The sequence below is a fragment of the Bolinopsis microptera genome, chromosome 1, assembly GCF_026151205.1.
Source record: "Bolinopsis microptera isolate Bmic1 chromosome 1, MBARI_Bmic_1.0, whole genome shotgun sequence".
Classification (NCBI taxonomy): Eukaryota; Metazoa; Ctenophora; class Tentaculata; order Lobata; family Bolinopsidae; genus Bolinopsis; species Bolinopsis microptera.
In genome coordinates, this window is record NC_087072.1 from 24,620,594 (window position 1) to 24,908,951 (window position 288,358).

At 38.3% G+C, this 288,358-nt stretch overlaps 16 protein-coding genes and 1 non-coding gene across 24 annotated transcripts in view; 6 read left to right on the forward strand and 11 right to left on the reverse strand.

Moving 5' to 3' along the window:
- LOC134816237 (myosin regulatory light chain-like) overlaps positions 1 to 1,971 on the reverse strand; it is a 5,506-nt gene extending 3,535 nt beyond the window's left edge. For both annotated transcript variants that reach the window (XM_063824987.1, XM_063824996.1), the window contains exons 1-3: positions 1,860 to 1,971; positions 1,601 to 1,687; positions 755 to 830 (exon numbers count right to left, since the gene is read on the reverse strand). In XM_063824987.1, coding sequence (XP_063681057.1) covers positions 755 to 830; positions 1,601 to 1,687; positions 1,860 to 1,862 — 166 coding nt within the window. In that variant the 5' untranslated portion in view covers positions 1,863 to 1,971. The remainder of the gene's footprint in view (positions 1 to 754; positions 831 to 1,600; positions 1,688 to 1,859) is intronic.
- Positions 1,972 to 8,501: 6,530 nt separating this feature from the next.
- Positions 8,502 to 10,737, forward strand: LOC134821823 (uncharacterized). Its single transcript, XM_063832621.1, has 5 exons — positions 8,502 to 8,619; positions 8,916 to 9,052; positions 9,616 to 9,746; positions 10,072 to 10,176; positions 10,393 to 10,737. Exons 1-5 carry the CDS (start codon positions 8,609 to 8,611, stop codon positions 10,456 to 10,458), a joined length of 450 nt encoding a protein of 149 aa, XP_063688691.1. The 5' UTR covers positions 8,502 to 8,608; the 3' UTR covers positions 10,459 to 10,737.
- Positions 10,738 to 16,792: 6,055 nt separating this feature from the next.
- LOC134821817 (ciliary microtubule inner protein 2C-like) lies at positions 16,793 to 20,147 on the reverse strand. The gene is made up of 5 exons (XM_063832608.1): positions 19,941 to 20,147; positions 18,192 to 18,315; positions 17,860 to 18,027; positions 17,504 to 17,643; positions 16,793 to 17,345 (listed from the first exon to the last, which is right to left on the reverse strand). Exons 1-5 carry the CDS (start codon positions 20,012 to 20,014, stop codon positions 17,216 to 17,218), a joined length of 636 nt encoding a protein of 211 aa, XP_063688678.1. The 5' UTR covers positions 20,015 to 20,147; the 3' UTR covers positions 16,793 to 17,215.
- Positions 20,148 to 20,437: 290 nt separating this feature from the next.
- Positions 20,438 to 23,349, reverse strand: LOC134821803 (cilia- and flagella-associated protein 77-like). 2 transcript variants are annotated; one of them, XM_063832597.1, is made up of 5 exons: positions 23,203 to 23,349; positions 22,026 to 22,189; positions 21,724 to 21,825; positions 21,321 to 21,394; positions 20,438 to 20,910 (listed from the first exon to the last, which is right to left on the reverse strand). In XM_063832597.1, exons 2-5 carry the CDS (start codon positions 22,152 to 22,154, stop codon positions 20,544 to 20,546), a joined length of 672 nt encoding a protein of 223 aa, XP_063688667.1. In that variant the 5' UTR covers positions 22,155 to 22,189; positions 23,203 to 23,349; the 3' UTR covers positions 20,438 to 20,543. The 2 variants fall into 2 exon arrangements, with proteins under 2 accessions (XP_063688667.1, XP_063688657.1); XM_063832587.1 differs by having other exon boundaries at positions 21,321 to 21,421.
- A 9,623-nt stretch (positions 23,350 to 32,972) lies between these two features.
- Positions 32,973 to 37,583, forward strand: LOC134811657 (relaxin receptor 2-like). The gene is made up of 3 exons (XM_063818683.1): positions 32,973 to 33,431; positions 33,897 to 36,478; positions 36,615 to 37,583. Exons 2-3 carry the CDS (start codon positions 35,434 to 35,436, stop codon positions 37,094 to 37,096), a joined length of 1,527 nt encoding a protein of 508 aa, XP_063674753.1. The 5' UTR covers positions 32,973 to 33,431; positions 33,897 to 35,433; the 3' UTR covers positions 37,097 to 37,583.
- Positions 37,584 to 39,289: 1,706 nt separating this feature from the next.
- Positions 39,290 to 42,351, reverse strand: LOC134814016 (uncharacterized). The gene is made up of 4 exons (XM_063821983.1): positions 41,854 to 42,351; positions 41,594 to 41,696; positions 40,193 to 41,430; positions 39,290 to 40,038 (listed from the first exon to the last, which is right to left on the reverse strand). The coding sequence occupies exons 1-4, from the start codon at positions 42,307 to 42,309 to the stop codon at positions 39,991 to 39,993; spliced, it is 1,845 nt and encodes a 614-aa protein (XP_063678053.1). The 5' UTR covers positions 42,310 to 42,351; the 3' UTR covers positions 39,290 to 39,990.
- An 822-nt stretch (positions 42,352 to 43,173) lies between these two features.
- LOC134826107 (low-density lipoprotein receptor-related protein 1B-like) lies at positions 43,174 to 47,518 on the reverse strand. The gene is made up of 4 exons (XM_063838385.1): positions 47,343 to 47,518; positions 46,755 to 47,228; positions 44,448 to 46,371; positions 43,174 to 43,489 (listed from the first exon to the last, which is right to left on the reverse strand). The coding sequence occupies exons 1-4, from the start codon at positions 47,416 to 47,418 to the stop codon at positions 43,174 to 43,176; spliced, it is 2,790 nt and encodes a 929-aa protein (XP_063694455.1). The 5' UTR covers positions 47,419 to 47,518.
- A 7,191-nt stretch (positions 47,519 to 54,709) lies between these two features.
- On the reverse strand, positions 54,710 to 81,395 carry LOC134819655 (prostaglandin E2 receptor EP4 subtype-like). 4 transcript variants are annotated; one of them, XM_063829733.1, is made up of 12 exons: positions 81,239 to 81,395; positions 80,629 to 80,690; positions 80,275 to 80,399; positions 79,997 to 80,114; positions 79,756 to 79,835; positions 79,521 to 79,619; positions 79,231 to 79,389; positions 78,851 to 79,078; positions 77,090 to 77,154; positions 76,427 to 76,566; positions 58,024 to 58,164; positions 54,710 to 56,467 (listed from the first exon to the last, which is right to left on the reverse strand). In XM_063829733.1, the coding sequence occupies exons 1-12, from the start codon at positions 81,376 to 81,378 to the stop codon at positions 55,704 to 55,706; spliced, it is 2,121 nt and encodes a 706-aa protein (XP_063685803.1). In that variant the 5' UTR covers positions 81,379 to 81,395; the 3' UTR covers positions 54,710 to 55,703. The 4 variants fall into 4 exon arrangements, with proteins under 4 accessions (XP_063685803.1, XP_063685795.1, XP_063685811.1 ...); XM_063829725.1 differs by lacking the exon at positions 81,239 to 81,395 and adding an exon at positions 80,899 to 81,050; XM_063829749.1 differs by lacking the exons at positions 54,710 to 56,467; positions 81,239 to 81,395 and adding exons at positions 62,813 to 63,083; positions 80,899 to 81,050 and having other exon boundaries at positions 58,083 to 58,164.
- A 3,294-nt stretch (positions 81,396 to 84,689) lies between these two features.
- LOC134816197 (synaptonemal complex protein 2-like) lies at positions 84,690 to 120,566 on the forward strand. 2 transcript variants are annotated; one of them, XM_063824958.1, is made up of 20 exons: positions 84,690 to 84,721; positions 90,085 to 90,147; positions 90,439 to 90,564; positions 90,726 to 90,920; positions 92,384 to 92,408; positions 92,549 to 92,640; positions 92,813 to 92,904; positions 93,025 to 93,255; positions 93,420 to 93,549; positions 93,717 to 94,043; positions 94,233 to 95,702; positions 96,023 to 96,115; positions 96,222 to 96,284; positions 116,178 to 118,101; positions 118,299 to 118,380; positions 118,558 to 118,621; positions 118,787 to 118,881; positions 119,192 to 119,272; positions 120,069 to 120,192; positions 120,302 to 120,566. In XM_063824958.1, the coding sequence occupies exons 2-20, from the start codon at positions 90,133 to 90,135 to the stop codon at positions 120,446 to 120,448; spliced, it is 5,376 nt and encodes a 1,791-aa protein (XP_063681028.1). In that variant the 5' UTR covers positions 84,690 to 84,721; positions 90,085 to 90,132; the 3' UTR covers positions 120,449 to 120,566. The 2 variants fall into 2 exon arrangements, with proteins under 2 accessions (XP_063681028.1, XP_063681029.1); XM_063824959.1 differs by having other exon boundaries at positions 84,697 to 84,721; positions 90,090 to 90,147.
- On the reverse strand, positions 109,655 to 112,505 carry LOC134823480 (metabotropic glutamate receptor 4-like). The gene is given in 2 exon segments (XM_063834960.1): positions 109,655 to 110,431; positions 110,433 to 112,505. Coding segments are annotated over 2 exon segments (2,850 nt in total).
- Positions 120,567 to 123,064: 2,498 nt separating the features above from the next.
- LOC134826095 (high affinity 3',5'-cyclic-AMP phosphodiesterase 7A-like) lies at positions 123,065 to 155,592 on the reverse strand. Its single transcript, XM_063838363.1, has 10 exons — positions 155,483 to 155,592; positions 155,269 to 155,379; positions 155,035 to 155,095; positions 147,076 to 147,144; positions 127,521 to 127,657; positions 125,953 to 126,112; positions 125,301 to 125,533; positions 125,084 to 125,175; positions 124,327 to 124,494; positions 123,065 to 124,171 (listed from the first exon to the last, which is right to left on the reverse strand). Exons 1-10 carry the CDS (start codon positions 155,573 to 155,575, stop codon positions 123,859 to 123,861), a joined length of 1,437 nt encoding a protein of 478 aa, XP_063694433.1. The 5' UTR covers positions 155,576 to 155,592; the 3' UTR covers positions 123,065 to 123,858.
- A 6,425-nt stretch (positions 155,593 to 162,017) lies between these two features.
- Positions 162,018 to 221,737, reverse strand: LOC134825886 (F-actin-uncapping protein LRRC16A-like). The gene is made up of 33 exons (XM_063838075.1): positions 221,682 to 221,737; positions 221,010 to 221,146; positions 220,653 to 220,712; positions 220,224 to 220,336; positions 219,343 to 219,375; positions 218,547 to 218,718; positions 218,082 to 218,155; positions 217,560 to 217,635; positions 217,368 to 217,456; positions 217,067 to 217,230; positions 216,534 to 216,712; positions 216,282 to 216,394; positions 208,410 to 208,551; positions 203,650 to 203,831; positions 203,366 to 203,481; positions 202,886 to 202,997; positions 199,055 to 199,123; positions 198,792 to 198,879; positions 195,571 to 195,669; positions 187,250 to 187,378; positions 186,788 to 186,895; positions 186,453 to 186,555; positions 185,506 to 185,596; positions 180,541 to 180,625; positions 172,835 to 172,900; positions 168,397 to 168,475; positions 168,043 to 168,213; positions 166,811 to 167,310; positions 165,957 to 166,213; positions 165,710 to 165,843; positions 165,276 to 165,474; positions 163,515 to 163,611; positions 162,018 to 162,870 (listed from the first exon to the last, which is right to left on the reverse strand). Exons 1-33 carry the CDS (start codon positions 221,719 to 221,721, stop codon positions 162,817 to 162,819), a joined length of 4,131 nt encoding a protein of 1,376 aa, XP_063694145.1. The 5' UTR covers positions 221,722 to 221,737; the 3' UTR covers positions 162,018 to 162,816.
- LOC134826173 (U6atac minor spliceosomal RNA) lies at positions 177,205 to 177,319 on the forward strand. The gene has a single exon (XR_010161669.1). It is a non-coding gene; the product is annotated as a U6atac minor spliceosomal RNA (small nuclear RNA).
- LOC134823486 (O-acyltransferase like protein-like) lies at positions 209,327 to 210,922 on the reverse strand. Its single transcript, XM_063834973.1, has one exon. The coding sequence runs from the start codon at positions 210,920 to 210,922 to the stop codon at positions 209,327 to 209,329; it is 1,596 nt and encodes a 531-aa protein (XP_063691043.1).
- Positions 221,738 to 233,076: 11,339 nt separating the features above from the next.
- LOC134819435 (uncharacterized) lies at positions 233,077 to 238,685 on the forward strand. Its single transcript, XM_063829386.1, has 2 exons — positions 233,077 to 233,184; positions 233,303 to 238,685. The coding sequence occupies exon 2, from the start codon at positions 233,609 to 233,611 to the stop codon at positions 238,544 to 238,546; it is 4,938 nt and encodes a 1,645-aa protein (XP_063685456.1). The 5' UTR covers positions 233,077 to 233,184; positions 233,303 to 233,608; the 3' UTR covers positions 238,547 to 238,685.
- Positions 238,686 to 263,236: 24,551 nt separating this feature from the next.
- Positions 263,237 to 277,145, reverse strand: LOC134823745 (UPF0598 protein CG30010-like). 2 transcript variants are annotated; one of them, XM_063835288.1, is made up of 6 exons: positions 276,948 to 277,145; positions 264,723 to 264,771; positions 264,447 to 264,557; positions 264,059 to 264,184; positions 263,698 to 263,822; positions 263,237 to 263,465 (listed from the first exon to the last, which is right to left on the reverse strand). In XM_063835288.1, the coding sequence occupies exons 1-6, from the start codon at positions 277,110 to 277,112 to the stop codon at positions 263,406 to 263,408; spliced, it is 636 nt and encodes a 211-aa protein (XP_063691358.1). In that variant the 5' UTR covers positions 277,113 to 277,145; the 3' UTR covers positions 263,237 to 263,405. The 2 variants fall into 2 exon arrangements, with proteins under 2 accessions (XP_063691358.1, XP_063691350.1); XM_063835280.1 differs by having other exon boundaries at positions 264,408 to 264,557.
- A 3,652-nt stretch (positions 277,146 to 280,797) lies between these two features.
- LOC134813295 (pyruvate dehydrogenase [acetyl-transferring]-phosphatase 2, mitochondrial-like) lies at positions 280,798 to 287,095 on the forward strand. Its single transcript, XM_063820988.1, has 9 exons — positions 280,798 to 280,898; positions 281,010 to 281,064; positions 281,234 to 281,388; positions 281,554 to 281,720; positions 281,909 to 282,061; positions 282,378 to 282,546; positions 284,898 to 285,052; positions 286,036 to 286,219; positions 286,761 to 287,095. Exons 1-9 carry the CDS (start codon positions 280,838 to 280,840, stop codon positions 286,970 to 286,972), a joined length of 1,311 nt encoding a protein of 436 aa, XP_063677058.1. The 5' UTR covers positions 280,798 to 280,837; the 3' UTR covers positions 286,973 to 287,095.
- The last annotated feature ends 1,263 nt before the right edge of the window (positions 287,096 to 288,358 follow it).

The following is a 288,358-nucleotide window of genomic DNA, read 5'->3' on the forward strand; positions in this document are numbered from 1 at the left end:
AACCCTTACAAGTGTCAGCTCTGGACAACAACATCGCTATACTTTAGACAGGGCAGTGAGAAGCAGTAGGATAGAACCACCCTGCTGGTAGAGTGAGAGTTGTGGGTAACAGCTAGACTTCACCCAGACGACCTGCTTGCGGTGGCTGGGTAGACTTTGTTAACTATCTACTAACTATAACTCTGCCGAGGTAGAGCTGAAGCTTGCAGAGGTAGAACTGAAGCTTGCAGGAGACACGTGCATTTGCAACTGTTGCACGTGCATTTGCAGAACTGTTGAGCGTGTTTTTGTGTGTGAGTGTGAAGACTAAGTGGACAAAGGGTTTTAGAGAAATGTGGTGAAAGTGGTGAAAGGAGCCTGAAGACTTGTAATTAACAGTTACTATATTGTGCTGACTTACACCAGATCTTGTTGACAAGTACCATTAAGGTTGTAACGAACATTCATAACTGAATCGAATGAATTGAATCCAAATGAGGTCTAAATAGCTAAATCAAGTTAGATTGAATCCCGAATGATAACTAAATCAAGGTAAATCCCAAATGATAACTAAATCAAGTTAAATTAAACCCCAAATGATAACTAAATCAAGTTAAATTGAACCCCGAATGATAACTAAATCAAGTTAGATTGAACCCCAAATGATAACTTAATCAAGTTAAATTGAACCCCGAATGATAACTAAATCAAGTTAAATTGAACCCCGAATGATAACTAAATCAAGTTTTAGTAACGAGTGCTGCATTGTTCTTACCAAGAGAAGCCCACATGTCTTTCAAATCCTTTTCGCTGATAAATCCATCACGATCTTGATCGATGATTGTGAAAGCCTGAAAGTAATTGCTTGTGATATCAATGTTCATATCATGTTGGAATTATGTTGGTATCCAAATATTTTCCCTTGGAATTGGTCCTCCAAATATTTACTACGCTGCTCCTTTCTATGGTTGCCTGAAGCCAGTTCAATGCCACATAGTCACGTCGCGGAATTTAGTAGTAAAGCAAGTTGCTCATCAAAATGTATCTGTTAGGAATCGAATCAGCGATATTTTTTTTTCAGAAAAATTGCCATATGGATTATCATTATATAGCTATCGATTACTTTATTTATTGTTAGACTGAATGTTTGACAAGACTACTCTTAGATTCGGCCGTTTATTATTCCGTCAGTCATATGCAGAACCCACATGAATGCATGGATCCGCGTTTTAGACAAGAAACATATAGTGCGCTGACGTGCGTAATGTCTTGTCAGCGAGTACTGCAAGTTTCTACTTCAATAATATGATCTAATGTTCTCTTTGTTAACCACTAATGAACTGGGTAAGTTAACGTTTGCTATTAAAGTTACAACGTTAGAAATCTAAATGAAATATCTTCTATGGAATGCCATTAATTTATAAGCTTCCTCGATAGAATTAGTCTAATAACTTAGAATGATTCAGCGAAATACTAAGTAGAAGAGAGAGTTATTTCATTTATTTTTACCGTGGTGATAATCAGAATTATACGGTATAATGAAGCTAAACAAAAAGTTTTAGAATCTAGAGTTGAAAATAAAAAATATATAAAGATAAAAACTTATGACAATGTTTCTTACTTCCTTGAATTCCTGGATCTGTTGCTGATCGAAGTTAGCGAACACGTTGGATCCAGATCTCTGGGGCTTCTTACCTTTGGCCTTAGACTGAAAAGAGACAAAGATTAAACAACGACCAAGCTTTGCAATTTATATTGGGTATCATTTGTTACTGGTTAGACTTTGAAGCTTTTTATTCTTTTGTTGAAGAATTGAGACTGGCTCATTGATGTGAAATTGGAGAGATAACTTTAAGTCAAAGTATATTGAAAAGGCCTACCATTTTTACGACAGAATAAAGAAGCAAACACTGGACAAAGAATTCGTTACTGAAGCAAATATATCGTCGTCAATATTTGAGCAAGTAGTGAGTGTTGGGAACGGATGTGATAGGTCACGAGCCGAACCCTGCGAGATCACGTGACAGCCCACGTGCCTGTCTTCTAGTCAGCTGCAAGTCTTTAAGTCACGTGCGACGGAAGGCAGTAATATATTCGGTTTAGATTTTTCTGCACTTCAGAAGCTAAATGTAATTGAGGTGGAGCTTGCCCATTGGTTGGTCGAGTGCGCCTCGGCAGCTGGAGTACCCTGTGGTGGAGGCGTTGTGCAAAGGTAAACCCTGGTGAAGAGGCGGCGTGCGGTGTTGAGGGGTAGTGCGGCGTCCTGCAAATTCCAGCGCAGCATCGCGTTACTATGTGATGAGTTATCCCGTCAACACGGCCTGACCAGAATACACTGCTTGCTAGCAATTTACATTTAATCCTTATAAAAATACCCTTAACCTTGGCCTACATCTTCCAGGGCCGTTCATTTTCACCAAAACTCTGCAGGCGGATGTTGCCTGCAAATAGTATTAGCAGTTGCCTGACTTGCAGCAGTGGACAGCCCAAACATATTTAATTGAATTTAGCTTTTTCAGTCCAGAGAGAAACACACATGTTCTAATATTGTGTGTAGCTTTGAATATACGCCTTTAGCCTGCTCCTAGCAACCCGCTAACTTTTAGTAAAGGAAATGTTCCGGCTTCTATTGCTGCTTTTCATAGCAACTTTACCGAAAGTTATCGGCTAAAGCCTAAATTGAGTAAATTCAATAGTGTAAACCTTGTCCGGCTCTTCATATAACATGGCTAGAAACATTTGGGCGATTCAAAGTAAGGTTTAAAAATGCGTAGTTCATGGAGTCACGCTTGCTGTGTGAATTTAAACGGATCTCTCATTAGTTTGAATCCAAAGGCTTCCCTTGTGTATGAGGTTGATTTCCTTTAACAAAGACAAAATAATTCATGAGAAGGGTAAAGTGGTCCTCATCTTAATAGTGTGTTAGAGGCAATGTTGTTACTCGTACCTTTCCTCAGGATTGCAGACTCTCACACAGCAATATACCTGACAGCTGTAGAGAATATAATAGATGATGGTACCTACTCGCTGTAAAGCAAATAAAATTAACATGATTACTAATACAAATTGTTTGTCCTTTTATGTTTGCATGAGTATATAATCTGTCAAAACGTTTAGTAATCGGAATGAAAAACAGTTTGTTGGATTCTTTTGTTCGATAACTTTGTAATTATTCCTATTAACTCCTTTTGTTTAAGACCATTATCGAATATCTTGGACAACGAATCTAGTTGGGCCATGAAAATTGTAGAGTCGTAAAATGTATCATAGGACATCTCTAAAAATCGCTCCATAAATGGTCTTATCAATAGTTGATGTTGTCATCACGATATCGTATTCAAATTCTGCAAAGCGTCGTGCTGTGCACCTAGTACATTTACCTCAACATAAAGCTAAAGCATGACAATATCCCCACGACCTCGAAGTTCTTGGGACTTTCTGGCGTCAACAGCTTTTTAAAAATTACGCTAACCTCGAGTCTTCTGGAAAGTTTTAAGTTTAGCATGGGTGTACATTCTGAGTTGTGCCCAGCAGCAAACATTTTCCGAATAGAGTTAAAGTGTTTAATTGAATACTTAATGTTAATGATTTGCATGTGACGACAATTATGAATAGTTTGACTATTTTATACGCGATTGAACTGTTCCTATAAATTGTGCCGCAAATTTTTACGAACTTTCTGGAAAATTAGCATGATATTGATATACTGCAGTACAGATATCGTCAGTAAAATATCGTATTCATGGTCGAGGTCCGGATCAATGAAAATGTCCCCGATCAGTATTATGTCTAAAACGTTTTAAATAAGGCCTTCCAAGTTATCATCAACAAATAAATGGTTCATGCGGCAATTTGTCGGGAAAAGTGCGTCAATTTGTCGGGGAAAATGCGTTAAGTGCAATAATTTTTTCGTGCGTTAAAGTGCGTTGGTCACAAAATGGGTAGGTGGCCATTGTTGTAGATAAACTGATGGACAATTAAAAAGAAGTAAAACAAGATAATTTATCAGTCAGAAACGTGACCACATGTGAAAGCCTGTTAGAAAATTCTCTGTTACGTCCCCAAGAAAGTTTATTTAACTGTCGTGTGTGAAACTTGATCAAGTTGAGAGTAGTCGGCTATATTCGAAAACTAAGGATTACGTATGGATAAGTTAGAATATGCGGCGCTTGGCAAATTTTGAGCAGAGAAAGACTAATCACTTATAATTAGCGTTAAAGTTAACTGTGATTCCAGAAAACATAACAAATTATAGGGAAACAAAGTGTTTCAGCAACCCTGTCCCCTACCGTAATGTTGCATATCAGGTGCAATTGTTATCATGCTCTCCTATATTCACTGGAATGAGTCGATTATATTATGTTAAATAAGGTGAAAATTGCATTAATATCACTCCAGGTAACTTCAAGAACATTTAATTTTTTATATTCATTGATCTTAATAGCTGAGCATCGACATTTAGTTTTAATGACGATGCTGATCAGGACAAATACACAATTATGGAGCATTTTAGGCGCTATGAAAATGTAGTAATTGTTCGCATCGATGATATCGAAAATATCGCAGTACGGTTTCAGAATAAGGGTTTGCTCCTTGAATATACCGTGTCAGGAACACAAAGTTGTTGTGTAGACAATAATGTGATAAAAACGAGAAGTTTTAGTAAAGAACAAAGTTCTATAGTTTCTCTATTATAGAGACCTTCTAGTTCTACAGATCGCATTGCTCTTGCAATAACTGAGTACGCCTTGCTTTAAAGTTTGAAGCCAATATGAACTATTTATAGCCATACAAATTATAACAATTGGATTTTGTTTGTGCAAGGTACTCGAAAGTCAATACTTTCGTGCAGGATGTTGGAGCAGTTCAGGGTTCTGCTGTATTATTTGTAGGGTTTTATGTCAAAAGTAAACTTAGCCGAAGCTAGATATTTGACTAGGATATAAGAAAAGTGATGAAAATCATAAGAGTTTATAATTATTCAACTTAACTAAATGACAGGCAAACTGGTAGAAATAATAAAAGATCCACTAGTTCCCTCTTACAAAATTACAAAAAAAGACATAAAAACGTTAACATATCATACTTCAAGTAATACATTTTTCACGTTGTCATGAAAATGAGTAATAATCAAATAGGCCAAAGAAAAGTAGCGCACAACTTGCCGGGTTTTATAAAATTGTAGCTGCGAGGTTATTTTGACTGCCACAATCTGAATCAGGATTTTTGTGTTTCTCTTCGCACGGATCGACATTTTAGTGAATAGCGTCCATTTTTTTAATCATCATGAAAATTTGGGGACTTTGCCGATCCAAAAAAAACCCGAGATGTGGAATTGATGGCGAATTAATGATGGGCAAAATTTGTATACGAAGTGATGATTCGTGTGGAACTAAAAATTTCAACCTGTTCTATTTCTGTCCACCTTTTTATGCAGAAAAACTTTAAAACTGCAAACCTGTGTTCACTTTCTTTGATTCACGCCGACAGTACAATTATAACGCAAGTAGAAAGTTTAGTTTTTTAGCATTCCGGAGATATTGTAAATGTTCAACAAATTGTGGCGTTTTCTGTCGCATAAAAAATTCGAATATATATCGAAATAAAGTTTTACTTTAGAATAAGGGCTTGCTACCTGGATATGCCGTGTTAGTCATATTGGGAATGCAAAATTGTTCTGTAGCCAACAATGTGATGAAATTGAAAACGAGAAGTTTTTAATTAGAGTTAAGTTTTATAGTTTCTCTTGTTATGGAGTAGCCATTTAGAGATTACATGCTCTTATATACGCCCTACGAATAATTAAACATGCCTTCCTTTAAGATATGAACTCAATAGAAAACATTTATACTGATATCAACAGAGCAGAATTAGTCTTTGGTTAAACTACAGCTAATACTCAGAAGTTAGTACTTTCATACTGTACTCTGAAGCTGTTCAGGGCTCAGTGTATATTTTGTAGGGGTTTGTACCCACAACAAGTTATTAGCCCGCGATATATTTATAAGAGACGTGATGAAAATCAGAAGTTTTGATAACTAGTTAACCTAACAAGCTCCAGAGCAATAGGAATAATATAAATTCACAAATTCTTCCTCGAGATCCTATACTTATAGTTATAGCAATTTTATTGAAACTAATGTTTACACCTTTTCGTCTTGTGGGAGTTAGACATTATTGGACAGTGAAAAGCACAATTTATCCAAATGACCGTCATAAATCTTGAGTTGGTTCTATTGTAGCTGCCATGCTGTTGACTGGCATAATCTGCATCATTAATTATGATTTCTGAACGTTTTTTTTGTACGAACTATAAACGTTACGGTGAATTATAGTTATACCCTTCTCCTTGGATATTAAATGCAGTGGCCATTTTGTGAAAATTCATACATTCAATATTTCTAATTTCCGTTCATTTTTAAGCAAAATATTCTTAATTTAACAAATAATTACTTACTAGACATGTTTCAAAGTAATTTTAAGTAATTTTAAAGTATGTAAAATGGAGAAAAAAGTAACTCCAAAATGTTATTTATTGGGCAAAATTTGATTGTTTAACCAATGCAGATAATAGTCGCAATGGTTATAAATTATATTCAATATCTAAGACGATAGCTATCTTAGATCCAGCAGAGCGTACTATGATATGCTCGTGTCCTCAGCCTACGTACTCGGATGTGCTCGATCAGACTTTGACCAATCTACTTATCAACCATACGGAAATATCACCGGGATAAGTACAAGACTCGAATGACCTATCTTGCATTTTACAGACCAAGTGGTTCGTGCGACCGACGACAACGAAGAAGAAAATCAGACCTCATTCTTGGCAGTAGTTGAATATATTATCGTTCATTTTTGGGAATCGCAAAACTATAATTATGAGCGTGATGTCGTCCGTTAATAATGTCTCGTTAAAGCTATCTTTTAGGCTATCAAGGCCACGAAAGTGGACCTGGCCACAGCACAATGGATTAATGATTATCAATATGGTTACTAACCATGATAAATCATAAGAATACGTCGTGGAGGGTTCGGATCAGGAGGTGGTGCCCAAGCAGAGATACTGTATACCTGTTCCTATTGGACCTGGTACTGTGGGTCCAATAGCTCAATAGCGGTAGTGGTAGTCGATGACATCTCTTTATCTTATTGAAAGCCAAGGTATTTATCAAGAATATGGAGGCCAAACTTGCTGTGTATTTTAGATGTACATGGCCTTGCAGAAAGTGTCTCCAAGAACCCATACATTGTTTGCAAGCGGCTGCTGTATCTATAGTTCTATAAGTATAAGTCACGGCTTCAATGTCACATAACACTAGCAATGACTCACGTCAACGAATCCATTTTAATGTTTAAAAATTTTCGAACATCGTTCATTGAGTTTACTCCATCTTTGAAGCAGCAGACTTTCTCTTGAAGTCACAAATTTCTCTGACGTCACCAGTTCACCAAAGTTGCACGTGTTGTGACAATGATAACCACCAACTTTGCACGTGCAGAACTAGTCAGGAAGCACCTGGTTTTACCCTCTCCAGAGGCACCATGTGACTGATTGAGAGCAAATTATTAAACACGACAACGTTAAACGCCTGTTAGATAGTTAAACTCAAATTTGCACTATCATGACAAATATTCCTAATAATTATGCCTTCCCGAAACTTCCACGTTCAGTACGGGATTACTGTGAGATCCTTCTGCAGTCCTAGCGATCTGGCCTATGTTAACTTTAACACCACTTAAACGAGCCCTGCTACCCTCTTTAATAATCTCCCTAATTTTATCTCGATTATTGCACCACTGTTTAGTGGTTCAGGTCACTTTCATGGCGGCATTAATTTGCTCTCATATATATTTCAGGTTGGTCTCAGTTTTCTTATAGGAAGGGAGGAGTTATATTGGTTCTATCTACCGACCCGCGGTGAGTCAAACTCAATGCAGCTTTCTTTTTATTATATGTTTACTTACTAACTATTAATATTGTGGGCCCTAAAATTCTCGGTATAATAACCAGCGACGGCTAAACTGTGCATAAATTATAATTATAAAGTCACAACACCGCAGGTTAGTAGCTATAAGTTTAAATGAACTTAATTCCTAGCCTAGCTATTATTGATGTGAACTATGTTTGATTATCATGAATATATGGGATAGTTAGATAGTTAATGGGTCTCATAAAGCCTTATGTGATTATTATTATCTATACAATGCAACACTGTATGAGCTTAGTTTTTCCATGTGAGTTATTTGCATTATCATCAATTTTTAAAAGTAAATACAAGGAATAAATGCAATAATTCGGTACTTGCTTGAAAGAAGACATTTATTTTTCCATGGAACACAACAATTCATGAGGAAGAGAAAACATGTTTTTGTTTTACGTAAGCGAGTCGCTATTTTCGGTTTGCAGCTTAAATTGAATTAGCGTGATTTAATACGTTACCGGATTTTAAATTCCTTAAACATTATATCATTATCATGCTCAACTGCACGTCTTATATGAAATTTTACGGCGATACTTGTGCCGCCTTGCGATAAGATAAAGCTTGCATTGTCCGGGTTAAATTTCAAAGGAGCAAATGTGATTTTATCTTACATATGTCCACCTTTCAGGGCTTCTGAACTCAATATGACAGCGAGGTTTGTGTTTTTACAGTTTTCCCCTTTGCATGTTTTCTTAGAAGTTTTTGCTTTTCGGATATCAAAATTTAGTATTGTGCCTACATGGACGTGAATTTGAAGATTTATGCATCTTTTGAAGTTTATATAACTTGTCAGGCGCCAGTTTTTAAAATGAGCAATTTGAAAATTGTGCTCGAATTATCAAACATTTGTGCACACTTGAATTTGCCACGTAAAACTGGCTGCAACACATTATAATGAATTCCCAAATTTAACCATCCCATTTAAGATTGTTGATTTCCTCTGTATTTCAGGTTCTACCTCCTAGTCTCTATTCTAGAGCTAGTTGCTGTACTGACTACCGCCCGGAGCTTTGTACGACGAGATGTTAACAACCCTGCAGTACAAGCCCCCCTCCTCCAAACCCAGTTCCTCGGTGCATTGAGCATACGTAAGTTTCTTCTCTCCCACTTTATTCTAAAGTAAGCTTGGTACTATACTATATTTGTACCATGTGAACGAGTTGCATTCATTTTGGGCACCTTCATTTACTTTTATGCTTGAACTCGACCACTCAAATCTTTTTGTTGGATGTTGATGGAAGTTTCTCAGAACCAACGGACGATTCATCCAACCCAATTTGGCCGTATTTCCCCGTAAGTTACTTGTGGAAGGGGGTAAACTTTCTGTACAGTGTACGGCAGTAAATCACTTGATCAGATTAATCCATTGTGGCCAAAAAAATGTTGTTGGCAGATATATGTTATATGTAACTGTGATTTCGTGTGCAAAATGATACGTGATAAAGCTACCACTGGGTCTTTATTTTGACAGACACTGGACGCGAATATGCGAGTCTTATCAGTTTGAGCTGATCTTCAGATTTCAAATTCAAGTGTTAACATAACAAAATACTTAGCACTTTTATCATCACATTTCACAACGTGTAAACAGCATACTCAGAATGCTTTAAAAGTTTATCTCTTCATGTTTCTAGACGGAAAATCTTTTCAGATAACGACCAAACGACCCAGTGTTTCAACAAATTCCAAAATTATCTGACAGCTAGAAGCGAAAACGACGACAAGGACTTAGGCAATTACGAAAAGTGTGACAATATCTGGACCATTCTCGACCTCATCGGGGTACGTTATATAATTATTTTGCAGAATGATACTAGTACTACGTTGAAATGCACAAAATGCGATTATTTTGCACCGATGAATGTAAAATTAACGTTATATCACAAATGGGTATGATTAGGTGTCAGTGACATAAAATAGGTGCAGACTGGAAACAAAATGGTTGTGATTAACACAGTGGCGCGGCGTTCTTGTCTGAGTTTCTATAAATAAACATATTTAATTTTTAATGTATAACCACTGAACTTGTTAGTGACTTTGGTGACGACTATTACTTGATAGTCACAATGCTACAAATTCTAAACTTTAACGATTGCTATCATATCAGGAGGTGGAAGAGGCCACTGACTGTGATGTAAACAGCACTCAGCACCAGCACCAGCAACAAGCCATCGCAGATAGGTCCGAGCAATGTAAACTCTTCACTAGAAACGTGAGTACTGCAATTTATATGCAATTTCTACGCAAATTTGGTATGAGTGATATCTCAACGATCCCTTATTATAGTTATACAGTTATAACGACCTTTACCTCTTGGCACCCTTTTTGCTTTTCGATATGTTAATATCTCCAAGAATAGAATTATATTTACGACCACGAATAGTTACTGATGTCCCAAAAACTTACTTCATTACGATTCCATTTTCAGGGGTGCCCTTTCTACGGCATGGATAAACATTGTTCCTGTAGACCTAATGACACTGACTGTGCTTAAAGTTAATGGAACTCATGCTTAATTCTTCATAGACGAGATGTGAGCATGCTCCTACGATAACTGGATTCCTAATAGAAATTAGTAACGCTGAAATTATATTCTTTTTTGATTGTGTATATTCTTTTTTGAGAAGATTACATTAGTATCCTTTTTAAAAAAGATGTTCAATGATTTTGACATTTAGATGTTGTATAACTTTTTTTAACTTTCAGAAATATTTTCATGATTTTCGGAGTCGCATTGTAACTTATAGATTCTCATTTTCTTTGCTTACACACAGACACTTTAATTCTATTTCAAGGTCAAAGCTCTACTACAGAGTATTGTAGTTTAATACAGATACAAATTTCTCTGCAGCAGGTAAACTGTAAAATTTTCATAGAATTGTAGAAGAATTATAATTATAGATCATACATGATGCAATTGTGTCAGATTATAAACATAAATCAAACAGGGTTACTCTTAGTCCTTAGATCACACACTTTATACAAACAAATCAAGTTATCATTCCCAAAAATCTGCGATGAAATTAAATAAACTCCTTATCTCTTTATCAGTCCTTTCGTCACGGCTTATTATGCCCTTCCTTATATAAAATGTCGGTGTTCAGGTTCATCCGCTGTTTTATTTTTCAACAGTAGCACGAGTTTTGTATTTTTATATGGCCCTTTTGAGGTTCTTTCATTTCGAGCCACTTCAAATCCAAATTTTCAATAAATCAAATTTTCATTATCATCACTCTTCAGGTTATTATTGTTCAAAGCCTCAATAATCAAGATTGAACAAAAAATGACTGAGTTATGAGCCAAAAACCATATGACCATATTTGGGCATACGCACCTAATTTGATCGAATTTGGCCCATAAATTGGTCAAATATCAATATTTGTGAATGAAACCAACTTTATATGAATGGTAAGCCTAAACTACACACTCTCTATGATTTTCAGCTCAATATCTACCTAACTGTGGATTCGGTGTTCGATCAAATTAGGTGCGTATGCCCAAATATGATCATATGGTTTTTGGTTCATAACTCAGTCATTTTTTATCCAATCGTGATGAAATTTCATATACGAGTTCAAGGGATCACTAGCTACATGTAGAGCACCTAAAATCTGGGTTTTGGGCATGTTCAGGGTATTTGGCTAAATTGGGCCTAATTTGGACCAAATATGCAGTTAGGTGGTTGGGGTCCGGGACCCCCTCAAAAGTTCGGTCACCGGTCCTAGTTTGTTGGTCAACTGCTATCTCGAAACCAAGTTTCACAAAAAAATCAGGGTGAACCCCCCCCCCCCCCCCCCCCCCCCTTAAAGTAGGTAGGCAATCACAATGTATCTAGTGGGACTTGGACTACAGGATCAATGTTATAAACTTAAAAGGTGATATGAGGTGACATATTATGCTGTAATTATGTAATTATACATACACTATAATTATACATACACTATAATTAGTATGTAATTATGCATACACATATAGTAATTATGCATACACATATAGTAATTATACATACACTATAATTAGTATGTAATTATACATACACTATAATTACAGTCATCTCATACAATTTATTTGTGCAAGTTATAATAGTTTTGTAATCTTCTATCTTATCGATCATACGCAGTCAATATATACGTCTTTCATTCTGACCTAAGGCTAGGCCTCGTTGGGGTGAGTGACATGCACTTTAAATGTTACAAAACCTACTGTTGGTAAACTAAGGACAAAATGCGATTCGGTAATTTGTAAAAATTATAAAAATTACTTTACCAATTAGATATAATTTTCTCTAGATTAGTTTGTACTGGTGAACACCCCATGAATCTGACACTCTAAATATAAAAATTATTTTTAACGCTGTGAAAATTGAAATTTGCAATTAATCCAAAAATAAATTGAAATAAATATGCTCCAATTAATAGAATTTTGAAAAAGCTGACAGCTCTTGTAAGTTAACATCAGGATTTTCAAAATGCAAAATAGGCCGCATCAGCATGAAATTGTGATACAACATAGATGGTTTCAAATGATATAGTTCGGCTATTAGCTTTTATGAATCTCCACAAAATTATAGAAAATCACACCTAGATCTGCCTTCGTCATTTACAAAAAGATTCGGTTTTAATAACATCATCTATGCAGATAAGATATTGCATACAAATTTTCTCCAATTGCTAAACTGAGCGTGTAACTGTAACAATACCGGGTTTCAAAATCTCATTTCCCTCTGATAATGTGGGCTGCTGCTGTGGCATGGTGGGAGGCGGTGGCAGGGTCACTCCCGACAGCACCGAGTCTCTAGATTCCTGTTTTACCATATTCGCACTTCCAGTCAGAGTTGTCCTACTATTAGTGGAGCTGTCCGCCAGAGCCAGGGGGATATCCTCCTTCTCCACGGTCGCGCACTTACACACATACACCCAGAGCTTTACACACGCGATGAGGACGGTGTAACACAGAACCATGGCCACTATCATGGCCACCACGATCCCCACCATCTGCCCGGAACTGCAGTTCTCCAGGCTGGGTAGTTTGAACCCCGGGGTGGGTGGGAACTGGAGACAGGGGAACCCGTCTTCCAGCATGTGGTAACTCCCGTTACACTGGTAAACAGTTCCCAGGATAAAACCGTCTTTTCGCTTCCAGAGCTGGGGTCTGTCAACTCTACAGAATCGTTCAAAATCAGGTTTATCCTCCTTGTGTTCTTCCTGGTGATTACCACTACCCTCTGTTTTATTTCTGGCGAGTGTGTAGCCCACTCCTAACAAGTGCCCTGCGTTTAGACTGTCTACATCACTGGAGTTGATGCACAGAACAGGACTCTTGTAACTGACCCGGGTGAGGCTCTCCTTTACTTCTGGTTTCCAGTAACTTGTGTTAGTTCTCGTGTCTTGATACATTGCTCCCCTCCTCAGTAAATGTGTTTGGTTGAGAGGTGTCCCTGATTGTGTCCCGTAACACAGGTCACCACCCTGGTGACGGACTATCTGAATGTGAATAGTCAGGTTTCCTCCTTCTGCTAACAGACCTGTACAAATGAGGCCCCTGGCTGTCTCCCTGGATGCCACCTTGGTGAGGCAGGTGGAGTGCTCTGCTGCACTCCTCTGACACTTCCTCTCCCTCTCGCTGCACTCGTCTTTACACCGGCACTCAGCTGGTCTGTTCACTCCTACACTTGTTCGAGTGCAGTTAGAGTTTTCTCTAACGCGTCTCTTGCACTCGGCGCACTCCAAAGTCTCCAACTTGAGTTTGGCGAGGAAGTCTGAGAAGCAGTAAACGGTAGCGTTATCAGTGCTGTTCAAGGTTATCACATAGTCTGTTGGTTGGAGGCGGGTGCAGTGCCCTGTTCCCCAGAAAACAGAGGTCAGCAAACATACCAACAAACACAGCATTATAGGAGCACTCAGCACGTACTACTGACAACGTGGTCGGGTCGGGTGTTGAGTACTGGAGCTTTTTTATCACACCAGTTGTTCTGCACGTCGTCAAGCTACCTTTCTCGATTACATTCCAAGTAGCGGGATTTTAGTTCATGGCGCTGGTATTTGGCGCTAGGCTATAAAGCAAGTCAAGTCAGTTTTTGTAGACTAACCAGCAAACTTGCAAAACGTGATGAAATTAGCAAAAGAGTGTGCAATGTGCATAAAAAAGTTTAAATCACCCACTTTCGGGACGTTTGCAATAAGTTTCAAAAATAGGCGAACTAAAATTAGCTTGAATTATACAAATGTGGTGCGCATGAGGAGAAAATTATTTCGTTCAACACCACGATATTTGAAGATGTAACTGTATGAACTGACCAAATGTATAGTGTTGGCTTTATTAGATTACGAAGCAGCTATATATTTCGTGAGCTCATGTTATTAAAATAACAAATTTCCAGGCAATAGTAAGATTAATGACACCTGGTCGAGGCAGCTACCTAGTATTTATACGGCGTTAATTAATTAATCTGATGACTAAACACGAGGTTAATTAATCTGCGTGAATCATTAATGTCATACTGCTGATTAATTAATCCAACTCCACAAAAGTGGTCCATTATATAACTGTTCTCCCCAAAATTGTCAATACTCAAAGGACTTTGACAAGCTTCAAGACATGTCTTGGAAACTTCCTAGACACCCTTCCAGACAAGCCCCCTACTCCTGGATACAGTGCAGAAAACTCTAACTCGATAATAGACTGGTGCAGTCAAGGAGGTGGTCCGCAGATTGCGTGATGGCCGTGAAGATGCCTACTTCTAAACCTATCAATAGGTTCAATAGGTTCAATATAACTTAGTGAAACAGTGGTGGTATTGGAGTGGAACACATTCTGCTGTTCACCTGTTGGTATTTCTTCGTCAAGATATTTTGTGAGCAGCCTTGAGACGAACACTGAACAAATCTAGATATCATATCAATATGATACAAAATGACCCTTCCTCATTCAACCATGTAATATAAGTCCAATGATTATTGAGGAAAACTCTGAGTTTATACTGTATGTTATACTAGTTTACCCGTGTGTTATCCGTGCGTTATTAAGGTGGGATAATAATCCCGGGTTCTTCCAAAAATTCAGACTTATCAGCCTCGTCAGGTATTATTAAATCTAACCTTAAAAAGCACTTGCTATCCCTCCAAAATCGAGGTGACCCTAATATATGGTAACTAATCTATATTATATCTCAAATTCTACATCCGGTACGGCTCTGCACACATGATATCTCTCTCTGCCATGAAACATGGCTAACCTTTCAAACTATGATTTAAAACATAAACCTAAACTAAAACTCAACTGGGCTCTCCTATGTCACCAAACTAGACCAATAAGCAATTTTAGCTTAAATAATTATATTTTTCTATATTTGTATAATAAGTATATTGACGTAGTGGATGGTTGAGGGGGTTTTAAGCACAGGTCACTCTCAAATCCTAAAGATAAGCAGTGGCCTTCGGCACTTGAAACCTCTCAAACCTCCCCTGATTTATTTATTATTGATAATGATATTGTTTGATTGTGCCGTAAAAATAAATATTTGTTTTATTAAATATTTGTTTTATTAAGTGCGCACTGTGCATAAACTTAAAGTGTCTGTTTATATGTCGTTAAATTACCAATTCACAAGCACCCCTAAGTACTGGTAAACTGGTAAGACCTCTCTGAACACGCCTAAATCAAGCAATATCCTGTTAGAGACAATATTATCGTTTAAGGGGAGCATCATGGATAATAATTGATTGGTTGACAATGCCAACCCTTCCAGATGGTCAGCGAAGGGACGACGTCCACCAAATAATTGATAAAGCATTGTTCACTGACAAACCCTATAATTGGTGAAATTATACTGATAGTACGCTACCTTAAACCTTCTGGGCTGCTCTTCGTCGATGAAAATGGTTGTCGCTTATATCTTGCAGAACATAATAATCATAACCTAATTTTACAGCTTTGAGTCCAACATTCAGTTACATAATTGCCCTCTTACAAGAAAATTACCTAGTTGCGATGCCATACACCTTGATAAATTCCTGTTCGCGCAAGCAAGGATTCTAGGCTTCCCCCTATTAAGCTTAATCACATAATCCTTCATAAAACAATGGGTAAACAATAAGCGCTCGCGCTACAAGGAAATGGAATAACATAGCTAACAACAGCAATTCGGTAAATCTCGTGAGCACTAGGCTGTCCCATTCCATACTTCTAGTTCTACAGCTAATAGTAATGCTATTTTCACTGTTTCACTTAATTTAACAGTTCGTTTGCTTTTATAGTTTATCAGAGAGAAATCAAAATACCACTTGTAGGTCAAAATTTCTATCAGCACCCATTGAGGTCTGAGGACGGTTTCAGCTGTCATTAAATGTTTTATATTATATTATTAATGAAAGGCCGGGGTTTACTGGGCGGCGCTCAGCCTGTCATTCCACCAAATCTCTATCCATGATTATGAACATGAATATACAATATAATAGCCTGGGGTCCGCGGGGTCCCCAGGTAAGGCCGGCGCGGGGTCAGTGGTCACAGGGAGGAAGATAATAGTACTTTTTTGTGTTTTTGATGTCAACTTTTGTGATCGCATCAAAAAATCATAACCGATGATACAGCCGTTTAAAATGTAAAACATTATACATGACAACGTAATATGCAGACAAAAAACTGATCAAATTGACGTTCCAACAATCTTTGTGTGTGCGCGTTTCCAACTGCGTTACTATGCACTTAGGCGATTTCTCATTTAATTTGTAAGTGGGCGGTCAGACAAAAAGAAGAAACTTTCGAATTATAATATAGGTGATTTAGATTATTATAATGCTTTTGGACACGAAGGGAAACACACAGTGGTGATTATTATAATTTTAGTGAGAAAAATAAATCAAACTTTAGTTATTTTACATCAAAATTTATCGAAAAAAAACAGTCCCATAATTATGATAATGTTGGTCGAAATATCAAAAATTGATCAGCAATTGATTTGAATTGTGATACAAAAATTATCCTGCTGCCGTATAGAGTGAAATTTGACATAACGATTAATCTTCATTGACATAAAATCGATTCATACACTTATTTTCGAAAATAAAGCATATTTTCCCGACAAGCAAATCATAATTAAAAATGAATCTAAATCTAAATTGACATTATGCACCAGCATTGTCCAGGGTGAGGGTAATCCCTAGCAGTCTTGCTGCACTTGAAATGGTATTGTCCAGACGTCTTGTCCCAACACCATGTCTTTATACTTCTATACTGTCACATGGCTCCATAATTAACGTCTCTCAAAGTGAATGTCCCTCATCATTCTAGTTCTTACGTCGCTTCTCTTATCGTCAAACGAGCTCGCTATGTTTCTGCCGTTCATTGCAAAACGTACGGCATTCGTCGTGGCTTCGTTATCCCTAAAACGCAAAACGTTAAGTTTTCAGCTTAAACATTCTGAAAACTGATATCCTGTGTTTATCGTAGAATTAGACGACTCTCCATGTTCATTGGTTATTATTCAATGTTATCTGAATCAATGCGTGACAAGTGTGCAAAGTTGCAGACTACGACTCACATGTTGTTTTTCTTGTACTTGTATTGCTCCACTTTTCTGAACCTTTCACAGTCTGTAGGGTTCGGCAGCACAAAGAACTGTATCCGGGAATTGCACCCTGTTTTATCTTTGTACACCTCTCTCTGCTTCTGTATCAAGTCCTGTGAGATATAATTATTTTAACGGTTTCAATTTGCATATGGTCCTAGTTTTAAATGTACACAATTAAAATCATGCATGAATATATATATATTTATGCACGCTTCGTAGTTCGTTCTCCACAAAATCCCGTTTAAATAAGCATGATTCGATAGTGGTAGATGGATCAGTCCACAAAAAACTTATCATTAACAAATATTGACTAGGTAATCACTAACTTCGTTCATTTTCTGAATGTCCTGGTTGCGGTTAGTAAGGTCTGAAGAGTAGTTGATCATCCTGTAGTTGGGTGGAGATCTCCACCTCTCCCTGGTCCTGTCTCTGGTTCCTATCACCAGCCTCGGGTCTGTGTAGATCTTAGGGAACTCCGTTATCGGTGTCCCTCCCTGAGGGACAGGGGTGAAATAATTATCTGATAGATTAAGATTTGTTTGAGCTATTTGGTAGGTATGATCTACAATCTAAATCTACCTAAGCGATTAAATAGTCATTCTGTTAGACCTATTTCAACATCCTGTTTCAGTTAAAAAAGGTATTCACCCCTACTCACCCTTTTGGCAGGATATGTAGAACTGTTTAGTGTTTTGCTCCGCTGGTCCAAGAAATACTTCTCAGTAGCATTGCCAAATGTTTCACCGTACATGTGGTTTAGAGTGGGGATGTAGCCCTGGTACCTGATCAAGTTCTAGAGTTTATTATGCCGGGTTGCAGTAGCCCTGGTACCTGATCAAGTTCTAGAGTTTATTATGGGGTTGTAGCCCTGGTACCTGATCAAGTTCTAGGGTTTATTATGGGGTGGTAGCCCTGGTACCTGATCAAGTTCTAGGGTTTATTATGGGGATGTAGTAGCCCTGGTACCTGATCAAGTTCTAGAGTTTATTATGGGGTTGTAGCCCTGGTACCTGATCAATTTCTAGGGTTTTTATGGGATTGTAGCCCTGGTAACTGATTAAGTTCTAGGGTTTATTATGGGGTTGTAGCCCTGGTACCTGATCAAGTTCTAGGGTTTATTATGGGGTGGTAGCCCTGGTACCTGATTAAGTTCTAGGGTTTATTATGGGGTTGTAGCCCTGGTACCTGATCAAGTTCTAGGGTTTATTATGGGGTGGTAGCCCTGGTACCTGATCAAGTTCTAGGGTTTATTATGGGGATGTAGCCCTGGTACCTGATCAAGATCTAGGGTTTATTATGGGGTGGTAGCCCTGGTACCTGATCAAGTTCTAGGGTTTATTTTGGGGTTGTAGCCCTGGTACCTGATCAAGATCTAGGGTTTATTATGAGGTTGTAGCCCTGGTACCTGATCAAGTTCTAGAGATTATTATGGGGTTGTAGCCCTGGTACCTGATCAAGTTCTAGAGTTTATTATGAGGTTGTAGCCCTGGTACCTGATTAAGTTCTAGGGTTTATTATGGGGTTGTAGCCCTGGTACCTGATCAAGTTCTAGAGATTATTATGGGGTTGTAGCCCTGGTACCTGATCAATTCTAGGGTTTATTATGGGGTTGTAGCCTAGGTACTTGATCAAGTTCTAGGGTTTATTATGGGGTTGTAGCCCTGGTACCTGATCAAGTTCTAGGGTTTATTATGGGGTGGTAGCCCTGGTACCTGATTAAGTTCTAGGGTTTATTATGGGGTTGTAGCCCTGGTACCTGATCAAGTTCTAGGGTTTATTATGGGGTGGTAGCCCTGATACCTGATCAAGTTCTAGAGTTTATTATGGGGTTGTAGCCCTGGTACCTGATCAAGTTCTAGAGATTATTATGGGGTTGTAGCCTTGGTACCTGATCAATTCTAGGGTTTATTATGGGGTTGTAGCCTAGGTACTTGATCAATTCTAGGGTTTATTATGAGGTTGTAGCCCTGATACCTGATCAAGTTCTAGAGTTTATTATGAGGTTGTAACCCTGGTACCTGATCAATTCTAGGGTTTATTATGGGGTTGTAGCCCTGGTACCTGATCAAGTTCTAGGGTTTATTATGGGGTTGTAGCCCCGGTAACTGATTAAGTTCTAGGGTTTATTATGGGGTTGTAGCCCTGGTACCTGATCAAGTTCTAGGGTTTATTATGGGGTTGTAGCCCTGATACCTGATCAAGTTCTAGAGTTTATTATGAGGTTGTAACCCTGGTACCTGATCAATTCTAGGGTTTATTATGGGGTTGTAGCCCTGGTACCTGATCAAGTTCTAGGGTTTATTATGAGGTTGTAGCCTCGGTACCTGATCAAGTTCCCGAAAACAAAAGCTGTAAACATATGACGTCGAGATATTATGGCAAAGATAAAGAAAGTAGCTTAAGTTACCCTGGTTTATGGCAAGGTTTGGGGTATGACCAGGTGTTAGTGGTTACCAGTCGAGGGTAGTCGTTTGATATCATCTCTGCAGTGGTCCTGTCGGTTACTACGAGAGGTTAGGCGTCTTTTTCTAAGGTTCTGCTGTGAAAGATTCCAGTAGCTTATCTTAATCTAGTTGTACCCTCGTCAAGACTTCGTGAGGCTGAGCTAGTTATACATGCTATCAGAGAAGAAACAAGTTAGTTCGTAAAGAAAATATTAAGACGTTAATGGCACTGTGGAAGACCGCATACTCTTTAGTGAATTTAAAAATCTGCTTGATAGATATTTACAAATCGTGCGAAAATTCATGAAGTTGAGGGGCAGAATCAAGTATTTTATTTGTAAAATGGTCAACTTTAATAAATGTGAAATTTACAATAATACATGCTTACGATAAAATCTAAATGCATCATAATGCTCAAGTATTGAATTATCAATGTGTCAATAAATGGAAGCCAGCTCAATGACAAACTAAAATCTTTAAAAATGATCACATCATTGTTTTAAACCGCGATTGTCGGGCTAAATCTACTCGTTTTCTTCGAGTCAAAACATTGAAAAGTCTCATTCTCAAGCCGTTTTCTGCTGATAATGTCTACTCATGGCTTTGACTTTCGCCTTCTCACTCGGAAAAGTGTTGAGAAAAGGCTTGACTTTTCCCCATCTGGTCATGTGCCAGAGTTTGGAGTCCTCCACCTTGACAACTTTCTTCCTCATCAGTGATGTCCTGGTGTCCTGGATGTTGTTGCTCCGCTTAGCTTGCTTATCCTGTTCCCTCTGTGCATGCTCGGCGTCCCTCATCCCTCTGATCCATCTCTCTTGGTAACTGTTCTCCAACAAGTCGTAGACTGGAGTGGAGGGTCTAGTTGGGACGCCAAAGGTCATGAAGTCTGGAGACATTTTCTTGGGATACGTTAATACCATTGTCTTAGCAGCCCTGTGATTGGTTGAGTCAAGAAAGTAAATGATAACGCTCTTACTTCCATGCTAAAATAACTTTACTGCATTTGCGTGTGTCATGACATTCATGAGAAGAAATCGCAGCAAAGCTAAATTGAATGATCGACATAGTACCTAAGGCCCCCCACGATGTTGAATATGATCGTGAATAAAACACCTGTCCAGTGTCTAACAATGAGACTAGAACACTGATGCTTTATGATAAAATATGAAAAGCTGTGCACATCATATGTAATGATCCTCTGGTCTATCGTGTGATAGCCACCACACGTGCTCACCGCTCTACTGCAGAAAACAAATAAGTACAGTATTATAGTTGTAAGTTTCAAAATTTGAACTGTCGAATCAAAATCATAACCGAAATAGGACGAACGATGATAAACGTACTTGGCTTTCAAAACTTGATGAGAAGCCCGGTAGGCCTGTTGTTCTTCGGCTTTAACTAAACCAGCAGTGGCGGCCTGTTTGTTGAGTGTAATAAAATCTTTCTGAAAAAACCCTCAATATTATTGTTACAGCCGGCTGTTACACAGCCATGAATTAAGTAAAAATCTTTGAAGTTCCTAAACTTAACTGTAACAATACGCAACGATAAACAGTTCAAGTTCTAAGATCTGTGATACCCACATTTGTGCTCGGAGACCGATTTGTCTTTGGTAATGAAAGCCACTAAATTTTATGTTGGCGATAAAGCACTGGCTCTAACTCGAAGTTAGAGCAGGCACTTAGTAATAAATAATGAATTTCATCAGAATCAGTTTGATCAAAGCCCGAACATTATGTGTCTCACCACAAATCCGTTTTTATTGTAAGGTTTTACAACAGCAATGTTGAAATGGTTCAGTGCTGCTGGAACACCACCGTCGATAAAGTTGTAGCATTGTCCAAACGTCTGAAATTTCAATAATCTTTACTTTGCATTGTCAAAATTAAATCAGATTATGGTTCAGTAAAATTATGGCATGGTAACAATTTTAATTCAATCAGATATTATTCCTTTTTTGCAGGCCACGAGAATCAAAAAATTTTCCCTGATTTTGGACACTGATTCCACACAGTTTTACACCAAATATGTCTGTGTTTAGTGCTTACCCCGTTTGCGTTGTAGGGTGCGGTGTAGCAGCGAGTTAGGGGCCTTCCCAGAGGTGGTTTTACCAGAAGAGGGTTCATTTCGTTCCTCGGCTCCCCCAACACTACTTGGTCGCTCAGTAACGCCGACATGTTTCTGGTTTCACTTTTATCGCATTCAACCCGTTCTAGACAGTGATGATAGACGAATATTATAAAAAGAATTGAAATATGCATTTCTTCGGTAAAGATAAGCTTATTTAAGTATTTATAAAATTAGAACAAGCTATTGTTTCATAATCGACAGAATTCGATGCCACAAAAGATAATCCAACTTTATCAATGCTTAATCTACCAATACCATCTGCACCAACTTAAATTTTCATAGTGCCGTCCTAAAAGTTCTGTATAGACATTGAAGCCGCATTATTTCATCAGTTCTTAGACACAGTTCTTAGAAATCCAATATAAACAGAAGCAATGGAAATTAACTTGCGACAATAGTCAGCATATTAAATGTGCTGAAAATACGATCGATCACTCAGCCAAGTACAAATAGCAGCTTATATTGAACAAGCAACCAGTAGAGCAGTAGTAAGATAAAGGCACATCACTGCATGTATAACTTGTACAGTACAACTTAGCTATCACAAGCATTCATTGGAGCTGATGAACTTCCATACGGTTTCAGAGGACTCCCATCATGCACTACAGCAAAAACAATCCGGGGATTGGATCCTGGTTTTGACCACATTACTAGCGTTATTATATGGCTATTAAAGTGGATCACAAGGTTTAAGTGTGTGAAGTGTATTACCATGCCGATTGCAACTTTATAATCAAGTTTCTCAGCAGAAAATCTAATATCCTGGCCCAGTGTGGAAATATGATCCGTATTTGCGTCATAAAGGTTGCTTAGTTCCACGAAATAACCTTAGTACTTTCGTCTCGATTGAAGGCACCGAAAGACTGAAGCATTCAGCAAGACTTCATTGCGAGATTTCAAGACACAGACTTGTGGGACTCGAGTCCCATCATTATATACACAAGGATCAGCACAAACAAACACTGGACTTTAATACAGAAATTAAAACATTAAACTAAAGTGATCATAAGCCTAAAGCCTCGGTATTCAGCATAATATGCCCACAACACAATTCCGTTGCCAAGACACCATGTAAGGAATATATTTTAATCTTACCTGCCGTAAAGAGGTGATTGTGATCTGCTGCAGTTGGAGTATGATCGTTGTTTGATATCAGAATATCTCTTGAAAAGCTGCTAAAATCGTAAAAGATGGTCCACAAAACTGCTGTAAAATCATTAGAATTACCTTGATAAAGTTAACGTCGCGCTATCCGCGCGAGCATAACCTGCACGTGCAACAAAGCGCGTTATCATGGAAACGGCGAAATCAGGCGCGGATTGCAATGGTCAAGAATTGCGTTCAGGATTGAGTAGCCGTTTTTAGCCTGGCATTTCCAATTCCATATTATTATTAGGCCGATCGGGCAATCGCCGATGTAATGGTTGTAACTTGAAACTTATAGGTATAGATACTATTAGAGTATTAGTGTGAACTGTGAATGTGTGATTCGCGATTCGCATAATTCATATAGTTTAAGTTTGATTTAAAACTTTAAACTTGTGAGACTGAGACCTAGGCAACTGCAGAGGCGTCCCAACTAATAGTATTTAGTTTTAACTGATCATAATCATAATTTTGAACATCGGTTTTCATTGAGCAGTCAGCATGGTATGTGTACTGCCTTACTGCAGCACACGCGAATATTATATAAGTCGGTAAGTTGTAACATTCTTACTCCAAGACCACAAAATGATTTTCAATCTCTGCAATCACAATGCTGGCAAGCATAACCGTTGCCCTTATATTCACAACACAATTTAACCCCTATACTATTATATCCCCTTTATTGTTTTCCAGGCATTAAGACTCATCGAAAGTAGTTCAGCAGGCATATTTAAGTTCAAAACATTCTAATTCAATGTTAAAGATGACAGGAATAAGAAATAGTTATGTGGAGGTTTTTAAGAAATTTGCGCAAAATACGCGCCAGCATGTTATACGAAATTAGGTAAAAAACCCAAAATCGCCATATTCAGGTGCCTTAAAAACCATGTTAAAATTGAGTCAGAGATCTGAAACGTTGCAGGGCGTCTAGACCTTGTCCAAATCGACTGTAAAAAAATTTCATGTTTCAGGAGTATCGGGAAGTGGGTTTTCTGGAACCCCTGTTTTACAACAGATTGTCGTGAAGACTGAAGTACCTTATCGGACCTTATTTGGACGGACATTACTTGAACGCTGGAGGCCCTAGCGTTCATCTTAATGTCCGTTCAAATAAAGTCCGTTCAATTAGTGTCCGTCCAAGTTAAAGTCCGTTGAAATTTTTCAACCACTTCACGCCGAATGGCTGGTAAAAGTTAACACTGAAATACAGGACCGGGGTAGTTTGATAAAAAAGGTTTCCATAAAGCTAGAAATCACTGATGCTTTAAGCATGGACTATTTCATGCACGAAAACCCATTTGATGAAGAGGATATGTGATATTAGAAATTGATCATATACACATATTTTAACATTTTTACTGCTTAATGACTGCTTTTCTTACTTACTGTATAAAAATGGATTTAAAAATCATTTGCTGAAATTAAAAAAACGTCAAAAAATTGAAAAAAATTCGGATTTTTGATGGTTTTGAATGCCTTCGAACGTTCGTATTAATGTCCGTTCATAATTATGTCCGTTCATGTAATGTCCGTCCAAATAAGGTCCGATAAGGTATATCTATCTATGTATAGACGCTTTGGCAGTCAATTGGCAGTCAATTGTAGCCTAGATTCAAGTGTCCGTAGATTCAAAAGTATAAAAGATACAGTCATTTCGAACCACAGGTCTTGAAGATAATCGTTTACACTCCAGTTTCCATTATATTGAAAAATAATTTAACGTCATCATCATCACTTGATGACGTCATCAAGTTAAGTGTTTTTTAAACTTGATTTTTGACAAAATAACAACTTTTCAAATCGATTTTACACCATTAAAAAGTAATTTTATTCAAAATCTGAGGACATTTTTACCTTAAATAATTGTTCAAGCATTCTGAAAATCTACCGGAAAAGTTTCCTACCTTACTCCTTCATAAAGATATTCGCTATTGAAGTTAGTGGTTTTTTGAAGAATAATTTTATAAAAACACAAAAGTTGTGAATTAGTATTCTCTGGTGTTGGACCATCCCTTGGGTTGTGGAGCTCAATTTTGCTTCTTATAGCTCTAAATTGTGTTATAGGCTAGTTTTAAAGTTGAAAATCGAAAAGTTGCACACGTGGGGACACGCCCAAATTGATTTAAAATAGCTTATATCACTAAAAATTGTTATTTTCACGATTTTTATCAACTTTGGAGTCCCGCTGTGATCCAAGTTCTTTTTGAAATCTTCTGAAACTTTGCATGCTTATCTAATTATATATCAAATAACACTATGCAAAAATTTACGGTGATTCAATATTGTATGCGCACGCAATGACCGCTCAAAGTTTGCACGTGCGAAAGGTGAGAATTTTGCTCATTCGTGATTTCGAATATATTCTGCTTTCCCACGATATTTAAATGGCATTATATATGAATTAAATGCCAACTTGAATGAGTAAAAAGTGCCATATTCAGTCAGTTATCGACAGATATACCTACCTGAACACAAGGAAATGTTTTCAAAGGTAAAATTTCGAAATCGTTGAAATTACCTCCTTATTAATGAAGTTTTGACTGTGTAAATTATCCTGACATTATAATCAAAAAGAGACGATATTTGACCAAAACCCATAATCATGGGTAGAGTGAACCGCTGCCAGTGTCTCTCTTTTCCAAACAAAAGGAAATGATATTAATTTGAGGAACCGTCCGCAAATGCAAATTGATACCGAGAATGAAATCGGTCGCTCGCTTTTCCCATTCATTCACGGCTTAGGAATTGTAATAAAGCTTATTGAATGGGAAAAGCGAGCGACCGATTTCATTCTCGGTATCAATTTGCATTTGCGGACGGTTCCTCAAATTAATATCATTTCCTTTTGTGTGGAAAAGAGAGACACTGGCAGCGGTTCACTCTACCCATGATTATGGGTTTTGGTCAAATTATATAATGGATTTTGGTGTCCTTCTAATTTTGACGATGCGTTACCACAGGAACTGATTACTGTGATTTTCCAAGCTCGGTTAAATGTTTGAAGATTCGGTGGAGAGGGAGGCTATTAGCTATATAAGCGGCGCGGCGACCAATATTTTAAGTACAGTAGAATTTACATTTTTATATAGTACCTATAGAGTCAAGACACAGCTGTTCGTGCTTTTGAATTTTCATGAGCTATTGTATAGCGCTTAGCAGACTATCAGTATCACAGCAAGACACGTAGTTTAGGATTTTAATTTTATACCAAAACGAGGAATGTAAACGCATAAATTTGGATACGCGGTCCTCATTAATCATGCACCAGAAGCTAACAAAGACCAGTTCTTTTGTAAACCAGTTTCAAAACCATCTGTACCATAAACCTTGTGTTGAATGTGCCTGGGCAGATTACACCGCAGCTATAGTTATACAGCAAAGAGATTATTGTCTACTGGGGAGATTATTGAATATTTTAAAACTTGACTATATAAGTGAACTACTCGATTCCTTAAATTATGATTGCTTACTGATATCCAAAGATATCAAAAAATTCGGATTTTTGATGGTTTTGAATGCCTTCTGATCTAGTGTTCATATTAATGTCCGTTCATAATTATGTCTGTTCATTTAATGTCCGTCCAAATAAGGTCCGACAACTCGACAAGGTATCCGTATATTATCCTGTTTAATTCTTGTTTAATTCCTGTGACAGCCAGACCTGTGGTTGGTTTTTGCGACCGCAGGGTGACTGCTAGCATGGAAGCATGGAGTGCTCATTGGCGAGACGGCGTGTCACGTGGTGCAAGCAAATGCGTTGTGCCGTCACGCAGTTTGGCGTGACAAGTTTTGAGAGTATACCCAGAGTGCCGGAAGTGGAGAGCTCACTTCATTGTTGCCCCTTAATCGTTTTAAGGGATTCGAATTCTTTGCCTACCTCTGGGGTATGGCAGTCCTCTGGGAGGATGCCGGTGGAATCAAGATCACAATGCTGGCAAGCATTACCGTCGCCCTTATATTCACAATACTATTTACCCCCTATACTATTATATCCCCTTTATTGTTTTCCATGCATTAAGACTTTTTCGAAAGTAGTTCAGCAGGTACATTTAAGTTCAAAACATTCTAATTCAATGTTAAAGATGACAGGAATAAGAAATAGTTATATGGAGGTTTTTAAGAAATTTGCGCAAAATACGCGCCAGCATGTTATACGAAATTAGGTAAAAAACCCAAAATCGCCATATTCAGGTGCCTTAAAAACCATGTTAAAATTGAGTTAGAGATCTGAAACTTTGCAGGGCGTCTAGACCTTGCCCAAGTCGACAGTAAAAAAAATTTCATGTTTCAGGAGTATCGGGAAGTGGGTTTTCTGGAACCCCTGTTTTACAACAGATTGTCGTGAAGATATATAATAATAATATGTATAGACGCTTTTTGCAGTCAATTGTAGCCTACATTTAAGTGTCCGTAGATTCAAAAGTATAAAAGATACAGTCATTTCGAACCACAGGTTTTAAAGATAATCGTTTATACTTTACTTTACTTTATATTGAAAAATAATTTATCATCATCATCATCACTTGATGACGTCATCAATTTAAGTGTTTTTAAAACTTGATTTTTGACAAAACAACAACTTTTCAAATCGATTTTACACCATTAAAGAGTAATTTTATTCAAAATCTGAGGACATTTTTACCTTAGATAATTGTTCAAGCATTCTAAAAGTCTACCGGAAAAGTTTCCTACCTTACTCCTTCATAAAGATATTTGCTATTGAAGTTAGTGCTTTTTTGAAGAATAATTTTATAAAAACACAAAAGTTGTGAATTAGTATTCTCTGGTGTTGGGCTATCCCTTGGGTTGTGGAGCTCAATTTTGCTTCTTAAAGGTGTAAATTGTGTTATAGGCTAGTTTTAAAGTTAAAAATCGAAAAGTTGCACACGTGGGGACACGCCCAAATTGATTTAAAATAGCTAAAATCACTAAAAATTTTGATTTTCACGATTTTTATCAACTTTGGAGTCCCGTTGTGATCCAAGTTCTTTTTGAAATCTTCTGAAACTTTGCATGCTTATCAAACTATATATTAAATACCACTATGCAAAAATTTACGGTGATTCAATATTGTATGCGCACGCAACGTCCGCTCAAAGTTTGCACGTGCGAAAGGTGAGAATTTTGCTCATTCGTGATTTCGAATATATTCTGCTTTCCACAATATTTAAATGGCATTATATATGAATTTAATGCCAACTTGAATGAGTAAAAAGTGCCATATTCAGTCGGTTATCGACAGATATACCTAACTAAACACAAGGAAACGTTTTCAAAGACAGAATTTCGAAATCGTCGAAATTACCTCCTTGTTAATGAAGTTTCGACTAGCTGTGTAAATTATCCTGACATTATAATCAAAAAGAGATGATATTTGACCAAAACCCATAATCATGGGTAGAGTGTACCGCTGCCAGTGTCTCTCTTTTCCAAACAAAAGGAAATGATATTAATTTGAGGAACAGTCCGCTAATGCAAATTGATACCGAGAATGAAATCGGTCGCTCGCTTTTTCCATTCGATCACGGCTCACGAATTGTAATAAAGCTTATTGATTTGAAAAAGCGAGCGACCGATTTCATTCTCGGTATCAATTTGCATTTGCGGACTGTTCCTCACATTAATATCATTTCCTTTTGTTTGGAAAAGAGAGACACTGGCAGCGGTACACTCTACCCATGATTATGGGTTTTGGTCAAATGTGTAATCAAGGATGATGGTAAGTGTTGAGGGATGTGTCATAGATTCGAACGCTTAAGTGTGGAAGAGAGAGGCGAAATAGGACGACGTTTGAGTAGTCGCTATGTTACACCGGTCTGGTCCAACTCCTCTGGCACCATTAAGCGTTTAGTGTGGTTTGCAAAGTTGACGATGGTGGAGATATGTTAGTTGTCGAATATGTCATTGACAGAGTAGTCCCGGAAATATTGACCTCTCATTTGGGCAATAGCCAGGCACTGTCCGTTACGTTCACTTTGTATTACTTATCTATTTAATTATTTCTCCATATCAATTTACTCGTTTCATTTCTACCATACGGTACGCCCTGCCGTTTGTGTTACGTGACGAGAGCTTTGACTAGCATACACTAAACCCCAAGAAACTTGGATTTCTATAACAGCTTGTAATATGTCGCAGCGAATGGTAAAGACCCGTCAGTGTGAGATTATCTTACTGTGAAATAATGAAAGGAGTCAAAGCAGGTACTCAGACCAATGGCATAACGATGCTTTATTCATGGGCATTGCATGTGAAGAGTGTTCCTGCTCTATTGTGGCAAGCAAACTCCAGATCCCCACCAACAAAGGATTAAAACAAAGGCCATTAGAAAAGCCATGGATCATACTCTAGGCGAGAGCGGCTTTGGTTTACTTCTAGAACACACTCTACAACCAAGTTGAGCACAGTGGTTTTTGGCGACGGGCCACATGGCGTGGGTCAAAAGGCACATTGTGTTTAGAGCTCCCGCCAAGTGGCCGTCCTCTAAACACACTGTGCCACTTGGCGTGGATTTAGCAAGGGGAATAAAGGCACGGATTTTTAGCAAGGATTTTAAAATTCCGTGCCTCTAATATTCTCCGAGAGTTTCCACGCCAACTGGCGGGAGCTTTAAACACACTACGCGCCTCGTTGTGTGAATCCGGTGACTAGTGGCGGGAGCTCTAAACACACTGGGCCTTTTGACCCACGCCATGTGGCCCGTCGCCGCATGGCGTAGTGTGGACAGACCCTAAGGCTTTTAGGTGTTCCTTAGCCTTAGGCTTAAGTGTCCTACCGCGGATCTTTCACTTTCTCAAAGTATGTAGTTCTTTAAGCTTTGGTTTCTAAAGCTCTTCGAGATCAAAGTTAAAAAACTAGCAGGTTAAAGTTATAAATATACAATCAACTTGTAAGTACTTGTAGTTAATTACCAAAAAACAAATGATAGATATCAGTTGTTTTTTAAATATTTATAACTGGAGAACGATCGAAGAAGCTTTACATTATTTATAAAAAGTTGTTTCCCAGGTCTGGAATTGTCACATAAAGGTATTAAATGCAATTTCACGAGCAAGAAAATTGAGTTATTATTAATTCAACTTTATTATTAAGAATCCAGGATCATTGCCAATCAAATACTTACGCTTTTTATAAAACTTACTGGGCGGCGCTCAGCTTGTAGCGCGATGCGTTACTGTGCCGCGCCGCGCACTTAATAAGGCTTCTCACAGCGACACTGGCTAGATCGGCGAAATGCGCTACTGTGCCGCGCCGAGCTGCCATGAATTGACATCGTCAATTAAGCGCTCAGCCTGTCATTCCGCCGAATCTTTATTTATGTTTATGAACATAATAGCCTGGGGTCCTCAGGTAATTAAAAACTAACTGCAACTTTTACCATTTACATCTTCTATGTCTTTAAAATAACTAGCTATTTGTTGTTTGACTACATATCATGACAATATACTATTCTACTAGTACTAGTACTATCTAGTCGCCTTTGGATCGTGCGCGCGTACTATAATAATAAAGTGCACGGCACGAATGTGTTTTCGATACGAATGTTTCTCCAACGTGATTCGTACGTGCAGTCACTTTTGCATTTTGGTCAAATTAGCTATGAGTACTGCACTTTCTTCTGTGATTTTGTTTTTTTATCCGCCAAACTAGGTATAAATATAATGTTTTAATTTCTACAGGTTCAGCTGAACACCTACCCCTATTTACCCCTTATTGCGGAGTAGGGATTCTCACGACGTGCTAAGCATTAGAAGAATATATCAATTAACAACTGCCACTCCTCAATCCTCATCAGTTATAAAATAGTCAGACAGTGGGTGCATCTGAAAAAATGTCACTTTACGATCATGACAGTGAACTAACTTCGAAATCATTTGCTTGATCGTAAAAATTGTTTAAGTTTGAAATTTTGCTTTGCCGTCAAAACTTAGCAAAACTGTTAAAAAGTGAAAAATCTGATTGAAAAATGAATACTCAACATATTTAATTGTTCTGTTAGGACGCCATTACCATGAAAGAAATGTGCCGTTTACGATGGAGTCCCAACAGTACAGCTTTACATCTATGGAGACATGACAAGGATTCTGATCTTCATCATTACCGTTATTATATATGGTCGTTTTGTTCATGGAAAGTGTCGCAGATGATTATCATGGTAAGATTTGATAGCAGTTTGATACCACACGATCTAGAATCCTACCCTCTTCATCTCAAGACAGTGTAGAATGCAAAACAAAAATGTGTCTTCGATACGAATGAATTAGCCTAGGTTATATTTTAATTTCTACCCGTCCAGCTGAAAGCGTAACCCTATTGTGAAGTAGGGATTCTCACGACGTGTTAATCTTTATAAGAATAGATCAATTAACAACTGCACTGTATCATATTTAGATACTTCTTGACTCATCATATTCATACTTGACTTACTTGACTTAAGCCTAAGGCGGGTAGTGTTCCCGAGATCCATTGACAACAATTCTCCACAGCTTTCTGTCCTCCATCAGTCTAGCTATCTCATCTACTGACTTCAGCCCAGTATCTGCTTTTAGGTTATCTAGTAGTGTTAAGTAAGGTCGCCCCCTGTTAGTATGCCCATGACTCGGCTTCCAGAGGATCAGTTTGTTCAGTGTCAGCTCCGGATGTCGATGAGCATGACCTGAAAGTCTGAGCCTTCGTTGGGTTATCTCGGAGCCGACTTTGAGAAGTTCACCGTACAGGCTGTGGTTGCTGACATGGTCTTGATATTGATTGATGTTAAGGGCCATTCTTAACATTCGCGTATAGCAACCATCAACCATCTTCTCTAGTCTTTTCGTCATAGTCCAAGTCTCGGAACCGTAAAAAAGCACCGACTCGACGAGTGCTGTAAACACTCTGATCTTGATAGACTTCCTAAGCTTAGAATTCCAAAGTTTTTTGAGTGTGTGGCATGCTCCCCATGCTCTTCTTTTCCAAACCCTGATATCACTCTCACTGTCTCTGATTCTAGAACCCAGGTAAGTGAAGTCATCCACATGCTCTATTGTGCTGTTACCCACGGACTTGATGGTATCAGGATGCTCCATGTTCTGAGTAAATGTAATGGATTTGGCTTTCCCTTCATTCATTCTAAGTCCCACTGTAGCAGCAACTCTTTAGGTCTTTCTACCTCTTGCATCAGCGACTCAGCCTCCTTTATATTATTATAGTATCCGCTATCAGAATTCAGAGGAATGTCATCCGCAAAACCAGTGTCCGATATCTTCTCCGCCTTGACTCTCCTTATCCAATAAACTTCGAAATCATTTGCTCGATCGTAAATATTTTTTAAGTTTGACATTTTGCTTTGCCGTCAAAACTTTCTATTCAGTTTTGGTACCAAAACTGTTAAAATGTGAAAATTATGATTGAAAAATGATTACTTAACATATTTTATTATTTTACTAGGATGCCATTACCATAAATAAAAAGAAATCGAGAGTGCCGTTTATCTTGGACTGAATAACGATGGGGTTCTAACAGTACAGCTTTACAGCTATTCTGGAATGATAAGGAAACGGATCTTGATCATTACCGTTATGGTCGTTTTGTTCATGGAAAGTGTCGCAGATGATTATCATGGTAAGATTTTATACTTATAGCAATTTGTATAATCGTTACAATTTAATTTTAACTCATTGAGGTGATCCGTGATGGTGATACATTTACTGGGGTCCTCGTACTTTATAATATACTTTCAGGATGGGAATATGTAAAGATAGATACAATGATACCACACGATCTAGAATCCTACCCTCTTCACCTCAAGACAGTCTCGAAAATAAAGGATGGAGATTTCATTAATGTGCTTATCGATCCAAGCAATGAAATTTCCTTGTCCTTATATTTCACACCTCTTGATGTTGAAATTTATCTTTTCGTGTTTAATGAGAATTTGTGTGCATCTAGGAACGGGCATGCTAATACCACAATAGATGGTGATTTTATAACAAACAGCACTGAGAATATCTGGTCAATACGAAAGACAAACATTTCACTAGACCTAGATGTGAATAGCATAACATTGTTCCGATACAATTTCTCGAAGATCGAACAGGAGTGTGTAAGTCTACATTCGATAAATGTTGTCGGGATTTATTTCACGTCGGACTTCTCAAGCGATGTAATTGATGAACTGCAGTACAAACCCCACAATAGAGGTAATAAGACATTATCTCATTAGAACTACGAAAATCTAATTCCAGACCAGAAAATCCTAAAACAGAATAGTAATACTCCCCAGAACATACATATTAAATATTCATTAATACATTCCTGTCGACATTTTTATTTGTTGAGAGTTTAAATTTAAACTGGTCTAGAAATAGAATTAGAAATTGCACTGTATGTATTTTTTTTTCAAAGTACATACATACTAATTAGGGGTCGTTATATTATGTGATAACATTTTGGGCAATTTGTACCCCCGCCCCCTTCTATAAATAAACCACACTAGCGTAATCATGCAATCATTTTTATTATGTGAAAATGTGAACGACCCCTTAACATGCTTAAGATCTGATAAACCACTTCAGCTAGTGAATGAAGGTAGAAAAACGTAGATTTCTGTGAATAATATCCTTACCTCATTTTCTAGATCATAATCATAAACTTAACTTTCTCAGATTACTCCGATTGTCAGGTGAAGGAAGTAGGTAATCCTCCATACTTGAAATTGGCATGCAAATATGACAACACTACCTGGTTTTCGCTGCCCCTTCACTAATAACTACTATACAGTCGGCAGTACATTAAGATGTGTTATAACGTTATTTAACTCAGCATGTCCAAAGGACACACATTTTTATCAAGCGTGTGGACACAGTGATTGTACTGGATATCAAGTACTGGAGCATTCGACACTCTTCTGTTCAACGTATGTATGCGATATCAGAAACCGTTCATCAGCTTACCAACAACCTCAAGCAGGTACAATGAACGAGGCTGAATTTTCTTGCAATGGGAAATATGATTGCCTCAATACTAAAGTAGATGAGCAGTTAGATTGTCGGTTTGATGAGGAAGATCAGTATCAGTGCAAGGACAACTCTAGTTTAAGAACTAGGAAGAAACTAGCAGCCTCAAAGACGTGTGACAACAAATGCGACTGTTACGATTGTGACGATGAAGCTCATTGTAATAGTTTTCACTATGGAATTGAATGTGAATTGAAGGACAAAGGTTCTAATTTTGGTCATTACTACGACGGTGGAAGTTACGCAGCCCCAGGAAATATTTGCGATGGTATTGAACATTGCACTGACAGAAGCGACGAAAAAAATTGTTCTCAATCAAATAAGACTTGCCATGACAGTTGGCACGGTGATGTTCGTTACTTGAAAGATAACCAAATATGTGCAGTTCCCCGTGGTTCTGCACTCTGTTCAGATGGTAAAGATCAAGTAAACTGTTCAGACCCTCATAAAATAGCTATGTCTTGCTTATTGGCAGGATCTCCCACTAACATCTCAAAATTTGCTGTCTGCAAAGACTACCCGTTGTGTGACGATGACTATAACAACAATTGCCTAGAACCAGAGGGAGGGTGTTCTGTCCACAAGAGCTTTCTCTGTGATGGAATAGCAGACTGTCCAGGAGGTTCTGATGAGAGTGAAGTATACTGCTCTCACATGTCCAGTTTCAACTGTACAAGAAGAGTAGCCAGATTGGAAGCAAAGGGCAACAAAATCGTCCACCCCTTTCCTTTAAGCTGGGCGAATGATAATGAAATAGATTGTATGGACGGGAAAGATGAGGACGATACTTATTGGAATGTGTGTGAGTTCGGATCGATTAAACTGTTTATCGAAAAAGAAAGTCGCTGCATGGATGTGAAGAAATGTAGAGAGCAAGAAGAGAGGTTTATAAGTGTAAAGAACCTGTGTGATAGAGTTGAAAGCTGTGGGGGAGAGAACGATTTATGTGGAGTCTCTAGAGGCATTCAAACAACTTGGAACACTCTCATCGAACAAAAGGCTGCGGACACAAAAGTAGTATCGTATTGTTTGAAGGGGTTACTGAATCTTCAACGCTCTGCAAGCCTTCTGCTTCTTGAGAGGGGTACCATCTCCAAACGCATGGGACACTGCACAATTTGTGAGAAAAGGCGGCAAGTTAAATTTACCGAACAGCAAGTTTGACTGCAGGTTCGTATACGGTGAGATGTATGTTTATCTGGCTTGTTCCAACTCCTGCTTAGCATCCTCCACACCGTGTCCTTTGAGGACAATTCCTCCTGACACTTGTGTCAACAAGATGAATGAAAGAGTCTTCACAGTTACTGACTCTAACAATCTTACAGTTTCTCTGAGAAAACTGAGGGAGTACCACAATGAAATTTACCCGTGTGACAATAAGAACTGTGTGCTATACAACGAAGTTTGCAATCTAGTTGATGATTGTGGGGATGGAAGTGATGAAGTTAACTGCACTAATCACTTTTACTGCCCAGAATATAAAGAGTACATACCGCTTACCTCCAAATGTGATGGTCAGGTTGATTGCAGAGATTTCTACGACGAGTGTAACCATGACTGCGTCACTACACAGAGGTACATATTCGGCAACAATATTCTGAGAGGCTTGTCGTGGACAGTGGGAATTCTTGCTATCTTGTTCAATGGTTTCAACATCGTTCATTCTATACTTGAAGCAAGAACAAGAGAGACGTTTGGAGGTCTGATGAACAAATGTTTTATCATTCTCATAAGTTTGGGAGACTTCATAATGGGAATATATTTGGTGGTCATAGCTTGTGTTGATCAACAGTTTGGCGGAAGATATTGTGAATCTAAGTACATCTGGATGTCCTCACAATGGTGCTCACTACTTGGAATTATGAGCACATTTGCAACTCAGATCTCACTCTTTTCGATGACAGGTCTGAGTCTGTTCCGAATCTGGACAGTTGGAGATATAATTCAACGTGATAGATCCTCAGCCAAGTCAAAATTACAGCTGATTCTAACGATATCAACAATATCATTTTTATCAGCTGCTATGGCATACATACCGGTGTTGACTCAATTGGAGGACTTTTTCGTGAACGGACTCTACTACCACGACAACCCTCTTTTCACTGCGTCCGTATCGAAAGATATCCACCGCCAAATATTCCGCAGCAATTATGGATACATGAAGAACACTGATATGTCGTGGAAGTTGATACGATCAATCGTAAGGGACATGTTTACATCTGAATATGGAGGTAAGATATATTTGAACAGGATAAAATTCAATTTTACCTAATTTAGATTACTCAAATTAGTGAAGATGATTTTGACTTTTTGTTAGCAAAGAAGAAACAAATAAGTTGAAAAATATACTAACCGGTAGCATTTTAGGAATAGAAGGAAAAGCAATCCATTTCTACGGAAGTGATGGAGTCTGTATTTTTAAGTACTTGGTGACAAAAGAAGACCCTCAAAAGTGGTACAGTTTAACAATTCTGGCAATCAACTTCGTCTGTTTTGTCATCATATCGGTATGCTATATATTTATAACTGCCAGAGTTGTCCGCTCATCAAAGAATACCTCGAGAAACGACAACACCCAACACACAAGGGACCTCCAGTTGAAAATCAGTGCCATCATCTTTACTGACTTTATGTGCTGGATACCGCTGACCGTCGTTTGCTTCCTGCACTACGGAGATATCATCAACGCCACCAAATGGTATCCCTACTTCTCAATCGCACTGCTACCGATCAACTCCGTGATAAACCCACTGCTTTACAACGGGGATCTAGCAAAGATGTTGATTGGTCCAGTCAGAGTTTTAAACAGATATATGCAGGAAACGAAAGCTAGATGGACAACTACTTGAACTAGACGAAGAAAAGTGCAAAATGCAAGCAAAGATAATACTTGTGCAATAAGTGAACTATAAAAGCACCTGACCTCTCGAACAAGGCTGGAAATTTAACAGGAGCAAGTAAAATCGGGTATCGTAGCCCGCCTTTTTTTTCTTTTTTTGAGAGGCTTGACTTGGATGGCCCACGAAAAGATAACATGAAGATGCTATGCCTGCCTCTGGGGTATGGTGACTCAGAAGGAGGTTGCCAGAGTTATTCAAGTGAACCAGCCTGCTATTTTATCTTAAAATCTTAATTAACTTGATAAAGTTTTGCACGTTGTCGGAGGAACCGTTTGACACGTGCACTAGATTTACCTCTCTATCTATTTTGTTTTATTTTTAGCCTATATGAGTATAGAATTATAAAACCTTGTGTGGAAACGTTTTATTTTTTTAGTTTTCTAGACGAACTTTATTACTAATAGTAATAGTAATTTTTACTCATAAACCCGTCACATAAACATATTATCTGATTATCATTGTTATTGAAATATTGGAATTTCAGTTCCTCATAGTGGTCAGTACACATGCAAAGTGTCTTCAAACAACCCTAGATTTGGGTAAGATTGGGAAACAAAAAGAGAGACTCTTAAAACAACGATAACACGGCCGACAAGAACAAAGACCCATTTTCAGTTAACCGGCAAACATTAGGCAGTTTTTGACCGTCATAGTTATACTGTTATGACCGTTGAAGTAGAGCCAACGAAGATACAAACTATTCACAATGCCGACCCACTTTTAAGAATAGAGACATTTTCCACATTTACAAGTCACATGACATACTTCCGCAAAATGTATTAAAATTCGTGTCATGATAATCAAATAATTTAACCAAATCCGCCACGACTTGCCAAAATGCCGCATATATATTGTTTCCTTTTCAGACTGTACCTTACTTATGTTTAATTTACACTAAACACCGCACCTGAGTGTTGCCTCGGATTATGTAATATTACGAAAAGCATTGATGGTAAATACGTCAAAAACTCGCCTCTAAATACGCCGTATTCAAAAATTCTAAGAAATGCGTGAAATACGGCAAAATTTGGCGCATAAATTCTTTGCAGATGGTAAAATTTTTCAAAATACGCGCGTATCTCTTTCGAAATACGTGATTACAGATTCTGATTAGTGATATTTGCGCGCGCGTCGCTGGCCCAGTGGTATATATGATATACTTATATAATAGCAATACTGACAGTTGTTCTGGAGACTTTACGGTGCTCGAATGAAAACAATGCAGCGACTTGCTATTCTTATTGCTTATGCTGCGAACAAACCGATCAGTCAGTCTGCTGCAGAGCAGAGCTTCTCAAGTTATAAAGCAGTTATGCCTCCCTCGAGGAATAGACTTTCACCCGACCCAGCAAACCCTACCGACTGGTGTATATCTCCAAAAGTAAAATAAATAGAACCTTCCGGTTTTCAACAAAATTTTTGTAGGTTTACAACCTACCAGGACTCGCGCCGATATGGAACAGATATTTTACGAGTATCACCCGTTTACGAGTATCACCCGTTTACGAGTATCACCCGTTAACAACATTTCCGTCTCGTTAATTTAAAGTTAGCTCCCCAGGAGCCAAATTTGGGACAACTTAGATTCTGAATTAAACCGAAAAGTTTGATTTTGGGCTAAATAAAAGATCACAGCTTTTAAACTTTGTTAAGTAATGTCGTTGTCATGACTACTAGTACTAGGCTAAATGCAGCGTGCGAAAAGTAAACTTGACGTGACGCGCGACGACAAACGTGCTGTTTAAAATATATCACCTCTTATCTAGCGAGCCCAGCAGGCGGTAAGGTTTTCTGGGAGACCCAGTTCCAGTGCATTTTTATCTATTACAATATTCGCAGACTAAGATTTGTAGGTTTACAACCTACCAGGACGCGCGCCGAGTTGGACTCGTCGACGGTCCAATATATGGAACAGATATTTTACGAGTATCACCCGTTAAACTAAGATCACAAGTCTCTCTTGCTTGAATTTTGAAACCGGATTAACCCGGACTTCCCAGTGGCATAAATTTAAAAAGTGACTAGGAATCCAGCCTAGCGGAAAGAAAAAACGGCTATAATAAATCATGTTTATGAACATGATAGCCTGAGGTTCCCAGGTAATTTAAACCTAGTATCAATAACAAAGAAGAGTGCGAGAAGCTTAAGGGATTTCTTTTACAACATATTCAGAGACAAATTTAAACAAATAGCACACGACCCTTATCACCATTTTCAATGTAATATATAATACCATTTGATGTAACCTGTATTCAGTGTATGTAATTTTAATTTAGCATTTTAACTAGTACTAGTAGTAGTATAGAAGCATTTATAATCATATTCATATACTAACATTTATACCAATTTTAGCCTGAAGATGGCGTTGCGCCGAAAATTTGCCCTTACACCTAACTTTCTTGTTTCATTTGTCCTTGTCTCTTCCAACCGGATATTATCCAGATATCAATCATAAAACCGTTCACATGTAAATTGCAACCAAGTACGATGACTTGGCATTATCATTGATAATATAAATATTGCGCAAATACGACCTCAAAAAAAGTGACATACAACAGATTTATACCGACAGTTAATCAGAAAAAAATCCAACCACGTCGCGTGACACAAAAACCATCCAATCAGAAAACAAGACTATTCAAAAACAAATCTGAATATTACAATATCTCCTGTTCATTACAATAACACTAAATTCCTCTAGTCCTCTTCATCCATAACCTCAGTCCCCTCCTCCTGTACCTCCAACACTATTACTTCGCACAAAGTGAGGACTCCTTCACCCACCTTCTTCACTGTCACCTCTCTTCCTTCTTTACCGTCACACAGTACTCTGTACATCTTCCTCATTTCATCGTACTCACTTCTCCGCACTTCTCATCTCCTACCCATACCTGCAAAGGATAAACATCTGAACAATGTGTGGACATTTGTTTAGATCTGAGCTACATTTGCAAATAATTCTTGTGATCATTTCAATAATAATATTCCGAGTCAAATTTTTGTTCAGTGATAAATTAAGTCATATTATTTTAGTGGGAACATTACCTGAACGCCATTAATGCGCTGAGAGAAAGCATCCATTCTATTGACGATAACTACAGACCTAACAACAGTGCCCTGATCAAGCTTCACTCTCCACCAAGTGCCGTCACCAGAGTTACCGTCACCAGAGTTACTGTCACCCGAGTTACTGTCACCCGAGTTACTGGTCTCCGACCATGTGCAGGAGTTACTCCGAATCTTCCCACTTGTGTTACCGTCTACAGCTCTCCCTGCGTTCTTTGCACTGTTGTGTCCCTGGCTAGCTTCTCGTCCCAGTGCCACGTTAGTGTAGGTAGGAATGTGAGGAATGTTCCTGGACTTCACCACAACCTGAACTTCACACACACTCATCACACCCTGGTCCAGAGTTAGTGAGACTGTGCTCCCTCTCCTCCCTCCACACTCTACAAAGTAAATGTTCTCTCCCTCCTTGTAAGTTATCGTCCCACACTGGAAGTCTCCGACCCACACTGCAGTGTTGTTGATCCTCTCCTGTTTACTATCAGCTCTGTTGTACACCACCACTCTCTCCACCGGGTACTTGACCCCCACCTCCCATCCCTCCAGATCCACTCTCCACTGGATCTTGTTACCAGGCTGTGTCAGTGTACACGAGTCTCCCTTCCAGTGGGTAAAGGTTAACCCGTCTATAGCTCTGCTAGCCTCGCCCCCTAAACTTGTGGATGTTTGGTAAGCTCGTCCTGCTGGGGCCACGTTTATCAGAGGTTCTGAAGTGGAGTCCTGTTCCTGCACAAACACCTCAACCTCACACAGTGTCAGAGCTATTTTCTCCTGTCTGATAGTTATCCTACCCCCTGTAGAGTTACACGGTATGTTGTACAGTATTTCACCTTCCACATGAGCTATCCGACCACATAACTCATCCTCCAGCCACACCTCCGCTCCGTGCAACCGTTCCCCACAACAATCCTTCCTGTTGAATATCACCACACTCTTGACCCCGTACTTTACTCCAAGCCTACCCCCTGGTAGCCACAGTGTCCACGTGTTCAAAGTCTGAGACTTGGTCATACTACAGCTGCCTTTATTCAGAGCACCTGTCCTCTTCCCGTCTACTGCTCTAGAGGCGTTGAACCTGTCCTGGTAGTCAGACGATTGGGTTGCTGTACTGTTGAGTGCTATATTTACGTAGGGGAAGTGAGAGTGTTGTTCTGATACCATCACCTGTACTTCACACAGTGATAACATTTCCTTCTTTTGCTTTATCAATACCTCGTTTCCTGGAAGTGGAGAGGCCGATTTATATTTATTTTACTGTCTTACGATTGAAAAATAAATCTGATCAGCTTTTGATGCCGTTAGCACAATTAAGTACAAGATCTGTCTGATAATAAATGTTTTGTTAAATTGACCTAGGTAATTGAACGTAAAAAATGTACTCACCATAGGTTTGATTACAGTTTATTTTGTAAACTGACTGATCTTTAACATAGTTAATAGTACCACACAAAATTGGAGAGTCTTTATTAACTGTCTTTACAAACACCTGTTATTAAATTTATCAATAACGATGTTGTATTTTGGTGAGGCTGAAAGCTGAATCTTTATTGTTGCCGTTTAAATTTAGTTTTCATTGTAAATAGGTATAATGTATAAGATGAACTTTCGTGCATTGAGAAAGATCTGAGCCTAGGCGCCTATACCTGAACATCGTGGATTCTCTTCTGCCTGTTATCCAGCCTATTGTAGATGAGAACGTGGTCTACTGGTACAGCCAGGTTTAAAAAGGAATGTCTCAGCTTGACGCTCCACCAGTTCTCCTCCTCTGAAGCCGTCAGCGCACAACTCCCGTCACTCAGCTTCCCACTAATGTTCCCATCTATAGCTAGATCAGCTCTACTCCCACTTTTAGAGGAGCTCGCTTGTGCGTATCCTCCTGGTGCAACATTACGGTACCCACTATTACCACTATTACCACTATTACCACTACTGTCGCTTATGTCGCTTGTGTCGCTTGTGTCGCTTGTGTCGCTTGTGTCGCTTGTGTCGCTTGTGTCGCTTGTGTCGCTTGTGTCGCTTGTGTCACTTTTGTCGCCTGTGTCGCTTGTGTCGACGATACAGGCCAGCGCTATCGCAAACAGCACAACTAAACGGAACATGTTTTAAAAAGTGAGAAACAATTTCTAAACTTTAAGGAGTACGTTCTTTATTTGCGTTTTAAGCCCAGTAACCTCCTTTGTTGGATTGTCTTGAAAAGGACAAAAGAATTCCTGGTCGAAGAGTCTTGTCAGTGGTTCGGCCCTCCTGACATATTGTTAGCTAACAAGGGTTTTACAAACAATGGGTATAATTATTATACTCCACAATTAAAGCTTTATAAAGGTCCGGTCATGTGGAAGCTTGCTTTAAGGCCTTCTCAATTCTAGCACGATCTCAATCATTAGTGTACACTGTACATTCATAACACTTTCAATTGAAACTTACTTTAATTTTTGGGTGACGGACGTATTAGTTCAATAAACAATCCCAGGACGTCATTTATATTTTGTATTTCAATTTTGCTGAAGATAAACCTCGTCCAAAATATATTTTTATAAAATTTTAGATTTTCATCGAATTTGTGTCTTTCAAAAAGTTAAACGATGATGATAAAAGAAATTAAATTAAAAATCACCGAACTTATTCAACAAAATCTAAAACACTTTTGATCGGGTAGAAAAAAATAAAACGATTCCACACAAGTTTTTATAACTGCAGGCTTAAAATGAAACAAAATAGATAGAGAGGTAAATCTAGCGCACGTGTCGAACAGTTCCTCCCATGCAACATGCAACACTTTATCAATTAAGATTTTAAGATAAAATAGCAGGCTGGTTCACGATACCCGATTTTACTTGCTCCTGTTAAATTTCTAGCCTTGTTCGAGAGGTCAAGTGCTTTTATAATTCACTTATTGCACAAGTAGAGGTGGGGAGAGGGTTTCGTTTCTCCGAATTATCTTTGCTTGCATTTTGCACTTTTCTTCATCTAGTTGTCCATCTAGCCTTCGTTTCCTGCCTATATCTGTTTAAAACTCTGACAGGACCAATCAACATCTTTACTAGATCCCCGTTATAAAGCAGTGGGTTTATTACGGAATTTATCGGTAGCAGTGCGATTGAGAAGTAGGGATACCATTTGGTGGCGTTGATGATATCTCCGTAGTGCAGGAAGCAAACGACGGTCAGGGGTATCCAGCACATAAAGTCAGTAAAGATTATGGCACTGATTTTCAACTGGATGTCCCTTGTGTGTTGGGTGGTGTCGTTTCTCGAGGTATTCTTTGATGAGCGGACAACTCTGGCAGTTATAAATATATAGCATACCGATATGATGACAAAACAGACGAAGTTGATTGCCAGAATTGTTAAACTGTACCACTTTTGAGGGTCTTCTTTTGTCACCAAGTACTTAAAAATACAGACTCCATCACTTCCGTAGAAATGGATTGCTTTTCCTTCTATTCCTGAAATGCTACCGGTAAGTATATTTTTCAACTTATTTGTTTCTTCTTTGCTAACAAAAAGTCAAAATCATCTTCACTAATTTGAGTAATCTCAATAAGGTAAAATTGAATTTTATCCTGTTCAAATATATCTTACCTCCATATTCAGATGTAAACATGTCCCTTACGATTGAGCGTATCAACTTCCACGACATATCAGTGTACTTCATGTATCCATAATTGTTGCGGAATATCTGGCGGTGGATATCTTTCGATACGGACGCAGTGAAAAGAGGGTTGTCGTGGTAATAGAGTCCGTTTACGAAAAAGTCCTCCAATTGAGTCAACACCGGTATGTATGCCAGAGCAGCTGATAAAAATGTTATTGTTGATATTGTTAAAATCAGCTGTAATTTTGACTTGGCTGAGGATCTATCACGTTGAATTATATCTCCAACTGTCCAGGTTCGGAACAGACTCAGACCTGTCATCGAAAAGAGTGAGATCTGAGTTGCAAATGTGCTCATAATTCCAAGTAGTGAGCACCATTGTGAGGACATCCAGATGTACTTAGATTCACAATATCTTCCGCCAAACTGTTGATCAACACAAGCTATGACCACCAAATATATTCCCATTATGAAGTCTCCAAAACTTATGAGAATGATAAAACATTTGTTCATCAGACCTCCAAACGTCTCTCTTGTTCTTGCTTCAAGTATAGAATGAACGATGTTGAAACCATTGAACAAGATAGCAAGAATTCCCACTGTCCACGACAAGCCTCTCAGAATATTGTTGCCGAATATGTACCTCTGTGTAGTGACACAGTCATGGTTACACTCGTCGTAGAAATCTCTGCAATCAACCTGACCATCACATTTGGAGGTAAGCGGTATGTACTCTTTATATCCTGGGCAGTAGAAGTGATTAGTGCAGTTAACTTCATCACTTACATCCCCACAATCATCAACTAGGTTGCAAACTTTGTTGTACAGCACACAGTTTTTATTGTCACACGGGTAAATTTCATTGTGGTACTCCCTCAGTTTTCTCAGAGAAACTGTAAGATTGTTGGAGTCAGTAACTGTGAAGACTCTTTCTTTCATCTTGTTGACACAAGTGTCAGAAGGAATTGTCCTCAAAGGACACGGTGTGGAGGATGCTAAGCAGGAGTTGGAACAAGCCAGATAAACATACATTTCACCGTATACGAACCTGCAGTCAAACTTGCTGTTCGGTAAATTTAACTTGCCGCCTTTTCTCACAAATTGTGCAGTGTCCCCTGCGTTTGGAGATGGTACCCCTCTCACGAGGCAGAAGCTTGCAGAGCGTTGAAGATTCATCAACCCCTTCAAACAATACGATACTACTTTTGTGTCCGCAGCCTTTTGTTCGATGAGAGTGTTCCAAGTTGTTTGAATGCCTCTAGAGACTCCACATAAATCGTTCTCTCCCCCACAGCTTTCAACTCTATCACACAGGTTCTTTACACTTATAAACCCCTCTTCTTGCTCTCTACATTTCTTTACATCCATGCAGCGACTTTCTTTTTCGATAAACAGTTCAATCGATCCGAACTCACACACATTCCAATAAATATCGTCCTCATCCTTGCCGTCCATACAATCTATTTCATTATCATTCACCCAGCTTAAAGGAAAGGGGTGGATGATTTTGTTGCCCTTTGCTTCAAATCTGGCTACTCTTCTTGTACAGTTGAAACTGGACATGTGAGAGCAGTATACTTCACTCTCATCAGAACCTCCTGGACAGTCTGCTATTCCATCACAGAGAAAGCTCTTGTGGACAGAACACCCTCCCTCTGGTTCTAGACAATTGTTGTTATAGTCATCGTCACATAACGGGTAGTCTTTGCAGACAGCAAATATTGAAATGTTAGTGGGAGATCCTGCCAATAAGCAAGACATAGCTATTTTATGAGGGTCTGGACAGTTTACTTGGTCTTTACCATCTCCACAGACCCCTAAACCACGGGGAACTGCACAGATTTGGTTATCCTTCAAGTAACGAACATCGCCTTGCCAACCGTCATGGCAAGTCTTATTTGATTGAGAACAATTTTTTTCGTCGCTTCCGTCAGTGCAATGTTCATAACCATCGCAAATATTTGCTGGGGCTGCATAACTTCCACCATCGTAGTTACCCCAAGAACCTTCGTCCTTCAATTCACATTCAACTCCATAGTGAAAACCATTACAATGAGCTTCATCGTCACAATCGAAACAGTTGCATTTGTTGTCACACGTCTTTGAGGCTGCTAGTTTCTTCCTAGTTCTTAAACTAGAGTTGTCCTTGCACTGATACTGATCTTCCTCATCAAACCGACAATCTAACTGCTCATCTACTTTAGTATTGAGGCAATCATATTTCCCATTGCAAGAAAATGTGGCCTCGTAAAATTTACCTGCTTGAGGTTGTTGGTATACTGATGAACGGTTTCTGATATCGCATACATACGTTGAACAGAAGAGTGTCGAATGCTCCAGTACTTGATATCCAGTACAATCACTGTGTCCACATGCTTGATAAAAATGTGTGTCCCTTGGACATGCTGAGTCAAAATCCGTTGAAACACAACCACTGTCGCTTTTATCGCCGACTGTATAGTAGTTATGAGTGAAGGGGCAGCGGAACCAGGTAGTGTTGTCATATTTGCATGCCAATTTCAAGTATGGAGGATTGCCTACTTCTTTCACCTGACAATCGGAGTAATCTGAGAAAATTAAGTTTATTAGTATAATCTAGAAAGTAATTGTAAAGTAATTAGATTAAACAACTTTTGACATAGAGATATTTTGACAGGAATAAATTGATGATTATTTATTATCAATATGTATATTCTGGGGTGTATTCTAGTATTCTGTTTCAGGATATTCTAGTCTCGAATTTGATTTTCACTTATTAATCTCTTATCACCTCTAATAATCTCTTATCACCTCTAATAATCTCTTATCACCTCTAATAATCTCTTATCACCTCTAATAATCTCTTATCACCTCTAATAATCTCTTATCACCTCTAATAATCTCTTATCACCTCTAATAATCTCTTATCACCTCTAATAATCTCTTATCACCTCTAATAATCTCTTATCACCTCTAATGTGGGGTTTGTACTGCAGTCCAACAACAGTGGTTGGGATCCATGGAAACGATTTTTCAGACGACGTGAGATAAATCCAAAGAACATTTATCGACCGTAGACTTATACACTCCTGTTCGATCTTCGAGAAATTGTATTGCAACAATGTTATGCTATTCACATCTAAGTCTAGTGAAATGTTTGTCTTTCGTATTGACCAGATATTCTCGGTGGTGTTAGTTATAAAATCACCACCTAGTGTGGTATCTAAATAATGGTCCCCGTTCATGGATGCACACAAATGAGAATTAAACATGAAAATTCGAACGTGAAGAGGCATGAAGGATAATGTCAAAACAATGTCATATTTTTGATCGATAAGCACACTAATGCTATCTCCGTCCTTTATTTTAGAGACTGTCTTGAGATGAAGAGGGTAGGATTCTAGATCGTGTGGTATCATTGTATCTGTCTTTACATATTCCCATCCTGAAAGTATCATTATAAACTACAAGGATACCAGTAAATGTATCACCATCACGGATCACCTCAATGAGTTAAAATTAAATTGTAAAGATTATACAAACTGCTATAAAATCTTACCATGATAATCATCTGCGACACTTTCCATGAACAAAACGACCATAACGGTAATGATCAAGATACGTATCCTTATCATTCCTGAATAGCTGTAAAGCTGTACTGTTAGAACCCCATCGTAATTAAGTCCAAGATAAACGGCACTCTCGATTTCTTTTTATTTATGGTAATGGCATCCTAGTAAAATAATAAAATATGTTGAGTAATCAATTTTTAATCATAATTTTCCTATTTCAACAGTTTTTGTACCAAAACTGGATAAAAAATTTTGACGGCAAAGCAAAATGTCAAACTTAAAAATGTTTACGATCGAGCGAGTGATTTCGAAGTTTATTCACTGTGATCCTATATTAGCAACATTCTTTTCATATTATACCTTTAATGTCTGACCATGTTATTACTGATGACTAGGATGAGGATTTACCATTAAGCCTTATTGGATAAGGAGAGTCAAGGCGGAGAAGATATCAGACACTGGTTTTGCAGATGACATTGATCTGATAGCAGATACTGTAAAGGAGGCAGAGACGCTGATGCTAGAGGTAGAAAGGGTTGCTGCTACAGTGGGACTTAGAATGAATGAAGGGAAAACCAAATCCATTACTCAGAACATGGAGCATCCTGATACCATCAAGTCCCTGGATAACAGCACAATAAAACATGTGGAAGACTTCACTTACCTGGGTTCTAGAATCAGAGACAGTGAGAGTGATATCAGGGTTTGGAAAAGAAGAGCATGGGGAGCATGCCACACACTCAAAAAACTTTGGAATTCTAAGCTTAGGAAGTCTATCAAGATCAGAGTGTTTACAGCACTTGTCGAGTCGGTGCTTTTTTACGGTTCCGAGACTTGGACTATGACGAAAAGACTAGAGAAGATGGTTGATGGTTGCTATACGCGAATGTTAAGAATGGCCCTTAACATTAATCAATATCGAGACCATGTCAGCAACCACAGCCTGTACGGTGAACTTCCAAAAGTCAGCTCCAAGATAACCCAACGAAGGCTCAGACTTGCACTTGCAGGTCATGCTCATCGACATCCGGAGCTGACACTGAACAAACTGATCCTGTGGAAGCCGAGTCATGGGCATACTAACAGGGGGCGACCTTACCTAACACTACTAGATAACCTAACAGTAGATACTGGGCTGAAGTCAGTAGATGAGATAGTTAGTCTGATGGAGGACAGAAAGCTGTGGAGAACTGTTGTCAATGGTTGCTATACGCGAATGTTAAGAATGGCCCTCAACATCAACCAATATCGAGACCATGTCAGCAACCACAGCCTGTACAGTGTACGGTGAACTTCCAAAAGTCAGCTCCAAGATAACCCAACGAAGGCTCAGACTTGCAGGTCATGCACTTCGACATCCGGAGCTGACACTGAACAAACCAATCCTCTGGACGCCGAGTCATGGGCATACTAACAGGGGGCGACCTTACTTACCACTAGATAACATAAAAGCAGATACTGGGCTGAAGTCAGTAGATGAGATAGCTAGTCTGATGGAGGACAGAAAGCTGTGGAGAACTGTTGTCAATGGATCTCGGGAACACTACCCGCCTTAGGCTTAAGTCAAGTATGAATATGATGAGTCAAGAAGTATCAGTACCAATATAAATACAGTGCAGTTGTTAATCACAGTGCTGGCAAGCACGACCGTTGCATTTATTGTGGGTATACTATGTTCCCCATTTACTATTATACCCCCTTTACTATTATACCCCCTTTACTATTATACCCCCTTTACTATTATACCCCCTTTGGTACACGTTACAAGCCTCTTTTGTGCACGCGAAGCGTGCACTCCGGCCGGAGGCGGCGGCCGAAGGCCGCCGCCTCCGGCAGGAGTTTTCCAGGCATTAAGACTCATCGGAAGTCGTTCAGCAGATTTATTTTTAGTTCAAAACATTCTAATTTGATGTCAAAGATGACAGGAATAAAAAATATTTATGTTGAGATTTTTAAGAAATTTGCATAAAATACTCGCCAGCACTGTTATACGAAATTCGGTAAAAAACCCAAAATCGCCATATTCAGGTGCCTGAAAAACCATGTTAAAATTGAGTTAGAGATCTGAAATTTTTCAGGGCGTCTAGACGTTGACCAAATCGACTTTCAGGTTTCAGGAGCATCGGGAAATGGGTTTTCTAGAACCCTTGTTTTACGATAGATTGTCGTGATACATACATACATACATATATATATATATATACATATATTCAGGGATAGACGCTTTGCCAGTCAATTGTAGCCTGTATTTAAGTGTCCATAGATTCAAAAGTATAAAAGATAAAGCCATTTCCGACCACAGGTCTTGCAAATAATTGTTTACACTTTAGTTTTAATTGTATAAAAAAATTATTTGACGTCATAAACACCCCTTGATGACGTCATCAAGTTAACCGTTTTAAAAACTTGATTTTTGACAAAGTAATAACTTTTAAAATGAATTTTAAACCATTAAGGAGTAATTTTATTCAAAATCTGAGGAAATTTTCATCTTAGATAATTGTTCAAGCATTCTGAAAATCTACCGGAAAGTTTTTCTAGCTTGCTCCTTCATAAAGATATTCGTCATTGAAGTTTGTGCTTTTTCGAAGAATTATTTTATAAAAACGTCAATTTTGCGATTTAGTATTCTCTGGTGTTGGGTCATGCCTTGGGTTGTGGAGCTCAGTTCTGCTTCCTATAGGTATAAATTGTGCATTAGGCTAGTTTTAAAGTTGAAAATCGAAAAGTTGCACACGTGGGGACACGCCCAAATTGATAGAAAATTGCTAAAATCACTGAAAATTGCTGTTTTCGTCATTTTCTGTCAACTTTAGAGTGCCGTTGTGATTACAGTTCTTTTTGAAATACTTTGAAACTTTGCATGCTTATCAAGCTATATATAAAACAATTACATGCAAAAATTTACGGCGATTTAATATTGGATGCGCACGCAACGTCCGCTCAAAGTTTGCACGTGCGAAAGGTGAGAATTTTGCTCATTCGTGATTTCCAACAAATTCTGCTTTGCCACGACAGTTTAATGTCATTATATATGAATTTAATGCCAACTTGAATGAGTATTAAGTGGTATATTCAGTCAGTGATCGACCGATATGCTTCCCTAAACACAAGGAAATGTTTTTAAAGGAAAAATTTCGAAATCGTTGAAACTTCCTCCTTATTAATGAAGATATCAGTTTATATTTCGACTTTATAAAGTACCCTGACATTATAATCAAAAAGAGATGATATTTTACCAAAACCCATAATCATGGGTAGAGTGGACCGCTGCCAGTGTCTCTCTTTCCCAAACAAAAGGAAATGATATTAATTTGATTGACCGTTCTCAAATGCAAAATGATACCGAGAATGAAATCGGTCGCTCGCTTTTCCCATTCATTTACAATTGTAATAGATTAAGAAGAACTACCCAAAGGCAGCTGTACTCGGCAATCAGCAATGAAGATTCAATAAACTTCAGCTTGTTCAATAAGTAATAACTAACACCCTTGTCCCTTACCCCGAAATACTAAGTATCGACCCAAACGCAACCCAAAAATATTTTTACAGCATCTGATTGACGTAATCAATCGAAACTTATTTATACAATTCGTAAGCCGTGAATGAATGGGAAAAGCGAGCTACCGATTTCATTCTCGGTATCATTTTGCATTTGAGAACGGTCAATCAAATTAATATCATTTCCTTTTGTTTGGGAAAGAGAGACACTGGCAGCGGTCCACTCTACCCATGATTATGGGTTTTGGTAAAATTGATCTATTCTTATAAAGATTAACGCGTCGTGAAAATCCTTACTTCACAATAGGGTTACGCTTTCAGCTGGACGGGTAGAAATTAAAATATAACCTAATTCATTTGTATCGAAGACACATTTTTGTTTTGCATTCTACACTGTCTTGAGATGAAGAGGGTAGGATTCTAGATCGTGTGGTATCAAACTGCTATCAAATCTTACCATGATAATCATCTGCGACACTTTCCATGAACAAAACGACCATATATAATAACGGTAATGATGAAGAACAGTATCCTTGTCATGTCTCAATAGATGTAATTAAGCTGTACTGTTGGGACCCCATCGTAAACGGCACTTTCCATTTCTTTCATGGTAATGGCGTCCTAGCAGAACAATTAAATATGTTGAGTATTCATTTTTCAATCAGATTTTTCACTTTTTAACAGTTTTGCAATTGCTAAGTTTTGACGGCAAAGCAAAATGTCAAACTTAAACAATTTTTACGATCAAGCAAATGATTTCGAAGTTAGTTCACTGTCATGATCGTAAAGTGACATTTTTTCAGATGCACCCCCTGTCTGACTATTTTATAACTGATGAGGATTGAGGAGTGGCAGTTGTTAATTGATAAATTCTTCTAATGCTCAGCACGCCGCAATTAGGGGTATATATACTATATTAATATAGGGGTAGGTGTTCAACTGAACCTGTAGAAATTATAACATTATATTTACTTTTAGAGCTAGTTTGGCGGATTAAAGAAACAAAATTATAGAAGAAAGTACAGTTGACAGTTCTCATAGCTGATAGCTAATTTGACCAAAATGCAGAAGTGACTTCACGTACGAATCACGTTGGTAAAACATTCGTATCGTAAACACATTCGTGTCGTGCACTTTACGCGCGCACTCCAAAGGCGACTAGATAGTACTAGTAGATAGTCATGATATGTAGTCAAACAACAAATAACTAGTTATTTTAAAGACATAGAAAGTTGAACTAGTTTAGGACAACATCTTTCCTTGTTTTGAGATAAGTCAATTCTTACATTGCATTAACACAACACTTAATTGACGATGTCAATTCATGGCAGCTCGGCGCGGCACAGTAGCGCATCGCGCTACAACACAACACACTCACAGTATGAGGCAAGAGCAAATTTCTCACGGTGCCGGGAGCTAATTTCTCCTTATCAGTCTGTCACGTGACAGTTATTCCTCGAAATCAGTAATACGGGGGGGGGGGGGGTGTCACGTGATAGTATTTCGTCGAAATGGTAGGTTCACGTGACCACTGCGTACGAGTCACTGATCAGTCATGACCAAAAAGAATCATCTTCAAGCAAACACGGCGTGTGCCAACGTATTCAGTGCTTTGAGACCCTGAGGCGTTGTGCGACCCGCTGTTGTCTCTTTAATATGAAACTTGATTGTTTGTTGCCGTGTTGGGTGGTACAATAACATCTGATAGTTGCTTGGAAATGTATTATAATGCATTCGATTGGCACTGTTTATGCATATCATGAAACGGATCGTTTGCAAACGTTTTTAGTAATATGAAACATCAATCTAGTTTTGAAATTGGTTTATCTAATGACTGTTTCATTTGTTTGTGAGTACACTCCGGAAATCAAAATATCAGCTGCTCGGTGCTCTCAAAACAGTGCGATTAGTTTATCATCGCATTGTTTTGAGAGCAACTTATAACAACATAGTCGGTGCGATTATAAACTAATTGCACTGGTTATAACTCCAAAAGCGTGGAGTTATACGCGAATCTAACTGCATGTATAATACGATAACACCAGTTATTGCACTCGGCTGCGCCTCGTGAAATAACTGCAATAATCGAACTCGGCTTCGCCTCGTGCGATTATTGTATCAATTTGCACTCGGCTGCGCCTCGTGCAATTATTATTAATAGTGTAATCGCGAAATTTCATTTAATACCTTTATGACTATGTGAGTATGTGACAATTTCAGACCTGGGAAAACAACTTTTGATGAAAAATGTAAAGCTTCTTCGATCGTTCTCCAGATGTAAATAGTTACAAAAAACAACTGATATCTATCATTTGGGCAATTCGGTAGTGTGGCATAACACGGTTAACGCACGGTTAAGGCACGGTTAAAGCACAGTTAAGGCACGGTTAAGGCACGGTTAAGGCACAAGGGTTACATAAGGCACGGTTAAGGCACGGTTAAGGCACGGTTAAGGCACGGTTAAGGCACAAACTGCCCAAAAGCAATCATTATGGTCGCTTAAGGCACGGTTAACACACGGTTAACGCACGGTTGTGGAAATATAACATATAAATATAACATAAGCACGGTTAAGGCACGGCTAGGGAACAAGGGTTACATAAGGCACGGTTGAGACACGGTCACTTAAGGCACGGTTAACGCACAGTTAAGGCACGGTTAAGGCACAAACTGCCCTAAAGCAACCATTGTGGTCGCGTAAGGCAGCACGCGACGGTTAACGCACGGTTGGGGAAATATAACCTATAAACATACAAGTGGTTAACTAAGGCATATGATCTGAATGTGACGATCTGTAAATTTTACAGTGCGATTCCCGCTATAAATAAATTTTCTAATTGTAAAGCAACAGTTTGACCGTCCTATATTTAAAATCCTTATCTCGATTAATGATCTCTTCAAGTAACAAGGCTCTTCAAATTAAGTTAACATCTCCTAGAGCTCACACCTTTTTATTTGAGCGAGGTGATCTACACAACCTACTTCGCAGTCATGTATCAGATCACATCACCCAACCTTGCTGCGTGCTGACACCACCCGCACACCTATCAATACATGCAAACTTTTGACAGAGCTTGTTTATTTCGGGATATGATCCATGTCAGCTGATCAACGAGATCAAAAGTTTGCATGTATTGATAAGTGTGCGGGTGGTGTCAGCACGCAGCAAGGTTGGGTGATGTGATCTGATACATGACTGCGAAGTAGGTTGTGTAGATCACCTCGCTCAAATAAAAAGGTGTGAGCTCTAGGAGATGTTAACTTAATTTGAAGAGCCTTGTTACTTGAAGAGATCATTAATCGAGATAAGGATTTTAAATATAGGACGGTCAAACTGTTGCTTTACAATTAGAAAATTTATTTATAGCGGGAATCGCACTGTAAAATTTACAGATCGTCACATTCAGATCATATGCCTTAGTTAACCACTTGTATGTTTATAGGTTATATTTCCCCAACCGTGCGTTAACCGTGCCTTAGGCGACCACAATGGTTGCTTTTGGGCAGTTTGTGCCTTATTAACCGTGCCTTAACTGTGCGTTAACCGTGCCTTAAGTGACCGTGTCTCAACCGTGCCTTATGTAACCCTTGTTCCCTAGCCGTGCCTTAACCGTGCCTCTAGCTTAGTTAACCACTTGTATGTTTATATGTTATATTTCCCCAACCGTGCGTTAACCGTGTGTTAACCGTGCCTTAAGCGACCATAATGGTTGCTTTTGGGCAGTTTGTGTCTTAACCGTGCGTTTACCGTGCCTTAAGAACCGTGCCTTATGTAACCCTTGTGCCTTAACCGTGCCTTAACTGTGCTTTAACCGTGCCTTAACCGTGCGTTAACCGTGTTATGCCACACTACCGAATTGCCAAAATCTCACCATGGAGTAATGTAACCGGTCCCTAAAATAGTAAACAATAGCTTCCCTAAAATTATATACAATCTTTCTAGAATCTATATTTTACGACAGCTGTCATCACTCATTAGATTGTTTCTCTCGGAGACCCTTCCGAGTGAACCCCTTTTTCAATGGGGCTGGGGCAACACTATTTCCCACGTTCCCCCTTAAACCCAGAGTTTTATCCTCAGAGATCATTGGGGTCGTATCACAGCTAGATGCTTTTTCTCCTATCTTATCACCGACACTCAGAACTTTGGACAACCTTCTTGTAAAACCACCCAGTTTACTCACGTCTTGGACCTCATTTTTCTTTCTTGCCTTGTTTTTTCGTTTTTTTGATAAGTCCAATCGTGAAGCAATAGGAGCTGTGTCAGTGGATATCCTGTAGGCGCCTGATCTGAAGCTGATGCCAGATAAACGTTTATTTTCAACTTTACGTTCTGGATCCAGATCAATATCCATTAAGTCCATGTCCGTGATAGATGAGTCTGAAGAATCACTGCCGGACGATAGACAATCATCGACTGAGAAAGAAGGGAAATGAGGAGGTAAGAATGCAGTTATTACATGCTGTTATTCAGACGATGCTATTGCTGTCAAATGCGTGGGATCTCTGAGTTTGAGCCCGACTTGAAACCCAAAAAACTGCATTCAAACACTTCGAACATGGATTAAAATGCGTTCATTCAATTTTAGGAGAATGTTTGGTACAATTTTTGTAACAATGACGAAACTAAGTTGTAAAATGTTCATACAATTTACAAATCAACATCCACATTTATATTATAGTATTATAGAGGTATTTTACTCAACAACATCTATTTGAAGCTGATGTAGTTACTGAATCCATCTACAAAATATGTCAACAGGTTTTTTTTATATTAAAACTCTATAACATGCAGCATAGTACATTTAAGATATTAATTATGATTCATAATACATCAAATTATCAAATTAAATGATGTCCTGATCAGAATCACCTCCATGATCCACATCAGGCCCACAACCAGTCCCTACACTCTCGAAACTGTCAGTACCACCCAAGGTGTCAGATCCTACTCCAGAGTCTACATTAACACCTTCATTAACAGTTTCCTCTTCCTTGCTGGCCATTCTTTCAAGCTTCTGCACTTGTAATCGAGCCTGTTCCGCTTTTAGGGCCAGCTTTTCCCTCAACCCCTTTCTCAGATACCCTTTAGTTGGAGCAGGCTGTTTCTCAACAAATCCTGGTTCTACGTCTGATAGAGATGAGGTGTGGTGGTTACGAGACACTGGTGATGTTTGATGGTTAACGAACACAGTGGACCCTAACCCCGCCAGTTTTGCTGCCTCGGAGACCACACCAAAGAAAGTCTCCTGGTACTTGCCAGTGGCAACGTACAGTGAAGTTTGTGTAGCGATAAGGTTGTTTAAGATAAGGGAGTCTGGTTGTTGTTTCCCGTTGCAGACCATCAAGCTTTCAGTGCTTGAACCTGTTGCTGGTGAACTATTGCTCTGTTTCAGTGACCTTGGTTTGGGTTTTGTAGGGACTCTAAAGCTAAAGGCAGACCCGGAAAAATTGAAATTAAGGGAATTAAAGAAAAGGTCAGCATGTTTCAGGTCCTGAGAGGTCTCCCTAAGATATGTCCCAGTTCTAAAGTTCACTACACTTCTTCTAGGTTGTGGAGGGCAGTGTTCCTGCTCCTTGCTGCTCTCAATTAGTGTTTCTAATCTCCTGCCTGTATGACGATGAGGAGTTTAAATATGAACTGGACACGATTCGTTAACAGCTTAACTGATTGATTAAATTTAACGAAGACACTTAACAGATTTTTTTAAAATTACCAACATTCCAACAATCTTACATTCTAATTATGATAATATGGTGGACACTGGATAACAAAACATCACTTGTGATCACGATTTGTATAGTTGATTTTATAAGTTATGTATTTCCTAAACATACTGGGACATGAACTTTTTCTACTGGTGCTTCACTCACAATTATCACTTTGTGTAATGATTATGGATGCTGCACTTTCATTTTTCACGATGCTTAACTATTATTAAGGAAAAATAACACCAGAACATTTAATATTATGCTGAAGAATATACTCTCAAAATTGACATATTATGATAACAACAGTAAAAATGCTAAAATTCCTTGTTTTGAAAATTCGGATTAAATGTTAAATTAAGACCAAGGTTAATCATGAGGAGGTGATTGATTTTCATTTTCTTCTTGAGCAAAAAATTTACCTAGGTAGTTCAAAATTGTGCAAAATGTTGGCAATGGTAACATTTATTTACAACGGAAATATGGGTCACCTCCCCACAATTACCATCGTTCATCAAACACAATATAATGGTTCGAAAGAGGAACAATTTTCAATTATTGTTTTTTAAGACAAAACTAAAATTAAAACATCTAATGGTAGTATCAGTGCCTTGAAAGAACCCAGTCAACAAAAAGTCTAAAATATGGAAAATAGCGCTAATGATACTTTTACCCGCAGTAAGATAATAACTAGAACAACTAAAAACACCTCATGTCGCTTTTGAAAATTCCAGTGCTAAGTAAGATATCACTAACAACAATGGTACTTGTAAAATAAAGTATTCAATTATATTTACAAAAGAAAAATAAGGTTAAGGACGTCTGCTGATCGAATTTCGGCCAAAAAATACGAAGCTGAAATTTAAAGTTGACATTACATTATGTCTGCTAGTTGTAAAGTATTGATAATCTTTAGGAGTCTCATAGACAAGCCCAAGACGCATCTCACGAAAAAATTGAGCGTAAATTAATGATGTTGGATAATTTAGCAGGCGTCCTAACTATAGACACAAAAACAAGTGCTGAAAACATACAATCAACTGCCCGCTTCCTCTAACACAACACCATTACCCGTGATCTGAGGTTGCTGCTGCACATAAAAGTCACTTTCACGACACGGCACGTCCCGACACGGCACTTCACGACACGGCACGTCGCGACACGGCACGTCACGACACGGCACGTCACGACACGGCACTTCACGACACGGCACGTCGCGACACGGCACGTCACGACACGACACGTCACGACACGGTACGTCACAACACAGCACGTCACGACACGGCACGTCGCGACACGGCACGTCACGACAAACCACGCCATTTGAGTTTTCAACTTCCTCTCTAAGGGGATTGCGAGCAACGAAAGTGTCCGGGGCGGGTAATAGAACCCCAAGGCCGTCTCCTCGACTCGACGACATTGTTAAGACTTGAGTCTGGCCTAAGCCTTCTTCCTTACCTTCAACACCGACCTTCATCTTCCCGACAAAAGTCTTAGCGATGGCTTCGCCCTTGTTATGGCTGGCGGCGATGATGAAGTCTTGGGCTGCTTTTTCGACAGGAGTGAGGCGATGTCGGGTGCTGATCAACTTACGGGGACCTATTGGGGAAAAGTTGTCAGAGAATTTGTCAGAATTCTTGAATCTATATTATTTAGAATGAAACGAAATAGAGTAATTTTTGACTGCTGATTATGTGAGCTCATTTGATTATCTCTGTGTTACACAACTATCTTAATATAATAACTTAGCAAAAAATCAATTTGTTATAAATCCATCTCACACTTAAATCACACATGCCTTTGTTTTTTATTGACATGGAGGGTGGATCGATAGAATTGACCCTTTTGAGTGTCATGTGCTTAGCCCATATTACATGGCGCTAAGCACAACAGTAAAAAACACAGTAAAAAACAGCGCACTTTACCATCCAATTTGAAAATATCTCACTTGTGATTCAGAAACAGCGTTTGTTAAAAAAGCAAATGCTTTGAAGTGAATAAATAAATAATAAATGATTATATTTGTAAATAATTTGTTTCAATCACTTTCTTCAGCAGCAGCAAAATTAGAATCGGAAACTATGCCAATAAATTAAAACCATCACAATAGAGGCTGATTGGCCACACAAATGGTAGACGATAGAAGAAGGACAAGACGTCACGAGGCTGACACTTATTGTTGCCTCACTTCTTACGCCCAGATAAACATTACTACCACTACTACTAACCAACTACACTAAACTACAGCATTGTTATAAAACGATGAAACACCACATGCTGGTAGAACCTGCAGCTACGCCTCCGAATCGTCCTCAGAAATGACTGTTATTCTGGAGGAGATAGAGCTTGCGTTTCTCAGCTTTACATCTGACATTCTGACTGTACTGCCTGTACTGACGGCCCCATTTTCGGCGGTCGAATCGTAGTTCACATTTACTGTGGAATAGTTTTCATGCTATGCTGTGGTTCCTAGAAATCAAAACTTGTTGTTTGATGTGGTCGGGTGTGTTGAAGTGCGGTGAATTTTATTATTTCTGTTATTACAACATGCCGAGACAAAGGATATAGAGACCCGAGGTTTTTAAAATAATAGAAATTCAATGATAAACGGAAAGTGAGTGCAGATAATCTTACAAATTTTGGATTTCAGGACAGTGATCAATAAGTCATTGATATGCATGATCACTGACATTGAAAGGACAAAGCATGCATTGAAACATCAAGATTAAACAATTCCTTCATGATCATCATAACAATGACATATTAATACCAAAACATCACTATGAATAGGATGACATTGACAGTATAGAGAGGGTTAACGTCTAAACACGAACTTTTGAATCATGCGGTGCGAAAAGGGAATGTTTTACACATCTACAGAGTATGAAGAATGACCTCATGATATTTCAATTTTCATACTTATTAATTATCTGATTTTCAATTAGTCCTTCCCGGCAACTATGTCATCTGGTGAAAATGGTTTTATTTGAGTTGAGTGCTATTCAGCTATTACAGTAGGTTATTTCAGCAACTTTTATCATTTAAACTCATACCAATAAAATATCTGGCGTATTATGGATAAAATTGATAATAACCGAACAGAGGGTGCCGGTCACCATGGTTACCTAGGTTAATGATTCTCGTTCTTGTTTTGTTCAGATTTCTAGTTATTTGTCTGTCACTGTCCCTTCTGTTGACACCCTGGCTATAAGTCCGGGAAGGTATTTCCACTTCGGATGTTTCTGGTGACTGGTAGTCAGGGTTAACTGTAGGAAGAGGTATTTTACCAGGACAAGATCCGTGCTCAAGTGTGCTATAGCTCTTATTGTATAAATACATGAGAGTAGCAAGATTAAGAGGTGTGCTGTTAGTAAAATTAAGTCAGGACTCAGCAATACTCGATACCTCACATTATTTCTCTCACTGCACAATTTCCGACTCGATTACATACGCACTGAGTAAAAATCTCAATGGAATACTAAATCTCGCTTAATTTTGACTTTGACGATTAGTAACAGATACTAAAATTAATTAATGACGTAATTAACTTCGTGTTTGGTGTGATAAATCCATGATATAACCTTTGGTAATGCGCGCGCAAATAGTTATAGTGAACGCAGAAATTTCAAATTGAATCAAGATTTCTACATTGCGCCGTACGTTTATAAGGAATTGGAAATGCACATACAACTCGCCTTCCGTGCATGCTTGTCGACGATCTTGCTGTTCTTTCTGAATGTATTCGCACAGATTCCCAAGCACCAAAAGAACATTCCAGCATGCGTGCTAAAGAATTTCGTGCTAGATCCCAAGATTATCTTAAACTGCTCACTCAAGATTATCATAGTCTTTTGCGAGATAAAAATAGACCTCAGTTTTTCTAATTGGAAGACAAAGAGATACCGCCGACATTCGGTGATATTCGAAACGAAGTGTGAGATCTTTTTTCTAATTTGATCTTGAATGGATCACGGTACAATTATCGCTTCCTACTCATCTAAAGACTAAACCACTCTGATAAAGATACGAATCGAAATTCGATGCACTGAATTGAGTCTGTATAAGTGTATATTCTTCAAAACCTCAGTAAGTGAAAATAAAACTGGTGCTACCTCCTCTAATGAGCTCTTGAAAATTACCTCTGAAATGAGAAATGACCTGATTGAATGGAAAATCTTGGCCCGCCTACCACTAACTCGTACAAAATAGTGAAAATAGTAGTGGCAGTGCAATGTCGAATGATGAAATGACTAATAACTTCTAGATTGTTCTCGGACCTCATTCTTCTACAATCACGTCTGCCGATGGGCTTAAGAGGACAACATCCATTAAACTTCCCCTCTTTGGGTACACCAGAATGTCTGTTTTATAAAACAGATGGGTTATTACATGTCTAGGGCTACATGTACCGGTATTGTGATCGACAGACTTTAATGTGGCACGTGGTATCTTTCGTCTTAGTACATAATAAACAGCTGGCCAACATTACTTTCAATCACGCTACCGTTTAAATTTGGAGCGTAATGTTCAGTGCGAGAATTAATCAAATTCAAATTAATCTGACTAATTGGGTGGACTGTCGTGTTAAATCAGCAGGTAATTTTGACAATTAGTTAATACATCCGCGCTAGCCCTCAACAATGCCTGTAGTCGTCGTGTAATGAAGGCAGTAACAAATTGGCAGTGTTTTAGTTCAGTTCAAGTGTTCAACGTTTTAATTAGGTCTAATAAAAGCTAAGATTATAGTGTTACAGTTACACGCTGTTTTCAATTATAGCGTGTCAGACCACTTGGTTGGAAAACTCTTCCAACAGTTTAAAAGTTAACATGATGGGCTTCGTGTTAAAGGTATGGAACCCAAAACTAACAACCCCGGCCTCGTACAAGCAAATTCTTGAAATAACGTTTCTTTGCGTCACGTACCGTTTAGCCAGGCCTGGGGTCTAATGGTTCGTAATTTAATTTCCTTTCAGAGGTTCAAATCTAGAGAAGAGCATTCTCAAAATCCAGCAATAAGGAAAGTTGCGTACTGTTTTAAATTAGGCGATGAAATTTCTAGATGTCATATGTTATCTAGAAATGTCTAGAAATGTCAGCACTCACTATTTGGGAATTACGATTTTGTTTTCGATATTTATCAACCAAAGCAACCACTTATTCAATTTATGCCAAGAATGAAGTCGAGAACAACGCAATTAAAGAATTTAGATGGAAGCTGTTCAATAATTTTATCACTCAAAATAATTTCAAGAATGACACACATTTACCACAATCTTCAGCTATCTGGTGTCAAAGGAGGAGGATTGCGAGGATAGGGGTCCTGGAAAATATGAACTTGGTGAAATTCTTTAAAAAATTATCGAGTTCTTGGACGATGTTAATAATATGGGAATGCCAATTGTGACATTTATCAAATAGCTGAGGTCATGAGCATGTAACTGATTTTGAAAACACAGATTGATTTTATTTGCGACTGATAGAGCTTGAATTATTCTAATCGACTAGCTTGTGTCCCGTGTCTTCGCTACCTGGAAGCAGATGGCATATTTTACTCTATCACTAGAGGTTAATGTCTTCACCGAATATAGAAGACAATCATGTTCAGCTATAACACTATAAATCGTCCAATATAACACCTATAATATACGGCTGGTATCGGATATAAAAAACGTGATGGCAGGTCTAGAGTTGACAAGAAACCTAAATTATATCCTCAAACCTTCCAAATATAATAGGATGACCTGAACTAAGTAATTACAAGCCAAATAGAGAGGTTGACAGGGACTAAAGTGCATTACGCCACACCAGTTCATATCCTGTTGTCTACTTGTCAAGTGTCAAATACTAATTGAAATATCTAATCTAGGTACGTTCAATAATCAATATCTTGCACAGTTTTACCCCAAATAACCCACAATGACGAAACTTCTATAGTGAAGTATTTCAGCAGAACCCTTTGATATAAGCCATACTGGCATTCCACGTCACAGACACCAGAAATCAACACACATTGTGGAACTATAACACGGATGCTTCTTATAGCATGTTCGATCATTGTGAGGTTTCTCTTAAAGTTAATGAGTTGTTTTAGGTTTTACGCCGTCACAAATAAAATGAATTTGGAAAAGGATAATTTAGACCTTTTTCTTTCGACATCAAGTGAAAAAATGATATTCATGCAAAATCGTACAGTAAATTTATAAGAATAATGCTCTATAGCTCCTCGATAATAACGCTGTCCACTCACATCATTCTTTAATCTCACACACCACACGACACGGTACTTTGGACGCGCGCCATATTGCACTTCTCGCGCCCCGCACTGCCCATCACACGTGCGCTCACAGTCTTGTTCAGGGCCCGAGGAATGCCTCCGTTCAGAGCCCGCGGAACTCCTTTACCCGGAGGTCGGGAAAAGGAGTCCGTCTGGACGAGTTGGGATGTGTTGCTGGCTGCTGTTAGGTCGTTATCGTCCAGAACCACTTCCAGAGATCGAGAAGATTTGTACTTCTTCTGGGCTGAATTAAACGGGATATAATATATGTGGTTGAATTCTCCTTAGTTTGTTTGAATGAGTAGGTACCCTGATCGTACAGTAACAATATGGAACTTGGACAATGGACGAGTAACACGCTTACATCATGGACAGATTTTGTATACGACAGACAGAACATTTCCATCTAAAACCGAACAGAATTTATACAAGTTGATTTCACGGAACCAGCAGCAAATTTACCAGCGTTCAGGTTTAACCGGTAACCGGTCAGCGTTTTGACAAATGAAAACTGATATTATATTTCATTACTTCTTACTTTCTTAGGAACTTAGGAAGGGGAGCAAAAGTGTTTAATCACACCACTGTCAACAGCTAGATCAAATCAACGATTTTCAGCGGAAAAAACTCATCATAAAATAATCAACCCAGCAGAAAATAAACAGCTCCCTCACACTCATTTTGCCTACTCATTTTCAGGTGATGAGGTCATCAACTCGAGTGACTTCGTCATTTTTCATCATGACAAGTGTAGTTGCCGCGACCGCCGGACAGGGGCTCGATGGTTCCGCCGACTGAGAGATACACGGTGGGTGTGACCTTTAAGTTTAACCACCATATCCATAAGATCATCAAGTTTTGGGATGTTAAAAAATAAGATATATAAAATGCAGCGCACACAGTGCTCCGTTATAAAGACATTTTCACCGTTACAGTTTGTATTTTAGAACGTATAGAAAGAGGAGTGTATAATTCCGGCCAGCAATGCACCTGTTGTTCTTGTCAACGAGTTGCTGCATGCTCGGTCGAATTGGGTTGATAAAGGAAATAATTGTGAAGGAATGTACCAAAAGTCAAGACGGATAAATGTGGAAATTACACACAAGTTCAGCAATATCTTACATATTCTATTCGCATTGAATATTTACATTGGTATCTGATATTCACAATGGCTACCGTTAATGTAAAAAGCATTTCCAGAATAAAGTAAAAGATTGGATCCACCTGACAGTCTTAACAAACTAGGCGACTAGACACTTGTGTTCAATTATTAATTTCATCGGATTTATCCTTAACTTAAAGATATACCCTCGAACTCAAGTTCTTAGAAAGTAAAGCTGCTATTGTATTTGAGATGTAACAACCAGAATATATCCAATGCTAGGAAGTTACACACTGTTCACTGTTCAGGTATGAACAATTGCAACTCTACAAGAAGGAAAGCACACTCCTGCTCTAATACTCACCTTCCTACGTAGATGATATCTATTATTTGTAGGTCGCAGAAAAGTGCCCGCGTTTGTCACATTAGTCCCGGCGCGCACCATATTCCCAGAGCCGCCATTACAAGTATTGGCATTTATACGACGTTCTATCCGAGGTGAAAACATTGGAGAAGGAGCCCCATTTTTTGCGCCGCGGACCATAGTGCCTTGTGGAGACGTGTGAGGAGACGCAGCCGGAGAAGCAGCCTGCACCATCTCGCTCATCTCAGAATATAAGTGCTCGGAAGGACCTATGGAGGTTGAACAGCGCTTTTTCTCTGTATGGTTAAGAGGATTACTAACAAGTGATTACTGAGAAAGAGGTTGACGAAGAGTTCGTCAATACAAGAGCTTGTATTTGGAGTGGTTTGTTCATGATGAACTGTTCATGATGAACTGTAAACATTTTAGAGCAACCTAAAGTACTACGATTGTGCCAATTGCCAAAAAGTGCTTATTTTTTGTTAAAGTGCTTCTTTTGCTCATAACTGCCTCGCACATTCGTCTTTCATACAAATAAAATGATCGTTCCATCGGCAATATGAAAATAATTTTAAATAATAATTCACTGATGATACGCATACGGGGCTCACGTTTTACTCACAAAATCAGTTCTTCCTAAAGGAGAGATTGATAGAACTATTTTTAATTTATCACGTGTAAACCTACGCTTGAATACTAGTAAATTCTTTTCGTGTCTTAAGCATAGTGACAAAAGCCACGGATTATATATTCACAGGTACTCAGGTAAAAATTTGGCGAGGCGCACGTTTTACTCACGTTTTACAGACAAAATCAGTTCCTTAACTAAAGGAGAATTATCAAAATTTTGAATTTTGAATTTTTCTGTTAAAAATTTGAAACCGCATGATTTTACCCTCTAATATATATTACTTAACTTATGTTGTTAGATGTATTGACTAGATAATAGCTATGTCACCTTCACTGATGAAATAATATTTAAGTGTATGTGCTCATTACAACAAACACACGTGAATCATCTTGACGATTAATAGTGCGTTATTTTCAGTAGTACGTTATTTTATGTGAAGTGTGTGGTGACTGGTGATCCATCTTCATGTGAACTACAGTACGTGTTTTCCAGAAGAGCTATTTTGAAAATATTATTTATAATTCGCACATAATTAAACAAGCATTATAGCAGTTAACTGGAAAATGAATGAGTTTTATGCTTAGCGAGAAAATCACGAATAAACCATTAGTTGTAATGAAACATGAATGACTTAGTTCTAATTATTGTCAGAAAACATTGAGTTTGCCACATCAAAAGCCAGAATTCAATCCATTAGAATTAAACGATGATGAACAATTTAAAATCCCCACAGATCATCAATTCAAATATTTCGATTTTTGAGTTCAGTCCAAGTTCAGTCCAAGTTCAGTTCCGACTACCGTCTACCAATTATATACCTAAATTCTTCCCAAAACCAACACATTCCATACTCTGGTGTCACACAGACGAAATTCAATAAATAATTTTCCTGTCACGTCCAGATACGGCATTATTTCAGCTAGATTCACCTGGAGATGTACTTCTCTCAGTGTTGACATATCTTACTAATTCTACTACTTTTAACACACGTCACATGACCTTACTGAACATAGTTCCGTAACCACGCAACTACAAAACTAGTGGAGCAGATGTATTGTAGTTCATATTACAGTTCTGATAATACATCTCTACACTACACAAGTTCTTCCCACTTCTTTCAACCAACCAGAGACGTCTCTCAAGGTCACGTGACTTGCCACCAATCTGACCCCTTTTACTTGATCACATGACAATCACAAGCGTCTACAGAACACCGAAGAGGTTTAGGAACTGCAGTGAAGAAAAGTGAAGTAATTGTGCGATTAAGTTCGTGACACTCTCACCCTTACCCGCAAGCAGTGTAGGGCATGTTTTTGAATGTTTAACGTACACAGGGGTTATTAGAAGCAGGAGTATGGGGGTAGTTTAACTTGGGTAAAACCTTTTTAACTAGATCAACAGACACGCACTGTCGCAGCTGATGCTCAACTCGGCCTCACAATTCTGAAGAAACTGTATGTCTGAACATCTAACAGTTACCGAAACTTAGGTTTCTATTCTTAATATAAACCTTTTTCAAACTTCTTGAGGACGATGAAAAGTCGTACTCGTCAGTTCCTAATTGGTTGGTATTTGAAAACTGCATTCTTTACGATGTTGTGACGATTACGTAATGAACTTAGCTCCTAAATTTACATGTACACCTTGTAAGTTCCCCATTGCAGTAGCTAAATTGCTTTTTTATACATCTGGAACAATTGTTTTATAGTACACACTGAGCGTCATATGATTGCTAAAACCAATTGTTAATTGTTAAACGTACCATAGATGAAGGACAATAGGATGGATACGGCAGGAATTAAAAATAAAATATATCAGAGCATATATTTAACCCGGATCTACTGTGTCCTGCCATGGCTGCCATAGCTGCCATTGTTCTCTCGACCAAACACAAGCATGTCACCGTCCAGCTCTTCCTCTCGTATACCGCCCGAATGCACATTAGTCGAATTCCCCCACAATCCACATAAAAGAATCTTTAGAATTGTAATATTTGCTGTGTATGAAAACTTCGTGGATTGTATGTACAAGCATCAACTATGACAATCCAGCTCTTTGCATGCATTCATTCTCATAACACATCACAGCTGACCAATTGAGTATTAGTGCAATCAACGAAGAGTGAAAATATTGGCATTTGTTGCACGCTAGACTTAATAACATACAATTTATCGACATGGAAATTCAGATTTTAGTTATATCTCAAGGCTATGTCGTCAATCCGGGATAGTTATGTTTAAATAATAGTCGCTCAACTGTTTAACAGCGGTTACCATTTAACCAGTGGAGCGTTACAGTTTAACCGTGAACAAAGTAGTTTTTCTACATTATTATTAATAGACATGTTTTGTTTTGAGCGCGGAAGCTTGAACAACAATAGTTTCTTACGTATTATAACTCCACTGTATAACAATATAGTGGAACAAAACGGACTTTATAAATAATAAAGCAGTTTATAATAGCACCTCTCTCTCTGTTTAGCGAAATGTTTCAGTGAAGAATACGTAACCTCGGATAGTTCTGAAGAATTCAGATGCTAAACTAGTAGTGACCACATAATACGAGCTTATATTCTTTTCAAAGAACCCTATTTTATCAAACGATTGAGTTGTTAGACTGGTCCTTTGCATAATGAGTTATACGTCTCACCGAAAAAATGGAATGGTTAAAATGTTACAACTACAACTACAAGCGTGGTTCCTGCAAACAGGAATTAATAATAATAGATAGTTCTGACTTTGGTTGAGTACTTCTGAGTTCACAACGGTTCATAACCTTCCTTAGGACCAGATCTCCATTTCCTACCAGTTATAACCGGTGCCCGACCAACCAGAACAACTAATCAGGCTCCAACACAGCTATAACCACAATTTTCTCTCATGCTCTATTTCTATCGGTTAGGTAATAACGGGACAGGTGGTTGACTAACCATTACCCCACGTGACTAACTATTACCCGGCCTGTGCTAATTAGGGCTGCTGAATCACCCAAGTGTAACACTCCCAACATCATCCCATTCAATTAAACGGAAAACAATACCCTTTTTAGCGTGTGAACCACACAAAAACCTGTCACACTATTGTTTGTGATAATATGGTTGTGTCTTGGCGCGCACTTCATGTGCACACCTTATAAACGGAGGAGAGTTTTAATAATATTGATGGCGGCCTCATTCAGAAACCTCGGTGGAGAAACTTGAATCGATAGAAAAAAGAGGTCTCAAGTAGATCCTTAATAATATTTCCTTGAGCCTTAGGGACAAAAAAAGGTATTTCATAGCGTGTAGGGAACTAAATATCCTTCCACTCTCGGTAAGGTTTGATTACAAGGATATTATATTGATGTCTCGGGGGAAAGAGAGAGAGAGAGAGAGAGAGAGAGAGAGAGAGAGAGAGAGAGAGAGAGAGAGAGAGAGAGAGAGAGAGAGAGAGAGAGAGAGAGAGAGAGAGAGAGAGAGAGAGAGAGAGAGAGAGAGAGAGAGAGAGAGAGAGAGAGAGAGAGAGAGAGAGAGAGTGTGGACGTTTTCTTTCAGTAAAACGTATTAACCCTAGGAGGCTGGAAAAGTGCTAATATTTGGAAAATACTTTCAATTCAGAACAAAAGTGATAATTTGCCGGAGATTTAATTATTTTAACAATGCTAAAATAAATTGATAAATTGATCGTTTTTCTTGAAATTTAATACGGAGTCTCACAGGAAGAATAAATCTCTAATAAAGGTGTCAGATTGACTGAAGAGGAAATCCTGGCAATGATAAGTAGGAACCCACGATAATTGCTACCCATATCATAAGCATGATTATGATTGAAAATTCTTGGAATAATCCTTGAGAGTATGTGAGAATTTAGAGTAAAATGCCAAAAACGCTAGGGTTTCAAATTCCATTCATTAGCGGCCTTAAACTGAAACGTTCTCGAACAAATGCTCGGTATTATCACCGCCTGAACATGGCTTTAACTCCATCAATCGGTCTATGAAACTCAAAGATTCTTTACTTGTAACTTAATAAAACCTAGCATATTTTGAACCGGGGAAATTTAATAAAGTGAAAAATAACACATTTTGTTTGTGAACGAAACCTGATATCTTTGTCTTGAACTCTGATGACCCGCCGTCTTCACAGATTCGGATTTAATTCATTTTACACATTAATTTTACACATAAATTAATTGTGCATAACGAAATATATTGTTCACGTGTTACAAGTAATCCATATTCCATGCACATTGCACAACTTAGCAGCTGATGGCCTTGGATCACCCAGACGACCAAATTGATAATAACATTTCAATTGTTAACAAAATTGCAAATACGTCTGATCGAGCTCGAGAAGTTATTGTTACAGAGTAAAGCTTCATTACAGTAATTTGATGTGATCTTAATTTCTGACGTTATCTATTTCTATATCAATCGATTAGGAAATGGTCGCCTTAATTCAGAACATCACGTTTTCTGTTTCAAACAAAAGGTTAATTAGGACATATGCGTACAATATTTATTTTTTATCCACTATCCCTGTGACTAAGTTTACAGAAATTAAACTCTGCGTAAATAAGAAAATGTCCAGCTATCAGTAGCTTCCTTGTGTCGTTCAATGTTGGACGGATTGAAGAACCAACTAACTGCTAGTTAAATTGGTTCGAGTCTCGAGATTTGTGTGATAAAGGGTTCACAGAATTGAAACTTTCTTGAAAATTCCAGGAAAGATTCTATGAATATGATAATTAGAAGAAGATTTTCCACTCTGCAACGTGACTTAACAATATTGAGATATTGGGTATTCAGTCAAATACAGTGGACATTTTACTTGCATGTAAGGTAAACTGGATCTCGTTTCATGGTAAAAATTGTATCATATTTCAAGAAAAGTGAGCAAAGAAGTAGTTGCTAAAACATATCTCATCCTGAACATTAGAAGGTGGTTTGTTCCCTGTTTGTGCTGATATCTCATGCTAACATGAGCGGTGAAGTTTATAAAAATCTCACGCTGTGCGTACTTAAGTTTCTAGCACGATAAATTATCATAACTTCTGAGTGACAAATTGTGCACACAGGCAACTGTCATAGTGCTAAATTACAATCACTCTTTATGCTGTTTTAATAACATGTTTAATAGGGACAAATGGTGGTGGGAAATTTTAGCTAGGAGTACTGGGATGAAAAATACATACTTTTGAAAGGTAAGAACATATGTTACCAAGACTGTTGTCTTTAAATTTATTAAATTATTTATTACTTTGCAGGATGGGGTCCTTCAAAATAGGGTCTCTTGTATCTGTATAAAAGTAGATGTAAACATTGAATTTATTAAACAATTTGTTGAGTCAGATATAATAGGCAGTATTATATCTAATATCTTGTTAAACTTTTTTTCACTTCATTAACAAACTAAAGATACCCCTATAAATTGTGTATCGAGTCAAATAGGCAGCATTCTGGCTTAGACTTGGTTTAACATTTATCTTTCAACTTAATTTTTGTTTGAACTTGTTTAAAGTTATTCATTAACTTACAAAATATAACCCCATATCTTTAAAGACTTTGACCTTGTACTATCTCTGTACACACAACGGCCTCTGTCATAAAGTTCATCACCAAAATTCGTCCCAAGGACCAAAGATAAGAAGCCCTAAGCGCACTATTACAGTATTACGGAAACGAATTATTGGCTAATCGGCAAGAAAATGCTGCATGATTTAGTTTGCTAGAGTTTGCTGGTGTCACTGTAACAGTGTTACATAGACACAAGGCACTTATCTGGGGAAAGTGACATAATCTCCTGTCAACAGTTACCATGACAACAACTGTTATTATGGTCACGTGACATGAGCACTTGTGAGGTTCGCTACATTTCCCCGAGGAGTGACTTGAGGGTGCTATGGGCTCAGGGCGGATCAGCATTCTGTGGAATTCACGAAAAACTGGAAGTGCTATTTCATGGTTTGTTTGATTTATTACATTTTATTTGTTAAGATATTCAAGCGGGCTTGCTTTAAAAGATAAAAGTGGACTAAGAATTTTAATAAAATCAAACACTAAATTTTGTGAACTGTTGGTAATGACCCTAACTAAAAGAATCAGTCACACTTATGACAAACGGTTGAAGCTATAAACGGTTGCCATATCTGTGTCATAATCACCACTTTAATAGTGTCCTGAATAATTTGTATCACCAACTGGCACTCTGTTTCTACTGGCAACCACTTTATCCAGACTACGAGAAATATGTCAGGTATGAAAGTTCATTATTCATGGCTAAATATTCTCGTGATGACGGGGGTGTTCTAGAATCATCAGAACTAACTGTGAATTACTGAGACCAGCCACACAGCTGCATATTATACATATTACCTCCCTCACATTTAACTTTTGTACCCAAAATTACAGGTCTATTAATTTATTAATTTCCGTTCTTTAGCTCCCAGCTTTAAAGACTGTTCTGAGAGATCTCAACAGGTGCACTCTTTGCATCATAATAATATAGAGGAACACTGTAAATCCCTCCTTAATAGACTAATAGTGATCTGAGTATCAAGTTTCACTGGATCTGGAAGTTCACAGGGAAACTAGAGATTTACCAGGCTTTATCCCACAGCTCGGCATATTATTTTGTCATCAGGAAGTGGTATTGCCTCTCCAGTTCCGGGTGTGTACGTGGAGCCTATAGTGACTCACGAACAGATTTTATAAAATTTTAAAAATGTAACGTACAATCAGGTCAATTTGTAGAGACGGCTCCATAAAGTGGAGAAGGTAGGCTAGATATAAAGTGGAGAAAGTAGGCTAGGTGTAGGTATTTTGATAATGCCGCTGTTGTGTCCGCAAATTAAGTTAATGGGACACTTTTGTGAAACCAGATTACCTTACCAGTACTTCAATTTGAACAGGTAGGTACCTATATTACACTGGTATTTGAGATAGAATCTAGAATTCCAACAACTTCTTCATATCATGGAACCAGGGTGTGGACTGCTGGTTAAAACCCGTCCATCCCATTACATGATACTCAACAAATGTGATAGATTTGTGGTGTTGTAATTAGTACGTATATTGAATAGCGACTATAACAGTTGATTATTACTTTATTATAGTGAAATTGATTGAATTATACAACTGTTACAAATTGTTAAGGGTTAGTTATTTAGTAAATTAACTGTTTTATACTATTTTTAGTTGAGGCCGAGCCCCGAGGCCGAAATACTTATGCAGGTTTAACATCTAGATTATAATTAATACCGTTAGACCAGTATCGGAATAACTAACGTTTTAACATTCACAATAATAATATAATAAGCATGTTCGTCAAATGTTATAGGCTATTTATGTTTGATAACATAATACTTATCGAATTTGATATCTGCACTGTGAGTAACATATTATAATCATCATCATCATCAGACATCAGTAATATTGGATCTGACTATATCTCGAGCGTTCGAGAGTTTTAACTTAAATTAGACATCAGTAATATTGGATCTGACTATATCTCGAGACTTCGATAGTTTTAACTGAAATTAGACAAACTAGACATGTTTTGGGTCTCTAGCAAGACGCGAGTAGCATCGAAGTACGTTTACCAGATTTAAGCCTCGGAATCAATAAAAATGCCAAGAGGGGCGCACTAACGTACTTTATGTTAGAAAGTATGGGTCTCAAGAAACATTCGGAGTATTAAAACCCTATGTAAATGTTTGCCGCATTCCCATCCCACAAGCTTCTCCGTCAAGAAGGTAGCACTTATTTAGTTTCAAGAAAAGTATTAGTTCCCTGAGTCGAATTGTAAACGCGTCTGTGGGTCTGAACTGAAATCTGTTGATTGCAACATAAATTAGTGCACTTTGCATCGAGATTATTGTCTGGATTAAAACAATTGAAATGTTGGATTTTAAGCTTCAATTACTCACTAACTTGGATATGACAATACTGAATCAGTATTACTAGACGCAAGAAGGAGATGTCAATACTTTAGTTTACTACGTCTGTAGTCAGTAAACGGGTAAGGAGCCAAAAACATTAATTTTAGCTCCAAAGACAGGAGATATACTGGTTCCATAAGTCTTCTCCCTAATTCATCTATACAGAATACATGTAATGTTCCTACATAATCCTGAACTGAGTCTGCACTCCGGACTAATTCAGGGTAATGTGATAGATAATACCCCTTTCAGAGTTCATGTGCTCAATATTGAGGAACTAAAAGTAAAAAACTAAGTAACAGGATCGTGTGTCCTCAAAATGGGAACATACCGTCTGGGCTGATGAGGTCTGTACACTATAGCCGAGAGAGAGCCTAATATCCTATATCTCGTGTTGCTAGGCACCAAGACTTTAGCTGAGTTCAGTTACCAGCTTCCGGCTACAAGATCATATCAGAAAGTTTAAAGTTTTAGTTATTACGACAAACTGAGAAAACTTATCTGTCATCTAAGGTCGGTTTAATCACCAAAAATAACCCACCGGAAGGTGTTTTCTCATCCTTTATTAAAACACACTATCTGATATTTGAACCCTTCAAGCCCACTCTAATTCAGTAAAGGACCCCCACTTATTCAGGTTGTTTGCCTGACACTGCCTGGCGTCAAGTGTATCTTATAAGGTTTCATCTGATAAGTCGCTTTTATTGCGACTACATTAACACAGGTTTCTTTCATCATACCTGCATTTCCATCCACTACATTTAATGTGATTCCAAGTTTGCCAGTTGGTTGAATACACAAGTTGAATTATGTGACATTTGGACTAATTTGACTATCATGTGTTAACGGATTATGGCATGATGCGTATTTAGACACAGTGGATTCCACGTCAGTGAACAGCACTTGAACTGCTTCTCTTCGTCAAAACAATCAGAACGTGTTGGTTTCCTGGTGCAGCACCCAAATCAAGGTGTTACTGCCAACCTCCTCAGAAGACATACAAGCCTAACATTATTGGATTTTTTTATGGGAAAGAATTTGCGCCCTCCTTGGTGCTGTTTAATTTCAATTAATTAGTCTGATTTTTTAAAAGGGTAGGAAGCTAGGGCTTTTGTTGGCTGAAAATTAGGTAGTCTTGTGGTCTTTTTCTTCTTTTTCCATGTACGTGACTAAATATCCGAACGAGTTTTGAGATGAGAAAGTGAGTTTGATAGCTTGACCTGCAAATGTCGGCCAATTAGGACTTAATGAAACTCAGTTTATTTTTAGACTGAAGAGTGATGGTAGTTAGTCAGCCTGTACACATCAAATTAAAAATTATAAACTTCTCAAAGTCTAATGCATCTATGCTGTTTGGGCGGTTTTGTGCTCCAAATATACGCCTAACTTCTATAATAAAGAAGAAGAATTCGTCTTGTTCATTCATCTTGGGGTATAAGATACTAGGGCGTATGAAACAAGGGCGGTGGACGCAAGAGCGTCTACCCAGAGTAAATACCCGTTTTGGTACGTACTACCCCTGATCTAAACCCGGGTAACCGTAGCATCAGCGACTGTGATATTTTGAAGGCCAAGTTTGTCACATGAACATCTAGCTGCTGAGCTGGCTGAGATATTCAAGGAAAATCTCTCAATTATTGGCTCGTTCAAATCTGGGTGATTATTTGTGACATCACTATGTTTTGTTTCAAATTTACACGTGAGTAGATCCAATTCTTCGAGCTAAGCTTTACCTCAACCAGACTGTTGAGAACATCAAAAAGCTCGTTTGTTCATGTTAATTTGATTCATGTGATTCGCCCTCGTGTCCGCCCTTTTAAGAAAGTACCGCCCTTGTGTCCTATACCCTCGTGTCCGGTTCCCGTTTTTTACATAACGGTAAACACAAGGTTTGACCTATAATCACATTGTTGCTAAGGCTCTACATTTTACATTCCTAGTAGGGCTTGCTACAGTGATCGGTTATATCGGTGAAGATCACAATGTACGGAGTGCCATGATGAAAATATATAATTATGTGAATAGTTAGACTAACCCGATATATCGGGTTATTAACATAATATAATTATAACTTTACGCGACTCACTGCGGTACTTGAACGAGACAATGGTTATAATAGATTACATTGCACCGTGTTGTAGCGTAACGAATTATTGGACTATACAATATATAAATATGCTTCACACATGACTTGTAGAGCCTGCCAATCAAGTGCTTCTTCGATAGTTCAACTTGTAACAGCAAAGAAAGCTTAAGATTTCGAGTGGTCATTCCTAGGATAAGAATAGATGTCTAAATTCCATAAACTCCAGAGTCTAGTTGTTGTTGTTACAATTGTTGAAAATGTAACTTCAGTACGTGTCCATAGTACTGGTGACCAGTGATAAGTTGACACAGTGAATATATATTTAACTGGCCCTACGGCGAGGGAGCTGACGCACAACTGTATTAAATGGTCACCTTGGTAACCAATCACTGGCTTCTTTATTTCCCCAGTGTATACTGTCGTGTCGATAATGGTGATTATGAATTTGAGTCGCTATCGAACAAAGTTTTAAGTTTGAGCAGTACACGTGAAGTTGAATATAATTGATTCTATTAAACACATGATTGATTTTATTAAACATCAAAGGATTTAAATATGAAGATTGACCCGAAAATGCAATGATTGTGTCAAGTATTTAATGAGTTTATGGCTACTGAGTATTGCCACATCTGGGGTGGGCACCATGTCCATATTTCACTAGCAACATGTTTCAATTACGTCGACTGAAAGTGCACGGAGGACTTTTTAAATTTTGGGCGAAACTTGTAATCAATGATTTGAGGAGGAACATTCTTTTCTGCAGGTTGGAAGTAAGTGAAGTACTGAGGTGTCAAATATTCAATATTTTCGTGTATTTAAATCACAAACGTAACAAATAGTTACGAAAGTCAGGTAAATTTATCTCTTACCGCACATTTCAATCCTTTTAAGTGTCACAGGTAAAAACAAAATAGTCTATGAATTAGTGAAGTCGAAATGGTCAAATATGGAACTGAAAGTCGACCACGTGGTAATGTAATTATGAAACCTACATATTTCCCTGTAAAATTCTTTGATTATTGGTCGCCCCTAGCAGGCGGTCGGTGGGCAAGGGACACCGATGACAGATGAATCTATACTTGAATGTTCAGTACATCACAAGGTAACAAGTGAGCGTAAAGACGTATGACGTGATGGAGTGAAAATAACGCACTATCAAGGACTCGTGTCTCAGCAAAGTGTTGTTGAGCTGATATTTTGGGAGAATGGGTATTTTATTCCAATCGATTGGTTTAATAATATAAATTGATTGATTTAAAATTGGTTATAATATTTCACTTTTTGTATTTTAAACGACTTTCAACACTCTTTAAGTTTGGACACAAACACACACACACACACACACACACACACACACACACACACAGTTACACGCACAGTCACACTCACACACACGCGGCTTCACAATTCACATTATCACACACGAACCACTCACACACAATCACACAAAAGTACCTGCACCACTATTCACAATGCTGTGTAACATACCTAGACGCTCAGGAACGGGGATCTTCTTGCAACAGAAGAAACCAGCGCAGGATTTGAGGACATAGAGGCAGCCAACACGGTATATCTTGTTACTTAGCCCGTATATCAGCGGGTTCACTACCACTATAAAGGACGTTAACCTGGTCAGGGGAGAGAGAGTGAGTTTCTTTTTGAGATAAGAAAATGAAATGTTGGCTTATTATCCTCAAGAGTGGCAAAAAGTGAAAAGTATGTAAGTTTATAACTTTTTAACGGAGCCAGGTAACACGACTTTGTAATAACTCGGAGATAAGAGATAGCCTGGACATGTTTCATTGTTAAATAACATGTAGTGAACTGTCTACTTGTCTACGTTTTAGTCGTGTTACCTTAGCAACAGGGCTTAGCTAATTTACGTGCAGTAATAATAACAAGGATTCGTAAGGACTTGCTGCCAGAATAATTACTTGGTGGCAATGCGAGAATCAATGGACATAAAGCAAGGGTGTCACTTCATGTTGATACATTTTAATTTTATTATTAGCATATGTACATATTTGACTGATAACAGAGTAAATGCCAACATGTTCATGGAAATTCCCGTGACTCAAACACGTAACAATACCTTACAAACATCCACATTAATTCACTTAATTAACTCAATTAATTATCAAATTAACTTACCTCATGGACCAGAAGGTAAAATTCTCGCTCAGCCCATGTCCAGCGATGTTGGATATAACGAGAACCTGAAATATTATCTCACTTAGAAAGCCGCATTGTAATGTTACATCGAATTTTCACCACTGGCCACATTATTTTTAGATGGCACATCCGATACCTATAAACCCATATGTAATTGGTTTTCATCAAACCACGTGACCCAAACCACGTGACCCAAACCACATGACCCAAACCACGTGACCCAAACCACGTGACCCACACCGTTGAGGGAGCAAGACGACCAGACCGCCACTTTGAGCTTATATGTAGCGCAACTCATTGGTGAGCCGTGATAGAGTTTACTATTGGCCTGCACCGGGAAAGTGCTGGTGTATTTACACCTTACCTGTCCGTAACAGACGTGCCTCTTTTGTGTTGGAAATAATGAGATGAGAAAGTAGGTATAAACATACATGAGGAGAATGTATAGATCTCAAATATTTGGCATGGCTGCTAAATGTTGGGCCCCAGGGCTCAGCCGAGTGTGATCGGTAACTTGGTTAACCCTATAATCCAGCCGGCTAAAGACTACGTTAGTATATTATAAGTCATCAACAGTCTCTCAACTCTGTCTCTCTGTTATTTATCTGTGTTTTAGTGGCTTTGTGGACAGCGTTACTGCAAATAGTGGAGTGTTATAGAGCAAATAGTGGAGTGTTATAGAGCAAATAGTGGAGTGTTACTGCAAATAGTGGAGTGTTACTGCAAATAGTGGAGTGTTAGGGAGCAAATAGTGAAGTGTTATAGAGCAAATAGTGGAGTGTTAGGGAGCAGTGTGGGCAGACCCTTATAGAGCAAATTAAGCGTGGAGAAGGGAGGAACAGCGGAACAGGTGTGGAGTTCAGGTCAACTGTGAACACACTGTATATAATGATCTGTAGGTAGACTACTAGACTAGTTGTATCACACTGTGTGAGTGTAATAAGAGTATCTAGCAACACATTCCCTACAATCTACATGACATACTGTGGAACTCATATAATATATTTCGGGTAATAAGTATACTACTTATCATACTTACTACGTAGGAGGAGGAGGAGAGATGAAACCAATTAAATGTACCATGAGTTATATAATACTATGTACTTAATATAGTAATATTATGTTGTATTCAGTATACACACGTGTTACTTTATCTTAGTGAGGGGGAGTCATTCACCGTGAAACTGAGTCGTCTCGCATGATGAGACACTTAATTAATATGTCAGGAGTAAAATATAGTTAAAGTAGTGAAAATATATATGTTTTTATTTTACAAGCTTACAAGAAACAGCTGCTAGCAATGTATCATTACATCATTATTTGATCCCTTCACCTATCCTCAAACAATTATGTCATGGTTCATGGGTATTTAGATGTTTCTGTGTATTTCGATCAAGAAACAAATAATCCATTAAATCTCGATCCACTGCCACTAAACGTTTTTAAAAATCGTTTAGATCGTTTTTTATTAAATATAGGTTACATCATGGCCATTGCATAGTGGTTGAAGTTACAGCTCCCCCTCAATACTTCAGTAACAGTACCGAGTGCAGTTTATCCCCGATTGTTCAGACCGATTTCTTCGGTAAATCAGGGTTTTGTTTTAAACTAAACAACCGAAAATGGAGTTTTATTCAGGAAGAAACAAGTAAATCGACGTATGAACCTCAAGGTAAACCAGGGTACACTAAATCAGGATCGAAATATCCTCAATAAATATGGTATGATAAGAAATCTCACCATGGTCGGCAGAAAGGTAATGTAGAACACCCCTGCTATCATCAACATCAGAGCAATAAACTGCAGCTCTTCTGGCTCAAACTTCTTGATCTGAGGGCGCCTCTTTGCCAGGAAAGATTTGCTCTTGTCCAAGATGGAGGGTTTACCGACCACTTTATTTTTGACTGTATTTTGGTCTTCGTCGGTGGCGTCGGGCGCTTTCACTGAGTATGTTTTGGAGGCTGATGTCTGAGGAAACAGTCTCAGTTATTTAAAATTGGGCAGAACCTAGTTTTATTTTGTTCCCTCCATGAAACAGCAAATTCACACTGTTGTATAAATTGTCGGTCAGCACCACTATAGTTGAATCTAAAAACTTACCGGTTTATCTAAAAACTTACCGGTTTTTTGCTACTGGTAGCGTTGAACCTTGGTCTGCGAACCAGGAGAATACGACAGATAAAGAAGACACACGTTATCACTATCGTCAGACTTATACAGCCGAACAGCACGAATATTATGGAGTATATTAGGTTTCCCAAACCACTTGACTGCTTAACCTGGTGGAAAGATTGTTAGAGGCAATGTCACGATACAATAGAACTGTCAGTCTTATCTGCATAGTTTTAATGATAAGATGATTCATGATGATTTTAGAAGACATTTGATTGTTGGCTACTCTGTAACGCACATCTAAGTCACTGTAGTCCATAAAACAGAAGAAGTATGGTGGATCAGATGAAGTAGTAGTCTCTCCGGCGTCTAAATGTACATTCCAATGTAACTTAACCTGGAAAATGGTGTAAACTTTCAGCTGAATTTAAGAAATAAGATGTGTTGTGGAATATTTTAGTAACGTGATAAATATTTGTATCTTTGATATGTTTTGTAGACAAAGCCACGATGAGCACCTATGTGTAACTTACATGACCAATATTTAATATCGGGAGGAGTGAATAGACAAACATGGAGGTCCATATTCCATAGACACATTTCCGTAATCGTCCTGCAAAATTAACAATATCATTAGCATATTCTATATCACTGTGACTCGATCCAGTCTGGTTTACCTAAACATTACTTTAAATCTTAGTGTCAAAAGTTTACACAGTGCACGAGTGTATTGCCCTCTATAAGTATTATTAGCGTGTACCAAAATTCATTCACCTGCTGTAACAATTTCTCTGTGTACAAAGGGTCTGGTGATAGCTAAAAACCGCTCAATGCACATCATTGTGATGATAAACATTGTGCTCAGCCGGCCCCATACCAGGAACAAATAAAACTGAAACAAAATGGCAAATTAGTTGAACAGTATTGTGATGGAGAAATTGAACAAATGGACTTTTACGGGAAATAAAGAAAAGGTTTTTAAATCATGACAGTTATTTTTCTTTTCGGCTGTAAATTTCCAATATGATAGATAAATATTTGAATATACTCACAAGTTTACATGTAATATTAAAAGTACTAAAGGATTGATTGGCTCCGCTGGTACAACTCCCTGGCCAGAATCCTTGCATGTATGCTATTATAGGTATAGGAACTCCTACTAGAGTACTGACTAAATCTGAAAGATATGAGTTTTGAGTACCTGTTGTCATTTGAACATCTGTTACAAGTCATGATACAACGCTCATTTACTCATTTAGCGTTATAAGCTGTGCCACGACCAGAAAGAATACAATCAATTAAATATATTTGTTGGTATGGTAACTTCTGTAAAACACTTTAACATGCTCCATTGGGCCTACATGTATCATGTACCAAATGATATAACATTGCGGTGTACACTGTACCTGTTATAGCGAGAAAAGATACAAGATAATCTAAACTCCATCTTAAACTTCTGTGTTTCACCCTGATGGAAAAATATGATATTCTTAAATTTGTAATTAAATCGACATGCTTAGGGGAAAACATGGCTCAGTTAATACTGAGATACTGTTCAGGTATGCCCAAAATGTCAAAATGTACAAACCAGGTAAGAGATGATAATTAAATGACAGAGACTTAAAGATATTCCATAAAACAATAAAAATATGACACGAAAAGAAATGCTGCATTACCCAAATATGACAAATATGATAAGGCTGTTGAAGGATAAAACTGCTATGTAGACCACGACCAATGTCAATCCACTGCTCATGTTGACATGACTGTTGATGTTTTCAGGACACTTGTCTGAGTTGTCACTTGTATTTGAAAATGAAACCATCTTTCTGCTATGTGACAATAAAAATAGAATAAGTGAAACTTGAAAAACTACATCTAGATATATAATGTGTCTTATAGCGTATTTCAAAACAAACGAAAAACTACTATACAGAATATGCCTGTGTTCGTTCAAACCCCTTTTTGCTACACCACCCATTATCTGCTGTGCTTGCACATTAACACTCAAATTACCCGTAAATGACATAAAGTATAACTGAGTCTGCTGTAAGTACAAACAAACAGATAAAGCATAGGGTCCGCCAATTGTTAGAAGCATGAAGATCTTGACTTTGAGGACACACAGTTTCATGTCCGTGATCCCCTACCTCCATGACAGATAGTGTAGCTAAATCCTTCGTTGTAGTAAAGATAGAAATGTATTATACAATTAACACATTATCAAATCAAAAAATTATCTTCTCTTTTTCTTTTATCGAAATCACACAATTAAAATCGCAAAATCATGTACGCCCAAGACAAACAGTCACAGATAGATAAATCTTTTTCCAAAATAAGATTTCTACTGAAACAACAAATAGTCTTCCCAAGGGAAAATGCCAAACAGTACAATTATTCAAATTATGTAACTACAGTTGTATAAGTAACAGTGGCATAATTTCCAATAACCACACCATTGAATTTCAAGTCCAATGATTTGCAGATATGTAATATAAGTAGTGTACTTATTGCTTGTTCATCAGATAATTGTTTCCAATTTAAAAGCCGCCTATCTGCACGATGATACAACAAGGACGATTTACCCTGCAATGTGCTCAGTGGCGTAACAAAGGGCCCTGCTGACCCTGCTGTGCAGGGGGGCGCCGTCTTAGGGGGGCGCCAAATCGTCGTTTGAATGTGGGACAATTTCGAAAACTTAACTAAAGTACTAGCAAAACTGCGCGTTTTGCTCTAGATACACACTTTTTTAGAGATTTTATCTGCGTATCCTCTAAAATCAACTAATTTGTTCAATTTTAGGGAGGGGCACCAAAAGGGGAGGGGCGCCAACAGGGGGGCGCCTTTTCGGCAGGGGGGCGCCAACAGGCAACGTTACGCCACTGAATGTGCTGTGTGCACGGTTATGCCCTGGTAAGTGGTAGAATTTCGTTTGTTAGCTCTATTCCTAAATATGGACAAATTTAACTTCTATCCCCAAAACATCACTGATCTAGCCAGTGTGCACTCTGACAAAGCTTTGAGACACTAACAAAAATACTTCCATTACAAGAGCAATCCTCACAATTCAGTCCGTTTTTCTACTATATTTTTAGAACCATTCTACTTAACAATAAACAATACTGAGTGGTAGGAATGAAGAACCAACACGCTCGGGGCTAACAATGGCCCATTGACAAACCACTTCAGGCATAACAATGATACTATGTATGCTTGACATAACATGATCGCTGAATAAATGCTAGCCGGGTACGGTCTTCAGTCAATAGATGGCTGGTTCAGAATCATTACTTATAATTAATAGTATTGGGACAATTTAATGTACAACATATTATGTAAAGGAAAAGTAAAGTACTTTAATACTTTCCTCTTTCTATTATTATATTTAGGATTTAGCATTATGCAAAAGATCATTTAGTTAACATTAATGTAATGTACTGTGAGCTGGTCATTGACTACTGATTAAGTATATACTTAGTATGTAGTACTCACTTAACTCTTTCTTTAGTCTCAATAAAAATGAAAAATGACAGAACATCGACAATCAGGAAAATTATTTCTGAAGCTATTATAGTGCATGTATAGCGCGAGAGCTTTGCACTTTTCCGATCTACTGTGGTTGCGAAAAGAATTATTTGATGCGCGGCCCGGCCCAGTAGTGCATCGCGGCTACAAATAATTTACCTGAAGACCCCAGGCTATAATGTTCATTAACATATTAACGAATAGAGATTAGGCGGAATGACAGGCTGAGCGCGGCCCAGTAACAAATAATACCGCGACGTAAGCCACAACATATAGGGAAAAAGAAAAGCTAAACAATATCGCGCAGCGGATAACATCTACAATCTACAAGTATTAATATTGTAGGTTTACAACCTACCGGGACGCGCGCCGAGTTGGACTCGTCGAAGGTCCTGATAATTGGAACAATCATTTTACAAATATTGGAACAAATATTTTACGAGTATCACCGGCCGTTAAGTATTAATACAACAGCATGGTCCGGGGCGTCCCACCCTGCATTGAGGTCGGCTTAATATTATACTTTTAAGACATTATACATTATAAATGCAACATTGCTCTAACCAGAGCCCTCTCGCTCGCGCTTTCACCTAACCATGTGCTTTCGCGCCACTTCGGGCGCGCTTGTTTCACAAGTCAAGAAAAGCACCTATCCACGAACCCCGATGGGAAGGTTCGTGCGCGCGTGAGCAGTGCTGACAACAGCGTCTATGTAGCGCAGGTAGTCTTGGCACTTCTCCCTCCAGTATGCAGTAACCACTTTTCAGGTTTCTATAGTGCATAGTGACAGTGTATAGGGGTTAATTAGGTATAAACTACAGTACAGCTGTACTTACACCTACAATCACAAGCATGCAAGCTCACCTGGTCCAATGAGCGGGAAACATAGGACAAGGTCTGGTGACGTCATAGTCACGTGACCTCATGGCTCATAATCACGTGACCTAAGACCCAATCAATGATCAATTAGGTTCGGGCATGGTGAGCCCCCTGTCACCCGATCTTAAGGTGACGTACGACATCTCGTTTACGCAATAAATGTCTGAAAAGCTACACACGTCGCATATGAGGACAAAAGTGCGAGTAATTTTGGCACCACTGTAGAGTGGTGCCAAAATCGTTGGGTGGGTTGATGGCTAGAGCCCTTTTTACCGCCGTGAGGCGGGCGCGCTACTGCAAGCGCAAGGGCTCTGGATAGAGCAACTCGCGCTCGCAGTAGTGCGCGACCGCCGAAGGCGTATACACATGGCTATGTGAACTATAGTCCATCAACAATGAAAAATATTTTACAATTCAAAATTCCAATTGCATTCATAAGTAGGTACAAAACAACGTTTAATTTTTATAATTATATTTACTTAGTAATAGGTAGAAATACAAATATTTTCACCCCAAGTTAAAAATATAAATACTTTATTTTAAAAACACTATCAAATAAGTTGATCGATCAGTTACGTGTGTCATTACGACGACATCGTTATATCAAGTCAAAATATTCCCCAAAATATTTTAAAGATTATTCTTTAAAGATTTATTTTTTAAAGATTAATTTTTTAAATCGTCTTTAAATTAGTTCAAGGGGGCTATATTTATGAGTCGCATTTGAACTTGATTTCTCTTGGAGAATTTCTCTTTAGACTCTTAACTTGCGAACAAATTGAAGCAAATTTTATTACAGAACTGAAGAAGACGTTGTTACGTGGAATGATTATTTCAATTCAATAAAGTTTCTAGCCTAAAGTTTGCTGCTTCAATTTGTTCGCAAGTTAAGAGTCTAAAGAGAAATTCTCCAAGAGAAATCAAGTCTTTAAATTATTTTTGGGAATATTTAAGTAGTTGCCTCGATCGAATTTATATTTTGTAATTTATTCTGGAATGATCACCGACCTAGCGTGGTTTAAATATGGCTTCCATGCAAAACATTTTGTAGTTTTAAACTAATTACAACACTACAAATCTATTACATTTATTGAGGTACCCTATGTCCAATGATCCTATGTACAATCCTATGTCCAATGATCCTATGTCGCCCAACATGGCCTCCACAAATCCTCATAATCAGAAAGTATTAAACTCAACCAATACTATTAAACCTCAAGCCTCCTCTTCGAGATATGACTTTCGCCACATCAGAACAGAGAAACCTTTGTCAATTAAATCTCAACTCCTAGTAGTAGACTTAGAAAAAGTATCAGAAACATATCATTCAGTGAAAGTAGAAGCTCCTAATATTCATAGCCCTGTTGAGGCACCAATCAGAAAAGGAATCGACAACGATGATATTTCCCCTCTTGTTTTATATCCATGTGGTAAATGCTCTCAAGACGTCACTGGCTTCGAGTGTGTTAATTGCGATGGTCCATGTGGTAAATGGTATCATACCAAGTGCTGTATGCACAGAAAAACTTTTGAAAAACTTGGGCAACACACAGAAATAATGTGGGTATGTAAGAATTGCAAGGCCTTAGAGAAGAAACCGGTTAAATCTGTTAAAGTTATCAAATGGGGTAAGCACGCTTCTTTAAGTGAGATCTCGAATGCTGCTGATTTTGCCTACAGTGAAATTTTGAAATGGACAAAGAACATGTTCCTAGTGCCGCGGGGTAAAGTAGGCAATGCCTTCATTCATGAATTAAGCAGGTTAATCAACCTATTTAATGACAGGACAGAATGGGAGAGTGTGGCCTTAAAATTATTATTTATCTTCATTCCAATGATGCTACAAAAACCATCGAAAAACTCACGGGCAAAGGATCACACTATATATCTTGATAAAAGGCTGAATTTGTGGAAATCTGGTGACTTAACTGCTATAATCAGTGAAGAGCGTGAGATTCAGAACCGACTTGAAGAGGCACGTAAAGCCCAGGAGAGATCCCTTGCCACCAGGTTTGCACAGCTTATGATCCACGGCAAAGTATCAGCAGCAACCAGGCTCATCAACCGACAAAGTGGAGGACTGTTGGATGTTGATGAAATGGTCATTGAACAACTAAAGGAAAAGCACCCCTCTGCTAAGTCTGCAACAGATGAAATTCTGATCACAGGTGATAAAGCAGCAGTTGAAGAAGTTATATTTGAAGTCATTGACTCAAAATTAGTGAAAAAGGCTGCTAAGCTGACATCAGGCTCAGGTGGCCCAACGCTTGTAGACTCTGAGTGCTGGCAACACATCTTATGCTGTTGTGCTTTTAGAAATTCCCAGGATCTTCTCGCTGAAGCAATTGCCAGATTAGCCAGGCGCATATGTACTCAAGATGTTAATTTCCAATCAATAGCAGTGCTTACAGCTGGTAGACTGGTTCCCCTAGATAAATGTCCAGGCCTTAGGCCAATTGGTATTGGTGAGATCTTGAGACGGATTATTGGGAAGTGTGTGATGATGGTGTTAAAGAAAGATGTTCAGAAGGATGCAGGACCACTTCAAACATGTGCAGGTCACGAAGGGGGAATTGAAGCAGCAATACACGCTATGGCAGAGGTTCATGATAACAAGGACACGGAAGCCATTTTGCTAGACGATGCTTCCAACGCATTCAACGCTCTCAACAGGACCGCTGCTACCAACAACATGCAGTACGTTTGCCCACCACTTGCTAAATACTTTGAGAACACCTACAGGGAACCAACAGACCTCTATGTAGCTAATAGCAAGGGAGTGATCATCAAGAGCAGTGAAGGTTTCACTCAAGGAGACAATATTGCCACTGGTGGATATGCTCTTAGCACCAAGCCACTTATTGACCGCCTGCGAAATATTATCAAGCAAGTGTGGTTTGCAGATGATAGTGCTGCTGGTGGGAAATTGGAAGCAGTGTATAAGTGATGGAAGGAGTTGCTCCAAGTAGGACCCAAGTATGGGTATTTTCCTAATCCATCTAAGAGCATTCTAGTAGTAAAGGACCCTCAGATGATTGACCAGGCCAAGGCACTGTTTGGAGAGTTCAATATGCAAATAACATCAGGTAACAATGAAACAAGAAATTTTAATGAAACAAGAAATTTAATTTTAGCACATTTTTACAGAATAAAAAGATGTAAAACAATTCATAAAATATAATGCCCATTTGGTGTATGACTTTTTGTCCTGACTGCTAGTTTGGTTTATGAAGGACAGGTAACTAACGGGGCAAGGAATGCGCGTGCCTGGAAGCTTTTGCACACACCGAAACGCTAGTTCAGTTAAGTTTTTAGAGACAAGGCTCAGATTAGGACTAGAAGAAAAATTGTTAGCAGACATTAGAGGTTCTGTTTATAATTGTTACTATAGGGTGCAGTCTTGTTGTGACAAAAAGTCTACACTAAAACATGATTTAGTTTATATTTAGGATATAAAATGCAGCTTCAAGTTGGATATTGGAGAGCTGGTGAAGGATTATGGCCTTTGTATCAATTGTTATAATAAGCTATAAATATCTTAAACTATACAGTGCTAATTAAAAATTTCTTTAACCTTCATTCTCAAATTAGATTTTTAAAATTCAAAAATAAATATACAATGATTTTATTAAAAATTTCTCACACATACTTTACTCACAGGACAAGACTTGGAAAACAGTGGCCTAGCGTAATTTTAATTGAGATGTGTGTGACCAGCCAGTTATGTTTGGACAATAACATTTGTGCAGTCAAAATCTTTGACGGTCCAATCAAGCAGGGCATGATTATGTTGATTAGCTAATAGCGCACGTTTTAACTTACCTCGCAAGCACAACAGGCATCTTGGAGCAGTACTTGGCAATACAGGTGCCAAAGATCAGTACATTACCGATAAGGTTCAAGGGTGGTGTGACGACATCAAGATGCTAGCTGATATTGCAGAATCTGAACCCCAAGCAACCTACTCAGCCTACATCGCTGGCATCCAACACAGATGGAAGTTTGTTCAAAGGACTGTGCCCCACATCTCTGAAGCCATGGAGCCGCTAGAACATGAGATAAGACAAAAGCTCCTGCCAAAGATGCTGGGAGGGAGATCTCAGACTTAGAAAGAGACGTGTTAAGTCTACCAATAAGATTGGGAGGATTGGGCATTGGTAAACCCCACGAAGAATGCCACTCTGAGTATACAGCCTCCAAGCTACTCACCACTGAGCTAACAAAAGCAATAGTGGACCAACAGGAAGTTTACACTGCATCCAGTAACCTCACCAAATCGGGGAAAGAAATGATCAAAACATTGAAGAATTCCGAGCTCCAAGCCAAGTTTATTGCTATAGCTGAAAGATGTGGCACCTCCTCTAAGAGAGCATTACTAGCAGCAAGAGAAAAGGGAGCGTCCAGTTGGCTTAACACATTGCCACTTCAGCAGTATGGCTACACTCTGAACAAAGAGGAGTTTCGAGACAGTGTCTGCTTACGCTACAGTTGGTGGATACCAAACACTCCCATCACCTGTGGATGTGGGAAAACAAGTGATCTTGACCACCTTCTCACCTGTAAGCTAGGGGGCTACGTGATAATGACCCACAACAACATCAGAGACACAATGGCAAATCTCCTTCGTGAGGTATGTCATGATGTAAAATTTGAACCCCAGCTACAGAAGGTAAATGAGGGTGACTGCCTCAACCCCAAGACTATAACAGGTGACCAAGTTCGGCTTGATGTATCTGCTAGAGGAGTTTGGACTCCATTTGATAAGACCTTTCTTGACATAAGGGTTTCACACCCCAATTGCTTATCAAACAGGACAAAAACTCTTCAAGAAGTATACGAAGAGAACGAGAAGGAGAAGAAGGACGAGTACTTGGAGAGAGTGTTGAATGTGAAGAAGGCTACCTTCACCCCGGCTGTATTCCTCACATCTGAAGGAATGTCTAAAGAGTGTAAGCAGTTCGTCAACAGAGTAGCAGACCTCATTGCAAGAAAAAGGAAGGAAAGGTACTGCGATGTAGTAAGACACGTGAGAACTAGGATAAGATTTGCAATGTTGAGAACAACTCTTATTGCTCTACGAGGGTACCGAGGAAAGAAGGTGGACACCAAACGTGAGATTCAGCTATCAGAAGTTTCATACAACCTCATCCCTGCCCCTATAATGGAGTAGATCATGTGTTTTGTTAAAATGCTTTTGAAAAAATTATTGGTAGCAATGAATTGTGCTCTGCCAATTGCAACACTTAAAATTTTATTGTGCTCTGCCAATTGCATCACTTGATTTAATTGAATGTATATATACTGTTTGACACACTTTTCACCCTTTTGTAGCCTCTCTATAGCGAATGACAGCGAGAATATTATATGAAAGATCCACAGGTATTCCGCAGTTGATTTTGTTAGTTTTGAGTTATTATTTTGACCCACTTGGTGGTTGAAGTTTGGAGTCTAAAATCGATTTACGATTTTTCAGTAAATTTTATATTTTCTTATGCAATTCTAAAGGCAATTTCAAACGGCACATTATTTGTTATGTAATTTGTTATGTCTTGTCTAGCTCTAGGAGGAGACTGGGGCCATGCCAGGGGTTCGAAAAATCTTTGCCTGGTGTAATTTCTACACAATAGCTATGTGTAGAGTGACTTATGGAGGGGAGAGGGGTATGAAAGGGCAAAAAACGGCTTATGTGATATCAAATATGTGAATGATCCTTACTTTAATCGTGATTGCGCACATATACATGCCACAATTTATTTTTGTCCTTGATTGTAACTTGAAGTTACGCAAAAGATTCCGTTTTAGTGACAGTTCTAGTTTTAGTCCCCGTCCGCGTCCTGGCATTTATTGTATCACCAGTCCTGGTCCATGCCATCTCGTCCAAAAAGTAGTTCTGCTTTTACCTTGATTGCTCTTGTAATTGTGTACAGTATATACACTGAGAGGCAAAACTGGGCACAGGTTTCTTACAAACGTAAATGCCCATAATCACTACAATATAGGATGACAAGAAATGTGATGCTATTATGCCACAACATAAATTCTATTTTAGATTATTATAATAAATTGATTTAAATAAACACATAATATCCATTACTCAAGTCGAGCATCTTGGACTGAAAGACGTATCCTTCAACCTCATCCCTCAGAAGACGAGCTTTGAGATCTCCTACATTTTTTATGTAAAATGTAAATTTTGTAGATATGTTACTGTAGTTTTTATTATGTATAAAGTTTTACTGATGAAATGATCCCAGGGGGGACTCCCAACCCATCGCTTTGGTGTGTAGTTGATGCACCTTTCACAAGCAAGAGCCACTTTAGTCCACTAGCTGTGAGGTGTCTCAGCTACATGGGTTGGGAATTCCCCCTTTTTTCTTTTTTTCTCGAGCAGTGATGACAGGATATTATATACAATATAAATATGGCTACTTCTGCAGTCAAGACTTATTAATGAATAGCTTAGGAATGAAACGATGAGAAGATCTAAATAATCTTAAAAGATCAAGATGTCTGATAAAGAGGTAGGATACATCACTATTTTGACTTATATAACTTATTTATTCCTTTTTTGTATATGTTAGTTTATGACATGTCCAGGGACCTGGGCAACTTCTTATTTTTTAAATGAAGTTGTAGTTAATAATTTATTAATTTTGGTGGTAAGATATTTATATTTTTCCATATAGTGTTTTGATACTTTGTAGACATGTGTGATGATGTTATGTCATAATTTTTACTTACTTACTTACTTACTTACTTACTTACTTGCCAGAATGATAGAATATCTTCTTGGAATTCATTTTCAATTTCAGCTGTACAGTCTACTGTGCAATTATAAAAGTGGCGCACACCCTGGAAAATTGAGCAGATATCTGAAAAAAAAGAATCTTGTCCAAACAGATCGTTGCATGAAACAGATATTTAAGCTTATCATTCAGGTTTGATTTTGATTCAGCTGGGAATATGGGAGGGGAATGAATTGTTGAAATTAATCGGTTTATTTTAGTTGCTAAGTTGCACAATTTTATATAAATGGTGATTGGGTTTGATCAAGAATTGTTATTTATTAATTGTAACTAAAATTGATCTAAACTATCAGACAAGCAAACTGTCAGATGGAGTCGCAGTAACACAACTCATGTCATTATTGGCTACAATCCTCGCTCATGATAATTATGGAGTTACAGATGAAAAAACGTTCAGCTCATTAAAAAATCTTCACATTCATTTGTCAGCTATCAAAAAGAACCATCACATCAACAGTATATACCATACTTATCTTGAGCTGATCATCGTAAGTGTGTTGAATTTTAAGTTGAATTTTAAGTTAATGTTCAATCCCAATATTTTTTTTTTTTTTTTTTTTGGTCGAGGGCGCTCACTCTACCTCCCCGTATTAGCAAGGAGGCTACGTCCGCCTTGTGGCTAACGTCTGATGGAGCTCCTTTGGACTGCAGGCTTTGTACCTTTTGCTCTGCTTGGCATGGGGTTCGCAGAGCCCGGTACGTCCAAAAGACATAACATAGTTATGACCCGGTGGATCGGCGATGACCCTAAGGTTATCTGCCATAATGATCCGTCATCGAGAGACTCCATAGAACCCGTCTGGAGTCAGGTGTCGAAACACCCTCCCGGAAAAGGTAGTGCGTTACTTCGAGGAACTACCACCGCATTATGCTAGCGGGCCTGCCCTGGTGATCCTCGAGGTTGTGTCGTGCTTTTAGTATTTTGGAGGATCGAGTTGAGATGATATTAAACTCGAACCCTGGTGTGATGATCCTTTGGTTTATCTTTGGTGTATTAAACTTTTGACGTCCCTTTGTTTCAGATTGTTTTGTTATGCTGCGCGCGGCTGTCTCGCGCTCTCGTGGAGTGCTGATTTTGGTCCTTTCTATACTGGTTTGTCTGTGCGCTTTCCAGATTCTTCCTGTTGTAGAGCGCTCGCTTTGGAGTTTTAGTAATATTCCGTGGTTTAACATGGTTTTGCGGCTGGTTCAATTTGTCATTTTTCCATGACTGGATGGGTTATTTTTGTCCACTTTCCGTGGCGGAGTAGAGAGTGCCAGTCTCTGTGATTGAACTGCTGATGTGATTGAGTGAGTGAGATGCTGCATTGCTACTGGCTGACTCGCCAGCAGCAATGCAGGTCCAAGAAGAAAGAAGGAGAGACACTGTCCGTTCTCTGGGTGTGCCACCACCGACAGTGCTCCCACTTCTGTGGGGCTGAGGGTGTTGGCTCCAAGAACCAGCCTTGAGCGTACAGTGCCTGACCCCCTCTATGGTTAACTTGAGAATAATAGGACTATGCCATTCTCCAGGCCAATCCGTTCAGTAACCAGCTGACCCAGCACCACCTCTGATGGAAGATGTGGTTCGGATTGGACTTCGCTAGGATTTGTCAGTTTTTCTGTAGACACTAATGCTCCCTCGAGGAAAGAGACATGAGCCCCGGCGAAGCTGACCAAAAACGTGACAAGGATTCTCACCCTATAATCCCAATATTTGATGACGATTATAATTATATTTTTCAAAAATAGTTTAGGTGCCTTTGAAATGATTTTTTACACAGTTCTTGATACAGTAATACAGTAATACCCCGATTTACCGCGAAGTTTGGGAGAAAAGAAATGATTTTTTACACAGTCCTTGGTACATAATACACAACAGTCTTAAATTTATACATCTTCTAAGTTGAGATCGTGACTTTACTATTCCATATCTCAATTTTATTACTGTCGCTAAACTGAACATTTTCAGGAGATTCTGAGTGCAAGCATAAAACGTAAGTTGACACAAATTGAATCATATGGATCGTGCATTGTGTCTATAAGAAAGGCTAGCTACTAGAGCTTTTCTCCAACTGTAAAAATTCTTTCCAACTCACAATTTCTGTACCATAAAATCATTGAACTTATGTCCCAGGTGAGATTCCAGTGTCAACCCTATTTGCTCCAGTTCTCTTTGATATTGCTGTTAACTTGAATGGGATATTTCCATACGATATTCAGATGGAGGTATTGACATCATATTGTTTTTTATAATTATAGCCCATTATCATGTTTTCAAGCTTGTAATAATATACAGTAGTATTATAAGCATTCCCATAAACGTAGGAATGCTTCTTATTTCAAATATACGCAAATATACCTTCTCAGTCTCTCGCCGTTCTATTCAATATCTGTTTAGGCTGCAAAGACCCTGAACGTTATACTTGAAGAACCAGGCGGTGAATCAGTGCACAAGTCTCTTACAGAACTTTCAGAGGTCAAGGCTAAGTGGTGAGTCCCCATGGCCATAAGACATATGTTATATTATATAATACAGACTACAGATAATGACTAATCATAATATTGGTAGATTATTGTTCAGTTTTCGTTATTAATCATAGCTTTCTGCAGGTTAAATCTGGGTGACACTGTAAAAGCTAGCGGAGATTATGAACTTCAAGTTCTCTTGATGGAGCTTCTTTTTAGACTTAAAAGCCATTCGTTGAGAAAACAGCATTTAGATGATCTGTTTCCCGACGACCATATAATGCAAGAAAACTTTTTACGTATCAAAGATGCCACTTTTGAAAAAGATTGCAGGATTTTCCTAAATACAGTCAACGATGGCAAGGAACAGCGAATGTATTCAGACAATTATTTTACAAACTTACTTGGTTTTAAAAGTCATCGGTTTTTTTACCCGTAATTACAGTTATAATTTTACAGTGGAGAATCGAACTAAATTCATAATAATATTATATATTCTTTAATAACAGACCAATTTGATCTATCTGGAATATCTTCAGGGTTTACTCATACAAGTGCCAGCGAGTTAATGTCGGAACTGAGGATTTGCAGATTGCACCCAATCAGAATTGGCTCGATGTAAATTTTGGATCCAAGACAATTACAATATTCGTACTGCTACCTACCGAGGTGATTCTGCTCCAAGTTCATGATAGATAATTTTAATGGACAATACGTTTTACAGTGAAAATATTAATACAGTATAATTTTATCAAAAGAAATATTATACTTCCTCGATAATCATGTAAATTCCACCATAAGATATAATCTTTAAATGTAACTTGCTTCCATCCCAGCAAGGAGATGGGCAGTTTGAAACACTGATAATCAACCCAACAAGTGTACTGAAACATGAACACACGGTAGAAGACGGGAACTTTCACCTTGTCTTGAAGCTTAACATTCCTATCTGTACTCTACTGGACTCTAAAACGGGCGGTGATTCTAAAACAATCCACTTTGTCCTGGACACACATCCCGACCCTAAAGGTGCAATCTTGGGACTATTGGGCCAGCACTTTCCTGATAGTCCTAAGTTAAGTAAAATGGCAAGAGTTGACGTATCAGCGGAAACTATCCAGATTCGTGGTAACGTCACCACGATAGTGTCTACTCCTGTGCCGGTAAGGTGTTTCAACCTTTTTCAATGATAAATACTCAAATACTGTTAAAATCTGTAAGCTTTTAAAAATCACCATATGCTTTTAATCAATTGGTTGTTCTGCACACATATCTTCGATCGATAAAACTTGGATTTTTAGCGGATTTAAGCCTTCCTGTGGCCTCCTTCGTAATATTGAACTATTTATCAGGAAGAACGGGCCATCAGAATAAGTCAGACTCGACAGATGCTTTCAGAAAAAATAAACGAACCTCTACCACAGTTTGAACTTGGGCTTTCTCAACCAGAAAAGCAAAAGTTAAAATCTTTTATCGCGTCAGAGCCGATCCTGACAAACCCCAAAGTTCCTACACCATCTCCAGTTGAAAATGAAGATCCAGTGACGTCATCACCGATCAAAACAATCCCTGACTCATTGCCTGCCACTGTCATACCTGACTCACTAAAGTTGGTTGATAATACCGGTGATGATATTAATTGGCAACTGCAGAGTTCCTTTGACTACAACAGTAAAATCAACGATTCAGAGTTGTCGGTCGGAGATGACACAATGGAAGACTTTGTCAACGATTTTCCAGTAAAAGAAGAAAGTTCACCAAAAAATGAGACAACATGTGTAGAAGATTTGAAAAAGGCAAATAGAGTTACCAAACCATCTCTAGATATGTCTAATCTTGCGTCAGCTTCAAGCACTAAGAACTATAAGAAAAAGAAGAAACCTCTGAAATTTGAAGATTGTGAGCCAGCTTCAGCAGTCATTCTAGTTGGGACAGACAACAAGAAGGGTCCTGTGGCTGCAAAAACTGATGAGACGATTAAAATACAAAATAATTTTGACAGACAGATGTTGAGTAAACCTAGTGACAAAGAAGACAGCATTGAAGTCTTGAATGTGGTTAAAGCTATGGATGACCCTATCATTGAAATTGAGGATCCAAGAACTGAAATTGAAATTGAATCGCCTGAGAAAGAACAGATAAGAGTTGAGGTTTTAGAGTCAAGCTCTGAGGATAATTCCCCAAATCTAAGTCAAGAACTTGAACGAATAAATCAGGATATCAGTATGAAAGCTCCTAGCAGTCCTGGCGATGTTTACAAATCTATGCTGAAAGATGGTCTGAAAGAATCCTGTAAAGAGGCTCTGTCTGCGAAGAATTCCCCAGCTCAGAAGAAGTTACAGGGTGCCTTTAAGCGTCGGCTAATGGATACTGATGAAAATTATCTGTGCTCTCAAAATTCTCAGGAATCACCGACTCCTTCTCAAGTAAAGAAATTACCTGCCTTTGCTCGCAAAAGAGAACTTCCACCCATAAATACATCTTCAACTTTTGTCATTTCAAAGAACAATTCTCTTAATCAAATGAGGAGACGTGAAAATTCCGATGAAACATTTGCAGAAGAAATTATTCCGGTTCCACCTGGGAGACAGTCAATACTGAAAAAGAAATTCTTGATTAAAAATACAGGTCCTTCAACACCAAAACTAGGAAAGTTTGATTTCGATGAGAAGAGTCCGGCAAAATCTGATGCGTCCTGGGTGAAAACTGAGAAGAAAAAGAAGCGAATAGCTGGCTTCAAGACAAAAAAGCAGAAACTTGAAGAGGAAAGAGACGCGAAGAGGAAATTGAAGGAGAAAAAGAAGAAAGAACAGCCAAATAAGGTATACAAGGTGTTCTTAGTCAAGATTTCCAAATATGTATACTATATAATATTATACTGATCGTAACCTAGCAACTTTTGTTGTTTCAAAACAATTTACAGTTGTTCAATGGGTTGACCTCGGCCTCATAACGGTGGCCTTCACCTGAATTTCATCTGCCCCACCTCTCGGGTCGGGTTAAGGATTGTGAAGAAGGCAATAGGGTAACGGGTAAGGGATGCAAAGCATATTTAATTTTGTAGAGTAGGCTAGAGTTTTAAGGAGGAAATGACAAAGTTAGGACTGACATTTTGTTAACAGCTGAAACCTAAACTTTTTAGAAGTTGACCAAAAGAAAGCAAATAGATGTTAGTGTTTCTGGCTCCGAGGGAGAAGAAGCAGTGGAGATGAAAGAAGAAAAGGGCCCTAAACTGGTGAGAGAGAACTTTGTCTGCTAGCTTCATTAAAATAATTTGACCAGTTTTCAGTTCCCACATTTATTGCCATAATCAAGATAAGGGACCGGATCCATAATTTCAGGAGCTGAAGAGCAAATCACCCAGCCCTCAACCTACTAGACGTTCAACCCGGTACTCAATGAGGGTTAGTAACTTAGTTAGTAACTTAGTTAGTAACTTAGTTAGTAACTTAGTTAGTAACTTAGTTAGTAACTCAGTTAGTAACTTAGTTAGTAACTTAGTTAGTAACTTAGTTAGTAACTTAGTTAGTAACTTAGTTAGTAACTTAGACTTAATTAACTTAGACTTTAGTAACTTAGTTAGTAACTTAGTTAGTAACTTAGTTAGTAACTTAGTTAGTAACTTAGTTAGTAACTTAGTTAGTAACTTAGTTAGTAACTTAGTTAGTAACTTAGTTAGTAACTTAGTTAGTAACTTAGTTAGTAACTTAATTATCTTAAATTTGATCCTTCGAACAGCTGTTGAGCAATGAAAAACAAACATAATCTTAGCAAAATGAATATATTTCTTTTATCTTCAGCATTTAATCAGTCACATAATCTGAGAATATCAAAGGTTAGTATGAAAATGTCAAAAATTCTCATCAAAAATGTAGTAAAGTCTCAAAAAATTAATTTAGAATCTCGTCAAAATGGAATAGTTTAAAATCGGAACAAAATTAATGGCATATACTATAATAATGTGGAGTCTGCAGTAGTTCATTAAATCAAAAAGACGCAATTCAAAAATTGATAGACTGAAATTATATCAATTATAATAATAATAATAATAAGTAGGAATTTATACATCGCTTTATAGCCATAAAGAACTCAAAACCCAAAGATTCAGTTCAAACCATCTAAAGCGACTCATGAGTAACATGTACATAAGAACTTATTTTTATGAAGTATGGATTTTATGAGAAAGGTAATACATGATACTTATACAAATACGTTTTCAAAGAGATGAGTTTTTAGTTTCTTTTTAAATAAGACGATATCGGTTAGTGTTCTCAATTGATAAGGAAGCTTATTCCAAACAGAGGGTCCGCAGTAGCTGAAACTTCTCTCGGTTTTACTATAGTTTGAAATAGGAGGAACATTTAGGAGGAAATAGTCTTCTTCAGTTCTTAGTACACGTACAGGTTGACTTTTGATGTCAATACATTTGATGATATACTCCGGCGCTATGTTGTTAACGCATTTGAACACGGTTAGAGCAATCTTATACTCTATTCGTTGTCGTATCGGAAGAAAATGGGCTTTTTTCAGGAATGGAGTGACACTGTCCCATTTTTTGATAGCTTTCCAACCAAACAGGAATCGAACACAGGAATTTTGTACCTTCTGGAGTTTCTTTATTAGAAGATCAGGTAAACCGTACAAGAGTCCATTGCAGTAGTCTAGTTTTGAAAAGATCAAGCAGTGAATGAGCTGTCTTTTTAGATCATAGTTAAGCTTTGAGCCTATAACTCGAAGGTTTCTCAGATGGATGTTGCAGCAACTGATAATTGAATTTATTTGGTCTTCAAATGTTAGGAATTGATCAAATAGGACACCTAAACTTTTCACTGTGCGGGATGCATCCACAGGGTCAGCTGCATTGTCAAGTTGTATTGAATCGACTGGACATGAAGAGTAACTGTTCTTGGTCTGTACTACAAGAGCTTCTGTTTTGTTTTGGTTCAGTTTGAGTTTATTTTGGGTCATCCAGGTCTTAATATCTTCAAAACAATTTGTTATTCTCTCTTCGATTGTTGAGAGATCTCGAAATAGTGGGTTAAACTCAATGTACAGTTGAGTGTCATCTGCGTACATGTGGATGTTAAATCCATGTCTCTTTGCGATCTGATTGAGCTCCTTTGTGTAAAGTATAAACAGAATTGGACCTAGAATTGAACCTTGCGGGACTCCAATTCTAAGGAAGCATCTCTTTGATCTTGATTTATCAATAGTTACTGTGAAGGATCTGTTATTAAGGTATGATGTAAACCATTCGAGAACAGTACCTTCAAAACCAAAGTCCTTTTTTAGTTTTTTTAGGAGCAAGTGATGATTTACAGTATCAAAAGCAGCACTGAGGTCCAAAAGGAGGAGGATAACCTTACTTTTCATGTCACTGATACAAAGAAGATCATTGTAGATGGTAAGGGTCGCAGTTTCGCAGCTATGATTTGACCTATAACCACTTTGATGCTCAGCATGAAGATTGTGATAGTCAAGATGTTTGGTCATCTGTTTCTGGACGCTCTTTTCAATGAGTTTCGAGAGGAAAGGTAAGTTACTAATCGGTCTATAGTTGTTGAAGCTATTGACATCTCCTTTATCATCTTTGATGGCTGGTCTGACAAGAGCACTCTTTAGGACTGACGGAAATTTTCCAGTGACAAGTGAGTCATTGATAATAAATGACACAATTGGTTTAACTTCATTAAAACACTGCATTAGAAGTTTTAGAGGGATGGGATCCTCTTCACATTCTTTTTTGTTAAGGTCAGAAAGAATCTTTTTGAGATCATTGTCGCTTATGGTTTCAAATTGGCTCCAGGCTTCACCTTGAAATGGTTCAGAGTGGGCAAGAAGAATGTCAGCTGCAGTATCATTGTTAATGGCAGAGTAAATCTTTTCCACTTTATCATTGAAAAACTCTTTCATCTCCTCACATAGAGTTTCAGCAGGTTTGTTATTAGGCTTCAAGTTTTTAGATATGTCCCGATCCATCAGCTGATTGACTATTTTGTAGGTATCTTTTTTATTGTCCTCACAGCTTTGCAGACGATTTTCATAGTATAGCTGTCTAGTGGTGTTTATAACTGCCTCGGCATGCTTAACAGCTTTTTTATAGTCTAATTTTGAATCTGCAGTTTTAAGTCTCCTGTTGTCACGTTCAGCTTTTCTTCGTTTCCTTCTGGCAGTTTGACATTTTGTGTCCACCCACTTGCTTTGATCAGGATTAATGCTAAAACAGATAAGGGGAGCATGTTTATCAAGAATTCTGCGAAGTTCTTTGTTATAGAGTTCCGTGGCAGAGTTGCAGTCAATAAACTTGTTGGGGTCATTTATGTCAGATAGCAACAGATCCTCCTTAAAAAGATTTATGTCTATATCTGATATCTTTCTGCCCACCATATCTTCTTTGTTGCTTCCTTTGTGGTGAGGAAAGGCAATAGAGAAATTTACGAAGTAGTGATCTGATGTTGTTACTGTTTTAGCTACATCTATATCTTTTATGTTCAACATATCACACGCATTGCTTCTAGTAAGAACAAGGTCTAAGATTCCACCCCCAATGTGTGTTGAACTGGAAATATGCTGGATGAGGCCATAGTTTGATATGAGATGGATAAAATTTATCGTATCAGGATCAGTGAGGTCTTCGACATGGATATTGAAGTCTCCAGCAATGATCAGTCTACCTGGAAGGTGAGTTAGACTGTCAAGATATTCATCAAATTCCCGTAAAAAGTCTGTCATTTTGGACATTTTAGCCGTACAAGATCGATAGACACAGCAGAAACGAAGAAGGTCATTGGAACTTGACTTCAGCACACTCTCAACATGTTCAAAGGATTTATGGGTCTTTGTAGGGCGTTTATTGAAGCTAAGATCTTTCTTAAAGGCAATAGCGACACCACCTCCTCTACCAGCTCTAGATTGGTGAACAATATTATAGCCTAGGTCTTTAATTTCCGCTATTTTTGACGTATTATAGTCGATTATAAGCGATTTTTTTGAACCGCTTATATAATCGTTAAAAAATCGATTATAAAAGGCTGTTTTTTTAAAAAGCGCCCAATAAGCGATTATCAGCGCTGATTAAAAAATTTCATTTATGGAAACCTGCCCTAAAATATCCATTACCAATCTTTCAAAAATCATTTATTAAACGTCACACTCGTAAAGCATAAGGGGCAAAATTTCTTTTTTCAATTGTCAAAACACTGTCACTGTTACTATTATAGCACTGGCACATAAAAGTAAAATTCATGATCGTGAAATCACACGAAAATTGAAACTGCAAGTCAAATGTACGAGATATTGCACACTATACAGTTAAAACTTGAAAAGGAAATAAGAATGGTTACCAAGGACCACATAAAGTGCTTTTGAAACTTTAAATGGTTACAACAAGTTTTTATACGTATCTTGGTAATCTGTCTCTCAAATAATTCACTGTCGTTAACTCGAATGTTTCTCTCGGTGGCTTTTATTCGTGTTTTCGTCGACCATACCTTTCACGCCTGGACATCTAAAGGTATACTCATACTCATGTCTTAGTGTCTTGGTCTTCTTCGTTTCTTCCTGAGTTTGTTTCTTCTATCCTTGGACCTGCCAGATTGAATAAAATTATCATGGTCTTGACATTTCTAATATCATGCTCATTAGAAAATGTCAGAATAATGCAGTTCAATGCAATCATGGCTAATTAAAAACACTCAGGATATTTACCTTGGCTAGAAGCAATAGCATTGCTGGACATCAACTGTTTAGAGCCCAATATCCGAGACAAGAGAAACTCTCTGAAGCTAGTAACTGTCAAGCTGTAGACGTAGAAGTTGCTCATAGTGTTGAAGTAGACACAGGAAAGGGAGATCCTGAGGTATTCGTTGTGGAAGAAACTCTTTTTATCTGCCAATCTAGGGCCAACAAAAATGTAGATGGCGTAAGGTATGAGTGATAAGCAGTAGATGACTGCAATAAGGATAATAGTTATGATGCCTTGCCATTTGATCGTGTGCCTCCCTTGACTAGCGACTTTCTTCGCAATGATGAGCAAATTTACGGTAGAAGCGATAACTAGAAAATTTGGAATGACCATGAAGACCGTGGACAGCAGTGGTCTTAGCCATTTCCAGATAACAGAGGAATAACCAAAATCACAGGTGTATGATCTGTAAACGTAGATTTGGTCACTTTTGTCTACCAAGAAGAAAGCAGCTGGAATACTTAACACAGATATCCAAATAACTGCACAACCAATGTGAGCCTTTCTTGACTCCAGTCCCCTGGCTCTCAGAGGCGCACGTAGGATGACAAGCTTGCAAGTTGTCATAGAACATATGAGATACAGTCCTACTACATAAAGGTAATTCTTAATGTAGGGCTGAATGTGACAGAACCATTCACCCAGTACCCAACTATCTGCTATCAAAGTGATAACTCGTGGCAATGCCCCTGATAGAGACACCATTAAATCACACACGGCTATGTGCCGGATGATAGCTACGATACAACTGTGAAGTTTAAAGGCCTTATATCGGATTGACGCTACAAGAATGGTAGTGTCTCCGATTAAGGATGAGATGAGGACGAAAAGCATGTACCCCACCCAAGTGTATCTTTCAGCTTCCTTCTGAATTCCAAACTCTGTTTTATTGGAAAAGTCGTGAGAGTTCATTGCACCTTGTACTTGAATGTAAATAGGGTAAATTAATATTGGCCCAATATTACATTTTGTTGAATTTGTAAAGTCTTGCTTCGTTCAAACGGCGTAGAGACTTGCTAAATATTTACGAATAGATCACAAAAAAATGTATTTCGGTTCCCGCTCATATCAACAATATTATCAGAATGTTAATTGCCGATGTTAAAGCAGCTGTCGTATTCAAACTAAAATTAAAAATGCACGTAATTCTGATCACGAAATTTGTGATCGTAATAAGCATATTCCGATTCGTATATATACAGGGTGGGCCAAACGTCAGTGGACATACGTTGGCCTTAATAGCTCAGTTACTGAGTGCCCAATTGAAATACATTTTTCTGGTATGACTTAGTATAGGGACTACGGGTGGAAGATGAATAATTAAATTTCCAACAGCATCTTGTTCCCTTCATTCTCTTTACACTCTCATCATACTGTAGAATGAGATATATTAATAAGGCAATAAATATTGCAAATAATTTAGGGGTGTCTCTAATCTCCCTACAAGTTGATCGTTCATGCGTCATCAACCTACACACCATATAAGGGCATGTCTGATCGCTGACGAGACCAGTCTCTGTTTTACGTCAGGAATAAGAGTTAAATGACAACTACTATGTCTGCGCCACAAAACCCCCTCCATATTTGTCCCAACTTCCTTCAGTAACATAGACAAGTAGCTTTGTCTTGGTCGGCCTTGCTGTGCTCTACCGTGCGTAGGTTCCCAAAAGACTAAATCACTGGCAAGTAGCTCAGGTTGTCGGATGCAGTGTCCCGCCATTTTTAATCTCCTGCTTCGTAACTTGTTTGACAGCTTGGTAGGCTACCATACAAAGTTATATCGCTGACCTTCTCCTTCCATGAGATACCCAGCACCATACGCAACATCTTTGTGTATGTCCCGTCCAAACATTTTTCTTGATCCTTTGTCAGTGTCCAGGTTTCTGATCCGTAGAGCAGTACTGATTCACAAGCCGCTATGAACAATCTAATCTTGAGGCTCTTTGAGAGTTTGGATTTCCAGATATCCTTCAGTCTATGTAGGGCACCCCACGCTTTTCCCTTTCTAACCCTTATATCCCTATCTGTGCTCTCAATCCAGGAGCCTAAGTAGATGAAATCATCCACATTTTCTATGGCTTCCCCGGATCGACTTTGTAGGTCGCTAGATCGATCCTCCATATTCAGTGTCATGACCTTGGTCTTGCCTTCGTTTATGTGTAGTCCCAAGCTTGCTGCCGCCGATTCTACTCTGAGCAGGAACTCGTTAGCCTTGTCCATGTCCTCAGATATAAGTGCTATATAATCTGCAAAGTCCACATCGGTGATGATCTTGGGCCCCACTCTTCTGCAGTTCTGCTTTTTCTACGTTCGAGAGTGAGTCCAAGTCGCTCCGCATCATCGCCTATGGCTTGCCTCATACAGTAGTCGATGACTATTGCAAAGAGGTAAGGTGCTAAGGTGTCACCCTGTAACACACCTGCAAGTATCTCGAACAATTCTGTTTCTCCGTCTGGAGTTAGGACTTTGGCCATTGTCTTCTCGTACATGCCGTATAAGCTGTACGATTTTGACTGGAATGCCGTAAGCTTCTAGAATCTTGATCATTTTCCCACGATGTACACTGTCGAAAGCCTTCTTAAAGTCTATAAATGTCAGAACAGCTGGCAGTTTCCGACTCTTGACACCCTCCATAAGACGTCTCAGTACCAATATCTGCTGATTTGTTGACCTCCCTGGTCTGAATCCATTCTGGTTTCTGCGCAGAATTGTCTCGATTTCTGGCTTCAGCCTTCAACCGGTTTAGAACCATCTTGTTTAGAGACTTGGCAACTAGGGATGACAAGCTTATTCCCCGATAGTTCATTGGTTCGCTAAGGTCGCCCTTCTTTGGAATTGGTATGATGTTGGCAGTTGACCATTGGTCTGGTTTCTCACCTTTCAATAGAGCATTGTTACAGAAGTCTAAGACAATTTGATCAAGGTCGAATCGTTTTAAGACTTCTGGGGCTATGTTGTCGTCACCCCATGCTTTCCCTTCCTTTATGCTGGACTTTGCTTTCTGTACTCATCCAACGTAAATGGTTCTGTTCCGATATTCAGAGGTGGGTGGACTGAATCAATATCCTCTTCCGCGTTCTCTACCGTCGGTTGTGAGCCGAGAAGAGTAGCAAAATAGTCCTTCCATTTCTGAACCCTTTCCGTTGGTGAGTTTCCCTTGATTTTGCCAGTATATGTCATATGATGGAGCTTTACCCGTAATCTTATTGATCATGGTCCAGCTTTTAGCATTTCTGCCCAGTGCCCTGCCAACTTGCTTCTTCCAGTTCCCGGACCTGCCCCTCCAGCAGTTGCTCTTGGGCTGCTTGATAAGCATCGCCTAGCTTCTGTTTGCCCTCTTGAACAGCTATTCGGTTGTCTTCTGTAGTAGACTGACCTGAATTTTCACTTTTTCGTCCGATCATCTTGGAAAGTTTTTTGTACATCCCCATAGACGTAAATAGTAACCAAAAAAATTATTTTTGAAAAATTCGGAAATTTAGGTGTTCCCCAAGCCGTTTCCATGACAACCGCGCTCGCGAACCTCAGAAATCTGGAAAAATTCGATATCTCAGGACCCATTGCACCTACAGAGCTAAAATTATGCTTAAAAGATGCGGAATTAGCACATTTATATGAGACTTATTAATAAACATATAGCCTAAAGTGCTCACTTTCGTCAAAAATTGCAAAAAACACATTTTTTGTACATTTCCATGGCAACCGCGCCCTAAAATTTGGATGTGCATCTCTATTTTTCAGTCAAACTATGAACAGCTCAGAACTACAGGGGGATAACTACAGGGGGAGAACTAGAGGGGAGAGAACAGCTCAGTACTACACCCGAGGAAGAACTACAGGAGGGAGAACAGCTCAGAACTACAGGGGGGGGGGAGAACTACAGGGGGGAGAACAGCTCAGAAGAACTACAAGGGGAGAACAGCTCAGAACTACAGGAGGGAGAACTACAGGGGGAGAACAGCTCAGAACTACAGGAGGGAGAACTACAGGGGGAGAACGGCTCAGAACTACAGGAGGGAGAACTACAGGGGAGAGAACAGCTCAGAACTACAGGGGGAGAACAGCTCAGAACTACAGGAGGGAGAACTACAGGGGGTGAACAGCTCAGAACTATAGGGTGGGAGAACTACAGGGGGAGAACAGTTCAGAACTACAGGGTGGGAGAATTACAGGGTAAAGAACAGCTCAGAACTACAGGGGAGAACAGCTCAGAACTACAGGAGGGAGAACTACAGGGGGTGAACAGCTCAGAACTACAGGGTGGGAGAACTACAGGGGGAGAACAGTTCAGAACTACAGGAGGGAGAACTACAGGGGAGAGAACAGCTCAGAACTACAGGGGGAGAACAGCTCAGAACTACAGGAGGGAGAACTACAGGGGGAGAACAGCTCAGAACTACAGGGTGGGAGAACTACAGGGGGAGAACAGTTCAGAACTACAGGAGGAAGAACTACAGGGGGAGAACAGCCCAGAACTACAGGAGGGAGAAATACAGGGGGAGAACAGCTTGACAGAAGAACTACAGGGGAGAGAACGGGCACAAAGAAGCACTACTAGCAATTGTGTCCTTTACCCTCCTACATAATTTGAACATTTTTGTGGCTAACTCATTGAACAACATCTGAATTAAAATGTACGTCTAGTATTAAAAGATTCAGTAAGTAATTTTTTCATGTACGCTGTACACTGTAGTTAGTAAATGCAAATCAAACTTTTTCGATCAGCCGCGCGCTGAACCAGTGTTGCACTAGGTAAAAATTGTGTATATTTTGTTAATTTTTGAGTGTAAATTAATTTATTAATTTATCACAAATTATTTTATTATAATATAACCACTTATGTGAAATGGTTATTTTGACTTTAAATATTTGAACTAAATATGAATTGATTGTGGGTATAAAATTAAATTTGTTAAATTTGTTTTACTAGAACAGCTCAGAACTACAGGGGGGAGAACTACAGGGGAGAGAACATCTCAGAATAACTACAGGGGAAGAACAGCTCAGAACTACAGGGGGAGCACTACAGCGGAGAGAACATCTCAGAAGAACTACAGGGGAGAACAGCTCAGAAGAACTACAGGGGAGAGAACAGCTCAGAACTACAGGGGGGAGAACTACAGGGGGGAGAACATCTCAGAAGAACTACAGGGGGAGAACAGCTCAGAACTACAGGGGGAGCACTACAGCGGAGAGAACAGCTTAGAAGTACAGGAGGGAGATCTACGGGGGAGGGGGAACTACAGGGGGAACAGCTCAGAACTACAGGGGGAGAACTACAGGGGGGGAGAACAGCTCAGAACTACAGGGGGGGGGGGGAGAATTACAGGGGAGGGGGAGAACTACATGGGGGAACAGCTCAGAAGAAACTACAGGGAGGGGGGAGAATAGCTCAAAAGAACTACATGGGGAGAGAACAGCTCAGAACTACAGGAGGAAGAACTACAGGGGGAGAACAGCTCAGAACTACAGGGGGAGAACTACAGGGGGAGAACAGCTCAGAACTACAGGAGGGAGAACTACAGGGGGAGAACAGTTCCGAACTACAGGGGGAGCACTACAGGGGAGAGAACAGCTCAGAACTACAGGGAGGGAGATCTACAGGGGGAGAACAGTTCAGAACTACAGGGGGAGCACTTCAGGGGGAGAACAGCTCAGAACTACAGGGGGAGAACTACAGGGGGAGAACGGCTCAGAACTACAGGGGGAGCACTACAGGGGAGAGAACAGCTCAGAACTACAGGGAGGGAGAACTACAGGGGAGGGGTAACTACAGGGGGAACAGTTCAGAACTTCATGGGGGAACAGCTCAGAAGAAACTACAGGGAGGGGGGAGAATAGCTCAAAAGAACTACAGGGGGAGAACAGCTCAAAAGAACTACATGGAGAGAGAACAGCTCAGAACTACAGGGGGTGAATTACAGGGGGAGCAGCTCAGAAGTACTATAGGGGGAGAATTACAGGGGAGAGAACAGCTCAGAACTACAGGGAGAGAACAGCTCAGAACTACAGGAGGGAGAACTACAGAGGAGGGGGAACAGCTCAGAATTATGTAGTTCTAAGCTGTTCTCCCTCCTGTAGTTCTTCCTCAGGTGAGCTGTTCTCTCCCCTCTAGTTCTCCCCCTGTAGTTATCCCCCTGTAGTTCTGAGCTGTTCATAGTTTGACTGAAAAATAGAGATGCACATCCAAATTTTAGGGCGCGGTTGCCATGGAAATGTACAAAAAATGTGTTTTTTGCAATTTTTGACGAAAGTGAGCACTTTAGGCTATATGTTTATTAATAAGTCTCATATAAATGTGCTGATTCCGCATCTTTTAAGCCTAATTTTAGCTCTGTAGGTGCAATGGGTCCTGAGATATCGAATTTTTCCAGATTTCTGAGGTTCGCGAGCACGGTTGTCATGGAAACGGCTTGGGGAACAGCTAAATTTCCGAATTTTTCAAAAATAATTTTTTTGGTTACTATTTACGTCTATGGGGATGTACAAAAAACTTTCCAAGATGATCGGACGAAAAAGTGAAAATTCAGGTCAGTCTATTCTGTAGCATCTGAGTGGTATTTTATGCTACATTCCCTCAGCTTCAGCTTGGCTGAATGAGATATCGTTCATTCAAAATTGGGTAATTATAGGCCTGTCAAGGATTGCAGCCCAATTACGAGCTGATCAATTGCAGCTACTTGTGCCATATAAGGGATAACTGAGGTCACGTGACAGTCGGTCCTATCACGTGACTGCTGATCCTATCACGCGATCTTGATTCGTAAATCCTCGGGCACGCAATCACATTCGTAACGTGTCGTATGCCGACTAGTATCTAGTCGGCATACGACTACGTCACCAGAGCTCAAGCTACTTGATCAGGCCTTACTATACATAGAATAATATAATAGTGTATCGCGTGATCTGGTATCACCTTCAGAAACCTAGGAGGCAGCTGGGCCAGAAATTTGAAGGATTTTTTGTTAATGAATATCGAAGCGAAAATCATGTAACCCTGTGTTTTTGAGGACGCTGAACACGATAAAACTGGTTATAATTATCATACTCCATGGCAAATTGTTTTATAATGCACTAGGATGTCATAGATGTTATTATATGCCCATTATATGCTAAGTTAAGCGCCTGAGCGGCTTATCGGATGGCATTAGTCTCTCTGCCGAATCTCAGTAATTGTAAAAAATGACTCTTGTTCTTAGCTAATGATCGGGCTTTAATGAAGGAAAGATCTCGAGTTCAGAAGACGAAAGAAATTTTTCCAAATATTTGCTTAAGATCAACGAATACGGATATCAACCAATATCGAAAAGGACTACCAAGGATTGTATCGGGACTTCTATAAGCAGTATTCACGTCTTAATAGCGGTTTCAGGATGAACTAGCAGTATTTTAGGATTGTGTTAGGGCTACTTACCGGTAGGTTGACGCTCCTGTTATATGAATGGCTTTATATATTATAGTAAGATACGGTATCTTAGAACTTTAGAAGCCATAATAAGTTAATAAACCCCAATTGATATAATGTATCAATTTTAGATAAACTTGCAGGAACCCGTATAACCCTAAAATGGTGTCAAGACACAAGAGACTAAAAAAATTATTACCTATTTAATTCGTGTTTTTGACACCACTTGGGGGTCCAAATTCTGGGCTCTAAAACTCCTATTCCTTGGTAAATTTTTATTTTTTCATGCTGATTTGGAGGCCATTAAAGCATTTGACCCAGTCAAAAAAGTTTCAGTTGTATATCTTTTACAGTTTTTGCGGAAAGTTGCGTTAAAGTTGATACCGTGGTGTCAGTAAAATGGTACGGATCCATCCACAAATATCGTCTCGCTAAATATATACAATCGTTCGCGCAATACAATTACCACACACGCGCTGACCTTTGACCGGCATTAATTTCGGCTAGGAACGATATTTTTCCACGGGATCAAAAGCATCTGATAGATATTACTCCCCTCTATCAGAAACAACTAAAAAGTCGATTTTGAGAACATTTCCATGAAGACCCCCCCCCCCCCCTCCCTGTCCCCTTAATACAGTCAAGTCGGCTATAGACAATTGTCTTACACGTTATCAACATGTCCTAGCTAATAAAGGACGATGGGTTGAGCAAATTATTAATTATTAAGTATTTTATTGTATTATTATAATATTTATATACTTTTATTATATTACCTAAATATGCGAAAATTAAGTGGAAATTTCATTTGTCAAAAAAAATTAGAGCCATTTACATTCTACACACTATTTTCAACTCACCCTGTATAATAAGATATTGATATTGGTGAGCTTGGGCCAAAACTCGCCTATATCAGGGGGATTAATATAGATCGCAAATACATATTAAATTGATAACGGATTATAACTGCGAATTGATTAAACAACACGTGCACTTGAGTGGAAAATTTGAACATCAGGCGCTGAGAAAGTTATCTCCTGTAGAGCACAATTCTAGGAGTGAGGTGAGAAACTAAGCGAGTTAATTTTCCGAGCCTCGACTTGAAAAATCGTAATCGACAATTTGCTCTCCTTTTTGCCGTAATTATTGTCTTTGAAAATCATGTCTTCAGCCACAAAAGTACCATTGCCGAAGGATAGAGCTGGAGATAATTTTCCAAGAAACGCTCATGCAGATGAAAATTGTTCCCAATTTTCGACATATGATGACTTTTAGATTTTTTGAAAAATAGATTATCATGATCGTAAGTTATATGAAGAAGCCACTACTATGAAAATTACAAAGACATTGCTATACAAGTCCAGCTGTTTGTGGGTGACAAATAGTAACGTTACGCTACAAGCACTCGTAATTTTTATCATGCCAGTATTTCTGGTTAGAAATCGAACAGAAATAGAAAGATTACCTCTGCTAATATTAATGTAACTTGAAATCAATTTTTAAATTTCACTGGTAAGTGCGAGTCTTCGGAACTAGTGCGAAAATTGTCATTCGATAAGATCTCAAATTAGAAATGCATGTCCACATAATATTAGCAAACACAATAAAAACAAAGTGTTGCTTACTTACACTTCAATAAAAGCAGGGTCTGATCTGTTAAGAGAAGTAAGACTCTCAGTAACTGAAGAACTGAACATATTGTCAGCTGATGACATTGAATTTGACTGGAAAGATTTCTCGTTCTTGACGCTTACAATCCGCTCATCTCTTACAAGAAGTCTGTTGTTCTCTCTTTCCTCCGACATCGTCTTTGCTAGTCTTCCCTTTCTGACGTATCCCTTGCGGAACCGAGCCCTCTTTTCTGCCACTGTCATCTTCTTTTCCCCGTTACTGCTCGAACTATCGGTTCTCTCAGTTGGTGGATGGTTATTAGTATCAGATGAACCGTTCTCTCTCAGAGGAGAGAGCGGTGTAGTTGGACTGTCTCCATTTGCTTCTCTAGTCCTAGTCGAATCTAATAGAGATTGACTGATTTGGCTTGTTTCCGTAGGCTGATGTCTGGGATGTCGGATGAGTAGTTGAGAGTAACTGCTGTTGGAATTGTTTTTCTGATCAGAGTCTTGTTTGATGAATTTCTTCATTGCTATGTTCGTATCACAGTTTATATTTGCCTCCGGAATGATGTATATAACGTACATTTTCTGTCCATAGATAACACCCAGGATAGAATAGACGGCAATAATGATGCTCCAACATTGGTACATGATATTCTTCCGACTGCTGAGCATGATGTAGGTTGAGATTGTGGAGATGGTTAACACGATGATGACGAACATTACCAGACAGATATACCTTGCTTCGTTAAAGTTAGTGGGCAGTCTCCTGGTCTTATAGGCGAACCACAGTAGTTGCCAGTATCATGGCGCAAACATATCCAATCCACAAATAAACCAAATCCATTCTGTGTTCGTTGCACATCATGAAGTTGTTTTCGCCAACATCAAGACTGCACAGAGTTTTAACGTGCAGTGTTTGGTTGTTTACCTTTTCTTCGTGGTAGATGTGCAGTGCTAGACAGATACCTAACTGAATTGCTGCAAAGATGCCCACTAAAAGAATGTTATATTTTATGCTCATGATCATTTTTTGAAGTTGGCTAGTCAGCAGTGATCGTCTATTGAATATCACATTAATCCTGTTTGTACGAGCGAAGAGCACAGCTAAAGGTATGACAGTTCCCAAACCAATGATGTACCGTTGTAGTGGACACGTGGTGTCCCCAGGACCCGATACCATGAGAATAGGGGCTGTCAGGAGCACCATCAGACTCACCAACATGATGTAACATAACTGAGGAGACGAGGCTTTGACTATGGGTGTGCCGGAGTTCCTGATCAGAGTTACCATCACAAAGCCATTACAGAATATCCCAACTGAGCTGGCTACAAATACCGCCACGCTAAAAGAATCGCCGTTAAGAATGGAGAACTTCTCTACCTCTTTGGAAACACATGTTGATCTGTTGAGACTGGGTCGCAGACACGAAGAACATTCTTCACATTTTTCATGTCCCCGACTTCTGTTGACAATGCTGTTGGACGGGCATGTCTTACAAGAGAAACAACAGCGAGGAGATTTCTTCAGGAGGACTCGGTATTGGTCTATGGCACACGGGTCACTGCAAGTTGAAATAATTCCTCGTGGATATGACGTCATATCAGTTGCTAGCTTGAGTGTGTTACTCTTCCTTGGTAAGGTATACACCTTTACTCCCTCTTCTCCATATCTTGCCTTTGCTTCAGTTTTCAAGTGAAGATTCATATTTTTTCGTAATTTTCCGAAACTGAAGTCAGTATTCATTGCATCTGATGTGTTCAGTGCTTTATAAACAGCCCTCAAAGATGCAATGACCCCTCCAGCATATCCATAAACTTGAGACTCCTTGATCAAACTCCTTGCACGCTTGCATTTCTTCTCATCCAAGACTGAAAACTGATGGCATGATTCACCATAAAAATCGTCCGAGTGTATCAATGAGTTTGTATCTACGATCTCACCAAAGTCCGGAAACAGACCGATAAAATGGCCAGACAGGAGGTTATCGTATTTTTGTAAAATCTGAGTGTTTACCGACCAACCGTCTGGTGCTATATAAACGGTATCAGTTCTACCTGATCTCTTGAAATAATCCAGAACTCTGGTCGCATACTTTCCCTCCATCCACATGATAAGAACCTTCACTCTGTCCTCCAGGACTTTCAACTGAGCTTCTATATCGCCGATATCCATTTTAAACGTAACCATTTTAGTTGAAAACTGGAGACAACAGTTCTTCTCGACCTCATTATCCCTGCTCGGAATTTCCTCCAACCTTTTCTTGAGGAGCTCGTATCCAATACTTCCGTAGGTGTCAGCCGTGGCTAGTATTGCTACGTACCTCCATTCCATATGTTGGATGATCTCCACAATTCTATTCACCTGTAGCTGGTACTGGGGCGCCAGTTGATGGAGGTATTCCAACCTCTGGGGATCAGAGAAATTACTTCCAGTACTGTAGAGAAGCTGGGGTAACTCTAGCGCCGCAGCGATGTCCGCTACTGATTTACCCTCACGGGGAGTCCCCGGTCCAATGATTGCCACGTGATTCTTACACGTGTCACCGCCTGGACCACATGACTCAGTGTAACAAACCTCATCAACATTGCACTTTCTGGAGTTACAATCCTCCTGGAAGTTAAACAAACCGATTATACGTCCAGCGGCTATAGGGTCGTGGAAACTGTCACACAGTTCAAGTACAACACAGATGTTCTGAGGCGGTTCCAGGGAGTTTATAGCAACACGGAGTCCCACAAGGTCGAGCAGTCTGAAGTCCACAACGTTACACTTATCTCCAGAGAAACACTCTGTGAGAGGTACAATCGTGGTGATTACTACTTCCTGCCTGACTTCAGTTTCCCCAACACTTGTTGTCATGTTTGAGATAGGGTCTTGTATCCCACATGACTTATAGACGGTCTGACAGAATGTAGTGTGTTGCAATGCCCCGTACACACAGCAAACCGACAAGATGATGGGTGCTAGGCGGGCTAGTAACATTTTAGTGGTGCCATTTCAAACCTGAAAGAGAATGAACCCTACAGTGTACTGGAAAACAATTGTATAGGAAAAGAAAGCAACTTTATACACTACAACGGGGTCGATATATAGCTATTATTCGTAACGAATTAAAGTAGTGATTTTATAAGCGGAAAGTTGAGGTTCGGGTTAAAAACATGGTTAAATTCACCTTCTAATCGAACTGCAACATAAAAACTAGGCAAAGAAGCCCTCTGACGTCAAATACTACGACCGTTCGAAATGTAAAACTCATTTTATATCAAGGTAGCTCTCAAGTAATTTGCTAGGTCACGAGTAATTTGATTTCATGGTTCAACTACCAGTTAACAGCACACCGCTCCATCCCAGGGTTCAGCAATTTCATGATTATCATATCGTCCTGACAATCATCTGCCTGAATCGATCGAAATGGGGCGGGGTACTTTCATAAATATTCACAAAATTTAATGACGTTTGTAGACTAAGCGAGTCGATGCCTCACCACACCAATGGCAAGCACAAATAAAGGATTTAAATTAAAATGACGGAGCATACCACTAACTTACGTAAATATATGCACATTTCACATTGCCCGTTTATCCAGTGGCTGGTGAGCTAAATTCAAATTATATAACCATCACGTATAACTACCATGCCAGCTCGAGTGGGCTAATGAGTGATGAGAGTCTGTGTCAGTGCTGCCAAAGAAGCATAACGGCTCCTTTACAAGTCTGTACGGGAGCACAATGCTCCCTTCAGACATGACAAGATCACTGTCAAATCTATCATCCAATTAGCTAAAATTCTATTATAAAGTATACTGCGTACTGATGAATATATAATAAGTGATCAAGGTTGTGGTGAAATTATCACCACTGTATGAGTTGATGTAATTCCCAAGAAAGGAGGACAATGTTAGATTCGTCTAATTAACATAGTGCACACACTAACGCTATATAGCACAAAACAAAACGCAGGATGTTGTGACTGATTTAGAAGCTGTTTCCACATCTCCTCGGCTTAATTTACGTTTAATTATTCACGAGAAAGCCAGCAAGGGTTGTGCAAAAGGTTGGAACATTGCGACGTTTAACAAAATATGCGCACACAGACTGTTTAGATCATAACACAATCAACTGCAAGACACGCAAATGATTGTATTTTAATATTACGTAGCACAGTAAGCTTGGTTTCAGCTGGAACTGAAAAGTACCTGGAAAAAGACGGATCGCCAGGAAATTAATGAGCTGAAATGCGACAAATTGGTTACTGTAACACAACTGTAACACCGGTAGGGCATCGTGTCAGTGGAAATATATCCTAATTATCTGCAGAAAAGTTAGTGAAAGGTTAAGTGAGGTCCTGTGATATCAACTTACAGTTTTTTTTCACTACGCTCAACCGCTTGACTGTCTACTGTAGATTCCCGAAAATTGGTTCCATTACAACAGGGGGATATATATTTGAAGTTAAGACTTTCATCTAGACCGCGGCCGAAGTAGCGTAGATTAAGACTCACAATGCAGTGGATAAAATTTAGTGATACTATTCTAACGACCAGGCCCAGATCGATTAAAACATGAATTTGAAGCCTTTACCCGAACTATATGCCTGCGCTTTAAGGAAGCCTCAATTGTACAAGCTGCTCAGACAGGCTGAGTAGGACAATTAAAGGCAGGTCTGCCTTTGTGATGAGTCCTGAACTGGAAGCCGCACAAACATTCTCCAGCTCCCACACCTCTAAAAGTGCTGAATACCTGCATTTAAAGGGACAACTTGAGACCAGACGAGTTTTACAATTATGATACTTGCATTTTAAGATATATGACTAATATGAGTAATGTTGGGGTACATGTAGAGGCTGTAAAATCACGCAACTATCAGGCCACCCGCGTAAGCTAACTACTAATTTTACTCGACCATACTGACTATACCTCTGTTATTCATTAAGTTGTTCATTTTTTGCTTTTTAGGTGATATGTAAATGATATGTCACCATTTTAAGAAGGTGCCAGCATAATTTACCCGCACTAGAAACCCAAAGCAATTTCGTAACCACTTGCACTACAATGAACGGCTAAATTAGTCCGTACAATCCAGTCGCGCCGTTGATCTTGACTCCTGGGTATTATGTTATTTTGTGGTATGCAATGGCTGACACAATGCAACTGTCTGACTAGGACTATGTTCATTTATTGGCTCAGACTTGCTTTGTCTTTTTCCTACTGAATCATAAATCTTATCAGTAGTCAATGACTAGACCTGGGATTATTGTAAATGTAATCATCAACAATGATAACGTCTGGACTTTCGACCAGCTCATAAAATATCAAATTAATTCCCTCTGGAAACCACCAAGTTAGCTCGAAGATGAAAATGTAAGGTAAAACGAACTGAAATGTAAATTAAAAAATAATACATTAGAGCAGTATTAGTTACTGCTATGAAATATGTCAACACTTGTATGTCTGTATTTAAATTAACTTCGAACATTTTCACTGCATATCAGAAATCTTGTGGACATATCTAGATTCAGTGTAGGTAGACTATATAATAGAATATCTATATTCTATATATAGATATTCATTAACGCTTGACGCTTCCCTCTCATCCTTTCTTTTTTCACCACCTGTTAAGTATTCCTATTTGGAAAAGTCACTCATTCTGATCTAAAAGATCATATTTTATAATATAATAATATAGTATCAATATTTAGTGTACATGACCGCCAGACCGCTTGAAGTATCGTCATAATCCAAAAATGCTAACATTATAAATTGAGATCTGGAACGCTAACATAAAAAACCATTAAATAATTGTATTTTGGATTTGGACCAGAAAGAATATATAACAATTTTATTGACACTGTTAGTATAAATGTGTTCTGTGAACCGGTACCAATTTTAATTATCAACTGAGGGAAACAGATTTAATTTGCCGAGCAGCCTTATCGTGGCAAAATTAAATCCGTTTCCCTCGGTTCTATTAATACAAAAGATTATAAAATGATTTTTACCAGTAGCATACTTTAGTTTGCATCTCTCTGTATAGTAGACTGTAGTATAGTACAGTATAGCGAGTGTAGCTATGTCCCAAATCCATTCAGCATTAAGATTTTGTGTGTACATAATATACTGTCTGGGGGCGAGGGTGGGTGTGTGCATACGGAAGATTGAGGAATACTGTTTCAATATATTCATTTCAAACACAAGAAAATCTTTCCTGTTAGATAATTTAGTTTGCCGAGCATGTCCAAACCGGTTAATGCAAAATTGTACATCAATGTACAAATAATGAAATAATATTTGCCAAGATGCATGCTTTAATAAATTTGACCTATTTGACGGCCACTTATTTTTTCTTTCCCTGTAAATAGGTCTCAAACCATGTTCATTCATTTAAAACACAAGAGAATAATTTCTAGAAAACTTTATTTTGCTGAGAAGCCACATTTTTGTGTTTTTACGACGTAAAGTTTAAAATACAGTATAGATGTGACATGAATAATTGAATATTGACACAGAAATCCTGACATAATTCCACTTTCAGAGTCGAGCAGCAAAGAAGAATATAAACTACAGAGATCCAGTATCTGACGCGGAAGATACCGGGTCAGTCACCGCTTCAGAGTTCTCAACTACCACTACATCTACTGTCGTGAAGCCTCCCCCAAAAAGCGTCAAACCTGTATTTTCCCTAAATTCAGAGCTACCAAGTGACACGTTTGATCCTGTGGCAATGCTGGCTGACTTGAACGAATCTTTAGATGAGGATGAGTTGTTTAGGGATGTAAACAATAGAATAGGGAAGACTAGTAACGAACAGTCTCAAAAACTTTGTAACAAAATGGCCAAGGATGAAGTTTTTAATTGCTCATCAAAAAATTCTCAGACGTCCCACAACTCAAAAAATAAACAACTTCAGCAGCAGAACCCACTCACAGACACCAGCGAAGAGATCGCTATGATATCTGCGGAGTACGACGAACTAAACAAACAATCTCCAACCCAGATATCTGCAATCCAAGATGAGGAAGATATAACCTGTATCCCTTCAACTGACAAAGTGGGAATACCTCTTTCCTTCACAACAGACGTCTCTACCCTCACCAGTATGATTAGCAAGGATCCGTCCCCCATCATCAAAACGAACTTTTTTAAACTTCCCACAGACCCGATAAAATCCATCAAACTTAATCTCAGTCCCGAAGTTCGAATGATTTCCCCGGCCGTTTCGGAAGATAATAACACAATTGGTGAGGTGAGCCCTGGTGAGGTGAGCTCTGGTGAGAACTATGCTGGTGATGATCCGGATAGATTTAGTTGGAAAGATGATGTTCTTGTTGATGTTTTTGAAGATCAAATCTTGAAGGAAGCCCAGAAAATGAAGAAAAACCAAAAGAAATATAATTCAAGGAAGATAAGCAAATCAGGTAAAGAAAAGAAGACAGCTCAATCAAAAGAAAACTTTGAACGTCTTGAGAAGCTACAAGAGTCATTTGACCAAATAAATCAATCAACAATTTTTGAAGTTGCTGTCACCAAGGATTCTGACTGTAAACTAATGCTTGTCGAAGAGGAACCTTCTCGAAAGAAAGAAGATAAAGTATGGCTAGAAGGGTCTGATTCTGGGTCATCTTATTCTGCTAAAGATACTGGCATGGATGTTATCATCGGTAAACAGATAACAACCATTGCTCCGCTCCAAGTTACCAATAATGATATATCTGTTCAGTTTAACGAAGTTTCCAATTGCATGGTGACTGAGGCTGACAGCTCTGGTCTCCTCATGGATATAGAGGAATTCAACACTCCGCCTGTAGATACTGTGAGAGCAGAAGAGACAGAGAGTATGTTTTCCAAAATTCTGGAAGAATCGAGACTGGCCGGGAGCATGTTCAAGGCCAATACGCCCTCTAATCTTGTTAGTACACCTACCAAGTGCAAGTTATCTCACATCAGAGAAGCCGAAATTGCGAATGTGTCGCCGTTCCAACAATTTTTGGAGAAGGTCGGTGGAGTGAAGAGTCCAATAAAAGGGAACGACTACTTTTGGGACGGAAAGCAAGACAAACAACCAAAGAGTAGGATGGTTTCCCGAAATGACAGTGGTTTTGAAACTTTGGAACAAATCTCAGCTAATCTTTCTCTCCCATCATTCTCAGCAGCCGAGCAAAAGTTATCAAAACGTCCCAGGCTCACTCCCAGCCAATGTTTCAGTCAGTCATTCTGCGGATCTCCTCCCCAAACCAAACAAAAGAAAACACTGGCCTCTCAAAGTCCAGGAAAACAAGAACTCGAGGAGTACTACAACATGCTTTGTAAGACTCCAGGTAGAGTGTCTCAACAATCTAACGCTTGTTCAAGTCAGCCGCTTTTAGATGATCTCGCTTTAAAGTCACAAGATTATCAGATAGCGGAAATTAGATTGTCACCCTTAGTAGAAGATAGGAGTTCACCTAAACCAACATCAGGTTAGGATTTTGCTTGTATATGTAATTTTTCTGCACAAATAACGGCGACCATTGCGATCGGTGTCACCACCCCCATGGTGACTATTTAAATGTTTGTCTTTTGAAATTTTGTTGATCGCATCCATCATATATAACATCTAGCACGTGTGCACTTTAGAATTTGAAGACTTTTACAATTTCTTCGATTCATCATTCAGCTTGTAGTAATGAAGAGGATCAACTAGACGAATTGAATGATCAGTTATCTCAGAGCAGCAGTTTTGTTATTCCTCCGTTCATGTAAGTCCGTACTCTATTTCTGTAAATTATGATCACTCATTTTGTCTTTATCTTCATTTATCGCAATATTTTAATATGAATTTACACATTTATTAAGATTATGACGTTATCTCCGTAGATATTCCGTCTTTTCGTGATTTCTTACAGAAATTAGATTACGAAATTTCGATTACTCAGGTTAAATACAGAAGGTGGGATGGCGCTTAAAATGCTTCAAAATACCTCTAGACAAATGAAAGAGGTAATCTTGAATTACATATTTACTTTTCAATTTAATCAGACTTGCAATTTTCGTTAAATATCCTTGCAAAGAAATATGATAGTTTCAACCAGGATAACAACTTCTGATGATCTCAATATAAAAACTCTTGTGATGATATATATTTAATCGTAACCAACCTTTCAGAAACAAAGACACAAAAATAAAGATAACATCGACCTGATAACTAAAGATGTTGCCACAACAGCTCAGTGGTTCTTCGACACTCACAAACGCAAACGGTAATTATTGTTAATTATCCCACTTATTTATTCGATTCTATATTATCATGATGATGAAAATCTAAAATATATAGCTACAATGAGCATCTCAAAAACAATATTAATACAATCCTAAAATGTACCATGTAATAATATTATAACCTTAGTATAGTCCTTATATAGATGTACTTAACAAACTTCTTATCAGCCATGTAATCCAGAAAATTGTGCTGATATGCAGCGTTATAGTTTTTTAAGTTTTTTTCTTCCTGTTTGTCATTAATGAACCGCTAAAATGAACCGCTAAAATGAACCGCTGTATCTCAACCAGGAAATCAGTTTTAGTTGAGATAACGGACAAAGTTGAAGCTGAAATCAGTGGTATCGAATCTGATCTCGTGGATATAAAGAAGTAAGTCGAACAGTAAACGTAATGCAGTGGTTTTCCGTCGTTACCCACAGAATAAGAACTGTCCAATGCAGAATATCAATATTTTTGTTAGGATCTCATGATGACTCTACTATGAGCTGTGTTCCTTTCGTCTGTTTCACTCGTAGCCACCCTATCCGTTTATATTTGTGCCAATTTTATAGGGATAGTGCGGATACTGAAAACGTCAGCCGCTGCTAAGTTTTCAAGTGACAAACATCCTCAAACACATTTACAGTGACAGAAAATCAGCGCGCGCCGTAGATTATTGATCGCTGCGCCCGCGCATTATTCCGCCCTTTTGCCCGTTTTGTGACCGAAATAGTTGCCACAAGGAAATCGATGTTTCACCAACAATCTTACCAAAGGGCAAAGACAAACCAAAATGCGAAAAAGCTTAGAACTTGAAAACTGCCAGTGAATAGCGATGGAATCTCTTTAGAAAATTGGAATTGAAATACATTTTCTACAAGTTAATCCGAGTTCCGACTCGATTATATGCTTTTATATTATTAGCTTATAGACAATTAGCCACCTGACTGGGAGTAAACTTGCGTAAGTCAAGTTGTTTTTAATAGCTTGGAGAACATTGACCGCACCGAAGACAGAAGTCTGAAAATGTTTGCTGCATTTTTAATTTCGCTGCAAAAATGCTACGCTCTCACGTGTGCATGGCTGCTAGATTACTTGCGTTACTTGCGTTAACTGTTACGAAACCATTCAATTTCCATTAGCCTCTGTAATTAACATTACCAAATGACAAAACTGTCTCTTGCAGGAAAGAAGAGACAGCTCTGAGGAATATAGCCCTGGCTCATAAAACCCAGCGGGAAGCTCGGATAGTTTTAGAAAATAAGATGAAGTTGCTGAAGCAGAGAGCAAATCTGAAGCTTCCAGTTGATGTAAGTATTCTCGGTTGATTTAACTTAGCAGAGGTATCTTTTTTGTATAGTCATACCCTTCCGAATACGAAGAAAAACATGTAATGTGTGTGATTGCAACCTTTTCCAGGAAATGGAAGGTCTACAAGAGGTCAAGCAGGCTCTCTTCAAACAGCTCCAAGCAAGACAGGCTCAGAATGATAAAGATCAGGTCCAGCAGCAGCGGAAACAGTTGCTGAAACAGGTCAGCCTCCTCGTGATGTCGGAATTTGATTGAGTTAATCAGTCGTATTTGGTTTGGAGACTCGAGATTGAGCTTAGTTTGATGAGAAGCTATCCAATGATATGGGCGTAAATGAGAGCATTATCACTGACTAAAAGAATTCGTGCTGTCGGTATAAGGACACGTTCATTTGAGTTTGAGGATATTGGTAAACAAAAATAATAGCGTTTTTGACAATAGTGGCTTAATTTTGACATCTATTAACCTAGCACGTTCAGAAGTTCTGAACATAAGCCACGTAAGCCATACTCCCATATGCACCGCTCAGAAAGAAAATCTATTGTTGTTAGGCACTATAATGTTTCAAATGTCACATTTTGTGTGACTTAGTTAACTGCAGTTGTCTAATTATCATTCCTTGGTCTGAAATATAGTAAATTAGGTCAATCTAACAATTATGATACAACAGTGGTTAATGGGCACGGATCGAACGGTTACAAGGCAATATTTGGGTAACTTTGTCACACTCATGATACCATACCTCTATTCTACTGTGAGGTGTCCTAAAAACCCTTTCAACTCATTATTTTATGATTGCTCTACCAAGCATAGCCCTAAAATATGTTATTTTGAATAGTTAGCTAATACAGGCACTTGGTTATTGGGAAATGATGTTAATTCTGTCACAATATATGAATTTTAAAATTTTGGGCGAATAATTTATATCTGATTTTGGTTTGAAAGGCGGGAAAATTTTATATGATGACAATGTAGTTGATGCAAGTTAAGATCAGTTGATGTTTACATTGTCACAAAAATTATACGAAATCGTAAATAGATTAAAAACAATGATTATAGAATGAGATAGTCTCTTATAATAACTCTTATAATAACTGATGTGACAAAGTAAACATGTCTTGCCCCTATTTTGAAGATCTATATTCTATACCTCTATTAGAATATTGTCCAGAACATCAGAGCTTAAGTTTAACAATTTTAGGTTAAATTTGTCAAAGTCACTAAAAATGTGACAAAATTAACTTTTCATGCCCCAACAATTTCAAGATAGTGTGTAAAAATTAGCATAGGCTGCTTTATTACCTATATAAATCAATCCAAACTACAAAAAATATATGTTTATGTGATGACGATTACCTAACACTTATAATAACTGATGTGACAAAGTAAACATGTCTTGCCCCTATTTTGAAGATCTATAACTCTATTAGAATTCAGCATTCTTTCAGAAACGATCGGAAGAATATTGTCCAGAACATAAGAACTCAATTTTTAAAATTTAGATTAATTTGTCAAAGACATTGAAAATGTGACAAAATTAACTTTCCCTGCCCCGCAAGTATCAGATAGTGTGTTAAAATTGGCATAGGATTTATTACAGGTATATTAAAGTATTAATCGATCCAAACTACGAAAAATATCTTTTAATCTGATGACGATTACCTAACTCCTATAATAACTGATGTGACAAAGTAAACATGTCTTGCCCCTATTTTGAAGAACTATACCTCTATTAGAATACTATGTAACTTTATCATCAAAAAAATTTCGATAAACTAGTTATTTTGCCAGCAAGGAGCTAACAGACTACAGAGTTTTAATAATTTTTTGTGACGAAATTACCCTATTTTTGACCATGTAGCGGTAGTTTAATTGTGACACTGTTAACATATTACCACCTGATAATGATTTATGTGACTGGTGCATGGTACTAGCAGTGTTGTTTGATCCATAGTACGTATAATATAAGGGGTTTAAGCTGGTATATCATTATTTGTTCAATTTCACACATGTTCAGATATTATCAAGATTATGTGACAAAGTAAGCTTGGTTGTGCCTTCTGTGTTTTAATTCCTTACGACTATATGATATAATAACAATTCCCAGCACTGCCAGGCCATCAAATAAACTTACACTACTCAACATTGCTTATCAGGGTGCCCTAAACATTCTTCACATATTTCCTTTAATGTGTGACAGAGTAAACCTGAATGCACCATCTAACGAAAAAATTCGTCAAATATGTAGGTAATGGTCATATGTACCCATCCAATCAACTGGACACTCAAAAATTTGGTCAAAAACGGCAGCAAGGGGTCCATATTTACTCCGTCACATGTTTATAGTGTGACAATGTAACCATTTCCGTGCCGGCCGTATTTAAGCGATATCTTATCACCTGATTAAGATATCGTTATGTGACAAAGTTAGCCTAGAGGATGAGACGATTATCCTAACCATCAAGGGTTAAGTAATTTCATAGTGTGACAAAGTCAACTACACTGTGCCTTTTAATAGGGTCACTTATATTTACCAATATCCTCAAACTCAAATGAACGTGTCCATAAAGTATAATCCACAATTTGTGAAGTTTTGTGTAATTTTTAGATTTATACTAATTTTCATTTTTATTTTAACTTCAAACTGATTTTTGAATTACAATGAGTCGTATTTATTTCATGCAAGTTTGACCGTGATATACTATTTCATTGTATTTGTTGCAAAAGAGTGAAAAGAGTAGTAATTTTTATTTGTTAATAATGTTTCGAATTTGTCAATTTTGTACATATTCAGTGATTTTTCTAGCAAGGCTACAATTTTTATACGTTATTATAAGAGCTTTGTTGTAAACAAATAATTCAGAGGATCTCTATCAATTGAATTGTTTATTTTTGATACATTTAATATCAATACTTACAAAATGACAGAAATTGTTAAAAATTTAAAGAAAAGTGTGCCTGGTTTCAACAAGGATTTAAAGAAATAAATTGTTAATACGTCATGTCTGAAATATAAGTGCGTAAATAGTTTCTCGAAATCATGATAATTTAATCACCCAGGCGGAATTATTATCAAACGTACGAGCGTCTAAAATACCCAAGCAAATACCTTACGGGCATAATATATTGTGTACGAACGGAATTAGCTCAAGAAATGATAACTTCCTTTCTCTCTTTGAAATAACAACAATAAAAATCAGTGAGTCTAAAATCGGTCACATAAGTAATCAATGGTTTTCAGAATGATCATTAGGTACATATTTTCTGTGGATAAATAATCGATTCTCGCTACGGGACTCATAAAATTAGCGGGACTCATAAAATTAGCTCATAAATTCCTAAAGAGGTAAGGAGAGCACGAAATCCTCAAAACAGGGATTTTCGAAGGGGAATCATAATTGTTGAAGAAAATCAAACACAAATAAAAAATAAATGATTGTCGTCTGTGCTAATTTGAACACTCCTCTTAATTCACACCTATAGATGTCCATATTCATCTAAACAGTAACACTATCTCGTCACTGGATTGTTCTTCCGCGGAATTTCAACTTTCCGCAACACTTACACAACATGTCTCAATCCTTGTTAAATTCCAATGAAATAGCAAATTCTGTGTGCTCTGCACAAGTCGTTATGATAATTCACCTAAACTGTTACCATGACCACTAAACACCGGTTGCCATGACAGCCGACACTGGCAGGGTGATGACCTCTTCCCAGTGCGACCTGTTATTGTCTATTAGCCTGCAAATGTCTCGGGTGAATGATGTATCGCAGAAGTCTGCCCACAGAGTGAATAAGGGTTCGGCGATGTAGTCTATGAAGCCGGTGAGAGCTTTAGAAGGAACGCACTGGTCTCTATCGAACATTTCTATAACGTCGAACATCATTTTCTTCTCCTCATCTCCCTGTCTCCAGAACTCCTCCAGAACTAGTTTACCCCACTGCACACACGTGGACCACGGTCTGGCGGTGTTGCTGAGGGGGTCAGAGTGTCAATAATCGTTATTTGTTAGGTTAACACAAGTATTCGATCATGGCAAATTAACAGCAATTTTACAATCGTTAACATGAACGAGGCGAGTTGAAAAGCGAAACTCTTAAGTAACAACCTACAAATCTCAAACTCTTACCATAAATCAGAACACTTCATGGCGAGTCTCAGTACCACTTTTCTATGTTCCGCATTCTCAGGATCGTATCCACCCACCATTAGGGCCTTCATGTTGTTCACATACTTTTGGTGCTGAGCCATGTCTGTGGCCATGATCATGTCGTCGACTAGACGCAGTATGTCATCCCTGAAACAAATACCTTGATTAATTTTCTGTGGTGCCTTGTCAGAGAGTATATTTAACACGTGACTCGTTATGAGACGCGGCTTGTCAAATTAGTTTTAAGCTGTCAAGTGGGTAAGACGAGTGCTCTATATATTACTGTAAACGAGTGTCTAGGAGATGACGGTGTGTGACTCAGATTTTTGAATTCTGTCTAATCATCTAGTTTAGCTCATGCCGGGACGAGTGCTCAAACACCACAACTTGAAATTGGACATTAAATCAAATTTGATTTGACATGAATAATGCGTGTCAGGGAAATTTTCGTTGATTTATGACATCTTTGAATTTAATTTACCAAGGCCTAAATTGAAAGCTGGTGACTGGTGTCACCAAGGATAATTAAAAAGGGTTTCCCTAACGAAAGCCGTCGTACAATTTGATTTTGACATCTTAATTATGTCAACGTCACAAATTGATGTAGTCATATTCTTTTCAGATGAATAAAGTCTTTTGAAGTGACCCAGATTTTTGCGTATAAATTTCATTGCCCTACCATAAAATAAAAATATTATGGAAAATATGGTAGTCCAATTATAAATCTGCTACTCACTGGTCATTAAGAGATAGATGGGAGATGATGCCGCTTTCCTTTATAAGAGATTTAGCTACTTTTGAGTGATGTTGTTCCAATAGAGATGTGTTCTGAAAAATAATGAGCGTTATCAATTTTGGGGCAAGAGTAATCCGTCCAAATTATAACGGTTACAGTTAAACTGCTTGAGAGATATGATTATAATATTCCTACAAATGTTCTTTAATAAACTTACCCCATTGATTTTCATGAGATGACTGGCAGTTTTTATCAAGAAGTTCTGATTGACTCCGGGATGGTTAACATCGTGAGCTAGAGCAGCCAGGATGCTGGCCAGCAGCTCCTTGGGTTTGAAGGATTCGATAGATCTGAGGTTGGACAGTAAACAGTGAAGGGCTTGAGCTACGTCTGCGGCGTGGGTTGCGTTGTGGAACGGGTTCTCTGGTTCGTAGTGCTGTTCTAACAGGTCTGAGATAGGGTTGGTGTTAGTTTTATGTGTAGCACACTGTTTTTGTGTATTATGTGGCGTTCTGAGTGTCATGGTGTGTGATAATTGTGACTCTGAGAACGTTCAGAAAGTTTCTGTGTTTTATTTCCTGTTATTTCGATATGACGAAATAATTAAATTTCCGATAAGAGATTGACTTTGAAAAAGCTAACTTGAAAGATAAGCTCATTTGGTGAATTATAACCGTGAAATTGAGTTTGTGACACTAAAATGGGGAATCAAATTAGATTTTCAGATGGGGTCAACAGTATATTATGTAGCACACTTTTCTCGAAAGCTCGAAAAACAGAAAATACGCCTGTTATCAGCAATTCATGACTTTGCTAGAATAACCGGCCTAAATCCAAAATTAAATCTTATAGAAAGATATTCTACTCACTTAGAAATTTCAAGACTGACATAACATCAAGGTTAAATTCTTCGAATAGGTCGTGTTTTATCAGGAGCTGGAATCCAATGTAAAACAGGCATCTTCCTTTCGTTATTCTGGCTATGGAAAGTGTGTCGAAGTCCCAGAAACCAATTCTGTTGAGTTGACTCTGAAAAGGTGGATAAGTTAGTAAAACTATTCCAACTATTCCAACTTTTCGGAACATTAAATATAAAAGCATTAATATGAACTTCCTAGTTCCCATAATACTCATGTTCAATTCATAACAAGCCACCCAGTAAATAAACTATACATATAGTTACTAGGAATATACAATAGGTGTTAAGAAGTGAAGAATTCAGCTGAAACTAACCAGGTTAAACCTAACAAGCCTATTATCTAATAATTGTTGATTATTTGGACCCAGATTCAGTCGCCTAGCTCCGCGCGCGCGCTGCTTTCAAAGCGTCAATGTGAGTGGGAAATTTTGTGCTTTACATTAAAATAATGAAATAATCGCCTATCCATCACTTAAAATCTATGAATCATAAGAGGCCAGAAGCGAAATCTGTTTCTGCGAAATTTGTCTCTTCGTGACGCATTTGAAGGGATTCAATAAAGTTAGTGACCAACATTTAGGACCTTTTGTACCATGAATAATCAATGTGATATTGCTAACGACATTACATCATTATTGATGATTTAATAATCATGAGGGCCGCAAAGTGTTCCAGAGGGTAAAATTAAAGTGAAAAAGCCTGAGATTTTAGTATAGTAGATATTAACGTAAGTCTGTAACATTCTCAAACTAGGTAACCAGGGCGTCGGACCGCCAGAATACCGGATTAAATTTGTAATCTAGTCTGAGACATCGCATCGAATTCTAGCAAAATTATAGATTAAATTTTAAATAGCCCAAGAGCGCCATTTCTAAGAGAAATAAGAAAAATACCTTCATTTTTTGATAAACTAGTCGGATGACAGCATCTTAACTACCATCTTAAATAGCTCTTTTTATTGGGGAGACTAATTTGATATATCGTCCCAAAATAGCATTCACAGCACCAAAGCTCTCAAAATGGTCCCCGATTATTTAAGCTTAACCAATTTAAGCTTAACCAATTTAAGATATAGCTAATACGTTCTGACTGAATACTAACGTCTAGCTTCCACTGCACACTACAGCTGCCACTCTCAATTTTACGAAATATGCGATAAAATTTACTGCTCAGTTGAATTTATCTAAAAGAAGTCTTACAATAATGCCAAAATTCAATGAATATCCAACTTGTAATTTTGGCTGCCAGCCGTGATCTAAGCCATTAAGACTTATTCACTTCAGCAAACTTTGTGTGAAAAATAGGATACAAATTTTGATAATATGGATAATTCAAACATTGCAAATTTTACGGCAATTTTCACGAGATGGGAGGCATGAAGGTGGGGTTAGTGGCAGCACCCGATCAGCACAACAGCGTGTCAACACTCCTCGACACAACTATCAACAGCACTATTCCTTGATTGGTTCACAAAAACCACGTGACAAGACATCTACAAGGTGATTGGTCATGACTTACCCATTCCACTAGACCATCGTTGCAGAGTCGGTGTCGGGTAACGGTGGGTGCTGACATTTTGCGTTTGAAGCGCCCCGCGTAAGCCCCCATGCTCGGGTCCGCCGCACTGCTCTCTGTAGACTGCATCCTTCTTAGATCTACAAGGAGAAGTAACGACGTTAAACATGACAAATAACAAAGTTAAAACACATTTGAAAGACAAGCTGATACATAAGAAGAATATTGATTTAGTGTTGTAACGTGTTGTAACGTGTTGTAACGTGTTGTAACGTGTTGTAACGTGGCACACATCTCCAAGTTACGTGTTATTATTATGGCAGTATCTGTTTGGATATCTAGCACTGGTCAATAACACACAGCGCTGTGTTTCTCCAGATCTACTGCTAACTATATTAACTACTATCGTGTCCAGGACGGAATAACATGGACAGCTTCCGAGGAAATACTTGAAATTCCACAGAGAAATAACTCAAAATGCACCACGTACAACACTAGAATCAGGAGGTTAATTCAAGGAAGGAAAAAAACGGAGTAAACACAAAGCTAATGGTATGCGGATGTGGTGGCGAGAATAAAGTAATAGCAGTACACTTTGCAAATCTGCTAAGTGCTAATGAACCGATCTACGGGGAGAGCAACAGGACTCAATTCTTAGTATTTGAGCGCATATTGGTGGTCGTATAGTCAGGATTCAGGAATAATCGTATAGTTGTATAGTCGATTTTGTTAAGCTATAATTTAAGAGATCGTAATATTGTAAAATCGTAAAACTACGTCAGTAGGCAGTACTTAAATACCAATCAATTACTCTTTTGATAACTTTCTTGCGTTGGTGCTAGTTTTGTAGTTTTAAAAGGTGTGGTATCATTAATACGGAGTTTTTTCTGTAGACTAGCTATGCAAAAATCCTCGATTGTAAATAATGGCATTGATAGTGACAGGGTCTAATCGACACTAAAGTACCTGTTAACCACGTGATAATGTAAAGCAAGGAATGTAAACGGAGAACAACAACTTTTTGGTTTAATTTCAAACGAGAAGTGTGAAGATAAGCTGTGTAAGCAAAAAATTGACGAAACATGAAACGAGAACGTTACTTTTCACATTTGCTTCCTGCTTATAAGTGACAAAGAATTGCGTTCCTACTACAACAAAACAAGTACAGTGACTGAAGTCTTTAACAAAAGAATAAAATAAATTCCCTAATATCAGTATTGCAGGATATCTGATCCTACCGGAAACGATAACACAATTTCAGGAAATACGTCCTCCGACTCAAAAGCAGATTACATTAAGGTAAAAATTTGAGACACAGCAAAAAACCAGCTGTGATAATGATGTCAAAGGGTGAAATGGTTATACAGTTATACTGATAAGGCCTATTTAAATACGATTATCGTTAAATCATTGGCACGTACAGTAAAATTTGTCATAGTCTTAAATAAGGTATGATACATTATTATCGAGATTATAATCCGAGTGCAGGCAACAAATTAAGCGGCAGATAAGGTGAAACTTGATATTCCTGGGAGAAGAGGCCAGTAGTGGCAGTCTGTCGGTACTGCTAACCACACAGATCACAAGGGATGGTAACCACATTAGTAACCACATTAGTAACCACATTAGTAACCACATTATAATACCTGTGTCACGTGACTTCAGACACAAAAAAAAAAGAAGTTTGCAGGAAGTAAAGGAGAGGAGGAGGAGGACGTGTGCATGTTGAAACTGTGAAACTATAACACTGGTATGTTGGGAGAGAGAGAGATCGTGTTTAAATAGGAGAAGAGGGTCGGATGAAATTGAGCAAGAGCGTGACGTCATATGAAGCACTGACGATCTGTGACGAAACAGCAACCTATTACCCAAGAAGAGCAAGGTATTTTGATTATGCCAACACATGTGGCATTTTGATTAAATAGTTATGCACATTCTGCGGAATTATTGAGCAACCACACAATCCACAAACATGAAACCAGGAAATGAATGATTAAGTATAGGGTTGTAAACAAGGACCAATTTGGCCAGGAATCAGGGTGGGCCGGAGAGGAATTTCAACAGATGAATTTTATTATAATAATAGGATTCATAAAAATAAATTCCACAATGGTTCAAGAAGGGCAGGGCAGGACTGTGTGTGGTGTGAGGGGTTTTAATCAGAGTGGGCCGGAGAGGAATTTCAACAGATGAATCATAAAAATAAATTCCACGATGGATGGTTCGAGAAGGGCTTGAAAAGGGCAGGACTGTGGTTTTACTTGACACTTTCTGGAAGGAGCTCACCAAAACGATTTTTCATTTTAAGCGTTATGAAATTTGAATGAGGAGGATGCAAGAGGAACATCGTGTAAAAATGACTGGAATGTCTGTGATCTATCCTCTGAATTAATGCTATAAATGCAAACAAAACAGGACGTAGTTTTTATCGAAATTCACGCCTTATGATCATATAATTCACATGTTATTACAAACCTCAAAAGCACAATAATTGATAAAGGAGGGTCAAAAATTAGGTCATCATAAAAGAACATAAGCCGAGAGATAACATTAGCCGAGAGATAAGGATGAAAACAAAACCGAAGTCCACGCCCGTCGCTCAAATTAAATGATGCAATTGCCACATGATAGACCACATGAAAATAAAACTGAATCTACGCCATGCCTTACTCGCTGTTTTATATAAAACATCGAAACACAAAAGAACAGTTGACGCATTCATCAAAAATGACGCAAACTCCAAGAAATGTCGTCATAACATTGACCGCGAGAAAAGTAACAGAAAGCAAAACCTCAGCCTAGCCCACAAGCCGCCAATGCTGGTGCAAACAAATGAACACCACATGAAAATCAATATTATATATTAGACTGTAGCTGGTGGTAGATATGACTAGGTATGACGCGATATCATGGTACACTATTATAGATAGTACAGGAAGACTTATAAGGTGTTTAGTTCACAGACTACCACTAGTATAATGATGTGTCATGATGACTGTATAACAGTACATATTGTACCATTTCTATCTGTGGTTATCAAAGAGAATACCGGATATACGTCACAAAGATCCTCCCTCCCTCCCCCTCGCCCTCCCCCTCGCCCAATAAACGGATACGATATATCAGTATCAATTCGAGAACAGAGAAGAGAAACCACGTGTGAGAGGAAACCGCCTTGGAAAGGAAACCATCTTCCTGATAATTACATCTGCATACTATATCTGCTTACTATATATTATAGAGACAGAGTATTTCCGATATACATCCCATATGTATCGCATGAGTTCAAAAGAAGTTCCTCAAGCACGCAGTCAAAACATATCTCTATAATATGTATATTATCGCTTTATTATCTCCTCTTTGCATAACACCTGCACGACAAAGATCTTTTGTCAGTCTGGCAGCGATTCTTACAAAACCTTGCTTAAATAGTTTAATGGCACAACGCTCCCGCAACCAACACGACGTCAATAAACCATTGTGAATTAAGCATTTATTAGAATCTCCCACTTGTTCGTGTCATTTAAATTTCCTTTCCGTTTTTAATCCCACTTTTTGATCCTAACTCGATTGCAAGGCCTAACTGCAGACGTATGCGACCGATTACATGTGGATTCTTTGTTGACACTTTCTTTGTTTCGTATTTTAAAGTTTTAATGGCCACTTTAGATTGTACGGTTAACCTTACATACCTTGAATATTTGACGATCGAGATCCATTACAAGTTATTGAGCTACAATTATAATATACCCTTGCAACATACCCTGCAACTGTAAGAGCAACCTTCGTGCGTCACTTATATTACAAGGTTCAGAAAAACATTAAGATGTGAGAGTACTAATGGAACATTAGGAGTACTAATGGATTCTCCAGGGTCAGTGGACCGTAGCAAGACGTTACTAGCGACAATAGTAGTATTATAACGGCTATCTTAGAGGAGACTACGATCTTACCCCACGAACAAACATTGGAACGACGACTATTTAGAATAGCGACGACATAACCCGTCATTCGTCAAGAGAGAAAGATAGAGAATTTGACAAGGCTCTCACGTACAAGCAAGTGTAAATGGCACAGACACTCAAATAACACCACCATGCAACCAAGCAGGAAGTAATTACCAGTCACACTCACATGCGAACTCTTGATGACTTGTCACACACCGCCAGTCATGTGTGTGTGTATGTGTGTGCGTGTGTGAAGTTACACTTTATCTACACACATACACACATACTGCACACAGTACACAGACAGGGTGTAGACATTCAGCTTACATTCGTGTGTAGACGCGTGCTGACAGTGCAATGACAGAACACTACCGACACACTCACACACACACACACACACACACTCACACACACACACAATGTACGAATGTTGTACAGTGTACACAGAGTACGCACATGTTGTACGATTGTTGTACATGCAATATGTTGTACGAATGTTGAAGTATACATGTTGTGCGAATGTTGAACTATACATGCAACAAAAAAGTGTGAGCTTTCATTACATGCAAGCTATTCATTATCGTCCCGTGTAACTAATATTCAACGGCTTTTAGCGGGGCTCAAGCGATATAAATATGAGGGGTAAACATGTAATGTAGGGCTCAGATACTCGTCAATATTGCGCTGAAATTAAATTATATTCGATACTAATCCAATTTGGACTGACTCTTGTAAAATGTTCGTTTATTAAGGACACATACTAGAATTTTGAAGAACATGACTTTTATTTAATATCTGTAGTGTTACGTAGACAGTTTTAATGACTCATTACATGTATATTTGCAAAACGAAAGAATAAAGGGTATTCCGAGTGATGATGTTGTTCACAGCTTTGAGGAATTTGGGTAAATGCTGAAATTTGATTAAAAATGTCGTCATAAAAGAAAATAACAATGCCTTGAGATTTGAGGAAGACAGCTGTTATAATATTAGAGAGGAACACCTACTCACTGTAATATAACGAAAAATAGAGGCCTCAACAGGACTTAAGTCCATATGGCAAGGCTCGAGACAGAGCAAATTAATCATACGGAAAGAAAAAAAACGGTTCATTTAACGTCATAAAAGACAGAGGCTGCAAACCATTTTTGTTTTCTGCATCACAGAAGTTGACACGAAGCTTTTTCATTAAAAGAACGGCTTTATTGTATTACAACGTACGAAACATTTTTAGGAAGGCTGCCCTTAGAGGAGGCACAATCACACAAAAGGATGTAGAGGCAAAGAAATATACCGGGGGACACAATGGCGGGGACGAGAATTTGTATAACCTTAAAACTTTTACCGGGTCACACACTTTAATACTTTAATATTTCACTAACGAGTCTGGCAAATTTATACTGCACAAAATCTAATAATCCAATTTAAGGATATACAGGTGGAAGGGAGAAGGAAGTGAGACCTGCACCAGGACACCGGCAATCTCCCATCATTTCCGGAAATAATATCACGTGCACTCGAGGAGTATAATTGCAATCGGGACATCAGGATGAGGCTAGTTCTGGGATTGTGGCACAGTTGCAGTCCCGGGCCACAGTTACCAGATAATGAGTGAACCAGGTGTTGTGTGTTGCTGCTGGCATGATGAGATAATGGGCATACAAAATATCTCTGAGAAAATGAAAACATTATTAAAAGAAGTAAACTCGGCTCGTTCAGAAACTCGGCAGGCTAATAACTGTGGACAGTGCTTATGATGGTGTCATAACTCATATATATAGGGGAGAAAGTGACGTTACCTTTATCCCACTATCCAGCGGTATTCCTGAGCGGTAAACTATAGCAGAGTTGTTGAGGAATGAAGGATGGGTGGGTCGCCGCCCGCCCACAAGTTGACACAATGCGACCATGTTCAAGGGAAAGTACTTGAATGGCACGGTGAACGGTCATGAGACATTATACAAATTGTAAAGATGCACATTGCCAAGTTCACTGCAACGGTCATGAGACATTATACAAATTGTAAAGCTGCACAGATCAGTGCCAAGTTCTTTGCAACACATTTCCGCGCTCAGCGCTGTGGTCAGGTTTAACTCGATCAATTTGAGTGGTTTGCAAATTCGGAGATGAAAACTTCGATGATAAAACATGTCAGTAATGATCTGTACATATTTAAACATTATCGGGAGAATCACGTCCGCAGGCGGCAAGATAACACAGATAATTGATAAGATGATCGTTCAATGAATAAAATTAAAACAATCGCGTTTATGGTTGCCTGATTCCGTGTGACTCAGGGTAGGTTAAACCAACGTAAAAATGAAAGAGTTGTACCAAAATGTAAATCGCTGAAACAGTGGTCAGCGGTGCTTGCCTATAATAATTACTGCACTCAGGAGATGTGGCGTGTTATACTTTCATTAAAACAGCATGCAGGAACAACACGACAGCACTTAAAGTTCATTAATCTTTCTCTCGAAAGCAACTCCCATTTTTTTGGGACTCTAATAATATGAAAATATTATAAATACTCTCAGGTAACCACAGTAGGCAGCCATTATTATACGACGATTAACCTGCCGAGTTGCATTCTCAATACTCATTAGTAATGAGACTCACGTTAAACGTCGGTTTACAAAATTATACCCGAACTTTGCGCCTGGTCAAGTATAATAAACTCCAAATCTGAGTTTTGCGTCATTCAATTAAGGAATGAGTCCCTACGGGTAGTGGAAGAGGAAGCGCCCGGTAAATATTAATCATACCGATAGAACCAATAGAAGTTACTAGAATAATACCGATAAACTGAGCTGGAGGGTTTTAGCAATGATTCCTCTCTCAGCTCTCCGCAGAAGATAAAACCCGAGCCCTTGTAATATTTAGATGGACAATTTAATGATCCTTGATATGACACTACGCTATTACTATGATTGCCATTGCATGTCTGGAGACGTGTCAAGGAACAGAGAGATGGAACACACAACTACAAACCAATGGTTAACATATGTCATGATACGGTACTAAATATACTGAGCATCTTGTGAGGGGGGGGGGGCAGCAGCTTGGGAGGGGGGGGCAGCAGCTTGTACCTGACTATTATATTCTACAATGATCGAGAACTAAAGTATACTCCATACATCCTCCCATTTACGCCCCATTACAATACCCCACATCAAGTATCTTCCTGTAAACTGAATACTCTGACGTCACTATCGCTCTGACGTCACTATCACTATCACACAGTTGGCATATGGTCCCACTTTTCTGCTCTAATGGACGATATAGACAATAGATATACTGTATATTATAGTATATAGATAATATTATAGTACATAGTGTAATATTATAAACTGCCTTCATCAGCTGTGGTTACCGTTATTGTTGAGAGAGTGCTGATAAAGTGTTAAACTTTACTCGATACAACAGCACGTATAATTTCTCATGTTATATAATAATGTGTATAATATATATTATGCGAAAAGATTTTAAAAGATTTGAACGGATGTGGTGGGTGGTAGTGAAGTTTTGTCTGAACAGGTGGCAGTATCATTGTATCGGAGGCTAGTCAAGTTTAAAGTGGAGTATAGAGTTTGTCCATTGTTTATGGTGGTCATGTCATGCATTAATTGTGGGGGAGAGAGGGGGTTGCAAAGACTGATGTTAGGACTTAGGCCCAAACAAACAAAAACGTAACTATTTAGTAAAACAATTTGGGGTAATTGTTATTCGAGGGTGCAACTGTTTCTAAAACAGTATATATTTCGTCATATCATTTAGACGCATTGTAACGACCCTACAACGTGACTACTAGAACTACATAATATAACTCTACTATTCCTCGTTACGTAACGGTAACTACCATATTTTAATCTCATCTGATCTATCTGATGAGATGAGAGTTATATGAAATGGAGAAGGTCATGCTAGTGCTACGTTTTCTCAACAAAAACAAGACATTTTACCACGGAACACCAAGTTCCTTTATCATAGTAACCGAATGAACCCCTCGTAAAAGATTAATTAACTTGCACGAGTCAAGCAAAATGAAAACGAAACATCTCAGACATGTCACAACAACTGGATAGTATTATTGAGGTAATGATGTGAATGATATGATCCCCCTCCATGCCTGATCCCCTCCTGCCGACCAAGCAATAAAGTAGATCATTTAATCTGAAATTGTACGACATGAGCGAACATGCAGCTGTACACACTACTCCAACCACCGGCTCACACGGTAGAGCGAGCCTGCTCGGTTGGAAGCTATTCCAAATAACTCAGAACTGGAGAAATACTTGGGCTAACTGTCTCAATCCTCATCGAATTTTGTGCAGCTCATTTATAGTCTAGAGATATCTAGCACGTGTCGCAGTCTTCTTAAATACATAACTATACTTACTGTTCTTGCAAAGAGATTTGCAAAATGGGTGGGTACGGTGCATTATACATAAAGCCTACTATTACTAATCTCTTCCTCGCTGATATTTTAGCACATGTTGTAATATATTAAAACTTTAAAATAGTTAGTACCTGCAATCTGACAATCTGCACGGAGGATTATAAGTACATGTAAAGACTTGTAACCCCTTCCTTACTTATAACGGCTTATAAGTACCTAGTACTGTTTACAATGTTTTTAAAATACTTTAAAATGAGGATCAGAACAAATGGTCTGGGAATCTTGGGATGGGAAACATGAGACTAAACCCCCTTAAGGAGCAAGGATGAAGATTAAACCGCTGTAAACTGTTCGGAGTTGAAATAATGAAAGCAGGGATGGAGGGAGGTAGTAGCAGCACTCTCGACAGTTCGACAGGTCTTTAAATTTAAGAGAAGTACGATACCAGAGATTGGATATTTTAATAGACCACCCACTAAGACTAATATTTTGGACCACCCGCAGAAGTCGGGGGCAACCAATCACCATGGTTACCGTGAACGTTAAGTTTCCGGAGATTGTCGTCAAACGTCAAAGACGTCTCGAAATTCGAAAGGTAACCTCCCATATTTTATCGTAATAAGCCTGTTACCAAGACGGGTTTCTTCATGGTAAGAACTTCATAACAATTGTCATTCAGAGTGAGATATATTTGTGGAGAGGAAGGGAGTTACAACGTGATCAAGTGCCTAAGGTTAATTTCACATATCATTAGGTGGCCGATCCACGACGAATTGTTCTCCGTATATAAGCTGGGCCATGTCGTCCAAGTCGTCAGCCGATGGTTTTATGTGCATATCCTCTATCATTGGTCTAGACTGCCATCATGACTGCTTGATAGGATTCAAGTTGAACTGACATTAACCTGACCAGGGTACAATCTGTCTAACCAGCAGCTGGGAATCGTGCGTAGCTTGATCCAGCAGCTATAAGCTCCTACAAGTCTTGATGATATTAGAGGCAGTGGGTGGGCACTAGTGGGCTCTGTGTCTTGTTAAACGGTACACGATTGTAGTGGACCGTCATGTGGTAGTCAGTTAACAAAAGGTGGATTGACAGGTAGATAAAATTAATGCGCTGCACGTCATGATGTTAGTCTAGAGAGACCAGGCTCAAGGTGAGAAGGAAAAAGAACTAACCGCAATGTTATAAAAGGTGTTACCAGACTTACTGCTCCATGTTAAAGCTGTTCCCTACAACTGAGAAACTGAGTATGCCACGACTAATAAGGGGAATAATATTGCACATAATTCAAGATGATGACCTTCGTAAGATAAGCTGTGTTAGGTCAAGGTGTCCTGATACGTTCACGTACAGGAGTCCGGTTATTTTTCAAAGGTTACGTTCACTTATATAATAGAAATGCAATAGAGAATATTCATTTAAATTCGTATTATGGGAGTGGATACGTTCACAAGATGAGATGTTCGCGATTAAACAGGCAACTTTGAATCAAGCACTTACAGTAGCTGATGATTCCTAGAAATTTTTCAATCAGGAGAATTGCGCAATAAGATAATGGATACGGTTACAAATGAAGATTAATAGACTGATCTTCAGCCCAAAGATGATCCTATTTGACATAAATGAGAGCTCTAAATCAAATCAATCGAACTAATCATCGATCTTAATTGACAATCCTATTGTTTCTGATTAGTGATTCGAGTTTCGCGGAAGAAAATTGTGCTGTACACCGAGAAAGCACCGCAGAGGCCACGAGACCACATCAAACAAACACAGCCTGTCTGTCGGACGTCGGTCTATTAACTTAATGAAATTGTTAAGTCAAACGATTTGAGAAACAAAAATCTAATATTCTAGGTAAGAAATTAACTTATATAGGCTATAATATAACAAAGGTAATATTTATAAATAGTGGTTAGAAACATCAAGAATAAAATAAATGGAAACTATTGGAAAAGAATATACTAGAGAGTTAAGTGTGTATATTGTATAATAAAGTAACCGTACGGGATCGTAGAGAGGAAGGTATTAACTAAGTGCCAAGGTATGAAACCTGCACTTGAGTAGAGCGAAGAGAAGAATCACATGGTGGTCAGCTAGAGGTGATCGGGAGTCAAAGTGGCATTCGGTACCCAGATGGCATGATGACCAGGCGCGTAATGGTGCAGTTACTATGGTGACTACTGCACGTGTAGTGGTGACTATTGCACGTGTAGTGCATAGGAATGTAATGGTGGGAAAATGACCTACCAACGGGCACCAGACCGGCTACTGAAATAAAACACCTGATTCAGTGATTCTGGGTGCTATTGGGACATGGTTAGCACGTTGAGCTAAATAGTAATTTGGTGATTTCATGGCGCACCATTTAAGGATAGCATTATGATTAAGACACGTTCAAAGTCAACAGTTTAGTATAAGATCATTGACAGCAGCCACAGATATTACCTAATATATTATATGTTGACATAATACCCATTTCCAGCTGAGCGATATCAAAATAATCAATTGACATGTATCATGAGCTAAATAATGGTTTTTCCTGACATCAGCTTAACAGATTTAACATTGTTCAACTTTTAAGAATTTAACAAAAGATCTTACAATTTACTCAAGGTTGCATGTCTAGGTATTTTTCTATAATGTCGAGGGGAAAAGGTGCAGGAGACCACCTACTCCACGATGGCATCTGATACAATACAATACAATACTCAAACCTAGCAAATACAAGGAATGATAAGATAGCATTTTAGTAGATACTGCCCCCTAGCTCCCTACCTCCCTACCTCCCTACCTCCCTACCTCCCTACCTACCTACCTCCCTACCTCCCTACCTCCCTACCTCCCTACCTCCCTACCTCCCTACCTCCCTACCTCCCTACCTCCCTACCTCCCTACCTCCCTACCTCCCTACCTCCCTACCTCCCTACCTCCCTACCTCCCTACCTCCCTACCTCCCTACCTCCCTACCTCCCTACCTCCCTACCTCCCTACCTCCCTACCTCCCTACCTCCCTACCTCCCTACCTCCCTACCTCCCTACCTCCCTACCTCCCTACCTCCCTACCTCCCTACCTCCCTACCTCCCTACCTCCCTACCTCCCTACCTCCCTACCTCCCTACCTCCCTACCTCCCTACCTCTCTACCTCCCTACCTACTGCGCTATTACTACTAGAGGCTGACAAACAAGTGGGCTGGTGATGAAGCAGCCAGTAAAGGCAGCAGTAATGCACATAATCACAGATCCTGGGCAATCACGGGATCATTAGCGACCTCTTGTGACCTTTTATGACCACATGTGACCACAAACGTGACCATAATCACCAGGTATACAAAGGATAATAACCAAGGTGGCGTGTAAACATATGGTATGGATTTTCTCCCTGGACAATGGTAGTTAGAACAGAGAGAGAGGATTATTACTACCTAGCCGTGTTGGCATTCAGCCACAAAGGGACCTTGTCATTGTCTCAATCTGACCCATTATTACTTGACTCTCCAATGCTCTGTTATAATTTCCAATCCTTTAAATGCTTCCCAGGCTTTAATTCTAACACACAACTCGCTATTATAATACACCACCTTACAGTCTACAACAACAGAGCCAAGTGGTAGAGATCTCTAGAGTGCAGCTTGCAAACTTAATGAGACTGTCCACTGTGCTAGAATAGGCTCATTAACATGTTTTAGTAAAGCTTTTAGCAGCTTCACCAAGTTTAGCAGCTTCAACAAGGCTGAAGGCTCTAAAACCTGGCACAACAGTGAGACACATTCTCTAAGAAGCTCTAAGACACCCTCTAACAGCCCCCACGTGGCTCATGACGTGATGTGTCCGGCACTACCATCTAGCACTTATAGCCCAGAGAGGAAGCAACCCTCATCGCTCCTAGTTCTCTAGTTAATGAGCTAACTGCGATTAGTCTACAAATAATACGACCTCACGCTTTCCAGGTTCAGATGTTAGAAATTATGAAATTATCACTTTGCTCATAAAACCTACCCTTACATATTAAAATGCTTCAGATCGTTCGTAACTATATTACATCCCACCAGCTCTGATCTGAAATATCATAGTCCTAGAGATGACCGATCCCTGCTTAAATACAGCTGTATTCAAGTGAATCCTTAGAGTTACTCACGATCGCCCTGATATTTTTTCTGGGGAATAAATCAGGGGCGAAAGTTTGTTGATCATCTTAATAGCTTAATGTTAATATTCTTGCAAAAATACCCATACAAAACTGATTATAATGGATAAACCCACACGACCAGGGAAATCGAATGAGCAGTTATTAGTTAGAGATGAGCTGAAATGACCCTACAGGCTATACTATACGGATACCAAAAATATCATTATGTTTAAAAAATCAAAACGAAAGAATGGATATTATTGATAAATGGTTATCTTGATAAATGCCCAATATGGGTGAATATGAACAAAAGGTAAAATTGAAAGCAGAGTACGATACCTATTATCTATAAAATATTTGTTTTTGATTACCGGGTCAATCAAAAACATAATGATTCTATAGATAATAACTATTGCGCACTCCTTTTGATTTCGCCTTTATATTTAACCGTAAACGAGTTAAGTTAACACCGCTAACAGCTAATAACTAATGATTTAACAGCAAGATTCGATAATTTTCATCAACCGAAACGACAAAACCTACCACACAGTAGCCACACTAACTAAACAAAATGACAAAATGGCTACTGCTAAAACCAAGCAACACCTGACACACATCCACACTCGTGTCTGCAGAAGTGTGGGATCAACTCATCGTAATGTAACACAACAACATGACTAACGGCGGCCACATATCACATATACGAGCGTGTACGTGTGTGTGTGTGTGTGTGTGTGCGTGTGTGTGTGTGCGTGTGTAGATTGAAGGAAGTGAATTATATAGCAAACATAAAGTGTGTTGAGTGTAATTTGAGATCAAACCAGTTTATCGTGAATAGCCCCCGGGTGTCCCTATCATCATCCCGCCTCTCTTTCTCTCTCCCTCTCTCTCTCTCTCTCTCCCCCACTCTCTCTAGCTCTCTCCAGGTTATATTGATTATCACTTTTTCGTCACGTAATTAGGTCAGCTCGGAATAATTAATGAGGTGTCTGTGCCACCTGTAAACAGTTGGCGCTTATCTTAACACTTCTGGACAACTTCTGGACAACTTCAGGGGTCATTGTTCAATGTTTGGTAATACGAGCAGAACCTTATCTTATAGTTATATATTTATGTAATATATAGCATGGGTGGGGGGGGGGGCACCCCATCGATGCCCATACCCATTTGACCAAAAGTTGGAAAAAATTGGCATCATTTTTTCGGGCAAAATCAAAAAATTAATTTGTCTGAATCTACCAAGGTTGAGGAATAAATAAGCCTACCCGTAATATACCGTGTATATTTTACGTAGAGTATATTTTATAGACTTATACATGTTATAGATAAGAATGCGTGATCTTAATATCTCTTTTCCTGCTATATATCTGATCATCTACTCAGGGAGGCTTTTCGATTATTTTTCCCTGGGCACATTTTCTCTACAATATGGATTTCTAGAAGTTCCACTGTCATTATATGACGCTGTTAGTGTGGGCGGCCGATTGTCGAGACTTGCGATAGCCAACAATCGAAGTTTAAAGAACTCCGTTGGGATGTATTTACTATTGACGTGTTTCAGAATGATTTATTTGATGGTTGTACCAATTCAAACCTGCTAAAAGTTCAGTTGTGCAGCTCTCACAAGACCAAGGCAAAAGAAAGTGTCTGATCTTATTATATTATATGTACACTAAGTATAAGATCGCACCAAATATATTAGCCTAGAACATGAGTAAGAACTAAGAAAGCCGCTTTGATAAATAAACGGAGGAAAACATATTTCTTAGTGATAGAGCGAATATAGCGTTATTAAAGTCGATTTAATACAATATTATCTTCAAATAGAAGGTGGGGTTAATAATCACCCATGTACTGATCAACGTGGACTGAGTAAATTATTAAATATTAAATAAACGATCTACCTATCTACGTTATACGGGAGAGTGCAAATAACGCCCAGGTGTTATCTTACTCTAAAAATAAAACTTTGGGTCAAAAGGTCGCTATTTAACGCCAATATGTCCTGTCATAAGCTAAACTACGGACATTATACAGATCAAATATATCTCCCTGAGCAGATTTCGTTTAAATATATCATGCAGACTAAACATATCATGGACTAAGTAGAGCTAGTAAATAATGGTATTGCTATTATCGTCCTACTATTCAGGTTCTTGAATAATGAGTCATATAAATATTACCGACAGTCATATTATTGAATCTGTTTGGTGGGTTTTAAGATCAGTTTTTGACAAATTGTCAAGTTTTAAAAATTGAACGCTTAGCATCAGCTTATAGTTATTAAATTGAGTTCTTCCTATGTTAAAGTGTGATAGGGAATGTTTCACAAAGAGGGAACGATTTAAAACTATAAATCCTTTTAAACTAGTTCAGCACGAATACAGCATTCAATTTCTAAATTACAAAACCAAGACAGTGAGACCCTCTCAATCTCATGGGCCTTATTAAAGCCGCGGTACGTCATTCTTTTTATAAGGTATTATAAGTTAATTCAGGTTTTAAATTATTTTATAGTTATGTCACCATGGGTTATATGGTCATAAATTGGCTCGACTTTGAGCAGTTCATATCACCGTACAAGGTGCGTATGTAATGTATCTTAAAGAGTTGCGATGATGTCGCTCAAAATCTTTCTTATGAACTCTTTGTCGGTGAATTTAACTTAACTAAGTAACTTACAGTAGAAAACCTACATGGATAATATCGATGGTGGGTCAAAGTAAGGGGTATTCAAAGCCGACACACCGCGTCAAACCAGAACAGCGGGCTTACATTTTCACTACTTACTACTATGCAGTATAATATACATCGGCACTAAATGAGGAACAGACAATAAAATCAAACGATACGTGCTAGTAGTGAAGTACAATCTACTGTACACATTTTACAGACAGAACAATAGCAAGGCTGAACAACAACAACAACAACAACAACAGTGAACACCAAACACTGTCAGTTGTTACAAGCAAGCTAAAGAATAACAGCAGCTTGATATCAAACAGAGATACGATCACCAGAGCAAGAGCACAGCTCGATATCATGATGTGTGTGTACGACACTATTCATCACAGCCATTACCATGTTATCATGTTATCAGGCTTGACAATATTAGGAGCTGCTTGTTGAAATTGGTCATGAAATCGGTATAATTATGATAATTAGGGATAATATTAATTAGGGATAATTAGGGATATTTAGGTATAATTAAGATATAATGACGACATTATACCATCTAGTTGTTGCTACGTAGCAAGGTAACCAGGGGTGGTTGCCAGGGAGTTGGTTATATGGTATCTGTCAATTTGTGGGCGCGGTCAATTGTCTCCCAACTTACGTACATGATAGAGCACTTTACAGCTGCCTATACAGTGATTAATTAATCTGTGAACGCAGGAAAGGGGGCTGCGTCATCATGATCTGTGCAAATACCTGCACAAATACATGTCCCACCCCCAACAAACAGGAGGGTATAGATTAACAACTGCTACCGTCTCTCTCTGACATACGTACCGGCATGTGCGGGATTGTCAAACCAACTGTCATTATATCAAGCCGGCAGTGGTTCAGCAATCAGCAGCCGCCGACCTCTCTGTGTTGGACAATGTGGGACACGTCATACGGTAGACAGGTGAACTGTCGTTTATATTGTTATAGTGGTGGTGGTGGTACTGTAGGTGGTACTGTTGTGGTACTGTAGGTGGTACTGTAGGTGGTACTGTTGTGGTACTGTAGGTGGTGCTGTGGTGGTACTGTAGGTGGTGCTGTGGTGGTACTGTAGGTGGTACTGTAGGTGGTACTGTAGGTGGTACTGTAGGTGGTACTGTAGGTGGTGCTGTGGTGGTACTGTAGGTGGTACTGTAGGTGGTACTGTTGTGGTACTGTAGGTGCTATTCAAATCTGAAATCAGGGCACGTCACATGACTGTTTATATAGTTCAGCCCTACATTAACCACCCTGCACTGTCAAATGTGGCTCAAATAAGATAGGTCGACCAGTGGCGGGCACTAGTAGCTGTCATTTAGCGCAGATGCAACAAACTACACGAATGAAACGGAACACATCAAATTATGGCTATTGTCTGGTATTGATAATGTTAATACCTCATCGGAAATTTACGCTTGGCTGACGAAGGGTGGACAAAGGAAACAAAAGCAGAATGGCAGCAACTAACGAGGGTCAACTTTTGGGGCCAACACATACAGTTAACTGTTAGGCACATCACATACCCTGGGCAGCCCAACCCATACCCACCTGCCATGTTGTTAGCAAAAGATTTAACTACGCTCAGTAAGTTCCATGCCCTGACCAACTATATACTACAACAACACAGCAAAAAACATCTGCTCAGAACAACGCAGAGAGAGAGAGAGAGAGAGAGAGAGAGAGAGAGAGAGAGAGAGAGAGAGAGAGAGAGAGAAAATTGCGCAGGTCAGGGTTAGTATAACTAGGGAGGAAGGAAGACAACCAAGTGTTGAAGACGTTTTAGTAACTCATAGAAACGCGCCAGAATGTCTACCAAACCTACTTTAGTTACTTCACCTCTAGTGGAGGGATTGTCCCCACCGCGCACCTACTTTAGTTACTTCACCTATAGTGGAGGGATTGTCCCCACCGCGCACACTACCAAACCTACTTTAGTTACTTCACCCCTAGTGGAGGGATTGTCCCCACCGCGCACACTACCAACCTACTTTAGTTACTTCACCCCTACTGGAGGGATTGTCCCCACCGCGCACACTACCCATCAGCTTCCACCCTGGAGCTGCCGAGAGGGAGGGAGGGGGTCTGACCGCATATTAATTACGTTTACACGTACTGCTGGCATATTATTACCACAAGTATATCGTTATAGCTCAGTACGCGGATGTTATGAAAGAACTCGTAAAAGTACAGAGTTGTAGTGTATAAGTTTGGAGTTGGTACGTACCAGGCTATAATAATAGATAGAATATTGTGTGTCGAGTTGTACAAATGACACGGGCAAATGTACAACACACAATGATCGAGCGTGAGAGTTTACGGGGATCTAGAAAAATACCGTGCACGATAGCAAGTAACGGGGGATCTTGGAGGAATGCCAGGGCACGTGACAGTTGCAAGCATCTAGCAAGTTAGAGTTAAACAAGCATGTAAGTTAGAAAATTCGGACCAGGCAGAGGAGTTATAACCTTGGAGACGGTCCTAGAGTGTCAACGTGTCTGATATGTAATATCTTCAAGACTGTAGTGAAGCTAAAGGGAGGGGATAATATCTAATACCCAATTATAATAACCATTGGGAATTCATGACAGGTATGCAAGCTAGTGCAAGTGACGTAGTTAACACATTCTCCCCGGGATATTAATTAGATACCATTAATTAATTTATATCACGCACGTTATGACGTACGTGGGGTAAGTATTGACGGTTTAATTTTAAGAAAAAAGATAACCTTAATTGTGTTCGGCTTTCAATTGTGTGTTTGTTTGCTCCATGTTTCGGGGGAACCAAAAATACTAATTAAATGCTATGATATAAGATTAATTAGATACAGTTAATTTATATTGCGATCATTAATTTGCACAAGTTCATTATTAAATTATATGTTGGTTTATTTCCAAGACAACCCTAATGTTTGGCTGTTGAATTGTTGAGGATCATTCGCGTTGTGTGGCTGTATTCCAACTTTCATAAAGAATAAAATCTCTGAATGAAAGAGGTACACACTTTCCGGTTCATTATGTTCAGTAATTGCCACACAATTGGACGAACACAAACCAACTCGTTAGTGATCCAACACATCTTCAAAACTGGCGTACATATTGATGAATGGGCTTGAAACTCTAACCAGTTTATGGCTTCAGGGAAGATACCGAATTCCTCAGACCGTACTTCTAAGGTTATGGCGTCAGGAAGTGCTCCATTTGAGCATGCTTCTCTGGTGATGAGTCTGAAAGTCCGGCGGGGACGATTTGTTAGATTTTGCGGCCGGCGATCATCAGCCCATCAGTAAATTCCTTCAAACATATAATATACTGAACAGTGACCGCAGAATGCAGATCTCTGAGTGATGGTGTCTAGATCAAGGGGTGGTTAGTCGCAAATTCAAACTTATGGAACCATGATCCTCCCCAGAACGAATTGAAAAACTAGCAGTGAATACTTGAAATGCCGTAACAATGAGCTATAGAATTTGAAACAAATGACACGCCGAGTAGGAATATTCTGTTGTTTGCAATATTGAGGAATGGCGAAGATAAAACAAATGCGGGCTTGCCGTGATTTTAACATGCCTTGCTAACACTTCATATTTATAAAAAACACCGAGACAAAGGGCATCTAATACCTATTTTATCACGAGGTGATATTAATGAACTGCTGAGAATATTCTAGAATTTCATTAGATCAATAACAACTTGTGCAGTTCAATTTTCATTAGTTAGTCTTTTTGCTACGCGAGAGACTTTAATATCAAAAATGTTATTCAGAACAAACGAGACCTTCATATATCAACAAAAATGTCCACGGAAAGTTCAGAAACGACCATGGTCACAATAGGAATGTGGGTACCAACATTGTTTTAACATCACATCACGTGATAGGAGAAGACTGACTGATTTTAAAACATGGAGCCTTTACAACGGTCTAAACTTTCACACTCACTTCCAACAGCTGGCCACGTGTTTCACATTTTGTGTTCCACTGTGCATGAAAAGTTGTAAGTTTCACACGTTTACATTTGATTTAGCACGGCCGTTCTCCATTTAATCGTGTGCAGCAATATTAAACGTTCTTTTCATGAATTAAAAACATATAATTTTCTACCAAACACGTACAGTACAAAGTTTTGGAGAACAAGGCTGTATTGACCACGCTAGATAAGGAATAGTTTAACAGTGAAATATATAAACCTTACGGAAATGAATATTGATGATCAGGGCAACTAAGTAAAACTTCAAACTCCAAACCAGTTCAACTTATTTCAACATTTTGTTGGGATTCGAGGAATGGTCGTCAGATCGCATTGTTGTCAGGTATGGAAGTCCGTAATTTCAAACTGGTCCAAAGTTCTGTATTTCAGCTGGACACACTCTTACCTTTGAGAGAAGTTTTGACGGTGAACTGGGTTATGGTACTGTTCTTCCTTGTTGCTTGTTCTGTGTCTCCTGTAATGTTAAAACTGTTATAGCTGTTATATTGCTATAAATAGCAATATTTGATTAATTATCATCGTAGATTGCATTTTGTTATATGTATTATTATTAAAACCTGGTAGTGCTCGTAGCCTCGACCTCAGAAATAACATTTGACTACCTTCGGTACTGGTAGCCAACATGGTACTGGTAGCCAACATGGTACTGGTAGCCAACATGGTACTGGTAGCCAACATGGTACAGGTAGCCAATATGGTACTGGTAGCCAACATGGTACTGGTAGCCAACATGGTACTGGTAGCCAACATGGTACTGGTAGCCAACATGGTACTGGTAGCCAACATGGTACTGGTAGCCAACATGGTACTGGTAGCCAATATGGTACTGGTAGCCAACACTGCAAGACTGAGATTACTTACGTCCTACATTTGACTTATAATGCTGACTGCTGAGACTGACAGCACCAATAAAGATAATCACATAGCTTATTTTACCCCACGCCCGATCAAGACACTCGGATATTTATGGATCTGATCTTATTTTATCTACCAGCAGTCAACAAAGCTATACTTTGGCACCAAGATTATACTGCAGAGTTCAGCTCCCGTCAAAAGCTAATAAACCAAAAACCGTTTAGTTTCAGAGGATTCAAGGGGCACGAAGACAAATATAGCTCCGATTAAATTGTAATTTTAGACACAAGACACGATTCCCCCGCATTTAGAGTATTACACAATAAATATTAAACTTTAATTTCCACGGAGAGAGCTCATTAACAGGTTTAACATGTCAAAATTTAAGTTCGGTAAGTAGTTGCAGGTCAAGAGCTTGTCGGATTTTGGCAGATTGGGTGGAATTGGTAATGAGCCAAATTTGTCAGAAATAGCTCTCTTGGTGTTCTATCCATTCTAGAAGGTCACACGCGTTACTAAACTCGTGCACGTGACAGAGAACACGCGACAGATAACTGAGTCTGAGAGGGTAGGATATATATATAGTAGTATATACTATATATTACCATTATTATAGTACATATATTGCTGTATATTGCTGACACGTCTAAGGTATGGATAATAAGGGTGCCCCTTTCCTTTGACAGCTTTAGCGGGAAAGCGCTACAATTTGCGACAAATATGACTGGCCATCGCCCATAATAATATCATAAAGATAAGCCTTTGATGTAGCTGTAAAAACTGTTGATTCTACCTGGGAACTATAAGGAATACCGGCATGTTGAAAACATTTTGGACGCTTTGAAGATTAATCGGTTGTCAATGAAGATATTAAATATTCGTTAGAAAGGAGACATTCTTGGTAAAACTCAAGGACTCTTTGACAATTGAAGTTATGACAGTCAGTTTCGGGAAACCTTACATTTCAAGAAAATTTAAGAAATTTACCGTTCTATTTTGATCCTTTGATCAGAAATTTTAGAACGTTTATCGGCTCTTAGTTTCTACATTAAATTCACGCGCGCAGTACGCAGTTTTACGAGAATAAGATAATATTATGAGGGCAAATTATTGGGATTGAATGCTTTTTGCACAATATAGTGATGGTTTGCTAGGGTAAAACTTGTCAAGGTTTTGACGCACACGTGCAATTATATTTGACGGATAGGTGTAGATTACATACAGTGAGTACTGAGTACAAGGAATTTATAAGGAATATATTATAATGAACACACAGGGAATATGCAAGAAATATTAAATTATTTCTTTGAATTGAGCGCTTCTTTCTGCAGCACCGCTGAGGGTACTCATGCCTGGTGCATCCGGGAGTGCGGCTAATTCTATTGGCTCTGTTTACTCCGGAACAGTGTACAGAGCAGAGTGTAATTGGCGCGTGTACCAATGTGTATTTGTGTGTATTATTATCACACACACCCGCACAGATACCAGAGCTATACAAGTTGTTGTGTATGTACACTGTTATACATGACGCATGTTTTTCTGTAACTGCATTAATATTATCAGAAAAGACGGAATAGTAATTCAGCGTCAATAAAATGTGCGCACGGATATTTGTAAATACATTTATTTCAGAGCAAGATAAATTTGTTACGTCATCACGTTACGGTAGTCGGCTAGTAGACCCGATACCTTTATCTTGTCTGCTGCTTTACAAATCAGTGGAACAGTTCGTCAACTGTCTCCCCACAGGTCGCAACATAACGAAATCTTGTATTATATACTACGTGAGATGTGTTACTTTATTACATTATCAATATTCACTTTTCTCATTTCTACCCTGCTTCACATATCAGCTTATCTTCATCTTCTCAACTCAATAATTCGATAATAACCCACCTGAAACAGTCACATACAGATCACATGGCAGTGAATAGCGATCACGTGGTACATGTCACGTGGTTCATCACATCCAACATGATGATAAAACACCTACCATATAACGGTGGGTACTAGCGTGCAACAAGCACAGAATTACAGGGCTTTACAAATCTTTAACGTTAGTGTTAAAACACGCACATGCCTTGTCATGGCCCCCGGGCATGTTTAAAAAGTTTAACTCAAGGACTATCGACATTCATGGTACAAGACACTGCATAGCAGTTGCAGCTTTCTCTCTCTCTCTCTCTCTCTCTCTCTCTCTCTCTCTCTCTCTCTCCCTCTCTCTCTCTCTCTCTCTAGCAGCAGCAGCAGGAGGATAGTTTTATAACACTCCCCCCCTAAAAACATTTGACATCTGTTAGAGACTTTAAACAGGATCACCAGTTTAACTGCCTACTTTCTGTCTGGATAAAGAGCTCAGGTTTGTGGAGCACGGGAGAGGTAAACGTTTTTTTTATACGGTGAGATTTAATAAATCAAACAGCTGGAGCGAGGGAGCTTTAAAGCTGTTTATATAATAATGAGAGGCTGGTGCAGCGGTTTTGATTAATTTGAAGTTTAAAGCTAAGTATGTTATTCAGGAGGCAGGAGATCATCTCCGAGACACTTTGTTGATTTAATTCAAGTTGTTTTATACTAGAGATAAACTTTCTATCTCAGGGTATTTATGTATTTAAATATTCGATTTACTATTTCTGCGAATCCAGGAATTTCAGTAGAACTACGTCAACTATATTATTAGTTTAAATGGTTATTTTTCGTCATTATAAAGATGCCACTAGGCTAGACAAAGTTCAAGACTCGTGATTAACATTTTAGTATCCAAATGAAGTAATCTTGAAATATCTACAAGTCGTACACCTTGGATTTATCTTTAAACCCAAAAAGATATAACATGATATGATGGTATCACGGAGACTAAATAAGTCACGTGACAACACTGATAGTGAGAACGTCAAGCAAAGATGATTAAAAATCAATACCATAATGCGGTAATTTGTGCTTGGATACAATTAATGGTTAATCATCATCCGTGAGATTCATGGTATACTGTGAACAGCAAAAACTAATTATTTAATGTAGGGTAGATACCTAAACTGGCTCGGGTAATTAATATGCACTTGTACGACACTGTCAAGACACGAGGCAGGATTGAAACGGCAATAAATTAAGTGACATATAACATCAATTAGTACACGGAACTATAATATCCTTAAATCCATTATTAATCCTACAATTAATTCGGCGGAATATCTAGAACGAAAATATGATGCTTATTTAAGGTACTTACGAGATAAAAGCGAATGAGGTGCCATGGTTGAGCGACAAAATTTAGAAGTGAATTTCTAAGAAATAATGGGGGATCATAGGGCTATAGTTTATAGATATAATCGAATACTTATCGCTGAATTATAGAAGTTTGGGTGTTAAACCTACTTGCACCCTCTGCACCGCGCAGGACCCAATTATTAGATACGAATTTTAACAAAAAACTCATAACTTAACAGTGACTGTCCAGTTACCTGAACGATAATTAATAACACGAAATGTTAATACCATTATAAAGATTTTAAACCATGGCAATTCATTACCATGACAATGAGCCAGTGTTTAAATGCGTGACTCACTCTGAGACCCCCTGGCTGGTGGCTGGTGGCTGGTGGCTGGTGGCTGCATGGCTCTTTTTGCGTGGTTTACAGTTTACATGTTATTGTTCTGTTGAAAGTTTTCGGGAGATAATCTGCAGGCTTCGCTCAATTATAAAAACTCAAGAAGTCTAGCTAAAATTCGGTATTCTTATGTTTTCACATGTCAGAAATTTAAAAACTTAACTTTATTCTTAAGAATCACATACACATACTTTACATTTTGGTTTCCACTGCATTTTGATATTATCGGATTTAACGTGATGCTATCACCAATAATCCGATAAACGAAGGATCGCAGGGCACAGCACAGCAAGACAATTGCTTGATTAAATTAATTTGACTAGCCTGAGCATAACAACCTTGCTGCGGGGAAGTGTCGTATTTTAACTGAAAGTTTGACTAAGTTTAACTAAAAAGCTACGTCTTGACAATCCAGTAAATCCTCTCAAGTTTACACTGTACCAGTAGGTACCTTGCTCTGTACAAATAAAAAGTAGTATTCCAGAATGCTCGCACCAAGTAGAGACTGACACAGCAGATGGTCATAATTAACGGCCTCATTATTAGTCATTATTTATCAGCATCAATTTAGCCTGGTCATAATTAACAGCCTCATTATAATTATTATTTATCAGCATCTATTTAGCCTAGTCATAATTAACAGCCTCATTATAATTATTATTTATCAGCATCTATTTAGCCTAGTCATAATTAACAGCCTCATTATAATTATTATTTATCAGCATCTATTTAGCCTAGTCATAATTAACGGCCTCATTATTAGTCATTATTTATCAGCATCAATTTAGCCTAGTCATAATTAACAGCCTCATTATAATTATTATTTATCAGCATCTATTTAGCCTGGTCATAATTAACAGCCTCATTATAATTATTATTTATCAGCATCTATTTAGCCTAGTCATAATTAACGGCCTCATTATTAGTCATTATTTATCAGCATCAATTTAGCCTAGTCATAATTAACAGCCTCATTATAATTATTATTTATCAGCATCAATTTAGCCTAGTCATAATTAACAGCCTCATTATAATTATTATTTATCAGCATCAATTTAGCCTAGTCATATTTACAGCCTCATTATAATTATTATTTATCAGCATCTATTTAGCCTAGTCATAATTAACAGCCTCATTATAATTATTATTTATCAGCATCTATTTAGCCTGGTCATAATTAACAGCCTCATTATAATTATTATTTATCAGCATCTATTTAGCCTAGTCATAATTAACGGCCTCATTATTAGTCATTATTTATCAGCATCAATTTAGCCTAGTCATAATTAACAGCCTCATTATAATTATTATTTATCAGCATCAATTTAGCCTAGTCATAATTAACAGCCTCATTATAATTATTATTTATCAGCATCAATTTAGCCTAGTCATAATTAACAGCCTCATTATAATTATTATTTATCAGCATCTATTTAGCCTAGTCATAATTAACAGCCTCATTATAATTATTATTTATCAGCATCAATTTAGCCTAGTCATAATTAACAGCCTCATTATAATTATTATTTATCAGCATCTATTTAGCCTAGTCATAATTAACAGCCTCATTATAATTATTATTTATCAGCATCAATTTAGCCTAGTCATAATTAACAGCCTCATTATAATTATTATTTATCAGCATCTATTTAGCCTAGTCATAATTAACAGCCTCATTATAATTATTATTTATCAGCATCAATTTAGCCTAGTCATAATTAACAGCCTCATTATAATTATTATTTATCAGCATCAATTTAGCCTAGTCATAATTAACAGCCTCATTATAATTATTATTTATCAGCATCAATTTAGCCTAGTCATAATTAACAGCCTCATTATAATTATTATTTATCAGCATCTATTTAGCCTAGTCATAATTAACAGCCTCATTATAATTATTATTTATCAGCATCAATTTAGCCTAGTCATAATTAACAGCCTCATTATAATTATTATTTATCAGCATCAATTTAGCCTAGTCATAATTAACAGCCTCATTATAATTATTATTTATCAGCATCTATTTAGCCTAGTCATAATTAACAGCCTCATTATAACTATTATTTATCAGCATCTATTTAGCCTAGTCATAATTAACAGCCTCATTATAACTATTATTTATCAGCATCTATTTAGCCTAGTCATAATTAACAGCCTCATTATAACTATTATTTATCAGCATCAATTTAGCCTAGTCATAATTAACAGCCTCATTATAACTATTATTTATCAGCATCTATTTAGCCTAGTCATAATTAACAGCCTCATTATAACTATTATTTATCAGCATCTATTTAGCCTAGTCATAATTAACAGCCTCATTATAACTATTATTTATCAGCATCAATTTAGCCTAGTCATAATTAACAGCCTCATTATAACTATTATTTATCAGCATCAATTTAGCCTAGTCATAATTAACAGCCTCATTATAACTATTATTTATCAGCATCTATTTAGCCTAGTCATAATTAACAGCCTCATTATAACTATTATTTATCAGCATCTATTTAGCCTAGTCATAATTAACAGCCTCATTATAACTATTATTTATCAGCATCTATTTAGCCTAGTCATAATTAACAGCCTCATTATAACTATTATTTATCAGCATCTATTTAGCCTAGTCATAATTAACAGCCTCATTATAACTATTATTTATCAGCATCAATTTAGCCTAGTCATAATTAACAGCCTCATTATAACTATTATTTATCAGCATCAATTTAGCCTAGTCATAATTAACAGCCTCATTATAACTATTATTTATCAGCATCTATTTAGCCTAGTCATAATTAACAGCCTCATTATAACTATTATTTATCAGCATCTATTTAGCCTAGTCATAATTAACAGCCTCATTATAATTATTATTTATCAGCATCTATTTAGCCTAGTCATAATTAACAGCCTCATTATAACTATTATTTATCAGCATCTATTTAGCCTAGTCATAATTAACAGCCTCATTATAATTATTATTTATCAGCATCTATTTAGCCTAGTCATAATTAACAGCCTCATTATAATTATTATTTATCAGCATCTATTTAGCCCGTTACAGACTATGGGCAGGTTAAAATACTGGCTATAGAAAGCAGACCTTGGCCTATCCAGACTTGGTTAGAGTTTGAAGCTCCACTATAAGTGAGCTTCTGCCTGTTTTGATAACCGGATGGGGGAGGCTATACTGGGGGAGGCTATAAGGGGGGAGGCTACTAGGGAGAGGCTATTAGGGAGGAGGCTAGTGGGGGAGGCTATACTGGGGGAGGCTAGTGGGGAAGGCTATACTGGGGGAGGCTATACTGGGGGAGGCTATACTGGGGGAGGCTATACTGGGGGAGGCTATACTGGGGGAGCCTACTAGGGGGGAGGCTAGGATAAAGTGTTGAAATATTCCTTTCTAGACGAAGTTAAGAAGTAGCGACTATAATTCTCCGCACGTGCATAAAGTAGTAAGCTTCGGGATGTAAGGATATCTAGGCTATCTGATAGCTCCTAATTTATCCTTTGTCAGCGTTCTAGTCTGTCCAAGTTCTTAATCTCCTTTGCAATAAAAGGAATCGACTTAAATTTGTGACAAATCAACGCTCTTATCGTTATCAGAAAATTGGTAATTATGTCTGTACATCATGTAGTCCTCACGTGCAAAAAGCAACACGACCCATTGCATGGTAGTTACTTAGTAACGCCGTTTCAATAAAATACACCTGATTTCTACTGTAATTTTAATCTGCTACTAAAACGCATAATTATACGAACGATATAACTCCTTCCTTTGAAAACTAGAATGGTGTATTTCTCTATGTTAAAGTCAAGCGTTTTCTATTTCTTACAAAATCTGAAAATTATGGTAAACTGTAAAGTAAAATACATACCAAGGAGTCTGAGATACTTCGCTTCAACATCTTCAACATCAACAGAGACACCTCCACGACGCTATTAAAGAGTTGTTGATTAAGTGAACAGTTACTTTTGAGACGATTGTTTTTTACATTTTAGATAAATTAAGAATGTTCAACAGTTTGCGATTTTTTCGTGTAAGAGATGGTTATTGATAAAGGAAATAGAAAATTAGAAAGTAAATCTTACAAAAAACGTTTATAACCCACCATCAGACGAGGACGAGGTCCGTCACCACACGCGTTTTTCTTAGCTTTTGGAGAAGTTGGCAGTCCTAAGGATATTGCTCCTCTTCTTTCAAATACGTACCTTGGAATTTCCTGAGACGAAGGTTTAATTATTTACAAATCAACCTGTACATAGCTGAAGAATCGTTAACAGCAAGTCAAGTTAATCTAGATTTTAGTTAAAATAAAACACTACCTTATCAAGCGGAAGAGAAGGTAGTTCGAGCAGTTCACTATGTCTGTTCCCTTTCAGCATAGCAAAACATTTCGGGAGGAGACTGATAGTCATTGATGCGATTCACAGCTAAGAAAATAACGTGGTCAAATAATTAAACGTTTTAATGAAATTATTTGTAGCCGATAGGTTACCACCTTTAAATTGATCACAAAGCAAGACATTCTTACCATTAACAAATGCAGCTGATAGATCTAGCCTGATGATAGATATAGAAATTACAGTTAAATTCATGAAATTACAGAAAATTCATGAACCTTATAATAGAACCTTTAAGTCTAAGAATCTTCTAAAAGAGCATCATTGATTGATTATTAACCGGGACGGCGCCCGGGCGCATCTAACGACCGATTTAATCATGACAGATAAAGTAGTGTCAGCAGCCGATGGGGGAGATGCTGACGGCTACTGACGGTGGAGGAGGGGCCGAGGCTGGTCTCGTCTGGGTCTTGTTGACGTCAGTAAACAATTTTTGCCAAAAACGTCCGCGTCAGTAAACAATTTTTGCCAAAAACTCCTGAATTTTTAAAACTCTGTTGATTAACAGCTGTGAGCCTAACAACCACGCTGTTAAAAACCACTGGCTACTGGCGTAGGACTAAACTGATGCTATTTATAGAGTCAGCTGAACTCAATTAGTGTAGGCTGTTAAAACAAAATCCTGTAACACGCTCATTGAGCCTCGCATATGAATCATGTGAAAATCACGAAGACAGTGCAAAAATCAACTATCAGGTCAAACATTGTAATAAGTTGCTGTTACGGAGAACACGCATTAATAAGGCTCCAAATAATTGATTTTGTTCAAATCGTGATACTAAGCAAAATTGAACGTATTATTTATCAATATTTATAGCCTAAAGTAAAATTTAGGCAAAGCTGATTTTTAAGAGATCAAAGAATAAAACGTTGAGATCAGGATCACTGTTTGATTTCCACTTTAAACCTACTAAAACCAGTAACAAAATGATGATTATATACTAGACTACATTACAAAGCAGACTGAAATAATTTGCAAACAAAACTTACTGATAAAGTGATAAGCATCTTACTATATATAAAGCGAGACGATATATATATATATATATATCTATTTATCCGTGCCATTTTACTGACACCACGGCATCAACTTTAACACGACTTTCCGCAAAAACCGTAAAAGATATACAACTGAAACTTTTTTGACTGGGTCAAATGCTTTAAAACGCGAATTAAATAGGTAATAATTATTTTAGTCTCTTGAGTCTTGACACCACTTTAGGGTTAGACGGGTTCCTGCTAGTTAAAGTTAAAGCGTCATTATGATAATAATTTCCAAGAAATTTGCATCATGCAATTGATTCAATCACAACTATAAACCAACTATAACATCAATCTCACATCCACAAAATATAATAACTATAATAGAAGGTTCCTAAATTTTGGTGAACTTAATTGGTCTGTGATGATAAGTAGTTCAACTTCAGGGTCTGACGCTTCCCCAAATGCATATATTGTGCTGCACAAATATTATAATATGGCTTCATACTTCATAAGTAAAATTTTTATAAACTATTAAATTTTGGATAAGTTTCCTGTATTGTTACTTGTAGTAAAACGTCAACCTGACGTCAAACTGACTGGCATCATGGTTTGGTATACTGCCATATTAAAAGTAAAGTTATGTTATGGAACTCTAGTCGTTATCAATTAGCAATTTAACGATGGTAAGTTATTTTTTCTGTTGACTGTCTCTGTAATACGAGTAAGATGCAGATCTTTTCAGGAAGCTTTACTTAAAATGTTTCGAATAGACTTATAATATGTATTCATTAGTGAGAGAAATTTGATAATTGAACAAAAAAACTGCTGCATCTCATTTTAGAATGTTGATAAGGGTAAATCAGTTACATGACACAGTTACATGACTGTGATCATGTTACAACAAAGTTGCAGATGAATGAAGAATGGAATGTTATCTATAATTTATTTAACATTTACATGCTTTATTTTCTATTTTCTGAAACTGAACCAATTTACTGTACTTCTTCCAGTGGCGCAACATTGCCTGTACGATAAATAATGGTATATATATGATATTTACCTAAGACAACGATCAACCCCCCCCCCCCACTGAAAAAGTACCACCCCCTGTTGGCGCCCCCGCCCCCTTTTGATGCCCCTCCCTAAAATTGGACAAATTATATGATTTTAGAGGATATGCCGGTAAAATCTCTAGAATAGTGTGTTTCTACTGCTAGAGCAAAACGCGTAGTTTTGCTAGTACTGTAGTTAAGTTTTTCCAAATTATCCCACATTCAAACAACGCCCCCCTAAGATGGTGCCCCCCCCCCCCCCCTGCACAACAGGGTCGGTGGGCCCTTAATCCAGTGGCGTAACTTAGGGCCCCGCAGACCCCGCTGTGCGGAGGGGGGGGGGGGCGCCGTATAAGGGGGGCGCAATTTTCCTGAATTTTAGGCCCTTTCACTGAAAAAACGCCTTGTTTGTGTATTTCCCTGTCCAATTTAGCATTCGGTCGACGCGAAAAAAATATTTGGGGCGCTTTTCGTCACTGAGCGGGGGGGCGCCAAAAGGCAAAGTTACGCCACTGCCGTAATCTTAAATGGACCAGAACAATTGCAGTGATCATTCTATCATATATTACGCATAATTCATGAATTTATACACCATGGTTAGGTTTATATTAGTTCCTAAAAGTTAATAAGTTAGTTACCATGCATTGAATGGGACATATTATTGAATATTTTGGTTAAGAATCAGAGCTTAAGTAGGGTTTATTGCACGTGTGGTAGACAAATTGTATATAAATTGGATTTGTGGCGCATTGTAGGGGTGACCAATGAAATCACAGCATTAAAGTTAAGTTCTTCATGAACTTAACATTTTTTAACCAAGACCGTCCAAAACTTCACAGCAGTAATGATGAAACTGAAGACTTAACTTCCAACAAGCTTTCAACCATGAGATGGACAACTTTTATAAGGCTGATTAGAGGATTAGAGGATTAAGAAAAATAAATTTCTTAATACAACTTAAAACCACTTGTTATGTAAAAAACGTTGTTTGGCTGAACCAAGGGTGCTTACACAGTGTGAAGATTGGAGAAAGATGTGAACATCTGGACCCATCTATCGATCTGGATAATATGACCTGAAATAATATGCAATGGCCTACGTGAACATAGTAGTATTTACTGCTTTCCGGGCAGTAAAACTTTTGCAATGTTGCTTTTGATGAGTATCATGCCTCTTATAATCTCAAAATGCCTTGGCTGTATGTCAACTCATATCATAAAGTGTAGAGGAAGTTCAGCATCTATCTTCAGTTCTGAAACTAACCATAACCCTCACAAAAACTCTAGCCCTAACTTTTAAGCCAAAAAGCGTTTTACCAACCAGCTTGTCATGTGAGCAAGAAATTTTTTATATACTACTGCACATGGAAGCATTTTAAATTAATTCATGTGTCATGGTATGGGTGTGATTCTTAATTGGCACGCGATATATCATATATCATATCACATACATCTCTCACGAATGCACATTCAATTTGATACGTATGAAATAGTTTTATAACTTACTTTACCCTTCTTTGCCGAAACACTGCGTTACAAAGTATCCAGTCAGGACATACTTTACCCCATCGAAAACGTCCGAGATCTTGGAGTTATGGTTTCAAGTGATCTTAGCTGGTCGACACACATCGGCAACACTATCTTATAATAATAATAAATACAACATTTATAAACCGCCTTATAGCTAAATCATATAACTCGATATAATTTAATCCTGGAGATAAACTCCAGTGCTTTCTAAAGCGGCTCTTACATGGGTATTCAGTGTGTTCAAGACCCGTGACAAGACCGTTATGACTACTCTCTACAAGTCACTAGTAAGAAGCCTACTGGAGTATTGCTGCCCACTCTGGAGCCCTACCAAGGTGACTGAAATACAGCTGATAGAGGGGGTGCAAAGAACTTTCAACAGTCGTATTGGTGGTCTTCAACATCTCAACTATTGGGAAAGACTCGTACAGCTTAAATTGATGTCTCTACAGCGCAGACGGGAGAGGTATATCATCCTGATGATGTGGAAGATTCTCCATAATGTGGTACCAAACTGCTGTGATATCAAGTTCAAGGTGACCCCAAGACACGGTGATGTAGCTGTCATACCCTCATTGTCAAAGTCCTTACGCAACCAGTCACTGTACGACAGGTCTTTTGCAGTTCAAGGACCGAAGCTGTGGAACAAAGTGCCTCACACAGTAAAGGCTGATTCATCCTTTGACATGTTTAAGTGTAGTTTGTCGAACTTTCTTGCTTTGATACCGGACAACCCTACGGTCGCCGGCTACAGCTGCAGTTGGTCAAACTCACTGGTTGACTACTTGCCATCCAGGTGGTCAGATATCTGATGACCCTTCCGGCTCCACGGATGAACTCAACGAAGTAACGAAGTAAGTAACTTTATTTTGGACTAAGATTAGGTGCCTGGACTTGTATAATATATGGACCAAAATTTTACGGGGAATCGTTCGATCACTTTATATAGTTCATATCTATAAGTATAATATATATATTTATAATAATTAAACTCATGAACCATACAAATTTGATTTACTTAAAGAAAATAGCATTATATTATAACATTTCTATTTTATCCTTACACATTTGTAAATGATTAGAAGTGTGTAACTTAAATTATTTCAGAATTATAACTATTGTGAACTCAATAAAATAATTATCACTTTTGTATCCTTGTATCCTTGTATCCTTGTATCCTAATATATATATATATAAATATATAAGTATTGCTGAAAGCACAGTGTAAGGCCTACACGGACCGCCTCTATATTACCTAACCCATAACCACATGCTTTTGCGCTCCTGCAGGCCGCAGGCGCGCTTGTTTTACAATTAGCAACAAGGGAGATGGGCACGCGCTATTGCAAGCCCAAGGGCTGAGACCAGGGCTCTGGATAGAGCAACATTTTACGGAGAAATAAAACAATAACATTTTTGAGCTTCTTTGTTTTTATTTTATTTTTAAAGTAATTAAAGTACTATTAATTTATATTATATAAATGCATACATTGATTTTAAATACATTGCAACAATTTGATTTTACCTGGGGACCTCATTCACCTAACCATGTGCTTTCGCGCCACTTCGGGCGCGCTTGTTTTACAAGTCAAGAGGCCTCAGAGCAAGGGACCTCAGGCTATTGTATTTATGTTTCGATTCTTAAAATTTGATTTAAGAAGTTATTACAATGCACGAAATTTGGGGAGTTTAGTGTGTTTCATGCTTTTGCCGGAGATATAAACGGAACCATTTTATTTGAAAAAAATACATTTGTTGCGCGGCGCGCGCGAGATGATGGAATTGCGAAGTGATAATGAAAATAATTGGCGTAGCTAAGTAAAAAACCGCCAAACTCACGTTTAGCTTTACTGGCCACTGGGCCGCGCTCAGCCTGTCATTCCGCCGAATCTTTATTCTTTATGCTTATGAACATGATAGCATGACTCCTGAGGTCCCCAGGTAAGATTAAGTCTAGCTATGAGTATTAACTTATGAACAAATATATTTATAACATATAAACCGAAACGCAAGCTTGAAACTGCACAGTGCACTAGTCACTGGTGCCTTTTTGAAAAAATGTAAGTTACAAACTTAATTGACGATGTCAATTCATGGCAGCTCGGCGCGGCACAGTAGCGCATTTCGCCGATCTAGGCAGTGTCGCTGTGAGAAGCCTCATTGAGTGCGCGGCGCGGCACAGTAACGCATCGCGCTTCAAGTTACAAACCTATTCACGAAGCCTTAGTATTTATAGTAAGCGTTTAATTTTATATTTCTTCGAAACACCAGACTAGGATGGAGCTCAAGGAAGTCACATGCCGTCTTTGTTGTTTGTACGTTATGAATCGAAAAGCAACTCACTAATACTATCGAAAACTGGGCAATTTATATTTATATACATATGTTTAGATCCCGACGACTTCTCCATTCTCCAGCTTTCTTTAATGTTTAATATTATAAGAGAGATCAGGCGAATCAAGTTAAACTAAAAAGAAGTTAGATATGAATTTATAGTACTTTAGATCAATTATAGGTTGTCTGGTTCATAATCAGCTAGTAGTAGTTGAAGTTCAACATGTTGAAGCACCTATTAGTTTACCTGGGGACCTCAGGCTATCATGTTCATTAACGAAGCGAATAGAGATTAGGCGGAATGACAGGCTGAGCGCGGGCCAGTTACTATTAGTATATATTGCCTTACTGGGCGGCGCTCAGCCTGTCATTCCGCCGAATCTTTATAATTATTATTATGTTTATGAACATAATAGCCTAGGGTTCCCAGGTAAATATTGCCCAATTACGCTGCAAATGATGTTAACAGCATGCCGATTCAGTGACATTTGACGGAGCAGGCAAGCCGCCTCGGGGTTCGGTAGGTTAATATATAAACCTAAATAACAACAGGGTCACTTTAAAATTAAAACAAATTGATAAACCTTTATTTTTCCGACAAATCTCAAATGTTTCATACAAAAGTCAGCTCACACACATAATCCAGTAAAAACAAAACGTATCTAGAGCTAATGTTACTAACTGATTTGATAGGAGTCAGGATTACTGTGTTACTACTACTATTACAGTTACAATCCACTTCCTCGTACGATTCCAATTAAAAATATTTAATCCAAGTTAGCAAAACTTAATAAATCGAATCTGTTAGTATTGATAAGTGTATTTAACAGGCTTGTTCGCAAGTTGGACTGTCTAGTGTCTATTGGACTGAGCAGTCATCAATCATAATAATGATATACAAATAAATCCTTACAAATGCCCACCAATATCTAACGTCTTTTAGCTCATACTGTTTCATCATAATGAAGATAAACAAAATGGTGAGCGGGTAAATTAATAATATTGCGATTGAATTTGAATCATGGAATCTGAATCCAATATTTAACTCGGATTGATTAAAAATAGTAAAATCATAAAAATCAATTTTCATAAAAACAATCAATCTGGTAATTTGCCTTGTACAAATTTATCTTATTAAGTGATGAAGACTGTCGAGGAATCTAGCGTAATTTTGATATAATAAGTCACCATTTAAAAGAGAAATTGCACCGCTTACTTTTCTCTTTTCTACATTATTAAAATAAATCTCATAACAAATCTCCAAATCTTAACAACGTAATGAAAATTTAACATAATTTTGTACATAGTCTTCACACGCAGTTGATCTAAAAATTCCCATAATATAAAATCCCTAGACTCAGGATTGTTTGCCCCAAGACTTGGTCCGAATGTTAGGCTTTTCCGGTGTCTCCTGAGAAATATATTAGATTATTAATACTTTTAGATTATAATTAATACTTTTGATCGATGCTGTTAAATAAGTTTTAAACTTATTTCTTCAATGCTATCCACATGGAACTGTGGCTGATTCTCAGGGTAGGCAACGATAATTTTATCAGCAGTTTTTAGTGCTTATTACAGCTTTTGATGATAAAAGCATGATTATCTATGAACTGGAAAATTGAAAGATATAATATTTGTTCAGGAAGGAAGTTTTCAGCATGGTTTTTACAACAACTGCAGACAGCGAGGAACCATATTAGCGACAAAAAGAAGCGATATAAATGAGTACGTTATAGAACTAAATGTCACAGGTCGAAAGAGAGGTATAATGATTATACCACTGTCCTAAACAAATATGGAGATATTTCGGAACGCATCATATACTTCACAACACAATACGGACATAATTTACATATTTATCATACTTGTCACGTGACATACTTATCGCATTGATTTAGAGCTCTTTCCCGTTCTAGACAACTAAGCAGAACACATTTTACTACTTTTAATTGCAGATAAATATCAACCTATAAATGTGGGGAAACTTATCTAACATTTGGCTGGATTTCATTAAATTAAATTTCAATTAAAACAATTAGGATAATTACTTACTGGAGTTTTACGGGAACCAGAACCAAGAGATCCTGGACTGCGTGGTCGATTAGCGTCGGGTTTAGGGAAAATATTTAATCCACCTTTCGGTTTCGCTCTGAAAAGAAGATGCCATCAGTTTAAAGAGATAAGTTAATGAAATGAAATGAGGTATTTATATCCCGCTCATATGATTAACCAACAACACAAGGAAGGTGGTTAACCATGTCAGAGCGGCTGACTGTGAGTGATGTGAGCAAATGTGTAAAAATGAACAAGAGTATAACGTAATATTAATATAAGACTATTTGATTTGATTTGAAACTTTTACAAAATAGCAAGTATACAAATGTACAGCAATTCGAACAAACATATAAAATGGGCCGAAATGTATAAATGCTAAAAAGCGTGGGTCAGTGAAACAAGTACAGAGGACAACTTTCAGAACAAGAGGCCGCCCAAAGTCTCAATAACATCACCTCCACCTAGTAATAAAATTATGAAATGTGAAAAGTGTGAAACAATCAAATAATAATGTATGAATATAATATAATTGTCTCTCAAATACAGATAACGTCCGTTAACTCTTAAAATACCCCTACAAGTATATATTATACTGATCGGTGGTGTCCGAGAAACATGAATTACGTCATCATGGTGTCTTCTTAACCCGGCTACAGACCTTCCCGTTACGGATGTAGTGGTCGAGATGAGTCTGTTCAGCCCTCTTCTTCTTCAGGTCAGTTACCACGTTCTTCCTTGCTGCACGCTCTTCACTGGATCTATCAGGACAGATCCATACATTTTTGTGTGCATCAGCCATCTTCAGTCTCCCTGTTTTCATCAGAATCTGATGAACTGCTGTTGAGCTTGGGACGGTGATCTTGACTGGTCGGATAGCCGTACCAGGCCTCTTCCAGCCGACTCTAGTCGCTTCAAAATGAGGTTTCTCCCCGATCTCCTCCAATAGTGCGGTTACCAGAGCTGGTAGCTGTTCTTCATCCTCTTATTTCAGACCAAACACTATCAGATTCTTGCTCCTGTCCTCCTCTGCAGCCACACTCTTCATTACATTCTTCAGAATTTTACTGTTGCAGACCGCGCCACTTGTGCTGTTCTTTTGTACAGCTGCACTGTAGCTCTTAATTCCTGTCTCCACCGTTGTTTGTACTGTCTCTTCAACTGACGTCTTAAACAACTGTAGTTGTTCGTCCTTCTGCACTAGCAACTGGTCCTGCAACCTGACCATCTTTTCCTTGTCTGCTAGTGCTTCCGTCTTGAGGCACTCAACGATTTCCATCATAGCGCTCATCTGACTACTCTGCCGTCGTACGAGGTCTGCTGCTTGCATAACCCAGTTTGCCATATACCTTTTATAGATAGACGGAGACATGAGTATTTCCTGGTCCATATTTCCACGAATTTCGAAGTTTTCTAATTTCAGTTCTCTTGCCATCGAAGTAAACCATCTTTCAGTACAGCCCTCTACATCTTCCTTTTCTTCGTAGTTTAAATCCTTGATTTTCTTCTGAGATCGGGTCAAATTCAGATCATCCTCCGTGGTGTACATTGTATAGTAATGTACAATTACACACGCAAAGGCTAACTACGCGGTAGCAGCAAACTGAACTTATCGCTAAGTTACAAAAGATAAGGGAGCTCGATAATTGCAACGTAAGCTACACACACTACACACATTGATAATTGATGATACAAAAGATTGATGATACAAAAGAACTTTAAATAAGGACTGATAAAGTATTGTAAGAACTTTGAACTAACTTGGGAACGGGCGGTGAAGCTTTGTCATCGGATTCCGTAGTTTTCTCCTCAGATTCAACGGCTTTGTTCCGTGACTTTAACTTTCCTGCTAGCTCGTTTCCGATCCCTCCTCCCATGCCGAATCCCATACCGGGCATCGCTCTGGCACCAGGTGGTCGATAGGGTGCTTTCTTTGGCGCTGGTGATTTTTCAGGGGTCTCTGGAAATTTGAGATTAAGTAAAACAGTTTTGCTAACTTTCGGGACGTAAAAATACGGACAACCACGCCTCACATAATATCACATGATATAAATGATTGAAAAAAGTAGTTCCTCAATAACATAGCAACAAGTAATAACAACAATCCTACTTACTGGGCCGCGCTCAGCCTGTCATTCCGCCTAATCTCTATATTATGAACATAATAGCCTGAGGTCCCCAGGTAACAATCCTACCTGTTGATGGTTCTGAGGATTCAGCTTTTGGTTCGGGTGTAGTCGGCTTCTTCCTACCGCCCAGCTTGTTCATTAGCTCGCTGTTCATTGCTCCCATGCCCATACCCATCATACCCATCGGTTTTCCATAAGTCCTGCAATAGTTTAAGGGTTGATAAGAGATATCCGAGCATGATGAAAAAGTAATAGATTAATCGTAAATAATAGAGGTTCATAGCGTCACAGTTTTGATTTCAGAGTAACTTACTTTTTAGGTTTTGGTTTGACTTCGGGCTCAGGTGTTGGAGGCTCGGGGGTTCCATTCTGTTCGTTCCTGTCACTAGCTGCTGCCACTTCAAATGGATCTAGAGTTGTGATAGCTAGGGACTTGGTAGGTCGATGCTTCTTCTTGGGTCCTCTTACACGGGTTTTAGTGACCGAAGTGAGAGCAGCAGTATCCTCAATCACATTGAAGTCAAGTGAAGAGGTTGTCTCTCCATTTGTAAGCTCCAACCCGTCCGCCTCCTGCATAAATAAAGCGTCAACAAACTGATTCACATTTTATTCACAGTTATTATTTTGTAAATATAAATCAGATAAAGTATAGTTAGAATGTAGGCGAGACAAAATCATTCGCCCAGACAAACTATACATTAAACAGACAGGCAACATAGCTGGCCCCGGTGGTAGCTCAACTATAAACATGTTACCACACTCGGCAACACTAAATAGAAATAACTGTTCACCTTGTCAATATCGCACATTGTTTCAGTCTAAAAATACAACACAAACGAAGCAGCACACAGCACACTGTGCTTGAAGTGCTAATAACTTAATGAAAAAGTGTTGAGTGAATTTGCGGAGTGTTATACACTGCATTACACACAACAACCTGGCTCTGACGAACCATTAATGTTGCTTTTTAAATTACCCGCATTTAACAAATTTCAAACAGAGTATAAAGCAGTACCCCGGAAAGGTGTTACCTGTCTCGCATAAATTATGAAAGTGAGACGCAAAGTACAATGTCGGATAAGGTGGATATTGTCTACGTGCCTGGTTCCCTTTAATTAAGTAAAGAACAGCCTGTTTAGTATAAATACTAGAAACTTAAAAACTCACCGCCGTAACGTCGGGTTTATCCTCTGTGACTACCTTCACCTCGGCAACTTCCTTATCATTTTCTGGTTCTTCTGCGGGTTTCTCTACATCATCTGATGTCTCTGGTTCTTTTTCAGCTTCTATTTCTACTTCAGCTTCTTCCTTAGCTTCTGTTTCTTTTTTGGGCTCTGCCTCTTTTTCAGGCTCAGCCTCTTTTTCAGGCTCTGCCTCTTTTTCTGTTTCAAGAACGCCAGTTTCTTCTTCCGGTTCAACCTCCTTCTCGGTTACCTCTGGTGTTTCTGGCTCGACGACAGGTTTGTCAACTACCACAGGCTTTTCTACGACCACAGGCTTTTCTACGACTGCGGGCTTTTCTACAACTGCGGGTTTTTCTACAACTGCAGGCTTTTCTACAACTACGGGTCTTTCTTTGGCAACAGGTTTTTCCTTAACATCTGGTTTCTCTTCAGGTATAGGGGTAATCTCAACCTCGATACTCAGACTCACACCACTCTTGATACCTGAGTGATAGAATTAATTAAATGAGAGAGCAACAAACAAGAAATCATCAGCAACTGCATTACTGGGCCATTACTAAAACTCATAAGATAATACAAAAATAGAAAATAAAATCATTACGTTCTCCAACTGGAAGAGCTGAGTTTACTAAAACCACACTACGGTCACTCTCCAGCTCCAACTCTGTATCTTTCTTCATTTTCCGGCCAAAAAACGTAATTTTACTACTAAAACACATGTGACTACATTGTTCCAGCGCAACGAGTAATCATACGATTCTAACTATGCACTAAAGAATGCTATGTACTGTAAATATCCAGACAGTCGAGTAGGAGTACATATTATAGTGCACTAAACGGTGAGGGAGACTTCTAATATATAGGAAATCTCATCGAACTGGTGTAATAAGTACTTAATGTACATATTGAATGTATAAATCTTATGTAATTCTTACTAGAATTATTTGGCTTCACTTAAATGTGAGATGAAAGTTATGGTAGTCAGTCTGCTTACAGTAACGAAATATGGCACTAACACCAATTATAGAAATCTTAATATTCATGACAGGAACAATGTTATACTGCTGAACTAAAGGACTTGCTCGGCAGTATTCTAGAGTACATTAAACTTCTATACATTGTACATTGTATAATGTATACAGGTGTGTTTGTACATGTAGAAAAACAAACGTGCATCGTGTACCAATCAACAGCGACATAAACACCACTACTCACTCTCAGAGTCAGCCTCAGAAGAAGCTCTGGACGGAACAAGGGCTTCCTTGTCAGAGCTGACAATAGAGTCAGCAACCGACTTCCGTTTGCTGGGCTTGGCGGGAACTGAGGGTTTAGGTTTGTTGATCGAGGAGACCGATGCTGATCTGGGCGTGGGCGGATCATTCCTCACTGAAACGGGAGTAAATAATTATTACACGCTCACAAACGTGGATATAACTGAAAGAAGTGCGGTCTGAACAGAAAAGAAATAAACTGAGCTACTACAGAATTATTCATATTGTTCATAATTCGATCAATGACTCTATGAGTACAATAGATTGATTAACAAAGAATTCAAAGATTTTGGTTAACCTATTTCCTTTCGTTTCTCGGTGTAAGTGAAGCGACGTTGTTTGATGCTCTCATCAATCTCCTCCTCCTGCTCATTCTCCTGAAAATAGAGCTGTTAGTAAAGTAGAACGATCACTTGGCGAACACAACAAATGAAATGAACGATGATATGGTAAAACTCGTCAAAATAGAGATTACTGTAGTGGGCACTAAAAGAATATCAACTATAAAGATAAGTGAATTTTGGGGGGAAACGTTTAATTATGCATCTGCATAAATGCATACTATACAGCCTGTTCTGTAATCACCTTTAGTGGGGTGTATTTGGAAGTAGACTTGTCTCCCTCATTTTTATCCTTAGCCCCCCGCAAGCAGGCTAAGCACGCACCCATCTAGCTCATTTCCGTAAACCCAGACCTTGAGACGCGGGATTCTTACATACACAACTGGTGTTTTCTACTTTCAGATATTCAACAGATATTTAACAGATATTCAACAGATATTTTCTACTTTCAGTGGAATTATTGTGGAAAAATTGCAAGATATGAATGAAATACTGAGAAACAAATATAAATTGGAACAGGAAGCAGCTGAGTCAACTGTGGTGCAGTAGAAGCAGGAAGTCGAGGAAAGGCAGAGCACGGTGCGATTTATGCGAACACGCGAGAGAAGCTGTCATCTAAGGGTAAGTGAGAGCGGGAGGGATGGTTATTGTAATAGGTTCATCTCAATCATCCCAAATAAGGTCACATAGTCAGCCACAATTATACCATATATAGCCATGTGACCACGCTCATTCGAGCAACTTCAGGTCGGTAGAAGTTATGATTCACGTCAATGTAAACCAAGTTTACGGCCCAAATACAAATCAACCGTTAGAAGGGGCGTGACACTAGATATCTGACGTGTAGAGGTATAGATGAAGGTTAGTGCAGCATAACAAAGGGGCGTGACTAAAGCTGGAGATACGACAGAGTACCGTGGAGCAGTATTACGACACTAAGATAGAGTGCTCAGTGCTGGAGATACGACAGAGCACTGTGGATCAGTATTACGACACTAAGCTGCACACTAAGTGCTGCACTCACTTAGGGTAGGGTGCAGCTACTGAACAAAGGAGCTAATCACGAGCTGACGCCAGTATCTCATCTACATTCCACATTCTGCCTAGGAGCAATGATCGTGTCTCCCAAGGTAACCACGTAGTAGTTAACAACTCCTCACAGTGAATAGTGAACTCTACCGCTCTTTGCCACAGGGTTGGAGCCTAGACTGGAGAGTAGAGAATGGAGAGAGAGCTAGAGTTAAAACTGTGTGTGCGAGAGAGCAGAGTGCAACGATCTCTAACGTGTAATAGTAAAGTGTGTAACTGAAAACTGAAAACAACATCTTGTTGCTACAAATGGAGAAATTGAAGTGTGCCTGTTAAACTTATGAGGAGATGTCAACTCTGATCACGTTTTAGAATTTCCGTCTTATTTTCTCCAAATTAGGACGTGTTAAAATACGTGAACTAACTTAAAAACGAAAAAGTTAATCGACACATAAGAAATATGTACATAGCTCGTTGTCAAATATAAACTGTAAAGGAACACTCGGCGAACAAAGAACACAACATTGAATTGAAGATTAAAGTAAATTTCTTCTCATATTACAATAGGATGGCGTCTCCAAACCTATAATCAATGATATTCTTGTTAAACTTGTTGGCTTACAACTAATAACATACTCAAGCATTTTGCTTGAAATAAGTCAATTATTTAAGAAGCATGCTATAAATGTAACACCAGTTACAATATAGTCGGAGAAGAGACACACACAACAAACAAGACACAGGACCAAGAAGACCTAAATTTAGCTAGTAATAAAGGTAGCTGCAGACACACAAAGCCTTGAGATGAGGTTATATGGAGTTCGTAGCGGAAATGGACGAGAGAGTGTACTTGTATAGCACAAAGTACATACACATGACCGTTACGATCTCAAATCAGCTGATAAACTGATAAATGTACTGTTTATCACAGCACTGGGTTTTTTAAATTATGAGGGCGAGGTCAAGTAAACAAAAACCAACGAAAGGCCGGAGCCAACGGTTTAGAAGTGAAATCATACGACTGCAGACACACGATGCAAATAAAATCGATATAACCTGCAAAATTAATCCGGGAGCACGAAATCAAAAGGGAAATAATACACAGATAGGGTGACTCGACGATACGAGAGAGTAATCCAGTAGTGACATATTATCAGACAACATTTTATCAGACAAGAGGCAGATTTGAGAGCGTAAAAAGCAAATGGACACGAGAGGAGAGGACACACAAAGCGACCTCTTACACAAGGAAACAATTATGCACTTAGAGAGCCTGCTGGAGAGAGAGGGAGAGAGGGAGAGAGAGCGGGGCAACACCAGCTCCACTCTCTCTTACGAAGTGGTGACGTCATGTGGGGCTCTGGTGACGTCATCTGGTGACGTCATCACATTAGAACGTGTGTCTTTTGTTAAGGTGTTCATCATTGGAATGTACTCCAGCAGCGGAGAATGTGTAGATAGTTGTGGAGTACAATCATTGATTGATAAGGTACCAACAAAACGTTAAGAGTTCTCGGATGATTCTTGATATTAGTGTACAATGCGCGTTAAAGTGATGCAAGCTTTGACTTACTTTTAATTTTAAAATGCATAATGCAATAAGCTATTGGGCTAATCTGCCAGCACAAAGCAGAGAAATGACCCAATTATTCAGATGAGGTCCCTTCGCCACGGCATGCAATACTCAGGACGTGCATGGCAACAAATACAAAGTTAGCAGCGATACAAAATGTAAGAGTGGACCTCTTGACAAAAGAAAGGATTTATTATGTCAAACTGGCGACTCTAGGAAACATTGGGTGTAGACTGTAGAATGTAAGGATTGTGTGTACAATTTGGACCTTGAAATAGGAAGTGAAACTGTAGCTACAAGGACAATGGCCATACACCTTTGACCTGGTAGATAGGAAGACCTTTTAAACAGGTTGACTGTTTTATCAGAGAATTGCGTAATTCACATCTCAGTGATATTACACATATTACATGCTCCATTTCAGTGATATTACACATATTACATGCTCCATTTCAGTGATATTACACATATTACATGCTCCATTTGATTATTATACGGTACAAACAAACAATAGAGTGATATTTCAGAGAGCCGGCATGCATGGTGTAGGTGAAATAAACAATTCGAGAAACGGCAGTCAAAGTCTCATAGACTCCACAAGAGAACACACTAGGACCCTTGCTTGTCAAATTTCTTATACAATAAACAGTGTACACAGACCACAGTATAACATGTTGTGTATAATACACAAACTTCCTCTCTCTCGAGATAGCATTGCTTGAGAGAGACAAGCGATCAGTTGGAATGTTGCCAGTAAAAATATGACTGAGGACAAAACTGAGAAACGCTACCAATACCCTGAATACCGTTAACAAGATCGCAACCAATACACAGCGAATACCGGTAGCAATTACAGTATTATTACACGGTCACCGCAGTCAGAGAATGACCGACGAAAGTGGATTATGGGTGTAGGAAGGGGACATGCAGTGTATAATTAAGAGGAAGGTGCTAGATAGAATACTACAGTGTACCAGCTCCACCATCATAATCACTCCTTATATATCTCGTATACGCGGCCCTGGAATTACTACTGTTTAAACTGTAGTCACGTGATTCCACCATTTACCCCTGTTAAGCCTGGCCCAATCAGATCACAGAACAACCAATCAGGTGGTGGGATGAGAGAGGGTATCCAATCAGAGGTCAGATCGTGACGTGAAGCTGTTTTACGGGATGAAGGCGGAGTGGTGTTGTGAGATCTGCTACCTTATATAGTGATGTTCTTCAACTTCCTAATGCCACCAACGTCGATCACTTTAATAATGCACCAGCACCGTTCCCTACAGATTATCAAAAATTCCAAAAATGGTTCTGAAACGCACGAAACGGGACGATAAATCAATTGGCTTTTAAATTACCAGCGATGTCTTAGACTTAGAGTTGCACTGATCGACATGTACGTCAGCATGCACGCGTTCAAGTATACAGGCTTTATTTTGCGGTAATTTAAAATATAATAAGGCTAATCATGATTGTATAACATTATGTGATTATATTTTACATTAAGTTTCAAGTTTTATATTCTTGATCTTTTTCTTTTTCTTATTTCCAGTATTTTCGATTTTTGTGACGTTAACTCTACGTCACAGCTACGTCAAAGCTTATATTGGACCTTTTATTATAATTCTATTTAACTTGAAGTCTCACGTATTTGATGCTTACATATTTGAGAGTGTATAGGAATTCCATTACATATAGGGAAAAAACAACGGACCCAACAGAAATTATCCAGCGGGTAATTTAACAATTAATCATACTTTCAAACAAACTAACAGACTTTTACCACTTACCTCATCTTTATCAGCGTCTTTAGGTTCTGTGGAGGTCGAGCCTTTTTTAGAGTTTAGTTCTTCAACCTGAAATTTTAATAGCCCGTTAGAATATTATATCGGCAAGAGCCCATTTAATTATATGAAAAGCCGTTTAACTTTAACCTCTTATCAGTTATCATAAATGAAAATATACTAATTGCACGGAACGGGAAGTTAATTAGCGTGCCCGGTGGCGCGCCATTTAGAATTTGTTCCACGATAACAAAATAAATATACATGGTGAAATACAGGTGGCTGAACAATTTAGACTGTATTTCTAAGATAAATTTAAGGATACTCTAAACGTAATTTCAACCAGCAATCAGCATTGAACAATGAAGCCGCAATTCGAACTGATCGAAAACAACATTGTATAAAAGCATAAAATGATATAATTCGACCTTAGCAAAGCTAAAAGCCCTCTTGTTTCAAATTACCTTCTTTCTATTCTTATAGTACTTGTAAATGAAAACGAAAGTAGTCACGACAACACACAACTCATAACCATAGTCCCACACAGACCAGTCCGGATTCAACATCACCGCAGCAGCAAACAGCCCAAAGGAGCTATCCAATACAATCTCCCAGGGAGTCTAATTATAAAGCTGTTAACTAGGTGCACAATGTACTACTACCATGTACCCGTGAACCTATATAGTATAAACCTCACGTGCCCAGCTGTACTACTAAAGGTGTAAGAATAGCTGGGAGCGTGAGTAGATACAAGCAGAGCGGAGGAGGAGTTTTGAGAGAAAACTAGACGGTCAGCATTAATCTGTGTGATTGGGCGGTATATTGTGATATGTTGTAAATTGCCGGGTACTAGAACACGATGCCAGCTAGCAGTCTGCACGTACTGATTGTGTTGATAACAAATACTAGAAGCGAAACAAAACAAGAGAGTCAAGGCGGCGAGAAGTGGATCAGCTCTCTCTCGAGCATTAGTGGAGAATTCGCACCTACCCGCAATGTACTGGAGCATACTTATGGTCAAATAGCTGACACTTGAACAAAGCGATGTAATCACTGGACCTGTTTTGGCTAATTGATTTTGACACGCCCTACGATGTTGTATTATGTTGTTTCGTATAACCTTCTGAGAGAGAAACATACAATACGTGCATAGATTTCCTTCACATCAGGCGAAATTACAAACACTTCCGGTTGATAAATAATCACGGAAATAATCAGGAATGTCGAGTCTTAAACTTTGATAGAAGATAGGATTATCTTACTTTAACCTAAAAAATAATAAATATTGTATTTATTCTGACTTACCGGCGCACACAACATGTTGAATAAAAAAGCCGGTCTAAACAAGAGAAAACGACCTAATTATCTTCTCTTCCTGTACAGTAACAATTCTTTCATATTCACTGGTGTTGTCAGCTTAAATTTGTGTGGAGAGGGGAAATAGCTAACTAACGTTTTGTCTCCGCCGGGCAGGAGGTAACAGGGCAAGGAGTGGCAGGGTAGGGGGTAACAGGGTAGGGGGTAACAGGGCAAGGAGTGGCAGGGTAAGGGGTAACAGGGTAGGGGGTAACAGGGTAGGGAGTAACAGGCAAAGGAGTAACAGGGCAAGGAGTGGCAGGGTAGGGGGTAACAGGGAAAGGAGTAACAGGGCAGGGGGTAACAGGGTAGGGGGTAACAGGGTAGGGAGTAACAGGGAAAGGAGTGGCAGGGTAGGGGGTAACAGGGTAGGGGGTAAAAGGGAAAGGAGTAACAGGACAAGGAGTAACAGGGCAGAGGGTAAGAGGGCAAGGAGTGGCAGGGTAGGGGGTAACAGGGCAAGGAGTAACAGGGCACGGAGTGACAGGGTAGGGGTAACAGGGAAAGGAGTAACAGGGGGTAACAGGGCAAGGAGTAACAGGGCTTGCCTGGGGATAACAGGGAAAGGAGAAACAGGACAAGGAGTAACAGGGCAGGGGGTAACAGGGCAAGGAGTAACAGGGCAGGGGGTAATAGAGCAGGGGTAACAGGGCAAGGAGTGGCAGGGTAGGGGGTAACAGGGCAAGGAGTAACAGGGCAGGGGGTAACAGGGTAGGGGTAACAGGGAAAGGAGTAACAGGACAAGGAGTAACAGGGCAAGGAGTGGCAGGGCAAGGAGTGGCAGGGAGGGGTAACAGGGCAGGGGGTAATAGGGCAGGGGGTAACAGGGCAGGGGTTAATAGAGCAAGGAGTAAAAGGGTGAGAAGTAACAGGGCAGGGACGATCAAGGCAGATACATATTAAAAACTAACCTTGAACAATTGGCGGATAGCCAGAGACGGAGAGTTAGGTGGAGTCGATGTGGGAGGTGTGGTTGGGCTGTTAGGTGGAGTGGAGGTGATAGTTGGAGAGGATGTGAGAGGTGGGGTTGGGCTGTTAGGTGGAGTGGAGGTGACAGTTGGAGAGGATGTGAGAGGTGGGGTTGGGCTGTTAGGTGGAGTGGAGGTGATAGTTGGAGAGGATGTGAGAGGTGGGGTTGGGCTGTTAGGTGGAGTGGAGGTGGTAGTTGGAGAGGATGTGAGAGGTGGGGTTGGGCTGTTAGGTGGAGTGGAGGTGATAGTTGGAGAGGATGTGAGAGGTGGGGTTGGGCTGTTAGGTGGAGTGGAGGTGATAGTTGGAGAGGATGTGGGAGGTGGGGTTGGGCTGTTAGGTGGAGTGGAGGTGACAGTTGGAGAGGATGTGGGAGGTGGGGTTGGGCTGTTAGGTGGAGTGGAGGTGATAGTGGGAGTGGATGTGAGAGGTGGGGTTGGGCTGTTAGGTGGAGTGGAGGTGATAGTGGGAGTGGATGTGAGAGGTGTGGTTGGGCTGTTAGGTGGAGTGGAGGTGATAGTGGAGTGGATGTGAGAGGTTGTGGTTGGGCTGTTAGGTGGAGTGGAGGTGACAGTTGGAGAGGATGTGGGAGGTGTGGTTGGGCTGTTAGGTGGAGTGGAGGTGATAGTGGGAGTGGATGTGAGAGGTGTGGTTGGGCTGTTAGGTGGAGTGGAGGTGACAGTTGGAGAGGATGTGGGAGGTGGGGTTGGGCTGTTAGGTGGAGTGGAGGTGACAGTTTGGAGAGGATGTGGGAGGTGGGGTTGGGCTGTTAGGTGGAGTGGAGGTGACAGTTGGAGAGGATGTGGGAGGTGGGTTGGGCTGTTAGGTGGAGTGGAGGTGATAGTGGGAGTGGATGTGAGAGGTGTGGTTGGGCTGTTAGGTGGAGTGGAGGTGACAGTTGGAGAGGATGTGGGAGGTGTGGTTGGGCTGTTAGGTGGAGTGGAGGTGATAGTGGGAGTGGATGTGAGAGGTGTGGTTGGGCTGTTAGGTGGAGTGGAGGTGACAGTTGGAGTGGATGTGGGAGGTGGGGTTGGGCTGTTAGGTGGAGTGGAGGTGACAGTTGGAGTGGATGTGGGAGGTGGGGTTGGGCTGTTAGGTGGAGTGGAGGTGACAGTTGGAGAGGATGTGGGAGGTGGGGTTGGGCTGTTAGGTGGAGTGGAGGTGACAGTTGGAGAGGATGTGGGAGGTGGGGTTGGGCTGTTAGGTGGAGTGGAGGTGACAGTTGGAGTGGATGTGGGAGGTGTGGAGGATTTCTCGGGCGCAAGCGAGGTGAAAGTTGGAGACGATGTGTTGGGCTGAGTGGTAGCGGCGAGTGGTGATCGAGCGGGTAGTGGCGAAGGATACGGGCTAAAGACATCTGCAGTTTGATTGCTTTCTTCTGAGAGTGAAGTTACCGAATCATTAAACACCGAGTACACATTGCTGGGATCTCTTTCGGAAGCAAACCGGAAACCAAACCACCCCACAGCAGATCCGAGCCATCTCTTGCAATTCAAACAAAACATAACGAATTATACGCCAATCTATCATGCAGACTGCTTTAAAAGCTTGTACATCGCCGAGCAAAACAATGGTGAGCCAGAAGAGTGACTGTGCGGTTTAACAATAGCTAGAACATGGGGTCAATCTGCGCTGACTACTGGTAATTTGAGCTTGATTGAACGAGTAATGAAATGTTCGTGAAATCCTACACTGAGTACAAAAAAAAGGAACAGAAAATATTTTGGCGGTATATCGAAAAATAACTTGTAGTGGAGGAAATGCATGGACTACTGTATAACCGGAATATCATATTTTAGTGTGTATGAGTGCTTACCATTTTTTAATATCAGCTGTGATTTGTAATCAAAACCATGATTTATGAATAAATGATGCACCTGTTTTAGGTTACATCGTAAAATAGAATCACTAATCATTAAATTCTTTTATAATTCTTGTAAAACTGTATTAAAATATTCCTCTGCCACTGAACCTTTTAACCGATGTCAAACACAAGGAAATATTTTCCTCACTTCGACTATATAAATATGACTTTTACCTAATATACTAATGTGAAGTATGAAAGGAGAGCCAGTTAGCAGCTCCCTCGACAAGGACGAGACTTAGTCTCACGACTACACACATGGTTTAGGCACTGTCCTCATGGACATCTAACCAAATTTTTAATGATCATTCTACATTCCAATCCGGATTTTACATTCTACATTACCTTACATTTACCGAAGTTCTTTCTAGGATATCATAATACGTACCCCGAGACGCTGCATACATCAAAAATTCAAGAACAAACCCACCTTTTTGCTAAACCAGTATAGCTTTGCGCGCACACGTGTAAGACTATTATACTGGTTAAGCATTAAGCAACCCACCTTCGGTTTGACAGTTTCGTTCTCTTGAGATTCGAACCGTGCTATCAATTGTCTTATTGACATAAACACTACAAAATATAACAACAATTGGTAATAGATGGTTATACTGTACAAATTAAGGTCTGCTACAGCGGTCATATTTCCACTTCGGTATAAACTCGGTATAAACAATTGAAAAATCGCCAAAACACAGACAATACAACAATTTGTACAAGTCAAGTACGACGAATTAAAGAAAGACTGGCATTAGCGCACTCTTGAAAACAATGCTGATGCATACCAAATACCCAAATACATTACCATACTTGGTGTGGAATGGTGGGAAAAATTCATTGGAATTCAACTTCAGAATCTCATGATGAGACGATCTCATTGCATAGTCACTGATACTTATTACGACAGAATGGCACCACCCCTCACTAAAAATCATTAAGCGAAATACAAATGTATGGGAGATGGTTTTACTTTCTCAATTCGAAGTTTCATATCCATGTTGTGTTGATAGTTCAAAATAAAAGGATTGAGTTAAGAACTGAGGATACTAAGCCATAAAGTGGGTCAATATTACAATTAAGAGTGTGAGTAGTTATGGTTCAACGTCTCATTAATATCAAGAGACAAGATTTAAAAAAAGAGGAAGGTGTTATCTCAGATGTAAACTTTATCTGACTACACTATAATACATCCTTAATCTCCAACATGGTCGTGGAAGTAAAGGGGTTTTCTGGCACGTGACAACATTGTCAACTTATCTGATTTTCTGATTGACAGGATCCATGAACTGATCGATAATAAGATTATATCACTTATCATACAATGTTACAAAATGCCGCCCGACCAAGTCTACTACGTGGATATTAAGAAGTCCTGTAGAATCATAGAATTAGTCAGGTGTAATACGTTGGTTTATTAACAAAGAAGAAGTTTGAGGGTCATGCTAACCAGCTCAACTGACGAGTTAAATCTTCGTGAATTTCATGACATCTTACTATGAGTCATGAGCTAAACATTTGTTTTTAGCAAAGGAGATGTTTAATGGTGTTAAATGTCACCTGTATTATGCAATTATACTGTCTTTGCCAGGTGTTTCGAATATGATATAAGTTTAATCGCTCTGGTAAAATATAAAGTTGGTTGTCTCCCAATGCTTATTGGTTACTAGAAGAGCATGGACTTAGGGCAGTTCAATAGGTCATCAAAAATAGCTTCCCGTTATTTATCGCACATAAGGTATGAAGTTGAATTCCTCGCCCATATCTCCAAGTCATTGGCCAGAAATATCACATTATAAGTAAAAACGTATGGCACAAATAAAACATGATACTAACCATTTAAAAGCAAATCGTATCGGTAAACTGACCAAACTTTTTGGGCAAAATTGCACGGTATAGTTAACCACGGCATCATAGTAAGACTAAATTTTACTATAACAGTATAACAGACTGTGTAGTAGCTGTAGAGATAAAGTATATTATAAAGGAGTAGCTGTAGAGATAAAGTCATGGAGCTATGATCAACCATCTGGTTACCGTACACCATATAATGTGTGTACACACTATACTCATCATAACTTGATAACAATTAACAAAGACACGGAACTATAGTGTACCAGCGGAAAATGAGAGAATTGAGAGCATGATGTAAACTTGAGTTAATTGAGGAAAGAGCAGCGGATAAAACGAGCGTTGAGTAAGCACAGAACGCGCAAAATTACGTCGATGAAAAGAATGCAAGCTAGCACAACGCTGCTAGCTCTCTAAAAACACGTAAATCTATCAAAATGTTGCACTGAGAAGCGTTAAAACAAAAGCATTGCCACTTCGTGCGGTGGTGGTTTGATAATAATCAATAACACACCAGAGAGAGCAACAATAGACCTCCTCACTTTGTATAGAGGAGAGGAATAAGAGACGAGTATATTATTCGAGTGGGGGATTTCCTCTCCGTTTATGGTTTCCCCGGCAACACTACACCATTATATACCGCTATGGTGCCAGGTTAGTATAACTGATATGATAATATTATGTTTACCAAATAATAATAATAATAATGCTACACTTTCCCACAAACCACCATGTTCCGGTGATGACAGATCAGTGGTGTATCATTTATAAAGGTTACGTATGGTTTGAACCCTGCTTGCACCAGTTCCTTCCCATTTCGATAGTTGCGGTAAATTATAATATATCAATTCTTGAAAGAAGCCCTGTGTTTATTTTCGACTTAAGAACCGAAAAAATTAAAGTTCCCAATCGTACTGTCGTGCTTCAACGATAATTTAACAAGGCAAGACTATATCCCAATAAATATCCCACGTAAAGATGGGAATCCCTAGTAGACTTGGTTTACAGTTACACTACACGATGCAGCATTTCAATATTAGCTGGAAATGTCCAGTTGTGAGATCTACATGAAGTGACTTCTAAGCTAAAGTTCATCAAAATAAGTTCATCAGCCAAATAAAAGCATGTAATAATCGTTTTACGTCGTATCGAATATCGGTAGTGAATTTGTTGGCAGTAATGAAATGAAATGAAACAGGGAAGTTACACCCCGTTCGCTTTGGCTCTCCTGCAACTAATTAACTGATAATATACTAATAATTTATATAACTCAACAACTAATGTAACTAACAACTAATAATACACAATGGAACTGTGTCGTGCATGTTATTACATGATGTTTAAAGTGATAACCATGGCAATCATAAAATTATCCTTCGCTATCTCATTACATCTATATTCCATAAGACCAAAATAAGTTCATAATCTCAAAGAATTCAGAAAACAAAAATCAAGTTGAAATAAGCTACTAGGTAATGAAAAAAATACACAAAAACACCATACAATATGGTCAATATCTAACGATCCAGCAAAGTATACAACATAACATCGCCACGATAAAACGTCGCGGCATCAACCAATATAATACTATCGACATAATCAGCTGAAAAAGAGTCAACACTCTCGACGTGCGCTAATGAGATATCAAGAAAATGAAAATGATATGTATACTTACATGCTTCGCAAGTTCATTGAGCCTCGTCACCATGGAATCAACAATGAGCGTCGTGATCTTGGTCTCAGCTTGAAGCATACATTTTCTGCAGAGAAAGGTATTGATTAAAATCTATCGGCAAACACATTACCATATAAAATACTATTAAGATTGGTATGCATGTGAAATGCATTAGGGGGAAATATTTGGAGATCAGATTCCAAGCCATTAGATGCAGCAAGAATAGTAACTACATAAATACAATATTTTTTTTAAGTTTTTGACTAAGTACCGTACCGATTTAGACTATTACAATTAGTAATGTTTTAAATGGTCAAAATTTGGGAAAAAAGCCTGGTCTTTGCAACTTGATGCTAACAATTTTGTCCATAGAGAACACTGAAAATTACTTGGATAATATGATATAACACCCAATAACATGGTTTGATAAAATCTGCACGTCAAAAAGCTGCCGCAATTGGTCAGTTAAATGAAAGCATCTCTCATCTTCAAGATCAACACCCAAACCGAAGACTCCCGTTGGTATAATAGTTTTCTCAGTGAAAAAAGGTCCCAGGAAAATGCCACTCCTTGATAATCACCAATCCATCACCCGGTAGTTGAGGTAATGACGATCTTCTAGGATAGTCCCGCTCTTATCTGTCAATTTTTAAATAGCGATAAAAGACGATAACAACCTTAGCCAAACTAAGTCCTTAAAAGGTAATGGAAAAAAAAGCAAACCTAAGCATTAAGCAACATCGTTTATAAACGGGCCATAAACTTGTATATAAATATAAAAGTAAAAGACGATGTGATGGGAGTAAATAAACACGATGTAGTGTTCGTCATAAATACTGCTCTATGTTCTAGTGGTGCAGCCCCTCGCACCTACTCATTTCCTTTATTTATGAACCACTTCCTAAACATGATCCCGCCTAGATGTAGTAGAATATTCTTTACATTAATGATAATTGAAATGTTACAATATTGCACAGTCAATATCGTCAAATTCTCTTTCGGGGATAAAACACAGATTTATGTAAAGTGAGAGGGTATATTGTGTGCAAACAAGACTGCGAACTAATGTCGTAAAATATGCTGGACAACTCAAAGATAAACCTCGGAGGTCGGACCATAAAAGTGCGGTCTGCCAGCATTGACCATACTTATTACTTACGTGTCCCACTCAACCGAACCCCAGCCCGAACAGAGCACCAAACACAACTCACTTCAACAACTAACAGCTCGTGGTGATACAGGGAGAGCGCATATTATTCTATACGCCCTGACAAAACAGCACTAGGAACGTGTGTCGTGTGTCCGTTTGGAACGAACAATTTACACGCACCCTGTCAACAGATACCTCTCCTCGGTGCAATCAAACAATGTCCGGATCAGCTCTCAACTTTGCAGCTGGATCACAACCTGGAGCAGTCGGACAGGGCAGTTTGTTTGCACTCTCGTATCATGGTTATAAGAGATGATCACAGAGAGATCCAGGTAGCTCAGATAACACTTGTCTTCTAGATGCAGGGTCACGTGGTACTGATGCAGGGTCACGTGGTACAACAGTTTAACAGCACTCTTGGTAACGGTCAGATCAGCTGAGCATCTGTAATTAACAGAACTTGATTGACTTACATGTGTAATTACACTGCCTGGATTGAGGACATTGCATGAAAATTGGTGATGGTTCCAGCATGACACGTGTGCGCAAGGTTGCTTGCCGCCGATACTTGACGGTCAGTATAAACGTGAGAGAAATAAGGTTTCAGTAATTGTGTTTTGATTTACCAAACATCCCCGCAGTTTACCTCAATTGTTCTGTCATCTTGATTTTCCGAATCACCAACAGACGCCACATTTCCTGAAGATAATTTTCCTCCAGAAGAATAAATATTCCACCGATTAGAAATATCCGACAGATTCCCTGTTCAGAAATAATGCAGTCTTCTCTATCACCAAATTCCGAGAACACACCTCTTTTCTCCAACAGGGGAGTAATATCTCGTCCTCACCACCCTGGCAACCTTCGTAACCACCCAGGAACCTCTGGTATCCTAAGTAACCATCCTAGTAACCTTGGTAACATTCCAAATATACCGTCTAACCATCCTGGTAACCTTGGTAACATTCCAAATATACCATCTAACCATCCTAGTAACCTTGGTAACATTCCAAATATACCGTCTAACCTTCCTGGCAACCTGGGAAACCTCCCAATTAACTCTGCAACCCTTCCTGGTAACATGGACACTAACTCACTGATGATGAGAATCCCCCTCTCCGCTCCAGCTGTCCTAAACAATTCTTTGTGCGAGGTTCCAACTCCAGGATTCAACAGCCCAACCCCTACAGGCTCTGGTGAGTCACTATTTCTCAAACAGTTTTAAGTTTTCACACCATGATACTATCAATTAAATGCCACCTCAAATACACTTATGGTTCACAGCATAATTCGACTGAAACTGAAACATGGTAGATATTATCAGATATATTATCTTTTATATTTTACAGGTTTGCAGCATTTCTCGTTTAGTCCTGGTAACGTGGAGAACATGCCGCCACCCCTCAGTTACCCGCCCGGTTCCTTCAACCCTCCCCTCCTCCCCTGGAACCAGAACCACTTCCCAGACAAGAGACTAGTTGTTAACGCTAGGCAGAGGTAACATACCCCCATCAGAGCTTATTAGCTTCAATCAGGGACAAAAGGAAATCGCGGCATGTACGGAATCGCGATTTTTCCCATTATTTGCGACAAATTTTATGAATAGTTTAAATGTATAGTCTGTTAAAAATTGCGGTATCGCGATTTTTGGCCGAAATAATCGCGAAATCCTTTTGTCCCTGGCTTCAGTTATATCATTCGTATTGTGGTCGGTCCATGAAATATGCCATGTTATTACACTGTACACAATGGATTGAAAGAAAACTGTTTTTATTTGCAGGAGCAGAGTCCAGAACATGAACGAGGCATTCAGGACGCTGAAAGAGAAGGTTCCGGGTCTGGACGACGAGGACAAGAATTTCAGCAAGTTGGAAGTGTTGCAGTGCACCATCTCCTACCTTCAGCACTTATACAAGGTGAGAATATGGACCGCTCATGTATAGCCGGCTGAATTATAATACCAGTGCCTAACGTTTCAACTCTAACATCATATCAAACTGACCAGACAAAGTTGTGAAAATAGTGTTCTTTGTGTCGGTTGCCACACCTGCTCAAACCCCAGGCACAATATCTCCGTCGGTGGTCCGAAATCAGCAGTTCTGACATAAATCTACCCTACTTTTATTACCAATTAAGGCAATGATAGATAAAAACCGCAGGTCCAAATTAATTACACGCATATTATTGAATGTTTCCCAACGACTGATCCTATAATGACCTATTGTCATCTCCAGGTGCTAGGGATAGATCGCAGTCAGTACGGTAAGACTCCGCAAGTTAAAGAACGGGTAGATCAGCTGGAGAAACGGTTTGTGGTGCACGGAGGGGATATAAAGAAGAGAGGAGCGAAGAGATCCCGGGCTGGAGAATGTGCTGATCCGTACTGAGAACTGATACCGGGACACCAAGTCTACCCAGCAGTGTTATACAATGATAATATGATGTTGAGCATTCTGATCACAACCGAACAGCGCACAATAGGAAGAAACATGAGTTAATTGATGGTGGTTGATACTGTGCCAAGACCGTAAGAACTATATTGGTATCCGAGATGTGACTGTCAGCTGCAAGCATGCGTTAAGTGTTCTGACAAGTTGGGGAAGTATTCAAGTGTGAGCTTTTCCGAAATGACAACTTGCGTACATTAAATTAAATAAATGGTTTGCATTTCGTTAGACAGAATATGTATTATTGGTCGATCTGTCATTGTTTATTGGATTATTTTTGCGATCTTGAATACCGTGTTTTTATTGTGTGGCGGAGGAAACATACGATTGATATGCAGTAATAATTCCATTCTCTCGCCAAACAATACAGCTTTACATACTCCAGCAGCTGCACATCTCAATTCTTTATAAAGCAAATGTTGTAGTACCTTGAGCATGATACACTACCACCTAGTAGGTATCTAATACCAATTACCTATAACCTTATTATGGTTCAAACAAAACTATAACGCCCACACAACCCAAGGAAAGAAGCAGAAATGCGGGGGTGGTACACATGAATGGGGAGGACAAGGACACGCCCTCACATGTGCCGGACACAGCTCGTGATATCAACACTCGCCTCTCATTGGTCCAGCTCACAATATCACGTGATCCACGTTCTCTTGATAATACCTTTTACAGCAAAAATTCAAAAAATAGAATGCGCGTTCAGAAAGAACTTTTAAATGAGCAGCGGATTTTTGACCGTATAAGGTATCGAATTGAGCTGCATTATTGGAGTGCGTAATGGAGAGTTCCGCGATAAAAGGGCAGTATAAAAGCAAGGTGGACATAATCCACAGCAACCGCCTTAATTGGTATAAATTGGCAAGACAACTGCCGGTATCAGCATGTCAATTAATCGAACTTTATAGTGACTTTGCCTGCGTTAACAACGATCATGTCGGACATTTTCATTTATACGGTGATGTGGTATAATGAGGATAGACATGGGGAAATTAAGATAAAGGGGTCGCGTAAATTATTAGGACTAAATTTCGAATAAAAGGAGGTTTTAAAGCAATCTACCGATATCAGCATTTCTTATAAATCTCTCAAAACAGAGGACTCAATTATATATTAGTATTAATTAAAGAGGCAATTATATATTAGTAATAATTAAAGAGGCAATAATAAAGGAGGATTAATTAAAGAGGCAATAATAAGGAGGATTAATTAAAGAGGCAATAATAAAGGAGGATTAATTAAAGAGGCAATAATAAAGGAGGATTAATTAAAGAGGCAATAATAAAGGAGGATTAATTAAAGAGGCAATAATAAAGGAGGATTAATTAAAGAGGCAATAATATAGGAGGTTTAACTCACCCGATAATGAGAGTGAGCTCGTGTTGGAAGGTCTTTGAGAGAGACCCGTAAACGGAGTCTTCGCTAATTCGGCACGTGTCCTCACAGTATTCTGAAACACAGGGGTGAAACTTCTAACATTATCAAACCAATACAAACGTAGACGTATTGATCTGAAATTATACAGAATTATATACTATATAGCTAAGGAAGCTATATTTATATATATATTATATATTATGATATTGTCGCTAGTCATAAACGTTAGGAGATGTATCTTTGTCTGTATCAGGTGGTAGGCAATGTGTCACCTCTTACCAGATGTGAGTACCTACCATGCCGACCATTCTTTTGGACGTACCAAACGTTAACGAAACTAATAGGGGCCAACATTTAGGTCGGTCCTTAATATAATGGGGTTGATAGTTTTCATTTAAGCTCATATCGACAGTCCAATCCAAAAACCCACGAAGCATTTCAAAGATTAACATGATCAGTGCCGCAGAATTAAAGACAATTAAATTGTATTATAAACAGAATTGAAATGCTCTTTATTTATTGGTCTTGTTACCCGGCTATAAATGGAAAGTTATCAGACATAGGTAAAGTATCAGTACCTACGGTAAGAGTATAGTACCATTTTAACATACATTTAACATTTTAACATACATTTAACATTTTTATTCAGAAAAAGGAACGGTGGGCAGCTCAAACTGTATGCGGCCGTAATTATGAACGGCCATAATTCATGTAATTGCATGCAATATAAGACAGATTTATCCAATAAGAATTAAGAGCCGTCCATAAAGGAGCAGATAAGAAACATGATTTCATCTGACCGATATGTTGATACTATATGAGTCTTAAACTTAGGATGTAACTGATTATGTTAGCCTCATTCTAACTTTGAATAACAGTTACATGAATATTAGCAATATATTAGCAGTATATTAGCAGTTCTGACTTACTTTGACTCTTGTTCCTAGAGTCTTCATTGAGCATGAGCTTGGGAACAGTCTTCTCAACAGTAGTCTGATACATGCTCGACAGGAGTGCCAACTCTTTGTTGACCTGCAAGGAGGGTATAATGTACACTCAATAGTCATAATGTGTGGAATGAGCAACGGGCATCGCTTATAATAAGCCAGGAAATAAATCATTATGACAAAACAACAAGTCGAGACTGGCGCGCTCTGACGTATTACATTCAAATTATCTAAATTGATTTGTTGATCACTATAGCCGCGCACTAAAATGTAAGTATGCAATGCAGGATAATTCAATAAATATTAACATTCCTTACGATGTTGGAGACGTTTTTAGCCGTTTCTCTGTAAACATCAGAGCTGGCTGCGCCCGCGTAGATCTTGGTACGTTGCGAGTCTGCTTTGTCGTGCAGCATGTGCATTAACTGTCAAGAGATAAGAGTTATTTAGAAATTCTTAATAGTACTATTTAAATCTGCTAATAGCGTAATCATATTTTATACATTATTAATATTTTATACATTGTGTGCATATATTTATATTTGATTGTAATTAAAGATTTTAAGGCGTTAGTGCCGAGTAATGCCTCTGGGTAGTGCTCCTCAATCAATCAAAATCACTGAACGAACAAGTGTTATATTGAAGTAAGCTATGGAAATTAAATGATGGGAAGGTAAGCGAAAGTCAAAATTTATGGTGGCGGAATGAACTTGGAAAAAGAAATGACAGGGAAGAAGAGCAAAAAAATGTATGATAATTAAATCAGGATTTGTGATCACCTGATAACATTTTTCAGCTTCTTTAAGCAGGTCGAGTCCTTCTTTCTTTTTTCTGATGAAAGCCTCTCCTTTTCTACCCTGCGCTTTGGTCAGGTTGTCGTAGAGATTTACGACCGCCTTATCGAGTTGCTGAAATAAAAATAAAGCTGATTATTGGGCGTCTCCAAATTGAATAAATAGCCAAATAATTTGGTTGAATTGCCCGTAAAATGAATACCTCTTTTTTGCACCTTTAGTAAAGGATAATATCTTATCCAAGTTCCGTAATAATTCATATATTAATTGTTTCAGTAACCTCAGTAACATCTAAAAGTCTTTCCATAGTGTTCGTCAATCCATCAATAATACTAAATCCTTTACCTCTATTTCTAAAGTCAAGACAAAATAAGGGGCTTACAAGTACAACAGAATAAAGAATCAGTAATTGTTTTAAATTAAAATTCAATGCACACCAGAAACAAAAATTTGTTCTTTCAAACTATTGAAACTAAGGCCAACGTGAGTACAAAAAAATGTAAATTTTGATTGCTTTCCCTAATAATTTTGTACCTTGTTCCTGCGTTGGAACAAATATAGTGAAAAGAGAGGCAACTCAACAAATTATTGATGTTCAAAAATTCTCATCACCACATACTTGCGACAAGGAAATCAAGGACACCTTCCGGAAATCAGCTTGTTTCCTTTGTCGCAACATCGTGAATCGTCATGATAAGTAATTTTGAACATTTCACATGCGACTCGTCAACTACGTTCTTATCTGGAAACTTCATGAACTCAAAAAATGCATGCTAACAGTCAGTGGATCATACATTAAATGAAATAAAGTGCGGGCAAGAAATAATGTTGAGGTCAGCAATTGTCCATCTTTCATCAACGCCACCAAATTGTTAAGCTGCTTGAAACGGAACGGCACTTGTATTACAATCTGTATTAAAGACAGGTTAGACACAGGAAGAACTGCAACTACATAATACGTAGAAAGCTATTACGTGAACTTGGACTCTTGGAATCTTGGCCGATACTTTCGACATTATAATTAGTTTCATGAGCAAACTTGATTCTCCGGAAATTCTTGGCTAGGTTTGATTAATATTGCGAGAGCTTGACAGAAAGAGTTGTTAAAGGAATCAAGACTAGAGTCATTCCATAACTCCCGTTCAAATATAACTCCCGTTCAATTTTTGCGAATAAATTATCAATTCCACGAACATTCTCAAAACTTAGCTTTTGATCTTATCAGTACAAAGATGTTTTCTCTTTGCAGTTGGAGAGGAAGACCGAGATTAAACGAGAAGGGAACGTTTGGAAATACCGCTAAATGTTTGTTAAATTCTTTAGAAATATGGTAGACTTTTCTTAAGTAGTTTTGCGCTCATATCTGAACATACGCAGTTTTGAGTATAGTATGCCATAATCAGTATTCACTCAACAATTTATGTCAAATCTGCAAAAAGATTTCTTTTGATTCATCCAAATTTTGGTGCGGTCAGGTTATGTAGATTGTATCTTAATAGATATTCTTGTTGGCGGTGAAGTTATACAAAAAATGGTTACAACGCATGAACATTCAATTACAGCAGATAACGCTCATATAACATACTATAAAAGCGCTTATACGTGATATTGCATCTTGTTATACTCGAGTACCAGCAAGGACAGAGGCGTGCCAAGCTCCACAACCCAAATACCACTAATGATCAACAGAAACAAAACACAATTACATACATCGTATTGTATGATGCAAAATTTACGGCCGTAAATCTGAGTCTGCGAACTTTATAAGTATGCACATTAATTAAGTATATGGCATATGCGTCATTTACTGTTTGCTGACTTAATTTGTGCAATTTTGACGAAAATTGCACAATTAATTGTTGCACAAATTTATAGATATAACGAATAACATGCAGGATATTGCATCTTGTTATACTCGAGTACCAGCTAAGAAAGAGGCGTGCGAAGCTCCACAACCCAAATAACAACTCCACAACCCAAATAACAGCTCCACAACCCAAATAACAGCTCCACAACCCTAATAACAGCTCCACAACCCAAATAACAGCTCCACAACCCTAATAACAGCTCCACAACCCAAATAACAGCTCCACAACCCAAATAACAGCTCCACAACCCTAATAACAGCGCCACAACCCAAATAACAGCTCCACAACCCTAATAACAGCTCCACAACCCTAATAACAGCTCCACAACCCAAATAACAGCTCCACAACCCTAATAACAGCTCCACAACCCAAATAACAGCTCCACAACCCAAATAACAGCTCCACAACCCTAATAACAGCTCCACAACCCAAATAACAGCTCCACAACCCTAATAACAGCTCCACAACCCTAATAACAGCTCCACAACCCAAATAACAGCTCCACAACCCTAATAACAGCTCCACAACCCAAATAACAGCTCCACAACCCTAATAACAGCTCCACAACCCAAATAACAGCTCCACAACCCAAATAACAGCTCCACAACCCTAATAACAGCTCCACAACCCAAATAACAGCTCCACAACCCTAATAACAGCTCCACAACCCAAATAACAGCTCCACAACCCTAATAACAGCTCCACAACCCAAATAACAGCTCCACAACCCAAATAACAGCTCCACAACCCAAATAACAGCTCCACAACCCAAATAACAGCTCCACAACCCTAATAACAGCTCCACAACCCAAATAACAGCTCCACAACCAAAATAACAGCTCCACAACCAAAATAACAGCTCCACAACCAAAATAACAGCTCCACAACCCTAATAACAGCTCCACAACCCAAATAACAGCTCCACAACCCAAATAACAGCTCCACAACCCTAATAACAGCTCCACAACCCAAATAACAGCTCCACAACCAAAATAACAGCTCCACAACCCAAATAACAGCTCCACAACCAAAATAACAGCTCCACAACCAAAATACCTGCCACAAGGTTAGTGGTTAGTGGCCAGGGACACTGATATATTAATATTACAGATGGTCTATATTACTAATATACACCACCTGTTGACACACCTCCAATATTTAACCTAAACAATAATGTGACTATGAAATTTGAAACCTAACACCTTCATCCCGATAGTATAACTGAGGACAATGTTCATGATGAAATGACCGTCAATGGATTGGTAACGTCCTGTGAGCTATATCAGACACGTTACGCTGAGATGATAGAAAATGCGGAAGTAATACAGGTCTGCAGTTTTTAAGAGTCAGTTATACTCGGTAGTTGTCGGTCTTCACCAGGCGGCAGTAACGCATAATAATAATATGGGTGCAAATAGTTGAACCTACAATTTTGTTATACATAATAAATATTAGCGCTGTTATATTACAGTTCACCAACAAAGTGATTTCAGATAAATCATAAAATGCTTGTTAAATTTGTCGAAATATTTAACTTTATTAGTTACACACGATGATTTGACATTATCATTCTAAACTGTTTTGACCAATTTCGCGTATAAACATTTATCTCGGTCGTTAGATTAGGTAAGCTTATTCATATTGACTATATTGTTGTCAATGTTATTTACTCCTGTTGTTTACCCAGGACTGGGAGTTTGGAGGTATAGCCTATACTTAATCTTATAAGATCCATATCAAAATAAAAACCTTACGGTCATAACCTCGAACAAGAGTCAGTACGTAGGACAAGAGTCAGTACCTAGAACAAGAGTCAGTACCTAGAACAAGAGTCATTACCTCGAACAAGAGTCAGTACCTAGAACAAGAGTCAGTACCTAGAACAAGAGTCAGTACCTAGAACAAGAGTCAGTACCTAGAACAAGGGTCAGTATCTAAATCAAGAGTCAGTACCTAGAACAAGGGTCAGTACCTAGAACAAGAGTCAGTACCTAGAACAAGAGTCAGTACCTAGAACAAGAGTCAGTACCTAGAACAAGAGTCAGTACCTAGAACAAGAGTCAGTACCTAGAACAAGAGTCAGTACCTAGAACAAGAGTCAGTACCTAGAACAAGAGTCAGTACCTAGAACAAGAGTCAGTACCTCGAACAAGAGTCAGTACCTAGAACAAGAGTCAGTACCTAGAACAAGGGTTGGTACCTAGAACAAGAGTCAGTACCTAGAACAAGAGTCAGTACCTAGAACAAGAGTCAGTACCTAGAACAAGAGTCAGTACCTAGAACAAGAGTCAGTACCTAGAACAAGAGTCAGTACCTAGAACAAGAGTCAGTACCTAGAACAAGAGTCAGTACCTCGAACAAGGGTCAGTACCTAGAACAAGAGTCAGTACCTAGAACAAGAGTCAGTACCTAGAACAAGAGTCAGTACCTAGAACAAGAGTCAGTACCTAGAACAAGAGTCAGTACCTAGAACAAGAGTCAGTACCTAGAACAAGAGTCAGTACCTAGAACAAGAGTCAGTACCTAGAACAAGAGTCAGTACCTAGAACAAGAGTCAGTACCTAGAACAAGAGTCAGTACCTAGAACAAGAGTCAAGTAAAAATATGAGATTATTATGTACTCATAATTCAGACAACCTGAGCACTCGGTAAATGGTAAATAGTAAAACAACAAAACGTAATCATCTTCTTCCTATCTACTAATAATAATATGTTGTTGTACAATATATCACTTAGTTGTACAAATAAAACGTGCCTAGATCAGTGTACCAGTGTAGGTACCATGTAAACATGCAGAATGTATTAGCAGGTCATTGCATGCTCATTGATCTGACGTAGTTACAAAGTAGTAAGGCTAGATATTTATTATTTAAGTTAGCAATATTTCTATATTGCCTAGTGGTGGCATTTTTACGATATGTATAAAGTTTGAAGAAAAAAAATCTTCGTCGACGGACGATCAAGTTGAACTGCCAGTGATGAAACAATAGACAAAAGTCACAAATTAACATGCCAATAGAAAATATTTATATACATATATATAATTCAGATTCAAGTGGTTTGCCCGAACTCTGGAGATTCAAGTTCACTTTTCTATACTCAAAACTTATGACAGACTTTGAATCCGGAAAAATGATTTTCTTATGTATGATTTCCTAATATGAACTAAACATGAAAAGTAATGAAATAACTCTACATCAAAACTGCTCCCTTAAAATTCTGCAGAATAGGTATAATATTACAAGGAAAGCCCGGCAAAAACACGTTACATCATTTAATTATGGAGCTTTCATTCCATAAGCTTTGATACAACGGTTACAAGTATACCAATGTGCGAAAACTGGATTGTGGGTATGTTGATGAATACACAAGTAGTGTATCGAGTTTCTTGCAACTCCCCAGTCCAGGAATAACAGCATACCTCGCTGAACGATCCAGGTGTGCGATATTTGATCCTCGAATGTCTCATCCCACTACTTTTTACCCCCTAATACTGAGCATTTAACACGCACGTCCCACACGTACATCTAACCATGATCCTTAATTAATCCCCAAACCTAACCATAACACTAACTCAAACCCTGACTCAACAACCTTGACACCTTGTTTACAAATGGTATGATGTGAACATTTTGGAGCATTAAAACTTAAAAGCACTCTTTCGTGTCAAAATTGATGATATGGAGATTTTTACCTGTTAAAAATTGATGAAAAAAATGGGCGTGGCAGGAGCCGGTGGTTTCGGTTGGAGTTGAAGCTTGAAAAGTTTTTGGTAGTTATTTTATTTGGCCTTAGGCACAACAGATAAGCCTATATAAATTTCAGTTTGATGATATTTTAGTTTTATGAACCGGGCTAATGTCGAGGGGTGAAATTATCAGCCATCTCCCAGTGCGTTGTACATTCGTCCCAAACATAACACAATTTAAGGACAAAACACAAAAATGTTGAAAGCGAAAAGATAACAAGGTAAGACAGGAAGACAACGAGAATTAAACTGTAATGACTATTACTAATTAAGCACTTAAGCAATAAGCATGTTATTGCTACCAATGACTTTCATAAGTAAAGCCATCACCATGTGAACACCACTCGTCACTAGTCACTACCTCGTCATGTTTACTCATAACAAGGTTACACAAGGTTACTCATAACAAGGTTATTACTAGGTTACTACTACTACTACTACTACTACTACTACTACACTAGTAACAAACACGGTAGGATGGACAATTAATGTAAAATTGGAGAGTAGCCCCAACAGCCACGATTGGGTGTAGCAAGTGTAAAAATAACAAGTTAATGAGGTTGCTGCAGTGGGGAGATGGGAGCTGGTGTCAAGTGTCACTTTCCAGATACTTCCAATCATGTCACGTGACTATACTAAGTACCTTATACCTCTAAACTTCCTGCTAGTATAAAAACAAGGGGTCTACGCTGACTCAGAAGGCAATTCAAAGTGCAGATAAAGCAAATACTTTTGTTTTCTCATATGAAGTTGGTCTTTGAGCTAAGAATGTTGTAACTTGTAACTGACACCCTCCTCCTATTTTATGTGTATTATTATCACCTCAAGCAGTACTTCATCACACAAAATACACAGTCCACACTTTACAGTCGCTTTTGGGCTATGGAAATTGCTTTGTTTGAGTTCATATATTAGAACGCAATGAAACTACCGGACCACGATGTATGGGGACTTGCCATGGCAACATCAAAATAGTTCCCTGCAATCGCTGCTTCCTTAAAGCAACAAGAAAGATAATCACAACCTGTTACAATATGAATCTTAAATATCACAATCATGATTTTTACTGCAACGAAGAAGGACATATGATTATACAATTATGTAATGTCAAATAAAGATGTACAATATAATACACAAACCGAAAACAACATATTGTAGAGACGGAGAGAGAACTAATATATATACACAAGGTAGACCACATCTGGCTACGTAATGAGTATGATCAGCTTAACTCCACAACAATTGGATTAATTACATCCGAGTGTATAATTGGATTGATTAATTAATTAATTAACCCCACATTACATGAGTTCCTACCTTCAAAGTACTCTTCTTCATATTCCTACCCAACAGACAGCACGCACGCAAGGTAAACCAGAAATTGAACACTACCGAGAACTCGTTGAAATCCGAGATGAGACCCGTTCAAATAGGCATTATACAGGGAGTTGTGTGGTGGGAGGCGGGTAACATGATCTGTTTGGGGGTCTGGCCGGGTCAGCATATTTAGAGAATGTGTTTTATAATGTAGCCCAGCTGGGTGGTTGTTATGAGGGCTGCAGGTAACAAGAGTCGTGTGTTTGTGAGAGTCAGGGTGTAGTGACCCGTGACTGGTGTGTCACGGCTGACCAGCTGTTGTTGTTGTCAGGAAGGAGTTGGTGTTACCGTGACTTAATTACCAGGTGAAATGAACACTTTATATGGTACGTGTTTGGAGACAGAATATCAAGAGATGGTGAAAACAGTGTTTTAACATCTGTAAAAAGCAAAAGCGGGAAAAAGTGTTTCGTACCATCTAATCAGAAAATCGCGCAGAATGTTGAGAATAGTCTACCGGTTTATTTACCGGTCACCCACAGAGGTAACATATAGGTGCGGTGGGTGCGGAATCGCACTATTGATATGTTTGGGGACCGGTTTTTGGTAAAAATATATAGTATGTACCACACTTTTTCACACCATCGGCGGTTATTCGTTCTATAATGATTAGGGTCAAACGTTTTTCATGACGTAACATCGAAAAGAAGAACTACTATTTAAAATCAGGAAAGAAAAAAACATATAGAATACAATTTTCCTTCCCAGAAAGTTCATTATTATTATTATCTGATGGCAAGTTGATAATGCAGCGATAAAAAAACAAGGGTGAATTAAATCTTGGCGAATGTATAACTAATCAAGCTAGAACGTAATTCATGGCGCTCAACAGATTGAAATTTAGTCACTTATTCACGATTAGATATAATATCATAGTTATAGGTATAGTTAGATGATATTATAGTATTATAGTTTGGAATCTAATGTTGTAAAGTTACAATATTGAATATTCTGCCTCTATTATGCCCACAACCAGAGCTCAACTAGCCCCAGTTATCCTGCCCATATAATCGCAAAAACTTCTATGAGGATATAATGCTAGATTTATACATCTTGAATTGTCAGGAAACTCAGTGTAAGAAATTAACCTTGCAAGTTATTTGTTGTGTAAAACTCATGAATCGTGTGCGGCAACGTTATATACTACGCTATTGAATAATCCAACCCGAGAGTGCCTAAAGGCTCAAAATTTGGCGAAATAAATAGTTGCAATTTTGAATAATTGACTGGAAAGCAAAACTCACATAATATTTTAAATCGTTGCATTTTCAGATAAATAGCTGAAAAGCAAAAACTCGCTCTCAGTGACTTACCAGATTCTCAGAAGAGTTGAGGATAAAGTATTGTTGATGAAGGAGCAGGTCACCTCCTGCAATATCTGGTGAATTGTTCTTCTCTACGACACTGGTCATCTGCAAATGGTACGCGGTAAAAAAGTTATTAAGACTCCATATTTTAGGATGAACTAGAGGTTAACATCCTGATAACGGTTAATTACTGGTCTGGCAAGGTAACCAGTAGCTGCAGGAGTGATGTAACTGAGTTGGGAGAAATTCTGAGGTATAAATAAATCATGTGAAAGATAAGGAGTAGATTAAGGATGTGTTCAGGGTGATGTCTGGTTTAGGGCTCGGATTAACAGAGGCGATGAACAATAATACTCAAAAGAAGGTATGATTATGGATCGTAAAAATAAGAAGGTCCTAATGAGTCTTTAAAGTTATAAACTAGTTTCTTTTAGTTTTGTAAGAAAATAGCTGCTGTGGAAGAAATAAAAAGTTACAGTTTTTAAACTGTAAGAAGAACAACTACATATTAAATTGATGGAAACAGTCTGCTCCGAGGACCGCTGTTCAAGACAAAGTGCAAGGCCGAAAGTTAAAGTTAATTAATTTGGCTAGCTTAGATGAAATCACAGAAGGACTGACTTAGGAACAAAAGTAAGACGTGTTTCCAACCACACTATTGTGCACACTGCACCTGGTACCCCAGTTTGAGGACTCTCTCGAGTCCCTATGTATCAAGTATCAACGGTTGAGATGTGCCTGCGTCTTAAAGGTTGAGGCGCGGAGACAGATTGAAGGCAAGGTCGTAGAGACATGAGACATTGACTAAACTCAACCTTTTAAGCACAGAAATATTTTACCAACTTACGTCCATGGTCCTATCTAGACGTTTTAAGGCAAAAAACGGCAACTTTAAGAATTTTGCCTGTTTAAGCACTTCCAAAGTATATAGTATATAATATATATAATTATACAGTATACACTTTCATCGGTTCTGTTAGACTACGGTAGTACACACACATTGTAAGAATGCCAGAGACTAAGTTTCCAAATTTTCTACTGGATTGGAAACCTAACTATGGAAAGCGGTCACGAGGGAGACCCCGAAACGGTTGGATGGCCTGTGTACTCGAGGATGCTGCTAACTTTACAGGTGTTGACAACATCAATCGATATACAGTACGTCAGTTAGCATTGAACCAAGTGGAATGATGGAACCTGTTACGTCGTACAAGGGATGTGTTTGATACAGGCCACTCCAACGACTAGGTGGAGACCTCTTCATGTAGCATGTGTGCGTAGCTTAGATGACTGGTTTTATTAAAAATGTTGTAGTTGAAGATGTCAACTGATAAAGTAGTTAAGTGAGGTATTGTCTAGGATAAGACCAATTAGTGTTTATTTTATGATTTGTAATTAGAGTTTTTGTCTAATTACTTTTTGTTGAAAAGCAATTAAGAGGAAATCAGCGATTTATGTTTCAAAAACCATATTTTATTTATTTGTCCTTAACTTACGTTTGGATGGTCACTAGGCTCGGTAAGCTGATTCAGACAGTTTCTAATATGTTTCACATTGCCGGATATCACTCTATCACTTTTCAACAATCTCTCGACCTTCCCCACCATCCAACTGACATCCCTCTCTCTTTTTGATGTCTTCACATCACTCAAGTAGGATTTCACAGGATATGCAGTGATCAAAGAGTCTCGTGACCCAAAAAGAGAAGCAGGAGCGGTAAGGAATTCTTCCTCAGAGTGAGAGTCCATATACGAGAGGGAGTTTACAGCATAGCGTGGGTTTACATACCGAGAGCAACAAAAATGGTTATTGAGACAAAGACCATCACCACAAATATCGTCTTCAGTTCCAGATATAAAAAAATCAATGGCTTCCCCCGCGGTTTCATGATCGGACACGTTTGAGAGAGATTCTAAGTCAGAGAACTCCAGTTTATAAACACAATTATGATCTGATTCTGGAGCGAGGAAGGATCCTTCATGATGAGTAGTAATTCGTCCGCTATCTAGCAACTGATCCTTCGCATGATCCTCCGTTTCACGCTCTTTTAGGTTAGAACCACGCCGAGGATCGTCTCCAGTCATATCGGAGGTTAAAATATCCGGAGCAGAAGCAGGGTAACCGTCTAAGGAATATTGGTAAGCATACGAAGGTGCCACCTCCGATCCTACAACATGAATATCAAGTGAAGTAGAAACACCATCTAACGAGGTAGAGATGTAGCGGGAAGGAGGTATCGTGTTTCGCAGATCATCAAGTGAGAGCGTAGTGACCTCCTCCGCAAAAACAGTGATCAGATCATCATGCAGCTCACTGCCCTGAGTGGAAGAAGGAGGGTAGCTGGACACGACACTGTTCGACCTTGTCATGGATAATATCTCGGTCAACATGTCCCGTATCTCGTTAACACTCTCCAGGAGGGTCGAGTCTTGGATCCTCCCGTGGGAGCCACCACTTGATGATCTCACAGAATGTGATTCAGACATTGTTAGAATACAAGGTTGAGATGCAAGGAAAACGTTATCAGCTCGAGTAGAATGTGCAGACTACTCCGGGCCTCATGTTACAAGCAGCGGTATTTGTTTCGGCTAACGAACCGCAACAGAGTGGCTATACAGTTTACCTGCGGCTAAAGTATCGGTCATTGCTCTTTCAGTGCGGTACAATTTTAATGTTAGGGACTAGGGTTATAGTACATTATACCTTATCTACATGAGGGGTGTTGTTAACTACTTATTATCTTATCGGCTACAATTAGGGCGGCTTTAACAGCTGCATTATTGCGCCCATACCTTTTAGCAGCGCGCATTTTTCACAATCAACAATTTCAAACTTTTGATAAAAGTATGTGCTGCAACTATGCTGCGTACATTTACTAAACACATTGAAGAGATTAATTATGATTAAATAATTTGTGCACAATATAATAACATCATGTTGCAAACATGTATTTGGAAATTGTCATTAATCATCGGCTAGAAAGGCACCATTTCTTAATTCTTATAGGTGGATCCGGCTGTGATTAAGAGATTAAAAGCCAAATTATCAAATATTTGTCAAAATTTACCACTCGCTATTTTAAGAGAGGCTGCATTAAGTCTGTAAATAAAATGCGAGGAAGATAGGACGAATTGAAGTGAGATTGTAACGATACGAAATAACGACGAATAGACAATTATAAAATATGTACACTGTTTCGATAGGGTGATATCTAGACAGCAACTAACCTTATTAATACAAGAAGCGATCTCATTCGATCTTGAAGAGGAACCTATATCTTGATAAGGATATACCAAACTTTGGAGGGTGGTGTTTCTGTGGAAGGATTGGTAATTTAAAATCCGCATTCCACAGAAATTTAATTTAATTTAAAATCTGCATTCCACAGAAATCATTTCTTACTTCTGTCAGTGCAAGCTGGATTGCTGTTTTACAAAGTAATCAACATTTGCTGATCTGTATCATTATTAATTACTAAATATAGACTCACAGAGAGAAAGCTGCTGCTAGATCTTTAAACCCTTGAAGAGATATCTGGTTGTTATCTAGGGCTATCTTCCTAAAACAAAATTACTGATGATCAATTTAAATTAATCAATCTATTAACTTAACAACAAGTAAGCACAACAATTTGGCGCACGTAAACTAACTAAACTAACATTCCTGAATAAAAACACAAGCAGGAAACGAGTAAAGCGATACTCAGTCTCCGCTACACGATACCCAGTCTCCGCTACACGATACCCAGTCTCCGCTACGCGATACCCAGTCTCCGCTACGCGATACCCAGTCTCCGCTACGCGATACCCAGTCTCCGCTACGCGATACCCAGTCTCCGCTACGCGATACCCAGTCTCCGCTACGCGATACCCAGTCTCCGCTACGCGATACCCAGTCTCCGCTACACGATACCCAGTCTCCGCTACGCGATACCCAGTCTCCGCTACGCGATACCCAGTCTCGCTACACGATACCCAGTCTCCGCTACACGATACCCAGTCCCTCCGCTACACGATACCCCAGTCTCCGCTACGCCGATACCAGTCGCCGCTACGCGCTTACCAGTCTCCGCTACACGATACTCAGTCTCCGCTACGCGATTACCCAGTCTCCGCCTACACGATACCAGTCTCCGCTACGCGTACCCAGTCTCCGCTACGCGATACCAGTCTCCGCTACGCGATACCCAGTCTCCGCTACGCGATACCCAGTCTCCGCTACGCGATACCCAGTCTCCGCTACGCGATACCCAGTCTCCGCTACACGATCTAATAAAATAATGGAGTAATAGCTGCTGATCACTCGTAATAACAGAGCACACCCGCGTGTGGCAAACACGATCACAAAATATGTACACTAATTAGATATGGATCCACGGGTGTTCTTCCTAGTCCGTCACCTCTCATTTCCAAGCTGGTCACGTGATCAAAACACGTGACGGAGATGTGCAAACCAGGTAAATAGTGTAAGGAATTTTACCTCATCAATTATCTTACTTGATCTGAAATGTGGTTACAATAGATGGGTAGTGCAGAATAGAGGAGAGAAATTATAGCTGCTGAAAAGTAAAGACATGTGATAGGTGAGTAAAGAAGAAGTTCTGTCCTGAGAGTGTAAGAGAAAGAAGTAGAATTAGATTTAAATTAAGTTTGTACGTTGGTTCCAAAGCGTTGGTTCCAAATCAAAATATTATTGCGATTAGATATAGGGTGAGAGGTCAACATGAAGTGTATCAGACAACGAACTTTACTTAATACTATTTGTAGGTACACAGAATCAAGATTATTCTAGCATTTACATTAATAAATCACATTTCACTTTAACAAGAGGTGCATATCTTCAGTCCTAAAAACATAAGTTAATTAAGTTAGCTCGGTTAGCTGATGTACTTAATTTTATTATCACAGTGCACACAGTTTAATGATTGATCAGTGATCTGGAGCTTCTGAAAATTCTTAGTCTCGGTATTTTCGTGCAAATTCCAAGTTATTTCTGAATTTCTTTTTCTTGCAGATAAAATGTGACGATAGATATTAGAGGTTTACTTATCAACTCTATTTTACTCATAGATCAGACGTGCGTTCTCACACGCACTTTCAAATAACAACCACTTTTTAAACCATACACTTAATCACAAATCAACACCGCTTCCACCAATAATAAAGCGCAAATAACAAGTTTATCAGCACTTTACCAGGCTGAGTTTACAACGCCGGTTCCACCAATAATAAAGCGCAAATAACAAGTTTATCAGCACTTTACCAGGCTGAGTTTACAACGCCGGTTCCACCAATAATAAAGCGCAAATAACAAGTTTATCAGCACTTTACCAGGCTGAGTTTACAACGCCGGTTCCACCAATAATAAAGCGCAAATAACAAGTTTATCAGCACTTTATCAGCACTTTATCAGCACTTTATCAGGCTGAGTTTACAACGCCGGTTCCACCAATAATAAAGCGCAAATAACAAGTTTATCAGCACTTTACCAGGCTGAGTTTACAACGCCGGTTCCACCAATAATAAAGCGCAAATAACAAGTTTATCAGCACTTTACCAGGCTGAGTTTACAACGCCGGTTCCACCAATAATAAAGCGCAAATAACAAGTTTATCAGCACTTTACCAGGCTTAATAAAGCGCAAATAACAAGTTTATCAGCACTTTATCAGCACTTTACCAGGCTGAGTTTACAAAAGATAGACTAGACTTTCACCTGATCAAGAGCAAACACACATAAAACAGTACACAACAGTTTGCACAACAACCCAGGGAAACGACGCTCACTTGATCAAATCGACAGTCAAATTAGGTTACTCAGAAAATAGTTAACTACCAATCCGTTTCTAACATAAACATTCTCAATTATTATCCAACACAAAATTGAATATTCAGTCCCTAAGAGAGAGGGAGTGAACAGGCCCTTTAGTGTTCAACATATTATCAAACTCTCGATACACAATCAAAACAAACGGAGGACAGATCATTGTGTCCACAATATACAGACTGTAGTGTTTGTATAACAATAGCACACACGGTACACAGCTAATGACAGAGAAGAGCTTTATCTGAAGCTCCAGCTTGCTACATATTATGTTAGTTAGTTAACCAGAATTAGAGTAGTGTAGCAAATTTATTTAACTGCCGTGAAAGGCACGTTCTGCGAGGCAGACACGTGCGGCGCCGCCGGTAGCGTAGCAACAGTAACGTGCAGCGCCGCCGGTAGCGTAGCAACAGTAACGTGCAGCGCCGCCGGTAGCGTAGCAACAGTAACAGTGGGACAAAAAATCGATACCGCGATTTTTAACAGACTATACATAAGGCTATACATAAAATTTGTCGCAAATAATGGGAAAAATCCGCACATGCCGCGATTTCATTTTGTCCCTGATAACAGTGGGACACTATAACAATACGATAAAAGACTGAACTTATACATACAGTTTTCAATGTCAATATCACGTTGATCATTAATAAATCTCAATAGTTGCATTAAATTGTGTATAGTGTTCCAATGAAAAAGTTAAACAATATAGACGGCACAATCAGTGAGGCTTAACAAACAGCACATGTTAGCAGACTAGTTAAAACATTTAATACCATGAGCTCCTATTTAAACCCTCAACTTCACCAACGTGATTGATTACAATGAACAATCAGGATAAAGCGGGTGCGGGAGTTAATTCACCATCTTTCAGCAGAATGATGTTCACACCACGTATGTGGTATTATTAAGAAACTGTTTACACCATTAAAATATTCAAAACCCCTAAAAGAAATCAAGTGGTGATCAGTACAGATCAATATTTACAGAACACGTATGTGGTATAGACAGATAAATAGCGGTTGCTGCTGCTTTATACAGGGTACATAGTATGCGATCTTACCACGACATGGGAGGGTGGAACAAAACGGGTTAGAGGTTTAATCTCATCTTAGAGAGCCCTCTCCTGCTGTGAGAAAAACTAGATTTTAGGAAACTAGATTTTAGGAAACTAGATTTTAGGAAACTAGATTTTAGGAAACTAGATTTTAGGAAACTAGATTTTAGGGATTGTCAACTTGAACTTGTTGCAGAAGATTAACTCGGAAGCAATACCACAAAATTAAACTGTGGTACTGGTAATACTATGTAATCTCTTCCGCATAATGTGGTGTGTTCTAGAAGCATAAACGTTTTCTAGAAGCAATAGCTTGTCAGCTTGATTTCTACAATTATTCAAAGATATAAGAGTTTCAATAACAACTGTCAGTAAAATATAACTCCGTAATAAAAACAATTCCTCGCTAAAAACAAGTTAAATAATAAATAAAGAACATTACCTGAGGGTTTTGTTGACAGAAAGTGACTGGGCAAGTACCCTAGCTCCTGAGTTAAGGGTGGCGTTACCACTCATATCCAACTCTCTTAGTTTCTTGTTGTATGCTAGACATCCTGAAGAGAGAGAGAGGTTACTAACTTTGAATACTTTGGAGAGATTCGTAGATTCCTCTACTGGGTCATCGAATAGTTCTACCGCCCTTAAGTTATGTTTGTCTAATGATGGACTTACTAAATTAAATAAGTAAACAGAAGGAAAGCGCCGCTTATTCACGTAAGTGGATATGAAATGTGCCGGGAATTCCTTAAAATCTCAATCTTCTTATATTTATTTTTATTTTGGAATAGGTTCAATAAGAACATGACAATATCTGATAAACTGTGTCACCTTGTAATTGTGTCATTTGTTATTTTGTTATCCTTAACAAAATAACAAATGGGGGGGGGGGGGGGGGGGGGGGGGGTGGGGCTCTGTAACTGACCTATAAAAGGGTTGAGTTCTGATTTCAACTTCAAGTTAGAGATATTGAGACTTTGTATTGTGTTCTCCTTGTCCTCCACTAATGATATCAGTGTCTTCACAAAGAATCTCTTATCTCTGAAACGATTTAATAAAGATTCTATTTTAGATGATAGTTGGTACAGTGATATCGTGAAATCGGAGTAAGAAATTTTACACTGACTGATCCGTGCAAACTTAAGTCTAAAACTAAGAATATGATAATCAGCAACACATAAACTTTAATTACCCACCGTTGAAACTTACTTGAGTTTGTTTAACTTGAAGTTGTCACTGATATCGAGGTGTTTGACCCCCTTGTAACCATGTAGAGCAGTGAGCAGCGTGCTCAACTCTCCCTCACCCTCGTTACTGCTCAGTATCAAGCTTGTCACATTGGTAAGAGAGGGGAGCAGTGATGCTAGCAGTCTGATTCCGCTTATTCCTAGCTGGTATCAGGATGTGAGGTTAGGTATGGTGACTAACGTTAAATTATTTTAGAAGTGTCATGATAAGGGGACTGTCGTGCACGTAAAGGATTCTTAACCTTACTTTCCAGTCAGAAGTCTGGAAGTCATGACCGTCTGATCAAAACTATGCCTTTTATTGCGTTATACTATATACTAGGTTAGAAATGAAATCTGAGTAGGGAAAATATTTTAACACATACTGATTACTGGTCTATATTTTGCGTAAAATGTTGGTGAGGACTGAAGCACTGAATTCATTCTGAATCGGTAAATCGTTGTCGCGTAACAAACGTTGATGTTTCGTGCTCTCACTATTTCAAATCCTATTCTGTTCCAGTTATCGCAAATTTTAAAGAAATTTAAAATTTTCTTGATGGCGCTTATGTTTTCAAATTAGTCGCATTTTGGCACATTTTTGATTGACTTGATTATTGCTGAAATTAATATGAATAATGCAATGGATATATCTTGTAACAATATTCATCGGTTTAATGTCGCTCACTGTAATTCAATACCTACCAACTCGTGTTACACATTAAAATACCTTCGCAACATTTTGAGTTTCTATTCAGCTTGCTACACCATATTATATCATAAGTTGGCGTTTCCCTTGTTGCACATATGAAATTGATTCTTTTTAACCAGAGTAGAGGATGAATCTGGTTGCGTCCTCTCAATTGCAACAGAAAATTGGTTTCAGAATCGTTTTGCATACAAATCATACTAATCATATACATATTGTAATAATCATAAACATGAATTCATCATTTACATGAACTAGTATAATCATATACATGAATTCATCATCTACATAAACTAATCATATACATGAATTAATTACCTTACTCGGGATTATTATAACCGGGATAAAGTGGTGGGTTTTGGAAGATTCCGCCATATTTTTCCCGGTCATAAATTTTACCAGTCATAAAAAAACCCGCCGACTCAGATTATGGGGTTCCAAGGGGGTGGTGATCATCATATTTTACCCGAAGTCTCATATGTGCTAGAGAAGACTTTTGAAGCAGTGGATGGAGGGATGTAACTTTATTGGCGGTTGCTACCATAATTTCGTTATAAAAATCACAATTTGGTTATAGAAATCAGATTTCAGGGTGGACCGTGATTCTCACTTTTCTTGCCCATGAAGTGAGTAAACTGTGCCACTATTTCATGGTCCACGGTGGATTGATTACTGGAGCAGTTGAAGATGCAAAGCCAAGACGTTCCCCAATACCAAGCGGTGGGCAGGAAATTAAGCTCCGGCTGACCTTCAGAGCAGTGGCCCATTAGCGGACAAAATGAAAGTTTTGTTAAGACAACAATACAACTTCGAATTTGACGGTCAGCAGCAGGGTGATATAAATAATGATAATGGAGGGGACATTAGCGATAATGAGAATGAGAATACGCTTTAATGAAGATTTGACTTATTATTGCTATAGATTTATTTTCCTTCAAATACTAGACGTGTCTTTTTTTCTATTTCTGAGTAATATCAGTAACTGTAAATTGAAATAGCTTCTTTAACAAGTAACAAAAACAGAAATTTCGGTTGAAAATTTGTTGACCTCTGGAAAAAAACTTGAAAGGTCGGCCACCGGTAAATACATGACCGGGATAATTTGGCGGGTTTTGGGAAATTCCTCCATATTTTTCCCGGTTATTAATTTTCCCAGTCATAAATTAACCCGCTATAATATTCCCGAGTAAGGTATATAATATATATAATAGGCTAGGTTGGTTTGGTCAGGAAGAGCGGGTTTGTTTACGCAACTATAAAGCTATAAGTATAACAGTATAACACTGGGACCCAGTCTATAACACGTTCTCGTTATGATGATTTGATAGTATGAAGTAAGTTTATAGTTCAGTGCTAGCTTATCAGATTACTGCGGTGCTAAAAGCCTCTCTATGTTTATTAAAATCTTTTATTCTAGCCCCAGATCCTAAGCGGAGTGATATAATTTATAACACGAGTGGTCTGTAGTAAATATTTAAACAATAGTGCACTTCCCACACGTGCATTTATATTTTAATTGGTTTACTCCATCTTTATTGTTCCCACACACACAGCGTAAACTATAAACCAACTAAACACCTACTCTCCACAGTATTTACATACCAGACGGTCAGCTGTTTGTAATTTGTACGTTTATCAAGCCTTCGTATACCTTATCGGACCTTATTTGGACGGACATTACTTGAACGCTGGAGGCCCTAGCGTTCACTTTAATGTCCTTTCAAATAAAGTCCGTTGAAATGTTTTCAAAAATTTTTCCATTTCGAACTTTTTGTCCAGAATATGACAACTAGACTTTGAGAACTTTATTGTGCCGTAAGTTAACGACGGAAAGTTTCTCATTGGTCTGCCGGAGGCACAGAAAACTCTACTACTACTACTACTAGTATATGATGTTTTCAAGGGTCACTTGACGGAAAAAAGTCAACGAAATTATGGCACTCAACAACTAGTCCCCGCCAACATGACAAACTTGTTCCAGCGTCTATATTATGGGTAAATCGTGTTGCCAAGGACATTGTCCGACGTTGTTATAGTTCATATTACTCGGGGGCGGTAATAAAACAGTGCTAGGAAAGCTCCACGTGATGTTAACCTTAAGGTTGTCTAAGATAAAACCACTTCACGCCGAATGGCTTGTAAAAGTTAACACTGAAATGCAGGACCGGGGTAGTTTGATAAAAAAAGATTTCAATAAAGCTAAGAAATCACTGATACTTTAAGCATGGACTATTTCATGCACGAAAACCCATTTGATGAAGATGATATGTGATATTAGACACTGATCATGTACACATTTTTAAACACTTTTACTGCTTAATTACTGTTTTTCTTACTAACTGTATAAAAAATGGATTTAAAAATCATTTGCTGAAATTTAAAAAACGTCAAAAAAACGTCAAAAAAAATTTGGATTTTTGATGGTTTTGAATGCCTTCGAGCGTTCATATTAATGTCTGTTCATAATTATGTCCGTTCATGTAATTTCCGTCCAAATAAGGTCCGATAAGGTATTAAGTTTAACATTATTTATCATTATAGATATTATTAGACGGCTGTTAGCGTAACAGCTGGCTTAATTACTAGAATACTAACTGAGGCTATAATAGCTATACTAACAGTGTCTATAAAGCTATAATAAGAGCCGTTACGATATTTCTTCATTTCGACACTGCTTTTTTTGCCAAGGTTGTAGTGACACAAACAGTTCCACACAATTTCCACCCCAGGGAAGATGAATCTAACCGCAGCTGACAATCTCTACATGACCTGGTGTTACATGTCTCTCATCCTTGGTATATCAGGTAACCTGTTCGTCCTTCACAGCACCATCAAACACAGCGCAATAAAGATGGACAAGATGTCAGTGTGGCTGATCCAGAACATTTCTGTGACTGATATCCTGCACCTCCTCTTCCTCCTCCTCCCCATCCTCATCACCCTGCACGCTGGTAAGGTCTGGATCCTGGGAACAGTAGCGTGTGAGGTGGTGTCCCAGTACCGGTATTGTGCTGTCCTCTCCAACATGATCCTTATCAACATCCTCTCCCTCAACAAGGTGCTGAGGTGTCGGTATCCGTTGCGGAATCTTCACAGCACGTGGAAGCAGCGAGTATCGGTTACCGTGGGAACGGTGGTGCTGTGCGCGACCCAGCCCGTGTGGAGGTGGGGGTGGGGTGCTAGCGGGGACCTGGAGGTGTCCTTCTCAGAGTATCTGTGCTACTGCTGGGACCATGAGACCAACGTCACGAGATATTTTTTCAACAGACTGGATCTGGTTTGTGCGATACTGCTTCAGATAGGCCCCTGCTTAGCTCTCGTCATCATGAACGCTATTCTGATCTACATAGCCTTCAAACATACTCACACCACCATCAACTGGTCTAATGTCTCCATCGTGGTGTTTGTAACAGGGGTGTTCCTGGCCTCCATTTTGCCTCACTTCGTGTACTTTCTGAAGAACCGTCAGAACTGGACTGACTCGGTGGAGTTGAGGTGGACGGTGGCTACCACGTTTGTTTCCACTTTCTCGAACCCTGTTATATACTTCCTGACTAACCCTACCTTCAGAACTTACACAACAACACTGGTTGCGAGATACACTAGACTGTTCAGCTCTCAGAGGGTAGGAATGGGAGATAATGCTAATAACGGAGGATGCCTACAAAATACAAGCACTGTCAGTAGAAATGATGTTTAAATACAGCGAGAGTTAGATTTAATCGATATTTGCTTAACATTACCCGGTGGACCGAAAACTGATACAGTAAACTTATCTAAGCAATGATATTAATATACAGATTAGGAAGTAGCTGCCAAATTTATAGTAGCTTCATTTTAGTTATTTTTTCTTTTCTCAAAATTATTTATTAATATATATATAATAGGCTGGTTTTGATAAAGTATAGTAATGTACAATGTAGATAATCAATTTTAGAGATGAAAGCACCTGGATTGTAATATATTATGATTATGCGACTGTTAATTTATAAGCTTAAAGACATAGCAGTGATATGAGCTCCATTTAATAATACCTCACAAAAAGAGAGGTTTAGGTAAACTTCTGTAAGAAGGATATTATCGGATATTCCAGATAGTAGTAACTTGAGAACGTCGGGAGGGAGCTTACATCCGGAGAGATCTATGTGATTCAAGTCTTGACATGTCACGATAAACCTGGGACATACAATTACATATAATATAGACATTATGTTAAATTTTAAACAATGTTTGTATAAAGTTTAGCATATTATACATACAACCCGGCGCGGGAGACAGGCCTCCAATAAGGATTTCGCAGTATCGACCATGACGTCACACTCCAAAAAGGTCCCTGACGACTTCGTTTATCAGATGAAGAATAAAAATCTAAACTAGCGTGAAAGACAAACGTTAGACCTTTCCTTAGCACTAATCAATACTCTCTTAGGTCTAAAGTTAGGTCTAGGTCATGTGCGGTAAAAATTTAAAGCATTCGTCTCCGGTCGGGGAGGGGGGGGGGGGGAACTTAGTACCTGATCCCCCCGCTCCGGTGTATCCGAACCAGGTACGTGGAATGTTAAAATTGGTGCGTGTGGTGTATGGTAGAGTGTCTCACACACCCAGGAAAAACTAGAACTCCCTGCATCCTTGCAGTATGAGAATATTATTAAACCGCTAGATAGCTTTAAAAGGCCAATCTATAGATTGGCTTCTTTTAATTACGCATAATTAACAGTTATTCTACTTTGTTTCCAGACTCACGAATTTTGAAATCGGCTAATTTTTCAGAAATTAGCAACAGATAATATCAGAAGAGGATTATTACATTCACCCACTATTGACACGATTAAAAATAAAATGCACCAAATTTAGAAATTTTAAAATAATAAATGATTGTTCATAATAAAACATATTTCAATCGGTAGTGACAGGTGTCATCCCCTGCATGATATTTATTAATCAAGCTGATCTAAATGCTCTTCCTGTATGTGATACCCTCTAGATTAGCGACAGGTTGTTCCACAGCCAGGTACAACAAAGCAGCAGAGAGATATGACATAGCCAGAGTTCCCAGATAGAGTACGGCAAACTCAAAGTCCGAATTGAGGAAGAGAGTGTGTTTCATCTGACCAAACAGCGCTGTTATCAGACCTAAATGGAGGAGGAAGACGGAGTAGGTGAGTCTGGAGAGGATCTGCCAACCACTCCAGCTGAGGAAGGAGTTTATGAACCCTCCCAAGCCACACTGACAGAGAAGAATCTGTATGGTTAGTGACAGAGACCATGCAATCCTTGCTAAACTCTGGTAAAACACACTTTCCGCTTCATCGGGATTCCCTTTCTGCATATTCTGGGCATCATCACACAACCCGAACACCACAGCGTACTCTACAGCAGCGGTTACTGCCCATATTGGTGTAGCACACATCACTTTCTGCCACTCTGGCAGAGTCTTCACTCCATCCGAGATCTGCTTTCCCCATTTCCAATAAAACCAGCCCCCTAATATCCCCACTAGATACGGTGTTATCCTGATCCAGGGTTTATTGTATTGTAGCCACATTTCATCCAGGTTACTGCCTGCAGTTGTTATGACAGCAGCGGATACAGCACTACAGATCATAGTACCACCAGTGGCTAGCACTCCAAGTAATGGTGTCCCGAACAGGAGCACTACAAAGAGAGGAGCTATCAGGAAGAACTGCATATTGTTGGCCAGATACCAACCCTGTCCCAGACATGTGGCTGCAGCCTTCCAGGGGACCAAGTTGTTGATGTAAAGGACGTTGGTGTACCAGTACTCTTCGCACATCTTATGACTGCCCATATCAGTTGTTTGTGTTTGCTGTGCACGTGGTCCAGTCATAAGGAATCTATAACGCCACCCCTCAATCAGCAGGGCTACCAAATATGGCACTGTTAGTCTCACATACCTGTGTACATAGAATGCAATCCATTGTAAAGGAGTGAGACCACCTCTTTTGGCAAGCTGCTTTAACAGGAGATATGTCACCAGAAACCCACTCAAGGCAAAGAAAGAATCAGAGGGAATAACATTGTAAACCACTATGAAATTTCTTCGCTTGACGAGCTCTGTTATGTACGAATAACCACCAATGAATAATGCTGAATAGGCGTGACCAAGAACCACCCGGTTGATACTGAGAACCCTGATGCCGTTCAGACAGAGCACCTGTCCCGGTTTAGTAGTGGTGGTGAAGAGAGTCTCTATTGTCCTCTGCAGAGCGAAACACTTAGCTAACCTCCCTGGCAACCACTCCGGCTGGTTTGAGGTCTCATACTGCTCCTTAGCTAACATCCCTGGCAACCACTCCCGCTGGTTTGAGGTCTCTTCCTTTACCTCAGTGGAAGGAACCTGCTTGTCCACATCTTTGTGAGGATGTTCCTCTGCGTCAACTAGAAGTAGAACTGTCGTATCATCTTGTTCCAAAAATCTAATGATTATCGGTTCAAGGTTGTACCAGAGCGTGCCTACCACAACTAATATCCCGAGGAGGGAGACTATTGTGACTGCTGCATCGAACTCTTGTTTCCCATCATACATAATCTGCAAATAATGCAGCTGTTATTTTAAATATCGCTGCAGCTTGGATTGTTAGTAATATCAGTAGTTGCAGTCTTGTTGCTGATCATAACAACAACAGCAGAACAACCACCATCTTTTTGTTAATTTAGATTGCTATCTAAAGTAACTAGCTATGACTGAAATATTATCTAATCACCAAGGTCCAAGAGGGTTTCGGAATACTTAGTCTAATGTTAATTCTACCAATGCTGTTACGTATATATATAAACACATAAAATAAAGCAGGTAGAAATGAAAACATGACCCTATTATGTCTTAGTAAAGTCAAATACGTCCCAATTTAAGCCTTTGTCGGGCATAATTCGCAACAAAGTATGTATTTATGATAAAGGAAATAGTAGATAAGTCTTCTAAAAGTCTCGAGGACTGACTCGTATGTATATTAAGTTGCTGTACTTTAAGACATTTCGATTTTCTCTCATTTTTCAAATCTCTAGAGTACTTCTGCACTGAAATATCAACCTATAGTCAGGGGAAAAGTGGTCGATTTAAGGGTTACGTTGGACATAATTCGCAACAAAGCGATTTCAATGGGAAATGGTCGGGACAGGTCCCAGGAATCATTTCAGAGAGTTTCCAAAATTTCTGACGTCAGCAAAATCCACAATTACCACTTTTTTACCACCTTTTTACCATATTGGGTTTTCGCAAATAAGTCAACTTCTGAATATCTTACAAGATTTTAGTTTAAAGCAGTGTGTTTAGAAAACAAAGAAGAACAACTTTTTCTACGACAACTTTTGAATAGATAAATTATTTAATCAATTAATTAAATAATTAGTAAATTTTCAGAAATGTCAAAAATACATTTCGGACAAAAATGTTCACAATTACGTAAAACGTATGATCAACTGAAAATTTTCACTTTCGATATTTTGAGCTTGTACAATTCTCGATATTTTAAAGAATAACCACCATTTACGACTTGTGAATGTGGTAGAAGGTTCTAGATTGAACCAATGTGTTCAAGACATAAAAGAGATTTGGATTAGATAATTTATTAAAATTAGATAATAAGTAATGCGTTAGGTTTCCTCATTTAGAATGGCTGCTAGACAGCTGCGCCCAATCTAGATCTAGCTACCATGGGAGATGACGAATCAAAACCAATTAAAAAACTGCTTAAACAGATACGACAGTTGCGCCCAATCGATATTGAAATCCCCCAATTATAATAAAAGTAAACTTTATTCAATCCAAAATAGTACGATCATAACGATAGATGCAAAGCTATGAAGAATGGTAAAGATAGGACGGGACCATCGTTCATCAATATCTTAAGTCTTTAATTTTTCAAAAAGTGACTTATTGAGGATAATATGCATTGAAATATTGAATATATGCTTTATTCAGGACGGACTGAAGAACATGGGGGTCAGGAAATCCGAAGAAAATATTTATATAGGATAGGAAAGTTCAAACATCAAACAGAGTTAACCAGTTTAACAATCTAGTTAAGCACAATACTAAGTTGAAAGATATGACGTGTAAATAGTTATTTAATTATACATATACAGTTATTTAAAGGTATTGTACACATTTGAATATTCTACCGTCTAGACACGTCTGTTTATTGCATTTATTTATTTTTACCTGTTATTTAATCTACGTGATGGTGTATGTTCTATTATTCAAGTTAATCAAAATGTTTATAAACGTTTTTAATTTTTAATTTACCTATTATTTAATTGTGATAAATTATCTAATCCAAATCTTTTTTATGTTTTGAACACATTGGTTCAATCTAGAACCTTCAACGACATTCAGAAGTCGTTTTATTAGCGGAGATTAAAAACGTGGTAGATAGTGGTTATTCTTTAAAAATGTCGAGAATTGTACAAGCTCAAAATATTGAAAGTGAAAATTTTCAAAAATGTTATAAAAATTAGTTCATCATACGTTTAACGTAATTGTGAACATTATTGTCCGAAATGTATTTTTGACATTTCTGAAAATTTACTAATTATTTAATTAATTAATTAAATAATTTATCTATTCAAAAGTTGTCGGAGAAAAAGTTGTTCTTCTTTGTTTTCTAAACACACTGCTTTAAACTAGAATCTTCTAAGATATTCGGAAGTTGACTTATTTGAGAAAAGTAAAACCCAATGTGGTAAAAAGGTGGTGAAAAAGTGGTAATTGTGGATTTTGCTGACGTCAGAAATTTCGGAAACTATCTGGAATGATTTCTGGGACCTATCCCGACCATTTCCCATTGAAATCGCTTTGTTGCGAATTATGTCCGACGAAACCCTTAAATCGACCACTTTTCCCCTGACTATAGGTTGATCTTTCAGTGCAGAAGTACTCTAGAGATTTGAAAAATGAGAGAAAATCGAAATGTCTTAGAATACAGCAACTTAATATACATACGAGTCAGTCCTCGAGACTTTTAGAAGACTTATCTACTATGTCCTTTATCATAAATACATTATATCTTTGTATTAAGATCCATTTGCGGCCAAAGTTTGTCCATAAAAATCGGTGTCACCAATTGCGTTTCTGATTTATAATAAAGATTGGCATAAACGATGGTTATTTGTTGCTAACGATCTTGTTAAAATTTAAAATGTTCAACTGTTAACTGAGGGACTTAAAACTGCAGAAACAATGCGATCTACTGACTACTGCCCATTCCTCTATAAAAATGTAATCACGTTTCTAAACCCAACCCTTTTGTAGAGTTGTCAAATCAGAAACTACAAAAAACGATTTCACAGTGTGGTCAGTACGCACTGTACGAACTTTTAAAAGGTGCTGAACTGTACGAATTTTAAAAGCTGTTGACGAATTTTAAGAAACAAATTTTGTTGTTTAATCACTTTCAACCGCAAAAGCGGAAAAGTTAGTTTATGTTCATTCGAATCTCAAACTGTTCAATCAAATTTCTGAGTCGGACACTACAAGTTTAGGTGATACTGATAGCAAAGTTGATGTGACTTATTGCATTGATTTCCGTAATAAAGTGAGAAGTGATTTTCATGCTTACTAATTAAATACTCTAATACTTCAGTTTGATACAATTTGTATCATTTGTCAAAACAAAAAACTTAAACCCCTCATATTTCAAATTATAAGATTTTTTCCCTACTCTTGCCGAAGGCAAAAAGATCGTAGGGAATAAGTAATCGGGTTTAATGACCATTAATGACAATTAATGACCATTAATGACCATTAATGACCATTAATGACCATTAATGACAATTAATGACCATTAATGACAATTAATGACAATTAATGAAAATGTCAGTATTGGCAAAATAAAAAATACTGACATTAATGGTCGTTGCATTCCCCCCGCCCAAGTATAAAGCAGCCTATTATATTCGAAAACACGCATCACACTGTCGTATGAAAGTATGAACTCTCCCTATAGTCCAAACATACAGCAATTTCATTCTGCCCCCCTAGTAAGCTGTAGTATTAGATATCAGGGAATTCACTGCCAAATAATCTAATTATGATTTATGTACCAACACAATGTTATGCGTGTTTTCAAATATTATAGGCGGGTTTATACTTTTGCATTTCAACTGCAATAGTGAAGTCCCGGCCGTAAGCATGGGATAAACTAGTATATATATGTATATACTAGCCCCCATGTATATAAAACTCCACAAAGTAAAGAAACCATTCTCTTAATTTTGCAACAGTTTCCATTGCAACCTTCGGGTCATGAAACTCTTCCTTGTTGCTATCTTTTACTGTTATGTCACGTGGTCAAACAGAACCCCACCTGAGCATGTATGTTGTGGTGAAGTACAGGGTGTTTCAAGACTCTTGTCCAAATTTTGAAAGGCCCTTAAAAACTAACAAATAGGTCAACCAGTTCGATTTTTGTTTTAAATTATAGATAAATTATTACATTTCAAAATATACATCAATTATAATTTCAAATTTGGACACGAATACACCCTGTATTTGGGGAATGTGGTGGGGGAATGTGCTGGAGTTGGACTACGAGTGTTGTAACTGTGATGAGTGCGTTAACGATGAGGTGAACACAGCTGTACAGAACGTAGGACATTGCAAGTGGTTAAAGTAGTAGGATAGTGCCGCTATATATAAGTTAGTTGTTTATTTCACTTTATTGAAATTCATTTTATGGCTATTATAATTATCACTAGTGTAACCCGGCCTTCAGAGAGTTCCAAATTGCAAATTTTCGTACGTATCGATTTTGACTGCTCCTCGAACTGGCTCTCTCTCTTTAATCAGTGTCTCTTTATGGAGAGAGCGCGGTTTTGGCCATATGTTTGCACTATGTTCTGAGACTTAGACATCGTTACTCAACGTCTTGGATGGAGGTGAGAGGTCGACAAGCGATTAAGAATCCTACAGACTACATGATGGATATACTACGATAGGGACAATCACGACATTGGTCAGGACATCGGTAAAGGTTTGGTGACACTACCCAAAATTAAATTTTCTGGGCGGCACCCCCCCCCCTCTTTTTTAAAGTTACCGACTGCTGTTCGGCCAAGCAACTTTTGAAAATTAAAGCCAGATATCAGGCGAGTTTAAGTTATAGAATACCCGATATCAAACTGTCTTTACAAGTCACAAGATGCCGTGTGATTTTAAGATACTTTGTGATTGCATTATTTATTCGAGGAACAAGCACACAATGTGAACATTAACCTCGGTAACAATCATATTCTGATATTACATGATCTGTTTCTAATTTCTGAAAAATTTACCGATTTCAATATTCGTGTGTCTGGAAAACAAAAAACAAGGTAGAAATATTGTTAACTGCACGCAGTTAAGAGACCAGTCTATAGATTGGCCTTTTTTAAAGCTAATTAACGTTTTAATTCTATTTTCATACTGCGTCGAAACTTGACTCATCTTCTTAAAAAGTAAAGGATCCAGGGAGTTCTAGTTTTTCCAGGGTGTGTGAGACACTCTACCATACATCACACGTACCTATTTTAACGTTCCACGTACCTGGTTACGATGCACTGAGGACGATGCACTTGACTTTTTAACCGTACATACCGTAACACATACCGTAACACATACCGTAACACATACCGTAACACATACCGTAACACAAGCTAACTCTATGTAAGATATCTAACGTAACTTTAGACCTAAGAGAGTTTTGATTAATGCAAAGGAAAAGTCTAACGTTTGTCTTTCACGTCAGTTCAAAATTTTCTCCCTTGTATGAGAAACAATGTCGTCAGGACCTGTTCAATGCGTCATGGTCGATACTGCGAAATCCTTATTGGAGGCCAGTCTCCCGCGCCGGGTTGATATAAGATTGAACATTTTCTCTTGATGATGATAGATTCCAGTTTCGCCTGACCTGTTTACTTTGTTGCAACAAGATGCGTTGCCCTTGTTAGCAGAAAACTTGGTGTGAGCCAGATTGAGCTTTTTAAGTTGGCCAACACATCCATGCAGCAGTGGTGTCCAGATCTGATATAACACTTCATTAATTAGTAGAAAGAAACCTGTTCTGCAGATTTGTTACAACGTAAAAATAACCCTCCAGACTTTTACTGATACAAGAAATCTATACCCAGCAATAATTTAAAGATGGTATCGCACAACAAACCGATTCAAGAGGGATGGTAGTCTCAGCAAGAGATAGTTCCTGTAACATAACAAGATGACACAACACGTCAGAGAGACAAGCCCACCCCTCGGGCTTGACATTTGTGCACCGGTCTAGGGTAAGTGAGAGCAGAGATGAGGAGCAGGACTGTTTCAACGAGTCAGTTATCATCTTTAGACCTTGTGGAATGTGTGTGTGTTATTTATAGCTCAGTCAGTTATCATCTTTAGACCTTGTGGAATGTGTGTGTTATTTATAGCTCAGTCAGTTATCATCTTTAGACCTTGTGGAATGTGTGTGTTATTTATAGCTCAGTCAGTATCAGTGATTTGTGCTGTGGATTTGGTTATGTCCTCTCAGGACTAACGAAGTAACGAGCAAACAGCGATCACAGAACCGAGAATTACCAGATGCATCCTCTTGTAATTCATAAAACAGTGTTGTCAATTTTTATACATTATTCACTTGGATTTCACCTCGTTCAATAAGCAAGCAAAGAAAAATCCCGAAACAATCATCTTAAATGATCATACCCTTATCAGTAAATTTGCTGCCAGCAAGGTTGAGGCGTTGCAAACCCGACAACTTGTACAAGATATTGCACATAATGGTCGTCTCCTTGTCATCAAGATTGTTCTCCGACAGGTCGAGAGTGGTAATGTTGAGGTCGGGCGAATTTAACAATTCGAGCGGGTCACTGAAACAATGTACCGAGGTGTTTGAGAGTTCACGGTATGATGTTACATTTCTAAAAATACGAAATTGTAAAATAAGAAAGACGGGGAACAGAAATGGAGAAATCAAATGGGAAAGAAAGCAGAATTAAGGACTTACCCTAACTGTCCGACACCAGAAAGACACACAGTACTGATGGAAGGAGTCGTTTGGCAGGTCGTCAGTATCTTTTGCAGAATTTCACTATTCTGAAACGAAATCGTAACATATTTAGACATCGCTGCATTTTCCGAAATGTGACTGTAAAAGCAAAGCAAAGCAGATATTAAGGTTATATCAGATACTACTTACCATGCGCTTGTCCTTTGTTCGAATTCCCTTAAACCATCCAGTGTATTTGATAGTACTCAGCGTTGCTAGAATTTGGCTGCAATAAATGATATCCAATGGTCAAAACCTATTAAAATTTAAAGGCATACAACAAGTATAACACACGATAGTGATAAAATCAGTGGTCAGACACATAAAAGAACACTGAGCATGACCATACACATATCTTACAAGCAAATCACTCACTGCTCGAGACAAATGCATACAGTCCATAAAAATAGTAGATAAGTAGATGGATACTAGTGTTCACGCAACAAAACACAACCATGTTAGGGCATGCCCTCTATATTATTTTCAAACAATTGCATGACAAGGTCAAAGTCTGTATCACAGACCATAAGGCTCCATATCATGGTAGTGTAAATCAGGTCCTATCTGCCTGGAACTGGGTATCTCCTATAGTGGGACCATCTTGGTAGTTAGTATTTGGTGCACTCTATCCAATAGACACATCGATTCTGTATTAAAAATCATTGAACATACTTATTTGGCAGATGATCGAAGTCTTGAAGGTCAAATATCTTTCTCTGCTGAACATAGTAAACCCTTTCAATGGTCTGAAATTGGGAGAATATTTAATCAATCAATATCCAGTAGTGGTCAATACAAACACAATATCACAACTACAATAATCAATATGCACATCTAGCAGCTATCCTTATCAGTAATCTGTATCCCTAGATCTCCCTAATCTGTATCCTGTAGAAGAATGCATCAAGAAAGTAAATAGCACGTGGTAAGTGAACCCACGCGGGACATGTAGCGCGCGCAAAATGCGCGTTGTTAGCGCCAACAAATTCACGTGTGAAGCGTTAGGATTTCGCGTAGGACGGTTCAAACGTAGTTACCGTGCCATTTTCTAAATAGCAATTCGATTTCACATCCTTGTTTTGTCGGACAGAAAACCCGAAAGTCAGAAACGACAAATTGATATGTGCTTTACATTACCCAAACAACAGAAGGGTCTGGTCTGATATCGTAGTAATCGCAGAACGCCTCGTACGCAGGACGAAATGTCTCCAACAAGGTCATGTCTTCTAATGTCTCCAGCCGACGCTCGACTTTAGCGATCAGCTTTTCTTGTCGTGTTTCGGGGATGATTTTGTAGGTTGTCAAACTCCTGTGCAAGCATTCACATTAAGGTAGCGTAGTGTATATCCGGTATCATACATATTTCTGCTGCATTACAACAAGAATTGCAATAACTAAAAAAAGAGTACAAAAGTAATACGAGAAGGCGAATACGAAAGAATCTCATGAAAATATTGTTTTAAAGGATTATTTTATTTGATCATGCCGCAAGGTTAAACACTGAAAACGTGTACATTACATATAATACAAGTTAGGATAAAACATAAATCAGATTGGGTGAAGATCAATGCAAGGATAAAAAAGTGAAGATTGGTCATTAGTGGGTAATGAGTAATGACCTCAACGTTTTGGTCAGAAAGAAGAAGGAGAAGATTTTAAAGACGTAACAATTTATTGCAGGGTGATCTGTGGTAAAATACCAATAGAAAGAATAATTATCTTCCTCCAAACTATGTTTGAAGAAAAAGGTGACAGAAAGTGAAAAAGAAATGACAAGATTAATAATTTGGCACATGTTATGATCTGTACTTATAGAACATTCCAATGGTATAACATGTAAAAATCAAAAGAGCATGCAAGAACGAACAAATACATAGTACATGGAAAGATATGAAAGTATAACATGTAAAAGCGATAGAAACATGCGACATACCACTTTTTATCGGCAATACTTTCTTCTAGTTTACTGCAACAACAAAACTTGTGAGCACATATATTAAAGTAAAAATAGAGTACAATGGAGTAGCGCTATACAATAAGTACAATAGTACAATGTACAATAGTACTGTATATCTATATCCTGCTTATGTATTGTACATATACCAAGTAATATACACTTACGTAACAGTTCCTTTCTTGAGTTTTGTCATATTCGACTGTGTCGACATATTATACTCAACACGATCACAATCACAAGAAAGGTACTCAATAGACAGTATATCGTTAGTAGTATCTGGGGTATCCTCAACTTATTTAATAGCTTAACACTTATCAAAACTCTCCAATCAATAATCAGGTGTCATCACAGATGTAGAGTGTAGACTGTAGTGGCTAATCAGTGGCTAGAACAGATATTGAGTAATCATAGATTTCAATCTCAGGGACCAGGGTCTATATTGTTTTCAAATTTGTCGAGAGACTCCGGCCCCAAACCCAAGTGACAACGGCCCTTTCTGCAATACTGAATCCTTCATTAATATTCCTAGATTCAGTCCTGTACCCTCAATGTAAAAGTTCTTATGATAGAGCACGAAGCTGTTTTGAGTTGGAAAGGTAAGAAGAATTCCTGGAGTGGACACCGCAGCTATTAATACTCAAATAAGGCTGTTCTTAATAATTGATATTATAAATGATTAAAAATTTCATAAACGTTTTCAATAAGTTCACAAATTCCGACTATACATTATACAACTGCCCCTTTGGCCCAAACTTGGTCGATAAGAATTGGATAATTGATGTTTTGGGACAGAATGAGAGTCTCCACTCAGTTTTTTAAACAGATTATTATTGAAAGAATTGGGTGAGAAATATTACCTGAGTTCACAAGCAGGGAAGGATATAGAGATAAGAACGAAGAGTTGCACAATAAACCCGTCAATATCAGTACACTCAAGTTGTATCAGCGTCTTGTCTGTACTCAGTGAAATCTGCATGGTTTTTTGACCAAAATGATGAGTATGTCAGATATTCATAATATGATGTTATTAAAATGTCAGATGTTTTGTTGATTGTTGTTATGTTACTTAATGTATTCCTTCTTGACAACAAATCAAGGTTTATCAAGACTAATTTCTCACATCAGCATTTTAGATACGTCACAATCAGTATCTAAATCTCCGGTTATATTGGGGTTATATTATATGAAGGTGCCAACTCTCGAGATTTATTAATCTAAAATAGTGATTTGGTAGCCACCAAATCAGATTCTCATCAATCCAATTTCATAAATTGGTCGTTACTTACGGTGCTGTTGGAGCCGCTGGTGAGACTTTTAATGTTCAGGAAGTTCATGTTGTGTTCCACCTGTTAGTTTAGAAAGTTAATGATAGTTAGTGGGTTTAGAATGCTTTGTATTTAAGTTAGCGGTATCAGAGGGTGGTGGTACTAAAGAGTAAAGAAGCACACATGCAATATAATAATAAGCTTCAGAGAAATTTTAAAGAGCTTAAAATAAAAGTTATACATTTATTTGTTAGCTAATAATTTGTTAGGGAATTAGAGGCACTCTATTAATATAATTTTAATCTCATTTTATTAAGTTATTAGAGGAGACAAAACATGGAAACATTGTGTCGGAGAGATAAGAAGGAATAAACTAACTCTTTTAGTCCGTATGTTGTAGAGGATAACCCTATGCCTGCTAATGGCAGCCACACAAGACTCATGTTTACTTCTGTTTATGTAGGAAACCTGTTTAGCACACAGAACGTCACACTCTACTACCTTCGCTATAAACCCTGGACATTATCTGTTTTAGTAACAATATAAAATCTAGTGAGTTTAAATTTTAGGTCGAAATGTTATCTGATTCGTAGGAACTATTGGAAGTTTCGCTTTCATTGCATTTTTAGTTAGAATTACAGCTGGTGATTCTGAAGAAAGGCTTTATGCCAAATGCAGAACATTCCATAAACCTTCCAGAATATACAATAAAGAGAACACTGAACATGTACGTAATAATACAGTCCTCTTGTACCAAAATGTAACGCTGAGTAGATTCCACAGAGCTCTACACAAAGTTGCGTGTAAAGGAACAATTGCCTCCTAAGTTTCTACTTTTCAGTACTAGTCAATGTGGGATTTCACCAGGTATGGTCTTACAATCTGGCATTACTTTCTACAAACATTCTTATATGCAGGGATGTTATTCTTATACAGAGATGTTATAGGACTACTAGTACTACTACTATGTTATAGGAGAATGGAGATACCAATACGGGCAACATTAATCATGAAGTCCCCACACAGAACAGAGCAATCAAAACAACATACCTCTCAGTTCCTCCCCCTCAAGCAGGGATACATCTGTCATCCTGTAAGTGTGTGTAAGTTAGCTTTAAAACTTGGCAGTTACCATCCTCAACGTCACGTGATGCAAGTATCTTACATTTAAATTATACTGACTTTTTGTTGACTCTTTTAATGGGAACAAATATTTTTCTGACCTATATCATGTATATGTTAATATCATCAAGTAAAACACAGTAAAAATGGGAACTGAATTACTTTAAAACTATTTTAACGGTAAAAATTGAAATACGATGAAACAAAGCTATAAGACGTCATACGATAAAGAAAGCCACAAAAGAAGATAACCTACTCTAAGTTAAAACAAGTGACTCAGTTTTTCTGATAACTTTAATCCATACCATTAATCTTACGATATAGGAAAAAAGTTAATCGGAGATTTTACCAAACTGTACACATCCGACATTCAACCTTTTACCACCCCTGTTCCACTTAGCAAGAGTGTCAGTCCAGTTTGTGTGGAACTGAAGGTGGACGTCATCTTTAGTTGCTCCATAAAATGTAAATCGCTCTTTTTCTGCCCCGTCTTGTACAGTTTCAAGGGGACATTTCAGAAAATCATCAGTTACAGTAGAAGGAATTGTATTGTTCCAGCTCCATTCGAGCCCATGACTGCCACTTTGATTTAAGTTAACGGTGTACACTTTACTTGAATTACAAGTACTCCTGCACAAAATTCTAAATTTCATGACGATTCCTGTACCGTTATTTACAGTACCGGCATAAACAGTATCTGTGATGTAATGGTTAACGGGTTTCCAAGTGGTTAATAACGGAGCTGATATGGGTTCAATGTATCCGAGGACTTTGCACTTGTCGTTTAACATGGAGATGTAGTCAGCACCAAGCTTGTACGGTTTCAACGTCTGACACAGTTCAGTCACTGTTTCTTGCGTTGGTTTATTCTCATTGATCCAAGCTATCATGATCTCTGAGTAGATAAAATGCTGTGAAGGTGTGTCAAATAATCTCTGAACATCTATGATCTGGTCTTTGTTCATCTTCTTCCAAAGCTTTCCTTGGAGTATGGTATCACTTAGGCAAATTAATCCTTTAAGAAGGGAATGTGAAGTATTGTAAGGGGACTGAGCTTGTAAAAACATTGAATGAAGCTTTTCCTTATAACATACATAATCTCTGGGTGCGAGACTTGCAACAGAAGTGCAATCGATTCTTGTAATCAAGTTTCGGAAATGTTTCTCAGAGAATTTCTTAAGTTCGTCAAAATTATTACAAAGCAGTGGAAGTACAATTGAAATATTGTTTTCCGAAATAATATCACAAAGCAAATCATCAAAATTGCTCATGAAGCCTTTTGTTTCAAGAAAAAATCTCAAGAAATCCAATTGATTAGCTTCAGAGTCGGTGTTGAAAAGATTAATAACAGCATTGGGGCCAACCATTTTTAGATAAGTAATAACATGAGAAAATGCATCAGTAGGTAGCTTTATTCCACAAAGTCTCGCAAATTTAGACACACTGTTGCATATTTTGTACATCTCAAGGACATTCTCCTCACTGAAATTGTTCTCAATCCAATCCAGGCACTGCAAGTAAATCTCGTTGATACCAAACTGAACACTGAACTTCATGAGATCCAGGATATTGTCCATGTTAAGAGCAACCTCAGCTCCGTGAAGAACTAGGAGACAGTCCTGTACGTGAGTGTAGTTGTCTAGGAAGAGTTCGTTGTCCTTAACAACTAGTTGCAGCAGAATATCACTGTGTTGACATAACACTGCTCCACTGCATTCTATAACTTCACTTTTTGTCACCACTTTAACTGTGTGGTTTATCTTATTCTCTTTGTTCAGAAAGCGGGTGAAGTCTGTTCTAAAGTTAAGCTTCACGACCATGTCTGCTGAGATAGACTTATTAGGTTATAAAATATATAGGATTCTATTAGAGCAAAACGTCGAATTTCGGACCTGTAAACTCCAGATCAAATTTTAAAAATCATCAAAATTTCAGATTTTTGCGAAACATTTCTAAATTGTTACTGTAAAATTACTGGGGTTCCGGAATAAGATGACTTTTGAAAATCATGCCGGATCTTAAATAAAATTTTAGTGTAACTCTATTTTGATAAGTGGCGGGCAGCTTTCAACTTTGTTACACTGGCTGCGAAAAGGTCAGCCTCTCGGAGAAGTGTACATATCACGCAACTTTGAACGAGAAACAACCTTAACTAGCTTCGTTTACATTCGCAAATTATAATTTTAATGTCACAAGTGCAAAATGGACGAGTATTAAAAATTGAATGAATGCTAATATCATCAGTAAGGACCAGGCTAAAGAAAAGAAATTTTCATTTATGTAGTCGGAACAGAAATATCAAGGACATTAATTACAAAAACAACAGTGCCGCAACAGTGCCAACGGGATCCGGATGTATGACCCTTTAGAGTATCAAACAATTTTTCAAAGCTCGTGACAAAGTTTTGTGAATCAATTTAAGTTTGTTTCTAGATCATCAGTAGAAGGGAATGTATGAAGGCCCGCCATCAAGTGGCACCCAGCCACTCACAGCACGCCCTCAGGTCACGTGACAGCACGTCACAAAGGTCACGTGACAGATCACATGTCATGTAACCACGTGACAAGCTCGTCAATCAAATGTCAAGGTCACGTGACATTTGATTGACCAATAAGGAGTCAGAACGTCATGATGAATAAATTAATAATCCCGACTAAAGGATCTAAAGTCTGATTAAACGGTTGCCAAGCAGGTTCCTGTCACTTGATTACCGGTCACGTGTTTAGCTTAAGCATCATGTGACATGAATGTTATTGAACCTCGAGATCACGTGACAGGAGTCACTTGATTACCCGTCAGAACGTCATGATGAATAATTCAATAATCCCGACTAAAGGATCTAAAGTCTGATTAAACGGTTGCCAAGCAGGTTCCTGTCACTTGATTACCGGTCACGTGTTTAGCTTAAGCATCATGTGACATGAATGTTATTGAACCTCGAGATCACGTGACAGGAGTCACTTGATTACCCGTCAGAACGTCATGATGAATAATTCAATAATCCTGTCTAAAGGATCTAAAGTCAGATTAAACGGTTGCCAAGCAGGTTCCTGTTATTTGATTACTGGTCAAATGATTCTTCACGATTTACCCCGGTCCAGTCACCACTCCAAATAAGCAGAGGGTGACATAACGAAATGTGGTGTAGGGTTACCATCGCTCGACCTCCTGGAAATTACAAGTCTTATCATCAATTTTCTGACATTTAAGCAATAGCTACAGTATCTGAACCACATTTTCACCCTTTAAGATATAACAACTGTTAGGTAGCCTAGTGGTTAGAACATCCGTCTTCTGCACAAAAGGTTCAGGGTTCAAAGTCGAGTCTAGGGAGTAGCTAAGGCTCCATACCATTCACTATTATTAACTATTAAATTTGCTTGTTATAAATTTGATAAATTTCGAGAGACAAATAAAACTACCGTTTAATTGATAATTTGTTGTTGTCAACATTATAATCATAAATTGAAATCATCAAGAGTAAGATTGGGTACATAAATCATTGTATAACAGTTGCACGTTAATGGTGTTCTAGTACAGGTAGTTAGTTCCACCAACTACTTATTCAGATAAAGTTTGAGAATCTTATCGACAATAGTAGTGTTTTCGTTCATCAGTTTGTTTACATCAGATAGACTTGTAGTGGTGATAACTGCATCCAATAGAGATCGTTCTTCCAAACTTAAAATATCTGTTAGGTCTTCTCCGCTGTCAATTAAACGCTGCTTCAAGACAACAAACAATTCGGTTTTCATCATGTATGAGAATAAAATGTCAAAACATTTATTTTGCTCTTTACACAATTTACTTTGTAACAGGACGTCTAGAGATTTAAGTAAACTCGATATCTTTTTACTGTTTGGTTGTTTGATTGGTACTCCTTTCCGCTTGCCTACGTGTTGCCAGTCAGTATCAGATTCTAACTCTTTAGCACTATATTCTTTGTTGGACTCATCATCGCTACTTGTTACACCACTAAATTCATCATCACCACTACCTGGTACATCAGAGTTAGAACCACTTTGCTGAGATTCTTCAGAAACTATTGTATCAACATCTGAACATACAGAATCAGGACCCTCCATTTTGACATCAGTCGCATCTGAGTTAGCTTTTGACAGTGGCTGTAGAATTGCAGAACTTTCATCTGACTCTCGGTTCTCTCGATGATACCTACTAATGTGTGAGGACAGACTATATTTATTGGCAAAAGACTTGTCACAGAATGAGCAGGTTACAGAATTCATAACTGCAGTACAAACGTTTTATAATGCTATGCAACAACCATTATATAGCAATAATCGCATAAAATCGCAAATAATCGCAAAATAATCGCATATAATCGCATATAATAGCATATAATAGCATATAATATCATATAATAGCATATAACAGCATAAAATTGCAAATAATCGCATATAATTGCAAAATAATTGCATAAAATAGCATATAATAGCATATAATCGCATATAATCGCATATAATAACATATAATAGCATGTAATAACATTTAATCACATATATAATCACGTATATTATCTCTTAAAATCACATTTTATTATCTATAATTGCATATAATTGCAAATAATCGCATATAGTAGCAGGGAGAATATGATCCAACTTATACATTCAACATATTAAAGATCTTTTTCAAAGATTTATTTTCATGCTGATTGCCAAGCATCATCCTGGAGATGAAACTGTAACTCTTGAGTCTACCAAAGACTGCACCCAACATGTAGGAATACTTCCTAGTGCAGTGGGGACATTAAAGAACCACACCAGACAGGACAAGGAGATCATGGTGAATTCTACGTCAACTAGCCAGACGGAGATCATCTTCGAGATCTATCACTTTCTGGATTATCATTCATAACCAGTAGTCAGCGCACCATTGATTTCTGCTTTCAAATGATAACTGCTAATACTCTTGTCGATTTTATTGCACAGAAACCAGCATTTGACCGGGACCGGGACCGGGAATAGCTCAAAATTGTCAATCCCGGTACCGGGATTCCCGGTACCGGGAATCCCGGTCGATTACTGGTGCATGCAACTGGCCAGGTTTAGGTACCAGGTGATTTTTCCTGCAATTTGGTAGTTGTGAAACATCACCTTGGATTTCTGTTGTCACAAAACGTACCTTTTTAGACCTTTTCTCAAAGCATATAATAGCATATAATCGCATATAACCGCATATAATAGCATATAATAGCATATAATAGCATATAATAGCATATAATCGCATATAATCGCATGTAATATCATTCGATCGCATATATAATCCATTGGGTGGGCGAAAATTGTCCCCCGACAATTGACCCCCCCCGATAATTGACCCCTCGACAATTGACCCCCCCGACAATGTAACTCAATACAACATCACCTCATACCATACTCCTCACGGTTCTCTTGATCTAGGAAGAATGCACCTTTGTTGTGGTGTGCCGCACTCCACATGGACAAATCTCACGATACTCTTGATCTAGGAAGGAGGTACTTTTGTTGTGATGTGCCACACTCCACATGAACAAATCCGCTAAATACTGAATAAATGCCGAATACTGAATGAATACTGAATGAAAACTAAATGAATACTGAACAAATCCGCTAAATACTGAATAAATGCCGAATACTGAATGAATACTGAATGAAAACTAAATGAATACTGAATGGATACTGAATGAATACTGAATGAATACTGAATGAATACTGAATGAATACTGAATGAATACTGAATGAATACTGAATGAATACTGAATGAATACTGAATGAATACTGAATGAATACTGAATGAATACTGAATGAATACTGAATGAATACTGAATGAATACTGAATGAATACTGAATGAATACTGAATGAATACTGAATGAATACTGAATGAATACTGAATGAATACTGAATGAATACTGAATGAATACTGAATGAATAATGATAATAATCGCAAATAATAGCATATAATATCATATAATATCATATAATAGCATATAATGGCATATAATAGCATATAATTGCATATAATTGCATATAATAGCATATAATAATAACATACAATCGCGTTCGGTAGATTCAAGGGTTATATGCGATTATATGCTATTATATGCTTTGAGAAAAGGTCTAAAAAGGTACGTTTTGTGACAACAGAAATCCAAGGTGATGTTTCACAACTACCAAATTGCAGGAAAAATCACCTGGTACCTAAACCTGGCCAGTTGCATGCACCAGTAATCGACCGGGATTCCCGGTACCGGGAATCCCGGTACCGGGATTGACAATTTTGAGCTATTCCCGGTCCCGGTCCCGGTCAAATGCTGGTTTCTGTGCAATAAAATCGACAAGAGTATTAGCAGTTATCATTTGAAAGCAGAAATCAATGGTGCGCTGACTACTGGTTATGAATGATAATCCAGAAAGTGATAGATCTCGAAGATGATCTCCGTCTGGCTAGTTGACGTAGAATTCACCATGATCTCCTTGTCCTGTCTGGTGTGGTTCTTTAATGTCCCCACTGCACTAGGAAGTATTCCTACATGTTGGGTGCAGTCTTTGGTAGACTCAAGAGTTACAGTTTCATCTCCAGGATGATGCTTGGCAATCAGCATGAAAATAAATCTTTGAAAAAGATCTTTAATATGTTGAATGTATAAGTTGGATCATATTCTCCCTGCTACTATATGCGATTATTTGCAATTATATGCAATTATAGATAATAAAATGTGATTTTAAGAGATAATATACGTGATTATATATGTGATTAAATGTTATTACATGCTATTATATGTTATTATATGCGATTATATGCGATTATATGCTATTATATGCTATTTTATGCAATTATTTTGCAATTATATGCGATTATTTGCAATTTTATGCTGTTATATGCTATTATATGATATTATATGCTATTATATGCTATTATATGCGATTATATGCGATTATTTTGCGATTATTTGCGATTTTATGCGATTATTGCTATATAATGGTTGTTGCATAGCATTATAAAACGTTTGTACTGCAGTTATGAATTCTGTAACCTGCTCATTCTGTGACAAGTCTTTTGCCAATAAATATAGTCTGTCCTCACACATTAGTAGGTATCATCGAGAGAACCGAGAGTCAGATGAAAGTTCTGCAATTCTACAGCCACTGTCAAAAGCTAACTCAGATGCGACTGATGTCAAAATGGAGGGTCCTGATTCTGTATGTTCAGATGTTGATACAATAGTTTCTGAAGAATCTCAGCAAAGTGGTTCTAACTCTGATGTACCAGGTAGTGGTGATGATGAATTTAGTGGTGTAACAAGTAGCGATGATGAGTCCAACAAAGAATATAGTGCTAAAGAGTTAGAATCTGATACTGACTGGCAACACGTAGGCAAGCGGAAAGGAGTACCAATCAAACAACCAAACAGTAAAAAGATATCGAGTTTACTTAAATCTCTAGACGTCCTGTTACAAAGTAAATTGTGTAAAGAGCAAAATAAATGTTTTGACATTTTATTCTCATACATGATGAAAACCGAATTGTTTGTTGTCTTGAAGCAGCGTTTAATTGACAGCGGAGAAGACCTAACAGATATTTTAAGTTTGGAAGAACGATCTCTATTGGATGCAGTTATCACCACTACAAGTCTATCTGATGTAAACAAACTGATGAACGAAAACACTACTATTGTCGATAAGATTCTCAAACTTTATCTGAATAAGTAGTTGGTGGAACTAACTACCTGTACTAGAACACCATTAACGTGCAACTGTTATACAATGATTTATGTACCCAATCTTACTCTTGATGATTTCAATTTATGATTATAATGTTGACAACAACAAATTATCAATTAAACGGTAGTTTTATTTGTCTCTCGAAATTTATCAAATTTATAACAAGCAAATTTAATAGTTAATAATAGTGAATGGTATGGAGCCTTAGCTACTCCCTAGACTCGACTTTGAACCCTGAACCTTTTGTGCAGAAGACGGATGTTCTAACCACTAGGCTACCTAACAGTTGTTATATCTTAAAGGGTGAAAATGTGGTTCAGATACTGTAGCTATTGCTTAAATGTCAGAAAATTGATGATAAGACTTGTAATTTCCAGGAGGTCGAGCGATGGTAACCCTACACCACATTTCGTTATGTCACCCTCTGCTTATTTGGAGTGGTGACTGGACCGGGGTAAATCGTGAAGAATCATTTGACCAGTAATCAAATAACAGGAACCTGCTTGGCAACCGTTTAATCTGACTTTAGATCCTTTAGACAGGATTATTGAATTATTCATCATGACGTTCTGACGGGTAATCAAGTGACTCCTGTCACGTGATCTCGAGGTTCAATAACATTCATGTCACATGATGCTTAAGCTAAACACGTGACCGGTAATCAAGTGACAGGAACCTGCTTGGCAACCGTTTAATCAGACTTTAGATCCTTTAGTCGGGATTATTGAATTATTCATCATGACGTTCTGACGGGTAATCAAGTGACTCCTGTCACGTGATCTCGAGGTTCAATAACATTCATGTCACATGATGCTTAAGCTAAACACGTGACCGGTAATCAAGTGACAGGAACCTGCTTGGCAACCGTTTAATCAGACTTTAGATCCTTTAGTCGGGATTATTAATTTATTCATCATGACGTTCTGACTCCTTATTGGTCAATCAAATGTCACGTGACCTTGACATTTGATTGACGAGCTTGTCACGTGGTTACATGACATGTGATCTGTCACGTGACCTTTGTGACGTGCTGTCACGTGACCTGAGGGCGTGCTGTGAGTGGCTGGGTGCCACTTGATGGCGGGCCTTCATACATTCCCTTCTACTATCAGCCAACAGTAAGACACTTTTATATTTGAACATAATAAAATATAAATTTAGTATAAAATATCATAAATTAATATTATAGGTATGTTAAAATTGAAATGGAATATGCTATTTAAAACATCAATAATCTACTGACCAGAGCAATCCATACGTTATATTTAATTCGATAACATGATAACATCTCAAATAAACTTATTTGATATATGCAAAGTAGATATAGCTTATATCGTTGCAAAGTATGACCAAATATAGCCGTGATAAAACTAGGTCAAAAACTTCTAAAACAATTTTAAAGGCATAAATAATTTTTAAACATGTAAAAATTAAAACAATTTATTAAACGAATAAAACAATTTAAAACAATCTAAAAATATATAAAATGTAGCACTTGAGTTTAACTTAGAGTTTAACTTAGCTTAACTTTAATCCATACATCCATACTATTAATCTAACGATATAGGAAAAAAGTTAATCGGAGAATTTACCAAACTGTACACATCCAACATTCAACCTTTTACCACCCCTGTTCCACTTAGCAAGAGTGTCAGTCCAGTCTGTGTGGAACTGAAGGTGGACGTCATCTTTAGTTGCTCCATAAAATGTAAATCGCTCTTTTTCTGCCCCGTCTTGTACAGTTTCAAGGGGACATTTCAGAAAATCATCAGTTACAGTAGAAGGAATTGTATTGTTCCAGCTCCATTCGAGCCCATGACTGCCACTTTGATTTAAGTTAACGGTGTACACTTTACTTGAATTACAAGTACTCCTGCACAAAATTCTAAATTTCATGACGATTCCTGTACCGTTATTTACAGTACCGGCATAAACAGTATCTGTGATGTAATGGTTAACGGGTTTCCAAGTGGTTAATAACGGAGCTGATATGGGTTCAATGTATCCGAGGACTTTGCACTTGTCGTTTAACATGGAGATGTAGTCAGCACCAAGCTTGTACGGTTTCAACGTCTGACACAGTTCAGTCACTGTTTCTTGCGTTGGTTTATTCTCATTGATCCAAGCTATCATGATCTCTGAGTAGATAAAATGCTGTGAAGGTGTGTCAAATAATCTCTGAACATCTATGATCTGGTCTTTGTTCATCTTCTTCCAAAGCTTTCCTTGGAGTATGGTATCACTTAGGCAAATTAATCCTTTAAGAAGGGAATGTGAAGTATTGTAAGGGGACTGAGCTTGTAAAAACATTGAATGAAGCTTTTCCTTATAACATACATAATCTCTGGGTGCGAGACTTGCAACAGAAGTGCAATCGATTCTTGTAATCAAGTTTCGGAAATGTTTCTCAGAGAATTTCTTAAGTTCGTCAAAATTATTACAAAGCAGTGGAAGTACAATTGAAATATTGTTTTCCGAAATAATATCACAAAGCAAATCATCAAAATTGCTCATGAAGCCTTTTGTTTCAAGAAAAAATCTCAAGAAATCCAATTGATTAGCTTCAGAGTCGGTGTTGAAAAGATTAATAACAGCATTGGGGCCAACCATTTTTAGATAAGTAATAACATGAGAAAATGCATCAGTAGGTAGCTTTATTCCACAAAGTCTCGCAAATTTAGACACACTGTTGCATATTTTGTACATCTCAAGGACATTCTCCTCACTGAAATTGTTCTCAATCCAATCCAGGCACTGCAAGTAAATCTCGTTGATACCAAACTGAACACTGAACTTCATGAGATCCAGGATATTGTCCATGTTAAGAGCAACCTCAGCTCCGTGAAGAACTAGGAGACAGTCCTGTACGTGAGTGTAGTTGTCTAGGAAGAGTTCGTTGTCCTTAGCAACTAGTTGCAGTAGAATATCACTGTGTTGACATAACACTGCTCCACTGCATTCTATAACTTCACTTTTTGTCACCACTTTCACTGTGTGGTTTATCTTATTCTCTTTTTTCAGAAGGTGGGTGAAATCTGTTCTAAAGTTTAGCTTCACGACCATGTCTGCTGAGATAGACTTATTAGGTTAAACCGAAATTTATATGGTAAAATTACTGGTGTTCCAGAATTAGGTGAATTTTATTGAAAATCATGCCGGAAAAGCAGGCCAAAGAAAAGCATTTTTCATTTATGTAGTTGGAACAGTAAACTCGAATCACTAAAACAATATCTACAACTGTAGATTATCAAACGATTATCAAACTTGTGACAAATTTTTAAACATCATCAATTAATATTACAGGCATGTTAAAATTGAAATAGAATATATTATATTATTTAAAATATCATTCATCTGCTCTCCAGAACAATCCATACGTTAGATTTGATTCGATAACATAATATCTCAAATACTGCTATTTGATAGATGCAAAGTAGATATAAATTACATCGTTGCAAATTATGGCCAAATATAGCAAGGATAAAATTAGGTTAAAAATATTTAAAACATTTTAAAAATCGTAAATAATTTTGAAACGTGTACAACAATCTATTAAACAAATTAACAATTTAAAACGATAGGTATAAAATGTTAGACTTAGCAGAATACTAATCATTATATATTCATAGTATGAGAACCGGTTGAAGTTTGTAGAAAGAAGATTAAGTTTGTAGAAAGAAGATTTATGTTATTGTAGAGTATCAACCGGTACGTATTCCTTTAAACTATATATTTACAATGATCTATATACTATTATATATTTACAATGGATAATTGGAACATTGAATGTTTATATTATTGGTGTAATAAATCCTATTTATTACAGGTTCTGTTTCTATTACCAACCCAGCGAGTTTCTCTTGTAACAGTGGTAGCAGTTCAGTTAACTTGTGAGAGACGACAGATCCACCGAAGAAGAACCAGAGGAAAGGAGAGAAAAGGTAATTGGAAGAAATTGTTATAGACTGTTCAGTTAATTTAAAGAAGAAGAGACTAACTAGAAAGTATATACGAAGTATTGAAGTGTTGAAAGTAATTTAGATTTAAAACTCGTGTTAGTTAGTTATAGTCAGTGTACATTTGTTTGTGTCAGTGTTTTGTGTTTGTAGTAATTTTCACATTCATTCACATTATGAGCGAGAGGATACCGAATCTAGAGGATGACAGCGACTACAGCCGTTGGAAGAAAGCAGTCAAAGTGTGGCAGTTGGGAACAACAGCAAAGAAAACTCAACAAGCCAGCCGTCTGATTGGATTCATGAATGGAAGAGCGTATGAAGCAGCACTACAAATAGCACCAGCAGAGTTAGGAGATGAAACCGGAGTTGATAAGCTGATAACAGAGCTGGATTCTCTGTTTCTTAAAGACGCCACACACAATCTGTTCATGGCAATTGAAGATTTCGAACACTATAAGAGACCAGAAGGTGTAGCAATGGACCTGTATGTGCGAGACTTTGAACAGAAAAGAAAGAAGATAGACCAACTGAGAGGACAAGTAGTGTACGAGGATGGAGTGTTAGCGTATAAACTTCTCAATCAAGCAAACCTTAACCCGGACCAGAAACGGCTTGTTAAAGCAACAATAACAAAGCTAGACTATAAAATGATGGTCCAATCGTTGAAGCAGACATTTGGAGATGAAGTACCATTTGAAAGTCCTACCCGGATAGAAACTGTTATTAAGGAAGAACAGGGCATCATGTTTACAGACCAAAGAAGTCGAAATAGCAGCAGTGCCAGTGGAGAAACTGCACAAAGTGAAGATGAGGGTGTTCTTTACAATACCGGAAGGCCGTTCAGGGGGAAAGGAAAGTTCAGAAAGTATGGAAATGGCAATAATAACCGAACAAATCAAACCAACCAAAACTACCAGGGTTGTTATATTTGCAAAAATCCAAACCATCGTGTAGCAAACTGCCCTCATAATTCTTATAACAAGACAGAAGATCAAAGAAATACTTACAGGACAGAAGGTCAAAGAAATACTTATAAGACAGATGGTCAAAGAAAAAGGTATACATACCTGGCTGATATGACGAGCGAAGTAGTTCTACCTGAAAGAGACGAACAGTATACATACTTCATCGGAGAAACTGTAAACAAAGGTTTACTAGACACAGGTGCGTCTGCAACGGTATGTGGACAAAAGTGGCTAGAAGTCTACACAGAGTCACTCACAGGGGAAGAAGCGAGAAAGTTAAAGACAAAGAACAGTAAAGCAACATTTCGCTTTGGAGATGGTGAAAGCGTGGTGGCTAGAAAGCTTGTAACCTTACCTGTGAAAATGTTTGGTAAGAACATAGTGATTAGAACACATGTTGTCGACACAGACATTCCGTTACTGCTGTCAAAACAAACCATGAATGAACACAGGTTTGTCATCGATGTAGGAAAGAAGAAAGTGTATGCTCACGGCGGAGAAGAACCAATCCTAGACACAGCTTCAGGACACATGGTGGTGTCAATCGGGAGAGGAGAGGATTCAAGAGATGTACCGCCACATGCACAGGAAATGACATTCCTGGTTGATGTGAATGATGCAAAGAAAACAGCACAGCACTTGCACAGATATTTTGCTCATGGATCAGCAAAGAAGATAGGAGAGTGGGTTAAATCCAGCGAAGTAGAAAACAGCAAAGAAATCATCCGAGAGTTGGAACAGTATGAAGCGAAGTGTGAGTTTTGTATAAAACACAAAACTAGAGAGGCTCCGAAAAGAAAGGTAGCAATACCTAGCGGAAACGTCTTCAATGAGGTGATTGCGATGGACTTAAAGAAACTAGGTTGTGGCGTTTGGATCATCCACATCATAGACACAGTCACAAGATATACAGTCGCAGCCTCGTTAACTACAAAAACAGGAAAAGAGATAGTCCAACTGATCTTCAAACATTGGATCAGCATTTTTGGACGACCAGGGACCATAATGAGTGATAACGGAGGAGAGTTCATTAATACTGATTTCCTGGAAATGTGTTCGATGTGCTCTATTAACTTTAAGACATCACCAGCAGCATCACCATGGTGCAACGGGATGGTCGAGAGGCATCACTCAATGTTGTCTAATATGATAGACGGAGTGATAGAAGAACAGAAACCATCTTATTGCAACTTAGAGATAGCAATAGGGTGGTCCTGTAATGCGAAGAACTCACTGAATAATGTTTTTGGTTTCACACCATACCAACTAGTGTTTGGTAGAAATCCCACAGTGCCTTCAGTCATGAACCAAGAGAATCTGCCAAGCTTGAACAACAAAACAGCAAGCAAAGTTGTTGCAGATAACTTGAACGCACTAGAGGAAGCGAGACGACAGTTTGTGAAACTCGAAAACTCAGAGAAACTGAAAAAGGTACTAAGAGAGCGAGTGTTCACCAGGAACAACGCTAGGTACACATCTGGAGATATCGTGTACTATAAGAAGGACAAAGAATTCTTAGGACCAGCACATGTAGTGGGACAACAGGCAAACTCCGTATTGATCAAGCATGGTGGAGCACTAATAAGAGTCAACCCCTGTAAAGTAGTACTGAAACAGACAGCGGATGATCAAGTGAATAAGGCGAGAGCTGGAGGAAAAGACCCTTATGATAAAGATGATGAAGACACTGACAAGGACACTGAAGAAGAGCTGACAAAGACTCGTAGCATGCGTGCTGGCGGGATTGCAGTTGATAAAGAACCCCGCACAAAGGCAAAGACCCGTGGTACTGACGGGAGCGGGAGGGTTGAAGAGTTGAACCAACCTAGTGATGATGAAGAAGAGCTGACAAAGACTCGTAGCATGCGTGCTGGCGGGATTGCAGTTGATAAAGAACCCCGCACAAAGGCAAAGACCCGTGGTACTGACGGGAGCGGGAGGGTTAGAGAGTTGAATCAACCTAGTGATGACGAAGAAGAGCTGACAAAGACTCGTAGCACGCGTGCTGGCGGGATTGCAGTTGATAAAGAACCCCGCAGAAAGGCAAAGACCCGTGGTACAGACGGGAGCGGGAGGATTGTAGGACTCCAAATGGGAGTGGAACAAAGGAATGTCACACGTGGGATCCGTAGACAAGGCGGAAGTCGTCTTTATGGAGAGATAATATTGAGCGACCGTGAGGAATCTGAAGGTACAGAAGAACCAGAGGAAAGCGACTGTGAGGAATCGGGAGATACAGAGGATCCTGTAGTGCAGGTGTTGAATGAAACTGAAGACAACACTATTAGTCGCGTGGTTGAAGAGAACTTGCCCAGTGTAGAGCCAGTGAAGATTGAAGAAGACTGGACCAATGTAGAACCGGTGAAGAATGGAGCTCTCAATCTCAAGAAGGATGATATAGTGAGATTTAGAGGCCAAGAAACCGAAGACTGGACAAAAGGACTCGTGACAAGTCGGGCAGGAAAATCGACAGGTCAGTACAAGAATGAGTATAACTTGGAGATAGAAGACGAAGAAAAAACCCTGGCCGTGGACTTAGACGGGATGACAGTGGAAAGACTCATGTTTTTGGAAGACGAAGAAGAGGACAGTGATGAGGAACTACTTTTCATAGAAGAAGACAGATTTGTATTTAGTGTGAGCAAGGTGTTCACAGAAGATCATGGCGTAAAAGAAGCTAAAGAATTAGAGTTGTTAAAGTTTCGTGAGTTTGGAGTCTATGAAGAAGTAAGAGATGTGGGACAACCGTCAGTATCGTCTCGTTGGATAGTGACAAAGCGTAAAGAGAAAGTACGTGCGAGACTAGTTGCTAGGGGTTACGAAGAGAATTATCCCAGAGCTGACGCCCCGACATCAAACAAGACGAGTTTGAGATTACTGTTTGCAATAGCCGCAAGTGCAAGATGGAGTCTAGAGTCGCTAGATGTTACTGCAGCTTTTTTACAATCGGATGAAATGACTCGTGAGGTGTATTTGAAACCACCTGCTGATATCAGAAAGCAGGGTGTGATGTGGAGGTTAAAGAAACCGGTGTACGGTTTAGGAGATGCTGCCAGAAGATGGTACATAACGCTGAGCAAGTATCTAACAGAGAGAGGATGCACCATGTCTGTGCTAGACAAGTGTGTATTCAGATATGTGAGGAATGATAAGCTACACGGGATTGTTCTTACTCATGTAGATGATTTGTTGTATGCAGGAACACCGACTTTTCATCGAGAGATTATTGACAGAGTGAGACGAGATTTTAAAATCTCGAGGATCCACGCAGGAGTTTTCACATATTTAGGATGGAACGTGAAGCAAGACACAGAAAAGGGTGTAATTCGTATCGATCAGAGAGGATATGGACAGAGCATCACAACAACAGAGCTGTCGATTGAACGGAAGAAACAGCCAGAGTCGAAGCTGACAGAAGAAGAAAAGAAAGTGTACCAGAAACAACTCGGGAGAATGTTGTGGCTTAGTGGCCAAACCCGTCCAGATTTGAGCTTTGATACACTGGAGCTGTCTACGTACAGCAGTAATGCTTGTGTCAAGCATGTGAAGGTGTTGAACAAAGTTACTAAGAAGATCGCAGGAGGACCAAAATCACTGTGTTTCAAAGGCTTGGATCTGCAGAGAGACAACATTTCGATCACATTCTACACTGATGCTAGTGTTGGAAACACGTTCACAGAGAACGGAAGACAGACACAGAGTGGGAGAGGTTACCTTGTTTTTCTAACTAACGGAAAAACGGCTAACTTAATCGACTGGAGTTCTAGGAAGATAAAACGTGTCGTGCACTCGGCGTTTGGAGCCGAAACTCTAGCTTGCATAGATGCCATGGGAGCTGCAATCTATGTCCGACAAATACTGTCAGAGATACTGTACGGAGATCCGAAGAGTGAAGTCATACCAATCAAAGGTTTCGCTGATTCTAAACAGTTACATGATCACGTTCATACATCGAAGCAGTGTGAAGAAAAGAGACTGAGACTCGACCTAGCAGAACTTCAACAAGCACTCTCCAACAAGACACTGAAGTCATTAACATGGATACCTACTGACATCATGTTGGCAGATTGTTTAACAAAGAAAGATGCAAACTGCGAGCAGTTGTGCACTGTGATCGAGAGAGGAGAGTTTCTGGAGAGAGATTAACTATGTTTGTTTGAATAATTTATTATTTTTTTTAGCGTTTTTTAACTTGTTAGTTACTTTTTTCCCTGACTACACGTTTTGAATAACGTATATTTTGGTGATTACACGTATTGAATATGATTTTATTACGTGATTACACGTTTTGAGTAGCTTACTTACCTTATATTACTCATATTACGAGTATAGTTTACCTTACCGTATATAATTTCGATTAGAATAATGTTGCAAAATCACCATTTCTACCCTAACATTTCACAATGACATTCATTCGAATTAGTATGTTAGTACATGTCAGTACAAGTAGTTTCACAGTTCATGGTACTAGTGTGGTTTATGTGACAGTAGTAATGTTCGTATAGAGTGTTACACTGAGACTGTGACATGAGTTGTGACAGATTATATTTAGTTACGATATGAAAGAGGTGAAAAGATTGGTTATTTACTGTGAATTTACCAGTAGATATTGTTAATCACACGTTTGCTACGTGTATGGCAGTCAAAATTTTCTGTCTGAGAGATTGGGACATTTTCTTTGTTTGAAGTAACTAACGACTAGCAATTTTCTAATATTGGATTGTGAAAAGTTGAAATATTTTTACCGCGCACGCGCGTTCTTTTAAGCAATTTGTAGAATTTAGGATGACTACGTGTCAAGTGTTTTTAAGTGTTTTTAAAGAGCTTCGAGCTATTTTCAAAAGTTTTTAAATAGGGGGGAATGTTAGACTTAGCAGAATACTAATCATTATATATTCATAGTATGAGAACCGGTTGAAGTTTGTAGAAAGAAGATTAAGTTTGTAGAAAGAAGATTTATGTTATTGTAGAGTATCAACCGGTACGTATTCCTTTAAACTATATATTTACAATGATCTATATACTATTATATATTTACAATGGATAATTGGAACATTGAATGTTTATATTATTGGTGTAATAAATCCTATTTATTACAGGTTCTGTTTCTATTACCAACCCAGCGAGTTTCTCTTGTAACATAAAACATACTACTTAAATTCCAAACATCATATTGTTATGATTTTAGGCAGTTGAAAATGCACATTCTAATAATATGTTGATTGTCTACCTTATAAATCTCAACACCTCATCAAATTTAAGTTTTATCAAACTGAATACATCCAACTCTCAACTTCTTATCGCCATTACTCCATTTAGCAAAGGTGTCAGACCAGTCTGTATGGAACTGAAGATGAACGTCTTTATCGGTAGCTCCATAGAACTGAAGTCTCTCCTTTGGTACTGTGCCTCCTTTTGTATCCTTGGGGCACCTCAGAAAATCTTCAGTTAGTGTCGTAGGTGGTGTCTCGGAGTACCCCCCGGAGTACCACGACCAGTTCAGCTGTGGTGCGCACATTTTATTTGAAGGTTCCTCGAACCGGACACGGTACTGAGAGCCTGTATCGCAGCCGTTTCTACACAATATTCTTAGCTGGATGTAAAATGTGGCACTTGAAGAGTCGTAATAAGAAGCTTCTATAACATGGTTAGGCTTTTTCCAGTTCTTAAGTAATGGAGGTGGTATTGGTTCAGAATACCCGAGAGCTTTGTATTTATCGTTCAGCATTGTAATGTAATCAGCATCAAACTGGCAAGGTATCAATGACCCAGTTATGTTATGAAACACATCCCCATCTGGCATTTTCTCAGTAACCCAAGCAATCATTATTTCAGAGTAAACAAAGTGTTGCGACGGGGAGTCAAACAACTTCTGTGAGTCTTTCAACTGGTCAGGAGTCATGCCTTTCCAAAGCTTGTCCCTCACAATAGCATCAGCGAGACAGGTAGCAACCATTGGGATGTACTCGGGAACATTGCAAAAGATGGACTCTGAATGCAAATAGATCGACAACACCTCGTCTTTAAATGTTGTATGATCATTAATTATTTTCGTATCACTTTTAACCATAGCAGCAGAAGAATTTATTTTTGCAACTACACTGCGGAGACTTTTTAGGGGTAGTCTGCTAAGTTTATCAACATTTTTACAGATAATTGGAAGAACAATCCCAACATTTGTATATGAAATTGCTTCCTGAAACAAATCAACAAAAGGAACGATCAATCCACGTGTTTCTAATATGAAACTCATGAATTCAATCTGTTTATCATGATCTGGATCACTCTTTAACTCAAAAAGATCTTGAACAGCACCAGGACCAACCATTTTGAGGTAAATAACTATGGAGGTAAAAACATCCGCCGGTAAAGTCCAATCACATAGTTTGGCAAACTTTGATACACTATTGCAAAGCTGGAAAATTTCCGGAACGTTTTCTACACTTAGATTGTTCTCAATCCAATCCAGGCACTGCAGGTAAATCTCGTTGATACCAAACTGTACACTGAACTTCATGAGATCCAGGATATTGTCCATGTTAAGAGCAACCTCAGCTCCGTGAAGAACTAGGAGACAGTCCTGTACGTGAGTGTAGTTGTCTAGGAAGAGTTCGTTGTCCTTAGCAACTAGTTGCAGTAGAATATCACTGTGTTGACATAACACTGCTCCACTGCATTCTATAACTTCACTTTTTGTCACCACTTTCACTGTGTGGTTTATCTTATTCTCTTTGTTCAGAAGGTGGGTGAAGTCTGTTCTAAAGTTTAGCTTCACGACCATGTCTGCTGAGATAAACTTATTAGGATATAAAATATATAGGATTCTATTAGAGCAAAACGTCGAATTTCTGACCTGCAAACTCCAGATCAAATGAAAATCATCAAAATTTCAGATTTTTGCAAAAAATCTCGAAATTGTTATTGTAAAATTACTGGGGTTTCGGAATAAGATGAATTTTTTTTAAATCATGCCGGATCTTAAATGTTAGTGACAATTAAGTGGCGGGAAGCAGTCAACTTTGTTAAACTGCGAAAACGTCTGCTCTGTAGATTATCAAAAGATTTTCAAAGCTTGTGACAAAGTATTGTGAATCAGTTAAAGTTTGTTTCTAGATCATCCAACAGTGAGACACTTTTATATTTGAACATAAATTTAGTATAAAATATCATCAATTAATATTATAGGTATGTTAAAATTGAAATAGAATATATTTAAAACATCATTCATCTGCTCTCCAGAACAATCCAAACGTGAAACATTCAACAACATATTAATATCTCAATTACCTCTATTTGATTAATTCATTTAAGTAGGTAGAGTTTACATCGCTGCAAAGTATGGCCAAATATAACCGGGTTAAAACTAGGTTACAAATATTTAAAGCAATTTTAAAATCGTAAATAATTTTAAAATATGTAAACCAATCTATTTAATTAAAAAAATAAACAATATAAAACGATACTTGAATTTCAAACTTAGAATAGCTCGATATACTACATCATATTGCTATAATTTTAGGCAGTGAAAAATGCACATTCTAATAATATGTTGATTGTCTACTGTCTAAATCTCAACACTTCATAGTGTGGTAAGACTCATTTTAACAGCGTGTATATTGATCAAATACAAGCGCGCTAGCTGCTAGCATTTAATTTTAAATCAAATTTATTCGGATATATATTTATTGATTATGTATTGAATTGGTGATAAATAATAAAATTGTCTTTTCTCAAATTGTCTTTTTTCATCAAATTTAAGTTTTATCGAACTGTACACATCCGACTCTCAACTTCTTATCGCCATTACTCCATTTACTCTGTAGATTATCAAAAGATTTTCAAAGCTTGTGACAAAGTATTGTGAATCAATTAAAGTTTGTTTCTAGATCATCCAACAGTGAGGCACTTTTATATTTAAACATAAATTTAGTATAAAATATCATCAATTAATATTATAGGTATGTTAAAATTGAAATAGAATATATTTAAAACATCATTTATCTGCTCTCCAGAACAATCCAAACGTGAAACGTTCAACAACATAATATCTCAATTACCTCTATTTGATTAATTCATTTAAGTAGGTAGAGTTTACATCGTTGCAAAGTATGGCCAAATATAGCCGGGTTAAAACTAGGTTACAAATATTTAAAACAATTTTAAAATCTTAAATAATTTTAAAATATGTAAACCAATCTATTTAATTAAACAAATAAACAATTTAAAACGATACTTAAATTTCAAACTTTGAATAACTCTATGTACTACATCATATTGTTATGATTTTAGGCAGTGAAAAATGCACATTCTAATAATATGTTGATTGTCTACCTTATAAATCTTGAACACTTCATCAAATTTAAGTTTTATCAAACTGTATACATCCGACTCTCAACTTCTTATCGCCATTACTCCATTTAGCAAAGGTGTCAGACCAGTCTGTATGGAACTGAAGATGAACGTCTTTATCGGTAACTCCATAAAACTGAAGTCTCTCCTTTGGTACTGTGCCTTCTTTTGTATCCTTGGGGCACCTCAGAAAATCTTCAGTTAGTGTCGTTGGTGGTAAACGAATGCTATTGTACCAGCTCCAATTATGTAGTGGTGCACACATTTCATTTGAGGGCCCCTCAAATAGGACATGATACCAAGGGCCTGCATTGCAGTCGTTTCTACACAAGATTCTTAGCTTGATGATAAAATGTTTGGAACTTGTATAAGAGTAATATAAACTTTCTATAACATGGTTAGGCCTTTTCCAATTCTTCAGTAAAGGAGCTGGTATTGGTTCAGAATACCCGAGAGCTTTGTACTTATCGTTCAGCATTGCAATGTAATCAGCATCAAACTGGCAAGGTATCAATGACCCAGTTATGTTATGAAACACATCCTCATCTGGCATTTTCTCAGTAACCCAAGCAATCATTATTTCAGAGTAAATAAAGTGTTGCGAAGGGGTGTCAAACAACTTCTGTGAGTCTTTCAACTGGTCAGGAGTCATGTTCTTCCAAAGCTTGTCCCTCACAATAGCATCAGCGAGACAGGTAGCACCCATTGGGATGTACTGGGGAACATTGCAAAATATGGACTCTGAATGCAAATAGATCGACAACACCTCGTCTTTAAATGTTGTATGATCATTAATTATTTTCGTATCACTTTTAGCAGCAGAAGAATTTATTTTTGCCACTACACTGCGGAGACTTTTTAGGGGTAGTCTGCTAAGTTTATCAACATTTTTACAGAGAATTGGAAGAACAATCCCAACATTTGTATATAAAATTGCTTCCTGAAACAAATCAACAAAAGGAACGATCAATCCACGTGTTTCTAATATGAAACTCATGAATTCAATCTGTTTATCATGATCTGGATCACTCTTTAACTCAAAAAGATCTTGAACAGCACCAGGACCAACCATCTTGAGGTAAATAACTATGGAGGTAAAAACATCCGCCGGTAAAGTCCAATCACATAGTTTGGCAAACTTTGATACACTATTGCAAAGCTGGAAAATTTCCGGAACGTTTTCTACACTTAGATTGTTCTCAATCCAATCCAGGCACTGCAGGTAAATCTCGTTGATACCAAACTGAACACTGAACTTAATGAGATCCCGGATATTGTCCATGTTAAGAGCAACCTCAGCTCCGTGAAGAACTAGCAGACAGTCCTGTACGTGAGTGTAGTTGTCTAGGAAGAGTTCGTTGTCCTTAGCAACTAGTTGCAGTAGAATATCACTGTGTTGACATAACACTGCTCCACTGCATTCTATAACTTCACTTTTTGTCACCACTTTAACTGTGTGGTTTATCTTATTCTCTTTGTTCAGAAAGCGGGTGAAGTCTGTTCTAAAGTTTAGCTTCACAGCCATGTCTGCTGAGATAGACTTATTAAGTTAAACCGAAATTTATATGGTAAAATTACTGGGGTTCCAGAATTAGGTGAATTTTATTGAAAATCATGCCGGAAAAGCAGGCCAAAGAAAAGTATTTTTCATTTATGTAACTTCGGAACAGTAAACTCGAATCACTAAAACAATATCTACAACAGCTGTAGATTATCAAACGATTATCAAACTTGTAACAAATTTTAAAACATTATCAATTAATAATATAGGCATATTAAAATTGAAATAGAATATATTATTTAAAACATCATTCATCTGCTCTCCAGAACAATCCAAACGTTAGATTTGATTCGATAATGATGTAAACAGGGATTGGCTAGTTAGAGGCGGTCCGTGTAGGCCTTACACTGTGCTTTCAGCAATACTCATAATATCTCAAATACTGCTATTTGATAGATGCAAAGTAGATATAGATTACATCGTTGCAAATTATGGCCAAATATATCAGGGATAAAATTAGGTTAAAAATATTTAAAACAAAAATCGTAAATAATTTTGAAACGTGTAAAACAATTTATTAAACAAATTAATAATTTAAACGATATAAAACATAGTACTTAAATTTCAAACTTAGAATAACTCGATGTACTACATCATATTGCTATCAGCTGAAAATGCACATTCTAATAATATGTTGATTGTCTACCTTCTAAATCTCAACACCTCATCAAATTTAAGTTTTATCAAACTGAATACATCCAACTCTCAACTTCTTATCGCCATTACGCCATTTAGCAACAGTGTCAGACCAGTCTGTATGGAACTGAAGATGAACGTCTTTATCGGTAGCTCCATAGAACTGAAGTCTCTCCTTTGGTACTGTGCCTCCTTTTATATCCTTGGGGCACCTCAGAAAATCTTCAGTTAGTGTCGCTGGTGGTAAACTATTGCTATTGTACCAGCGCCAGTTTTGCAGTGGTGCATGCATTTCATTTGAAGGCACCTCAAACAGGACATGGTACTGAGAGCCTGGATTGCAGTCGTTTCTGCACAAAATTCTCAGCTGGATGATAAAATATGTGTCACCTAAATTAGAGTGGTAGGAAGTTTCTATAACATGGTTAGGCTTTTTCCAATTCTTCAGTAAAGGAGCTGGTATTGGTTCAGAGTACCCGAGAGCTTTGTACTTATCGTTCAGCATTGTAATGTAATCAGCATCAAACTGGCAAGGTATCAATGACCCGGTTATGTTATCAAACACACCCCCATCTGGCATTTTCTCAATAACCCAAGCAATCATTATTTCCGAGTAAATGAAGTGTTGCGACGGGGACTCAAACAACTTCTGGGAGTCTTTCAACTGGTTGGGAGTCATGTTCTTCCAAAGCTTATCCTTAACAATAGCATCAGCGAGACAGGTAGTACCCATTGAGATGTACTGGGGAACATTGCAAAAGATGGACTCTGAATGCAAATAGATCGACAACACCTTGTCTTTAAATGTTATATGATCATTAATTATTTTCGTATCACTTTTAGCAGCGGAAGAATTTATTTTTGCAACTACACTGCGGAGACTTTTTGGAGACAGTCTGCTAAGTTTATCAACATTTTTACAGAGCATTGGAAGAACAATCCCAACATTTGTATATGAAATTGCTTCCTGAAACAAATCAACAAAAGGAACGATCAATCCACGTGATTCTAATATGAAGCTCAGGAATTCAATCTGTTTATCATGATCTGGATCACTCTTTAACTCAAAAAGATCTTGAACAGCGCCAGGACCAACCATTTTGAGGTGGATAACTATGGAGGTAAAAACATCCGCCGGTAAATTCCAATCACATAGTTTGGCAAACTTTGATACACTATTGCAAAGCTGGAAAATTTCCGGAACGTTTTCTACACTTAGATTGTTCTCAATCCAATCCAGGCACTGCAGGTAAATCTCGTTAATACCAAACTGTACACTGAACTTCATGAGATCCAGGATATTGTCCATGTTAAGAGCAACCTCAGCTCCGTGAAGAACTAGCAGACAGTCCTGTACGTGAGTGTAGTTGTCTAGGAAGAGTTCGTTGTCCTTAGCAACTAGTTGCAGTAGAATATCACTGTGTTGACATAACACTGCTCCGCTGCATTCTATCACTTCACTTTTTGTCACCACTTTTACTGTATGGTTTATCTTATCCTCTTTGTTCAGAAGGCGGGTGAAGTCTGTTCTAAAGTTTAGCTTCACGACCATGTCTGCTGAGATAAACTTATTAGGTTAAACCGAAATTTATATGGTAAAATTACTGGGGTTCCAGAATTAGGTGAATTTTATTGAAAATCATGCCGGAAAAGCAGGCCAAAGAAAAGCATTTTTCATTTATGTAGTCGGAACAGTAAACTCGAATCACTAAAACAATATCTACAACTGTAGATTATCAAACGATTATCAAACTTGTAACAAAATTTTAAAACATCATCAATTAATAATATAGGCATGTTAAAATTGAAATAGAATATATTATTTAAAATATCATTCATCTGCTCTCCAGAACAATCCATACGTTAGATTTGATTCGATAACATAATATCTCAAATACCACTATTTGATAGATGCAAAGTAGATATAGATTATATCGTTGCAAATTATGGCCGAATATAGCAAGGATAAAATTAGGTTAAAAATATTTAAAACATTTTAAGAATCGTAAATAATTTTGGAACGTGTAAAACAATCTATTAAACAAATTAACAATTTAAAACGATATAAAACATAGTACTTAAATTTCAAACATCATATTGTTATGATTTTAGGCAGTTGAAAAATGAAAATGCACATTCTAATAATTTGTTGAATGTCTACCTTCTAAATCTCAACACTTCATCACATTTAAGTTTTATCAAACTGTATACATCCAACTCTCAACTTCTTATCGCCATTACTCCATTTAGCAAAGGTGTCAGACCAGTCTGTATGGAACTGAAGATGAACGTCTTTATCGGTAGCTCCATAGAACTGAAGTCTCTCCTTTGGTACTGTGCCTCCTTTTGTATCCTTGGGGCACCTCAGAAAATCTTCAGTTAGTGTCGTAGGTGGTGTCTCGGAGTACCCCCCGGAGTACCACGACCAGTTCAGCTGCGGTGCGCACATTTTATTTGAAGGTTCCTCGAACCGGACACGGTACTGAGAGCCTGTATCGCAGCCGTTTCTACACAATATTCTTAGCTGGATGTAAAATGTGGCACTTGAAGAGTCGTAATAAGAAGCTTCTATAACATGGTTAGGCTTTTTCCAGTTCTTAAGTAATGGAGGTGGTATTGGTTCAGAATACCCTAGAGCTTTGTACTTATCGTTCAGCATTGTAATGTAATCAGCATCAAACTGGCAAGGTATCAATGACCCAGTTATGTTATGAAACACATCCCCATCTGGCATTTTCTCAGTAACCCAAGCAATCATTATTTCAGAGTAAACAAAGTGTTGCGACGGGGAGTCAAACAACTTCTGTGAGTCTTTCAACTGGTCAGGAGTCATGCCTTTCCAAAGCTTGTCCCTCACAATAGCATCAGCGAGACAGGTAGTACCCATTGGGATGTACTGGGGAACATTGCAAAAGATGGACTCTGAATGCAAATAGATCGACAACACCTTGTCTTTAAATGTTGTATGATCATTAATTATTTTCGTATCAATTTTAGCAGCAGAAGAATTTATTTTTGCAACTACACTGCGGAGACTTTTTAGGGGTAGTCTGCTAAGTTTATCAACATTTTTACAGAGAATTGGAAGAACAATCCCAACATTTGTATATGAAATTGCTTCCTGAAACAAATCAACAAAAGGAACGATCAATCCACGTGTTTCTAATATGAAACTCATGAATTCAATCTGTTTATCATGATCTGGATCACACTTTAACTCAAAAAGATCTTGAACAGCACCAGGACCAACCATCTTGAGGTAAATAACTATGGAGGTAAAAACATCCGCCGGTAAAGTCCAATCACATAGTTTGGCAAACTTTGATACACTATTGCAAAGCTGGAAAATTTCCGGAACGTTTTCTACACTTAGATTGTTCTCAATCCAATCCAGGCACTGCAGGTAAATCTCGTTGATACCAAACTGTACACTGAACTTCGTGAGATCCAGGATATTGTCCATGTTAAGAGCAACCTCAGCTCCGTGAAGAACTAGCAGACAGTCCTGTACGTGAGTGTAGTTGTCTAGGAAGAGTTCGTTGTCCTTAGCAACTAGTTGCAGTAGAATATCACTGTGTTGACATAACACTGCTCCACTGCATTCTATAACTTCACTTTTTGTCACCACTTTCACTGTGTGGTTTATCTTATTCTCTTTGTTCAGAAGGTGGGTGAAGTCTGTTCTAAAGTTTAGCTTCACGACCATGTCTGCTGAGATAAACTTATTAGGATATAAAATATATAGGATTCTATTAGAGCAAAACGTCGAATTTCTGACCTGCAAACTCCAGATCAAATGAAAATCATCAAAATTTCAGATTTTTGCAAACAATCTCGAAATTGTTATTGTAAAATTACTGGGGTTTCGGAATAAGATGAATTTTTTTTTAAATCATGCCGGATCTTAAATGTTAGTGACAATTAAGTGGCGGGAAGCAGTCAACTTTGTTAAACTGCGAAAACGTCTGCTCTGTAGATTATCAAAAGATTTTCAAAGCTTGTGACAAAGTATTGTGAATCAGTTAAAGTTTGTTTCTAGATCATCCAACAGTGAGACACTTTTATATTTGAACATAAATTTAGTATAAAATATCATCAATTAATATTATAGGTATGTTAAAATTGAAATAGAATATATTTAAAACATCATTCATCTGCTCTCCAGAACAATCCAAACGTGAAACATTCAACAACATATTAATATCTCAATTACCTCTATTTGATTAATTCATTTAAGTAGGTAGAGTTTACATCGCTGCAAAGTATGGCCAAATATAACCGGGTTAAAACTAGGTTACAAATATTTAAAGCAATTTTAAAATCGTAAATAATTTTAAAATATGTAAACCAATCTATTTAATTAAAAAAATAAACAATATAAAACGATACTTGAATTTCAAACTTAGAATAGCTCGATATACTACATCATATTGCTATAATTTTAGGCAGTGAAAAATGCACATTCTAATAATATGTTGATTGTCTACTGTCTAAATCTCAACACTTCATAGTGTGGTAAGACTCATTTTAACAGCGTGTATATTGATCAAATACAAGCACGCTAGCTGCTAGCATTTAATTTTAAATCAAATTTATTCGGATATATATTTATTGATTATGTATTGAATTGGTGATAAATAATAAAATTGTCTTTTCTCAAATTGTCTTTTTTCATCAAATTTAAGTTTTATCGAACTGTACACATCCGACTCTCAACTTCTTATCGCCATTACTCCATTTACTCTGTAGATTATCAAAAGATTTTCAAAGCTTGTGACAAAGTATTGTGAATCAATTAAAGTTTGTTTCTAGATCATCCAACAGTGAGGCACTTTTATATTTAAACATAAATTTAGTATAAAATATCATCAATTAATATTATAGGTATGTTAAAATTGAAATAGAATATATTTAAAACATCATTTATCTGCTCTCCAGAACAATCCATACGTGAAACGTTCAACAACATAATATCTCAATTACCTCTATTTGATTAATTCATTTAAGTAGGTAGAGATTACATCGTTGCAAAGTATGGCCAAATATAGCCGGGTTAAAACTAGGTTACAAATATTTAAAACAATTTTAAAATCTTAAATAATTTTAAAATATGTAAACCAATCTATTTAATTAAACAAATAAACAATTTAAAACGATACTTAAATTTCAAACTTTGAATAACTCTATGTACTACATCATATTTTTATGATTTTAGGCAGTGAAAAATGCACATTCTAATAATATGTTGATTGTCTACCTTATAAATCTTGAACACTTCATCAAATTTAAGTTTTATCAAACTGTATACATCCGACTCTCAACTTCTTATCGCCATTACTCCATTTAGCAAAGGTGTCAGACCAGTCTGTATGGAACTGAAGATGAACGTATTTATCGGTAACTCCATAAAACTGAAGTCTCTCCTTTGGTACTGTGCCTCCTTTTGTATCCTTGGGGCACCTCAGAAAATCTTCAGTTAGTGTCGTTGGTGGTAAACGAATGCTATTGTACCAGCTCCAATTATGTAGTGGTGCACACATTTCATTTGAGGGCCCCTCAAATAGGACATGATACCAAGGGCCTGCATTGCAGTCGTTTCTACACAAGATTCTTAGCTTGATGATAAAATGTTTGGAACTTGTATAAGAGTAATATAAACTTTCTATAACATGGTTAGGCCTTTTCCAACTCTTCAGTATTGGAGCTGGTATTGGTTCAGAGTACCCGAGAGCTTTGTACTTATCGTTCAGCATTGTAATGTAGTCAGCATCAAACTGGCAAGGTATCAATGACCCAGTTATATTACAAAACACATCCTCATCTGGCATTTTCTCAATAACCCAAGCAATCATTATTTCAGAGTAAACAAAGTGTTGCGACGGGGAGTCAAACAACTTCTGGGAGTCTTTCAACTGGTCAGGAGTCATGCCTTTCCAAAGCTTATCCTTAACAATAGCATCAGCGAGACAGGTAGCACCCATTGGGATGTACTCGGGAACATTGCAAAAGATGGACTCTGAATGCAAATAGATCGACAACACCTTGTCTTTAAATGTTGTATGATCATTAATTATTTTCGTATCACTTTTAGCAGCAGAAGAATTTATTTTTGAACTACACTGCGGAGACTTTTTAGGGGTAGTCTGCTAAGTTTATCAACATTTTTACAGAGAATTGGAAGAACAATCCCAACATTTGTATATAAAATTGCTTCCTGAAACAAATCAACAAAAGGAACGATCAATCCACGTGTTTCTAATATGAAACTCATGAATTCAATCTGTTTATCATGATCTGGATCACTCTTTAACTCAAAAAGATCTTGAACAGCACCAGGACCAACCATCTTGAGGTAAATAACTATGGAGGTAAAAACATCCGCCGGTAAAGTCCAATCACATAGTTTGGCAAACTTTGATACACTATTGCAAAGCTGGAAAATTTCCGGAACGTTTTCTACACTTAGATTGTTCTCAATCCAATCCAGGCACTGCAGGTAAATCTCGTTGATACCAAACTGAACACTGAACTTAATGAGATCCCGGATATTGTCCATGTTAAGAGCAACCTCAGCTCCGTGAAGAACTAGCAGACAGTCCTGTACGTGAGTGTAGTTGTCTAGGAAGAGTTCGTTGTCCTTAGCAACTAGTTGCAGTAGAATATCACTGTGTTGACATAACACTGCTCCACTGCATTCTATAACTTCACTTTTTGTCACCACTTTAACTGTGTGGTTTATCTTATTCTCTTTGTTCAGAAAGCGGGTGAAGTCTGTTCTAAAGTTTAGCTTCACAGCCATGTCTGCTGAGATAGACTTATTAAGTTAAACCGAAATTTATATGGTAAAATTACTGGGGTTCCAGAATTAGGTGAATTTTATTGAAAATCATGCCGGAAAAGCAGGCCAAAGAAAAGTATTTTTCATTTATGTAACTTCGGAACAGTAAACTCGAATCACTAAAACAATATCTACAACAGCTGTAGATTATCAAACGATTATCAAACTTGTAACAAATTTTAAAACATTATCAATTAATAATATAGGCATATTAAAATTGAAATAGAATATATTATTTAAAACATCATTCATCTGCTCTCCAGAACAATCCAAACGTTAGATTTGATTCGATAATGATGTAAACAGGGATTGGCTAGTTAGAGGCGGTCCGTGTAGGCCTTACACTGTGCTTTCAGCAATACTCATAATATCTCAAATACTGCTATTTGATAGATGCAAAGTAGATATAGATTACATCGTTGCAAATTATGGCCAAATATATCAGGGATAAAATTAGGTTAAAAATATTTAAAACAAAAATCGTAAATAATTTTGAAACGTGTAAAACAATTTATTAAACAAATTAATAATTTAAACGATATAAAACATAGTACTTAAATTTCAAACTTAGAATAACTCGATGTACTACATCATATTGCTATCAGCTGAAAATGCACATTCTAATAATATGTTGATTGTCTACCTTCTAAATCTCAACACCTCATCAAATTTAAGTTTTATCAAACTGAATACATCCAACTCTCAACTTCTTATCGCCATTTCTCCATTTAGCAAAGGTGTCAGACCAGTCTGTATGGAACTGAAGATGAACATCTTTATCGGTAGCTCCATAGAACTGAAGTCTCTCCTTTGGTACTGTGCCTCCTTTTGTATCCTTGGGGCACCTCAGAAAATCTTCAGTTAGTGTCGTTGGTGGTAAACTATTGCTATTGTACCAGCTCCAATTGTGTAGTGGTGCACACATTTCATTGGAGGGCCCCTCAAACAGGACATGATACCAAGGGCCTGCATTGCAGCCGTTTCTACACAAGATTCTTAACTTGATGATAAAATCTTTGGAACTTGTATAAGAGTAATATGAACTTTCTATAACATGGTTAGGCTTTTTCCAATTCTTCAGTAAAGGAGCTGGTATTGGTTCAGAGTACCCGAGAGCTCTGTACTTATCGTTCAGCATTGTAATGTAATCAGCATCAAACTTGCAAGGTATCAATGACCCAGTTATGTTATCAAACACACCCCCATCTGGCATTTTCTCAATAACCCAAGCAATCATTATTTCCGAGTAAATGAAGTGTTGCGACGGGGACTCAAACAACTTCTGTGAGTCTTTCAACTGGACGGGAGTCATGCCTTTCCAAAGCTTATCCTTAACAATAGCATCAGCGAGACAGGTAGTACCCATTGGGATGTACTGAACATCGCAAAAGATGGACTCTGAATGCAAATACATCGACAACACCTTAAGGTGTTGTCGATGTATTTGCATTCAGACAAGGTACCTTGTCTTTAAATGTTGTATGATCATTAATTATTTTCGTATCACTTTTAGCAGCAGAAGAATTTATTTTTGCAACTACACTGCGGAGACTTTTTAGGGGTAGTCTATTGAGTTTATCAACATTTTTACAGAGAATTGGAAGAACAATCCCAACATTTGTATATGAAATTGCTTCCTGAAACAAATCAACAAAAGGAACGATCAATCCACGTGATTCTAATATGAATCTCAGGAATTCGATCTGTTTATCATGATCTGGATCACTCTTTAACTCAAAAAGATCTTGAACAGCACCAGGACCAACCATTTTGAGGTAGATAACTATGGAGGTAAAAACATCCACCGGTAAACTCCAATCACATAGTTTGGCAAACTTTGATACACTATTGCAAAGCTGGAAAATTTCCGGAACGTTTTCTACACTTAGATTGTTCTCAATCCAATCCAGGCACTGCAGGTAAATCTCGTTGATACCAAACTGTACACTGAACTTCGTGAGATCCAGGATATTGTCCATGTTAAGAGCAACCTCAGCTCCGTGAAGAACTAGCAGACAGTCCTGTACGTGAGTGTAGTTGTCTAGGAAGAGTTCGTTGTCCTTAGCAACTAGTTGCAGTAGAATATCACTGTGTTGACATAACACTGCTCCACTGCATTCTATCACTTCACTTTTTGTCACCACTTTTATTGTGTGGTTTATCTTATTCTCTGCTTTTAAAAGGCTCGAGAAGTCTGTTCTGAAGCACAACTTCACTGCCATATTCCTGCGGAGGTAATACATATGTTACTCAATGACATAAAATGTGACTTATGCAGAAATAATAATCATGTTGATATGTCGTTATGTTGGCATGAGCTTAAACTAAACTTTGTAGAGAAGCACAATTTTAATTAAATCTTGTTTTTTAAATATCAATTAATTTCAGATACTCAATTTAAACCATGATTCAATTCAGATGATAAAATGCCAATTGATATAACAGCTGTAAGATATAAACAAGGCCAAGATTTACAAAAGAGAATTTTTCTTAAATGTTTTGTTAATATTACTGTAAAATTCGTTCAAAGCTTAATAATAAATAGACTAAGATAAATAAAGTCAAATATGATATAAACAAGGTCAAGATTTACAAAAGAAATTGTTGTTAAATGATTTGTTAATATTACTTTAAAAGTATAAAATTCGTTCAAAGCTTAATAAATAGACTAAAATAAATAAAGTCAAATATAATGTTAAATTAGCACTTGAATAGCAAATATTTGATATCGTATCAACAAATCGATATATATAATATAAAAGAATCCATCAGTTCATCCAATTCAACAAAATAACTAAAAGCGACGAAAAAGAAAAAATCGATAGGATAAAATTAATGTTTTAAAGGGTGACATAAATTACTGCTACTAGTAACACTCTTTAGCTTATTTTGTATTATCCCATAGGTTACATATTTTAGAAGTCAATCAATTTACACCCAATCTGCTAAACAAAATGTGCATCAACTCCCAACTTGTTGTAAAGTCTGGTCTTCCTTTGCTGTATCTCCGTGTCTGGTATCAATACTGACTGTTTTTACATACGGATATAACAAGCTACGTATTTCATGGAACAATCTGCCCGGTTCGCTATCTGTGCTAATCAGGACTATTGAGCATGCAACTCTCGCCCTTGAGATTGCAGCAAACAAATGAGCAAAGATGTTAATCAAAGCTTGCAAATCGTATTTCTCATAATTTAAGGTATCAGCCACAAGATAACATGACACATCTAAAACCAATACAGCACATGAAAATTCTAAAGAGTTGAAATACTTTACATTATTTGCACGAACATAATCACTATATACACCCTCAGGGAAGGCCAATGCTAATATTTTTTCCCTAAACTCCCAAAATATCATTTCACCGCTACCAGGACTTTCGACATCAGCAACATACTGAGAATGTATATAAAGAGGGATAACGGCTATCTTTCTGGAGTGACTTTCAGTAGTGGCTTGAAGGGACCAGAACATGGACTTCACCTCATTCTGAATAATTTCAGTTGTTGTATCTGAATATGGTTGGTTTTCTGAGATGCAGAAGAGATGGGGAGAAGGTCCATAGATGTAATGAGAAATTTGTTGAGGAGGAAGAAGTTTCAGTAATGATTTCCCATCAAAGTTTCGACCAATCGTTTCCAAAATTTTGTCCCTGATTTCCTTCAAAATCATCCCAATATTAAAGCTATTCCTCATATTTGCAGATAAAAGAAATGTCTGATTATGTAAGCTACCTTCACGATCCAATGCAGCTATGTAGCGACAAACTTCTGCGATCAGTTCTCTTGTGCCCCATAACCGATATTGCGTGATCTGCAGAAGATCGCTGCCAATCCATAGTACCCTGTTGGATTCACTTGGTTTGCTAAACAGCTGGAAAAGGAAATCAGCAAGCGGCACCACATCATTACTTGAAATAGGATGAGTCCATCCACCCAAATTTGTCTGGAAACTAATTGTGTGGAAAATAGTCTGAGAAATACTATTCTGAAAATCATCACAAAATATATGTGATGATCTCTTAGTTGCTAGTGTCTCTAGGAAGCTTCTTTGAATCAACTTCAAATTCTCCGGCGGTATGAACTGATATATTCTTCTATAGAGTAGAAAGTTTGGTCGGGTGAATATGATCAACGTTTCCTTCAAGTTCTCCATCATCTCATTAAAGAGGATAGGGCAGCCACCTTGACCGCTAATAACCGTTACTAAATCAACTGTTCTTGTTGTAGCTGTTTTAAACATTTGTACTAAATTCGTCAGTTCTTGTGCATGATCATTCCATGGCAACAAAACAAAAACATGTTCATCTTCTTCAATGCATTTCAATATCCTAGCATACATTATCAAAGTTTTACCAGCACTTGCAGGGCCATTAACGAAGACATGAGGGCTAGCAGAAAGGATTTGTTCTTGATCCTTCGTGATGTACTGGATATTTTGCAAGCATTTTTTGAAAATGTTTTTGTACGGCCTCGGAATACTTACTAAATCCTCGGATCTTTTGTCTGCTTTACAATAAATGGTTTGATTTAGTAAACTATCATCTATTTCATTGATCATATTCCCGAAAATATTCCAGTAAGTTTTCTTTTCTTTGAGATTCCCTATATTCTTGTTAATCTGATGATTATTGATCCACAATCCAACGAGAAGTGCATGAATACTAGAGCAAGAGGGGTTACTAGTTTCCTCGACAACACTGCTTATCTTACCATTTATATCCTGTAGATCGTCTTCCCATAAGAAATGCATGTGTTCCCCGATGTGGCTTTTAAACGGAAAATGATCCTTCTTGATCAATGGGAAAGCACAAAACTTTTTTATGTTGAGTTTAACACCGAGAAAATGAGCAACTCCGTCTAAAAACAATGCAAACTTTTTCAACTGCTTAGATGCGTCAATAACGGATCTATTGTAACCCTTTTCTGATAAAGGGTTCTTGACCTCTATACACACCACAGAGCCATTAGGAATTACAATTAAAAAGTCGTGTTCCCCGTACTGCCCTTGATCTGCTCCATTCACATAAAAGTTCCACTGATCTGTAGTATAAGTAAATCCATGCAAAACAGTAACTCTTTGATCCGATCTTTCTAGAGCAAAATATATTGTACTCTCAGCATTCATGTCAATCCTCTGTGAATCAAAAACCTTTTTCTTCTTAACCTTCAGGTTGTCCTCAGTGTACTTCTCCACAAATCTTTGCCCGAAAGCAGGGGGAAGCATAAGAGGTTGTATTACATTCCCGATGACGCTATTATAGGAATCAAGCAATGTTTCCCCATCAAATATCATATCTTCAGCAAGACAAGGAGGAGTCCCTGTTGCTTTGTCGCCAAGTAGCTGGGATGAGGACGATGATGTAGCACATTCCCCACATATAAATAAATAAATAAATTCTAACATTTATTACACGCTTCGACATTAAAATATACCCAACAAAGATGTACATTAAAGTCATTCAAGCGAGACTTAGTGTTAAATAGCAAGATTATGGACTTTTTAAACAGTTCAGATTTTATGAACAAATATTTGTATGAAGTTACCAAAATTATGCACTTTCATATCAGTTCAGACATTATGGACAAATATTAGAAATATTATCAAAAGCTAGTTGGAAATAAAACGTCTTTAGGGCATTTTTAAAACATTCTACAGATGATAATGATCTCACTGAGTAGGGTAGTTCATTCCAAATTTTTGGTCCACAAAACATAAATGCAGCACCTGTTCGTCTGAAATGAGGAGCAGGAGGAACTTTCAACAAATAAAAGTCATCATCTAGTCTGGAACTTTGTCTTCGTACTTCCCTTAGATTGACGTGTCCTTGTAAGTACTGAGGGGCTATGTTATTAAGACACTTGAAGACCAGAAGTGATATATATTTATTTAACTTAATTCTGAACCGAACAGGCAGAAAGTGGAGCTTTTTGAGGTAAGGCATGATAGGTTCACGTATCTTTTTTCCGTAAAGACCAAAGATAAATCTAGCAGCATTGTTCTGTATCTTTTGTAGCTTATGAAGATTCTTTTCTGTTATTCCATAATAGACTGAGTTGCAGTAGTCTATGAAACAGAGGATATTGGAGTGAACTAACTGAACTTTTAGGTCATGGGAAAGCTTCGAACCGATTCTTGCTAAGTCCCTTTGATTCAAATAACATACTTTGGAGACAGCATTTATTTGAGAGTCCAAATTCATTTGGTGATCGAAAAGGAATCCCAGGTTCTTGGCCTTGCTAACAGGGCAGATTGAGAGGTCTCCTAAATCCATTGTCTGGATTGGGCTGACATATGGTCCTATATCAATGAACTCTGTTTTTTCATCATTCAGTTTTAGGAAGTTAACTGTCATCCATTGCTTTATCTCCAGAAAGAAATTTTTCACAGCTGTTAAATCAGGATTAGAACTGTGAACATCAAAAGTAAAGTACACCTGTGTGTCATCTGCATACAAATGTATCGAGAAACCATATTTTGTGACAATTTCTTCAAGATCTCTGGTATACAATATGAACAGTAGTGGTCCTAAAATGGATCCTTGAGGTACACCAATATCCAGATAGCCTTCAGAAGATGTGGCTTTTTTTACTTTAACCTTGAATGTGCGATTATTAAGGTAACATTGTAACCAGCTGAGTGCTAGTTCTGTAATACCATACGCATTCTTGAGTTTCGTAAGAAGGAGGTTATGGTTTATGGTGTCGAAAGCAGCTGATAGATCTAAGAGTAGAAGCACAACATTCGATTTGCTGTCAATCATCATTAGAATATCATTATGTATTTTGGTAACTGCAGTTTCACAACTATGGAATTTTCTATAGCCTGATTGATATAATGGGGAAAACAGGTTGTTGACATCAGCATATTCATTTAATTGGCAATGAACTACTTTTTCTAGTATTTTGGACAGATAAGTTAGATTGCTAATCGGTCGATAGTTTTTCAGCTCATCAACATCTAAGGTAGGTTTCTTGAGTCCAGGCCTAATAGATGCTTCTTTTAGGGCAGATGGAAACTTTCCGACTCTTAGTGATTCATTCACGATGTAATGGATGATTGGGAGAAGCTCGGGTAAGCAGTTCTTGAAGAGCCACATTGGTATGACATCGAGTACGCTTGATTTATTGGGAAGACTCTTAATTAAGGTTTCAAGGTCTGATAATGAGACTTCCTTAAACTGATTAAGTCTACACTTTGCATTATCTATCGAAGTAGAGTCCTTGGTACCTTGACCGTTTAGGGAAGTGTTTTGAATTTCCTTCTCAATATTAGAGTAAATGGTCTTTACTTTTTGATCGAAGAAAGTCTTGAGTTTGGCAGCCACTTCGATATCTTCACCATTTGGCAATTTGTTGGAGCCATATTCCTTATCTAAAAGTTCATTTATGACTTTATAGGTCCCTTTCGAGTCTCCTTTGCAAGAACTGAGCTGTTTATCATAGTAGCCATCCCTAGCTCGATTGATAGTGATTTCTGCGTCAACACATTTTTCAAAATGAGTAGTTTTAAACTCATCATTCTCTGGATACTTTTTGGCTTTTCGTTTTGCCCTTCTCCTCTCTCTGACAGCAATTTGACATTTATTATCCCAAAAATCAGACTTTTCAACAGTAAATCGTTTCGTAATAAGTGGGGCATGTTTGTCTAGCACCTGTTCAAGGACATTTTGATAAAGGTTCACAGCCTCGTCTAAGGATTGATATTCAGAAAGGTTAAGCTCTGAACAAAACAGATCTTCCCTGAACTTATCGATGTCAATTTTGCTTAGCTCTCTGACATCTTTTTCTTCATATGTACGAGCTTTATGAAGATCGAATGTGACTGGGACCTGAAAACTTACTAGATAGTGATCAGAGCTGGTTCCAGTGCTTGTCTCTACCATCATATCTGTTACAGACAATGAGTCACTTACACAGCCTAGAGTAAATAACAAGTCCAGTGTCCCGCCGGAGATGTGAGTAGGAGAGTCGACATGCTGAAGGAAGCCTTTGCTCTCACAAAGAGCAATAAAGTTCTGGGCAACATTATTGTATATGTCTTCAACATGGAAATTAAAGTCACATGGTAACTCTTTACATTTCATCATTTCAACTACCTGAATAATTAATCATAGTCAGAATTAAAATACGGTGGATAAATATCTGGCAGTATGCTTGGTGACAGCAACTAAAGATTGATTAAATTTTAAATTGGCATAGGTTTAATCTTTACATCCGAAATGAATCGACAAATAATACAACACTATGACACTCCTAAATATCGCCGCCCTCAACTACTTACGATTTAGTTTGGCTCACAAAATGAAAGAATATAACCCAATATAATGATCCAAGATTGATAATTGAATATCATAACATGACAATGATGACATTTAAATTTGAACATACTAACATATTTGGCGATATAATTTGTTTAAAACCTTGATCGAATCATTCATTAAACAGTTGTGTATAACAGCATGAATAATTAAGATTATGCTAAATAAATAAATGAATCGGAACATGAATTAATGTATATATTATCTCTCATTTATTATTTTATATAAAACAGTGTTATATAATATACAGCTATAAAGATAAAAAGGTAACTATGTTACCACGAGATTTAGCAGACATGACAATCATATTATATAGCTGGAAAATATCCTTTTTTTGTATGATATATTATATTTTTACTGATCACTATTAAATTGAACACACCCTATATTCATCACATATCCCCCTGCACGCCATTCATCTAATGTGTCAGACCAGTCTGTATGGAACTGAAGGTGAACGTTATTTCTAGTGGTTCCAAAGAACTGGATCGGCTTTTTAACGTCGCTGGTTTCTCCAACTGGGTTATCAGGACATCTCAATATGTCATTAGTAACTGATGATGGTGGTGTATAATTGTACCAGCCCCAAGGAAGTTCCTGCTTCCTGACATCATTTGCCGGTTGGTTGAACCAGGCATAGAAATAATCACTTTTGCTGCATTTGTTTCTACAAGATATCTTAAACTGAACCACAAAACCGCTTCCATATTGTGAATAATAAACAGGATCTGATATATAATGAGTTGGGTGTTCCCATTCTTCAATGAGTTTAGGTAATATTGGCTCAGTGTATCCAAGGGCCTTGTGCTTGCCATTCAACATGGTGATATAATCTGCACCTAATTTATATGGAATAATACCTTGGAAGAGTTCAGTTACTACAGCTTGAGAGGGCTTCCTTAACTTAATCCAAGCGATCATGATTTCTGAGTATATGAAATGCATAGATGGTTTTTCAAACAATTTTTGAGCCTTAACAAGTTGGGAAAAGTCCATTTTTATCCAAAGTTTATCGTTTACAATAGCATCAGTGAGACTATATGTTCCTTCTGGTATAAACTCCGGGATGATAAAGGGGGCTTCTGCCTGTAAAAACATGGTGAAAAGTTTTGCTTTTAAATTTATGTAATTTTTTGCCACGCTCTGTTGAAACACAGTGGAATCAATTTTCTTCATCAAAGTCTTAAAGCTATGCTCTGAAAGTCGAGTTATTCCAGATAAATTATCTGCAAGTAGAGAAATTACAGTGTCTACATTATCCGCAGAAATGACATCAGATAGCAAAGGAGCAAATGTTGTAAGAAGTGACCTCGGTCCGGTAAGAAATCTTAAGAAATCAACACGCATTTCTTCAGATCCTTCACCATCATCATCCTTATACAATTCCATGACTGCTACAGGTCCAACCATTTTAAGATATGTTACAACATGAGCGAATACATCTTTGGGTAAAACAGCTCCACAAAGTTTTGCAAACTTCAGTAGACTGTTGCATATCTTGAATATGGCTATTACATTGTGAGCACGGAAGTTGTTCTCAATCCAATCCAGGCACTGCAGGTAAATCTCGTTGATACCAAACTGAACACTGAACTTCATGAGATCCAGGATATTGTCCATGTTAAGAGCAACCTCAGCTCCGTGAAGAACTAGCAGACAGTCCTGTACGTGAGTGTAGTTGTCTAGGAAGAGTTCGCTGTCCTTAGCAACTAGTTGCAGTAGAATATCACTGTGTTGACATAACACTGCTCCACTGCATTCTATCACTTCACTTTTTGTCACCACTTTTACTGTATGGTTTATCTTATTCTTCTCTTCCAGAAAACGGGTGAAGTCTGTACAGAAATCCAATTTAACCATTGCATATGAATCTAAATAAGTTTATTTAGTGAATTATTTCTATTATCCTGTAAAATAAGTAACAATTAGTACAACCTTTATCCTTCACTGTGTTACGATAATATAACAATATTTAGCAGTTATTTAAACACAACTTCATTCAGATGATAAATGTATGACATAAAATTGGAAATACATAAAATTGGAAATACATTACTAACACATCTAGTTCTCTTTTGAAGGGTTCACTTTAAATTGATAATATCAATAACGCATTCAATAAGTCGATAAACTATAATACAAAAATATATGTTATATTATAATATAATATATAATTAAAATATGTGTATATTTTGACTTGATAGTTACCAAAATATTATAATTTTATATAAAAAGGCTTTAGAAAGGAGTTAAATTAAGTTGTGAATATGAAGGTCACTTTATATCACTGATCTATACACTATACGACTATATGGAACAGTTTGATTGATAAAATATTCGACAAATGCACTCCTAATGAAAACAATGTCATGGTCCCTGGCTCTAGTAAATTTTCCGACCTTTCCTCCCCCATCTCAATTATCAAGAGCCGTATCAAAAAGCTGTTACTGGAAACCCAGCAATTGACAACACCTGGGCGTGAAATTGAGTGGCTCCCCCTAAATAGCTGGGGCATTGAACCAGCTTAGTTGATCAGCATCCCATCCCTTGCATACAATTAATTACAAAAGCGCTAATTATACCTGTTTCAAAAGCATCCTGTCTGGAAGTTCCCTGACTGCCGTGTGAATCTTTGGATCTATTTTTGGATCTATTTTTATATTGATATGATTTTTATATACCTATATATTCATCGCATAATTTCCATGTCCGCCTGAACAAACCTGGCACCATCAAATCTTAGCTCTAGAAACCCCAGAACTCATCAAGCCTAGTCTGAATTCAAAACTAGTTGACCAGCTACGTACAGTTTCCGGGACAACTGGAACCTTTTTGGGCCATGCACAAGCCAATAGCATGTATGGTCCTGCAGTGGGGTCTCCTTGTCCCTGGATCTGTGTTTTAATCCGTCTTTTCTTAAAATTTTCCATTTGTGTCACTTAGACTCACCTATTAAATGTTAATCGACACCACTGGTCCTAGTTAAATTTAGCCATGGCACGACTACTCAAACGTAACAGTTAAATAGGTGTGACATACTATTATATTCTTATAATTATATCATATGAATTGATTGCACTGCTAATAAATAAAATACTTTGTTTTACTAAAATACTTTGTTTTACTATAGTATATATATGTAATAAAACTCTCAAAACTTTAAACTTTGCAGTAACTGCAGCCTTTTTAACTCTCAGAATAAGCTTTCTCTTTAAATTCTACGTTTCTTACAGTTATACAATTAATGTTACAAACATTATACAATTGTACTGTCATAGTAGTCAATTGTTTGAGGCTTTCATTCCGTCATCTCTGAATATCTTCCCATACTTTGTCGATTGTCTAGAATGTCTAATATCTGAGAGTTTGGTAATGTTATTTGGTTGTTTGGTTGTGTTTCTAAATATACTCAAGAATGTGGGTAATATCATGATAGTCCCTCGACTAAAAATCAACATTTTTCTCTTATTCATAATTTCATACTATGTATACATAGTATGAAATTATGAATAATATACATATTCTCACAGCACAAAAACTTTCAAGTCCAACTAACAAGTCTAATTAACAAATATCATAACAAATGTCACCTTGTGATTTAGTGGAAAAAGCTGATCTTTCCAAATGATTCCAGAGGGTAAAGTTGCATTATCCTCAAAAACCAAGTCGTTTGAGAGTTCAATGGCGAGTTTAGATTTTATCAGGCCTATGCTACCTGAAATAGACATCTTTCAGCTGAAACAAACTTCTGTTTAGAATTTCTCAGCTCAGGTAACTGTTCTGTATACCTGATAACAGCTGTTGGTGTGGTAACTTACAATATTAGTGCTCAGAAACACAACAATAAAAGAAACTGTGGTTACTAACATGGTTACTGAAAAATAAATAGCTGCATAATATAATCTATGTTCAGTAATTTGCTGACATTCTGCTTAGAAACCCTATTGTTACCTTGACGGAAAGGCGCAGGATGATAAACTCTACCACTTTTTGGGCACATTGCAATTGATGACAAATCTAATGGAAATTTCAGCAAACCAAGCTCATCACCCCAACTTAAATGTGGTGTATCACCATCTGAAAAGTTATTTTGTAAAGCAAATTATATACTATCTTTGGTGTAAATTAAGGTTTAGGTACAACTACCAAACCAAGTGTCACCATTTAAATGTCATATTCTGTATTTTTCTTTATATGATCTACTAAACAATCCAAAAACTCTGCTTCGGTAAAAATAATGAAAAATTTTTAAGATTTTGAGGAACCAATTAGTGATGAATGAAAACATAAATTTTTAAACCATAAACTATAGATTGAAACACAACAGGAAGGTCATCACATCTGATGTAATTCATTTCATCACCACAAGGGGAAACATAAGGCCATTCTGTTTGATTATCTTTGCTGTTCAATTTCACTCTTTTGAAGAAGAATTTTAGGAATTTTTTCTCTGAAGATTTGTGAAGTTATCTCACATGTATAAACATCATATTTTATAACAATCATCACAAAATTCAATAAACGCAGCAGAACTTTCAAAGATGGGCTTTATTGATACATGATACAGATGATCTTTATGCCATGAATCAGTACTGACTCCTGTTTTATTTCTCACCTTTGAAACAAGAGGTAAAATTTTTCATTCTAGCATCATCCAAAAATAACTGAAATGATACATATAATTACCTACATACTAAGGTAAGGTTTACAATACTGGCAACAAAATTCAGATACATTGCTGAAGTAGCCCAGACAATCCCCCTTTTGTTTGGTTCCGGGCAAAAGACCAGGCAGCTTCGATGATACCTGGCATGTGGGTCTGGGTGTGCTGGTGGGCGGTTCTCGGCGTGGTGTGCGCTGAGACTGGGGTGGATGGCTGAAACTGGGTGGCCGCTGGGCTGAGTGATGAAGCTGGTGGTCGAAACGGGAGCGGTCTACATTGAGCACCCAAGTGACGAAAGTCACTAGGTAGCTCGTGGGGACAGCTTCCGGGTCGATAGCCGGCGGAGTTGGCTGGGCTCGGCGTGCTGCTGGGTGCAGGCACTTTGCTCCGGGATCGCATGCATCGTGGCAGGGGGCTTGTCGGCTGGGGCGTCTGTCACACGTGTTGGTACTTATTGATTTAAAGTACAGCGGCAGAGTCAATCCTGAGCACTAGAGCACCACTTATGACTCTGCCCATTTGCTCTGGAGTTACTGCCCAGGACCCAATCCTATCCTTTTTCTCTCACCTATAGTGATTGGTAATGGTGCTTTATCCAGAGCAAATGACCTTGCCGTGGTAAGGGGGCTTAATCGGCATCACACGACCAGCCGAGACTAAGCTGTACTGTTCAGCTGAGCAAAACTGAACATAGGTCGCACGTGCCAACCGTCTTCCTTTACCTCATTTGATCCCTTTTTCTTTTGGAGCTCTCACAGCCTTCACTCACATCTGAGCATATAGGGTTTCAGAAGTTCAGGGTGTGTTCTTCAAGGTCGGGCCCTTAATACCGATCATTAGCACCCATTTTCCCTGTTTTATTGGGCGGCATTTCAACACTGTCGTCGCAGTATTTCTCAGCATCTTTCTACGATTCGCAGAAAGTGTTAAAACTCTCACTAATACACTAGGACTACAACACCGGATTACCATTGGAGGAAGCAGGATAGAGCCGGCCTCGTGCGGGAAAAGCGCAATTGCACAGACCTTACAGTCTTGTTGCAAGTGTGCTGGCCCCAACCGAGACTGCGCTCATTCAGCAACCATCAAGGAATCCACCACTATTACCCCTACACTACAACTCTGGCTTTCCAGTGGAGAGTGCTGGATTGAGCCGGCCACGGGGGGATTTAGCGCAATTGCACAGACCTTACAGTCTTGTTGCAAGAGTGCTGGTTCCTACCGAGGCTGTGCTCATTCAGCAATCACCAAGGAATCCTTCACTATAACCCCCATACTACAACACAGGATTTCCAGCAGTGGGTGCGGGAATGAGCGGGCCTTGGGTTGGATTGGCACATTTGCACAGGCTTCACAGTCTTGTTGCGGGAGTGCTTGTCCCTCCCGGGGTTGTGCTCGCCTTGCATCATTTCTGAAACCCATATCATACACTAGCTACAGAATTATTCATCATCTACTTATTATAGCAAGTACAACAATCATGGCTAATGCAAAGAATGATATGGACCATCTGTCCAACACAGGTGAGTCATCAATCTCCACTGAGCTCAAGATCTCTGATCTGCGGCAAACATTAGACATTTTTGCGATCAAAGCACCCATTTCAGCATTTATGCGCGGGAACGCGCACCTTATCTCCCATACTATTATACACAACAGTTCACTATCTCCGAATTCTTCAGCTGGACTGTCGGATGACGAGAGTATGACCAAATCGGAGAAGGACGCACTAGATGGCAGCGAGCACCTCTCTGACTACGTCACAATAAGCAAAAAACTGACTGATGGTGCTAGTGTACGATCAAGACATAATAGCACTAGTGTAATATCAGTCAGTTCAGACCACAGTATCCGCACCTCCATCAAGGAACTCACCATGACCACTGCAAACGGTGAACTGAGGGGCGCGAGACGGGAGACGGAAAAGTCAAGGCAGGCGGAGAACAGGAACTCGATGCTGCATCTTGCCCGAATGGCAAACAGTACTCCTGGCTCTCCTCTGCCTGAGCTGAACCTCATCCCTACCGCGACCCACTCAGGCCTGCTAGCCATTATGCCCGAACCCATCGTTGACAGCCCAGAGCTGGGGTTGAAGGTGGAAGTCTCGAAGCCCAATACCCCGTCCAAGGCTGCCTCCAATGGATCTATTCCAAAAGAGGGGGCTAAGGAAGGGGGAAAGGACCAACAGACGAAACCTCAGCCCCAGTCTGGGTCCCATCCGTCCAAAACGAGGAGAGGTAAGGGGAGTAAGGGCAAGAAAGGTAAAAAACCGCTTGGTAACAGTGCGAACACAAATCACCAACAACAACAACAACTACAACAACAACAACAACAACAACAACAACAAGACACTGAACTGGAGAATGAGGAGACTGAGGAGGAGGAGGAGGGTGAACCGCTCCCCGCTCCTGAGGAGATATACAAGAAGGGTGATCCTGTGATCACCCTGACCGTTATCAAAACAGGAGAGGGGACTGATGCGAGCGATCGCATCGCCCAACAACTCTTTCTCGTCCCTCAGACCCTAGTCATTACTTCTCTTGTACCTTTACCTGGTGGTTCGATGATAGAGGTGGCGGACCAGGCGACAGCGGAGGTGGTGACCGATTGCCTCACAAAGGCTGGTTGGGAAGTCACTTCCGAGGCCGTCTGGAACCGCTACGCTTTCTACGTGCCTAACCAGTTATCGGGGAAGGGACCCTCTAACATCGGACTAGACCCACACACACTGGTGCGTGGACTCATGTTGCGGAATGCAGCGCATGGTTTACCAAGCGGCTCTCTGCGGCATGTGTCCAACACCTGGGAGACAGTAGCAGTGCAGCTACCTGAAGGTGGGGGCTCGTCGACGGAGTCTAAACAGAGGCAGCGGATCTGGGTGGATGTCTCACCCTCGGGTGAGACATTCTTAGAGAAACACAGTTTTCTCCTAGAAACGCTGGTTGCTGCTATTCGTCTTCGACCGGCCCCCCGACACAGTGCCCGACCCAAAAAGTCCTAGTACTCGTCCGGTGAGGGTATCTGCAGATGCTGCACGCCATGTCCCCAACACCAATACTAATGCAACCCTCACTACCCCCAACACCAATACTAATCCAACCAACACTACCCACCCAAACACCAACAACAAGAACACCAACAAACAACGAAATAAGACACAGAGAGGTGCAAAGCGCCGGAAAACCACCGCTAAAACTACGAAAATAACAGGTAAAAATCATTATGAACATTACTCTGTTACACAAATTAACCTTAAACGCAAGTACAACGCTTGGAAAACCCTGCTGGTGAACACTCACGGCAGGAAAAATCCTATTGTACTTGCGACTGAACCATACACCAATAACAAAAACCTTATCCCACCTATTAGCAAAGAACTAACCGAGTATTACTACAAAGCCGGGGACATTAGACCCCGTGCCGCCATAGTAATACACAAAAACCTAGCTGTAAAAAGCTGGGAACTATCGCAATTCACAACCCCGGATCAAGTAGCCATTAAAATTCAGCTTAGCTCATCAGAAGTCATTCTGGCAGCTTCGTACATGGATATTAATGGTCCAGCTCCATCACACGAAACAACACCTCTAGCCAAATATGCTATTGACAACAACATACTGCTTATTATAGGCTCGGACACTAATTCCCAACATACCCTTTGGGGAAACAGGTTGTGCAATAGAAGGGGGGAGGAACTCCTTGATTTCCTCTCGTCGCTAGGGCTCTCCTGCTCCAACAAAGGTTCAACACCAACATTCCTTAACTCACGAGGTCATAATTCCATCATTGACCTCACTATCACCAACCAACAGGGGGCTGAACTGATCAGTAACTGGCACGTTAGTGATCTTTACTCAAACTCCGATCACAGATATATCATGTTCGACATTACTTCTGGTCCCAAAAAAGAACCAAGACAAATACGCCTAGTCAAGAACACTGACTGGGCGAAATTTGACGAGATTCTTTACAACAACAATGATCTCCACAACACATGCGTTAACACACCACACGACATTGATCACAAAGTTAACACCATCAATACTGCTCTCCGAACGGCCTTCGAGGAGGCATGTCCCATTACTTACATCTCCAGCGCTGTCCGAAAACCACCCTGGCTAACTCGAGAAGTTGAGGAAGCACAGAGGGGTATAAGACGCAAACTCATCACAGCTCGTCGAATCAAAACTGATGCTTCATGGCTCGCTCTTAGAGAAAGCAATAAGCAATACAACAAGATCCTGTCGAACTCCCAGCGCAATGCGTGGCGGAAATTCTGCGCAGACACTGAATCGGTTAAGGAATCTGGCAGGATGAACAAGATTCTGAAAACCTGTACTGACACCAATAACAAACTTGAAGCCGTTTATAAACCAAATGGCGAACTCACCAAAAACGCAGAGGAGACACTGGAGGTCATGACACAAACCCACTTCAGGGAGAGTGTCACTGATCCGCCAGTTCCGCCTCTCTGCCCCTTACCCATCTCCACAGACTTACTAGACAAAATGTACAGCCCTGAAAGAATCGAAAAGGCTCTCCTATCCTTCGATCCCTTGAAGGCTGCAGGACCTGACACTCTAAAACCTATCATATTCCAGAAAGCCTGGGCCCATATCAAAGACATAACAAAAAACATTATGACAAAAAACCATGAAACGCAACACATCCCAACTTTGTGGAGGGACTCTCTTGGAATCTTTCTCCCTAAGCCTGGAAAAACTGACTACAACAAAGCTAAGTCATTTCGAACGATCACTCTTTCGCCTGTGATGTTAAAGTTGCAGGAGAAAGTGATCTTATGGCATATGCAACATGACCTCAACATAGCTAATGATATCAACAAACGACAATTCGGCTTTAAGAAGGGCTGCTCCACAGAAGCGGCACTTCATAAAGTTACTCACACCATTGAGCGCAGAATAGCCAAGAAAGGATATGTCCTAGGTGTCTTTCTAGATATAGAGGGCGCCTTCGACAATGTCTCGTTCAAGGCTATCTCTGAAGCAGTCAAGGCCACGAAAGTGGACTTGGCTACAGCACAATGGATCATCAACATGGTAACCAATCGATTCATCACACTAAATCATAAGGATAAGTCGAGAACGGTACGGATCAGGCGAGGTTGCCCCCAAGGAGGCATTCTCTCTCCTTTTCTCTGGAACCTGGTAGTCGACGATCTCCTTTCCTTTACCGCAAAAGACATCCCGGGTTACCTGCAAGCCTTTGCGGATGATCTGTTGTCTCTAGCGGAAGGGGATGATTTAGACATCATCTGGGACCGAACATGCAAAACTATTAAAACGATAGAAAATTGGTGCAGAACCAAAGAGCTATCTATTAGCGCCCTTAAAACTCAGATAGTCATGTTTACCTGGAATAGTAAGTGGACTCTAAGACCTATAACAGTTGGCAACAACATTATAGGTCTTTCCAAGTCTGCTAAATTTCTAGGAGTGACCTTGGACAGTAAACTCAACTTCAATGAACATATCATTAACACCACCAAAAAAGCCACGGCATCCCTCATGCAATGTCGAAGAGCTGTCGGCCCCACATGGGGTATGAGCCCCAAAACATGCAAATGGATGTACACGGCTGTCATCCGTCCAATCCTATCCTACTGCTGTAGTATATGGATCAGGGCCACTCAAACGGACTATAACGCGAAGAAACTCAAACGTGTTCAGGCATTGGCACTCAGAATGATGTCTGGTGCCATGCCAAGCACACCTTTTATCGCATTGAATCACCTCACCGACACTTCTCAATGAAACGAAAAGTTTTCAATGAAACGAAAAGTTTTATTTTACATTCCTTTAATCATAAATAAAATAAGAGCTTAAACCACGAATTAGTTAGCTAGAAGTAAACTTGAGGAAATATTTTTGGTGATTGTATATATAATTATTTAAAAAACTTTATTTGGTTGTTAGTATTTTTATTATGGTACCTAAGTGGTTGAATTTAGTGAGACAAGGTCAGTTTCTCTATTATCTTAGAAAAATTTCTACTTTACAGTAGGCAATGCTGAGTGGCAGGAATGAGGGACCAAAACGCTTGGGGCTAACAATGGCCCATTTACAAACCACTTCAGACATGGCAATGATGTCATTTATGCTTAATTCGTCTGAAACTGACCCTACTGCACTTGTAACATTCTATAAAAATCTCTTCTAAAATAGGTATAAAAATGCATAACTCAAAACACACAAACAAAATGTTTATAATCCTTATATAATAAATTTCTATAGAACTTTTAAATTTCTATAAAACTAATAAACCTATATATATTCATTTTGCACCCAGAGAAAGATGTGATCACAGAGGTAGTTTCGATATTATGTTCATGACAAGGTATGGGGCTGCTGCAAGTTATATTTTGCTAAGATATTACCGCTTTTTCAAGCTTAAGTAATCTAGGCAAGGTCAATTTTAAAGTTTTTGAATTTTGTCGAACGCTGTTTAAGGCTAAGTTCCAGTCATTTGGTTCTCCTTCCTTTTGAGTGTGAGTGATGGTGATTCTTATGGATGATTTGAGGTGATTGGGCTTATAACAGGTGAATGTAGTTAGCATGAGATTTTGTCGTACTGTATTCCATATTGTCCCTGCTCTGTATATGTAGCTGTCTGATGGTTTAGGTGTGAGAATGAGTGTCTCTTTGCCAAGTCTGCCAGATGTTTCAAAGAGGGAGTATAGTGATATAGGGGTTCTATATTTCAAGACCTTGAAGATGTCATTAATACAATGGTAGAAGTACAGATTATGCACATTCATGATTTCATGAGTGTTGAAGAGGGGTTTTGTATGCTCCTTTCTGTAGAATTCCTTGCCCAAGATTTGCTCCCCGTAGGGTCTGCATCGTGCACTAGTTTTAAATTTATCCAAGTATGCTTCTTTATCTCCAAACATTATGCGGGCACACATTTTCTGTGCTTTGAACAGAGGTTCAAGTTTTTTGTTAGATGCCCCTCCCCAGACAGTTATACCATATGCAAGATAGCTTTCAAACAGAGTGTGATATAGATCTTTATGGAGTGATGTGGGAATGTTTTCTTTAATTCTATTTAGCATGCCACAGCAGCTGGCTAGTTTTTTTGCTAATTTCCTTCTATGTGCGTTCCAGTTTAGGTCTTCATCGATTGTTACACCTAAGAATTTAGTTTCATGTACTCTCTCCAAGGGTATGCCATTGATATTGATTTCTTGGTCAGAGGGTGTATCTTCATCTTTGTTGGATCGAGAGTTTGAGAATTCAAGGTAACAGCTCTTGCCAGTGTTTATGTGAAGTTTATTGGCAAGCATGTAGCGGTGTACGGAATTTAGGACATCATTGGCTTTTTTGTATGCTAGGTTTTTACTTTTTGCAGCGACGAAGATATTTGTGTCATCAGCAAATAGAACAAATTTAGAGTTCTTTTCAGAGTTTGTAAGATCGTTTATGTAAATTAAGAACAGAAGGGGCCCTAAGCAGCTCCCTTGTGGCACTCCAAAAAGCACAGGTAGAGTATCAGATATTTCATTGAGCACACCAACATATTGTTTACGGTCGGAAAGATAACTTTCCAGGAGTTTGTGTGCCCGTCCTCTGATCCCGTATGTGTTTAATTTTTTGAGAAGTATTGAGTGATCTATTGTGTCAAATGCTTTACTTAGGTCGATAAAGATTCCTAAAACATGATTACCGGCTTTGAGTGACTGCTGAATGTGGTGAATAGAGTAGTTGAGTGCATGTGATGTTGAATGACCCTTTCGGAACCCAAACTGGCTATCGTGCAGTATTCCCTGACTCGAGAGAAAACCATAAAGCCGTGAGTAGATAACCTTTTCAAAAATTTTACCGAAAATTGGGAGAGTGGAAATTGGACGATAATTTTGTAAGTGTTCTTCGTTATCTTTTTTGTAGATGGGGCTAATTTTACCTATCTTAAGGATGGCGGGAAAGCATCCTGTTGACATAAGGTTGTTGTATTGTATGGAAAGCACTGGGCTGAGAATGTGTGAGGCCTTTTTAATAACACTGATGGGGAAATCACTAGCTTTGCCATTTTGTAGCTCAGAAATGATGTGAGATATTTCACTCTCAGTGCAGTCTGTTAAGTACATCGAATTTGGGTTAGTTTTTGGTAAAAATTCAACAAATGAAGGAAGTGGCTCAATTTTCATTTCCCCATCAACTTGTTCATTCAATTTCGACGCTATTGAGGCAAAGTACTCATTAAATTTGTTTGCTATGAGTCTACGTTCTGTGATGCGTACTCCGTCGACACAGAATTGAGGCTTTATGGTTTTTTTGCATTTTCCTCTTAATTCATTGATAACTTCCCAAGTCTTTTTGCTGTCTCCTTGATGATCCATAATCTTAGTACAGTAATATTTCTTTTTTTGACTTTTTATTACACCTTTAAGACATCGACGATAGTTTGAAAATTTTGTGTGGAGATCAATATTTCCATCTGGACTAAATTCTTTTGACGTTTTCGAGGCTATCCAGTCATCATACAGCTCCTCTTTAGTTGAAATAGCTTCTGAAATTCCATCTGTCATCCAAGGATTGTTAATTGGATTTCTTTTGGAGACTTTGGGTTTATCTAGTTTGCAGTTAGAGTCAATTGTATGTGTGAAGATGTTAAAGAAGGTTTCAAAGTTGGTACTGTTTGCCATGATATCTTCTTTGGATTCAAGGTCTGTAATTAAAGTATCAACATTTTTCTTGGAGAAGCTGTAGTGTTGGAGTAGCTTTTGGTCTGAAGAAGTTTCGTTCATAGGCATGCAAAGGTTGAACATGGCTATGATTGGTTTGTGGTGGGAATTCATATCATCAATTACCCCAGACATCGTGACGTGTTCAATGTCGTTGGTGAGTATATTGTCTATGCAGGAATGTTGGTGAATGTTTGTGGAATGAGTTGGTAATGAGATGAGCGGAAAGAATCCCAATGAAAGAAACAAATTTTCAAATTTTTGAGTTGTGGGATTTGTTCTCTTTAGAAGGTCAAAGTTGTAGTCTCCCAAAATTATAGATTTTATGTCTTTGGGGAAGAGTGACTTCAGGTGTGTCAACTCATTGAGAAACTCTTTCGAGTCCCCATTGGGTGATCTATAAACCACACCAACATTAACTTTTTCACTCCCTTTATTGACAGTAACAAAGAGTGATTCAAGGTTTTTAGTTGTACTGATAAGCTTGTCGTTTATGGTTGCATTGAAGGAACAGTGGATATATAAACAGACACCTGTTCCTTTTGTTTTATTTGGAATTTTATCATTATAGAAATGCGAGTAGTTGCTTAATTTGTACAGATCACCTTTGTTTTGATTAACATTTGTTTCAGCAAGAGCAATAGCTGAGTAGGTAAGTTTTTGCATGCTCATTTCTGCAGAAAAGGAGTCAAAGTTGGATAGATTTCCATCTATATTGTAGAACATTGTGCTAAAATCAGAGTTATTAGGGACCTTTTCATGGACTGATTTAAGTTTGTAACTCTTACAGTTTTCCAAAATTGTGGATGCTTGGTTAATACAGTCAAAAGACTCCAGGAAGTCTTCTGAGTAGAACTTATCATCAGACTCTTTGCCAAGTCCTATGAGTTCCTTAAAGGGATTGTAGATCATGACACTAATACTATAGCAGTTGGTACATAAGTGTCCAGAGCCTCCTTGGCTAAATTTTGAATTTTTGAAGCATAATTTGTGTATTATTTTGGGACAATTTTGACATTCCAAGTATCCTTGACCAATAAGGACGTTTTTGTTGCAGCAGTCGCATATTTCTCGTTTGATTGATGGAGTCATTTATCTATACAGGGTTTGGTGGGCCACCTCTGAGTGCGTTAGAATATAACCTACTGCTTGATAATTTAGTTTTACTAGATTTAAATTGAAAGATGCAGCGTTTTAATAGGACAACAAGGATGCTGGTGCCTTTTCTATTGAGATGGAGTTCATCTCCAACATCAGTCTTTGCAAGATCATAATCTAAAAGATTTGTTCGCTTGTCTAGGAACTTGATAAAACCTTCAACTAGGATAACTTTAAGGTCACACTGGCATAAATCTTCAGCAATAAATCTATTAAACATAAAAATTCTACGGTTCTTGTCGTGTGATTTTGTGGGAAGTACTGGACATATGAATATTTTACATTTAGGGTTGTACTTCCTTATCAGACTAAGTTTTGTTTTATATTGCTTATAAAGTTCTTTGACCTTTTGGTCGGTAACTTTGTTCTTAAGGTCATTAGTGCCCACCATTAGCACAACATTACGGTATGATGTGCATGATAGTGGGTCTATTGAGTCTATTGTAGGAGCCCAAGATCTGAGGCCAGGGGTCGATTCACCAAGTTTACCTTTGCCGCTTCCGAATGTTATCGGCCCAAAGTTAGAATCCCCTATGAGAATAGTTGAGTTGAAGTTTGACCAATGGATGGCCCTGAATGTTAGACTGAAGCGAATGCCGTCAGGGACAGAATCATCATCTTCTTTTTTGATGGTGTGTTTGAAGAAGTCTTGACTATGCCTAGTCATCTGGTACATGCTTCTGCTATTACATTTGACAGTCATTGTTTCGTCAGACTGTAAGTTCCTAAACTGAAGGTGACGTGGGATCCCTTCTGACATCATACTTCTGACATCATACTGTTCCTGCAAGGCGAAGCAGCAAAGGGTGCGGCCAGGCTACAAGCTTATGGCAGCCTCACTCTTGAAACTATCGCTTTCAGGAAGGGAACTATCAAAAATCATACCACTATCAACAAACAATTCATGGCAGACCTCATTATCCCACCTAGAGCAACGAGAGACCTAACAACACCAACCATGATGCTGGGACGGCACTTCACCGTCACAACTCCTGGAGCCGATACCACTGAATATAGAAATTCACTTCAAAACACCATCGACAACATTACCAGTGAAACGATCACCTGCTACACTGACGGGTCACTCACAGACTCAGGATGCGGGGCTGGCTATATCATCACAACTGACAACAATAACACCACCCTTGTAGAAAGATCATTCAAGCTCCCTGATTATTGCACTGTATACCAAACAGAGCTCACCGCTATCATTGAAGCTTGCAAATATCTATCTACATATACCAACACACACATCATCATATGGTCTGACAGTCTATCATCTATTCAAGCTCTCTCCGCACTTTCAACGCGGAGTAGAACTACAAGAGACTGTTACGACTCTCTTAATTCACTCGGATCCAACAACACGCTAGATATACGATGGATTGCAGCACACATCGGATTGTGGGGGAACGAAAAAGCAGATGAGCTGGCCAAGCTTGGCACTATCAGCGAATCCACTTTGAGGTGTCCAATTCCACAATCCTACATCAAGCGTCAAATCGACAACAAAGTCAACAGACTGAATCAGGAAACTTGGTCAACTGACGGTCCCAGACACACCAAACTGACACTCGGCCACAAGCATGCCAAAATCATCAAAAACCTCAACACTACACTCAGCAACAACAGACAAGATTACAGAACTGCAGTTCACCTCATCACGGGTCACTGCGGCCTAAATAAACACCTTCACACCATTTGCAAATCAAACACCAGTGCTTGTCCTATGTGCGGGGACGGAGAGGAAACTGTCTCACACTTCCTTGGACAGTGTCCGGCTATTGCCCAAATTAGAGGTCAATATTTCCAGGACTACTACCTCTCTGTCAATGACATATTCGACAACCAACACATCACCACAATTGTCAATTTCACAAACCGCACCAAACGCTTAATTGTGCCGGAAGAGCTGGATCAGGCCGGGGTGACTTAAAGTATTATCTCATATGCTGTCTCGTCTCGTTTTACTCTTCCAAACCCAGCTGGCATTTAAGCGTATCATTTTGACTCATATAACATCCTACACCACCCTCCACCAATCACTCTGATCTCACCGGCAACCTTCCCCAAGGTTGCCACACCCCAGAGGTAGGCAGAGCATCTCAATGCTATCCTCTCGTGGGCTATCATGGCCCAGCCTCTCTAAAAAAAAAAAAAAAAAAAAAAAAAAGCCCAGACAATGTATAAAATATTAAGGTTAGGTTATAATACAATAGCGATCAAAATCTACTTCATAACTTAGCTAGGAAGGCCATGTTTATACTCAGTTGATAAAGAAAGTTATAAAATCTATTTCCTTACATAAATCTTACCATGCCCTGATGATCAATATAATAAAAATACTGCCTCTCTTCATTCAACAGTTGCCCCTGTATGTAAGATCTTGCTGGGTTAGATATTGTTGACACAAATGCAGCAGAAGCATTAACCAAGCGAAAAGAGCGTAGTGATGCACATTGCAGTATCTTTAGAGACATGATGGTTCCGGATCAAGATGCCATAATACTATTATGTCTGCAATAGAAGCTGTCAAACTTGTATGCCCTTTATTTGCAATAGCTACTGTACTAACTGTAATATAAAATTAGTTAAAATTACATCCCAAAAGACTGTTGTAGTAATATTACGTTGGGTGGAGTGTTTTACATTTAAAATTTTGGTTGAATTGGATATTTTTTATTGAAGTTAAAACTGACTGTCAGAGAGCACTTAATTGATATTCTCTCGTGGTTAGTTTTATCTCTAAGTAAATATTTTTTTAAAGTAAATTTTTAAAGTAATAATCGAATTCCAGACTAACCAACATATCATTTGCTTAAGTCTTAAATTTAGAATATAGATGCTTTTATTTGCTAATCCCATTTCAATGCAGATGTGTTTCTAAAATAAAACCATCCAGAGAATAATTTAAATTAAGATTATTATTAAGATCAATATGCATTTTAAATGGGTTAAACCTAATTAACCAAATACATTCCCCGATTTATAGTTCATGTAAATCATCTGTAACAATGTTACAGTAATTAAGCAGCATTTCCGATTAATTCAAGGTCATCAGCAAATAATTTAACTTTATTTTGAACCGAGTCAGGAAGAACATTGAACATGAACATTTACTTTTTTAAAGACAAAAAGAAAAGGACCTAAAATTAACATGTGATACTCGTAAAATGTTTGTTTCAAATACATTGATTGACGATGTCAATCCGTCGAGATCGTTGCTCTGCGAAGAAGAGCAACGATCGACGACGGATTCGATGCGAATCAAGAATGCTAGTTTGTGCGGCGCGTCGAAGTGGCGGAATCCTCCAACAAATACTTGATTGACGATGTCAATCCGTCGAGATCGTTGCTCTGCAATCAACGACGCAATGCTTCGATGCGAAGCAAGAATGCTAGTTTGCGCGGCGCGTCGAAACGGCGAAGTCCTCCAACAAATACAAGACCGTCGACGAGTTCAACTCGGCGCGCGTCTTGGTAGGTTATAAAACCTCCGGATGATGATTAATCACTCTACACTCGACTGTCACGTGACTTTTTAAACACGTTCTCTTGGTTGCCCTGAATGACTATTCGAAATCATAGCCCTCTAATCTGATGCCAACCTTAACCCTAACCCAATCCCTATCAAAAGCATATGCTGAAACCCTTACCCTAACGAGAAATTCGACCAACTTCCTTATACGGTCATATCACGTGATCAAGACAGTTTTTCGCAAATATCTCGGCAGGGGAGCATTTTAACCCTATGTCATGGGGGGTGATTTGGAATCAGCGGCCGAAAATACATCGATTCAAGCTGGTTTCAACTGTCGGGGGCCCTTTTAGAATAATCTCGAAGATCGACTGTAGAGTGATTTAGCACGCTCGAAAACCTCCTTGTGGTACTCCTAATATAACACTTTCAGGTTAACAGAAAGTATTCCTTTTACTTGCACATTAGAAGTTCTGTCAGATAAAAATCTTTTATCGCATCCAATATATTTCATGTAACAAAAAAGTTTTCAAGTTTAAATAGTAACCTCATCTGGATTCCAATATAAATAGTTTTAAAATATCCAATAGTAGTTTTAAAATATTTTCAAAAGTCTCAAGCAAATTCAACAAACAAAATTTCCCTTTGTAGCGCAATGCGTTACTGTGCCGCGCCGCGCACTCAATTATGCATGCTTCTCACAACACACAACGATCGGCAAAATGCGCTACTGTGCCACGCCAAGCTGCGATGAATTGACATCGTCCGTCAATTTAGAGTTCCCTTTAATACTTACTCTAACCAAAGCCCTCTCGCTAGCAGTAGTGCGCGACCGTCGACTACTTGTTTAACAAGCGCGTCAGTGTCACGCAGCTGCAGTCAGCAGTACGCGTAGACACATAACATGGCTATGTGTGGCTACCACTTAGGTCTGAGATCACTGAGGATGGCACAAGTAAGACACGATTGAGGTAATCAAAGTTGTATTCCCCAAATGCAAAGAAAGCTTTGATTGACGATCATGTCAACCCATCGAGATCGTTGCTCTGCGAAGCAAAGCAACGATCGACGATGCGAAGCAAAAATGCGAAGCAAAAATGCGAAGCAAGAATGCTAGTTCGCGAGGCGCGTCGAAGTGGCGAAGTCCTCCAAAAAAAGCTTTGATAAACGAAAAATCATCAAAATATTAAAAAAGATTTTGGAAGATTTTTAAAAAGGAGCTTTTGATCTGCCATTCCCTTCACCTCTCCATGTGCTTTTGCGCCGATTGCACCACTCATGGGCAAGGCCCATTAGTGGTGTATTTGGCCGATCTACCTCGAAAAGAATTATTTGAAGTGGCTAGTAATGCATCGTGCTTCATAACAACCAATTATCGTGAAACAACTACCGTATTTTTTTAAATGCGGCAATTTTCAGAGAAAAATTCGTATGCGAATTTAGTTCGAATAATACCAAATACTAAATAGTAAGATTATTCAAACAATATACACATAATATAACAATTACCCTATATAAAAATTCAATATAAATTCAATAGAAAACTAAATAAACACCCTTTAAGTAGTATAAGTAAGCCAGTTTAAAGAACTGGCTCCAAATTTATATCTAATTCTGCTATTTTTACTGCACTACTACTTTTTAACCCTCTCTCTCCTCTAAGAGCTATGACTGTTGTTCTCAAAAGGTCAAATCTTACTCTCTTCCTAATAAATGTCATTGCCTCACTATATCGTTGGCCTGATTTCCTAGAAAGTTTATCCGCTAATTTCTTGAAGAACTTATTAGCTTCCCTTCCCATACCCCCAGTGGTTGATAGGACTATCGGTGTAAACGTCCCATGTTCCACTTCTACAATCCTTTTATTGTATAAATTCTTTTTCTGTCTCTCGTGGCTATTGTACATAGTGGTTGGAGATCCAATAATACCAAATACTGAATATGTTTAGTGCGAATTTCACAGCATTGATCATAAAATCCTGATTACATTCCTGGTTACTCTACTCCGTGTTCAGTATTTTCAAGTAAATTAGTAGGACACAGTCCAGCTTTGTGCTGGCATGAACCAGAAATCTGATAATTTGTATTACATATTCTCATATTACATGTCAGGATTCATCAGAAGTTCAAAAGCCTAGCGATTACAAAATTCAGATAACATTACTGATTACTCTTTTATGCTGTTTTCAAGTAAATTAGCGGTTCTGACACAGTTTGCCCCTTGAAGTCCAAATTTACCTTTCTCATTGCTAAAATTCATTCCTTAAAACAAATTTTCCAAAAATGTTTCTAGATTCTCCCTCCTTGCATGTTGCACCATCTTTGAGAGTGAGACCTGTTACTGTAGGCATATTTTTCAAAATTTGAAGGACTTTTTCTTTGACCCTTAAATTGGCACAACAAAATCTTACTGGATTTATCATTTCAAATTGCTAGATTTCAATTCTGGAAGCAAATTTCCCGAAATTGCATTTAAAATCGTATTTTTTTTAATCGTTCTTGAAACTGTGTTTGAAAATTATTTTTATGGCCAAATTGCTCAGGCTATGACCAAAGCGTGTGCTAAATTTGAAAACCTCTGAGATTTTGGTCCCCTCACGAAGAAAATTATTCCTACACCCCTGCTTAATATTGTATCAAATAAAATGTATGACAATTCCGTTTTGTGCTGATCATTGTTTAATTTTTATAGATGCGTCTAAAAACAAGTTTGAATTATGAAGAAAAATGATGAAAAAACTGATGAACAAATTGAATAGAACCGCTGCTGCCTTAACCTTCCTACCAGGTTCATTCTTTCGATCTTTAATACAAAACTGATTTTGCTATCTTACTTTTGAATATATTGGAAGTCTACTGATTACCTCAATTAAATAACGAGTTTTCTTTCGTTAACCAGCTTTGAGAAAGTTTGATCCGGAAGAGAAAGACAAAGCATTCTATCTATTGAAAAGGTATACTAGTGTAGAACTTTACTCTTTGCATTTCGACGGAACATTATTTATACAGTCTTTGTGATAATCATTCTATACATTCTGTATGTTAGCATCCATGAATTAATTTCGCCGCAATTTTGAATCAGAATGCTTCCCTCAATGATTGTAAATATAGTTCATTCTACAGGCATGTGCACAATACCAGAAGATTTAGACTTTCTGAAATAAACAAAAACTATTTGGAGAGAGAGGAAAACAAATGTCAGATTCAGACCTCTGATCTGCTTTATTATGAGAGTAATCAGTTACCCAGCAATGAACCATGCGAAGATAGGTTATTAGGTAAAGTTTTTAAGTGGAACAAATTATATATGTTCTTAACTATGTAAAGTATGGATACATAATCTCAGTGATCAAACGTATTATTCCATTTGAATGAACCTGTTTTCCCAATATTATTCACAAACATGTTCTGTTAAACAACTAATTCCCTTTCCCATAATACAGTTGCTCAAGTGGCAGGAACGGAAACATGCATATTCAGTGTGATAGACGGACACGGTGGATGGCAGTGCGCACACGCTATAAAGCACAGACTGCCGTATTACCTGGCACTGTACATGTTAGAGGGGGCCGAGCTGACCTGGAGGAATCCCATGACAAGGGAAGACTGGGTGGGTACCAATTAGCAAACAATAAAATTTAATTATAATTTAAGTTTAGTAACCACTTATCAGTACTCAGAGTGGATACCAGATAATCCTAAATAGAAATAGACTTATTATATATTAGACAACTTACTAGTTTATACTCTTTGACATTCAGAATAATGTCTCTATTTACCAATAATTTTACCACCTAGATACTGCCGATACAAGGAGACGATTACAACCTATGGTTGGAGGACTACGTGTTTGACTTGAGAACAGCCCAGAGCTTCACCCACCGTTACAACAGAAAAATGCTGCAAAACGAGCTTCTCAGTGTCAACTCACAATTAGCCCTCGCTTTTGAGGTATTAAAGTGTAATTAGAGTGTTGTCTAAAATACAAACGATGTGTTCATCATTCAATCACAGATAATATTATATCAATCACAAATTACGCTATTCAAAAACATAAAAATTTATCAATGGTTTTACGAAAAGGAAAAACTGTCAACTATAGTTAACTAAAGTTAATGGTTGAGATTTATTTTAACCAAATTATACTCCCTCTTCTAATCTTCTGTTTGTCAAATTGGCACAACTAGCAAGCCGGGTCCGTTGTGAATAATGATAGTTGATATGCTTGTCACAAACACCTGACTATAATCATGATAATTACTTACAGGATTTAGACGAAGACATAGGAACAGAAGCGATCCCAGAAGAACAGCGAATCACAAAAGATACAGTGTCGCGACTAGTAACAGCAAGTTCGGGTGCTTGTTGCTGCACAGCAGTTGTTAAAGATGGCACAGTGCATGTGGCGGGCCTGGGAGATTGCCGTGCTGTACTAGGTAGGACTAATTGTGACATTTCTTAATATATGTTACTCATAAAACCATACTTCATAAAATTCTAAGTTCTTATGTACATGTTTATTGTTCATGAGTCGCTTTAGATGGCTTGAACTGAATCTTTGGATTTTGAGTTCTTTTTGGCTATAAAGCGATGTATAAATTCTAGTTATTATTATTTTTATTAAATGTGTATTTTTACTGTCATGAAGATGTAATTAGGTGAGACCGAGCTAATAGGTAACACGAGGGAATAGTCGTTACCAGTGCGCGGCTTTATCTGTAAACTACAGGTAACGACTATTAGCTCGGTCTCGCCTATTAGCTCGGTCTCACCTAGTACATCTTAACGACAGTTAGGGATCTGCTAAAACAATGTTACAAGTTTCACCGATCTTGTTCCGAGTTTTGCGATATTTCAAAAACTATCGACTATAAAGACAATCTGGGATTGCATGATGCATCCGGCGAGTGTGACATTGGTTTAAGGTGATCTATCCTAATATTGTAATTTTGTTAGTGTCGTTTAAATTGATAGGTGATTTGTCGGTCCCTTTATTTATACAACTTTGCAAGATAACTCTATAAACTTACACTTCTCAGATATCTTGTTAGCTTGTTTCCAATAAACGAATAGCTCAGCTAGCTGCTAGTGGTGACACTAATCGTCACTAGCTTCATGCTAATTGCAGAGGTGCTGTGTACAATACCAATGTTTCAACGTTACAATACCAACAGAGCTTTCAGAGTGTGCAATCAATCTTCAGTGTGCAATCAATCTGGAGTGTGCAATCAATCTCAGTGTGCAATCAATCTCAGTGTGCAATCAATCTCAGTGTGCAATCAATCTTTTCGCTTGTGAGTTGATATCAGTTGTCTCTTATCAGTAAATAGGTAATTGCACTGCCTTTTACTGTGCAGCTTTGCTATACACGAAGTATACACAATATGGAATTTTCGGTCAGTACACTTCACGAACTGGAGAAACAGATTGAGGACTTATCAGACTCGGTTTTAGCGAATCTTAATTGCAGAAAACTAGAGGACCTCACTCATGACTTGTTCAAGCCAAAAGGCGTTACAAAGGATGTAATAACCGAAATAGTTTTGAAGATGGGGTCTATGATATGTAAATCGAGAAATGTTTTGAGATCAGCAGCAGAGACGCTTGACCAACAGAAATCAGAACAGATAAAAACTCAGAACGAGCTCATCCAATGCAAATCTGGTAAACTAGCTTCAGTGAAGGAGACAGTGAAAACAGAAATGAAACTGTTTACAGATGTTGTGAAGAATAACAGCGTAGCTTCTGATATCTCTCCAGCTAAAATCAAAATGGCTGTGAAATCGGCGATTACAGAAGATGATCGGTCGAAAAACTTTATCATCTTCGGGGCCCCAGAACAGCTCGAATGTGAAGAGCAAGAAATGAACGAACGGGATCTTGTGGGTGATATTTGGGGTTTTATGAAGTTCATTGGAAGGCCGACTATATCAAACATTGAGAGAGTGGGAGTAAAGAAGTCTGACAGCCCTCGATCACGGCCGATAAAAGTTACTTTGTGAGATCCTGAAATTGTACGTGAATTTCTGAGCAGAGCAAAAGTCTTGAAATCGGTTGATGTGGCAGACTACAATTTCAACTACAACAAACTCTACTTATCTCCAGACAGGTCGCAGGATGAGCGAATCTCTCGCCAAAAGCTCGTACAGGAAATGAAAGAGGGAATCAAGAAGGACCCGAGCAAGAAATATTACATAAAAAACAACAAAGTTTGTGTCGCTGAGTGACTAATTATTTGAGAAAGTCAAGCATTTGTGTATGTGTGTGACGTTAATTTCATGGAGTTAAAACTTTTTGTATAACTGAGAACAGAGGTTAGAGGAACTACTGATAAGAGTATGATTAGACTGTGTTGCGTTATCAGTTGACTTTTTGCATCACTCTTCTAGATTATACGTAATAGGGTAACTTAGTTATAGAATAGGATTTTAGTTGTTGCAAGCATTGCACTAAGGTTTTAAGTTAGGTAAGTAGGCCACGAACTGTTGAGCAAACTGGGCTGGAAGCCCAAGCAATATGCAGTTCTGGTCTTGAGGCTATTTTACAATGTTTTATAACATGTGCTTGCAACTAGATCTTGAATGTCGCGTGCCCCACGGGGATTTAATTTATTCATACAATTTATTATATATTGGTTCCAAAGCCCTTATGGGTACCAGCAAAAACTGGTTTTCAAACAAGTTAAATGTAAAATTATCTAATTAACACATAACTAACCAGCTAATATTGTAATATAAATATTACTCCTTCATAAATATTACTCCTTCATAAAGCTCTCCATGCTCAGGTTCGTTAACCCCGGAAGGGAACATGCGTGCCACCGTGCTCACGGAGGAACACAGAACATACAACCCGATTGAGCGCGAGCGCCTCATCCGCGAACACCCCCATGAAGATGAGGATATCATGTTCTTTGATGAGCGCCTCTGTGGAATTTTACAGGTTCGTACTTGTGCAGATTTGGTGTTTCTGAGTGTAAATGGTATATGTGTACATGGTATGTCGCAAATCGTTTGTGTATAATGTGTTTAATTTGCTGTTGACTCACTACTGAGTACTGACTCAGGATAGTTTGTTGACTTTCAGGACAAGTTGCTAATGAGAATTCTGTCAGAATGATAGATCAAACTATTTCCATATTTTGTTGGATTGAGCTTAGTGTGTTTTATCGAAACAGTAATTAGATTGTTGAGATCGTAGAATGTACATTATACTGTAGTGACCTTTCTACAAATCAATACCGGTTGGCATCTGCACAAAAATTTAAATGTCACGCCGGTTGTGCTTGAGTGGTAGTGTTACTGCCGTTTTATATTTCAAATATATCACACCGGTTGTAAATGGTGGAGGAAGCTTCACTGTCGCTTTAAATATAGATATAATAACAAGCGTAACGTGATCATTAAGCCCGCAATAAGGCTTGTATTGCCACAAGTTACACAATACACATAATATTAATACATAATTGTTATTGAATTCTACAAATGTGCCCAAAGTAACAGCGTATGTATCCGATCAACACGTATCTGTGTTCTTATAATAAGTGCACTTAGCGACAATATCCAGACACTGTAAGGAAGGGAGGCGAGGCTGATTGTATTAAAAATAAAGGGGAACACCTTACTACAGGGTGTTTCAAGACTCTTGTCCAAATTTTGGAGGCCAGCTGAAGTCTGTTTTCCCTGACATCAGTATTTTCCTATATATAATATATACCTATATTATATGCTATGTTGTGTAATATGTATCATAGATATTATGTAGATTGTAAAATGTAAATAAACGAAAACCCTACTATGTTGGGTACGTTGGCCGTTGGGTACTATGTCATGTTATGTATCATGAATGCAACAGTTGGGTATCTCATTGAAACAGTAACTTTTAAATAGTTCTTAGATTTGGTGCCCTTCACACTCTTACTTCAGCCTACCCGAGCGTTTGGTGATGTGTCCCTGAAGTGGAGCGCGCGCGAGAAGGTTCTCATGCAGTACGTGTTCGACGATCCTGCCTACGTTCCCAACTACATCTCGCCCCCCTACTTGTCCTGCACTCCTGACGTGCGCTCCACTCAACTCGACCAAAACTCTCAGTTCCTCATTATCGCTACAGGTTTCACTTTCAATTCTTACTCTTGATTTCACTTACACAGCTGCCCTCGTTAAGTTGTTTGTATCTTACACTTGAGTTTTAAGTAGAATTCCTTTGGTCGGCACCGCTTGTTATCGGACTGTAACAATTTGTAATAAGCAGAATTTGCGGCAAGCACTGTACAATGCGTAGTGTAGATATTCATCCACGTCCATTGTAATTTGTACGTGGCTTGTTCTACTGTGACAACTACGATCATTAATTTTATAATGCTATGTTTAATCTTATGTTTATCATAATATGCATCCACTTGGTTAGACCGGAGTTAATGAAGTGTGTTGACTGTTGCTGAAATTAATTTCAACCACACTCAACACTGCATCGATCTTCCTTCTCTTATTTAAATTAAACTTCCGACTATTCGCTTACTGTAGCTACTAGCTAGGAAAGCCATCCTATAATAATGTCCTTAAAGTCCTGATTTTTGTCCTTTATTACATGTAGAGTATCGAAAAGTGCCGTGTGTTTTGACAGGGCTAGCTTGAACTAAAACATTTTTCAGATGGTCTATGGGACGGCATGAGTGACGATGAAAGTGTGAAACTTATACAGAACAAACCATCTGATGTAAACAGCGCTACATGGCTCATACAGAACTCGCTGGCCCAGCACAACGAAAAGAGATTGTCTAAAATACTTAGTATTCCTCCAGGACCCATATGTAGAAACGTTAGGGACGATATTTCAGTCATCGTTATTTATTTTAATACATGATAAATAATGTCATACAGCCGTTGCTATTTACGTATCAAATACTATGAAAACCGTTTTCAATTGATTTTTCAATTCAAGGGATTAAGAATAGCTGTGTTATTTTAATGTGACCCGCTGTTTTAAGAAATATATTTAAACATTTTGTTGTGGATTATTCTAGTTTCAAGCTGTCGAAAGATATTATTTATAAATTGAAAACTGAACATTTTATACAGTTAGATTTTATTAAAATATTGGTCTCATTATTTTCTTAATCGCATCAATAACATGAATAAGAATTGTTTATATTCACAAGCTGGCTTGTCCGTAAATGTGACATGTGCAGTGTGGAATCAGCAATTATTCCAGTAGCAGGGAGGAGTTGAGTGTGCACTTCAGTGTATAGAGTTTTTTGCTGCTGAATTGGGTTTGCCTTTAAAAAATTTGGCGGCCAAATTCTGAAAAATGCACAGCAAATTTTAGAATTTGGCCGCCAAATTTTTTAAAGGCCTAACTTATAATTCCACTACAAAACTTAAGGTCGAAATGCGATTCTACGTTGGTTCTAAAAAATTTCATGAAAAAATATTGAAACCCTATTGAGTTCTATTGTTTTGAGCGAAATCAGTTTCGCAAATATCACGAACTGAGATATGGGCGATTTCTTTCATTTGTTGGTCAACTGCTATCTCGAAACCAAGTTTCACTAAAAAATCAGGGTGAACCCAACTCCTCCATGCTACTGGAGTAATTCATGATTCCACACAGCAAATGTCACATTTACGGACGTTCTGGAAAACGACTTGACGGAACACGCTTTGAAGATATCCTTGGCGAGAGAAGCGCGCACAAGAGATATTTTCGGCCTCTCTGCGCGCGCGCGGCACCGGCACGCCTTCGAAGGGAATTCTCTTATATCATGCCGCCGCCAACCGTGATGCCGGTTCTACTTCTAAACACTGTTTCTCAATTCTCTCATGATGGTTCACACCGATCTTTGCTTCCTAAGTAACCCGCGAAATCGATAGATCAACGTAATCAAGTCACCACATCCGAATTCTTTCGGAACAGTTGTTTCGACAATGGTGAACAATCAGTCAAGCGTGATATGAAGCGGGTTTAGTAGTAGCTCACAATCGGCGTACAAAAATATGAAATACAGACCCATATAGAAGATTTTTATTTCTTGGCATTCAGATTTAGTGATTTAAGACACCCATTCAAATTTCAAAGATGTTTGAAATATCGAAGTTTAGTTGATGATCGTTCACTCCTAGGCTAGCCCTACTCCGTAAGTACTAAGCATTTGTGATATGGCAACTATTGTGTTATGTGTAGACTCTTTTTTAACGCTTCTCCCAGGTGTATTAAATGTGAACCATCCCTTGAGATACTGTTTTTATTTAT

What these genes read in the sequence shown, in the direction of transcription:
- LOC134821823 (XM_063832621.1), top strand. An exon ending in CCTCGGTGCATTGAGCATAC is followed by an intron (nt 9,053 to 9,615) that starts GTAAGTTTCTTC and finishes AAATCTTTTCAG; the next exon opens with ATAACGACCAAACGACCCAG. An exon ending in CCATTCTCGACCTCATCGGG is followed by an intron (nt 9,747 to 10,071) that starts GTACGTTATATA and finishes CTATCATATCAG; the next exon opens with GAGGTGGAAGAGGCCACTGA.
- LOC134821817 (XM_063832608.1), bottom strand. Translation starts at nt 20,014, where the DNA reads ATGATATCAAACGACTACCCTCGACTGGTAACCACTAACACCTGGTCA. An exon ending in AAACCTTGCCATAAACCAGG is followed by an intron (nt 18,316 to 19,940) that starts GTAACTTAAGCT and finishes GAACTTGATCAG; the next exon opens with GTACCAGGGCTACATCCCCA. An exon ending in CTACATATCCTGCCAAAAGG is followed by an intron (nt 18,028 to 18,191) that starts GTGAGTAGGGGT and finishes CCTGTCCCTCAG; the next exon opens with GGAGGGACACCGATAACGGA.
- LOC134821803 (XM_063832587.1), bottom strand. Translation starts at nt 22,154, where the DNA reads ATGTCGGCGTTACTGAGCGACCAAGTAGTGTTGGGGGAGCCGAGGAAC. An exon ending in CACCCTACAACGCAAACGGG is followed by an intron (nt 21,826 to 22,025) that starts GTAAGCACTAAA and finishes TTGAAATTTCAG; the next exon opens with ACGTTTGGACAATGCTACAA. An exon ending in CATCAAGTTTTGAAAGCCAA is followed by an intron (nt 20,911 to 21,320) that starts GTACGTTTATCA and finishes AACCAATCACAG; the next exon opens with GGCTGCTAAGACAATGGTAT.
- LOC134811657 (XM_063818683.1), top strand. Translation starts at nt 35,434, where the DNA reads ATGTATGTTTATCTGGCTTGTTCCAACTCCTGCTTAGCATCCTCCACA. An exon ending in GTTTACATCTGAATATGGAG is followed by an intron (nt 36,479 to 36,614) that starts GTAAGATATATT and finishes GTAGCATTTTAG; the next exon opens with GAATAGAAGGAAAAGCAATC.
- LOC134814016 (XM_063821983.1), bottom strand. Translation starts at nt 42,309, where the DNA reads ATGTTCCGTTTAGTTGTGCTGTTTGCGATAGCGCTGGCCTGTATCGTC. An exon ending in AGAGAATCCACGATGTTCAG is followed by an intron (nt 41,697 to 41,853) that starts GTATAGGCGCCT and finishes ATTTAATAACAG; the next exon opens with GTGTTTGTAAAGACAGTTAA. An exon ending in AGCGCATTAATGGCGTTCAG is followed by an intron (nt 40,039 to 40,192) that starts GTAATGTTCCCA and finishes TATCCTTTGCAG; the next exon opens with GTATGGGTAGGAGATGAGAA.
- LOC134826107 (XM_063838385.1), bottom strand. Translation starts at nt 47,418, where the DNA reads ATGATAAGGATACGTATCTTGATCATTACCGTTATGGTCGTTTTGTTC. An exon ending in TGTCGCAGATGATTATCATG is followed by an intron (nt 47,229 to 47,342) that starts GTAAGATTTTAT and finishes TGATACTTTCAG; the next exon opens with GATGGGAATATGTAAAGACA. An exon ending in GTACAAACCCCACATTAGAG is followed by an intron (nt 46,372 to 46,754) that starts GTGATAAGAGAT and finishes TAATTTTCTCAG; the next exon opens with ATTACTCCGATTGTCAGGTG.
- LOC134819655 (XM_063829725.1), bottom strand. Translation starts at nt 81,047, where the DNA reads ATGGTTTCATTTTCAAATACAAGTGACAACTCAGACAAGTGTCCTGAA. An exon ending in TTAATATTACATGTAAACTT is followed by an intron (nt 80,115 to 80,274) that starts GTGAGTATATTC and finishes ATTTTGTTTCAG; the next exon opens with TTTTATTTGTTCCTGGTATG. An exon ending in TTTACCTTCTGGTCCATGAG is followed by an intron (nt 76,567 to 77,089) that starts GTAAGTTAATTT and finishes TCCCCTGACCAG; the next exon opens with GTTAACGTCCTTTATAGTGG.
- LOC134816197 (XM_063824958.1), top strand. An exon ending in TCGTACTGCTACCTACCGAG is followed by an intron (nt 93,550 to 93,716) that starts GTGATTCTGCTC and finishes CTTCCATCCCAG; the next exon opens with CAAGGAGATGGGCAGTTTGA. An exon ending in ATCTGAAGCTTCCAGTTGAT is followed by an intron (nt 120,193 to 120,301) that starts GTAAGTATTCTC and finishes AACCTTTTCCAG; the next exon opens with GAAATGGAAGGTCTACAAGA.
- LOC134826095 (XM_063838363.1), bottom strand. Translation starts at nt 155,575, where the DNA reads ATGACTATCAGTCTCCTCCCGAAATGTTTTGCTATGCTGAAAGGGAAC. An exon ending in GACCTCGTCCTCGTCTGATG is followed by an intron (nt 155,096 to 155,268) that starts GTGGGTTATAAA and finishes ACTCTTTAATAG; the next exon opens with CGTCGTGGAGGTGTCTCTGT. An exon ending in CATCTATCTCTTAATGACCA is followed by an intron (nt 124,495 to 125,083) that starts GTGAGTAGCAGA and finishes TATTTGTTTCAG; the next exon opens with GGATGACATACTGCGTCTAG.
- LOC134823486 (XM_063834973.1), bottom strand. Translation starts at nt 210,922, where the DNA reads ATGTATGATGGGAAACAAGAGTTCGATGCAGCAGTCACAATAGTCTCC.
- LOC134825886 (XM_063838075.1), bottom strand. Translation starts at nt 221,721, where the DNA reads ATGACAGATGTATCCCTGCTTGAGGGGGAGGAACTGAGAG. An exon ending in GTCAAACCAAAACCTAAAAA is followed by an intron (nt 165,844 to 165,956) that starts GTAAGTTACTCT and finishes AAACTATTGCAG; the next exon opens with GACTTATGGAAAACCGATGG. An exon ending in GCTTCACCGCCCGTTCCCAA is followed by an intron (nt 163,612 to 165,275) that starts GTTAGTTCAAAG and finishes TCTTCTTTTCAG; the next exon opens with AGCGAAACCGAAAGGTGGAT.
- LOC134819435 (XM_063829386.1), top strand. Translation starts at nt 233,609, where the DNA reads ATGAGCGAGAGGATACCGAATCTAGAGGATGACAGCGACTACAGCCGT.
- LOC134823745 (XM_063835280.1), bottom strand. Translation starts at nt 277,112, where the DNA reads ATGTCTCTAAAGATACTGCAATGTGCATCACTACGCTCTTTTCGCTTG. An exon ending in ATATTGATCATCAGGGCATG is followed by an intron (nt 264,772 to 276,947) that starts GTAAGATTTATG and finishes GTATCATTTCAG; the next exon opens with TTATTTTTGGATGATGCTAG. An exon ending in TTTTACCTCTTGTTTCAAAG is followed by an intron (nt 264,558 to 264,722) that starts GTGAGAAATAAA and finishes ACAAATCTTCAG; the next exon opens with AGAAAAAATTCCTAAAATTC.
- LOC134813295 (XM_063820988.1), top strand. Translation starts at nt 280,838, where the DNA reads ATGATGAAAAAACTGATGAACAAATTGAATAGAACCGCTGCTGCCTTA. An exon ending in GCATTCTATCTATTGAAAAG is followed by an intron (nt 281,065 to 281,233) that starts GTATACTAGTGT and finishes TTCATTCTACAG; the next exon opens with GCATGTGCACAATACCAGAA. An exon ending in GCCTCTGTGGAATTTTACAG is followed by an intron (nt 285,053 to 286,035) that starts GTTCGTACTTGT and finishes CTCTTACTTCAG; the next exon opens with CCTACCCGAGCGTTTGGTGA.